Consider the following 206,627-nt stretch of genomic DNA (forward strand, 5'->3'; position numbering starts at 1 on the left):
TAAAAATTTTTGAAATATTTAATGATATCATGAATACAGTCAAACAAAACACAGAAACACAAGTAAAAACTAAATGGAATGACCAACAACAAAAAATAAATGCCCTCTTAACGCGAAATGAAATCATTACACTTAAAAATAGAAAGTAAAAAAACCAAACATTCCACAAACGTCTGGTCAACCTTACTGACGTACAACTGTCTAACCAAGAAATAAATTTTCTAGAAAAAGGCCCAAAATACAATGTCAACACATACATTACACACAAGACAGTGGAGAATCTCATCACAGAAAGTGAATACAACATAAAACAACAGGATAGAAACGGTAACCCAAACTTCAATGCAGGTCTGACAAGAGAGTTAGTTGTAGAGGAAATAAGATACATAATAAAAGAAAACAAGAACAACATACTGACAGGAACAAAAAAACTGAAGAAGCAAAAAACATGCAGGAAAATAAAAAAACAAACTTAAAAACAACGAGGCACTCATTACAACAGCAGACAATGGCAGTACCATGATAATTATAAAACAGGATGAGTACAAAGATAAAAACTTAAAATTTCTGGAGGACAACACAATAACAAAGCTAACCAGTGACCCAACACAAAGATATCAGAAAAACACATAAACACTTCTAAAAAATGTCTCACACATATTCACAAACAGAAGGCGAAATGGCTGAAACAAAAGAACCCTCAAGCACCCACACTGAACAGCCTACTAAAGCTCCACAAGGAGGGCATACCAATACGCCCCATTGTCAACTTCAGAAGTGCAGCCACATACCACTTAGCCTGAGAAAGGCACAACACAAAAGAGCTGATACAAAAAATCAAAGGCATCAATATACCTACTACAGCCACAGTCAGATCATTTGACATCACATCCAAGTACACCAATATCCCCACCACAGAAACCATCAACATCATCAAACAACAAATAGAAGAACAGGTAGAAATTCTCAAGCCCCACATAAAAGAAATAGCTAGCATTCTGACACTAATCACAGAGAAAAGATATTTCTCGTTTTACAGTAAGTTCTACTCACAAGAAGACGGACTTCCAATGGGGTCACCAGTCAAAAATGGGTTCAAATGGCTCTGAGCACTATGGGACTTAACATCTATGGTCATCAGTCCCCTAGAACTTAGAACTACTTAAACCTAACTAACCTAAGGACATCACACAATATCCAGTCATCATGAGGCAGAGAAAATCCCTGACCCCGCCGGGAATCGAACCTGTGAACCCGGGCGCGGGAAGCGAGAACGCTACCACACGACCGGTCACCAGTCAGTGAACTTCTCGCCAACATTTTTCTTAATCACATTGAAAATAAAATATTTGAAACAATAGAAGGACCCAAACAATACTAGATAATATAACGGTGCCGTTATGTAGATGATATCATGTGCCTTCTATATGAAACATGGCATCTAACAACTCCATAGTAATATGAACAAAGTCCACCCAAAAATAAAATTCGCCTTAGAAACAGAAAACAACAAAATGTTAAATTTCCTTCACAGCACAATATACAGAGACAACAACCAACACCAATTCTCCATATTCAGAAAAGTAACCACCACCAGCATAGTCATTCACAAACATTGCAATCATCTGACTACACACAAACTAGCCGGTTTCCAATATATCCTACACAGACTGAACAAAACTCCACTCACTGAAAGCAACTAAAACAGTGAATTACGGACAATCAGACAAATATGGGTAGAGAATGGATATGACACAAACACTATAGATAAACAGATAAACCGAACGACAAAATTAAAATCAAATTAAAAAAGACACACAACACACAAAATCCTTCTCAGCAACTTACAAATTCGTAGAACATACAAACGAGCACACATGAGCAAGAAACACCCACAACAACAAACAAGTGGTTCACTCTCACCTACAACAGCAAAGCTGCCCAAAGAATAGGCAACATACTCAAAAAACAAGGGCTAAAAGTAGCCTACTAGACAGACAACTCAACACAGAGGAAATTAAGGACAACCAACACAAGCACAGACAAACACAACACATCTGGTGTTTACCAGCTAACGTGTCAGGACTGAAAATCAGTTTATATAGGACAGACAAGGAGAAACTTTAATACCATATACACAGAAAACAGGAGAGCATTAAAAAGTAACAGCTGTCACTCCACGTTTGCTGAATACCTTATGAACAATAAACATACCCCAACTGACATCAACACTTATTTGAAAATTCTCAAATACAGCAACAACCCCCCCCCCCCCAAAAAAAAACTAATAACTGAAGAAAATTATCAGATACAAAAAGCCACAGTTGAAGGAAAGCAAGTAATAAATGAATACACAGCTCTCTGCAGTGGAACTCTGTTCTCTGCCCTCAAAGAATTAGTAGATAATACCAACCTATAGGACTCCTCCCCCCCCCCCCCCCACATGCACACACAGACACATACATCCATACACACAAATAGAACTATATATAAAGATAAAACCTCAAACCTACTTTCTACCTCCCTCTCTCTCTCTCTTTCTCTCTGTCTCACTCTCTCTCTCTCTCTCTCTCCCCCTCTCCCTCTTTCTTTACACACACACACACACACACAACCTTCCACATTAATTATTGATCTCAGGCACAGTTTGGAAATCGTAATTTTTGCGTAAATGTTTTGTCTACATTAAGTTGTATGTAGTTGCAGGTGACAAACTGTAAAAAAATCAGACACTATAAAAACGTAATACAGCAGGAAAACCCCACCATGTGGTAAGAAGGTATGAATACACAGTTTCATGCGCTCCTCAAAAACCGGTAATTACGATTTAGAAACTAATATTTGTATATATTTATACAGTAAAGAACATTCCTCATGTTTAACAGCTGTAACAATAAAAAAAGGCCCACTGATGATGCTGCAACTGCAATGAAACATGTCTGGGACAAAAACGAAATCGTGTTTTGCTAGAGGCGGACCCCTCTCAAAAACTAATACTAATACTAACACTACATGCTCTCCCATGATACCATTTAACGTTATCCTGTTATCCACATCACTGCCCTATGATTCTAAGAGTGAGTTAAACCTATTACCTTTTGTAGTGGTTTTGCTGAGCATTCGATACTGTAGATGGCGACATCGCTTTTAACGATGTATTGGCTATCATAAGAAAATCGAATGGTAACGTCTGAATTCTATGTAAACGATATATTTAAAAATTCGCTTAGTACTTCATCTCTCACTGTGACCTATCGCCTGAAACGACATAGGTGAGAGAGGGGCAAGTTGAAACAGGGGTAAACTGCAACATCTGCATTTTTGCATGAAGTATCCTATCACGTGCTGCCATCGTCTGGAGGCACCTTCAACTGCGTGGTACCTTCACTCTGATGGTCGGAGTTGGCACTGTGTTCTCTTTCTTTGGTCGAAATCGTCATTGGTGCGTAGCTATCCATTGTTTTAAAAACGTTGTTTATATATTAACATGTTCGTTGAAATAGATTAAATTTCACTAGGTGAATAGTTCCATTCCGTAGCTATGTAATAAATGACTTTAATTTAATGTGATAGTCCTGAAATGCATGTAACCGAGTGAGATGACACAGTAGTTAGCACATTGGACTCACATTTGGGAGGACAACAGTTCAAATCCGAATACAGCTACTCTAATTTAGGTTTTTCGTGATTTCCCTAAATCACTTCAAGCAAATGCGGGGATGGTTCCTTTAAAAGGGCACAGTCGACTTCCTTACCCATACTTCCCTTGTCGGATTGGACTTATGACCTCGCTGTTTGGTCCCCTTCCCCCAAATCAACCAACCGAGTTTCTTGTGTTTCATATGGTGGTGCGAAGTGGGCATGTTGCAACACAAAGTTACAAAGTTCTCCACTAATGGTTAGGTAGACCTTTTACGCTTGTTGGATAATGTAATGCCTTTATTTTCCTTCTTCTTGTATTTTACTTCCACTTTGTTTAGATTTTTACTTCCAGATAAACAAAATACGTCATTGCAAACGCAAAACAAAAAAAAGTTTGACACCTTTAGATGTGATGCAGAGAACAGCCACTTTGGTTCTGAAAAATGGAGGAAGGGGCTATTACGCTATCAGAAAAATTACAAAAGAATGTAATATTTGTTACTGTGCCCTCTCTTGATTCATCAAAAATAAAAAGAAAGCCGGCCGCGGTGGTCTCGCGGTTCTAGGCGCGCAGTCCGGAACCGTGCGACTGCTACGGTAGCAGGTTCGAATCCTGCCTCGGGCATGGATGTTTGTGATGTCCTTAGGTTAGTTAGGTTTAAGTAGTGCTAAGTTCTAGGGGACTTATGACCACAGCAGTTGAGTCCCATAGTGCTCAGAGCCATTTGAACCATAAAAAGAAAACAGACAAAAAAGTTACTTGCAGGTACTCTAAACACATTAAAATATTTTCAGAGTGTCAGGAAATAATACTTAGGGGTTATATCGTGAGATCGAGCGAAATTATGTTTCGGTTGACCGAAGAAGAAGTACGAAAAATGGGGTATATTTACGTGAATACTGTAACTTGAAAATACCATCATTCTGGCACAAAAGGAAATAGCTGGAGATTTTGATTTTCAGTATGTTTGGAGAGAAAAGGTGATGTTTCCATCAGACAGCCCGAAAGCACAAGTCTGGAAAGAACATTAGAATTTAATAAAAATAAAATAAAAAAGTTAGGGAATTTTTCCAAAAGTTAAGAGATGTTTATTCTTTTCATCCTCTCCCTCCTTCGAGAATCTGGAACGTGGATCAAACGGTTATAACTACAGTCTTAAAGCCAGACAGGATAGTTGTGCATAAAAGTGTGAAACGAACTGGAATTGTTAGCTATGCTGACTGGGGAGAGTAACAGTAACAGCTACTATATGTGCTCAAGGGATCTTCATAGCACTAATGACAGTTTTTCCAGGGAAAAATTTTAAACATTTTCTCTGTGACAGGCCCACCAGAGGCATCGGTGCTGCCACACGTTCTGTATGGAAGGAGGGTCAATCATTTTTAACATTTCTCGATCATTTTATTAGGCAAACCAGACGAACAAAAGATCTTGTCCTAGTACGTCGGTGTAGTACTTCTATCATTTCCTTCCCACTATTCTCACAGATTACAGCCCGTACATGTAAGCATTTATTCACCTTTCAGTAGGATGTGGAGCAGGGGAATCGATACCCTGTAGAAAGCAAATCCAGGAAAGACACCAACAATTTATGATTTGCCTCCAATTGTAAGCAAAGGACTTCTCACAACTTTCACACCAGAAAAAATCACTTCAGGATTGTGAGCAACAGAAATATTTCCATTTGACCTGACAAATTCCAAGAAAGTGATTTTTCTGCGTCTTTTGTGACCGATACGACTGTTGCAGAAGAAAACTTTCAAATGCTCTGGCTAACTCTGAGAAAGTGGCGAATGCTGTTAATACTTGTAACCTCCCCCTCACTTGTCGACCTTAATGACAGTGAAAAATTAAACCACGTGTACCTAATGGAAATTTGGGAAAAGCAATCGTCACCGAAGTTAATCTGTCGGTAAAGAGGGAGGAAAGGGTTACATCTAAATGAAAGGAAAAATGCAAATGAAACTGGTGGAAATTAATTTTGAAAGAGGGTAAAGTTAATGAAGAAAGTAAATGTGCGGTCGTTGCGTTAACAATTGACTGGCGTTAATTAGATATTTGAGATTTGGGGAGAATTAGGGTAGCCAGTCCTATGGACAACTACTATAATAACTGAAAAAGAAAGGTTAATGCACATATAATTAGCACTAAAAGCTTGGCAACTTAATGTTGACACGTGTTGTGTGAAGACTGAATGGTTGTCAGAAGTAATAAATTTCGCTACACTCTGACTTAATTTAGCAAAAGAATTAATAAAACCGTAAAATTGAAAGTTAATTTAGTGACTGAAATTAATAGTGAACATTGCTTCTGAAGCACTACGAAATTAAATAAAATAAGTTTAGTCTTGGGATACCTCAACAATCATCTCAAAATCTACGCAATTTAGAAATAAGAGATTTAACTTTGAACTTGAATTAAATGATTTTGAACAATTAACAGCCGCGCGGGATTATCCGAGTGGTCTCGGCGCTGCTATCATGGACTGTGCGGCTGGTCCAGGCGGAGGTTCGAGTCCTCCCTTGGGCATGAGTGTATGTGTTTGTCCTTAGGATAATTTAGGTTAAGTAGTGTGTAAGCTTAGGGGCTGATGACCTTAGCAGTTAAGTCCCATAAGATTTCATACACATTTGAACATTTTTGACCAATTAACAATAGTAAAATTTAGTACATACCAAGCTGAGCTGCAGTCACAGGTAAACTAAAAAATGGTAATAAAACTCGCACTTTTAATTTGTGCTTGTGCAGTCTGAATATTGTAGCCAGCTATGAATACTTTAACTGAAATTTGAAATTAAAGCAGTGAAATGGAGTGATATTACTTTAATGCTGGCGTTTGAATTTCAATGACACTCGAGTTCAATTTGGAAAAGGAAGGGACCCTGCTTGGTAATGCAATTGGGACAATGAGCAACAAAGGTTCATGCTATGTTGCTGTATTTTAGTGATGCAAATGGAACAGTTAGAAAAGCTGAGGTCTGCCATACAGTTCTAAAACTTTACGTGCTTTCAGTCTTCCTTGTTGGTTGATTGATGGTTTGAAGTCGTCGGTCGAGGAGGTGGCGACAATCACTCATTGCCGGCCGTCGCTGTTGCAGAAGCTGGATGCTGGCGCGCATCTTCTCGACACGGTCACCAGGCAAAACGGGCTCTTGATGTGTGCCAGCTAATGTTTCCCGTCAGCGCCAGAAACTATCATAGCAAGTCGAGCGCAATTACATGCTACCAGACCACGAAAGCGCGGCAACTCTCGGGAGCGTCACTCAACGTATCAGCTCCACCGCCCTACTCCAGCCAGACTCTGCTCTGCCCACGCTCATGCGGCACAGCCAACACTACCAAAGATCCTAAACACTTCGGTTCTCCACACGACCTATCGATGTAATCGTTCGATGGCATAGTTTTCCCTAGGCAAGACCCAGCGTAAAATTACAAATAATATTTACAGAACAAACCAATTATACATCGACATAAATACAAATTGTAAAACAATTACAATATATAAAGACACAGAAATGTCATATCTTCAGGTAACAAAACAAGGAAAAAATTTATAACACAAGAGATGGAAATATGAGGAGATGCATATCCGGCATTACATGCTGCTCCAAGTACTTCAGTGGGGAAACGTTTTTCTCCTGAAAACATTCGCCCTTTTCCTAAAGCTCGAACAAGGAAAGAAAGCAACCATAGAAGAAAGAAGAAGCAATGTGCTATCTTAAACTACATACCTGAAGAACAGGCTCTACAGAAAGAAAGAGAGGAGAGAAGTGATAGGAAGGCACCGAAGAATGGAAAAGGCAGAAGGGAAGAAGGAAGCAACAACTAGCAGCAAAAGAAAATTCCGATTCCATTCATCTTCCGAAGGAAAAGAAGAACAAGAAGAAGAAGAAGAAGATTGTTCGATCTGTGGGGACGTTTATAGAAAGGGAGGGAAATGGGTACAGTGTACTAAATTCAAGTTATGGTATCATTGATCATTTGAGAATAATGATCCATTCTACATGTGTACTAACTGTGGACGCAATGAAGACACTTCTGACATATCAGACATTTCAAAGGCAGAGGCAGTTTTGAGAGACACTTACGTGTGTTGTAATATACCCCATTGGTGGAGTAAATTGAAACACATATCAGCCTCTCTTCTACGTTTTATTTTAACCATTCTAACAGTTGAATTGAACATTTTATTTGTGATATCTATGTGTATGGGTATGTAATTTCTCAATATCATTTTCAGTTTTAAACGGTTTAAAGTAAAAATAATAATAAAAACGAAAAACTGTTTTTTGTTGTAACGTTCTCCTCACTCTCCTATTTTTTGTTACATATTCTTAGAAGTATATCGGCTATAACGTCCAATATTAATTTCTGCTTACTATGTATTAGGAGATTACAAACAATAATGTAACATTTGTTTTCAAACTCTTGTTTTCTACAGACTGTTGGTTTCAAATTAGGTGTTGATACGAATGCATCGTCAAATACAAAATGCCTATGACAATTTAAACGCAAGGAGCAAACAAAGGTAATTCACTGCATTAAGTAGGACGGTGTACTGCAGTATGTGTTACTGTATTGAATTTTAAAGTTAAAGGAACTGGTTAAAAAACTAAACAACAGTCTTGGCTGCGACTGTAGGAAACCAGAAAATTAAAATCCAAATTGTGCTATTTCTTCAAAGTACGGTAGGTGAATAATAGTGTATTCGTTACTGATGTTTTGTGGTTACGAGTGTTGCATATTTTCAATGTGTTAGGTAATCGCATTTGTACAACATTTTAAAGAAAACATAGGAAAAAGTGTAGACTCTTGTGCAATTTATGTACAAATTACTATATTTTCATTTTGCTATTATTGATCAGTTTTTGAAATACAGTAAATGGAATGAAGTTGTGTCACTCATGATTATTGTACAATACAGCACTTACAGTAAGTTTTAAACATCCTCAACATTTTATCTTATTCAGTATCCAAGACTCTGTTAGGTATGATTGAACGGTTCACATTGTTGCTGCTTCTTTCTTCACTTATTCAAGGTTTTTACTTTTTTATGCCATTTTATTGCTGTATGCAGTGCATAACATAAGAAAATATAGTCCTATATGGACGGCATAATAATAAGTATCCCTGACTTAGAGAAACAAGTGAAGGAGTAGAAAACAAATAAGTTACCAGGTCCAGAATGAATCCCAGTACGGTTTTTCAGAGAGTATTGTACGGCACTGGCCACTTACTTAGCACGCATTTATCACGAATCTCTCACCCAATGCAAAGTCCCAAGCGACTGGAAAAAGCGCAGGTGACTTCTGTTATAAGAAGGGCAAAAGAACGGATGCGCAAAATTACAGATCAGTATCCCTAACAGCAGTTTTCTTCAGAATCCTTAAATATATTCTCAGTTCGAATATCATAAATTTTGTTGAGACCGAGTAGGTTATGTCCACGAAGCAGTATGGTTTTGGAAAGCATCGTCCGTGCGAAACTCAACTTGCCCTTTTCTCTCATGATATACTGCGAACTATGGATGAATGGCAACAGGCAGATTCCATATATCTGTACTTTCGGAAAGTGCTGCCCTGTTGCAGGCTGTTAAAGAAGGTACGAACATAAGTAGGTTCACAGATATGTGAGTGTCTCGAAGACTTCTTTAGTCATAGAACCCAGTATATTTCCCTCGACAGCGAGTGTTCATCAGAGACAAGGATATCGTCAGCAGTGCCCAGGGAAGTGTGATGGGACCGCTGTTATTCGAGACAAAATTTTTAGTTGGTGTGATGAATGGTAGCTAGCTCTAGACGTAGAAAAATGTAAGTTAATGCAGATGAGTAGAAAAAAAAAAACCAAATCCATAATGTTCGGACAGCGATAGAAGTGTCCTGCTCGACACAGTCATGTCGTTTACGTATTTCGCGGTAACGTTGCAAAACGATATGGTATGAAACTAGAATATGAGTATTGTGGTAGGAAACGCGAATAGTCGGCTTCGGCTTATTGGGAGAATTCTAGGAAAGCGTGCATTATCTGTGAAGGATACCGCATATAGCACGCTAGTGCGACCTATGCTGACAAGGGAACCTCCCCATCGCACCCCCTCAGATTTAGTTATAAATTGACACAGTGGATAGGCCTTGAAAAACTGAACACAGATCAATCGAGAAAACAGGAAGAAGTCGTGTGGAACTATGAAAAAATAAGCAAAATATACAAACTGAGTAGTCCATGTGGAGGATATGCAACATAAAGGACAATGATAACAGGTGAGCGCCGTGGTCTCGTGGTTAGAGTGAGCAACTGCGGAACGAAAGGTCCTTGGTTCGAGTCCTCCATCGAGTGAAAATTTTACTTTTCTTATTTTCGCAAAGTTACGATCTGTCTGTTCATTCGTTGACGTCTCTGTTCACTGTAATAAGTTTAATGTCTATGTTTTGCGACCGCACCGCAAAACCGTGCGATTAGTAGACGATAGGACGTGCCTCTCCAATAGGAACAGAAAACATTTGATCGCAAGGTCATAGGTCAACCGATTCCTCCACAGGAAAACACGTCTGATATACGACACTGGTGACGGCATGTGCGTCACATGACAGGAATATGTTGTCGACCCACCTAACTTGCACACTTGACGAATGGGTAAAAAGATTCTTCTACCCTGCCCGATTTAGGTTTTCTTGTGGATGTGATAATCACTCCAAAAAAAAAGTGATGAAAACATAAGAGTTTGTCACATAAACTGGATCAAATGAATGCAACAGTTTCAGAGTCGCACAGTTTTCCCTGTGCTCTGTCAAAACATATGTTTTTTACGTTTTCAAATGTTTCCGTGCGTAGACCGTCAAATTCTGAATATGTCCAAGCAAATGTGAACATGTCCTGGAATTTTGGAGAGCGAAGTTGATTATGTGTGAGTGCCTGAACTTTGATAATTATCTGAAAATAAAAAATTAAAATTTTTACCCGAGAGAAGATTTGAACCAAGGACCTGTTGTTTCACAGCTGCTCACGCTAACCACGGGACCACGGCGCTCGTAAGATAACACTCTCCTCGTTGTTGCCTACCTTGCGCATGGACTACTCAGTTTGTATATTTTGCTTATTTTTTTCATAGTTCCACACAACTTCTTCCTGTTTTCTCGATTGATCTGTGTTCAGTTTTTCAAGGGCTATCCCTGTGCCAACTTATAAGTAAATCTGAGGGGGGTGCGATGGGGAGGTTCCCTTGTGAGTACTGCTCGATTATTTGGGACCCGTACGAGATCAGATTAAAGAAAGACGTGGATGTAATTCAGAGGTGGGCTGCAGGATTCGTGACGGGTATCTTCGAACAACACACAAATGTTACGGAGATACTTCGGGAACTCAAACTGGAATCCCTAGAGGGAATGCGACGTACTTTTCGAGGAACGCAATTGAGAAAATTAGGAGAACCGACGTTTGAAGCTACCTCTAACATAAGTTGCGCGTAAACACGACGAAGATAAGGAACGAGAAATTAGGGCTGATACGGGGAAATACAGACAGTTGTTTATTCCTTGTTCTATTTAAGAGTGGAACAGGAAAGGAAACGAGTAGTAGTGACATGATATGTCCGCCGCAATGCGCCGTAAGGTGGACTGCAGAGTATCAACGTAGATGTGGGTGTAGACGCAGAAAATTTCCTGTTCAGTCGCTCTTCATAAATACTGTAGGTGAACTGTATTTCTGCTGCTATGGCAGCCTAAAATAAACAGATATGAAACTTTTATCAAAAAAGAAAACGAAGCAAAGCACGGTTTGTCCGAGTGTCGTCTATAACGACCGTAAACCGTCACTCCGTTCGACGTCGTTATATTCGGTGCCAATTGTGTATAACATTTCAATGTGCTTGTACGAGATTTTTCTTTATCATACAGGAAGATAAGTCACTTTAATCTTAAATACTGAATTGACTACATTAAGCTCCCGTTAAGCGCAAGATCGAAAAAACTCATATCTGATATATACACATCAAAAAAGGTTTTGCATCACCCCAGTTCCCAGAACTCCTGAAATATTGACTGTGCATATTGTATCACTGACACAGTCCCTTTGACTGTTCTGTCACTAAACCTGCCCAAAGATGTAAACAATCATGCATGAGCAGCGCCTGTTAGATGGAGATGGGGGTTCGACAGCCGATCAGTTCCGCTCATTCCACCAGGAAGGAGGTACACGGCTCGTGTTTCTGTAGCTCAACCATGCGGCTCGATCGCGTCCGCATTGTTACTTTGTGCCTGGAAGGGCTCTGAACAAAGGAAGTGTCCAGGCGTCTCAGAGTGAACCAAAGCAATTTCGATCGGACATGGAGGAGATACAGAGAGACAGGAACTGTCCATGACATGACTCACTCAGGCCCTCCAGCGCTACTACTGCAGTGGATGACTGCTACCTATGGATTATTGCTCGGAGAAACCCTGACAGCAACGCTACCATGTTGAATAATGCTTTTCGTGCTGCTACAGAACGTCGTGTTACGACTCAAACTGTGCACAATCGGCTGCATGATGCGCAACTTCACTCCCGACGTCCGTGACGAGGTCCATCTTTGCAACCACGACACCATGCTTCGCGATACAGATAGGCCCAACAACATGCACAATGGACCGGTCAGGATTGGCATCACGTTCTCTTCACCAGTAAGTATCGCATATGCATTCAACCAGACAATCGTCGGAGACGTGTTTGGAGGCAACCCGGTCATGCTGAACTCCTTAGATACACTTTCCATCGAGAGCAGCAAACTGGAGGTTCCCTACTGTTTTGGGGTGGCATTATGTGGCGCCGACGTACGCCGCTGATGGTCACGGAAGGCGCCGTAACGGCTGTACGATACGTGAATACCATCCTCCGACCGATAGTGCAGCCATATGGGCAGCATATTGGCGATGTATTCGTCTTCATGGACGACAATTTGTGCCCCCATCGCCCACATCTTGTGTCTGAATTCCTTCAGGATAACGACATCGCTCGATTAGAATGGCCAGCGTGTTCTCCAGACATGAACCCTATCGAACATGCCTACGATACATTGGGAAGGGCTGTTTGTGGACGACGTGACCCACCAACCACCCTGATGGATCTACGCCAAATCGCCATTGAGGAGTGGGACAATCTGGACCAACAGTACCTTGATGAGCTTATGAATAGTATGCCACGACGAATACATGCATGCATCAATGCAAGAGGACGTGATACTGGGTATTAGAGGTACTGGTGTGTACAGAAATCTGGACCACCACCTCTGAAGGTCTCGCTGTATGGTGGTACATCATGCAATGTATGGTTTTCATGAGCAATAAAAAGGGCGGAAATGATTTTTATGTTGATCTCTATTCCAATTTTCTGTACAGGTTGCTGAACTCTCGGAACCGAAGTAATGCAAACCTTTTTTTAGTGTGTGTAAAACTCATGCAAACTGCTTCATGAACACATCCTTACGAACTTCCCAAATAAAAATAATATTATAATTTCGAAAATACTAATTACATCCATAATTGATTTTCATTGCGGGGTTTTATGTTGAAACAATAGTCAACTCCAAAATTTCGCACGTTTAACTGGTCGATGGGTAAGTGGTGAGCCTCACAATAGAACAACTGCATAAAATGAAACGAAAACCTATACATCATTGTGAAATGTGTAATAATCGATTAAGCAGCCTACACTTTTGGTCACAGTGAGCAGGGTCGAGTTTGAGACTGGGATCATAAGAAACAGAAAATAAGGAAGGTTGTTTCCACGAAAACTGTTGACGTTAGAGACTCTTTACACAATAGTTTTTCCTTTAAGTCGGAGAAAGATATCAGAAACTTAGAAAGAGTTTTAAATTTGGGTACAACAAGCAATTACAAACTGAAAAAAATGATATTAAATATCATATTCATCAGGGAGCATAGTGTCAAGAAGAAGAATTTTGGGCGTTAAGAAGAGTGGGTGTCATTGAAACCATAAGAGTTGTGTTAAGTTCATCAATTACTAACTTTTGTTTGGTAATTTTAGAAGTGTGGACAGTATCAGAACACAGTCTTCTTTCAAATACGTTGCTGACACTTTTAGTTTCAAGCGAGGGAATGAAGAGGAAAATTTTCATTCACGGCGTTATATCAACGAAGCAGCCAAAGAAAGAAAATTTGTTGAGCGGAAGGTAGGGTTGTAAGGGAAGGAAGGAAGGCCGAAATAAGTATAAAAAATATAGGCAAACGTCTGATTACGAATCTAAAGGTACGGAATTCAGTCCTAAGTTGTTTCCCTGGAATTTTTTTCTGTCACTCGTCGCTTCTTCCAAGTGAAGCTACGATTTTCATAAACGAAAAATGCTGAATTGCGTCAGAATTTGAAGTACATACTAAATTTCTGACCTCCCTAGAACTGGATACGTAGATACGAAAGCCAGTTCAAAGCTTGGGGACAGAAAAGGCCGTACCATCCTCAATAGAACCAACCCTAGTAAAACACTGTAGAACAATTGAGAACAGCTTTAATTTTTAACTAATAATAAACGCTTGTAGAAGGTAGTCAAATAACTATTCTTGGCTAAATTATTCGATCAAATATCATGGGAATCTGTAGTCCTAACCTCTACAGCAACTTTTGTCAGAAGCTGAGATGTAAAACAGGGTTTGAAATGGACACGTTCACGCTGTGCGCTCAAGACCGGAGAACCACTGCAGATTGAGGGGAACCTCAAACTCTCGACGCTACAATCGTCATGGAAGTACTAACACTGTAATCACTTTGACAGCCTGTAGTAGGCTGGTTCGTTAGAAATGATTCGATGTGTAGTCCAAGCTATACACGGAACGATTACCTAATTTCTCTCAATATCGGTAAAACAGAAAATTCTCTGTTTCACAAGCTGCGACATGGTCGCGAATAAAACAGTGACCCGAATACAGAATAAATTTTCTTTACTTTACGTCTATGGCCACAAATTATTTGTCATCAGACTACCGGTTTCGGTCTATAATAAACATCTTCAGATCTGTTTCGTAAAAATATGTCCTAATATACTGCAGCAATAGTGGCCTCATCAAATTAGCAAATTAGCACCAGCATCGTCATATATATATATATATATATATATATATATATATATATATATATATCTTCAGATCTGTTTCGTAAAAATATGTCCTAATATACTGCAGCAATAGTGGCCTCATCAAATTAGCAAATTAGCACCAGCATCGTCATATATATATATATATATATATATATATATATATATATATATATATATGACGATGCTGGTGCTAATTTGTGTTTAACATTTGATGAGGCCACTATTGCTGCAGTATATTAGGACATATTTTTACGAAACAGATATATATATATATATATATATATATATATATATATATATATATGTGTGTGTGTCTGCATGTAAATTTTAAGTTGACAAACCAGAATAACTCGAAAAATAGGCTTCACACGACAAAATGTGTAGATTCGAATGTTGATTATTTTCGAGGGGGACATCTGCTGCTGCTAAAATTTGCCCGCCACCCCAGCCCCCTGGGGATAGGGCGGGAGGCAACTTTAAAATTTCAAATGGGAACCTCCATTTTTTATTGCAGAATCAGATTCTACATAAAAACTACGTACATTTTGTATTAAACATTTGTTCTAATTCTTGGTAATTGACGCTGTAATTCAAGAAAATCCATGTTTTCATTTTTGCGTGGAAAATGGTTACGGATAAATAAAAAATACTTATTTACTTCTTAAATGTTGATTCGTTAAAACTAAAATTCTCCCTCTCTCCCCATAGGGTGGGGTTTGAGACAGAGGAATTACAGCTTCACAAACGTTGACCCAAATATTAATTTTTTCCGCAGATTTGGATAAGTTTAGTTTGTTTCGTGGTCATGAGGCGACACAACATTTAATTATCACACAAATCATCTGACTGGCTAACTAACTAACCAAACATCCTACTTTCTAACGAGTAAACTCATTAACTAAAAAACTAACTGACTTACGCCGGCCAGGGTGGCCGAGTGGTTCTAGGCGCTACAACGCTCAGACTCATTTGAACCATAACTGACTCACGAACCTAACTTTTTATTAGATTCGGAGTAATCCCTCTTGTTTGTCGAGAAGTCTCACAAATGGGGTGCTTGCTTAGTTTGAGTCGTTTAGTTTTGGGTGGAATAACGAGGGAAACGACATTCATAAATTTATTGACTTAAATCACATTGTTAGCACCTACATTTTATTTCGGAATATCGCGGCTGTTACGTCGTTTACATTTTTAGAATTATGTACGGTAATCGATATCCCACTCAGCTCTGATCGATAATCGATGTTCTTATCCAACCCTTGAAGATGAGTGGCGTAATGTTTCGGAGTGCCGCCGATAGGCAGCGCAGGGACGTGAAATTCGCCCTTTCTCGTAATAAGACTGCGCTTTTGAAATTATAAGTATTAATGTAATAAACGCATTGTATCTTTTACCCGTATGAGTATCCAGACAGCAATACATCGTTTATAACGTTTTCGTTTGGGCGACTTATGTTTGATTAAAAAAATGTTCAAATGAATGTGAAATCTTATGGGACTTAACTGATAAGGTCATCAGTCCCTAACCTTACACACTACTTAACCTAAATTAACCTAAGGACAAACACACACACCGATGCCCGAGGGAGGACCCGAACCTCCGCCGGGTATGTTTGATTACTTTGTGTGACTGCGTTCGCGGCTTTTGCTCGCTACCAGTCGCATTTGCGCGGAGTTAGTATTACTAAGCGGAATTACGCCGAGCGGGTCGCTTCTCGCTCATAGAAATTCTAACCCTGCCTTTCTCGACGCCCCTTATCTTTCCTCTCTTGAGACTAATAGGCGGCATATGTCATTATGAATTATCTTGCTGTGGAAGAAAAAAGAGATATGGTGTACATTTATGGAGAAAGTGGGAAAAATTTTGACCATGCAGTCGCGCTTTATGCGCAGCGTTTTCCTCGCCAAGTACGATCTCGGTCCTTTTTTGTTAGAGTTATTAAAACATTTACTGCGGAAGGTAGTGTGAACCAGAAAAAAGAACCCGTGCAGCTACTGTTTGTGGAGAAAACAATCAAGCGGTAGTCCTAGTTGCTGTGGCTCATAATCCACATGCGAGTACAAGGGGACGCCGGCTGCGTTGGTCTAGCGGTTCTAGGCGCTAAGTCCGGAACCGCCGGGCTGCTACAGTCTCAGGTTCGAATCCTGCCTCGGGCATGGAAGTGTTTGATGTACTTAGGTTAGTTAGGTTTAAGTAGTTCTAAGTTCTAGGGGACCGATGACCACAGATGTTAAGTCCCATAGTTCTCAGAGCCATTTGAACCATTTTTTAGTACAAGAGAAATATCAAGGCAATCAGGGACACATGAGTGTTGGGAAAATCCTGAAGGCCCACAAATTTCATCCATACCATGTATTTATGCATCAGTAACTACATAGCGATGACTTCCAAAACAGCCTAACATTTTGTCACTGGGCAGTTCAGAGAATACAAATAAACCAAAACTTTTTTGCCAGAGTACTTTTCTCCGATGAGGTAACATTCACAAACCACGGCGACGTTAATCGCCATAACATGCATTATTGGAGTGAACCTTGATCAGTTAATGTTTGGTGTGGCATAATTGGCGATCAACTTATCGGTCGATATTTTATCGACGGTAATTTGAATCGCAACAAACATCGAACCCTACTTGAAAATAAACTGCCAGATCTACTTGAAGACCTGATCATCGAATTTCTAAAAAAAAAAAAAAAATGTGGTTTCGACATGATGGTTGTCCAGCGCATTATTCATTAGTAGCGCGCGATGTACTAGATCGACTTTACCATGGTCGCTGGATTGGCAGGGCAGGTCCTGTGAACAGGCCAGCCAGATAGCCTGATCTTACTTCGCCAGATTTTTCTCTTATGGGGTTATCTAAAAGATATTGTTTATCAGGAAAGGCCTACCAGTCGCGAAAACATGATGCAAATAATAAGAGATGCTTGCGCTGCAATTACACTAGACATGTTATCAAGATGTGTGCAGGGACTTACAGCACGAGTCAATAAATGCATCGAAGTTGGGAGGTCATCACTTTGAACATTTGATTTCATAAAACGGTGAGATGCAATGGATTTACAGACAACAAGCAGGCCGAAAGTGAGAGGTGAGGAGACTCACTGGAAACAAGCACCCCGAAATTCGTTCACTTGTAAGTATTTGCAAATAATCAACAATAAAACAAAACAAATCGTTCCTTTTCAGGACCACCAAGTCTTAAACGGGAATATGTTCATCTTTAGTTGGCGAGTGGGTTAGTCTTTTCCTCCGTTAGTCTTTTACTTTGTTTACTCTGTTAGTTAATGAGTTCATTCGTTGGGAAGTAGGATGTTTGGTTAGTTGGTTAGCTAGTCAGGTGATTTGTTTGATAATTAAAAGTTGTGTGGTCTCATGACCACGAAACAAACAAAACTTAACCGAATCTGTGGAAAAAATTAATATTTGGTCCACAGTTGTAAAACTAATTCCTCCCTCTCAAACCCCACCCAATGGGGAGACAGTGAGAGTTTTAATTTTAGCGAATCAAAATTCACGAAGTAAATAAGTATTTTCTATTTATCCGTAACGCAAAAATGAGAACCTGGATTTATTGAATTATAGTGCCAACTACCAAGAATCAAAACAAATGTTTAAGACAAAATGTACGTAGTTTTTTATGTAGAATCTGATTCTGCAATAAAAAATGGGGGTTCCCATTTGGTATTTTTAATTTGCCTCCCGCCCCACCCTCAGGGGGTTGGGGTGGCGGGCTAATTTTAGCACCAGCTGATGTCCCCTCGAAAATAATCAACTTTGGATTCTACACATTTTTTCGTGTGAAGCTTATTTTTCGAGTTATTCTAGTTTGTCAACTTAAAATTTACACCCTGTGTATTTGGCGATGCTGGTGCATTATATCTGACGATGCTGGTGCTAATTTTGTGTTTAACATCTGAGGATGTCACTATGGCTGCAGTACACTAGGACATGTTTTTATAAAACAGATCTGAAGATGATCATTATAGACCCAAACCGGTAGTCTGATGACAAATAATTTGTGTCCATAGACGTAAAGTAAAGGAAATTTATTTTAAATTCTCTGTTCTATAATATCTGCTTCCCCACACAATATTTTTCTTCGTACGTTTGTTTTCAGAGCCACGCAGTTTTTAACAGGGAACAATGCAGTAGTACCGTCTCACTGATAAAACTGAATATCCACTTGAAGATACCTGTAGCAATATATCAGTTCGTGCTACTGATAGACGGCCTGTCTGAAATTTTTACAGTTTCTTTCATATCATATAAAAACAGAACTTTTGTAAGCCTTCATATCACGAACTACTTCTGTTATCATCTACTGTCGAAGGAAAGGTGTGATTCCCCAAACCAGAAGATACTGAGAAAACATTATCGTGGGAAATGCCGCTCTCTTAGTCCATTCCTATAGTTGCTAAATTTCAGGTGTAATTGCCAATTCGTTATTTGCATACCAGTACCTAGATATGTGGATCCTTAACAACACAGATCGAATCTATTTTGTCCCGTATCTAGAGTGCAAACTAAATTCAACTGAAGGCGAATTACACAACCATTATAAATGCCCTCTTCTATCTACCATTTTCGCATTCTTTGGGTTCTGCGGTGTTCTCTTTCAGTACTGGTACTATAATAATATTACTATGGTATAATAATAATAAGAATAATTACCATCATCAAGGACTGAAACATTCTTGGTTTACTACACCATCAAAGTTCTTGATCCACCACAATGTTTTCCAATCCACCTACTTTCCTCCTCGTAAGTTTCTTGTGGTATCTTAACGTTTTTCGGATTCTGACTCTAAATATTCTTCCCACATATTCTTTTCAGTTCTTTGCGTGTCACATGTCCAGCATTCAGTTTCCCAAAGCACTGTTGGACTGCCATTACCTCGTAGTATTTTAGAAGTGTCTCTTGCTTGCTGTGCCATACAGAACCTGAGGATTGTTTGTACCTTTGGTTTCGTATCACAATCTTATATATAGATAATGCCGGCACACAGTTACACAACTTATTGACCTACTTCATTATTTTCTTGTTAATAATCATTTTGATGTGGATTATCTTACTTCAGATAAGTACCATAAGTTTGCTTCTTGTTGTAAGAATGTTAAAATTACATTCATATGCTAATTTCATAAGCACGTGGAACCCTCACGGACGGTCATTCTCTTAATACGGTAAAATCACTTGCCTTTTTGTGCTTCCGGTCCTCACACGAGATGCACTTTGTAGAATCGTTCTGATTTGTGTAGCAAATGTTGTTCCTCTAACCTGTCTCAATTGCGTTTCACGAAAATAGCGTTGTCTTTCCCCTAAACGTTCTCGTTTACGTTTACCTACCCAGTTCAGCCGCTAACAGAATATTACACTACAAATATTTTCAACCTACTAGCTTGAAAGGCAAGGCGATGTCGTAGCAACAAAATTATTCTCTGCCACGCTAGAGCAAGTATCTTGAACTGGGTAAAGAATGAATCGTTATAGGTTTATGAAACATGTACCACACTCCTACGTGTTGTTGATGGCATGGTACTATTTAATGCTAATGTACATGAAACTTAGCAAATCATAAGAGAACTTCATAGAGCAACCTCGAAAGTAGGATTGAAAATAAATTGTGAGAAGAAAAATTATGTACATTCATCACATCGGAAGAGGAAATAACACAAGTTCACAATGGAACCGGAGAACAAGTTGATAAATTTTTTATTTTCAGTTATTTATAGGGTGAATAGAAAATGAAATAAAGAGAGAGTAAAATTGGTGTAGAATCCCTTTGGTAAGTTAAGTAGGACTCAATTTACCTACGTTAACCATACTTGAGCTCCGTGGCTAGGACTTAATAACTAGGAGAAATACAGGAACCTTTGTACAGCTTTATTACATACCAAAACGCATCTCGAGGTTTCACATATCTTCAACTGGCGTAATATATGCATACCTTTGTCAACGTTTCTGTCGATGGTATTTTGATCGCTTCATTTGTCTTTTGTTCTGTATATTGTAGCTCCCTTTTACGCACAATCTCTTGATCTACAAGTGGCTTCGAGAAAGCATTTATTAGCAAAAAATGTAGGTATACAAAACGAGAATGGTTACTGCGATTCTTCAGATAACAAGTAGCGCTTCTGAAAGAAGACATGAATGTGTCTCAACCAAAATTTACAATCAATAGGTCTATGTATTACCAGTTTTGGTTTAACCAGTGACACATTAATTTTAAGGTGAGAGTATTAAAAAATGGAGGGTTGCTCAGAGAGCGGACGAGTAGAATGCTGGAAACTAAAAAGTGAAACAGGTAACAAGAAACACATACAGTCATGGAAAAAAGTAATCATACACCTCTGGTCACGTAGAATAACTTCTTTTATTACAACTAAAGATCACAACCAGAGATTTTATTTTGTAAAGTAACAGCTATAGGTTTCCTCCCTAACCTCTACACGGGAAAGGATTAACCAAAATAGCCTTCTGAAAAAAGTAAATAATAGTTCTGTACCAGCTATGATCACGCAGTGGGAGAAAAGTATTCACACATACAAAGAAAAATACATTGTGCACAAATACGACGATGTTAATACTTTGTAGGCATTCCTCTGCTATGTAACCCTTTTATTAACCCCATCTCATGGAATGAACCAGTTTTTTGGTAGCCTCTGAGGTAATATTTTGCCGTTCTTGTTGTAGACATTGTTTCAGAGCAGTTTTTGTACCATTCATTCAAGCGGACTTCAAGATGTTCTACTGGATTAAGGTCTGCGCTCTGTGCTGGTAACTTGAAGACATGGGGAGCATGATACACCTACAGACGAAGAACTTCCGCTGTATGCTTAGGATCATTGTGTTGTTGAAAGTAGTAATCTGTGCCTAAACCCAAGTTATCAACATACTGACATTTTCCTTTAGGATATTTAAATACTGAAATCTGTCCACATTATTTACAACAAAAGCAAGTTGTCGAACACGAGATGTAGCCATACATCCCCATACCATAATTCCTCCACCACTGTGCTCTACTGTGGGTTGAATGTATTTAGGAGCCAACTCTGTATTTGGTCGTCTCCACACCAAAATTCTGTCATTATTTACAAATATGTTCAGTTTGCTTTCATCAGTGAACAGTGCCTTGTCCTAGTAACTTGTGTTCTTGCTTATATGCTGTCGAGCAAATCCAAGTTTCAATTTCTTTTTTATCTTGCTGATGTATGGTTTTCTTATTGGTACCCCAGCTCCATAACCTGCACTACTTAAAACCTAGCGAACAGCCCTTGGTTGATATCCTTCTCGAAGTGATCATTAACATGCGCAGACAATGTGGACGCTGTTAATTTAGTCTTTTTTAGCCATCTTTATTAACATATTTACTTCTCTTTGCATTAGCTTCTGTGGTCGACCTCTTCTTTCGCTATTAATGAGGGAATTTCTTTCTCGAAATTGCGATATTATGGATTGCACAATTGCCAGCTTCTTCCAACATTATCAGCCGTTTTTGAAAATGATTTTCACTTCTCATATTGCGGGATAACTACACTCCTGGAAATGGAAAAAAGAACACATTGACACCGGTGTGTCAGACCCACCATACTTGCTCCGGACACTGCGAGAGGGCTGTACAAGCAATGATCACACGCACGGCACAGCGGACACACCAGGAACCGCGGTGTTGGCCGTCGAATGGCGCTAGCTGCGCAGCATTTGTGCACCGCCGCCGTCAGTGTCAGCCAGTTTGCCGTGGCATACGGAGCTCCATCGCAGTCTTTAACACTGGTAGCATGCCGCGACAGCGTGGACGTGAACCGTATGTGCAGTTGACGGACTTTGAGCGAGGGCGTATAGTGGGCATGCGGGAGGCCGGGTGGACGTACCGCCGAATTGCTCAACACGTGGGGCGTGAGGTCTCCACAGTACATCGATGTTGTCGCCAGTGGTCGGCGGAAGGTGCACGTGCCCGTCGACCTGGGACCGGACCGCAGCGACGCACGGATGCACGCCAAGACCGTAGGATCCTACGCAGTGCCGTAGGGGACCGCTCCGCCACTTCCCAGCAAATTAGGGACACTGTTGCTTCTGGCGTATCGCCGAGGACCATTCGCAACCGTCTCCATGAAGCTGGGCTACGGTCCCGCACACCGTTAGGCCGTCTTCCGCTCACGCCCCAACATCGTGCAGCCCGCCTCCAGTGGTGTCGCGACAGGCGTGAATGGAGGGACGAATGGAGACGTGTCGTCTTCAGCGATGAGAGTCGCTTCTGCCTTGGTGCCAATGATGGTCGTATGCGTGTTTGGCGCCGTGCAGGTGAGCGCCACAATCAGGACTGCATACGACCGAGGCACACAGGGCCAACACCCGGCATCGTGGTGTGGGGAGCGATCTCCTACACTGGCCGTACACCACTGGTGATCGTCGAGGGGACACTGAATAGTGCACGGTACATCCAACCCGTCATCGAACCCATCGTTCTACCATTCCTAGACCGGCAAGGGAACTTGCTGTTCCAACAGGACAATGCACGTCCGCATGTATCCCGTGCCACCCAACGTGCTCTAGAAGGTGTAAGTCAACTACCCTGGCCAGCAAGATCTCCGGATCTGTCCCCCATTGAGCATGTTTGGGACTGGATGAAGCGTCGTCTCACGCGGTCTGCACGTCCAGCACGAACGCTGGTCCAACTGAGGCGCCAGGTGGAAATGGCATGGCAAGCCGTTCCACAGGACTACATCCAGCATCTCTACGATCGTCTCCATGGGAGAATAGCAGCCTGCATTGCTGCGAAAGGTGGATATACACTGTACTAGTGCTGACATTGTGCATGCTCTGTTGCCTGTGTCTATGTGCCTGTGGTTCTGTCAGTGTGATCATGTGATGTATCTGACCCCAGGAATGTGTCAATAAAGTTTCCCCTTCCTGGGACAATGATTTCACGGTGTTCTTATTTCAATTTCCAGGAGTGTATTTACCTTTCCAGTATAGTTGTTTCCTTCCGTTTGTGGCCCATTTTACAGCTGCACGTCATTCATGGCGTATCAACACCAACATGTACGATCAGCAGCTTGCCAATTAAGTCGTTCCTTGCTGCAAACATTTCGTTAGTCGTTTCTATGTTACATCTCTAATAGTGTACGCATGAATTTTTCCTCACTGTGTGAAGCCATCTGGTACAGAATTTTTATCTGCTTTTTTCAGACTGCTAATTTAGTTAACCCTTTTATATGTACAGTTTACGAAGGAAACCCCATACTGTTAGTTTACCAAATAACATTTCTGGTTGTGATCTTCAGTCTTAATAAATAAAATTATTCTACATGAACGACAGTGTATGAATACTTTTTTCCATGACTACAGATCACAGAACCAAAGTGGGACACGCAGTGTGCTAAACATGCAGCTAGGCGAACGGATTTTAATGCATGGAGAAGTTTGGAAATATTGGCTGTCACGAGGCTGAAGATGATGATGGTGAAATGCTTCCACTGCCGAACTGGAAAACTCTTTACTTTTGTACTTAATAAAAAGAAAGTGAAATGTTCCATCACTGGAACTTTGCCCAGAATAAAGACGCTGGGAAAACCATTCTTTGCTAACGATTGCCAGCTACGGGGAAATATGAACTAATACCTAAATACCGGTCACGCTTGCCAGTACTAGCACCATGGGTCTCATGAAATTCTTACTACAGTTTCTTGTATCACAGCTCGTGTGTTTAAGAGACATACCTAGTTTATTGTCCTAATCAAATTACTGATTACGTTCTGATATTCATTTCTGTGGAGATGCCTTTTTTTGAAAACTTCTAGTAAGAAAATCGAATGGAGTTATGGTAGGCTGATTAGAAATTTCAGAAGATTTTGCTTTCCTTTTAGACAAACGGTTACCGAAAATCTCAAAAAAATGTAGGCACAGTTTAACAATTTCTTCTATAAGAATGAAATTAATAAAAAATTATGTAATGTGCACTGAGATACAGTACTAAAAGACTTAGCGAATTGTGGATTTTTATTCCTTGAACCACCAACCTTGCCCACCTATTAATCTGTCTCCAACAACAGCGTTTTTGTGCGTTTTCCATCGGGTTAACTTTGACTGTCAGCTGTCCTACGCCTTCTGTTTCTTTCACTTGTCTCTTTAGCGTCTGCCACACGGATGGGTTCCCTTGGGTCCTCTCACCGTGACTTAAATCTGTTAGAGCATGCGAACGATATATCTTGCCCATCGAAGTCTCTTTAGCCTTTATTTTTGTGGATAATGACAACAAAACAAGGTAAAACAGAAATTGTGGGAAAGGTTACTTCGTGCTTGCCAAATCCTACCTTAGTCAGCAAGGTCCCCAGATCTCTGCCCATTTAAGGACATATGGAGCGTAATGGGCAGGGTCATGCAACCAGCTCGGAATTTTGTCTATCTAACGCCCCAGTTGGGAAGAATTTGTCACGATGTCCCTCAGCAGGACTACCAACAAAACTATCAAAAATGGCTCTGAGCGCTATGGGACTTAACATCTGAGGTCATCAGTCCCCTAGACTTAGAACTACTTAAACCTAACTAACCTAAGAACATCACACACCTCCATGCCCGAGGCAGCATTCGAACCTGCGCCCGTTGCAGCAGCGCGGTTCCCGACTGAAGCGCCTAGAACCGCTCTTCCACAGCGGCCGGCAACAACACTATTTACTTGGTCAATTTGCGAAGATGGTTCTCTTGAATAATTTATCCAATTTTTCGGAAATTATAATCATTTGTTTGGTTGTACACGTACGTAACATATACCGACTTCAGTCCCATTCGGATAGTTCCATGGTGGTGCGTTACATAATGCTAAATGCGGAGGAATTAGTTTCATCTCCATTGCTTGTCGCAAACTGCGAAGCATATGTTCTCAAAGCCCTGATTGGCTAGCTCTGTTATCAACGTGCTGAGTGCAAGGTGGGATATGTCAGACTCGCTTATCGCGCACGCAGACAGTTTCGTGGGAACAGGTGAGGAGGCAACGTCAGTGCAATTGGTGAGTGTGTGCTATGGTTGATGTCGTGGATTCGAAATCCTTCTGTACCTCTCTCGAAACCTCACGAGGGGATTCTGGTGCTGAACCGCAGCACCCAATAAAAGAGCATAGGCAGTTTCAATTTGACTCATAAGAAATTATTTTGAACTGCAACCCGTGCTCTTTCTATCGAAACTGTCGATGCGGGAACAGGCTCTCTGTCCAAGAGTAATAACTTTTGTTATTTGAATGTTAATTTTAATCGTTTGTGTTTGATCTCACTTTGGAAACGGTCCAATAAGTCTGCATAGCAAGGGCGAGTCGTTTTCTACCCTTTTCTAAATTGTCTGTCAAACTGCGGAATAAAAAGATACCCTCAAAATAACAAAGTGTGTTAAATAAGTATTTCATATTTTGAGAGGTGGTAGGGTGGACCAAAAGAAGACAAGAATATCCGTTAAACATAGGCTCCAAAATTCGTGCCTTAAGAGCTACAAACTCTTATTCATCTTAGTTATTGTGAAACACATATCCTCTATAGCAAGATCTCTGCTATTACGAACAACCAACAGAATGCACAAATTATTCTGTTATTGGCTATGGAAATAGCATGCAGCAAACATCTGTTAATGTTGTTACTGTAAACTGTATTCACAGTTGTTACCGTAAACCGTATTCACCGCGGCACTTACATTAGTTCCAATAAAACGAGTTTTTGTTTGATAAGCTTTTGAGATGCTTTTACACTTTATTTTTATCTTTGTTTTACCACCATAATGGAATCCACTCGCGAAATGGGATACATCATATTGAGCAACTTCTTGAGCGATAGCTCACAAGTGCACGACGCATGTAATTGCTATCAGATTACATTAGCGCTGTGCTATATCACAGTATCAGAATAATGTGTTCTCACTTGTTTACTCATTTGTTTACTACATTCTGCAGGTCATTCGTAACAGCAAAGAACTTGCAGTAAAAGAGATGTGTTTCACAGAAGTGAAGATGAACAAGTGATCATAAATCTCAAAGAATGCAGTTTAAAGGCTATGTTTGCTGGACATTTCCTTCTTGTTTTGGTCCATATCAATACTACCACCTGTCAAAATATGGAATACGTTATTTTAATACCTTGTACATTCATCAAAAAACAAAGTTAATCTTAAGTTCTAGTTTATATAAACGGAAGTTGGATACTTTCTGACTGTGTGTCGGACCAGAACTCGAACACAGAACTTTCCTTTTTGAGGCACATTCGCTTATCGATTGGGTATTCCAGGTACGACTAACGACCTGCGTTTACAGCATCAATTCTGCCAATACCATTAACCTAAATTCCTTACTACTCTAAGTGAATTTAACAAAGCTGGTCTTGGGTCGAGTCTAAATAACTCAGTCGGTAAGAGCATTACGCGCTCGAGGGAAAGTTTCGGGTTCGATTTCCCATCCTACACGCAGTTTAAATTCAGCAGGAAGTTTCAAAACAATATACCCTTTTGCCACAGAGTGAAAGATCTATTACTAAACAAAATCTTTTCTCCATCAGTCACAATACACTGAGGTTACAAAAGTCATGGGATAGAAATATGCACGTACAACCCGCCAGGTTAGCCGAGAGCGCAGTCGGCTTTCAGCCGTGATACCGTGCGGACGGGCTCGGCGCGCCGGGCAGTGCTCCGCAGGTGTTGTTGTTTACCCGCTAGCGCGCGGTCGCGTCGTTGTATTGCCGTATAGTACCTGTACCGACCCGACATGGCGTTCTCATATCGAAAAGCTACAATCAAACTAACGTTCAACGCATCGTACACGAGACCGAAGGCCCATGAAATTGAACGGTTTCTACGAGACATCATGCACATAGAACCACAAGAACTGATAGGAATTCATCTGTCTATTGTAACCAGCACAGTGTACCTCAAACTGATTGACGAAGCGGCCTGCGACAGATTACTCCAACGATCTACAAACGGCTTTCGCTTCTGTCACGCGGACGGTAATGTGAGCGTGGTAGGAGTTGACCATGCTGGTCTGGGGGTGCGTACCGTGCGCATCTTTGAACTACCGTTCGAAGTTCCTGCCGACCTAGTCGTTGATGCGCTGCGGCCATACGGCACAGTTCTGAGCCACACAGAGGAGAAATGGAACACATTCGAAACGTACCCTGTCCTTAACGGGGTACGACAAGTGCGCATAGAACTTAAGAAGCACGTTCCATCATATGTTTTCGTTGGTGGCTGCCGCGCAATTGTTATATATGATGGACAACCGAGGACCTGCTCGGGCTGCGGCCAGGAGGGCCATGTTAGAACTGAGTGTCTGCAGCGTCGCCTCGTTCAGGTGCCCCGCAATGAACTTCCCCACCGTTCCACTATGACCTCTCTCCCGCTCACATATGTGGAGGCGGCACGACATGATGTGATGGATGATCAACACCTGCTACCTCCTAAAGCCGCTGCCAGCTCCGTTGGAGAGTCAAAGCCGTCGACGACGCCGCAACCCAACGGTGCAGATGTTCCTACAACCTCTGCCCACCGCAGCGTCGTGGGCACCCAGCCACCGTCACTGTCGGGATCGGACACAGGGATTCCTAGCGACCGAGACTGTGTCGAGCCCCGCCCTCCAGTGGATGTCGAATCTCGGACCCGCAAGCAAAAATCACCCAAGCGACACAAGAAGAGGCGATTGTCAGCTGACGAACAGGACAGGGATGTGAAGCCGGCAGAAGACGTCGACTTCGTTGACTCGTCCACAATTGCAACGGACTCCAGTGGCATCATTCACCAGAAGGTGCCTGAAGACAAGGAACACTCTCCTAACTCTGGTGGCCCAGAAACCGAGGCGCATTACGTCGACTCCCAAAATGTGGGCTCCTGTGAAAGCGACCAGCCCCCAAAGACTTCACAATCGTCTCTTGGTGATTGGGCAGACGATATGGAGGCAGATGATGCACAGAAAACATCGATATCTCCACCAGAGCCCATGGCTGACATTGAGCCCGGAGGGCTCTGCCAGTCAGGGACTCATACGGCACAGTAATGCACAGCATGCAGATGGATGGCTGTGTGGTGTGTGAGATCACTGTGGGCTTGCACCGGCACACTGCCTCCGCCACTTGATATGTCTCAGTCATACCGTGTGGGAACAGTCAATGTAAATGGTGTCCACTCCACTGTCAAGACCCGCATGTTACACGACATGATCAGTGCGGCAGACTTGGACATTGCCCTCCTCCAGGAGGTCCGTCCCGAGCTGCGTTTAGACCTATATGGCTACACCACGTACAGCCTACCCGTAGGTGATGGCGCAGGAGGAACGGCCATCCTTCTCCGAGATGGCATAGACGCGACGGACGCGACGTACTTGCCGAACGGGCGAGGCATCGCACTCACACTTGGCGCAGTCCGCCTCATTAACGTCTACGCTCCCTCCGGTAATTCGCACCGTGGTGACAGGCAGGTCTTCTATTCGGAGGAGGTAGCCCCACTTTTTCAAGGCAATATGGACCATTACATAGTGGGCGGCGATTTTAACAGTGTTCTGCGGCCCGAGGACCAGATACCGCATTACGTCCCATGTCCAGCTCTACAAGCATTGATACGTGACCTCGCGCTCCACGACACATGGCTCGTACATCATGGGACCCAGAGTGGATATACGCACTTTACCAGCCATTCTGCCAGCCGTCTGGACCGGATATACGTCTCGCGTGCCCTCCGCACAGCAACCCGTGATGCAGAACTCTGGCCGACGGCCTTCACGGACCATCTCGCGTACATCTGCACTGTCACCTTGCCCCGGCAACCCACAAGACGCAGCAGGGGCCCGTGGTCGCTGAACGTCTCCCTCCTTCGCGAGGAAGCGTGTCGGCTAGCAGTCACTGACACGTGGCGTCGATGTATCAGGCGCCTGCCCATGTATGCTTCCACGTTGCTGTGGTGGCTGGGATGTGTCAAACCTGCACTCCGAAAGACCTTGATGGCCTACGGGCGTGACAGATCGAACTGGCAAAGGGCAACATCGGAATTTTACTATACAGCGTTACGTGAGCTGGCGACGCAACCGCCGTCTCCCGAACGTCAGATGTCCGTACAACGCATCAAAGCTCGTCTACTTCGCATCAGGACAGAACAGCTAGAAGGTGTCCGCATCCGTGCGCGAGTGCAAGACTGTATCCCCAACGAAACAGCGTCAGTGTATCACATTGTGCGCGAGAGGCGCCACCGCAAACGTCAGCTCATTACTGCGGTAAACACGGAGGAGGGCGGCCGCGCAGTGACACAAACGGACATCGCGCACACGTTCGCCAGACACTATGGGACCTTGTACATGGAAGATCCGCGAAATGTACGTGATTATGACGAGCTGTTGCACGATTTTCCCGCCCCTCGGGACGTGGCACCCGATGATAGTCTGCTGTTGCCCATAACACCCGACGAGCTGACATCGGCCTTGGCACGTGGAGCACCGAACAAGTCGCCTGGACCGGACGGCTTACCCCTGGAATTCTACCGCACTTTTTACCACCTTATGGGTGACAAGTGGCTCCAAATGTTTCAAGACCTGCTCCGCCCTGATTTCACTGTCCCCACAGAATTCACAGAAGGCATCTTGATCCCAGTACCGAAACCGAATGGTGGTTGTAGGTGGCAGGATTTTCGCCCACTCACACTCCTCAACAACGACTACAAGATCTTCGCCCGTATCCTCCGCGCGCGTCTCCACACCGCTATCGGGAATGCCATCCACACCGATCAGACATGTTTAGGTGGTGTCAGCAACATTCATACGGCGTTAGGAGCATACCGCGACGTTATTGCTTTGACGGCGGCCTGCAAAATACGAGGCGCCCTTGTCGCCGTAGATTTTGACCACGCATTCGACCGAGTCGACCACGGCTTCTTACGCGCAGTTTTGCAACACATGGGCCTCTCTCCGGAGTCTGCACAGGTGGTCCTTCGACTGGTCCACGGAGCGCGCTCCCGCATGATGGTCAACGGTTATCAGTCTGGTCACATTGTTGTTGGACGGTCAGTGCGACAAGGGTGCCCCCTGTCGGGTATATTATTTGCTGCAGCGCTTGAACCAGCTTTACATGGTCTACGGCAGCGATTAACTGGTATCTCCTTGCGGGACGTGACCTTTCGTTGTGGTGCATTCGCCGATGACGTGGTGTTCCTGGCCAGATCAGAGGATGAAATGCATATGGCGCTACACTGGCTACGCCAGTACGGGGCGGTCGCTGGGAGTGTCATCAACGTGAAGAAGACAAAATACATGGATGTCGGACGGGGGCTTTCCCACACAACGGCGGTGCCCTTTGACAAGGTGCCCGTACTCAAGTGTTTAGGAGTGCAATTCTATAGCAATGTCCGCCGCACGGCGGCGGCTACGTACCGTCGACTCCTCCACCAGACACGTGCTCTGCTGCAGGACAACAAACTGCGTCGCTTGGATATGCTCCTCAGAACACGTTATGTCAACACCTATCTTGTCTCAAAACTGAACTATTTTGCGCATATCCTTCCCTTGACAGCTACGATGGCCGACAGATTTCAAGCAGCATATGGACATTTCGTAAGCACCGGTCTGGTTTTTAAAGTCCGATACGCCACCCTGACACTGCCGCAGCGGGCGGGCGGCATCGGTTTAATTAATGTATATAACCGTGCGCGATCGCTTTATATCAACACTATGCGTCGCCAGTGGACCTCTGCCCACGCCACTCTGACGGGCACCCTGATTGCGGAAGTGGCGCCACACTCTCTGCATCCCCCGGTTTCTGTAGGACACATTTCATCGGCACTCACCCACATCAGAGAGTTCTTGATTGACTTTAGCTACTTACGGTCGGAACTCCCGACGACACGGAAGCCCAGCACAAAAGACTATTATCGCCTCTATCAACAGCAGCAACCTGTAAATACGGTCACCCACAGACAGCCTGAAGTCGCCTGGAACACTGTGTGGCGAGCGGTACACACGCCTTTTCTACCTACGACGGTGCGTTCATTGTGGTACGTGGTTGTGAATGGGAAGTTCGCTACTCGTCAGAGGCTACATTCCATACATCTGACGGACGACCCCTTGTGTCCGACATGCTCAGTCGCTGACTCGGATGCACACCGTCTGACGTGTGCCGCGACCAGCGAGTGCTGGCTACTGACGCAGCGCATGCTGGCGTTACTCTTGCGGCGATTGCCGGAGTCTATCTCCCCTGATGACGTATTGCACCCCGACGGCGTATACTTTCCATCAACCAGAACGAACGCCGTTAACTGGCTGAAAGGCATGGCCGTTTACTATATATTTTGCGATGCTCCCAAAGGCACACTCGACTTTTGGTCCCTATTGATGACGACACATGCGGCTTTCAGCCGCCACCCGAAGTACAGAACTCGTTTCGCTAATTATTTAGGTTCATTATTTGCGGATCCTCCTGCTCACTGGGGCGTTCCGGGTATGAGACGCTGAAAATGAAGAAGAATCCTGGAGCATATTGATCCTCTACGGACGGAATAGGGGGGAACCCCTCCCAACAGACGAGAAGACGACCCGGACGCTCGGCTACGGCAGTTGTAGGATCTTTCTTTGTAATGAAACAAAATAAATCTATAATACAAAAATAAATGTTATACAAATTAAAGAAATAAATAAATAAAACAACATCGACAAACCCAGTACATCCTCTTCCTTATCCTTCGATCCTCGAACTCGAACACGTTAAAAAAAAAAAAAAAAAAAAAAAAAAAAAAAAAAAAAAAAAAAAAAAAAAAGAGCGCTAATGCGCTGCTTCGTGGACTCGGGTCGGCGCGCCGGTCCCGGATCGAATCCGCCCGCCGGATTAACGACGAGAGCCGGTGTGCTGGCCGGCCAGCCTGGATGTGTTTTTTGGCGGTTTTCCACATCCCTCTAGGTGAATACCGGGCTGGTCCCCACGTCCCGCCTCAGTTACACGACGCACAGACATTTGAAATACATCCGCACTTTTCCATGGTTTACACTAGACGCAGACAGATGGGGTACTCTGATTCCGTCCTGGGGGGTACGTGGTGGCGGCAGGAAGGGCATCCGGCCACCCCTTCAAATTAACATGTCAAATCCGATTTAACCATGCCAACCCCACGCACAATACGGGACCAAGGCGCAAGCGATAGATAGATCGATAGAACAGAAATCTGCACGTATATAGATGGTGGTAGAATCGTGTATGCAATATATAAAAGGGCAATGCATTGACGGAGCTGTCATTGGTACTCGGGTGATTCATGTGAAAACATTTGCGACGTGATTATAGCCACAAGACGGGAATCAACAGTTTTTGACCTCCGAATGGTAGTTGGAGCTAGATGCATAGGACATTCCATTTCGGAAATCGTCAGGGAATTCTATATTCCGAGATCCACAATGTCAAGTGTGTAGCTAGAATACTAAATTTCAGACATTACTTATCAGCAGACACAACGTAGTGCCCGACGGAGTTCAATTAACGACTGAGAGCAGCGGCGTTTGAGTAGAGTTGACAGCGCTAAAAGACAAGAAACACTGTGTGAAATAACCGTAGAAATCAATCAGAGACGTACGACGAATGTATTCCTTAGGACAGTGCAGTGAAAATAGGCGTTAATGGGCGATGCCAGCAGACAACCGACGCGAGCGACTTTCCTAACACCACGACATCGCCTGCAGCGCCTCTTCTGTCCTGGCGACCATGTCGGCTGGACCCTAGACAGGTGGAAAACAGGGGCCTCTGGGGAGATGAGCTCCGACTTCAGTTGGTAAGAGCTGATGGTAGGGTTCGAATGTGGCGCAGACCCAACGAAGTCATTGACCCAAGTTGTCAACGAGTCACTGTTCAAGTTGGTGATGGCTCTATAATTTTATGGACTGTGTTTCATGTAATGGAATGAGTCTTCTGGTCCAACTGCACCGATCATTCACTGGAAATGGTTATGAAATTACAATGAAATCCAGACCATTGGCTGCTTACAGGCGTTGATAAATATCAACGGGGACAGCTGAAAATGTGTGCTCCAACCGGGACTCGAACCTGGGATGTCCTGCTTGGTGGCAGACGCTCTACCCGACTGAGCCATCGAGGACACACAGGATACTGCGACTGCAGGGACTTATCTCTGGCACATTCCCCGTGAGATCCACACTTACAAATTACTGTCCACACCCTACATTTGTAGTGCCCCTGCCCACTATACTCATTACTCGCGGCAGTCAATCTACCGATTTCCGTAAGAGTTCGTCAATGTGAGTGCATTCGCACTAAAGATCATTGACCGGTGACCCTCATCTATATGAAGATGGTATCTGCTCTTTTGGGCATGTCCGAAAGAACAGATACCATCTTCACATAGGAAATGGTTATGTTCGGCTGCTTGGAGAACGTATGCAACCATTTATGGAAACCATGTTCCCAAACTACGATGAAACTTTTAATGGAAGGCAGTGAACCATTTCATCAGGTCACAATTTTTTGCAATTCGTTTGAAGAACATTCTGGACAATTCGAGGGAATGATTTGGTCTCCCACATCGCCCGACATGAATCACATCGAGCATTTATGGGCATAATCGAGAAGTCAGTTCGTGCATATATCCTGAATCAGCGTCCGCAGCTCGTGGTCGTGCGGTAACGTTTCGCCTCCCACGTCCGGGTTCCCGGGTTCGATTCCCGGCGGGGTCGGGGATTTTCTCTGCCTCGTGATGACTGGGTGTTGTGTGATGTCCTTAGGTTAGTTAGGTTTAAGTAGTTCTAAGTTCTAGGGGACTGATGACCATAGATGTTAAGTCCCATAGTGCCCAGAGCAATTTTTTGAACCTGAACCAGCACCACTTTCACAATTATGGACGGCCATAGATGCTGGATGGCTCAATATTTCTGCAGGGTACTTCAGACGACTTGTTGAGTCCATTTCACATTGACTTACTGCACTACGCCGGGCAACATGATATTAGGAGATATCCCATGGCTTTTGTCACCTCAGTGTGCATTAGCAAACGACAAAAATTGGCAACTACTTAAATGAACCCAGCGACCGCTTTGGAGCCCCGTGATTGGTGAAGAACTGGTACCAGACGGTCAGGAGACCAACCATCAATGACGTAACTCATAGCGGCGAAGTGTGGTGTATGTGCCAGGAAATTCTACGGAATGAGCGCAGTAGGATGCTTCAAGACGAAGGAAGGAGCTATCGTCTTCGGACATACCCAAGACCACGTAGTTAATGACGTGTCAAAATATGTTGGTGTAGCAGCGAGAGCTGTCCAGCGTTTGTACAAGGAATGGCGTATCAGCCCCAACCACGTAACACGGGGTAAGGACGGTTGCTTGCAAGCATATCCGAACCGACTGACACTGGTGATGAATGTCAAAGTCCGACTTGATCTGCTGCTGCCGGCGAACGCAGTTCCATCTCAACCAATTTCCGAGCGAACATTGCAAAGAGAACACCATTCAACGGAGATTCGAAGTCGGGTGCATCTTAAACGTCGTTGCTCAGAGCGGCACATAAAACTGCACGTCTCCAATGGATCAAACAACACAGAAACGGCGCAGCAGCTTGGTGGAGGCGTTCAGTGCGGCCCGACGAGTTACGATTTCGGATGCTGCTAGCAGTGGAGTGTTCTGAGGCTCCAGTCAGGCACCTAACCTGCAGTGTGTGGTGGGTGGTTCTATGATATAAGGTGGGGCAGAGAAATTTGCTTATTTGTATTTGTCGCTCTGAAGTGTTTATTGCTCCGAGGACAGTGGAGGTAGGCAAATTCGAGCGGACTGGTCATATAGCTCCGCTTGGTTTAGTTCACAGTGTTGCCAACTCATTTCCAACCATATTGCTACGTGACATATGAAAAATCCCTACATTCCCCTTGAAAATCCCTGAGGAAACCAAAATTTCTAGACTGACAACAAAAAGAAAAAAAACTAATCACTTACTGTGTAGTAATATTTCCTCTTCGTTAACATACACCATTCTGTGCCTCCTACAAAAGGTGCCAACAGACGCAGCGAAATGGAGTCTTTCTTTTGGAAATGACGCACTATTTCCAGTTATTCTCCAGTGGAACTGTCTGAAAAGAAGACTTTATAGTTTTTAATTTTAATTTGTTACATTAAAAAAATTTATAACTGTTTCATTTATCTAAGACTGTTGGCGACCGGTTACTTGGAAAGTGCATGGATGCGAGTAGGGGTGCAGCGAGGAATAGATGTTCCGCATTATACAAAACAAGAAAGTTAGCTTCCAGAAGCAAATTTTTATTTATTCAAATGACGTGTTTCGCGGTTTCAGAAAGCCCCAATCTTCATATTATTATATTGTGAAACCCCGTATCGCGTATCTGCAGAATTAAAAATTTGGATCTAGCTGACCTTTTTCTGTATAATGGTGAAACAAAATAGATACAGGATAAGCGCTGAAACCAGTATCACTGCCAATATTCTCAAAATGTTCCGCATTTCTAACTTAAGCAGCTAGTGATTCTTACCGAACACTTGCTCTGATTGAAATGATGAACAGGAGTATCAATGTTTCATAAAAGCGCGTTACAGAGACGGTCATGCACATCTGTAGTAGCACTCCAGCGACGTACAGCTCGTGGCAAAACAGTAGCCAGTTGACAGCATAAAGGTATGTCCACAGGGTGCTTCTTTCCTCGTGAGCAGTAGCTGACGCATGGGAACAAAAGGGCACACACAAAATTTAGTAAAACAGGGTGTATACATGGACAAGGAAAAGAAATCCCAGATTTTTTCCCGGATTTCCTGGTTAAGAAATACACTTTCTCCTGGGTGAAAACACACTTTTTCCATGTTAAGTGACGGTACACTCTTATTCGGCACAGTAAAACTCATCAATCCTTTGAATGTTATGGTTCTATATACCGGAGTAGAATTTCCCGGCACTTTAGAAAACGAAACTGAGGAGGAAAAACACGTTTTGAAAGACCTTTGATGTGCAGCAACATGTACGCTGCATATTTTCATATTACGAAGGTATAAATTCGAATTCCATCAAACACTGCATGTCACTTTCCGAAGCATTGAAATCGAAATTGCGATGCGCTTTTGTAAGCCAGTCATAGCTCATGTCACGTAATCTCGCCAGCTGATGACAGCACAGGACACGTGATGTACTCAGCCAATAGCAAGATCACTGTTACGTAGCACGCTTGTTACACTTCAAGATACATCACACAAATTTGCCAGTAAATTTTTAATAACGACGTAAATGTCTGATCTTCTGGGCTCGAAATTTTTCTAAATGGTCATCCTCAAAGAGTTGATTTTTAAATGAGAATCAAACGCTTTGTGAATTAAGAAATTCATCATACATTCTCGCACATACCTCATCTTACGTAAAAGGAAATCTGCTTTCAATGTAACGCTTTTCAAACCACCATTCGCAATATTTTCCCGCGACCTGTTAGAAATACGTTCGTTTCAGCAGTTGCAAGAGAGCGCCAGATAGCAAGCGTCAATGCGCTTGGGCAGCTACGATGACGCAGGAAGCCCATATGTTCGTACGTGTAGGATATTAAAAGACCTTAAATTATGTGATAAAAGCAACAAGACATCAGAGGATACTTCAAGAGCGTTGGAATTTCGTGAACCATACTAAAACGCATAATTCGGCTTAAAATGCACATTCGTATGTAAATTGTCTTGGAGTACCCGTACTGTATAATCTCATGTTTGGTCCTTTATTATGGCATAATGCCATATGTGCACTTGAAATGTAGCGAACAGTTAAAACTAGCCAATAGTGTGAAATTAAACACTTCATTTCAAATAAATTGACTGCCTCAACAGAAAAGATTAATAAAAGCCAAATCTCTTTAGCAAACCGGCAAAAATAACTTCATTGTTCTGTAAGGCGATTAATGTTTGACTGTCAGAAAGGTGGAAATAAAATCTAAAACTAATTACATATTTCAGCATTCCATAATTACGCGAACGTATCTTAATTCCCGGCCACAAAAATCCATTTTGTTATCATTTAACGTGAGAACAATAAACAAAGAGGAAACACCAAAAATCAGTAAACGCAAACACAGGCCACTTGGAGACGACCCACCCCCCCACCACAACTCAAACTGCTCTGTGCATCAGCCCCAGATTTACTAATTTCCGAACCTGGGCGCCCAGCCACACTTCTGTAACCAGAAGCCCTCCCGCGCCTGCTCAAACGAATCCAATTTAAACAGTTGTCACGCCACACTCATCGGAGGCAATTTGTTGTTACAAAGCATTGCATAGTCTTCCTAAAGCCTTTGACACACTTTGCTGTTTGCAGACGCTTGTATGAGCACTGTTTTGTTGTTGAATACGGCGCATTTCCTTTACAACTTAAGTTATATTTTCGTTTTTTTTTCTGTCGTTCATGTTTTGTTGCTGCAGTATTATTCTGCAGTAGCGGGATACAGTAATATCCATTGTTAGAGTATTGGTTCTAACCAGTCAAAAATCACAAAAATTTAACTGAAAACTAAAACAATGAAAAATTCCCGGAATTCTACACAATTCCCGGGTTTTTCCCGGTTTTCTCACGTAATTTGAGTGCATAGATCCTGAGAAATCAGTACCCAGGACAATCACCTCTGGGCGTAATAAGGGCCTTGATACGCCTGGGCATTGAGTCAAACAGAGCTTGGATGGCGTGTACAGGCACAGCTGCCCATGCAACATCAACACGATACCACAGTTCATCAAGAGTAGTGACTGGCGTATTGTGACGAGCCGGTTGCTCGGCCACCATTGACCAGACGTTTTCAATTGGTGAGAGATCTGGAGAATGTGCTGGCCAGGGCAGCAGTCGAACATTTTCTATATCCAGAAAGGCCCGTACAGGACCTGCAACATGCGGCCATGCATTATACTGCCGAAATGTAGGGTTTCGCAGGGATCGAATGAAGGGTAGAGCCAGGGGTCGTAACACATCATGAAGTGTAACGTTCACTGTTCAAAGTACCGTCAATGCGAACAAGACGTGACCAAGACGCGTAACAAATGGCACCCCATACCATCACTCCGGGTAATACGCCAGTATGGCGATACGAATACACGCTTCCAATGTGCGTTCACCGCGATGTCCTCAAACACGGATGCGGCCATCATGATGCTGTAAACAGAACCTGGATTCATCCGAAAAAATGACGTTTTGCCGTTCGTGCACCCAGGTTCGTCGTTGAGTACATCATCGCAGACGCTCCTGTCCGCGATGCAACGACAAGGGTAACCGCAGCCACGGTCTCCGAGATGATAGTCAATGCTGCTGTAAACGTCGACGAACTGTTCGTGCAGATGGTTGTTGTCTTGCAAACGTCCCCCTCTGTTGACTCAGGAATCGAGACGTAGCTGCACGATCCGTTACAGCCATGCGGATAAGATGCCTCTCATCTCGACTGGTAGTGATACGAAGCCGTTGGGATCCAGCACGGCGTTCCGTATTATCATCCTGAACCCACCGATTCCATATTCTGCTAACAGTCATTGGATATCGACCAACGCGAGCAGCAATGTCGCGATACGATAAACCGCATCGCGATTGGGTACAATCCGACCTTTACCAAAGTCGGAAACGTGATGGTACGCATTTCTCCTCCTTACACGAGGCATCACAACAACGTTTCACCAGGCAACGCCGGTCAGCTGCTGTTTGTGTATGAGAAATCGGTTGGAAACTTTCCTCATGTCAGCACGTTGTAGGTGTCGCCACGGGTGCCAACCTTGTGTGAATGATCTGAAAAGCTAATGATTCGCATATCACAGCATCTTCTTCCTGTCGGTTAAATTTCGCGTCTGTAGCACGCCATATTCGTAGTGCAGCAATTTTAATGGCCAGTAGTGTAATTATTGTCAGTCAATCACAGTCTCTTTTACTCAGGTTTAAAACAATATTCTCGTATAGCGCAGCTGCCGACTATGGCCTGTCCCCCGGTCTCAAGTTATGAGTACTTCAGCTGGCGGTCTCTTTATCTCGGGAAAAAAGGATTCTTTCTAATATCTTGCAGAAGGCTGTTCTATGGAATGCAGGCAGTCCTCGTACGCCTGACGTGTAGAGATGGAACATTTACCTGTTCAGATGCTGTTTTCTGCAGTGAACAAGTTTATGATACTCTGGTTCTTTTAACTTATCTTTCCTCTCGCAAGCCAGCTAAAGAAAGCTCCCAATGCAGTAGTTAAAAACAGGTGGGGGAACTGTTATTTTTTTCATGCAGCATTAAAGAACCGACTAAACTGAGTACTGGGATGTGCACAATAGACTATAAAATAGCTTGAGTGACAGTTTGGGCATAAACTGCCACGTAACACTGATCTCAAACCATACTACGACGGTTCAAGGTAAGACCAGATTTCAGTTCACTGGGAGGATAATGGGAAAATGTAACCTTTCTACAAAGGAACCTCTTTACAAATCGCTTCTGTGTAAAACTTTAGTATTTTGTTTGAATATGAGGCCCATAAAGAATAGGGCTTACGGAAGATACTGAAATTAAGCAAAGATGAGAGGCGTGAGTGGCTACAGGTTTATTTGATTCATGAGAGAGAGTCACGGAAATACTGAAGAACCTAAATTGGGAGATGCGTAAATAGTCGTGGCGTGCACATAGGGCTTTTTTAGGGTAGAAGTTCCCTCCCTTAGGAGCAAACACGATTTGCCTTTTAAATCAGCCACAGCGACCTGAGAGAATCTTGGTCGTCGCAGATCAGAGATAGAAAAGATTAGTATGATTTTAGTAAACTGCAGGAGCATCCAAGGAATTAGTATCGCTTATTGAAGGTTATAATGCACAGATAGTATTGGGAACAGAAAGCTGGTTGAAGCCAGACGTCAATGATAACGAAATCCTAAGTTCAGACTGGAACGTTTATCGTAAGGATATGTTAGTCGCCAATGGTGGCGGCGTGTTTATTGCGAGGTTGTCACGGATTCTGAATGTGGATTCTCCTGGGTGAATCTGAGTATCACAGAACGGTCAAAAATAGTGATTAGATGCTTTTATAGACCACCTGGTTCAGGATCTGTAGTTGTAGAGTGCTTCAGACAGAGCATGCAGAATATCATTAGTAATTTTCCTGATCATGCCGTTGTAATAGGGGGTGACTTCAACTTGCCAGGTATAGATTGGGAGTGTTATGCCATCAAAACTGGTGCAAGAGACAAGGAATCGTGTGGCATTGTTGTGGATGTCTTTTCCGAAAATTACCTTGAGCAGATAGAGAACCAACTCGTGAAGGTAACGTCTCAGACCTCCTGGCAACAAACAGAGCTGAACTTATCGAATCAGTCAACGCAGTGGAAGGTATCAGTGATCACAAGGCTGTCACAGCATCTATGACGACGAGTTCTAGAAGGAATGTTAAGAAATGTAAGAAGATATATTTGCTCAGCAAGGGTGACATGATACAATTTCCAGAATATCTCAACAGTCAGCATCAATACCCGGTGATGAGGACGAAGATGTGGAGAACAAATGGAAAAAATTCAAAGGCATCGTTCAATATGCCCTAGACAAGTTTGTTCCGAGTAAGGTTTTAAGGGATGGGAAAGATCCACCATGATTTAATAGCCTTGTTAGAAAAGCGCTGACGGCCGGAGTGGCCGAGCGGTTATAGGCGCTACAGTCTGGAACCGCGCGACCGCTACGGTCGCAGGTTCGTATCCTGCCTCGGGCATGGATGTGTGTGATGTCCTTAGGTTAGTTAGGTTTAAGTAGTTCTAAGTTCTAGGGGACGTATGAGCTCAGATGTTAAGTCCCATAGTGCTCAGAGCCATTTGAACCATTTTAGAAAAGCGCTACGTAAACAAAGAGCACTTCTTCTCAGATTCAAGAGAAGTAAGAACCTAGCTGACAAACAAAAGCTGAACGAAGCGAAAATGAGCGTAAGGAGAGCAATGAGAGAAGCGTTAAATGATTTCGAAAGTAAGACGTTGTCAATCGACCTGAGGAAAACCCTTAGTGATTTTGGTCGTACGTAACATCAGTAAGTGGGTCAAAATCATCTATTCATTCTCTCAGCGACCACACCGGCACCGAAACGGAAGATAACAGAGAGAGGGCCGAAATACTGAATTCGGTCTTCCGAAGTTGTTTCACCGCGGAAGATCGTAACACTGTCCCTCCTTTCAGTCGTCGTGCGAACGTCTAAATGGCAGATATTGAAATAACCGATCGCGGAATTGAAAAGCTTAGTAGTGGAAACGCTTCAGGACCAGATGATATACCTATAAGATTCTATAACGATTATGAGAAAGAACTTGCTCCCCTTCTAGCAGTAATTTATCGTAGATCGCTTGAGCAAAGAAAGGTACCAAACGACTAGAAAAAAATCACAGGTCATTCACGTATTTAAGAAAGGCCGTAAGACAGATCCACACAATTGTAGCCCTATATCGTTGACATCAATCTGTTGTAGAATTATGGAACATGTTTTATGCTCAAGAAATATGATGTTTTTGGAAAATGAACAGCTCCTCTATAAAAATCAACATGGTTTCCGCAAACAGAGATCCTGCGAAACTCAGCTCGCTCTGTTCCTCCATGAGATCCACAGAGCAGTGGACAACGGCGCTCAGGTTGATGCTGTGTTCCTTGATTTCAGTAATTGCATTGCCATTTAATGAATAAAAAGAAGAGGTTACGGAGTATCGGAGCAGACCTGCGATTGGATTCATGACTTTCTTGCAGATAGAACTCAACTCGTCACTCTTAACGGAACTAAATAGACAGAGGTAAAGGTAATATCCGGATTATCACAGGGAAGTGTGATAGGACCGTTGCTGTTCACAATATATATAAATGATCTAGTAGAAAGCGTCGGATGCTCTTTAAGGCTATTCACAGATGATGCAATTGTTTGTACCAAAGTAGCAACGCCAGAAGGTAGTAAGAATTTGCAGAACTACCTGCAGAGAATTGATGAATGGTGCAGACGCTGACCCTGAACGTAAATACATGTAAGATATTGCGCACATAGGAAAAGAAATCCACTACTGTACAGCTACACTATTGATGACAAACAGCTGGAGACAGCGTCTGCCGTAAAATATGCAGCGTAACTATCCAGAGCGACCTTAAGTGGAATGACCATATAAAACAGATAGTGGGAAAAGCAGAAACAAGACTCAGATTCATCGAAGAATGTTAAGGAAATGTAACTCATCCACGAAAGAAGTGGCTTATAAGGCGCTTGTTCGCCGGATTCTCGAGCATTGTTCATCTATCTGGGATCCCTATCGGATAGGACTGGTAGAGGAGTTACAGAAGATCCAACGAAGAGCGGCGCGTTTCGTCACTGGATCGTTTAGCTGGTGAGAGAGCGTTACGGAGACGCTAAACAAACTCCACTGGCAGACGTTGCAAGAGAGGCGTTGTGCATCACGGAGAGATTTACTATTGAAATTTCAGAACAGCACTCTTCAGGAGGAGTCAGACAACTTACTACTTCCCCCGACATACAACTCGCGTAATGACTATGAGGAGAAAATTCGAGAAATTAGAGTCAGTACAGAGGCTTACCGATAATCATTCTTCACACGCACTATTCGCGAGTGGAACAGGGTTGGGGGAATCAGATAGTAGTACCGAAAGTACCCTCCGCCACACATCATTAGGTGGCTTACGGAGTATGATGTAGATGTAGGTGCCCCACTATAGCCTAATTATTATTACTCAATTCCTCAACAAAACCAAAAATAAATTTACTAACACTAGCCTAATATAGGAGCATCTGTCTACTTAGTCAGTTTCCTACAATGAATAACAAAACAGCAAGAATGTTATATTAGTTGAAATTTCAAAATTGTTTGATCATAAGTTGCTACGTTTCTAGTTTTAAATTTATTGATAGTAAGAGAAAATATCAATCTCAAGAACATGTTTAACTAGTGATTTCTATTATTCTTGAAATCCTTATTAATAGAGGTCGCATTTAAAAGAAAAAATATGTCTTATGATGATCTACGATGGTTTCAGACCAGTTATAAATACGGGGTGTTGGACGGCAGCCACAGCACCCACTTCGACAACACACGGGACGCTCGTAGCTTCTATTGTCAGCTGCTATGGTGGTGGCAAATACACATTAGCGCGCCGGCTTTAGTCTACAGGGCCCAGTACTTCCCTGAAAAACATCTTTGAGGGGCACTTTGTTGCCGACAAGAGCATATTTTGATTAGAAAGTGTACAGTCCGTGACTTAACACAGATATGAATTTCATCATTGACGATGATCTTTCATCAATTGACGATGGTTTTTTTAAACAGAACACCTTGAACGATTAGAGACAGGACGTTCATATTCACAGGACAAGTACATTAGTATGTTCTGCAGAAATGATCTGAATTTCAGTCACCTCAGTTCATCGTGTGTCCTGTTGCCTCGTAGGCCCAGGGTCTGATAACTTGTTCCACGCGTGGTGGTATCGACGAATATAAGACGCGAATGGCGTCCTGTGGTGTAGACATCCATGCTGCATTCACTTGGTTCCAGAGTCCTTTGTGGTGACTAGCATTGGGTCATAGTGCTGCACCCGTCGTTTCACCATATCCCACACATTTTCAATTGGCGACAAGTCTGGTGATCTGGCCGGCCAGGGTAAAACGCTGACATACTGTGATAGAAAGAAGGCAGCAACATGTGGTCGTGCATTGTCTTGCTGAAAAATGGCGTCTGGGGCGTTGCGCAGAAGGGGTATGGCTGCGGGTCGCAGGATGTCATTCATTTAGGTCACACTGATCACAGCGCCCTAGACACGCACCTCCTGTGATTTTTGATTGTACCCAATAACACGCCACGCCATAAGGCCTTTAGTTGGCGCAGTATGTCTTGCGCGAATGCAGTCACTGTGATGACTCTCCTCCTGCCTGCGGCGAACCAAAATGAGGCCATCAATTTCAAACAGACAGAACCCGGATTCGTCCGAAAACACTAGATGATGCCATTCCTGTCTCCAGTGAGGTCGTTCCGTACGCTATTGCCTTCCAGCATGTTTCTGTGCATACTTCAAAGGCAGGTGGAAAAGTGGACGACGCGAACGTAACCCATGCCGTAATATGTGTTACACTGTAACGTCAGAGTCGAGGAGGACGCAGGTCCATCCTGCAATGCCATTCTGATAAGGTGTCGTGAAGTGGTCTGGGTGATCCGACCTGACCCAATTCGTCGTGTTCTACGGCCGTCCGTGAACCATTCTGCGTACACTCGTTGCACTCCCGAAATACTTCGTCCCAAACCAGCAGCAATTTGCTGGATGGCTGCATGACATTCTTTCATGCCAACAATGCGGTCTCTTTCAAACTCACTGATTAGAAGGTAGGCCGGCCGATGTGGCCGAGCGGTTCTAGGCGCTTCAGTTTAGAACCGCACGACCGCTACGGTCGCAGGTTCGAATCCTGCCTCGGGCATGGATGTGTGTGATGTCCGTAGGTTGGTTAGGTTTAAGTAGTTCTAAGTTCTAGGGAACTGTTGACTTCAGATGTTAAGTCCCATAGTGCTCAGAGCCATTTGATTAGAAGGTACGGTTCACGCATACGTCTGCGAAGCATCCTGCACGTTTGCTCAAGTCACACTGATCAATTACCATCAGTTTATAACGACAACGAGAGCCACAGGCACATTTTACCGGTAAGTGATGTTGCACCTTGTGACGTCCCCTCTCCGCCGCATGCTGGTGTTGTCGACGCCGTGGAGCTGTTACTGCTACAACTCGGTCGGTGGAGTCGGGACGCGATGCGCGATGATGGATGTCTCCGTCGGTTAACGAGAGACATAATCTGAAAAAGCTCTTAAGAAATCGTTCCTCGCGTAGTTATTCAAGTTTGATTGCGAGTCTGCACAGTTTCCTTATTCATGCGAACTGCGCACTCTGGCTGTCTCTTATGGTTTGAAGCTGAATTATTATGTGCCCGGTTAGTACTTTAGTGCAGTAATTGATGGATCTTCCCTCATGCGCTTCGTCCACATCACTAAAAGCGAGGAAAAAGTTCAATTGCAGATCGTATTCGTCGTTGTTTGTTCGTTGCTAAGTAAAATTGTTCGCTCTATATGACGCGAGATCCACAGATACTCTTTAACAATGTCTTAACTATCTTGCGTCGTAATATTATGTATGTCTAAACCTTCCTTGTCACAACTAACAGTCCACGAATTTACTTCCAAGTTAAATAGTCACTGTTCATTAACTTTTGATGAGCAGTTACCAAATATTCATAGAATGATGGAGGCGACACGTTGAATTTCCACTGTTGAACAATTTTATTGTTCCATTTCGCTAAATGCTTTATAAACATCACGCCACACGCACACACGGTTAATTAGCACTGGCAGTTCTGTTAGTTTCAAGTATCGTGACAATTAAGACAGCTTTAACCCTCGGCATAATTGTATCTTCTTCACGTATTCGTGTCAATGCCTCCTACTAGAGACTAAACGATTATTATAGTCTTTTGAAACATTGTCCATTCCTTTCTATAAGTTCACGTATATGCATGTTGAGCCAAATATTGCCTGCTTCCGTTAATAAAGTCCAACAACTCGGTATACACAGTCAGCATACTACCTCGGTTCAAGTCTCTAAGTCTGAATAGCAGTCCACAAAATCCGTGCGTCTACGTCACGCAACAACGACTCTTGAAAGTAAAACAATCTCGTCCCGCTCCGTTCGCTCAACTATGACAAGAGCTGCTCTCGTATAACTTGATAGCACGAAAGCTAGCGAGCGACTTACTTTTTCCGTGAATGAGTATTGTAGACGCATTGAATTTCTTCGTTGCGTTTACAACTCTCTTCCACATTAAAGTTATCTCTGACCGACATTTCTCTGGACTTAACTTTCATGGTATTAATTTGCAATTATTACTTACATGTTTGGCAAATAACTTAAGATGACCTGTCTTTCTTTCTACCAAAACACACTCTGTAATGCTTAATGTTGGTGTTTATCAAGATTTTCCGGTGTTACATCATCGGCAAAGTTGTCGTACCTGTCAGGATAGCTTTTCCCTACATTACATCATGATGGTCTTTCCTAATTGGGTTTTGGGGTTCATTAGGGTTTTACAAACTTTATATCGATGTTGAGCTTGAAACCACGGGCCGACAGAATCAAATGCTAATTATTTCTGGAAACGTACTTACGTACATGTCCAGTGAATATGGATGTCCTATATCTACTACTTCGAGGTGCTCTGTTTTTTTTTCTGAACATGAGTGTATTTGCATCAGAAGATGCAACTCAAAAGCTGCGAGACCGATTGTGTGGGTATGTAAGTGACCTGCACAAATACAGCTACAGCGCTAAATTGGACATTTCATTCAGTTTCATTTGAATGGTTTTAACACCTGTATTTTATAAGACAGTTCACTGTATGAAGTGTCAAGCTGACATGTATATTTTAGCTGTGATTCCAGCAGTAATAAAATCATCTGTATTGTAAAGATACACCACTAGCCATTAAAATTGCTACACCACGAAGATCACGTGCTACAGACGCGAATTTTAACCGACAGGAAGAAGATGCTGTCATATGCAAATCATTAGCTTTTCAGAGCATTCACACAAGGTTGGTACCCGTGGCGACACCTACAACGTGCTGACATGAGGAAAGTTGCCAACGGGTTTCTCATACACAAACAGCAGTTGACCGGCGTTACCTGGTGAAACGTTGTTGTGATGCCTCGTGTAAGGAGCAGAAATGCTTACCATCACGTTTCCGACTTTGATAAAGGTCGGATTGTAGCCTATTGCGATTCCGGTTTATCGTACCGCGACATTGCTGCTCGCTTTGGTCGAGATCCAATGACTGTTAGCAGAATATGGAATCGGTGGGTTCAGGAGGGTAATATGGAACGCCGTGCTGGATCCCAACGGCCTCGTATCACTAGCAGTCGAGATACAGGCATCTTATCCGCATGGCTGTAACGGATCGTGCAGCCACGTCTCGATCTCTGAGTGAACAGATGGGGACGTTTGCAAGACAACAACCATCTGCGCGAACAGTTCGTCGACGTTTGCAGCAGCATGGACTATCAGCTCGGAGACCATGGCTGCGGTTACCCTTGACGCTGCATCACGGAAAGGAGCGCCTGCGATGGTGTACTCGACGACGAACCTGGGTGCACGAATGGTGAAACGTCATTTTTTCGGATGAATCCAGATTCTGTTTACAGCATCATGATTGTTGCATCCGTGTTTGTCGACATCGCGGTGAACACACATTGGAAGCGTGTATTCGTCACCGCCATACTGGCGTGTCACCCGGCGTGATGGTATGGGGTGTCATTGGTTACACGTCTCGGTCACGTCTTGTTCGCATTGACGGCACTTTGAGCAGTGGACGTTACATTTCAGATGTGTTACGACCCGTTGCTCTACCCTTCATTCGATCCCTGTGAAACCCTACATTTCAGCAGGATAATGCACGACCGCATGTTGCAGGTCCTGTACGGGCCTTTCTGGATACAGAAAATGTTCTACTGCTGCCCTGGCCAGCACATTCTCCAGATCTCTCACCAATTGAAAACGTCTGGTCAATGGTGGCCGAGCAACTGGCTCGTCACAATACGCCAGTCACTACTCTTGATGAACTGTGGTATCGTGTTGATGTTGCATGCGCAGCTGTACCTGTACACGCCATCCAAGCTCTGTTTGACTAAATGCCCAGGCGTATCAAGGCCGTTATGACGGGCAGAGCTGGTTGTTCTGGTGCTGATTTCTCAGGATCTATGCGCCCAAATTACGTGAAAATGTAATCACATGTCAGTTCTAGTATAATATATTTGTCCAATGAATACCCATTTATCACCTGCATTTCTTTTTGGTGTAGCAATTTTAATGGCCAGTAGTGTAATAGGACATAAATATTACTTTTCGCAGGCTTCGAAGCAGTCGATTGTGTGAAATAAACGTCTCCATATTATGCTTTTTCAGAGTTTTCGCCCATATTTTACACGAAAATGCTTTGCTCCCTCAGTTTATTACCCGCGGTTCTTTTAGTGGATAGGTTTTTACGTATTTCGAGAAAAATTCGATCAGTACTAGAACTTATGTCCCTTCTCTCATAGACCTTAGTAATGACCTTCGTTGAAAAAAAAAACCGGCTATTTTTTGTTTCGTGGGTCTTCACAGTGACTGACTTAGTTTTCTCACACATCACATGTTTTCAGTAAGCGTGTAGCCTCCCCCTTCCTAATAGGCCTACTTGATTGTCATATGACTGACCATGTTCGCGTATGCCTAATGAAATTTTGGTGTGAGTAACGCTATCGTTACCGAAGGAATATAACACCGATTAGTTAGAGGAAAGTGTACAGTAGACCCTTCTGAAGGACGCATCTATTCTAAACCTAATCTAAATGCTGATGATAATTTTGAAACGGGTGGAATATACAGCAATCGCTCACGAATCACACTGGGGGATAAAGGGTACCATGTAATATTTACTACAAAAATTTCTGATAATAGAAAGAAAACACTGATTAGCTATAAAGGGGATAATTAAACGGTCGACAGCTGGCTAGGGCAATGAATCTCCAGAATCTTAAGAAAGGTAATGGCATAGAAATTTAAGCAAATGATCACTAGCGTGGCAACAGAAGGTTGTCATGCTTTTCCACAACACAACAGTTCACGAGTAAATGTTTTTTATTCCACTCTTTGATCACAATCTCAATTATTTAGACGATGACCGGTTTCAGTCCGTAATGACCATCCTCAGATCTTTTTTACACCATGTCCTAAAGTGATAAGGCCACATTGGCATCGTCAGAACATATAATCAGCACAGCATCGTCATAGAGATCTAAAATAAGGTGTAGAATAGGTCACATCGTCCACACAATGAATATTGCAATGATTATTGCAGTTGAAACCGCTCATCGTCTAAAGAATTGAGATTGTGATCAAAGACTGGAATAAAAAACATTTGACAGTATTGAATCACTGTTTGTATACGCGACTATGTCGCAGTTGGTGAGTTCACGAGAAAATAAATGAATCAGCAAGCAGTGAGTTTGCACTTACTTATTCTGAAATACTAAATTTTTAAAGTAAAATTAAATGTAGTTATTGGTTAAATAACTTCGTTATGTAAAAAAATTAGTTTCAGTAACCTCACCGGCCGGAGTGGCCGAGCGGTTCTAGGCGCTACAGTCTGGAACCGCGCGTCCGCTACGGTCGCAGGTTCGAATCCTGCCTCGGGCATGGATGTGTGTGATGTCCTTAGGTTAGTTAGGTTTAAGTAGTTCTACGGGACTGATGACCTCAGAAGTTAAGTCCCATAGAGCTCAGAGCCATTTGAATCATTTTTTTTTCAGTAACCTCAGTGTAACGCAATGCAAAATTTAGAAAAGTGTAAGCAATTTTTCTTTTCATTATTGAAAGATTGAATTGAATTCCCTGTAAGTAAATGAACAACTGATTTTACTTTTAAAATAACAACAATAAAATACATACCAAGCCGTCACAAGTCATTCCTGTGATTTCCTGTCAGGAAGGTCGCAGTTCGTAGTAATAGACGGCAAATCATCGACTAAAACTGAAGTGATATCAGGTGTTCCCCAGGGAAACGTCCTGGGACCTCTGCTGTTCCTCATCTGTATAAATGTCCAGGGTCACAATCTGAGCAGTTCTCTTAGGTTGTTCGCAGATGATGCTCTAATTTACCGTCTAGTAAGGTCATCCGAAGACCAGGAGCAGTTGCAAAGCGATTTAGAAAAGATTGCTGTATGGTGTGGCAGGTGGCAGTTGACGCTAAATAACGAAAAGTGTGAGGTGATCCACATGAGTTCCAAAAGAAATCCGTTGGAATCCGATTACTCGATAAATAGTACAATTCTCAAGGCTGTCAATTCAATTAAGTACCTGGGTGTTAAAATTACGAACAACTTCAGTTGGAAAGACAACCTAGATAATATTGTGGGGAAGGCGAGCCAAAGGTTGCATTTCATTGGCAGGACACTTAGAAGATGCAACAAGTCCACTAAAGAGACAGCTTACACTACACTCGTTCATCCTCTGTTAGAATATTGCTGCGCGGTGTGGGATCAAATGGTTCAAATGGCTCTGAGCACTATGGGACTCAACTGCTGAGGTCATTAGTCCCCTAGAACTTAGAACTAGTTAAACCTAACTAACCTAAGGACATCACAAACATCCATGCCCGAGGCAGGATTCGAACCTGCGACCGTAGCGGTCTCGCGGTTCTAGACTGCAGCGCCTTTAACCGCACGGCCACTTCGGCCGGCGGTGTGGGATCCTTACCAGGTGGGTTTGACGGAGGTCATCGAAAGGGTGGAAAAAATGGCAGCTCGTTTTGTATTATCAAGTAATAGGGGAGAGAGTGGCAGATATGATACGCGAGTTGGGAGGGAAGTCATTAAAGCAAAGACGTTTTTCTTCGCGGCGAGATCTATTTACGAAATTTCAGTCACCAACTTTTTCTTCCGAATGCGAAAATATTTTGTTGAGCCCAACCTACATAGGTAGGAATGATCATCAAAATAAAATTAGAGAAATCAGAGCTCGAACAGAAAGGTTCAGGTGTTCGTTTTTCCCGCGCGCTGTTCGGGAGTGGAATGGTAGAGAGATAGTATGATTGTGGTTCGATGAACCCTCTGCCAAGCACTTAAATGTGAATTGCAGAGTAATCATGTAGATGTAGATGTAGATTCGCAAGGCTAATACAGAACAAATGAAATTGCGCGCTCTTAATTTGTACCTATCGTTATTAGTTTTGGCAGTGAAATTATACGTTAATTTAAGTGAATGAAGTTAATACTCAAAATTGAAAATTAGTTAAGCCTCTCTTATGAAATACAAGAATGAACTGAGGCAGAAAATTTAGACTGAAATACACACAAAACTGGCTGTAAATAATTAATCAATTTTCGTATTCTTACGACACTCGGTGACTGCATGGAAGGGAAATGGTCCCTGCCTGGCAATAATGTCTGAGGACAATGACAACACAGGTGCCCTACAGGTTTTAACTACTGCAAGTCATTATTCAGGTTAGTCATACTTAGTGAAAGAAGTGCAACTGGATAAAGCCTCTACATTACTATATCTCTCACTTGACAGTCTTACGATGTTGTAGCTGTGCGGACGACGAACACTGTAGCTGACGACAATGCTGAGCTACCGCTGCTGCTGCTGTTTGACAACCGCGAGTCGTCTCCAGAGCTACGGATAATTATGGAGCAGGCAGTGGTTAGAACTGCAGCTTCCTCCGCCTGTCCACTCCTACCCTGCTCTCAATACTCGCGGGTTAACGAATCGGGCGTGTCTACACTGGAGCGAGCATAGCTGCACACCGCATCTGCGTGAGCGCTCAACACACACTTCCGCACTCTTTCATAACCCAAGCTGTTCTGCTTTCTCTCTGCTCGCAACGCGACAGACACTTTCCATGCGCAAAGATAAACAAAGGCACGGCTACAGCCATTTCGTCGTTGCTATCGATACATTTAAATAAAGTTGCCTTGGCTATTACCCAGCAGTTTACAATATGTTCATAATAATTACAATCAATTATACACAGTCAGAAACAAATACACTATTACATCGATTAAGTATTAAATATAATTTCTGTAATAAAGCTTACAGATTCAGAATCAGAAGCACAGTACAGGTTATCAATGGATATTAAACGACGAAAATTTTGGATGGTGCAGAAGGTATTTTATCTACATATTCCGTGTTACAAGTGCCACACCCACTCGGCCATGCTGTCAAACGTAAGATATGGTATTCCACTTCAGCTACTCTAACCAATGTGTGTTTGGTTGTACACAATTTTAATCCGTTTTGTGTTCATTAGTTCATCTACAGGGTGTTACAAAAAGTTACGGCCAAACTTTCAGGAAACATTCCTCACACACAAAGAAACAAAATATGTTATGTGGACATGTGTCCGGAAACGCTTAGTTTCCATGTTAGAGTTCATTTTATTGCTTCTCTTCAAATCACATTAATCATGGAATGGAAACACACAGCAACAGAACGTACCAGCGCGAATTCAAACACTTTGTTACAGGAAATGTTCAAAATGTCCTCCATTAGCGAGGATACATGCATCCCCCCTCCGTCGCATGGAATCCCTGATGCGCTGATGCAGCCCTGGAGAATGGCGTATTGTATCACAGCCGTCCACAATACGAGCACGAAGAATCTCTACATTTGGTACCGGGGTTGCGTAGACAAGAGCTTTCAAATGCCCCCATAAATGAAAGTCAAGAGGGTTGAGGTCAGGAGAGTGTAGAGGCCATGGAATTGGTCCGCCTCTACCAATCCATCGGTCACCGAATCTGTTGTTGAGAAGAGTACGAACACTTCGACTGAAATGTGCAGGAGCTACATCGTGCATGAATCACATGTTGTGTCATAATTGTAAAGGCACATGTTCTAGCAGGACAGGTAGAGTATCCCGTATGAAATTATGATAACGTGCTCCATTGAGCATGGGTGGAAGAACATGGGGCCCAATCAAGACATCACCAACAATGCCAGCCCAAACGTTCACAGAAAATCTGTGTTGATGACGTGATTGCACAATTGCGTGCGGATTCTCGTCAGCGCACACATGTTGATTGTGAAAATGTACAATTTGATCACGTTGGAATGAAGCCTCATCCGTAAAGAGAACATTTGCACTGCAATGAGGATTGACACATTGTTGGATGAACCTTTCGCAGAAGTGTACCCGTGGAGGCCAATCAGCTGCTGATTGTGCCTGCACACGCTGTACATGGTACGGAAACAACTGGTTCTCCCGTAGCACTCTCCATACAGTGACGTGGTCAACGTTACCTTGTACAGCAGCAACTTCTCTGACGCTGACATTAGGGTTATCGTCAACTGCACGAAGAATTGCCTCGTCCATTGCAAGTGTCCTCGTCGTTCTAGGTCTTCCCCAGTCGCGAGTCATAGGCTGGAATGTTCCGTGCTCCCTAAGATGCCAATCAATTGCTTCGAACGTCTTCCTGTCGGGACACCTTCGTTCTGGAAATCTGTCTCGATACAAACGTACCGCGCCACGGCTATTGCCCCGTGCTAATTCATACATCAAATGGGCATCTGCCAACTCCGCATTTGCAAACATTGCACTGACTGCAAAATCACATTCGTGATGAACACTAACCTGTTGATGCTACGTACTGATGTGCTTGATGCTAGTACTGTAGAGCAATGAGTCGCATGTCAACACAAGCACCGAAGTCAACATTACCTTCCTTCAATTGGGCCAGCTGGCGGTGAATCGAGGAAGTATAGTACATACTGACGAAACTAAAATGAGCTCTAAAATGGAAATTAAGCGTTTCCGGACACATGTCCAAATAACATCTTTTCTTTATTTGTGTGTGAGGAATGTTTTCTGAAAGTTCGGCCGTACCTTTTTGTAACACCCTGTATACAGTACTCCACTCTGTGGCACGTATAGGTTCTTAATTTCTGCTTTCCGGCACATTCATTCTCCATCTTTACTAATGATGTACACTGGACGACGTTCCTCTGTCACAGCAAGTTTCTTAGTACCTTCCTGGTAGCTACCTCCTGTGTTACCCTTCACATTGGACACATACTGGTTTGTGATACTGGTAGTTGTACCTTCTGTTGTTCAAGTTTCAGTGGTAGGCGAGAGAGCACAACCATGTACTCACTTGGTATGCACTTTGTCTCGAAATGAAACTCTTGCAGTTGGAGTTTTGTGGAGCACTGATGGTGATATAGGGATAGATTTGTAGGAATCATCCTCATGTTTTTCACTTGTTGCAGAGCAAACCATTCAGTAGAGAAGAAACAAAGATGGAATACCGTCATGCCGGACGCAGCGACGTCTGCAAGGAAGCGGACATTACAGCCCCAATGACGAATCCCCAACAGTACAGAAGAGACAACATTAAATATGCGCACTATGGAATACAACTCCAAGCTAGAGGCTTTACGTAAGTATCAAAGCCGTGAAAATCAAATGCATTGCATCAGAAGCCGCGATTCTGGACGGTATGGCGACTTCTCAATCTGTGAACTTCCGAAGTTCCAATACTCCTCACACCAGTCGCTAAACATCTTGAAGAATATACAACAAGTACCAGATTACCGAAGATCAACAGTTGATAAAATTCTTTGTCTGAAATTAAAGGTCGAGCGTATCTATGTCGTGAGAAGAGTAAAGCATTACCGTGGGATTACGCCGATTCGATCAGGTAATTAATCTTTCTTACGAAGAGGCTGGAGCTCGATTGTCTGGTGGCCTTCTGGCATCCTTTGCGTCATAGCGCTTGCTAGTTATTTCCATGTTCCATGAGTCATGAGTCAACTTGTCACTTATTTGTATGAATGGTATATTTTTCTCAGACAGCAAGGGGTTTCACACAAACTGTTAACGATTACTTTGTATTTAAATTTTAGTTATTAATGTTCATCTGTATTTAACCTGATTGTCATCTTTGATTAATTCTCTTCTCTTCTTTCGATCATCGTTATGTTCCTATTAATTCCTACTGGTGACAGACTGTAGTGTTTTCTCCTTCCTAACGTGTTAAATTTATTGTGAGATAAGAAAATAAATTATTGGCGAAGGAAGGAAACACCATATTGTTAGTAAGAAAAGGAATGCATATAGCTATAAAATTTACAAATGATGTGATGATGAGGGCCCATACTCCGAAGAGCGTAGGGAACGATGCGGGAGACACGCACCGCCGACTAGGCAAGGTCGTAGCGGAGGTGGTTTGCCATTGCCTTCCTCCGACCGTAATGGGGATAAATGATGATGACCACACAACAACACCCAGTCATCTCGAGGTAGAGAAAAATCCCTGATCCCGCCGGGAATCGAATCCTTGACCCCGTGCGTGGAAAGCGAGAACGCTACCGCAAGACCACGAGCTGCGGGCAAATGATGTAGTGAGCTTCAAACAGTTTTCTTGCAGCATGAACTGATTGAAATTACCTTTTCGGTCATATTAGGCCACATTCAGAAGCAGTGTCGCAGCCAAACTGTAACAATTGTGGAGTTGTTAGGAACCCCGAACAGGGCTGTGGGAATAAGAAATGAGATGGGCCAGGGAGTAACAGTCGATCATTAAACACCAACAGAACTCCATACCCGCCAGAAGCTGTTCTCAGTAAATTTCAGTGCAGAAGTCGTCGTTGGTAAGTGGTGAGTGTGTCCTTCTTAATTTTGAATGCAACGAAGTAATTTGCGCAATAGTAATAATTACAATCGGATTTCGGTAGAAACATGGACTGCATGTCTGACGAATTTTGAAATGTGGAAACGATAGCGCGCTTAAGGCGCGCGGTCGTTTCATCATCAAACCGACAAACTCCAACTGATTTAAAAGGCGAAAATAGGAAAAATGTTCACAAAAGATTTCATTAGCAGGAATTCGGGGTTATGCACTCTATTACCAAAGAAACTGCGAACAAGTTAAAAATGGTTATTGTTTGACAACGTTATTCACATTATAAACTAATACAACCTTCTAGTAGTGAGACCTGGATTAGATTAGATTAATACTTGTTCCATAGATCATGAATACGACACTTCGTAATGATGTGGAACGTGTCTGTACAAGATATTACATTACACAAAATATTGCATGACACTAATGTTTAAGTTGTTTTTTTTTTCCTTAATTTATATCAAAAAATTCAGTCAATGAGTAGAAGGAGTTGTCATCTAGAAATTCTTTTAATTTATTTTTAAATGTTGGTTGGCTATCTGTCAGGCTTTTGATGCTGTTTGGTAGGTGACCAAAGACTTTTGTGACCCCTTTCTGTGCCAAAGTCAGATTTAACCCTGCGTAGTGAAGATCATCCTTTCTCCTGGTGTTATAACTATGCACACTGCTATTACTTTTGAACTGGGTTTTATTATTAACAACAAATTTCATAAGTGAATATATATACTGTGAGGTTACTGTGAGGATTCCTAGATCCTTAAATAGATGTCTACAGGATGACCGTGGGTGGTCTCCAGCAATTATTCTGATTACACGTTTTTGAGCAATGAATACTTTTCTACTCAACGATGAATTACCCCAGAATATGATGCCATACGAAAGCAGTGAATGAAAGTAGGCATAGTAAGCTAATTTACTGAGATTCTTATCACCAAAATTTGCAATAACCCTAATAGCATACGTAGCTGAACTCGGACGTTTCAGCAGACCATCAATGTGTTGCTTCCAGTTTAACCTCTCATCAATGGACACACCTAAAAATTTTGAAAATTCTACCTTAGCTACAGACTTCTGTTCAAAGTCTATATTTATTACTGGAGTTGTGCCATTTACTGTACGAAACTGTATATACTGTGTTTTATCAAAATTTAAGGAGAGTCCGTTTTGCTGAGAGCCACATAATAATTTTGTGAAAAACATCATTTACAATTACATCACTTAGTTCTCGGTTTTTGGGTGTTATTACTATACTTGTATCATCAGCAGAAGGAACTAACTTTGCATCTTCATCGATGTGGAATGGTAAGTCATTAATGTATATCAAGAACAGTAAAGGACCTAAGACCGAACCCTGTGGGACCCCGTACTTGATAGCCCCCCCAGTTTGAGGAATCAGCTGTTGTTTTAACATTACATGAACCACTTATTTCAACTTTCTGCATTCTTCCAGTTAAGTATGAATTAAACCATTTGTGCACTGCCCCCCTCAAACTATAATGATGTAGCTTATCTAAAAGATAAGAGGAGAAGAAGAAGAAGGAAAACTGAATAACATTACGATAACGTTTATTTTTCAACAAAACAACATCGCAAATAACACAGATACTTGAGACATTAACAGGAAGTCAATATTATGGGAAATAACTGCGTCTCTAATATCGTTAAAATATAATGTTTTGCTTCAAGTCCTTAACTACTCCAGAATCGACCAATCGTAACTGAAAAGAAGCGCAGCTAATACGGTAATATAACTAATCAACAGCACTACACTCTTATTTCACTCACATCTATCTGAGTGAGTAGGTTGGTGATAGGTATGAAACATCGTCGGGAACTGTATTAAACACTTTCTCAAAAAATTGTTTTGAGCCATTAGTTCAGCAACCCACAGGAAGTGTAAATGGTGGCGAAAACGTACTTCATCTCTTAGCAACGAATAGTCCTGACTAAATAGGGACCATCATGAAGGCTACAGAAGTTAGTGAGCATAAGGTAGTCGTGGCGAGACTGATCACCGCAACATCTAAATACACCAAACACAAACACAAAATAAATCTATTTAGAAAAGAACATAAAAATTCACTTGATGCCTTCCTCGCAGTCAGTCTCCATTTCTCCCAACTAACTATGTAAGTGTAGGCCAGAAGTGGCTTAAATTCACAGAAACAGGATCGGGAGCAGTTGAGAGATTTATACCAAAGAATTTAATAAAAGACGGTAGTGGTTCCCCAAGGTACACAAAACAGGTCAGAACACTGTTGCAGAAGCAACGAAAAAAGCATCCCAAATTTAAATAAAGAACCAAAAAGGCACAAGTTTTCCAATTCAGGTGATGTTTTACCGAAACTCGGGAGATAGCTCGTTCTTCAAGGCGAGACCTGTCTCGAAATCGAACAGAAAATGCAAAGAGATTCTGGTCATACGTAAAGCACACCAACGGCAAGACACAATCAATACTTTCACTGCATAATTCCAGTAGTAATATTACCGACCACAGCGTCACTAAAGGGAAGTTACTAAACCCAGTTTTCCAAAATTCCTTTACCAAATAAGACGAAGTAAATATTTCACAAATGAAGTCAAGAGCAGTTGGCAACATTAACTTAGAAGTAAATATCATCGGTGTAGCGAAATACGTTAAATCAATTAACAAAGGCAAGCCTTCCAGTGCAAATAGCATAGCAATTAGGTTCCTTTCAGAGCATGCCAATGCAATAGCCCCATACTTTGCAGCCATACACATCCGCTCGCTACACGAAAGACTCGTACCTCTGAACAGGAAAGTTGCACAGGTCACACCTATACTCAAGAAAGGAAATAGGAGTAATCCGATGAATTACAGACTCATATCACTGACTTCGAGTTGCAGTAGGATTTTGGAACACATAATGTGTTCAAACGTGACGAAATTCCTCGGAAGTAAACTGTCTATTGTCACATAGTCAGTATGAATCCAGAAAATATCGTTCTTTTGAAAGACACGTGGCTTTTATTCGTGCGGAGTGATGAGTGCTATCGATAGGAGATCTCAGATTTATCCCATATTTCTAGATTTCCAGAAGGCTCTTGGCACCATTTCTCTCAAGAGACTTCGAATCAAATTGCGTGCCTACTGAGTATCGTGACAGTTGTGCGACTGAATTCGTCATTTGCTTTCAGAAAGGTCACAGTACGTAGTAATTAATGGAAAGTCATCGAGTTAAACAGAAGTGATATCTGGCGTTCCGCAAGGAGGCGTTTTGGGCGCTCTCCTGGTCATGAAATGAAATGAGCGTGTGGCATCGTTGGCCGGGAGGCCCCTTCCGGGGAAGATCGGCCAGCAAGTGCAAATCTTATTTCAGTCGACGCCACATTGGGCGACTTGCACACCGGCGATGAGGATGAAATGATGGTGAGCACAACCCAACGCCCAGTCCCAGAGCGGAGAAAATCTCCAACCCGGCCGGGAATCGTACCTGGGCTCGCTTGCATGGGAGGCGAGCACGTTACCACACAGCCAAGCAGGCGGACTCTCCTGATCCTAATCTGCACTGAAGAATCAAAGAAACTGGTGCACCTGCCTAATACCGTGTAGGGCCCCCGCGAGCACGCAGGAAGTGCCACAACACGACGTGGCATGGACTCGACTAATGTGTGAACTAGTGCTGGAGGGAATTAACGTCATGAATCCTGTAGGGCTGTCCATAATTCCGCAAGAGTGCGAGAGGTTGGAGATCTCTTCTGAACAGCACGCTGCAACGCATGCCAGATATGCTCAATAATGTTCATGTCTGGGGAGTTTGGTAGCCAGCGGAGATGTTTAAAGTCAGAAAAGTGTTACTGGAGCCAGCCTGGCCGTGTGGGGTGTCGCATTGTCCTGCTGCAATTGCCCAAGTCTGTCTGAATGCACAGTGGACATGAATGGATATAGGTGTAAGGTAGCAGTATTTTGCACCTTACTGTAATATAATTATTGTTGCAAAGACGAGTTAGATATCGGTTATTATGTTATTTATCAGGCAATCAGCCTATTGAAATTAATATAGGGAGTATCAGACGGCATAAGATGCATATTAACTTTAAGAAATTCGCATGTCGGGGTTCAGGTGATATTTTCACGGAGTTTGGCTGGAGCGGACGAGCGGCACTGCTCAAAGGCAGGGCAAGGGGTGCGGAAGTTTACAACCGACCATTACGAGTCGGCATGCGGAAGCGTCCCACTGGGGGAGACGCGCCGCCGGAGCAGGTAGGCACCCATTGCGCGGACAACAGAGGCAGGCCTTCGAGAGACGACGCCTCGTAGGCGCAGGGCGTTACGCCGACGCCACTATGTCGAGATGAGCTGGCGCCTAAGGGAGCCTTCCCACGAATCTTAACGTTTTCTGGGGCTTTCTAAGAAACGCGGTTAAGTTAGTGCAATGACCTTTTCCCGCGCGAGGGCGAACAGAGAGAGACACGATTGGTGGGTTCAATTTTGAACGGAGTTTCAGTTTGTTCCAGAACATTCTAGGCACAGTAAGGCACAGAATGTTTTAATTGGCTGGAAGAAGCCAGGAAATAATAGTGGGAGCGAACTGTGCTGGTCTAGAGCCACGGGATTGGCCAACTCGAAAAATAGCGTGGGGGTGCTGATTTTTGCACAGGGAAGCTTTTGGTGCTGCTATCGAGGAGAAGCGTCTTAGCTCCTGTAGCGAGCGGTCGTCGTGCTTTCGGCTCTGCTGTAGGAGAGTAAATTATTTTCAGTGTGTTGTGCAGGACTTTGAATAAGTCTGCCAGTTGCAACTGAAACTAGTATTCAGTTAGGGGAACTGTCATGTTTTACTGTTAGAGACAGGCTGATTCCGCTAATTACGGTCGGGAATACTGTCTCACAGGAAGCAGACAGGAGCAGAGCAATTTCCTTGTGCCACACTTTATTAAAAACGTTACTGGATTCCGCCTTTGGACTGGTGAGTCCCATCTTAACGAGTGCGAGACGATTGGAAAGAAAGCAGAATTAGCTTTTGAATAGGTGTTTACGAACCAGAAGCCTGTTCGCGAAAATAAATTCATTTTGTTGCAATTGAGGCTCCTCGACGACGCAGACGGCATCGGCGGCTTGCTGACCTGTCCACGATGCTGCATTTGGTAACGCGATGCTCAGTTTCCGCACTTAATCCGATATTACGCACGCCTCTGATTACCAGAGCTCAGTTTTCCATCCACTCTCTTATTGAGAATTTGTTAATTGCAGTAGGTTTGTCTGACGTATTTTATGCTGTCTGACAAGGGAGGGAGTGGAAAATAACAAGTACAGATGCGTTATCCGACCTTAAGAGTTAGTTTTGGAATTTAAGGGCCATTGCCATTACTAGCTTGATTTTATCACCTATAAATGTATATCATTGTTCAGTTTGATGTTAGGAAGATTATTGTTTAATAAATGTGTTCAACGCTATCCTTGTTTAGTAGTGATCAGTTCCCTGAACACTATTTAGTTATGAAATATTAATCAAAATTAGTGAAGGGGCAGTTTTAACTAACAGGTTGGGCCTCATAACAGGCCTTCAGCCAGAGCCAACGACCCGATCCAGTAGGCAAAGTGAACAAGAAAAAGCATTCTTGTTAAAACCCACCGACATTTGGCTGACCCGCCTAGAGTCACTAATAATCAATTATTGAAAGAAACCCCTTCCATAGGTGATAAGGCAGGTTGCTTACGTACGTGCCCCCCTCCAGAATCGTATCTAGAAGTATCAGTGGTCTCATATCACTCCAGATGTACACGCCATTACAGAGACTCCAACAGCTTGAACGGTCCCCTGTTGACATGTAGGGTCCATGGATTCTTGTGGTTGTCTCCATACCCGTCCACGTCAATCTGCTAGATACAATCTTTAACGAGACCAGTCGGACCAGGCAACATATTTCCAGTCATCAACAGTCCAATGTCGGTGTTGACGGACCCAGGCGAGGCGTAAAGCTTCGTGTTGTGCAGTCATCAAGGGTACACGAGTCGGCCTTCGGCTCCGAAAGCCCATATCGATGATGTTTCGTTGAATGGTTCGCACAGTGACACTTGTTGATGGCCCGGCATTGAAATGTGCAGCAATTTGCAGAAGGGTTGGACTTCTGTCACGCTGAACGATTCTCTTCAGTCATCGCTGGTCCCGCTCTTGCAGGATCTGTTTCCAGCAGCAGCGATGTCGGAGATTTGGTGTTTTACCGGGGTAGTTGAAATTCAAGCGGAATTAATCTCACACGAACAATTGATCAGTCTGCTTAACCGAGTGCAGTACTTCGTGACGAAATTATTGGCCTGCAAAAGTCATGTGGCGAAATTAATGCCACAATCAAGCTGATTTCTGCTCAATTTGAAATTACTGTTAACGATCTGCATCGGGTGGATTTCAGTCAAAATTTGATACGAGAGAATATTCATTTGTCGACGCATGGACTCTATAATGATAGCTGCTGCTTCAGTGAGAAGATCGACGATTTCACTGTCAACGGACAGTTTAAAGTTTCCAGTCCATGAATTGCCGATGAGGGAGATAAGGTTTTCAAAATAAAATATGTATGTTGGTGACTACACACCGGGAAAATGCTGCTTAACGAAATTTACAACATCTGGAAAGTTCAAAACCAAATTCTCAGGTGAATATTTGAACAAGGATCGACAGAACAACATTTATAATGTTCTAAGCAACAGCGCGGAGGCCAAGAATCGTAACTTCATAGCAGTTCTAAAGAAGAATTTAAAGTAAAACAGTAGATAAAAAAACAGCGCGAAGAGAACGACGAGAATTGTATTTTTAAAAGAGAAAACGTGAATGGAGGAGGAAGCGGAATTTAAGGTTTACTACCGAGTGATAACAACTCGTTATGACTTTCAGATCTTTGACTTTTGCAGAAATTAATTACTGTTTTCTTAAGTGGATGTATTTATAGTTGTGGGTGTTAGAGCTGTACCTTTTTTAGATTGAAGTCAGCTGATAGGTATTCCTCCTTAAGGGAAGTCTCTCTAACAAAGAAACCACTTTCTACAAAGCTTGGGTATCCGATTAATGAGGGAATTAGTATATTTCATCAAAATATACAAGGTATTAGAGATAAAGTTAGTGAACTGCTTATAGATGTTGACTCTGAAATTATTGGTATATCTGAACACTTCTTAAATAAGGAGATAATTCAGAGGCTTCCTTTACCAGGATACAGGTTGGCTGGCAGCTTTTCTAGGAGCTTTTTGCGGTGTGGGGGAGTAGCCATGTATGTGAAAAACGGTATCCCATTTGAGTCAATTGATGTTTCAAAGTACTGCACTGAAAAGGTGTTTGAATGTTGTGCAGGTGTGGTTAAATTTAGTGGAGCTAAACTTTTTACTGTTGTTATTTATAGATCCCCAGACTCCGATTTCACAACATTTTTGCTAAAGCTAGAGGAGGTTCTTGGTTCACTTTATAGGAAATACAAAAAGTTAGTTATATGTGGTGACTTCAATATTAATTGTATAAGTGATTGTGCAAGGAAATGGATGCTGGTAGACCTCCTTAATTCATATAATCTTATGCAAACCGTATTCTTTCCAACGAGAGTGCAAGGGAACAGTAGAACAACCATAGACAATATTTTTGTTCATTCGTCATTATTAGAAGGGCGTTCTGTTAGCAAAAAGGTGAATGGCCTTTCAGATCATGATGCACAAATTTTAAGTCTAAAAGATTTTTGTGCTGCAACACATGTTAAATATAGTTACCAACTTTTTAGGAAAGCTGATCCAGTTGCTGTACAGACTTTTGTAAACCTTATCAAGGAACAAGAGTGGCAAGATGTTTATAGTGCTGATACAGTAGACGATAAATATAATGCTTTCCTCAAGACTTTTATCGTGCTCTTTGAAAGTTGCTTTCCGTTAGAACGTTCAAAACAGGGTACTAGCACAAACAGGCAGCCTGGGTGGCTGACTAAAGGGATAAGAATATCTTGTAGAACAAAGTGGCAATTATATCAAAACGTTAGAAACAGTCACAATCCAAATGCAGCATTCCATTACAAACAGTATTGTAAGGTGCTTAAAAAAGTTATTAGGAAGGCAAAGAGTATGTGGTATGCAGATAGAATAGCTAAGTCTCAGAAAAAATTAAAACCTTATGGTCAGTCGTAAAGGAAGTGGCTGGTCTGCAGAGACAGGTCGAGAATATAGAATCAGTGCGTAGTGGGGATGTCTGTGTTACTGATAAGTCGCATATATGTACAGTACTTAATAATCACTTTCTGAATATAGCAGGTGAACTAAATAGAAACCTAGTCCCAACAGGGAATCATATAGCGCTCTTAGAAAAAAGTGTTCCGAGACTGTTACCTGAAATGCTCCTCCATGATACTGACAAGAGGGAGATTGAGTTAATAATTAAATCACTAAAGACCAAGAACTCTCATGGATATGACGGGGTATCTAGCAGAATACTGAAGTATTGTTCCACATATGTTAGCTCAGTACTTAGCCATATCTGTAACTTTTCCTTTAGGAGTGGTCGGTTTCCTGACCGATTGAAGTACTCGGTAGTGAAGCCACTTTATAAAAAGGGAGACAGGGATAATGTTGACAATTATAGACCTATTTCTATGCCATCGGTGTTTGCTAAAGTTATCGAGAGGGTTGTATATACAAGGTTACTGCAGCATATAAATTCACATAATTTGCTGTCAAATGTACAGTTTGGTTTTAGAAATGGCTTAACAACTGAAAATGCTATAGTCTCTTTTCTCTGTGAGGTTTTGGACGGATTAAATAAAAGGTTGCGAACGTTAGGTGTTTTCTTTGATTTAAAGAAGGCTTTTGACTGTGTTGACCACAAAATATTACTGCAGAAGTTGGAACATTATGGAGTAAGGGGAGTAGCTTACAATTGGTTCGCCTCCTACTTTAAGAACAGAAAGCAGAGGGTAATCCTCCGCAATATTGAGAGTGGTAATGATGTTCAGTCCCAATGGGGTACTGTTAAATGGGGCGTTCCCCAAGGGTCGGTGCTGGGGCCACTGCTGTTTCTTATTTATATAAATGATATGCCTTCTAGTATTACAGGTGATTCAAAAATATTTCTGTTTGCTGATGACACCACCTTGGTAGTGAAGGATCTTGTGTGTAATATTGAAACATTATCAAATAATGTAGTTCATGATATAAGTTCGTGGCTTGTGGAAAATAATTTGATGCTAAATCACAGTAAGACTCAGTTTTTACAGTTTCTAACTCACAATTCAACAAGAACTGACATTTTAATCAGACAGAATGGGCATGTTATAAGCGAGACGGAACAGTTCAAGTTCCTACGCGTACGGATAGATAGTAAGCTCTTGTGGAAAGCCCATGTTCAGGATCTTGTTCAGAAACTAAATGCCGCTTTATTTACCATTAGAACAGTATCTGAAATAAGTGACATTTCAACACGAAAAGTAGTATACTTCGCATATTTTCATACGCTTATGTCATATGGTATTATTTTTTGGGGTAATTCTTCTGATTCAAAAAGGGTATTTTTGGCTCAAAAACGGGCTGTTCGAGCTATGTATGGTGTAAGTTCGAAAACCTCTTGTCGACCCCTATTCAATAGTCTGGGAATTTTGACATTGCCCTCACAGTATGTATTTTCTTTAATGTCGCTTGTTGTTAGCAGTATTAGCTTATTCCCAAGAGTTAGCAGCTTTCACTCAGTTAATACTAGGCAGAAATCAAATCTGCATGTGGAATGCACTTCCTTGACTCTTGTGCAGAAAGGAGTGCAGTATTCTGCTGCATCCATTTTCAATAAGCTACCACAAGAACTCAAGAATCTTAGCAGTAGCCCAAACACTTTTAAGTCTAAACTGAAGAGTTTCCTCATGGCTCACTCCTTCTTTTCTGTCGAGGAGCTCCTGGAAGAGCTAAAAAATTAAGCAAATTCCAGTGTTACATTCTTGATTTTCTTTATTTAAACTAACGACTTGTCGCCTGAATATGTTTCTTATATTTCATTTCATCTGTTTCTACAATCGTGTTATAATTTCATGTATTGACTCGTTCCATGACCATGGAGACTTCTCCTAAATGTGGTCCCACTGAACAATAAATAAATAAATAAATAAATAAATAAATAAATAATGTAGTTTCACAGGCTCAGATTTTTGTGTGTGGCTGTTGTTGACGCGTTTTACGATGCGGTGGCGCGAGTTTTGTTTTACATGATACTCCTAATGAGTTATACATAGGAACCGAGGCGAACGAGAAAGGCACGCGGTGGTGTGTACCGGTACGTAAACGAGGGCAGATCTAAGCTTGTTCGCTCACTCAGCACAACAGACAAAATGCCTTTCTAAAGCTTTTAATTCGTTACTGTATGGTAACGTAGTACCGACAATTATATCTGCTATCAGTATCTGCTACGTGGGTCACTCCAAAAGAAATGCACACTATTTTTTATTCTACATGTTTGAAAATTTTACAGTGTGTAGATACATCCTTTAGGAACAATATTTTCATTTCTCCACATAGTTTCCATCCCTCTCAACTGCCTTACGCCATTTTGGAACCAGCGCCTGTATACCTGCACGGTAAAATTCTGGACCAACCTGTTGGAGCCATTGTTTGGCTGCGTGCACAAGGGAGTCATCATCTTCAAACCTTGTTCCACGAAGAAAGTCTTTCAGTTTCCATAACAGATGATAGTCACATGGAGCCAGGTCAGGACTGTAAGGCGGGTGTTTCAGTATTGGCCATTAGAGTTTCGTGACCGCTTCCATGGTTTTTTCACTGACATGTGGCAGTGCATTGTCGTGCAACAGCAAAACGTCCTGCTTTTGCCGATGTGGTCTAACACGACTCAGTCGATCTTGGAAGTTTCTTCAGTGTCGTCACATATGCATCAGAATTTATGGTGGTTCCACTTGGCATGATGTCCACAAGCAAGAGTCCTTCGGAATCGAAAAACACCGTAGCCATAACTTTTCCAGCACAAGGTGTGGTTTTGAATTTTTTTTTCTTGGGTGAATTTGCATGATGCCACCCCACTGATTGCCTCTTCGTCTCTGGTGAAAAATGATGGAGCCATGTTTCATCACCTGTCACAATTCTTCCAAGAAATTCATCTCCACCATTCTCGTACTGTTCCAAAAGTTCGCTGCATACCGTTTTTCTTGTTTCTTTGTGAGCCACTGTCAACTTCCTGGGGACCCACCTGGCACAAACCCTTTTTAATGCCAACACTTTCAGTATTCTGCAAATACTTCCTTCCCCTATGTCAACGTAGCGTGACAATTCGTTCACTGTGATGTGTCTGTCAGCAGTCACCAATTCGTTAACTGGCTCTAAATGGCTCTGAGCACTATGGGACTTAACTGCTGTGGCCATCAGTCACCTAGAACTTAGAACTACTGAAAGCTAACTAACCTAAGGACATCACATACATCCATGCCCGAGGCAGGATTCGAACCTGCGCCCGCAGCGGTCGCGCGGTTCCAGACTGTAGCGCCTAGAACAGCTCGGCCACTCCGGCCGGCAATTCGTTAACTCTCTGCACATTGTCTGGAGTGTGTGCAGTACGAGGCCTGCCGCTGCGAGGACAATCCTCAATATTGCCGCTCCCGCTATCATCACGTAACCTGCTTGCCCACCGACTAACTTACTGCGATCGACAACAGCATCTCCATACACCTTTTTTTTCCAACCTCTTGTGGATGTTTCCCACTGTCTCGTTTTCACAGCACAGGAATTCTATAACAGCACGTTGCTTCTAACGAAAGTCAAGTGTAGCAGCCATCTTGAAGACATGCTGTGACGGCGCCACTCACAGGAACAGGTTGAACTAAGATTGAAAACAAACGGGAAATATGTATCTGCACACAGTAAAAACTTTCACATATGCAGAATGAAAACTGTATTTTTACAAAAATAGTGTGCAGTTCTTTTGGAGTGAACCTCGTATTATGGAGTCTCACGGATTACTAGTACTGCAACAAAATACACAAATTTGTAATATGTTGTAATTTAAGATTGTCGCTCGGTATAAATGGTATAACGTATTGTTTACAACATCTAGTCTCTTAACTGACCTCATTTCATACAAGATGTGGTGCCTCATGCAACCAATAACCACTTCGGCATGACCTTAATTCTATTGTACCTAGTACAGCTGTAACAAATTATTAGTGGGCATACGGATTTACGATCGTTCTATGAGTAATGACTCCATGATAGGGGATTACAGTAAAAGATACAAGTCTCGTTTCTGCGTAAATACCCAATTCCAAGTTAACAGGTGTAGAAACGCAGTTTGGCTGCTGTGCGAGGGGGAGAGGCGCCGCCGCCTGTCTTTCTCGTGGGCCTACGTCACTTCCTGTGGTGCCAGGAATTGGGGTACCACCCGCTCCGCGGCGTTGCAATTCAAGACTAAGTGAAGCGGACTGCACTCCACAGCTGGCCTTATGGAACTGGTGTGTTTATGAACAAAGCCGTGTAGGGCGGCAATGCGTCTGACGATCTAAGTGCCGGTCAGTTTCTTTAAAAGCACAGTACACGTAAAATTTGTTCAGATCTGAGTATTCCAAATTCTGAGGTATTTATGTACAAATATGTATTTACCTATGCAAACTGTTTGCTACATTTCTAGCTCTGTCCTCTTCCCTTCTCTGATTTTCATTTCTAAACCTACTAAAGTGCGCGTCATTTACGACGGCGGCTGAGTTTAGGTTCGTTCTGCGCATCTGACGTCACAAAACACAGTCAGCCAATGAACAGAGAACGACTTGCCAGAGCTCGACTGCAGTGCAGAGCATGGACGAGTGTCTTCAGTTTTAGACACATTCAGTCATAAATGAAGTAATTGAACAAAAGCAATGTCTTGATAGCAGACTTTCTATAAAAGAAAGTTTGGAAAAAAGCATTCTTTATACCAATTGCTTCATGTTCTATTAATTAATTGAACCAAACAAGCAATAAGCCTCCTAATTCATGCGATAGCAAGGAAATTCATTATCACTAACCGTTTTTTTGCAATAAAGAACAGCGGTAATTGTTTATTTCCTATTGTACTTCGACGAAAGGTGAGTAATTCATAGTCATACCAACAGCGTTTGTCGGTATTTTGAGTGATTCTTTAAAGTACTCCAGGAATTCTGCCGAATGACGAGCTGCATTAGTGTAATGGTTAAGGTGTTTAGCTGCTAAGCAAAAGGTTCTGTGTTTAAACCTTGTTCGATGCTTAATAGTTTCTTTATTTAAAAACAATATCGAAGTGTCTTACCTAATGAATTTTATTCGTTTGAATGTAATTTTTTGAAAATTCTAGTGGCAACTAAAATCGACCATATGGAAAGTATACGCTGTGGACTTTTACCTCTGCAAACTCTACAAAATTTCGTGCAACGGTTTACTACATTTAATGCTGCACAATAACTGCGTAGAACATCGAAACAAAATAAAGTCATTTATAGGGGGAAGGTATCAGTCAGGAAGATGTGTAAAAATCAAATTTTTGGGCCAAATAGTTTTTGTGAAATCGAATGATAAGTGTGTTAAAGCAGTCGGAACATCATTTGTCTGCACAGGCGAGCAGTGCAGTAGTGACAAAATCGCGCACATCGCGGAATGCGGGGAGCAGTGAAAGGGTTAATGCGGCCGTGGTGGCTTTACTTCATAAACTGCGCGCTCCCCCCTAAACGTAAGTTTGCGAACTGTACTATACTATGGCGCTGCTTCTCTTGGCATGTGGAGCTGGCAATGCAGCAGTCTCCCGCGTCTGGGCGGGCATGCGCGAGCCGCCAAGATAAAAGAATTCAACTATAGCTGTTATCATTTATGTATTTAACTTGGAAATATTATGTTTCATGTGCATGCACTTCATTTTTTTTTCAGTCATCAGTGTTCTGACTGGTTTGATGCGATCCGCCACGAATCTCTCTCTTGTGCCACCTCTTCACCTCAGAGTAGCACTTGCAACCTGTGTCCTCAATTATTTGCTAGATGTATTATGTATTCCAATATCTGTCTTCCTCTGCAGTTTTTCCCCTCTACAGCTCCTTCTTGTACCATGGAAGTCATTCCCTCATATCTTAACAGATGTCCTGTTATCCTGTCCCTTCTCCTTGTCAGTGATTTCCACATATTCCTTTCCTCTCCGCTTCTTCGTAACACCTCCTCACTCTTTACCTTATCAGTCGACTAATTCGTCTATAGTACTCCTTACCTTATCAGTCCACCTAATTTTCAACATTCTTCTGTAGCACCACATATCAAGTGCTTCGATTCCCTTCTTTTCCGGTTTTCCCGCAGTCAATGTTTCATTACCATACAATGCTGTGCTCCAGACGTACATTCTCAGAAATTTCTTCCTCAAATGAAGACCTATATTTGATACTAGTGAACTTCTGTTGATCTGGAATGCCCTTTTTGCCGGTGCTGGTCAGCTTTTGGTGTCCTCCTTGCTCCACCTGTCATTAGTTATTTTACTGCCTAGTTGCAGAATGCCTTAACTTCATTGACTTCCTGACCATCAATCCTGATGTTAAGTCTCTCGCTATTCTCATTTGTGCTACTTCTAATTACTTTTGCCTTTCTTAGATTTACTCTCAGTCCATATTCTGTACACATTAGACTGTACATTCCCTTCAGCAGATCGCATAATTCTTCTTCACTGTCACTCAGGACAGCAATGTCATCAGTGAATCGGATCATTGGTATCCTTTCATCTTAAATTTTAATTCCACTCGTGAACCTTTCTTTTATTCCCATCGCTGCTTCTTCAATGTACAGAGTGAACAGTACTGGCGAAAGATTACATCCCTGTCTTACACCCTTTTCAATCCAAGCACTTCGTTCTTGGTCGTCCACTCTTATTATTTCCTCTTGGCTCTTCCACATATTGTATCTTATCCGTTTCTCTCTATAGCTTACTCCTATTTTTCTCAGAATTTCGGACATCTTGCACCGTTTTACATTGTGGAACGGTTTTTAACTTTGTTAATGATATGATTACTACTGATACATACTGGCAGGTCAAAACCGTGTGCCAGACCATGGAACTTCGCCTTTCGTGGAAAAGTGCTCTGCCGCCTGAGCTACCTAAGCATGTCTCGCGAATCGGCCTCCAGCAGTACCTCATCTCTTACCTTCCAAAATTCAAGAATTCTCCTGCTTCTGCGATTAGCACTCCTGGAGTTAAGGTTAGTGTGGAGATGTGAGATACTGTCAGAATAAAGCCGTGAGGGAAGCGCACGAGTAATGCTTGAATAGTTCAGTCGGTAGAGCCGTGAAAAGCGAAGGTCTGATGTATGAGTGCCTGTTCAGCACACAGTTTTAATCACCCAGGAATTATCGTATCGGCATAAAATCCTCTGCTGGATGAAAATTAATTCTGGAGGATTAGTCTTGTTGCGTGACTATGTAATAAGCTAAGTTTGTCTCCCATTCAAGTTCCAGAATTTGTTCACGTCAATCAAGATTCTTTTTAATATAATGAACCTTGCTTAGTCAAACACTGGCACTAACAAGACAGACTAGGATATGCTGACTTAAAGGTTATTTATGGCTGCTGTGAAAATATACTTAATTGCAGTTGGTAAAGGACAGTTAGTAAAGAGCTGATTTGTTCAATATAAACCATTTAATCATTTTACTACTCACATTTTTAAAAATTCAGATAAGGCATTTGTTTTTGTGAAGAAACTCTTAGAGATTTTGCATAAAAACTGCCTGTTAATTAATAGTGATATTCACATTAACTGTTACAGATCTGAATAATGGAGACATTTTCCTGAACATCGTATGTTAGAGATTTTTTGTTAATGTTGCCTGCACTTATTCTTTGATATGTTTTCATGTGATGTATATAATTCATGTGCTTGTTAATTTACTATTACGTATTATTTAACTGTTGTTTCTTTCCTGTCTACTATGGTCCTTCTCTGTTCATTAGTTTCACACTTCATTTCACCATAAATTTCCAAGAAAAATTTATTTTTTGAGGTCGGGAATGTGTAAGGATCCTATGTCCTTCCACGTCAACACATTGGTGATTTTTCGTGACATTTATCTTAAGTTAATCGACTAGTTTCACCTCATAATATGTTACTGCCGTTACCACTGGTTTAGCTGTGTCACGTACAAGCAGATAGTTGGGAAAATCGATTTTCAGAGAGAATTGAAGGTGGACTTTGTGAGAACTGAAGGAGCTCCCAATCTTTCTCAATTCGTGGGCGATACTAGCCAAGATAATGCTGGCATGCTGCCAGTGAGATGTGCGTAGTGCAATCTGTCGAGCCACAGCACGCCACCTGCACAGTGTGAGATGTCGGTTGTGGTTTGTTGGTGGCGGTGGTTTAAAAATTTGAATCTGTAATTGGAGACCTGTTTATCTGACAAAAGTTAACCACTGCCCACCAAAACAGCGAAAAATATTAAACCTAGGTCTCACTTCATTAAATTAATTACATAAAATTTCAAAAGGAACTGTTTGACAATCATTGATAATAATAACCTAAAGCCATGGCAAACCTGGACATGTGCTCTGGGGTGTGAGTCAAATGAATGCATATCTGGATAAAATAAATGTATTCGTGTAAGTAGTACCGTCATTGCCAAAGATTAGTGCATAAGGATAGAAAGAGCAACACATGGTAAAGGGTTGCATCTATAGCTGGAGTTGAAAGCATATTGAACGTCCAACTACAAGCACATCTCCAGAGTGGAGCTTGAAATTGCTGATCATCATTAAAAGTGACTCGACTGCTTCCCACAAGGAAGACTGGGTTCTCTGCGTTTTTCTGGCATCTCTTAATTTTGACTGGATGAACGATAAAGGTTCTGAGTGCTAGATGTCTAAAAAGGCGCTGGTCTCTCTCTCTTACTTTCATTTCACATGGTTAACCAGTTACGAAAAGTGTTGTATTTAGCACAGAAAAACTATATTCCACTCCATCCCTCTCTGTGTCTCAGTTTGTCTGCAGCTCGTGGTCTAGTGATAAACCTGAGTAAATGCATCAATGACGAACTTAAACGGATGTCTTACGACGTCCGCACCGAGCATTTGCAACGAACAATATGGAAAAAAAAGAAAAAAAAAGAAAAAAATGGCTAGCGTTGCTGCCTCTGGAACACTGCTGGGTCCTGGGTTCGATTCCCGGTCCGGTCGAAAATTTTGTCTGCCCGGCGATAGGGTGTTTGTGTTGTCCTCATCATTTCAGCATCATTAGGGAAAGCGGAAAGACTCGAATGTGAAAAAATTGGGAATTTGTACGGGCGCTGGTAACCACGCAGTTGAGCGCCCCACAAACCAACCATCATCCTCATATGGATATGTGCGTGCTGGTCAGTAAGGTGGACCCCTGTAATCACTGTTGTGTTCGTTAGTCCCGCTGTGTTCTCTGGGCACAACCTGGAAATACTCTACTGGCCATTAAAATGGCTACACCATGGAGAAATGCAGATGATAAACGGGTATTCCTTGGACAAATACATTATACTAGAACTGACATGTGATTACATTTTCAGGCAATTTGGGTGCATAGATCCTGAGAAATCAGTACCCATAACAATCACCTCTGACCGTAATAACGGCCTTGTTACGCCTGGGCATTGAGCCAAACAGAGCTTGGATGGCGTGTACAGGTACAGCTGCCCATGCAGCTTCAACACGATACCACAGTTCAACAGTAGTGACTGGCGTATTGCGACGAGTCAGTTGCTCGGCCACCATTGACCAGACGTTTTCAATTGGTGAGAGATCTGGAGAATGTGCCGGCCAGGGCAGCAGTCGAACATTTTCTGTATCCAGAAAGGTCCGTACAGGACCTGCAACATGTGGTCGTGCGTTATCCTGCTGAGATGTAGGGTTTTGCAGTGATCGAATGAAGGGTAGAGCCACGGGTCGTAACACATCTGGAATGTAACGTCCACTGTTCAAAGTGCCGTCAATCTGAACAAGAGGTGACCGAGACGTGTAACCAATGGCAACCCATACCATCACGCTGGGTGACGAATACTCGCTTCCAATGTGCGCTCACTGCGATGTCGCCAAACATGGATGCGACCATCATGATGCTGTAAACAGAACCTGAATTCACCCGAAAAAATGACGTTTTGCCATTCGTGCACCCAGGTTCGTCGTTGAGTACACCATCGCAGGCGCTCCTGTCTGTGATGCAGCGTCAAGGGTAACCGCAGCCATGGTTTCCGAGCTGATAGTCCATGCTGCTACAAGCGTCGTCGAACTGTTGGTGCAGAGCCGGCCGCGGTGGTCTAGCGGTTCTAGGCGCTCATTCCGGAACCGCGCGACTGCTACGGTCGCAGGTTCGAATCCTGCCTCGGGCATGGATGTGTGTGACGTCCTTAGGTTAGTTAGGTTTAAGGAGTTCTAAGTTCTAGGGGCCTGATGACCACAGATGTTTAGTCCCATAGTGCTCAGAGCCATTTGAACCATTTTTGTTGGTGCAGATGGTTGTTGTCTTGCAAACGTCCCCATCTGTTGACTCAGGGATCGAGACGTGGCTGCATGATCCGTTACAAACATGCGGATAAGATGCCTGTCATCTCGACTCCTAGTGAAACGAGGCCGTTGGGGATCCAGCACGGCGTTCCGTATTACCCTCCTGAGCCCACCGATTCCATATTCTGCTAATAGTCATTGGATCGCGACCAACGCGAGCAGCAATGTCGCGATACGAAAATCCGCATTCGAGATAGGCTACAATCCGACCTTTATCAAAGTCGGAAACGTGATGGTACGCATTTCTCCTCCTTACACGAGGCATCACAACAACGTTTCACCAGGCAATGCCGGTGAACTGCTGTTCGTGTATGAAAAATCGGTTGGAAACTTTCCTCATGTCAGCACGTTGTAGGTGTCGCCACCGTCGCCAACCTTGTGTGAATACTCTGAAAAGCTAATCATTTGCATATCAAAGCATTTTATTCCTGTCGGTTAAATTTCGCGTCTGTAGCACGTCATTTTCGTGGTGTAGCAATTTTAACGGCCAGTAGTGTACAATCTATATTGTAACGTTAGAGTGTTAGATGCCTAGTACGTCTTGCTTCAAAGCAGAGCCCATTCCAACAGCCTGTCATTGTCCCTTGCAGGCGTCCAAGCGCTTTCCGGAGGCTTCTTATTTAAATGGAAATGCAGTTCAACATAGGGAATTGTAAACTATGTATTTAAGTACTTGCAATCACTCGTAGTTATTCATACTTCATTTATCAGCAGAGATCAATTTTTCGTGGTTTGATGCGTCATTTTATTTTGAATTTACATCAGTTATTGTTGTTTGTGAGAAACTATCGTGTAACACCGCCAACCACCATTTCCGGTCCTTCTGAAGGGGTACTGCTGACACCTGCACATTTCGCCGGTCATGGCTGTCTCCTATATGGATGTCATTGACTGCCTTCACTGCTGTAATTATTATAGAATGAAGGACTTATACAACCAGTATTGTTTCCGTGGAGGATCAGTAAAGACTGTACACTCTAACATCTACACTATGGATGTATTCAATTGAGTAGGTTAGAAGCATAACTCACATGCTCCAAAAACATAAATTTTCACAAATGACTAAAAACGTGTTTTACATGCGTCGTGCGCATGTCCCATATATTGACATCAGTACGTGCAAGAACAATGGCTATAAATCATTATGTATATTTTAGATTATGTTTGCTTATTGAGAAATTACAATAATTTAAGGTTATATTATGGATCATGTGAGTTTTGTTAATGAGCTATGGAACATATAAGTTTTGACAATCCCCATTTTGGACCTTGTGAGTTTTGGTACTGAGCTGTTTGGACGATGTTAGTTTCGCGGGAACTATCGTGTTGCGACTCGATATGCAACACTTTTTCTTTCATGACTTGTGTCTCAAATCAGTTTTATTCCTACCACCATATTGAATTATATTCCCCAAAATAACTGAACAGAACAGAAAACCCACTCCACTGGCATCAATATTTACTACTACACAAGAAAATGGCGCCGAGTGAGCTAATCGCTGACTGGTCAAGATGAGGTACGGGACAAAACTCACAAGATCCCGCGGATCACGAGTCTTTTGAAACTAACCATGAAGTTTAACACCGGTTTTCCCAATGATCTTGTGCCAAATGTGAATAACTGTTTCGTGAATTATGTTCTATGTATAAATCTATATGAGAATATGTCGGCATCTCAATTTTCATTATTTTGGAGCATGTGAGTTATGACTAACCTACACAATTGGATTGAAGTTGTTAGTAGACAGAACTCAGTATGCCGTCCTTGCTGCAGAAACATTACCAAGGGAAAGTATGATCAGGTGTACCTCAAAGCAGAGTGATAGCACCACTGCTGTTCTCGACATATGTAAATGGTGTGGTGGAAAATATTTGTAGATGTTTCTCTGTTATTCAGCTTATATTTTATTTAATTGCTGGACCATCGACACCAATAAGTGTTTTGCAGTAACAAACGGCATTCTTAAAGGTACTCTGCTATTGTACTCATCATTTAAAGTCGTTAAAAATAGTATCTGCAGATTTTATTTAATTGAAATCTTTCATATATAAATTTCTATGTTACACTCAAAATTCTCAATTGCCGAGTGATGACCTTCGACCATTCGATTCACGTGTATATTCATATTGTATACTGTAGACTCAGCAGTATTTGGCTTGTAATGCGACAACTACGTATCCCAACCCCTAGACAACGAAACCAGTCAAAACTTTTGATATTTCAACTCTGAGTCTGAGGGTATGTAGTTGAGGGTCGCGCCACATTTTTATTTGAAAGCCCGCAATATACATTTAGTGTGGTCGATATACAGCTTTCGGAAATGCGACCGTGGAGCAAAGGAAATATGTGTTCCAACGCGAGTTTTTTGTTCAACTTCAGTCTCGTTCTGTTGATTGTTTACATCCTGTAAAGCACATTGGAGTTGCAGCTTGTGCCGAATGTTGTGTAGTGCTGTGACGTAACTGGAAAAAATATGTTTTCCAGAGCAATTTGTGCACCAGGATTAATGCAATGAACGCTAATAACTGCGTGCAATGGCTTCAAGTCGATCTTATGATGTAAATAATTCTCGATACCTCGCCACATTCAGGTCTTACTGGTTTCACTCTTTCTGTCTTGCCGCAGCTACGCGACCACGAAAATGTACAATCACTAATATTGTGTACCACTTAAAGATGACTCGCTAGGCGGTTCGAAACCGATAATCTTACACTCGTAGTAATGTGATTCTTGAGTTTCTCCCGGCGTATTTGATAATCAAAATATCCATGGGTGTGCTGCCGGTCTATAGTGTCCAACGGGCACAATATTTCGGCGATCATACATGTCGCCATCATCAGGTGAACTGACGGACTGAGCTCCTGTGAACGTGCCGGGACGGAGATCCGTACGCTATGGCTTCTCAGAGGGAACTGGGTTCGGTCGCGGCGGTGGCCGATTTAAATACCCTCCGCCCGCGGCGCGCTCCCTCCGCCGTCCGCGCCCCGCTCCAATGGTCGCGCGGTGGAACAGATTGCGACGGCGTCTGAGATGACGTCGGTGTGATGGCTCTGTCCGCCGTGGTCGCCACAACTATACGTTTGCTCGATTTACTCTTGATTAACCCAATCGCTGGTTCCCAAGCCTTGCTAATATTATAGCCACAGTCACGGTTTATGAGGTCGTCATTGGTGCGAATTTCGATGGCCTCTCTAACAACGCTGTCCCAGTATCTCGACGTCTGTACCAGAATCCTCGTGCGGTCATACTCCATGGTGTGATTTTCCGACAAACAATGTTCAGCGACCGCCGACTTGCTCGGATACATCAGTCGAGTGTGCCTCTGGTGTTCACGGCATCGATCCTCGACGGTACGCATCGTCTGACCAATATACGACTTGCCACATTGACACGGAATCTGGTACACGCCGGCCTTCCTCAAACCGAGGTCATCTTTGGCGCTCCCCACCAGTGCACGAGTTTTATTTGGAGGACAAAACACAGTTCCGACCCGGTGTTTCTTCAGAATGCGGGCGATTTTCCCCGAGAGTGCGCCTGTGTATGGAATAAATGCAGTGCCTACCTCCTCCCTCGTGACTTCATCCATCTCAACAGGTTGTGCTGCAGTGGTTGGGCGGAGAGCACGTTGAATCTGCCACTCTGAGTACCCATTTTTTCGAAATACAGTTCTCAGATGTTCCAATTCCTGGGGTAGACTCTCTGCGTCAGAGATAGTGCGCGCCCTATGTACTAGAGTTTTAAGTACCCCATTCCTTTGTGAAGGGTGGTGGCAGCTGTCTGCGTGCAACTACAGATCAGTGTGCGTTGTCTTCCGATACACCCCATGACTTAGGGTGCCGTCAGCCCTTCTCTTGACCAAGACGTCAAGGAAAGGTAATTTACCCTCCATTTCAGTCTCCATAGTGAATTTGATGTTGGGGTGTATGGAGTTTAGATGTGTAAGGAAGTCAAGGAGTTTATCCATACCATGCGGCCAGATGACGAACGTGTCGTCCACGTAACGGAAAAAGCAAGTAGGTTTCCATACGGATGACGACAGGGCTTCCTCCTCGAATTCTCCATGTACAAATTCGCTACCACCGGTGAGAGTGGGCTACCCATGGCGACTCCCTCCGTTTGTTCGTAGTATTCTCCATTAAAAAGAAAATACGTGGAAGTCAAGACATGCCTAAAAAGTTCAGTGGTCTTCTCGTCAAACTTCTGACTAATCAATTCTAGTGACTCTCGCAGGGGTACCCTCGTAAACAAGGAAACGACGTCAAAACTCACCATGATATCTGACTCATCCAACCTGAAGCTATCAAGGCGTTTAACAAAATCCACGGAATTACGGATGTGATGAGGGCATTTACCCACATAAGGACTTAATATTCCCGTCAGGTATTTGGCCAACAAATATGTAGGTGCCCTGATGTTGCTGACAATGGGGCGTAATGGTACCCCCTCTTTGTGAACCTTCGGGAGTCCATATAGTCTAGGCGGTACCGGACCTTGGGGTAACAATTTCTTAGCGTCACCCTCCGGTAAATCTGCGTCCTTGAGAAGCGCCCTCGTCTTGTTCTCCGCCTTCTTTGTAGGGTCAACGCTGATCTTACGGTAGGAATCGTCATTTAGCAGGCTCTGCATCTTATCAGTGTAGTCCTTATGGGAGACAACAACTGTAGCATTGCCTTTGTCAGCCGGTAAGACAACAATTTCAGAGCTCTCCCTCAGATCACGAGTGGCCGCCCTCTCTTTACTGCTGATTTCAATCGGCCGCCGCCGCGACCGAACCCATTTCCCTCTGAGCAGCCATAGCGTACGGATCTCCGTCCCGGCACGTTCACAGGAGCTCAGTCCGTCAGTTCACCTGATGATGGCGACATGTATGATCGCCGAAATATTGTGCCCGTTGGACACTATAGACCGGCAGCACACCCGTGGATATTTTGATTATCAAATACGCCGGGAGAAACTCAAGAATCACATCATACACCTTTACGGGGAGGAGATGTATCGCAGCATGAAGAAATTTGAAAATTTGAGCCACCGTAGATGTCGTTTGCTAAGTACTCTTGCCTTTCTAAAGAGATGTCGTTCCGGGAATGTTGTTCCAAATTTTGCTAAGGTTATGCATCACATCGATTCTGCAGCAGCTAAGAGACTCAAGAAACGAGCCAGCCTCGCATTGGTACGTGAGAGAGTGCAATTCACCCGCCGGAGCCTTGAGTTTATCTCACAGGAATTACTCAAACTACATTTGCAACTGGCTAGTAAGTTCACTTCTTGTTCCTGGGATTGGATTGATGGTGTCACCTGGGTGTCAGCTGATTCCGCCCATAAGAAGGCTATGGGACGTCAAACAGCTAAGTTCTCACGTCTCCTTGACAAACCATCTCTGCAGGTTCCGTGCAAGACTGTCATCAATTTGAGTGGCATGGTGTTGAGTGATGATGCGGTCTCGGTTTTGCAGAAAGGTCTCAACTTCGCTCCCACCCCCAAGTTCACTCCGGTCGCAGAAATTGTTGCAGCTCGACTTCCGCCAGAATCAGCCGAGGAAATACGTCGTGAAACTTGTCGTGCGTTGACGAAATCCAAGCCGATGAAGTGAAATATCAGCAGTAAAGAGAGAGCGGCCACTCGTGATCTGAGGGAGCGCTCTGAAATTGTTGTCTTACCGGCTGACAAAGGCAATGCTACAGTTGTTGTCTCCCATAAGGACTACACTGATAAGATGCAGAGCCTGCTAAATGACGATTCCTACCGGAAGACCAGCGTTGACCCTACAAAGAAGGTGGAGAACAAGACGAGGGCGCTTCTCAACGACGCAGATTTACCGGAGGGTGACGCTAAGAAATTGTTACCCCAAGGTCAGGTACCGCCTAGACTATATGGACTCCCGAAGGTTCACAAAGAGGGGGTACCATTACGCCCCATTGTCAGCAACATCAGGGCACCTACATATTTGTTGGCCAAATACCTGACGGGAATATTAAGTCCTTATGTGGGTAAATGCCCTCATCACATCCGTAATTCCGTGGATTTTGTTAAACGCCTTGATAGCTTCAGGTTGGATGAGTCAGATATCATGGTGAGTTTTGACGTCGTTTCCTTGTTTACGAGGGTACCCCTGCGAGAGTCACTAGAATTGATTAGTCAGAAGTTTGACGAGAAGACCACTGAACTTTTTAGGCATGTCTTGACTTCCACGTATTTTCTTTTTAATGGAGAATACTACGAACAAACGGAGGGAGTCGCCATGGGTAGCCCACTCTCACCGGTGGTAGCGAATTTGTACATGGAGAATTCGAGGAGGAAGCCCTGTCGTCATCCGTATGGAAACCTACTTGCTTTTTCCGTTACGTGGACGACACGTTCGTCATCTGGCCACATGGTATGGATAAACTCCTTGACTTCCTCACACATCTAAACTCCATACACCCCAACATCAAATTCACTATGGAGACTGAAATGGAGGGTAAATTACCTTTCCTTGACGTCTTAGTCAAGAGAAGGGCTGACGGCACCCTAAGTCATGGGGTGTATCGGAAGACAACGTACACTGATCTGTAGTTGCACGCAGACAGCTGCCACCACCCTTCACAAAGGAATGGGGTACTTAAAACTCTAGTACATAGGGCGCGCACTATCTCTGACGCAGAGAGTCTACCCCAGGAATTGGAACATCTGAGAACTGTATTTCGAAAAAATGGGTACTCAGAGTGGCAGATTCAACGTGCTCTCCGCCTAACCACTGCAGCACAACCTGTTGAGATGGATGAAGTCACGAGGGAGGAGGTAGGCACTGCATTTGTTCCATACACAGGCGCACTCTCGGGGAAAATCGCCCGCATTCTGAAGAAACACCGGGTCGGAACTGTGTTTTGTCCTCCAAATAAAACTCGTGCACTGGTGGGGAGCGCCAAAGATGACCTCGGTTTGAGGAAGGCCGGCGTGTACCAGATTCCGTGTCAATGTGGCAAGTCGTATATTGGTCAGACGATGCGTACCGTCGAGGATCGATGCCGTGAACACCAGAGGCACACTCGACTGATGTATCCGAGCAAGTCGGCGGTCGCTGAACATTGTTTGTCGGAAAATCACGCCATGGAGTATGACCGCACGAGGATTCTGGTACAGACGTCGAGATACTGGGACAGCGTTGTTAGAGAGGCCATCGAAATTCGCACCAATGACGACCTCATAAACCGTGACTGTGGCTATAATAGTAGCAAGGCTTGGGAACCAGCGATTGGGTTAATCAAGAGTAAATCGAGCAAACGTATAGTTGTGACGACCACGGCGGACGTCATCTCAGACGCCGTCGCAATCTGTTCCACCGCGCGACCGCGGCGCGGGGCGCGGACGGCAGAGGGAACGCGCCGCGGGCGGAGGGTATTTAAATCGGCCACCGCCGCGACCGAACCCAGTTCCCTCTGAGCAGCCATAGCGTACGGATCTCCGTCCCGGCACGTTCACAGGGGCTCAGTCCGTCAGTTCACCTGATGATGGCGACATGTATGATCGCCGAAATATTGTGCCCGTTGGACACTATAGACCGGCAGCACACATGTGGATATTTTGATTACTCGTAGTATTCTTCGTCTATAACGGAAAGAAGATGTGCAAAGGACAATGCTTACAAAACACTCGTGCGACATATCCTTGAATGCTATTCATATATGTGTGACCAATACCAAAGAGGACTAATGGGGGATACTGAACAGATAGAAAGACGGGCAGGGCATATGGTTACGAGTTTGATCCATGGGAGACGGTAACGGAAATACTGAAGACCCTGCACAGCAGACTTTTGAAGGTAGACACCAACTATCCTGCAAAAGCCTACCTGAGAAGTTTCAAGAAGTGTTGAGGAATCTTGTAATACACTACACCCTCCTACGTGTTACATCCGTGGAGAGCACGAAGACAAAAATTGTTCAAATGGCTCTGAGCACTATGGGACTTAACATCTATGGTCATCAATCCCCTAGAACTTAGAACTACTTAAACCTAACTAACCTAAGGACATCACACAACACCCAGTCATCACGAGGCAGAGAAAATCCCTGACCTCGCCGGGAATGGAACCCGGGCGCGGGAAGTGAGAACGCTACCGCACGACCACGAGCTGCGGACAGCACGACGACAAGAGAAGACTAATTCCAGAGCGCACAGGGGCATTTAAGCAATCTTACCGCGCTCTAGAGGGATATGTAGAGTAGATGTAGCTCTAGAAACTCGTTTATTCTGGTGAACTTTACAAAATAGCGAGAACCCACATTACAAACCGTGACAAGAAAACAAAATGTTGCCTCCGGCATACACCTTGCGTAATGCTCACGAAGCTAAAGTTACGGATCGTAATAGAAACAATGAAAAAGAGATTCATACACTATGTACCCTCCACCACAGACCTTACTTTGGCCTACGGTGTGTAGACGTAGTTGTACATGCACATTCAAATAAAAGCCACGTCGACTTCTTCAGTTCACTCTACTTGTTGTTGTTGTTGTTGTGGTCTTCAGTCCTGAGACTGGTTTGATGCAGCTCTCCATTCTAATCTATCCTGTGCAAGCTCCTTCATCTCTCAGTACCTACTGCAACCTACATCCTTCTGAATCTGCTTAGTGTATTCATCTCTTGGTCTCCCTCTACGATTTTATACCCTCCACGCTGCCCTCCAATACTAAATTGGTGATCCCTTGATGCCTCAGAACATGCCCTATCAACCGATCCCTTCTTCTAGTCAAGTTGTGCAACAAACTTCTCTTCTCCCCAATCCTATTCAATACCTCCTCATTAGTTAAGTGATCTACCCACCTAATCTTCAGCATTCTTCTGTAGCACCACATTTTGAAAGCTTCTATTCTCTTCTTGTCCAAACTATTTATTGTCCATGTTTCACTTCCATACATGGCTATACTCCATACAAATACTTTCAGAAACGACTTCCTGACACTTAAATCTATACTCGATGTTAACAAATTTCTCTTCTTCGGAAACGCTTTCCTTGCCATTGCCAGTCTACATTTTATATCCTCTCTACTTCGACCATCATCAGTTATTTTGTTCCCCAAATAGCAAAACTCATTTACTACTTTAAGTGACTCATTTTCTAATGTAATTCCCTCAGCATCACCCGACTTAATTCGACTACATTCCATTATCCTCTTTTTACTTTTGTTGATGTTCATCTTATATCCTCCCTTCAAGACACTGTCCATTCCGTTCAACTGCTCTTCCAAGTCCTTCGCTGTCTCTGACAGAATTGTAATGTCATCGGCAAACCTCAATGTTTTTATTTCTCCCCCCTGGATTTTAATACCTACTCCAGATTTTTCTTTTGTTTCTTTTACTGCTTGCTCAATATACAGATTGAATAACATCGGGGAGAGGCTACAACCCTGTCTCACTTCCTTCCCAACCACTGCTTCCCTTTCATGCCCCTCGACTCTTGTAACTGCCATCTGGTTTCTGTACAAATTTTAAATAGCCTTTCGCTCCCTGTATTTTACCCCTGCCACCTTTAGAACTTGAAAGGGAGTATTCCAGTCAACATTGTCAAAAGGTTTCTCTAAGTCTACAAATGCTAGAAACGTAGGTTTGCCTTTCCTTAATCTTTCTTCTAAGATAAGTCGTAAGGTCAGTATTGCCTCACGTGTTCCAACATTTCTACGGAATCCAAACTGATCTTCCCCGAGGTCGGCTTCTACCAGTTTTTCCATTCGCGTTAGTATTTTGCAACTGTGGCTTAAACTGATAGTTCGGTAATTTTCACATCTGTCAACACCTGCTTTCTTACTACTTATATACCAGAATACAAACTTCCCCTTCTTTTATAGCTTGTGAATCGAGTTCAAGATGTCTGTATCAATTTGAAAGCCAACTTATATTGAGATATAGATCATGTGATACTCGTTTAGTCCCAGCATTATACCCACCGCTGGTCCGTGTGAGGTGCTGGACGCTGGTGTCAGCAGTGAGGAGTACTTCATGGACCACCAACAGCGTGGTGTAGCACTCATCTTCAGCCACAAGAACTTCGACGTTCGCCAACATCCGGATGGGGATTACCAGCCAACTGCGAGAGAGGGCACAGACGCTGACAGAGACGCACTTCGCCTCACATTTGTAATGCTCGGCTTCGAAGTACTCTGCTTCAACGATAGGAGTCATGAGGAAATAACCAGTGAACTCAGACATGGTAAGTAAAAGTCTCTCTCCCATCACAAAACAAGAAATCTACAGCACTGTCAGCTGCGTGGGGTAGCCGCTTGGTCTGAGGCGTCTTGTCACGGTCCGTGCGGCTCCCCACGTCGGAGGTTCGAGTCCTCCCTCGGGCATGGGTGTGTGTGCGCTGTCCATAGCGTAAGCTAATTTAAGTTAGATTAAGTAGCCTGTAGACTTACGGACCGATGACCTCAGCAATTTGGTCCCATAAGATCTTACCACAAATTTTTATACAGCACTGTCTGTTCTCAGCAAGCCATCATGTGGTGTAAGGTAGTTCACAGGGTGGACCGTATATGTGGAACCACCTTTCTAAAACAAAAAGAAGTGCATGAACAGAAATTTAAAATCAAGCCCCTAGAGCAGTCGGGTTTTATGCAAGAGGCGAAAAATTTGTGAGGCTGTGTTACCGACATGCCGGCCATCTTGCAAGCCTCGATCTCGGATTACACTCTAAATCAGGGCCGGCCAGAAATTCTGCACACGTGCGGTGCTCCTGCACACGTGCAACTTCCGGGTCAAAGCGTGCACGCCGCAGCCGTCAGCGTTCATGTAGTGCATGTTTCTCCGCATAGATGTTGCTTTATGCACTTGCTGGGATACTCTCTACCGGCGCATTCTAGTGCTCTTTCCACAGCTTGCAAGCCAACCATGGGAAGGTATTTCACGTATTAAACATTTAAAATACTGTCATAGTCTACTCATTGAGACATCTACTTTTATGTTAACAGTTTAACCCAGTAAGACATGTAATACAGTTAACAACCGTGGGTTTTTATTAAGGAAGCTTGACTGACGGCAGGTAAATACGCGTAATGGTTTTGAGCTAGTATTTAAGAAAGAGAGCACTTAGCGACTTCCAACGAATCTTATTCATGATTTCAAATAACATTAAACTAGTGCAAGGTTTCCTATAACTAATTCTCGGTGCCCTCAGTTACACCCACATAATTTCTCTCTCACTGACCTCTGAACAGAATGATAACCGCAGACCTCTCGATGATCACCTGTTATTTCAATACCATTATTGCTATATCTTTCATCAGTTCCGTCTGAAATCTGCATAATAACCGACAGTTGGATGAATGTTATGTTTTATCGACTTCAGCTGAGCGTAGCCCTTCACACATTAAAAAAAAAAAAAAAAAAAACAGCCTAAATGTAAGTATACATTGAAACAATCGGTTTAATGATCAATTTTCCTCTTGCTTGTACCACATAAACAGGGAAGTGGAGCCGCCGCCGTTCATTTAGCCCACACGTCTAATAACAGATGTCGCTGTCGCTCCCTGTCGCACACGTGCGAACATGTGCAGCACTTCCGCACGTCTGCACACTGTGCAGCGTTTGGCCGGCCCTGCTCTAAATTTTCAATATGAAATGCGGTCATATGAAATATCAAACACACAGAGAATTACAAGTGGAGAAAACAATGCGGTCTTTCGCTTGAGCAAAGCTTTAGTCATTCTCGTCGCATCTGCAAAGATAAAAGCAAAGGCTGGTACAATACATAGAAGTTACAGGATGTGCTTCACGTTTTGTCCGGCATGCTATAAAGCGTTGGCACTTGCTTCACCCATTCCTCTCAGGTGTTAACCAACTCATGTACTGGAAAGTGAACACAGGCACCAAAAATCTGCACGGAGGTGTGCAAGGTTTCTGATTTTTACTGCATACACTTGCCTTCTCATGTACTTACAGACAGAAATTTTATAGACTTAATCCTGGCACATGTGGCTGCAACGGGCCTTTAAAACCTATCCACATCCAGGGAAACTGGATACTCAGGTGCTGGTGTACCCAGAATGAGAAACGGTCCAATAGTATGAGATTGCTACATTCCACTCCAAATCATCACTTTTGATACGCTGTCTTGAGACATGGAGGTGTGCTGTCATGACATTGACATGCGGAAGTTGATAATTAAAGGAATTAAGTAATTAAGCATAATAATCAAGAAAACAATTAGCTGGCATACATGTTAATTGATGCAGTAGTTTATTACACTAAGGATGGTGAAGCAGCTTAGCGATCAGAGAACATTTAGTGGAGGGACTTGGGTTTTAATTCAGAGACCCCGTCACAATCTACTCGGTAGAGGCTGGAGTGGGCGGAAGTCAGACAGTAGGTTCGGTGGTAGGCCACAACAGGCAGCCCCCACTACCTTCCGACAGCATAGCGGGCTAAGCCAGCGAGGTCTGGAAGACGGAGGAGCTCCGGGCGCGGGTATACTAAACAGAAACCGAACTAAAAGTTAAGATGTAGTTTCCAGGGTCGGACACCCCTTCACTTTAGTTCCTGTGGACGGGTCCATCAATGAACTCAGTCCAAATGGAAAATAGCCCACATTGAACTCTATTGTGGCGGACGTTAGAGATTTAGCAGTACTTCTTAAAATAGCATTTAGAGTTTTTCCATGTCAGTAAATCGCAGGGAATAATACATGGTGTTACAAAAAGGTACGGCCAAACTTTCAGGAAACATTCCTCACACACAAAGAAAGAAAATATGTTATTTGGACATGTGCCCGGAAACGCTTACTTTCCATGTTATAGCTCATTTTATTACTCCTCTTCAAATCACATTAATCATGAAATGGAAACACAGCAACAGGACGTACCAGCGTGACTTCAAACACTTTGTTACAGGAAATGTTCAAAATGTCCTCCGTTAGCGAGGATACATGCATCCATCCTCCGTCGCATGGAATCCCTGATGCGCTGATGCAGCCCTGGATAATGGCGAATTGTATCACAGCCGTCCACAATACGAGCACGAAGAGTCTCTACATTTGGTACCGGGGTTGCGTAGACAAGAGCTTTCAAATGCCCCCATAAATGAAAGTCAAGAGGGGTGAGGTTAGGTTAGGTTAGGTTAGGTTAGGAGGAGAGCGTGGAGGCCATGGAATTGCCAATCCATCGGTCACCGAATCTGTTGTTGAGAAGCGTACGAACACTTCGACTGAAATGTGCAGGAGCTCCATCGTACATGAACCACATGTTATGTCGTACTTGTAAAGGCACATGGTCTAACAGCACAGGTAGAGTATCCCGTATGAAATCATGATAACGTGCTCCATTGAGTGTAGGTGCATGCCCAAACGTTCACAGAAAATCTGTGTTGATGACGTGATTGCACAATTGCGTGCGGATTCTCGTCAGCCCACACATGTTGATTGTGAAAATTTACAATTTGATCACGTTGGAATGAAGCCCCATCTGTAGAGAGAACATTTGCACTGAAATGAGGATTGACACATTGTTGGATGGAACATTTGCACTGAAATGAGGATTGACACATTGTTGGATGAATCATTTGCAGAAGTGCACCTGTGGAGGCCAATCAGCTGCTGATAGTGCCTGCACACGCTGTACATGGTACGGAAACAACTGGTTCTCCCGTAGCACTCTCCATACAGTGACGTGGTCAACGTTACCTTGTACAGCAGCAACTTCTCTCACGCTGACATTAGGGTTATCGTCAACTGCACGAAGAATTGCCTCGTCCATTGCAGGTGTCCTCGTCGTTCTAGGTCTTCCCCAGTCGCGAGTCATAGGCTGGAATGTTCCGTGCTCCCTAAGACGCCGATCAATTGCTTCGAACGTCTTCCTGTCGGGACACCTTCGTTCTGGAAATCTGTCTCGATACAACCGTACCGCGCCATGGCTATTGCCCCGTGCTAATCCATACATCAAATGGGCATCTGCCAACTCCGCATTTGTCAACATTGCACTGACCGCAAAACCACGTTCGTGATGAACACTAACCTGTTGATGCTACGTACTGATGTGCTTGATACCAGTACTGTAGAGCAATGAGTCGAATGTAAACACAAGCACCGAAGTCAACATTACCTTCCTTCAATTGGGCCAACTGGCGGTGAATCGAGGAAGTACAGTACATACTGACGAAACGAAAATTAGCTCTAACACGAAATTAAGCGTTTCCGGACACATGTCCACATAACATCTTTTCTTTATTTGTGTGTGAGGAATGTTTCCTGAAAGTTTGGCCGTACCTTTTTGTAACACCCTGTATGCATTCAAGCACATAATATTTGGGAAACTGTAGAGTTTCACGTTGTCACAACCACCAATAATCAGGTCTAGTGGGGTGACATCATGTTTTTAGAAGATACATGACGCGGAAATTGAACCGGACAGAAGTGTGCCGAGAGTCACTCTGCCTGTATTGCACAACAAGCTTTGCTAATGCTCATATTGTGTCGGTGAACTTGTATCTGTAAAGTCATGCAGGCTGTGAAATTTATGAACGTGTTTGAAGTATATTTGTGCTGATGACAAACTGCTGAGGCTTAGATCCAAGTAGTCTGCAGCTCGTGGTCGTGCGGTAGCGTTCTCGCTTCCCACGCCCGGGTTCCCGGGTTCGATTCCCGGCGGGGTCAGGGATTTTCTCTGCCTCGTGAAGACTGGGTGTTGTGTGATGTCCTTAGGTTAGTTAGGTTTCAGTAGTTCTGAGTTCTAGGGGACTGATGACCATAGATGTTAAGTCCCATAGTGCTCAGAGTCATTTGAACCATTTTTTAGTTCCAAGTACACTGAAGAGCCAAAAGAAACTGGTACACCTGTCTGATGTCGTCTAGTGCCCCCACGAGCACACAGAAGTGCCGCACCCCGACGTGGCATGGAATCGACTAATGTCTGAAGTAGTGCTGGAGGTAAGTGACACCATGAATCCTGCATGGTTGTCCATAAATCCGTAAGATTACGAGGGAGTGGAGAGCTATTCTTAACAGCACGTTGCAAAGCATCCAACATTCGTATCTAGATTCGTATCTAGACGTATCAGGAGTCCAACTGCACACGCCCCAAACCATTACAGAGCCTCCACCAGCTTGAACAGGCCCCTGCTGACATGCAGGGTCCATGGATTCATGACGTTGTCTCCATATCCGTACACGTCCATCCGCTCGATACAATTTCAAACGAGACTCGTCCGGCCAGGCCCCAGAGATGTTGGAGATTTGTTGTTTTACCGGATTCCTGATATTCACGGTACACTCGTGAAATGGTCGTACGGGAAAATCCCACTTCATCGCTGCCTCGGAGATGCTGTGTCCCAGCGCTCGTGCGCCAACTATTACACCACTTTCAAATTCACTTAAATATTGATAACCTGCCAATTGATACCAACTGCGCCAGGCACTTGTTGTCTCATATAGACATTGCCGACCGAAGCCCTATATTCCGTCCGTTTACATGTCTCTGTATTCAAATATGGATGCTTATACCAGTTTCTTTTGCGCTCCAGTATAGCTACTTCGCGAAGAACGAAGGCAGGTTGGCAGTGGCGTGCACTCAAGCTATTAAATACTCAAGTATTGTGATATTGTCGTCGTTGGCTATCTTTTGGTCGTGACTAGTAATTCAATAGAATTTTGTCAGGTATTCTGGCATGTTATTAATTATTTCTGGCTTTCCAAACTATTCTGAGTTGTGGTAACGCCCCATGTGGCAAAGAGCATTAATTGCATCTTCCGAACATAGCTTAAATGTGATGGCGTTCATAAAACATAAATTCTTGGTGAGTAAAGTTTTAGTGTGTGGCTTTTGGGTCAGTTGTAACAGCACACTTGCATTGGACAAGCTTTGTGAATTCTGACCAACGCCTTCTTTTATTTTCTTTTAATTTATTACGAATGTACAACTAATTATTTTTAGGACACTAAGCCACTACAGTACAGATAACTTTTACCAGAATTAACTTCCTTTTGTTTGTAGGTGTATTAAAATTCCTCAGAGGTTGTATTGAAAACTTAACTAGGCAGAGTTCACATGTTGGAGCGCAGTGTACTAGTAACTGCACTGGAAATAAGGTTAGTTGAATTTGAGAACTTGAGGAAGTCCGAATGGCCTTTAAGGACTCAGTACTCGCGGATAGATCAGTATCAGTAGAGTCCATGCATTCCTGTACATTATCGCTCACTGTAACAGTGCGTTATGCTCACCAGTATGCTGTTCATTAGGGTCTGGTATTGTAATTTGGCTCAGAGTCGATTATGTAATTTTGTTGTGTTTGACAGCAGCACAGTTGTTGGATTCAGAGTAGGAATTAACATGGTCACTTTATTAGAAATGTCTGAATCGGTCTTCGATGGATCCATTCAGTAAAGATTGACATGTGATCAGTATCTGTGATTCTACTTATTTACCTGTTTGTTTACCTATAAACTAATCATCATAGTGAAACGACGGTTTCTGTCTAGCTTGCATGTCACACTTTCTGCAAGTTGAACAGGACGATCTCTATCGTCCTCAGTGAGAAGTTCTAACATTTGCGTTTGGTGAGGTTGCCATCTACGTTTGATCGAAGTTCCCATTATCGGAGTACAGCTGACGGCAGTTCCCTACGAGAAGGAGGGAGTACTGTGCTCTTGACTCAAGTGGAATGACTACAGAACAGTGGTTGAGTTTCTTCATTTGTAGCCATTTTAGAAAGCTCAGTTTCCAGTTTGTCTGTGACACAGCCAGCATCATAGAATTCCGCGAGAAGTTTCACCACCGCACTTTGGGTAATGGGATGGTCTGGCTGCGTGGCTTTTGCAAAATCCTCTGGGTAACATGAGTACTCCTTTCTCCTGATATAAGGATGATCTCATTGTGTTTGGCTTTCTCGTTACCTGTAAGGAAGAAACATTAGTTGCACATCGAGATAAATAAAGCAATGCTTAAATCAAAGACACTATTGTTTTTCTCGCGTAATTCTCCATTTGTTTATTATGTCACGTAACTCCCTTTTCATTTGAGAATGTGTATAGGGGTCATGAAAATTGTCACATGGATGAAACTGTCTATAAACACAATAAATGACAAAAAGGAGAAGCACCAAAAGGGGGAAGACGAAACGAAATGAAGATGTGAAGGGGTTGTGATACGCTTGGTGAAAAATACAGCGATCCTCCCTTGTGGTGGTCAGATGTGGTCGACTGGAACCTTGGCGACAAATATTCCTACCCTCAGGTATCCATATATTTCAACATCGCTCACTGCCACATCCAAATGCCCCTCAGATCTGGATGTTGCACGATTGGACCAGCCGGCCAAAAGAAGGCCCCACAAGCAGGCACATTTCAAATGCTGTCAGGTGCTGATAATGCTACCTCATACGACTAAAGTGCGCGTCATTCACAATGGCGGCCGAGTTTAGGTTCGTTCTGCGCATCTGACGTCACAAAAAACACAGTCAGACAACGTACAGAGAACGACATTGCCAGAGCTCGACTACAGTGCAGAGCACAGACGAGTGGCTTCAGTTTTAGAAACGTTCAGTCATAAATAAAGTAATTGAACGAAAGCAATGTCTTGATAGCAGACTTTCTTTTATAGAACGTTTGGAAAAAGCATTCTTTATACCAATCGCTTCATATTCTATTAATTAATTAAACCAAACAAGTAACAAGCCTCCTAATCAGGCGATAGCAAGGAAAGGTGTTTGTATCATTCTCACGAACCGCTTTTTTGCAATAAAGAACAGCAGTAATTGTTTATTTCCTATTGTACTTCGACGAAACGTGAATAATTCATAGTCATGGCTTCAGTTTTAGAAACGTTCAGTCATAAATAAAGTAATTGAACAAAAGCAATGTCTTGATAGCAGACTTTCTTTTATAGAAAGTTTGGAAAAAGCATTCTTTATACCAATTCCTTCATATTCTATTAATTAATTAAACCAAACAAGTAACAAGCCTCCTAATTCAGGCGATAGCAAGGAAAGGTGTTTGTATCATTCTCACGAACCGCTTTCTCGCAATAAAGAACAGCAGTAATTGTTTATTTCCTATTGTACTTCGACGAAACGTGAATAATTCATAGTCAAACCAACAGTGTTTCTCGAAATTGTGCGTGATGTTTTAGAGTCCTCCCGGAGTTTATTTGAATGACGAGTTGTGTTAGTGTAATGGTTAATGTGTTTGACTCCTAAGCGAAGGGTTCTGAGTTCAAACCTTGTTCTGTGCTTACTATTCTGTTTATTTAAAAACAATATCGAAGTGTCTTACTTCATGAATTTTATTCGTTTGAATGCAATTTTTTGAAATTTCTAGTTCTTTGTCTCTTCATTATAATCATAATAAGTTTTTGGTTTTTCTAATTTTGTCCTCCAACATTTCTTAACACAGCAATTAAAAACAATGAAAAGGCACACATACAATATTCATGTTATCTGTTTTGTTTGTATATCTTCCCTTCCGCAGTCGCTGTTTTACTATTCATATTGAAATATATTCTTTGTGACAGTATTAAAAGTATCGTTTAGAGCCGAATTTCAGCTCGTACGTTACCGAGCTACTTGACTGTCTGACGCAATTCTTTGCTTCGCTGCTTTGGCAACATCATCATATTCAATGTTTTCGTCAACTGATCTATGTTTTGCCAAGTATTTGCTATCTGTTGTGACAAACACAAATTTTTTGCGCACTGCGCCTCACTGACAATATATTTTACTTTCTATGTTTTATTACGTCCACAATTCAGTTTTGTGTACCTCTCCAATTTTGTTTTAATCTGAACTTTTTAGACAAAAGCGAAATGTCTCTGGTATAAATAAAACTTTTATTACGGTCGCGAAAGACGGAATATTTCTCAATATTACATACGACACCTATCTGGTACTTAAATGAGATATACAGTAAATTTTATATGAAATTTAGGTATATTGTCCACATTTCATTCTCAACATTGTGGCAACTAAAATCGACCATACGGAAAGTATACGCTATGGACTTTACTCTGCAAATTCCTCAAAATTTCGTGCAATGGTTTACTACATTTAATGCTGCACAATAACTGTGTTGAGCATCGAAACAAAATTAATTCATTTCCGGGGGGAAGCTATTAGTCAAGAAGATGTGTAAAAATAAAATTTTTGGGCCAAATAGTTTTTGTGAAATCGAATGATAAGTGTGTCAAAGCAGTCGGAACACCATGTGTCAGCACAGGCGAGCAGTGCAGTGATGACAAAATCGCGTACAGCGTGGAATGCGGGGAGCACGTCTCTGTAGCAGCGAAAGGGTTAATGCGGCCGTGGTGGCTTTACTTCATAAACTGCGCGCTCCCCCCTAAACGTAAGTTTGCGAGCTATACTATACTATGACGCTGCTTCTCTTGGCGCGTGCGTCGTTTGCAACTGGCAACGCAGCAGTCTCCCGCGTCTGGGCGGGCATGCGCGAGCCGCCAAGATAAAAGAATTCAACTATACATGGCATCTTCATGTGCTTCGCAATGATCTTGCAACTATAGTCTTAACACACATAAAAAAAAGCTTTGCATCACCTCGGTTCCGAGAGTTCCAGAACCTGTACAGAAAACTGGAATAGAGATCAATATAAACATCATTTCCGCCCTTTTTATTACTCATCAAAACATCACATTGCATGTTGTACGACCATACAGCGAGACCTTCAGAGATGGAGGTCCAGATTGCTGTACACACCAGTACCTCTAGTACCCAGTAGCACGTCCTCTTGCACTAATGCATGCCTGTATTCGTCATGGCGTACAAGTTCATTAAGGCACTGTTGGTCCGGATTGTCCCACTCCTCAATGGCGATTCGGCGTAGATCCCTCAGAGCCGTTGGTGGGTCACATCGTCCATAAACACTCCTTTTCAATCCATCCCAGGCATGTTCGATAGGGTTCATGTTTGGAGAACATGCTGGCCACTCTAGTCGAGCGTTATTCCGAAGGAAGTCATTCACAAGATGTGCACGATGGGGGCGCGAATTGTAATCTATGAAGACGAATGCCTCGCCAATATGCTGCCGATATGGTTGCACTATCGGTCGGCGGATGGCATACACGTATCATACAGCCGGTCCTGCGCCTTCCATGACCACCAGCGGCGTACGTCGACCCCACGTAATGCCATCCAAAAACAGCAGGGAATCTCCACCTTGCTGCTGGATACTGTGTCTAAGGGGTTCAGCCTGGCTAAGTTGCCTCCAAACACGTCTCCAATGATTGTCTGGTTGAAGGCATATGCGACACTCATCAGTGAAGAGAACGTGATGTTAATCCTGAACGGTCTGTTCGGCATGTTGTTGGGCCCATTTGTATCGTGCTGCATGGTGTCGTGGTTGCAAAGATGGACCTCGCCATGGACGTCGGGAGAGAAGTTGCGTATCATGCAGCCTATTGCGCACAGTTTGAGTCGTAACACGACGTCCTGCTAGCGGTTCTGGCGCTGCAGTCCGGAACCGCGGGACTGCTACGGTCGCAGGTTCGAATCCTGCCTCGGGCATGGGTGTGTGTGATGTCCTTAGGTTAGTTAGGTTTAAGTAGTTCTAAGTTCTAGGGGACTTATGACCTAAGATGTTGAGTCCCATAGTGCTCAGAGCCATTTGAACCACGACGTCCTGTGGCTGCACGAAAAGCATTATTCAACGCTGTGGCGTTGCTGTCTGGGTTCCTCTTATTCATAATCACGGTCATCCGCTGTAGTAGCCCTTGGGCATGTCATCGACAGTTCCTGTTTCCCTGTACCTCCTCCATGTCTGACCAACATCGCTTTGGTTCGCACCGAGGCGCCTGAACGCTTCCCCTGTTGTAAGAAAGCGGACTGCCTAGGCATGGTTGACCTACAGACAACACGAGCCGTGTACCTCCTTCCTGGTGGAATGACTGGAACTGATCGGCTGTCGGACCCCTTCCGTCTAATAGGCGCTGCTCATGCATGGTTATTTACATCTTTGGGCGGGTTTAGTGACATCTCTGAACAGTCAAAGGGACTGTGTCTGTGATACAATATCCATTGTCAGCGTCTATCTTCAGGAGTTCTGGGAATCGGGGTCATGAAAAATTTCTTTGATGCGTGTGCATACCCGTCGATTGTGTGTGCGTGTTAGACTGACATATGTCGATGTCTCCTGAGTGCATCAGTGTTTTTATCAGGCAACCTTAATGCACTTTACACCAGTGTTTGGTGGTTTTGTGATTGCGTGCTTCAAATACATTAAGGTTTTGCAGCACTCTGTGCCGAAAATATATTGAATGTTATGGGTTGAATCGAAGATGGCGGTTTCAAAAGTGGCCGCCAAATGGTGTTGGTAAAGTACCCTCACGAGTTTTCCTCCTTTCACTCTCTCATACAAAGTAACTTTAATTTCTATTTATCAATATGTTTCTATTTTTTTCTATTTCTTAGAAGAGTTATTCTACACGTATGCACCACCCCGTACATTTGTAGCTGCGCTCGGCAAGCCATCACGTGGTGTATGTAGTGAAACAGGATCATTTTTTCTTTTCAGTTTTTCTTCGTTTCTATTTAATTTTTGGATGGCGTGCAAGAGGAACAACTGTTGATATGCCCCCATAAAAGAAGAAAGAAATGTAATTTTTCCGTGATTGTCATTGTGTAAGAAGCGTTTGGGCGGAAGTAATATGTCTATTGATTTGTCTTGGAAAATCCGTTCTCTCACTAGAGGTAAACACAAACCATGTGCAAAACTTTTGTCCCTTACACTGTCTCAGAGGAGAATAAGGCATCGTAATTTCTTAATATAGGGCTAGTAGTTTTGAGTCGTAGCCTGACTCAAACCTAAGTAAGTCACTGCTGCGAACCAGTGCATGGAAACCAATATTAACCGTAAGTCGATGGCCGAAAACGGAGTAGGGAGTGACGTTGCAATTGAACGTGAAGCGAACTTATACCAGTAGTGATGAACGTGGTCAGAACAGTCTCCAATAACACCACAGTTCCAAATTAATACACTGGTCTAGAAAGGCGAGGTAACAGTAACTGTATTCGAGAATCAGCGTAAAGTAGGCATCAACAACGTGATGCGAACAGCCAATCCGCCGGACAGGCTCGGTGGTTACTTGATATAGAATATATGGTGAGAAACTACCCTAAAGGCGAAACAATCAGCAGTGATCAACGACATGGGGATCCAGAAGGCACTGGAAACCACCGCATTAAGTATACACGTAGTGTATCACAGGACATGTGTCCTGTAATTGAACATGTGTCATGATGATCTCCCCATTGGTGAATGATTCCGGATCAGTCCCACTTATGGATCCCTAGGAGTGGACTGCCAAGGGGCAGGAAAAGGTATGAAAAACAACAAAAGGATAATATTCTACGAGTCGGAGTGTGGAATGTCAGAAGTTTGAACTTCGCAGGGAAGCTAGAAAACCTGAAAACGGAAATCCAAATGCTCAGTCACATAGTGAGGGTCAGTGGAGTGACATGGAAAGGAGATAAGAATTTCTGGTCACACGAATACAACGTAATATCAACCATCAGCAGGAAAGATACACTCCTGGAAATGGAAAAAAGAACACATTGACACCGGTGTGTCAGACCCACCATACTTGCTCCGGACACTGCGAGAGAGCTGTACAAGCAATGATCACACGCATGGCACAGCGGACACACCAGGAACCGCGGTGTTGGCCGTCGAATGGCGCTAGCTGCGCAGCATTTGTGCACCGCCGCCGTCAGTGTCAGCCAGTTTGCCGTGGCATACGGAGCTCCATCGCAGTCTTTAACACTGGTAGCATGCCGCGACAGCGTGGACGTGAACCGTATGTGCAGTTGACGGACTTTGAGGGAGGGTGTATAGTGGGCATGCGGGAGGCCGGGTGGACGTACCGCCGAATTGCTCAACACGTGGGGCGTGAGGTCTCCACAGTACATCGATGTTGTCGCCAGTGGTCGGCGGAAGGTGCACGTGCCCGTCGACCTGGGACCGGACCGCAGCGACGCACGGATGCACGCCAAGACCGTAGGATCCTACGCAGTGCCGTAGGGGACCGCACCGCCACTTCCCAGCAAATTAGGGACACTGTTGCTCCTGGGGTATCGGCGAGGACCATTCGCAACCGTCTCCATGAAGCTGGGCTACGGTCCCGCACACCGTTAGGCCGTCTTCCGCTCACGCCCCAACATCGTGCAGCCCGCCTCCAGTGGTGTCGCGACAGGCGTGAATGGAGGGACGAATGGAGACGTGTCGTCTTCAGCGATGAGAGTCGCTTCTGCCTTGGTGCCAATGATGGTCGTATGCGTGTTTGGCGCCGTGCAGGTGAGCGCCACAATCAGGACTGCATACGACCGAGGCACACAGGGCCAACACCCGGCATCATGGTGTGGGGAGCGATCTCCTACACTGGCCGTACACCACTGGTGATCGTCGAGGGGACACTGAATAGTGCACGGTACATCCAAACCGTCATCGAACCCCTCGTTCTACCATTCCTAGACCGGCAAGGGGACTTGCTGTTCCAACAGGACAATGCACGTCCGCATGTATCCCGTGCCACCCAACGTGCTCTAGAAGGTGTAAGTCAACTACCCTGGCCAGCAAGATCTCCGGATCTGTCCCCCATTGAGCATGTTTGGGACTGGATGAAGCGTCGTCTCACGCGGTCTGCACGTCCAGCACGAACGCTGGTCCAACTGAGGCGCCAGGTGGAAATGGCATGGCAAGCCGTTCCACAGGACTACATCCAGCATCTCTACGATCGTCTCCATGGGAGAATAGCAGCCTGCATTGCTGCGAAAGGTGGATATACACTGTACTAGTGCCGACATTGTGCATGCTCTGTTGCCTGTGTCTATGTGCCTGTGGTTCTGTCAGTGTGATCATGTGATGTATCTGACCCCAGGAATGTGTCAATAAAGTTTCCCCTTCCTGGGACAATGAATTCACGGTGTTCTTATTTCAATTTCCAGGAGTGTATAACGGTGGTTGGAGTAGAGTTCGTTATGAATAGGAGAGATGGGCGGGGGGTGAGTCATTGCTAACAGTTAAGAGATATGGTTGTTCTTATCAAAATCGATAGCAAACCAACGCCAGTGGTTCAGGTGTATACCCCGACTTCACAAGCAGAAGACGAAATATTAGTAAAAGTATATGAGGATACGGAATGGGTAACTTAGTGTGTGGTTCAAATGGCTCGGAGCACTATGGGACTTAACTTCTGAGCTCATCAGTCGCCTAGAACTTAGAACTAATTAAACCTAACTAACCTAAGGACATCACACACATCCATGCCCGAGGCAGGATTCGAACCTCCGACCGTAGCGGTCGCTCGGTTCCAGACTGTAGCGCCTAGAACCGCACTGCCACTCCGGCCGGCTAACTTAGTTTGTAAAAGGCGGTAATAACCTAATAATTATGGGGATTGTAACGCGGTAGTAGTGGAAAGAACAGCAGATTGAATTACGGAAGAATGTGGGTTTGCTATCAGAAATGATGCAGGGCAAAGACTGAGTTCTGCAGTAAAGCCGGCCGCTGTGGCCGTGTGGTTCTAGGCGCTTCAGTCCGGAACCGCGCTGCTGCTACGCTCGCAGATTCGAATCCTGCCTCGGGCAGGGATGTGTGTGATGTCCTTAGGTTAGTTAGGTTTAAGTAGTTCTAAGTCTAGGGGACTGATGACCTCAGATATTAAGTCCCATAGTGCTTAGAGCCATTTGACCATTTTTTTCTGCAGTAAATCTCAGTTATAAACAGTAAATAAAAAGTTCAAAAACCAGAAGAGGAGAAGTTTTATTTGGAAAAGGCCTGGGAATTCGGGAAATTTCTAGTTGGATTACATCATGGTCAGACAGATTCCGACATCAGATATTTGACTGTAAGGCGGACCCAGAAGCAGAAATCCATTCGGATTACAATTCAGTATTGATGAAGAGTAGGCTGAAGTTCAAATTTATCAGGAGTAATCACTGTGGAAAGAAGTGGGATACAGAAGTACTAAGGAATAATGGGATGTGCTTGAAGTCGTCTGAAGAATACTGGAATACTGGAATATTGAACACCTCAGAAGAGAGTTCAGTTGAAGAGGAATGGATATCTCTAAAAAGAAGGCTATCATAGAAAAAAGGAAAACACAGAAACAAGGAAGGTAACTCCGAAGAAACCTTAGGTAACAGAAGTAGTATTTCAGTTAATCGACGAAGAAGGAAGTACAGTTGTGTTCAGGGAAATTCAGGCATAAAGAAATATGTCACTTAGGTATGAAATATTTAGGAAGTGCACGGAATCTAAGGAAAAATGTGAAGAGATCGAAAAAGAAATATTCGTCGAAAGGACTGATTCAGCGTACAGAAAAGTCAAAACAGTCCTCGGTGAAATTAAAAACAAGAATGGTAACAGTGCAACCGGAGGAGAGAGGATGAGCGAAAAGAGTACACTGCAGGCCTGTGCGAGGGGAAAGACTTTTTGATGACGTGATTGAGGAAGGAACAGGAGTCGATATCGAAGACATAGGAGATCCGGTATTAGAATATGAATGTAATATAGCTTTGGAATATATGTGATCAAGTAAGGCAGGTGGGATGGATAACAATTCTTCGGGATTACCATAGCCATTGGGTGCGGGGGAATGGTAAGCAAGCGACTGTTCAAGTTAGTGCGCAGGACCTATGAACCTGATGCTTTCAGAAGAAACATCATCCACACGATTCCGAAAACAGCAAGGGCCGTCAAATGCGAGAATTATCGCACAATCGCCTCAACGCCTCATGCATCTAAGCTGCCGACAACAGTAATATACAAAAGACTGGGAAAGAACGCTAAAGATTTGTTAAAGGTCGGTCAATTTGGCCTTAGGAAAGGTAAAGGCATCAGTGAGGCAGTTATGACTTGCACCTGATAATGGAAGCAAGACAGAGGAAAAATCAAGACACGTTCATAGGATTTGTCCACCTAGAAAAAGTGTTCCCAAAATGGTTCAAGATGTTGAAAATTATGAGAAAAATAGGAGTAAGCTATATAGGTAAGGTAATGTTTGTACAAGAACGAAGAGGGAACAGCCGGCCGGAGTGGCCGTGCGGTTCTAGGCGCTACAGTCTGGAGCTACGGTCGCAGGTTCGAATCCTGCCTCGGGCATGGATGTGTGTGATGTCCTTAGGTTAGTTAGGTTCAATTAGTTCTAAGTTCTAGGCGACTGATGACCTCAGAAGTTAAGTCGCGTAGTGCTCAGAGCCATTTGAACCCATTTGAAGAGGGAACAGTAAGAATAGAGGACCAAGAAAGAAACGTTCGGAATAAAATGGGCGTGAGTCAGAAATAACCTCTTTCGCCCCTGATATTCAATCTGTACATAGAAGAAGCAATGACGGAAGTAAAAAAAAAAAAAAAAGCTTGAAGAGTCGGATTTAAATTCAAGGTGATAGGGTATCAATGATAAAATTCGATGATGACATTGCTGGTCTGTGTGAAACTGAAGCAGAATTACAGAACGTGTTGAGTGGTAAGAAGAGTCTAATGAGTACACAATATGGACTGACAGTAAATGAAAGAAACACAAAAGTAATGAGGTGTTACAGAAATGAGCTTATTAATAAACGTAACACCAAAAGTGAGATCCACGAGATAGGTGAAGTGAAGGAATGGTGTTACCTTCGAAGCAAATTAACACATCACAGTCCAAGGGAAGTGTGATGGTATGAAACAAAGTCCTTGATCTGAGGAAGAAATTTCTGAGAATTTTCGTTTGGAGCACAGCTTTGTATGGTAGTGAATTATTGACTGTGGAACAACCAGATAGGAATGAGAATCGAAGAGTTTGAGATGTAGCGCTACGGAAGATAAAGATAAAATAAAGAATGAGGTGGTTCTCTGCATAATCGGCGAACAAATGAACAAGTGGTAAACAGTTGAAAGTAGAAGGTATAGGATGGTCAGACATGTGTTAAGATAACACGGAATAACTTCCATGGTTTCAAATGGAGTTTTAGAGGGTAAAAACTGTAGAGGAAGACGGACATTGGAACGAATCCAACAAATGATTGAGGACGTAGGTTTCAAGTGCTACTCTGAGATGAAGAGGCTGGCACATGAGAGGAATTCATGGCGGGCCGCATCAAACCAGTCAGAAGACGGATGTCCTAAAAAAAGAAAGAAAAAAGATTGTGCTGGGCTAGCGGCCATCCACATGTGACGTGTTTATTACGACCCCGGACGTCGCTGTTGCCGAACAAATAATACCATGCCACTCTCTACAATTGTCTCCATATCGCTGCAGAGGTGGGATATTAGGAGTAAGGTCTTAATGGCGAGAATAGCTGCTAATACAAGCGCAAGATGTCATGAAGTTGTTGCTGTGATCGTTAGTCCGAAGACTGATTTGATGCAGCTCTCCTTGTTACTCTATCCTATGCAAGCCTCTTCATCTGTAAATAACTACTGCAACCTATATCCTTCTGAATCTTTTTGCTGTATTCATTTCTTGTCTCCGATTTTGCTATTACATGTCTACGTTCTATATATCCTTTCTACTTCTGTCATCATCAATTATTTTGCAGACCAAATAGAAAAAAAAAACAGTCAGCTACTACTTTAAATGTCTCATTACACATTCTAATTCCGTCAGCATCACCTGATTTAATTTTACTATAATCCATTACCAAATGTCCCTTTCTTCGATGTTCATCTAACAGACTCCTTTCAAGAAGCTGTGCATGCCGTTAAGCTGCTCTTCCAAGCCTGTTGCTGTCTGTGTTGAATTATAATGTCATCGCCAAGCCTCAAAGTTTTTATTTCTTATTCCTAAACTTTAATTCCTACTCCAAATTTTTCTTTGATTTCCTTTGAAGCTTGCTTGATGTACAGATTCTATGACAGTGGGTATAGGTTACAACCCTATCTCACATCCTTGTCAACTACACGTTTGAAAGAAATGCTTCAAATGGCTCTTAGCACTATGGCACTTAACACCTGAGGTCATCAGTCCCCTAGACTTAGAACTACGTAAACGTAACTAACCTAAGGACATCACACACATCCCACATCCATGCCCGAGGCAGGATTGAACCTGCGACCGTAGCAGCCGTAGCACCTAGGACCGTTAGGCGACAGCGGCCGGCCAATGTTTGAACGAACAGACACCACACACATGTAATTCATGTGAGGATGATCATTCAATCGCTTCATTGTGGATGTACACCACACTTAACTATTCTAGGAATCACCGAAATGCCGCAAATAATGATGACAATAGGCAAGGCCAACAACATCAGTAATGGGATGATAAGTCGAGAATTTGGGTCTGACGGGAGGCGTACTTGGGTATTCCATGCAGTTACGCTGCCTGCTGTTTCTGGGTGGCGCAGTGGTCAGCGCGTCTGACTTGTACGCAGGAGACTTGGGTTCGAATCCCACTCTGACACAGATTTTCAACTTTCCCTATTGATTTCAATCAATACCCACTAGCACCTAATGTCGTTAATGCCTTTGTGTTTTGATTAATAATGGCTGTGGGGTCAAAATATGTCTATTCTTTCAGAAATGTCCAAAAGAACAGACACCACAAATACCAAATTCATTGGAGACATGACACCCTGGTTTCGGATCTGGAGTTCACTAGTGGATTTATAATCAAGTCTTTGGCTCAGAAATAGCTACATACGAGCCGATCTCAAACCGATTCAAAACACTTACTTTTTTAAAATTAAATTTCATAATGTTTGTTTTTTAGTGCCTTATAACTAGAGTTTAAAATGAATTTTATTTGGTGGAGTCAATGTGACTGTTTAAACTAGCTTAATTTTTGCAGCTAACACTATTGAGAGAGAAACATAAGCTCGTAGACAATGTACACAATACCACTCTAAGTTCCGCGAATTGAAGAGTAAAGATTTTTCCCACACCTACTGCTCATTTTGTTACGATACCTGACGAAAACAATAGAGTTCACAACGTGAAAACATCTAAGCCCCACTCTGACCCCTATAGAAAAATTCTTGAGTCTCAACTATACAGCTGTCTACCGTCCAGAACGAAGACGACCAACTTTCCTGTACTGTGTCTCCACATGAAGCCTTAGCACACTGGACTCGCATTCTGGAGGACGATGGTTCAATCCCGTCTCCAGCCATCCTGATTTAGGTTTTCCGTGACTTCCCTAAATCGTTTCAGGCAAATGCCGGGATGGTTCCTTTGAAAGGGCACGGCCGATTTCTTTCCCAATCCTTCCCTAACCCGTCTCTAATGACCTCGTTGTCGACGGGACGTTAAACACTAACCACCACCACCACATGAAGCCCTCACTGCAGCGTCTCCCAGCACAGAACTGCCTACTCCACTATCTTCCACGACCAAGGCGAAGATGACGAGTAGGAAACTCCCTGAAACGTTGCCGGAGAACGACGCCATGACTCAGCTGATAACCCGAGAAGACGTCATTCCACTCGCACTGTTCGTTCAGGGATCCAGAAAGTAGCGGATGCACTGGTCCAGGTTGATGCCGTGTATTTTTATTTACAAAAGACTGCGTTACAGATCCACACACTCGCTTAAAAGAACAAAATAAGAGAGCGTGGAATATCAGCCCCGGTTTTTGACGGACTGAAGAGTTGCTATCAAACAGAACACAATATGATGTTCTTAAGAGAGATGTCTTGGACGTAATATTAGCTTTGGGCGTACCATAAGGGAAAGTTATAGGACCGTTACTCTTCACAATATACAGGGTGGTCCACTGATCGTGACCGGGCCAAATATCTCACGAAATAAGCGTCAAACGATAAAACTACAAAGAACGAAACTTGTCTAGCTTGAAGGGGGAACCAGATGGCGCTATGGTTGGCCCGCTAGATGGCGCTGTCATAGGTCAAACGGATATCAACTGCGTTTTTTTAAATAGGAAACCCCATTTTTATTACATATTCGTGTAGTACGTAAAGAAATATGGATGTTTCAGTTGGACCACTTTTTTCGCTTTGTGATAGATGGCGCTGTAATAGTCACAAAGGTATGGCTCACAATTTTAGACGAACAGTTGGTGACAGGTAGGTTTCTTAAATTAAAATACAGAACGTAGGTACTTTTGAACATTTTATTTCGGTTGTTCCAATGTGATACATGTACCTTTGTGAACTTATCGAAGCACCATACCATGGCCCGCACGATCACAGGATCGGACGTCCCCGGATTTCTTTCTGTGGGGAAAGTTGAAAGGATATTTGCTATTGTGATCCACCGACAACGCCTGACAACATGCGTCAGCGCATTGTCAATGCATGTGCGAACATTTCGGAAGGCGAACTACTCGCTGTTGAAAGGAATATCGTTACACGTATTGCCAAATGCATTGAGGCTGACGGACATGATTTTGAGCATTTATTGCATTAATGTGGTATTTACGGGTAATTACGCTCTAACAGCATGCGTTCTCAGAAATGATAAGTTCACAAAGGTACATGTATCACATTGGAACAACCGAAATAAAACGTTCAAAAGTACTTACGTCATGTATTTTAATTTAAAAAGCCTACCTGTTACCAACTGTTCGTCTAAAATTGTGAGCCATATCTTTGTGACTATTACAGCGCCATCTATCACAAAGCGAAAAAAGTGATCCAACTAAAACATTCATATTTCTTAACGTACAACACGAATATGTAATAAAAATGGGGGTTCCTATTTTTAAAAAAACGCAGTTGATATCCGTTTGACGTATGTCAGCGCCATCTAGCGGGCCAACCATAGCGTCATCCGGTTTTCCCCTGCAAGCTAGAAAAGTTTCTTTCTTTGTAGTTTTTTCGTTTGATGCTTATTTCGGGACATGTTTGCCCCGGTTACTATCAATGGACCACTCTGTATATGAAATGTTCAGAAATTTTTCTGTTTTGTTTGCGAAGTAAATTTAAATTTACTTTTGTCACATGGTTTCCTTTTCTTAAATATTTCTTTGTGTTGGAAAATCTCTGAGCCCACCGAAAAGATTAATAAGTAAAGATATACGTTCAGTGAGCGGTTGCGAGCAATCCAAGCGAAAATGTTTTGTGGTTGCAGTGGCGGAGCAGAACCACGACAGTCGCGACTGCGTTGCAGTGGCGGTGCTCTCCCATTGCGGGAGGGACGGGCAGCTGAGCGCCAGAGACCGCGAGTACCACGTCAGCGAGCTGTGGCAGCCGTTCGCTCCCAGGCGCTGTCCGAGCCTCGACGGGAAACCCAAGCTCTTCTTCATACAGGTACGTCGCCCGAACAAGTCTAGGGCATTCTGTCTATTTCTGTTCTGGGAGACCTTTTGCTTTAGGAGTTTGAAATTACTCAGCACCATTACAGCCTGTTTCACGCTTTAAGATGTGTTGTGTTTAGTGTCTCACTGGACGGTTGGTTAGCACTGCAGGAGGGAGTACGAAAAAGAACTTGCCCCCCTTCTAACAGCCGTGTACCGCAAGTCTCTAGAGCAACGGAAGGTTCCAAATGGTTGGAAAAGAGCACACGTAGTTCCAGTTTTCAACAAGGGTCGTCGAGCAGATGCGCAAAACTATAGGTCTATATCTCCGACATCGATCTGTTGTAGAGTTTTACAACATATTTTTGCTCGCGTATCATGTCATTTCTGGAAACCTAGAATCTACTCTGTAGGAATCAGCATGGATTCCAGAAACAGCGGTCGTGTGAGACCCAACTCGCTTCATTTGTTCATGAGACCCAGAAAATATTAGATACAGACTCCCAGGTAGATGCCATTTTCCTTGACTTACGGAAGGTGTTCGATACAGTTCCGCACTGTCGCCTGATAAAGTAAGAGCCTACAGAATATCAGACCAGCTGTGTGGCTGGATTGAAGAGTTTTCTGGCAAACAGAACACAGCATGAAACTTCCTGGCAGATTAAAACTGTGTGCCCGACCGAGACTCGAACTCGGGACCTTTGCCTTTCGCGGGCAAGTGCTCTACCAACTGAGCTACCGAAGTATGACTCACGCCCGGTACTCACAGCTTTACTTCTGCCAGTACCTCGTCTCCTACCTTCCAAACTTTACAGAAGCTCTCCTGCGAACCTTGCAGAACTAGCACTCCTGAAAGAAAGGATATTGCGGAGACATGGCTTAGCCACAGCCTGGCCGCGAAAGGCAAAGGTCCCGAGTTCGAGTCTCGGTCGGGCACACAGTTTTAATCTGCCAGGAAGTTTCATATCAGCGCACACTCCGCTGCAGAGTGAAAATCTCATTCTGGAAACATCCCCCAGGCTGTGGCTAAGCCATGTCTCCGCAATACCCTTTCTTTCAGGAGTGCTAGTTCTGCAAGGTTCGCAGGAGAGCTTCTGTAAAGTTTGGAAGGTAGGAGACGAGGTACTGGCAGAAGTAAAGCTGTGAGTACCGGGCGTGAGTCGTGCTTCGGTAGCTCAGTTGGTAGAGCACTTGCCCGCGAAAGGCAAAGGTCCCGAGTTCGATTCTCGGTCGGGCACACAGTTTTAATCTGCCAGGAAGTTTCGTATCAGCGCACACTCCGCTGCAGAGTGAAAATCTCATTCTGGAAACATCCCCCAGGCTGTAGCTAAGCCATGTCTCCGCAATATCCTTTCTTTCAGGAGTGCTAGTTCTGCAAGGTTCGCAGGAGAGCTTCTGTAAAGTTTGGAAGGTAGGAGACGAGGTACTGGCAGAAGTAAAGCTGTGAGTACCGGGCGTGAGTCGTGCTTCGGTAGCTCATTTGGTAGAGCACTTGCCCGCGAAAGGCAATGGTCCCGAGTTCGAGTCTCGGTCGGGCACACAGTTTTAATCTGCCAGGAAGTTTCATATCAGCGCACACTCCACTGCAGAGTGAGAATCTCATTCTAGAACACAGCATGTTGTTCTCAATGGAGAGACGTCTACAGACGCTAAAGTAACCTCTGGCGTGCCACAGGTAAATGTTATGGGACCGTTCCTCTTCACAATATATATAAATGACCTAGTAGATAGTGTCGAAAGTTCCATGCGGTTTTTCGCGGATGATGCTGTAGTATACAGAGAAGTTGCAGCATTAGAAAATTGCAGCGAAATGCAGGAAGATCTGAAGCGGATAGGCACTTGGTGCAGGGAGTGGCAACCGACCCTTAACATAGACAAATGTAATGTATTGCGAATACATAGAAAGAAGGATCCTTTATTGTATGATTATATGATAGCAGAACAAACACAGGTAGCAGTTACTTCTGTAAAATATCTGGGAGTATGCGCACGGAACGATTTGAAGTGGAATGATCATATAAAATTAATTGTTGGTAAGGCGGGTGCCAGGTTGAGATTCATTGGGAGTGTCCTTAGAAAATGTAGTCCATCAACAAAGTAGGTGGCTTACAAAACACTCGTTCGGCCTATACTTGAGTATTGCTCATCAGTGTGGGATCCGTACCAGGTCGGGTTGACAGAGGAGATAGAGAAGATCCAAAGAAGAGCGGTGCGTTTCGTCACAGAGTAGTTTGGTAAGTGTGATAGCGTTACGGAGATGTTTAGCAAACTCAAGTGGCAGACTCTGCAAGAGAGGCGCTCTGCATTGCGGTGTAGCTTGCTCTCCAGGTTTCGAGAGGGTGCGTTTCTGGATGAGGTATCGAATATATTGCTTCTCCCTACTTATACCTCCCGAGGAGATCACGAATATAAAATTAGAGAGATTCGAATGCGCACGGAGGCTTTCCGGCAGTCGTTCTTCCCGCGAACCATACGCGACTGGAACAGGAAAGGGAGGTAATTACAGTGGCACGTAAAGTGCCCTCCGCCACACACCGTTTGGTGGCTTGCGGAGTATAAATGTAGATGTAGATTCCGACTGATGTCCGTGGATATTACTGGCGTAGGTTTTCTTGTTGTACACTGTTGGTCATTAAAAATGGAAAACAATGAAGGCGGCACGTACCAAATGTCAAACTGGCATGAAGGGCACCACACGCCTGAATTAGCTAATAATTGATTTACTGCACAGTCGAACATAGTAGGTACGTATAAAGGCGACCACATTTTTTGTATCCAAATTGATTCAGCTGATATATTCATCTCAAGAGTTTTCCTGGACCGTTTAAGAGATCACAATGCTGCTTCCACCTAAGAAATGTAAAAAAAAAAAAGTTCTCAGTAAATGACGTACAGTCTGTTTTCTTAGCTACACTCCTGGAAATTGAAATAAGAACACCGTGAATTCATTGTCCCAGGAAGGGGAAACTTTATTGACACATTCCTGGGGTCAGATACATCACATGATCACACTGACAGAACCACAGGCACATAGACACAGGCAACAGAGCATGCACAATGTCGGCACTAGTACAGTGTATATCCACCTTTCGCAGCAATGCAGGCTGCTATTCTCCCATGGAGACGATCGTAGAGATGCTGGATGTAGTCCTGTGGAACGGCTTGCCATGCCATTTCCACCTGGCGCCTCAGTTGGACCAGCGTTCGTGCTGGACGTGCAGACCGCGTGAGACGACGCTTCATCCAGTCCCAAACATGCTCAATGGGGGACAGATCCGGAGATCTTGCTGGCCAGGGTAGTTGACTTACACCTTCTAGAGCACGTTGGGTGGCACGGGATACATGCGGACGTGCATTGTCCTGTTGGAACAGCAAGTTCCCTTGCCGGTCTAGGAATGGTAGAACGATGGGTTCGATGACGGTTTGGATGTACCGTGCACTATTCAGTGTCCCCTCGACGATCACCAGTGGTGTACGGCCAGTGTAGGAGATCGCTCCCCACACCATGATGCCGGGTGTTGGCCCTGTGTGCCTCGGTCGTATGCAGTCCTGATTGTGGTGCTCACCTGCACGGCGCCAAACACGCATACGACCATCATTGGCACCAAGGCAGAAGCGACTCTCATCGCTGAAGACGACACGTCTCCATTCGTCCCTCCATTCACGCCTGTCGCGACACCGCTGGAGGCGGGCTGCACGATGTTGGGGCGTGAGCGGAAGACGGCCTAACGGTGTGCGGGACCGTAGCCCAGCTTCATGGAGACGGTTGCGAATGGTCCTCGCCGATACCCCAGGAGCAACAGTGTCCCTAATTTGCTGGGAAGTGGCGGTGCGGTCCCCTACGGCACTGCGTAGGATCCTACGGTCTTGGCGTGCATCCGTGCGTCGTTGCGGTCCGGTCCCAGGTCGACGGGCACGTGCACCTTCCGCCGACCACTGGCGACAACATCGATGTACTGTGGAGACCTCACGCCCCACGTGTTGAGCAATTCGGCGGTACGTCCACCCGGCCTCCCGCATGCCCACTATACGCCCTCGCTCAAAGTCCGTCAACTGCACATACGGTTCACGTCCACGCTGTCGCGGCATGCTACCAGTGTTAAAGACTGCGATGGAGCTCCGTATGCCACGGCAAACTTGCTGACACTGACGGCGGCGGTGCACAAATGCTGCGCAGCTAGAGCCATTCGACGGCCAACACCGCGGTTCCTGGTGTGTCCGCTGTGCCGTGCGTGTGATCATAGCTTGTACAGCCCTCTCGCAGTGTCTGGAGCAAGTATGGTGGGTCTGACACACCGGTGTCAATGTGTTCTTTTTTCCATTTCCAGGAGTGTATATTAGTTACAGAGCTATCGCCATCAATTCGATTTTTCAAATTTTCTGCTAATATTATCATAGTTATAGAAGTGACGAATTCACCAGCGTTTCATTCTACGAAATGCGTTTAGTAGTTTCGGAGATATTACAGTATTTAGAAATGTGCTTTCATCAATGAAGTAAGGATCAATCACGTAGACTTAATTAATTCCACACCAAACTCCAGTGCCTTTGATGTTCAACGTGCCTCACCCAGTGCGTATGTCTAGCAGACCAATAATGGATATTTGTTACATTCAGCTTTCCATGATTTTTAAAGGTAGTTTCATCGGTGAAGAGGATTTAATGAAGAAAGAACCTAATGTCCTGATGTGGGGTCAGGACCGAGCAACAGAATTCCACATGTCTTCCGCAATACCGCTGTTTTACCTGTCGGTGAAGTTGAAAAGCGTCAAGACATTTCGGCTGGTCACTTTTCATTCGTTTTCATAGTAAATTCCGTCCAACGCAATACTTAAGTTAGCCCGCCCGGTTAGCGGTGCGCTCTAACGCACTGCTTTCCGGACGGGAAGGCGTGCCGGTCCCCGGCACGAATCCGCCCAGCGGATTAGTGTCGAGGTCCGGTGTACCGGCCAGCCTGCGGATGGTTTTTAAGGTCGTTTTCCATCTGCCTCGGCGAATGAGGGCTGGTTCCCCTTATTCCGCCTCAGTTACACTATGTCGGCGATTCCTGCGCAAACACTGTCTCCACGTAAGCGTTCACCATAATTACTCTACCACGCAAACATTTGGTGTTACATTCGTCTGGTGTGAGAGGTTCCCGGAGACGTCCACTGGGGGCCGAACCGCACAATAACCCTGGGATCGGTGTGGGGCGGCGGTGGGGTGAGTGGACTGCTCTGGCCTGCTGTGGGGTTGTGAACCACTGAGGGCTACGGCGGGACGAAGCCTCTCCGTCGTTTCTAGGTCCCCAGTTAAACACAATACTCTAAGTCCGGGGTATTTACAAAAGATACGGGTTTCCTTTTATACATCTTTATTCTTTAATGAGTCTCTTTGTTATGCCCTATGCCCTGGGAACTTATGGGATGCTTGGATACAACTTGAAGCACTTACTGCTTTTGTTTATCATTTTTGGTAAATAATTTCTTATACTCCTCAATGAGCTTTACGCATCTTGCTGCCAAGTCATTTACAATTTCATTATTATTCATTATGTGTAGAGCATTGGTGGAATCTTCATTTTCATGCCACTGCGAAAGACCTGTCACAAGAAACTCGTCGCTCAAGACGAATCTGGTAACGATTAATCTTGTTTTATAAGAAAAAAAATGTTCAAGGCCATAATTGATGATTTCTAGGATTTGGTCGATTCCTACTTGAACCCTTTTAATATTTTCGTCTGATGTTTCCATCTCATGATTCAGTTCATTGACAATTTTTATTTTGTAATCAGGATACAAAATTAGGATCGACAAATGTAAAGACAACAGTTTCAGGAGACTGGTACCATGCGTGAAAACTATATACTGTACGCCGCATTAGTGGTGCATCATACAGAGAAATACGCTTCAACATACGCTAACATGGAGAATCCAAATTTCACAAGTTCCATTTTCTACTATTTGGTGCTAGTTCTAGTTATTTACGAAACACAAACATTTAAACATCACAAATCTCATTCTGTTCTAGTTGGTGTTACGGAACACAAGCGCTTTCAAAAATCACTGGGGAGGACCGAGGTGGATCGGTAGGGAGAGCGGCTTGGCTCGCACTGCCCTTCTCTACGTATCCTGGGCTTATTGTGCTGTCTCGTTATTCAAACAGTACGATCTGTGACATCAGACGAATTTCATTTAGGAACTTCGAGTAAACGAACTACCTACATTGGGAATTGAATGAATCTGACTTGTAGATGTAATATTTTGCCAAGTTGATGGTTTTAATTTTACAGATTAGTGGGTCCTATTATGCCCAAATTTCTCCTAGATCATTTTTACATGAAATGAACGAAACCAGAGGCGGCGGGGGTGGTAATCTTGGAAATAGTTTATGTTTATGAAGATACTCTTCTTAATGTTTCTATTGAAGGTGTTGTAAGTGGGCTGCTTAGGTTTTTATATTGGTAACGCCACGTAGCGCTCTGTATGAAAATCACTGGCTGTGCTGTGTGCAGTCTGTGGCTGGTTTGCATTGTTGTTGGCTATTGTAGTGTTGGGCAGTTGGCTGTTAACAGCGCGTAGCGTTGCGCAGTTGGAGGTGAGCCGCCAGCAGTGGTGGATGTGGGGAAGTGAGATGGCGGATCTTTGAGAGCGGATGATCTGGACGTGTGTCCATCAGAAACAGTACATTTGTAAGAATGGATGTCATGAACTGCTGTATATATTATGACTTTTGAACACTATTAAGGTAAATACATTGTTTGTTCTCTATCAAAATCTTTCTTTTGCTAAGTATGCCTATCAGTAGTTAGTGCCTTCAGTAGTTAGAATCCTTTATTTAGCTAGCAGTATTGGCGCGTGCTGTATTGCAGTAGTTCGAGTAACGAAGATTTTTGTGAGGTAAGTGATTCATGAAAGGTATAGGTTATAGTTAGTCAGGGCCATTCTTTTGTAGGGATTATTGAAAGTCAGATTGCGTTGCGCTAAAATTATTGTGTGTCAGTTTAAGCACAGTCATGTACAATTTTTCTAAGGGGACGTTTCATAGTGTCTTTCAGCGTTCATATACTTAATAATTTTTATCTTTATAACAAGACAGGCTGCTTTGTATTTGTATTTTTAATTTAGCAGACCCATATGGAGCATATGATCGTCGTCAGACATTCTGCGAAGGTATAATTTACAACGCAGGTTATAGGTTATATGCTATGGGAAATTGTCTCTCTCTGGTTTTTTTTTTTTTTTCCCACCAGTCTTTTGATGCGTGATGCGGCTCTGCCAAGAATTCCTCTCCTGTGCAAACCTCTTAGTCTCGGAGTAGCACTTGCGAACTACGCCCTCAGTTATTTACTGGATATATCCCAATCTCTGTCTTCCTCTACAGTTTTTACCATCTACAGCTCCCTCTAGTACCACGGAAGACACTCCCTCGCGTCTTAACGGATATCATTCCATCCCTTCTTCTCGTCAGTGTCTTACACACATTCCCTTCCTCGCTGGTGCTCTAGAGAACGCACTAATACCTTACCTTGTTAATCAACCTAATTTTCAACATTCTTCGGTAGCACCAAACCCAAATGCTTCGATTCTCTTCTTTTCTCGTTTTTCACTACCATACAATGCTGTGCTTCAGACGTACATTTTCAGAAATTTCTTTCTCGAATTAAGGCCAATGTTTGATACTAGGGAACTTCTCTCGGCCAGGAATGCCCTTTTTGTCAGTTACAGTCTGGTTTTTTGCCATCCGTCATGGGTTATTTTGTTGCCTAGGTAGCAGAATTTCTTAACTTCATCTACTTCGTAATCACCAAATATGATGTTAAGTTTCTCGCTGTTTTCATTTCTGCTGCTTCTCATTATTTTCGCCCTTCTTCGATTTACTCTGAATCCACATTCTCTTCTCGTAAGACTGTTCATTCCATTCAAGAGGTCCTGTAATTCTTCTTCACTTTCACTGAGAGCAGCATTGTCATCCGCAAATCTTAACATTTATTCACTTCCACATTGAATTTTAATCCCACCTTTAAACCTTTCGTTTATTTCCGTCATTGCATCTTCGATGTCTAGCTTGAATACTAGGGGCGAATGACTACATCCCTGTTTCACACTCTAATTAATCTGAGCACTTCGTTTTTGGTCATCCACTCTTGTTGTTCTCTCTTGGTTCTTGTACATAATGTATATTACGTGTCTTTCTCTATCAGTTACTCCTATTTTTTTTCAGGATATCGAACATCTTGCACCGTGTTACATTCTCGAGCGCTTTCCTCCAGGTCAACAAATCCTATGACGCGTCTTGATTTTTCTTCAGTCTTGTTTACATTATCAACCGCAACGTCAGAACTGCCTCCATGGTGCCTTTATCTTTCCTAAAGCCAAACTGATCGTAATCTATCAGATTATCAATTTTCTTTTCCGTTCTCATGTATATTTTTCTTGTCAGCACCTTGGATGCATGTGCTGTTAAGCTGATTGTACGATAATTCCTGGCTCTTGCAATCTCGGAATTGTGTGGACGATGTTTTCCCGAAAGGCTGATGGTATATCGTCAGTCTCATACATTCTACACATCAAGATGAATTAATTGTTTTGTTGCCACTTCCCCAATGTTTTAAAAATTCCTATGGAATGTTATCTTCCCCTTTTCCCTTTCTATTTTAAGTCTTCCGATGTTCATCTAAGTTCTGAGTCTAATACTGGATCCCCCATCTCTTCTCTATCGACTCCTGTTTCATCTTGTATGACGTCATCAGATAAGTCCTCCCTCGCCTACAGGCCCTCACTGTACTCTTTCCACCTAATCGCTCTCTCCTCTGCATTGCACTCTTGATGTTACCATCCTTGCTTTTAGTTTCAGCATAGGTTGTTTTGACTTTTCTATATGCTGCACCAGTCTTTGCGACAATCATTTCCTTTTTCGATTTATCACATTTTTCATGCAACTATTTCGACCTAGCTTCCCTTCACTTCCTATTTAATTCATTGCTAAGTGACTTGTATTTCTGTATTCCTAAATTTCCCTGAACATTTTGTACTTACCTCTTTCGTTGATCAACTGAAGTATTTCTTCTATAACCCATTGTTTCTTCATAATTACCCTCCTCTTACCTAAGTTTTTCTCTCCACCTTCTGTGATTACCCTTTCTAGAGATGTCCATTCTTCTTCAACTAAACTGCCTACTGAACAATTCCAAATCGCAGTATCCACAGCCTCAAAGAACGTCAAGCGTATTGGTTCATTCCATAATACATCCATATCCCACTTCTTTGCGCACTGATTGTTCCTGACAAGTCCATTAAATTTCATCCTACTCTTCATCGTAACTAACTTGTGATCTGAGTCTGTATCTGCTCCTGGGTAAGCCTTACAATCCAATATCTGATTTCGAAATCTCTGCCTGACCATGACATATTCTGACTGAAATCTTCCTGTACCTCCCGGTCTTTTCGAAGTATACCTCCTTCTCTTGCGATTCGTGAACAGATTATTCGCCATTAGCATCTAAAATTTATCGCAGAAATGAATTATCCTTTCTCCTTCTCATTCATACTAAAAAACCGGTATTCTCCCGTAACCCTTTCGGGTATTCCGTCTCCTACAACCGCATTTCAGCCACCCATAACTATTAGATTTTCATCTCCCTATATGCACTGAATTACCCGTTTAGTACCCTCAAAAAAATTTTCCATTCCTTCATCTTCAGTTTACTACGTCGGCATGCATCTCTATCGTTTTCGGTAATGGTTTGCTGTCGATTCTGATAAGAATAACTCTATCATGAACTATGCAAACTCACTCTCTGCCCTACCTTCCTATTCATGACACACTCCTGCTCCCGTTATACAATACTGATATTGCTGTATAGTCATCGGAACAGAAATCCTTGTACTTCTTCCATTTCACTTCATTGACTCCCACTATAAATAAAAAGAGCCTTAGAATTTCCCTTTTCAGATATTCTAGCTTCCCTACCACGTTCAAACTTCGGACATTCCACGCGCCGGCTAGTGGAACATTACCCTTTCCTTGGTTATTCAGTCTTCTTTTCATGGTCAACTCCCCCTTGGCAGACCCCTCCTAGAGATCCGAATGTGGGACTAATCCGGAATCTTTTGACAATGGAGAGAACACCATGACACATTTTTTTTTTCAGTTACAGGCGACATGTCATGTGGATACACGTTATGTGTCTTTAACGCAGCTGTTTTCATCGCCTTATGCATCCTCATGCCCTTGATCGTTGCTGATTCTTCCGCCTTTTAGAGGCAGTTTCCCACGCCAAGCAAAGAGAGAGCCCTGCACCTCTATCCGCTCATCCGCCCTCTGTGACACGGCTGTTGGAAGAAAGAGGGTGACTTCTCATACCAGAAGTCTGTGGCCGCCGTTGCTGATGGCCATTAAAATTGCTACACCAAGAAGAAATGCAGATGATAAACGGATATTCACTAGACAAATATATCATACTAGAACTGACATGTGATTACATTTTCACGCAATTTGGGTTCGTAGATCCTGAGAAATCAGTATCCAGAACAACCACCTCTGGCTGTAATAACGGCCTTGATACGCCTGGGCATTGAGTCAAACAGGGCTTAGATGGCGTGTACAGGTACAGCTGACCATGCAGCTTCAACACGATACCACACTTCATCAACAGTAGTGACTGGCGTGTTGTGACGAGCCAGTTGCTCGGTCACCATTGAACAGACGTTTTCAGTTGGTGATAGATCTGGAGAATGTGGTGGTCAGAGCAGCAGTCGAACATTTTCTGTAGCCAGAAAGGCCCGTACAGGACCTGCAACATGCGGTCGTACATTATCCTACTGAAATGTAGGGTTTCGCAGCGATCGAATGAAGGGTAGAGCTACGGGTCGTAACACATCTGAAATGTAACGTCCACTGTTCAAAGTGCCGTCGATGCGAACAAGACGTGACCTAGACGTGTAACCAATGGCACCACATACCATCACGCCGGGTGATACGCCAATATGGCGATGACGAATACACGATTCCAATGTGCGTTCACCGCGATGTCGCCAAACACGGATGCGACCATCATGATGCTGTAAAGAGAACCTGGATTCATCCGAAAAAATGACGTTTTGCCATTCGTGTACCCAGGTTCGTCGTTGAGTACACCATCGCACGCGCTCCTGTCCGTGATGCAGCGTCAAGGGTTCAAAATGGCTCTGAGCACTATGGGACTTAACTTCTGAGGTCATCAGTCCCCTAGAACTTAGAACTACTTAAACCTAACTAACCGAAGGACATCACACACATCCATGCCCGAGGCAGGATTCGAACCTGCGACCGTAGCGGTCGCGTGGTTCCGGACTGTAGCAGCGTCAAGGGTAACCGCAGCCAGGGTCTCCGAGCTGATAGTCCATGTTGCTGCAAACGTCGTCGCACTGTTCGTGCAAATGGTTGTTGTCTTGCAAACGTCCCTATCTATTGACTCAGGGATCGAGACGTGGCTGCGCGATCCGTTACAGCCATGCGGATACGATGCCTGTCATCTCGACTGCTAGTGATACGAGGCCTTTGGGATCCAGCACGGCGTTCCGTATTTCCCTTCTGAACCCACCGATTCCATATTCTGCTAACAGTCGTTGGTCGGCACTGGTGCGATAGGATAAACCGCAATCGCGATAGGCTACAGTCCGACCTTTATCGAAGTCGGAAACGTGATGGTACGCATTTCTCCTCCTTACACGAGGCATCACAACAACGTTTCACCAGTCAACGCTGGTCAACTGCTGTTTGTGTATGAGAAATCGGTTGGAAACTTTCCTGATGTCAGCACGTTGTAGGTGTCGTCACCGGCGCCAGCCTTGTGTGAATGCTCTGAAAAGCTAATCATTTGCATATCACAGCATCTTCTTCCTGTCGGTTAAATTTCGCGTATGTAGCACGTCATCTTCTTGGTGCAGCAATTTTAATGGCCAGTAGTGTAAGTGTGATTTCTATCACATTCTTATTTTAGTGTAATTCAAGCTAATCGTGATTCAGAATACTAGTGATACATTTTCTTTGTCAAAGATCTGGAGTTTACAAATTGAAATGTAAAGACATGGCTCGAATAGGGTGAAATCTTAAACCGAAAATCCGAGACTTCATGAAAAACAAAAAGTAAACACTTAAGAGAGTAAAATGACGAAAAAATAGCAAATTGCATGTAAATTCTATCCATAACTGATAAATGCAAATATCTCAACACTCTTGATAAACCAACAAATTCTTAATCACATAAACGATTTGAGTGGTATTCTAATGGAACAACTCGACCTGTTAAAAAAATATTTGATCAAAACTTTTATGACTATTCTCGTCGAAAGATGAAGCTACTTTTTAAACCAAACATAACGTATTTTGTACTGTTTATACTTTTTACTTTTATATTAACTACATTTTGTTTATTTATTAGCAATAGGAGAAATAAAAAAGGTATCGCACATATTAACTAAACAAAAGAAAGCAGTCATCAAAACAATGCACAAGAACCGGTACCTTTCACACCTTTGAAAACCAAATGTGTCACTGATTTAACAAAGCACGATTAGCCTCATTTATACTGATTTGAGAATGTGATAAAATCACATAAAATCAACAGAAGGTCTTAACATAACTTCTCTGATGGTCTGAAAATCATATACATCTAAGTAGTAAACACTCTAATAGAAATTCATAAAATTAAACACAAATACTAACTCCTAGAGATTATTGCCTATAACACGTATTACGTATTATATTCTGTGTATCTTCTATAGAGCCACTCATTATGTATGCGTGGTCGATAGAATTTCGATAAATCAAAAATATAAAAGAGCTAGTAGCCTTGTCTTCATATGGAAATATACATATCATTTCTTCTCTTAGCGGTTATTTTAGACACGTGCCACCCACATGATAATACCATGGAATGATGTTGGGGCTGAGAAATGGTTATGTAAAATGATATGGATCTACTTGTAGAGACATTTGTAAGAACTACAACTCATGATATGTAAACAGAAGCAGACTGTGATGAGAATGCAAGGCTTATACCACTTGGTCATACACCCAGTTAGCAGAGGGTCGTTCCTCTGCAAGTACATCTGCAGGCAACTGAAATCATTATTTCTTTGATTTAATGAAGTCTTACAGTGTGGGACTGATGAGTATAAATAATTTTTTTAAGCTGTAGCAAGATAACTCAAACACTTTCCCGGCTACTTTTGAGTGGTCCGCAGCTATGGTGGTGTAAAAGAAGGTGTGTGTGCAAGTGTGCAATATGCTTTCTGCATATGATTCTTGGTACCCTGGTGAGCGACACAGCAGACCACTGTTTGTGCTTCCGAGTCTCTATAAAAAAACTTGGTTGCTGTCGTCTGTTGACATAACACATGTGGCATTTACTTTATGTCACTCATACACAATGGCCTACACTAACGTGAAAATGAATGATAAATATTATACACACACCCCAAAGGGCATGCTGCAGTCAGACACTGCTGAATGACGCTGTTTGGTGGTGGATTGCATGGTACACTGCCCTTTATTGGTGTGCCCTGCTTCACTATCCGGTTTCTCACCTGCACATCGTTCTAATTTGCCTAAGCTCTTCAAAATTGGTGGGTCGCAGAGAGTAGCCTTTCCTTGATTGAATAGGGAAAGTAACAAAACGAGCAACAGTGCACATTTTTTTCTTATAATTTCCGGGTATGCAGCCGCATCCCGTCGACATTCTGCCACGATATTTCGGCCCACAGACGCCCGGCCATCATCAGATGAGTACACAACTATTAAGGAGCCCAGATGCAGTCGCGGTATTTATTCCGAATCTCACGCATGCGAAATGTACTGGCATCCTACAGCGCATGCGTCAGGTGTTGACATGCGCGGCATAGCCGAGTTGTACGTGCTGCCCTCGGTGGTGAAAGTAAAAGATCATCTAGTCATTGAGTATCGAATGACGCCGTCGATTACGCTGTGGTTGTATAATTTTAATAACAGGATTCCAATTTTTATCCAGCTGAAAGCCGTTGTCACGATTTATAAGATTTTCGGCAAGACGTATTTCCACTGATTCTTTGATTACAGAATCCCATAATCCGGAAACCGGGGCTGAAATTTTTGTTCCATTGCATTCCATTGAATGTCCCAAAGAAATGCAGTGCTCTGCTACTGTCGATTTTGACGGTTGCCGCAGACGGGTGTCTCTTTCATGCTCTGTACATCGTTCATGGACAGTTCTTGTCGTCTGGCCAATATATGCAGAGCCACAACTGCGTTCCTTCCATACGCCGGGAATGTGTCGTCGAAAATAGGCAGATTACTGAAGAAAAATAAAATGAAGGTTATCTTCCGTCCACCAACAAAGAACCGGGCCCTGGTTGGATCCGTTAAAGACGATTTATAACTGAAGAAAGCAGGCGTCCACAAAATTCCCTGTGATAAATGTGAATAAGCCAGCACACAAACCTTCACATTAAAGGCAGTCCCCCCCCCCCCCCAAAAAAAAAATAAAAAAAAATTTAAAAAAATCTTTAGCTCGATTAGGGAGTGACACGTGGTAAAGGGGTCCAAATCACAATAGACGCAATAGTTACTGGTGGTCTACAGGGGCCTAGCAGATCAGCCCCAAAACTTCAATTACAAGCCACCACCTCCCTGAGTTACTCAAAACCAGAAGATGTAGCAAGGGCGGTGCGTGCACAGCCTCCGAACCACAGAGACTCGCGACACCGACCCTAAATCACCCAATCGAGGTGTGAATGAAAACGGCCCGACCAAGAAGCAATTACCACCTTCCCGTGGACAGGCAAACGAAAACTGTGGTGGGACGACCCCAACAAACCACTGGTGAAGAAACTCATACACTTCACTACACACACACACACACACACACACACACACACACACACACACATATATATATATATATATATATATATATATATATATATATATATATATATAGTTATTACAAAAGATTGAAGCGATTTCACAGCTCTACAATAACTTTATTATTTGAGATATTTTCACAATGCTTTGCACACACATACAAAAACTCAAAAAGTTTTTTTAGGCATTCACAAATGTTCGGTATGTGCCCCTTTAGTGATTCGGCAGACATCAAGCCGATAATCAAGTTCCTCCCACACTCGGTGCAGCATGTCCCCATCAATGAGTTCGAAAGCATCGTTGATGCGAGCTCGCAGTTCTGGCACGTTTCTTGGTAGAGGAGGTTTAAACACTGAATCTTTCACATAACCCCACAGAAAGAAATCGCATGGGGTTAAGTCGGGAGAGTGTGGAGGCCATGACATGAATTGCTGATCATGATCTCCACCACGACCAATCCATCGGTTTTCCAATCTCCTGTTTAAGAAATGCCGAACATCATGATGGAAGTGCGGTGGAGCACCATCGTGTTGAAAGATGAAGTCGGCGCTGTCGGTCTCCAGTTGTGGCATGAGCCAATTTTCCAGCATGTCCAGATATACGTGTCCTGTAACGTTTTTTTCGCAGAACTTTAAACCGTGAGATTGCACAAAACACGTTAACTTTAGGTGAATTGGGAATTTGCTGCACGAATGCGTGAGGATTCTCTACCGCCCAGATTCGCACATTGTGTCTGTTCACTTCACCATTAAGAAAAAATGTTGCCTCATCACTGAAAACAAGTTTCGCACTGAACGCATCCTCTTCCATGAGCTGTTGCAACCACGCCGAAAATTCAAAGCGTTTGACTTTGTCATCGGGTGTCAGGGCTTGTAGCAATTGTAAACGGTAAGGCTTCTGCTTTAGCCTTTTCCGTAAGATTTTCCAAACCGTCGGCTGTGGTACGTTTAGCTCCCTGCTTGCTTTATTCGTCGACTTCCGCGGGCTACGCGTGAAACTTGCCCGCACGCGTTCAACCGTTTCTTCGCTCACTGCAGCCCGACCCGTTGATTTCCCCTTACAGAGACATCCAGAAGCTTTAAACTGCGCATACCATAGCCGAATAGAGTTAGCAGTTGGCGGATCTTTGTTGAACTTCGTCCTGAAGTGTCGTTGCACTGTTATGACTGACTGATGTGAGTGCATTTCAAGCACGACATACCCTTTCTCGGCTCCTGTCGCCATTTTGTCTCACTGTGCTCTCGAGCGCTCTGGCGGCAGAAACCTGAAGTGCGGCTTCAGCCGAACAAAACTTTATGAGTTTTTCTACGTATCTGTAGTGTGTCGTGATCATATGTCAATGAATGGAGCTACAGTGAATTTATGAAATCGCTTCAATCATTTGTAATAGCTCTCTCTCTCTCTCTCTCTCTCTCTCTCTCTCTCTCTCTATATATATATATATATATATATATATATATATATATATATATATATATATAACATGAAAACAGTACTCAGCTTCTCACATTCCACCCCAGTTCCGGGAAGAACACGTCGCACTTCCAAATGCTAGTCAGAATCAACCGCTGCCAGCGGTTTCAACGGCCGATAAGAAGACATACGGTCCCACGGACTGATCTCCTGCACCACGGCTTCTAAGCTTCGTAAGCCACGTACGTGCGGATAAGGCAGACGTAGCCCCTGACAGCCAAGAGGTCGGCCAAAGCGCGTGGCGAGTATTTGTCGACCCCCAACAGCAGGCCCCCGCTCGCGCGACCACCTCTCTCGGTCACCGCCCAGTACGTACTCCACGATCGTCACGCGACCGTACACTTGCTCCACCTGCCGCCAGAGGGCGGTAGCGAACCAAACAGCGCGCCAAACCGAAAGTGCCACCGCAAACACTAGACGCGAAGCAAAAGCACTCAGCCTGGTGCGCATTTCGAAGAGCCGGACACAACTACGACTCATTAATGTCACAAAAATGTCTCCTCTACGCTTGTGCCATGAATTTTGGCGGGTTGATCATCCGCCCACTAGGACGTGCGTCTCCAGCGTTTGCTTGCCGCCTGGTCACCCAGGGCGTTCGTCAAGCGTGGCGGTCTCTCGACAGCGCCTCTCCGCTGGCGCTGCACGCACAATTCCTGGCAATCTGGTTCCCAGAAAGACAATTGAATTCTATGCATGTCGTGGGTTCCTGTACCCTAACACACTGGGAGGGACAGAGAGAGAGAGAGAGAGAGAGAGAGAGAGAGAGAGAGAGAGAGAGAGAGGAGGGAGGGAGGGGGAGAGAGAATCAGACACATCCAGGTGTCGTACAGTGGGAACATCCGTTGTGCACCTGGGCTGTGGTTCTTTAATGTTGTCTGATCAAGTGTATAATTAGGTGTTTTTCTGTTTAGGATGTCTATTTCTGCACCTAGTGAACTCTTTTTGTCGCCCCCATATCCTAGCGATGTGTGGGACTTGTCTTCATTACATGAAACTACTGTTGCAATGGTAAATTTGGACAAACAAATTAATTTGAGATTTTGGGGGACTTCTGTGTATGGGTACTTGGTTTATTTTAGAAAACGGATTCTGACATTCATTAATTAAAACTTCCGGGATGAATTGGCGTGGTCCATATATAAAACTTCTTCTCCTTCCTGACGTTTCGTTGCCTACTGCGGGCAACATCTTCTGAGGTGAGTCGGCGATTGGCTGCTAGGCGCTGGTGGTCCCGCTTATATAGAGCGCTTAGATGGCGCCACCAATCGAAACCATGTGACGAGTGGTGGCGCCATCTAAGCGCTCTATATAAGCGGGACCACCAGTGCCTAGCAGCCAGTCGCCGACTCACCTCAGAAGATGTTGCTGCAGTAGGCAATGAAACGTCAGGAAGGAGAAGTTTTATATATGGACCATGGCAATTCAGCCCGGAAGTTTTAATTAATGAAGACGCCGGCCATGAAAGCTTATATGTTATGATTGAACGGATTCCTGAGTTTTGCCATAACAGCTCTTTTTCTTTATCATTGTTGTTTACATTTAATTAGTTATACGTTTGTTAATTTATTCTGTGTGCTCGTTTTATCGTGAGGAAACATCTGTTGTGTTTATCAGATTCTAACTAAGAGAGTGTTCTGTGTAAGATACCCTGTCTCTTTTTGTAGAGTAATATTTTATTTATGATTTTGTCAAGTGGTGTACGAAAAATTGGAGTGCAAGTAATTTTCTGTGTTATTGATTCTGAGGTGCTATAATTTATTTTGTCATTAATAAATTACAATAAGGTTTATAAATATTTACAACCCCAGAATCCCCACCCACCTACCAACCCCAACATTTGCTGCGCCACAAACTCATTCGTAAGTCACATGAATAAAAGCGACTCCTCCTATGATTTGAGTATCACTACTTATTAATGCATACAGACATAAACCACAGTTGATAAGAAAAAACACAGACAAAATTCATACATGTATTGTGCTTCAGAGGAAGAAGAAATATTCAGTTATCTTGCAACACTACCGCATGATGTTATTGTGTGTGGATAAATTGGAAGTATTGTAGGGACTCCCGCTTGTTTTTAAGGTCTTATTCTTCTTCACCCTCACTTCAATCCCACCGTAAAGGAAGCCACCAGTAACTGAGGAAATGTTTCCTAGGGTGGAACTGTCCTACATGTACCATAGTGGGATGAATACTAAGTTGTAATCCTCAAACTTGTTTTTTTTTCTTTTGGAATTCATGGGATTTTGACTATCGAGTACTTTGGCAGCAAAACCTTCATTTTTAACGCCCCTTCGCACCACTCTACGGTTTTCGTATTTGCGCTTTTAACCTGGCACCATATGTCCCTCAGTCTTTGCACAAAATTACGCACTGCTGATATATCTTCCACAAGGGATGGTTCACATAATTCAAAAGGAGAGGGCACCTTCTGACCATAAATGACATCATACGGCGATTATCCAGTACTCCGGTGCACCTTCGAGTTATAGTACCTACACTACAAGAGCGTCTCAGTCATTATTATGATAGCAATGTAGACATAGGCTCTCATGTTAATGCCGGGTCTTTGACTTTTGGAAGGCATTTGGTATAGTCCCACGCTGTCATTTAGTGAAACAAATACGGACTTACCAAGTATCGAACCAGATCCATGACTGCAGACATCCTTGCAGATACGACTCAGTAAGTCGCTCTTAATACAACTATCTCAGGAGATGTAAAGGTACTTTCAGGAGTACCGCAAGAAATTATGACAGGACCATTAATGTTTACAAAATTTGTAAATGATCTAGTGCATAGCTTTGGAAGCTCCATGAGGCTATTAGCAGATGATGTGGTTGTCTCTAAGAAGGAAGCAACTCCGGAAGACTGCAGTAGACTACACAAAGACCTGCAGCGTATTTACGAATGGTGAAAGAACTGGCAGTTGCCCCTGAATGTAAATATATGTAACATATCACGCATACTTAGGAAAAGAAATCCACTACTGTATAATTGCCGGCCGCGGTGGTCTCGCGGTTCTAGGCGCGCAGTCCGGAACCGTGCGACAGCTACGGTCGCAGGTTCGAATCCTGCCTCGGGCATGGATGTGTGTGATGTCCTTAGGTTAGTTAGGTTTAAGTAGTTCTAAGCTCTAGGGGACTGATGACCACAGCAGTTGAGTCTCATAGTGCTCAGAGCCATTTTGAACTGTATAATTACACTATTAGTGACAAATATCTAGGAATAGTAGATACTGTAAAATACCTGGAAGTAGCTGTCTGCAGTGATCTTAAGTGGAACTATCACAGAAAACAAAAACAAATAGTTGGGTATGCGGATGCCAAATTGAGATTCATACGAAAAATCTTAAAGATATGTGCACTCTAAGCACAGAGAAAAAGAAAAAGAAACAGTACAACACGAGGGAATTATCCAAATGGAACGGAAATCGGTAGATGCAATGTACATGTACAGGTAAACAAATGACTAAGATTTCAGAAGAAATGGATCATTTAAGAGAAGGGCTTCACATATTGAACAAGTCAATAATGAGTCGGCCCATCTCTGGCCCTCACGTAAGCGATTATTTGGCTTGGCATTGACAGATAGAGTTCGATGTCATGAGAGAGATATATTTATTTACACGTCAAGTTCGGTAGAACCAAATTGTGGAGCAAATCTCCAAGGTCATGGAACGTGCCAGTATATAAAATTACAACTTAAGAGTAATAATAATTAAAAATAAAAAGTTTATGAACCCGAAAAAAGTCAAGCCATAGGTTTAAGTACACGCAATCGACAGTATGACACAAGAATCAGCTTAATTCTTCTAGGAACTCCTCAACAGAATAGAAGGAGTGACCTATGAGGAAACTCTTCAGTGGATTACAGCTAAGATTTTTGAATAAAATTAGAGTTAGAAGGAAGGTCAGCATTGGCCGTAATTTTGATGGATTATTAACAGCAAAATCGATTTTCGATCACATAATGGTCATCTTCAGTGCTGGAAGTTAAGCATTTCACATAGCGATCAGTGAATGAGAAAAGACCACGAATACGCCTGAGTATAAACAAACTGTTGGTAAGAACATAGCTTTAGTGTACAAATTAAAGCTCTTAGGCACTGGTGTCTAGTTATTAACAGTAACAGAAGCTATGAAACGATAAAAAATACTGAAGCCGCAGTTTACATTCACCTATACAGCAGACCTCGGTGTGATAGGGGCGTTTGAATTCTTGTGGTAGCTTACTGAAAATGGATGCAGCAGTATACTGCACACCTTTCTGCAAAAGAGTGAAGAAAGTCCGATCCAAATGCAGGCTGAATTTCTGCCGAGTATTAACTGAGTGAAATCTGCTTATTCTTGGGAATAAGCTGATAATGTTAACAAGAAGCGACAGTAATTTGTGGTACGATCTTGTGGGACCAGACTGCTGAGGTCATCGGTCCCTAAGCTTACACACTACTTAATCTAACTAAAACTAACTTACGGTAAGGGCAACACACACACACCCATGCCCGAGGGAGGACTCGAACCTACGACGGGGGGAGCCGCGCGGACCGTGACAAGGCTCCCTAAACCGCTCGGCTACTCTGCGCGGCAAAACGACAGTAAAGGATATATATACTGAGAGGTCAATGTCAAAATACTTGTACTCAGAGTGGTGAACAGGGCTCGACAAGAGGTTCACGAACTTACACCACTTACTGCCCGAACCGCCCGTTTCTGAGCCAAAAATATTCTTTTAGCATGGGAAGAGTTACCCCAAACTATAATACCGTACGACATAAGCGAATGTAAATAAGCAAAGTAGACTAATTTTCGTGTCGAACGATCACTTACTTCAGATACCGTTCGGATAATAAAAATGGCAGCATTAAGTCGTTGATCAAGATCCTGAACGTGGGTTTTCCACGATAGTTTACTATCTATCTGAACACCTATAAATTTGAACTGTTCAGTTTCACTACTCATATGCCCATTCCGTGAAATTAAAACGTCGGGTTTTGTTGAATTGTGAGTTAGAAACTGTAAAAAGTGAGTCTTACTGTGATTTAACATTATTTTATTTTCTACAGTCCATGAACTTGTATCATGACCTGCACTATTTGAACTGCCAAGCTAGTGTCATCAGCAAACAGAAATATTTTAGAGTTACCTGTAATACTAGAGGGCATAACAGTTATATAAATAAGGAACAGGAGTGGCCCCAACACTGATCCCTGGGGCACCCCACATTTGACCATAGCTCACTCAGACCCTACATCACAGTCATTCTCAACACTGTGAATAATGACCTTTTGTTGTCTGTTTTTAAAGCAAGAGGTGAACCAATTGTGAGCTACTCCCTGTTCTCTGTAGTGATCCAACTTCTGGAGCAATATTTTGTGATAAAGGGAATAAAACGCTTTAGTTAACTCAAAAAATATGCCTAGCGTCCGAAACCTTTTGTTTAACCTATCCAGTATCTCACAGAGAAAATAGAATATAGCATTTTCAGTTGTTAAACGATTTCTAAAGCCGAACTGTACATTTAATAAGCAAATAATTTGATATAAAATGATCAATTAGCCTTACATACACAGCCTTCTCAATCGTACCAAATTCAGTCCAGTCGGCGCGTTAGATCAGCGAAATACCGAGATGGCCCTGCCCATAACGTTCCAAACGTTCTCAGTGGAGGAGAGATATGGCGACCTTGGTGGCCATGGTATGTTTGGCAAGCATGGAGGCAAGCAATAGAAACTCTTGCCACATGTGGACGAGCATTATGTTGCTGAAATGTGAGCGCAGTATTGCTTGCCATGAAGAACAACAAAACAGGGTGCAGAATATCGTCAACGTACCGCTGTGCGCTAAAGGTACTACAGATGACAAACAAAGAGGTCCTGGTATGAAAAGAAATGAAACCCCACTCCTGGTTGTCAGATGGTTCAAATGGCTCTGAGAACTATGGGACTTAACATCTGAGGTCATCAGTCCCCTAGAACTTAGAACTACTTAAACCTAACTAACCTAAGGACATCACACACATCCATGCCCGAAGCAGGATTCGAACCTGCGACCGTATCGGTCGCGCGGTTCCAGATTGTAGCGCCTAGAACCGCTGGGCCAACCCGGCCGGCCCCGGTTGTCAGGCCGTTTGGCAGGTGACAGCCAGGTTGACATCCCATTGCTGCCCAGAGCGTTTTCAGGCACGTCTTCTGGCTGGAATCTCATTAGTTGGGGTAGAACTGTCTTCTGTGACGACTCCCGCTTTGTACTGTGCCCTGATGGCTAGCAAAGACGTGTTTATAGACGCCCCAGACAGTGATGGGATACCAACCTGTCACCCACCATATGACCCGACAATAGGAGTGATACTCTGGCATGCCACTTCCTAGCAGAACTCCTCTGGTTGTCATATAGCGTACCTTCACAGTGCAGCAGTACATATCTTACCATGGAAGCTATTTCCTGACTTATTAACAGATGTTTTCATATATTCCTTTCCTCACCGACTCTGTGGAGGACCTCCTCATTCTGTACTTTATCAATCCAACTGATTTCCACAATCGCCTGTAGCACCACATCTCAAACGCTTCGATTCTCTTCTGTTTCAGTTTTCCCACATGCTGTGCTTCAAACATGCATTCTAAGAAATTTCATCCTCAAATTAAGGTCTATGTTTGATACTAGTAGACTTCTCTTGGCCAGAAATGCCTTTTTTGTCTGTGTTAAACTGATTTTTATGTCCTCCTTGCTCCATTAATCATGCGTTGTTTTGCTGCCTATGTAGCATAATTCCTTAACTTCATCTACCTCGTAATCACCAATCCTGAAATTAAGTTTCTGCTACTTCTCATTACTTCCGCCTTTCTTCGGTTTACTCTCTATCCATATTCTCTAACCATTAGACTGTTCATTCCATTCAACAGATGCTGTCAGTCTCCTTCCTTTTTAAGCTGAGCATTTCATTCTTAGATTCTAGTCTCATTGTACCTTCTTGATTGTTGTACATATTGTATTTATCTGTCTTACCCTATAGGTTACCCCTATTTTTGTCAGAAGTTCGAACATCTTGTAGCTTTGACATTGTCAAACTTTTTTGTGGGTCAACAAATACTATGAACGTGTCTTGATTTTTCTTCAGTCTTGCTCACATTGTCAGCCACAAAGTAAGAACTGCCTCTCTAGAGCCTTTACTTTTTCTAAAGCCAAACTGATAGTCATCTAACAGATCCTCAACTTTTTTCATTCTACTGTATATTATGCTTATCAGCAACTTCGATGCATTAGTTCTTCAGTTGTCTGCTCTTGGAATCTTGGGATGATGTTTTTGTGGAAGTCTGTTGCTATATTGCCAGTCACATACATTCTACACACCAACGTAAATAGTCGGTTTGTTGGCGCTTTCTCTAATAATTTTACGACTTCCGATAAAATGTTGGCTATTCCTTCTGCCTTATTTGATCTTAGGTCATCCAAATCTCTCTTAAATTGTGATTCTAATACTAGATCACCCGTATTCTTGCACCACGTCATAGGACAAGTACTCCTATTCGTAGAGGTCTCCAGTGTAACCTTTCCACCTATTCGCTGCCTCCTTCGCAATTAACAGCGGAATTGCATTGCACTCTTAATGTCACCGCCCCTGCTTTTAATTTCACCAAAGGTTACTTTAAGTTTTCTGTATCGAGAGTCAGTCCTTCCGGCTATGATTCCTTTCTCAGTTTCTTGATGACTTGTATTTCTGTATTCCTGAATTTCCCAGAACATTTTTCTACTTCCTTCTCTTGTCGATCAACTGAACTTTTTCTTCTGTTACCCATGGTTTCTTCGCAGTTACCTTCCTTGTACCTGTTCTATGAATATAGACTGAAGCAGCGAGTGAAAATTTGTACAAGTTTGGGAATCGAACCCAGTGTCCTGCTTACTAGGCAGGTGCGCTAGGCACTAAGCCGCCTTGGTACAGCAGTTCATGGACTACACTGGCAAGTCTCCCTCCCCGATCCAAATTTTCGCTGCTGCTCCAGTCTACTTTATATTCTCCCTTAGACATGAACATAATTGCCGAGACTCTCCATGTTCTGGAATAACACCGCAGCATCGAGGGCAAATGGGCGATCCAGCCTGAAACCCAGGTGCACGTACGTATACAAATGAAATTACACAATTTCAGAGACTGTACTAGTCCCATACAGATGATTTTATGTATACAGACTGAAGCGGCAAGTGAAGATTTGTACCAAGGTCGGGAATCGAAACCAAGTCTCCTGCTTAGTAGGAAGGTGCGTTGGCCACTAAGCTAACTTAGTGTCCAAGGCACCTGCCTAGCAAGCGGAAGACCCAGGTTCGATTTCCGGCCAAGGTACAAATTTTCACTCGCCACTTCAGTCTATATACATAAAATCATATTTGTATGAGACTGGTAAAGTCTCATAATTTTTTCATTTTATTTCTTTGTACATACGTTTTTATTTCCAAGTTTTGTGTTTTCTATTTTTAAAGATCCCCATTCCTCTTCAACTCCACTACCTGCTGAGCTAATCATTATCACAATATCAGAATCCTCAAAGAATGTCAAGCGTACCTCTTCATTACTAGTACTTCCGTATCTCACCTTTTCGTGCATTGATACTTTCTGACAAGTCCATTAAATAATAAAATTATAAACAACCGACCAGTTGCAATGGATAAAGAATTCTTTACCTAGGTTTCAACAAATTTAAATTTGTCTTCTTCAGAAGGTGGCCTAAGGACAATGAACATCATAGCTTACATTAGAAAGGTATGAAACTTAAGTCAAGACTAGATTTTAACACAAATTAGAGAGCTCTTGCATTACAAAAATATGAGAACGACGAACGACTCATATTTTTGTAATGCAAGAGCTCTCTAATTTGTGTTAAAATCTAGTCTTGACTTAAGTTTCATACCTTTCTAATGTAAGCTATGATGTTCATTGTCCTTAGGCCACCTTCTGAAGAAGACAAATTTAAATTTGTTGAAACCTAGGTAAAGAATTCTTTATCCATTGCAACTGGTCGGCTGTTTATAATTTTATTACGTGGAACCGTTGCTGTTGTGCAGCTATGTTTAAAATACTGAAGTCCATTAAACTTCAGCCTACTCTTCGTCATTTCTAAATGGTGATCTCAATCTGTCTCTGCTTCTCGGTATCCCTTACAATCCAATATCTTAGTTAGGAATCTGTGCCTGACTACGATGTATCTTCCTGTACCTCCTGGCCTTTTCCAAGCATACCCCCTCTTCTTGTCATTACTGAACAGAGTATTCGCTGTTACCATCTGCAATTTACTGCAAAACACAGTTAGTCTTTCTCCTTATTCACTCCTAGTACCAAAACCATACTCTCCCGTAGCCGTTTCTTCACCTCCTTCACATACAACCGCATTCGAGTCCCTCATGACTATTAGATTTTCATCTCCCATTACGTAATAAATTAACCGTTCAGTATCCTCATAGACCTTCTTGTCTCTTCATCTTCAGCTTGCGCCGTCGGTACATACACCTGAACTATTGTTGACGATGTTGGTTTGCTGTCGATTGTCACGGGAACAACCCCGTCACTGAACTGTTCGCAGTGACTTACTCTGTGCCCTATCTTCCTATTCATAATAAATACAACTCCGGTTATACTATTTTCTGCTGCTGTAGAAATTCTCATACATTCGTCTGACTTGAGATCCTTGACTTCTTTCTATTTCATTTGACTGAATCCCTTCCTATCTAGACTAAGCTTCAGCATTTCCCTTTTAAGATTTTCTAACTTCCACAACACGTTCAAATTTCTGATTAATTCGTAGAACGTTACCCTTTCGTTGGTCATTAAATCTTACTCTCATGATTAACTCCCCTTTGGCAGTCTCATCCCAGAGATCCGATTGATGGACTAGTCTGAAATCTTTTGCCAACGGAGAGATCATCATGACACTTTTTCAATTACAAAATCCTATGTTGCGTTTTTTACACGGTCCATGAGTGATGCATAACTTTTCGTAGTCCAACAATAGTTCTTCAATTACCTTCCCATCCTTTGCTTGCTAATATGATACTTTCCCAAACATTGTGCTTTAACTAGCAGCCTGACCCTACGTAGAACACTTTAAACTGTAATTTCTGTCTCATTCATCTTACTTTAATACCATGAGACTGGCTATTATTTCATCTTGTATGGCTGTACTTCCATAGGCCAAAAATATGATGGCGCTAGGTAGGTCCCCTCACTCTCGTGTACATACAACGAATTATGGCGTACAAAGCACTGTGATTCTTCCAGTTCTTCGTTTTCTGACAAAGAGTCAACTACACATAACGTTGTTGTTGTTGTTGTCTTCAGTCCTGAGACTGGTTTGATGCAGCTCTCCATGCTACTCTATCCTGTGCAAGCTTCTTCATCTCCGAGTACTTACTGCAACCTACATCCTTCTGAATCTGCTTAGTGTATTCATCTCTTGGTCTCCCTCTACGATTTTTACCCTCCACGCTGCCCTCCAATGCGAAATTTGTGATCCCTTGATGCCTCAGAACATGTCCTACCAACCGGTCCCTTCTTCTTGTCAAGTTGTGCCACAAACTCCTCTTCTCCCCAATTCTATTCAATACCTCCTCATTAGTTATGTGATCTACCCATCTAATCTTCAGCATTCTTCTGTAGCACCACATTTCGAAAGCTTCTGTTCTCTTCTTTTCTGAGCTATTTATCGTCCATGTTTCACTTCCATACATGGCTACACTCCATACAAATAATTTCAGAAACGACTTCCTGACACTTAAATCTATACTCGATGTTAACAAATTTCTCTTCTTCAGAAACGCTTTCCTTGCCATTGCCAGTCTACATTTTATATCCTCTCTACTTCGACCATCATCAGTTATTTTGCTCCCCAAATAGCAAAACTCCTTTACTACTTTAAGTGTCTCATTTCCTAATCTAATTCCCTCAGCATCACCCGACTTAATTCGACTACATTCCATTATCCTCGTTTTGCTTTTGTTGATGTTCATCTTGTATCCTCCTTTCAAGACACTGTCCATTCCGTTCAACTGCTCTTCCAAGTCCTTTGCTGTCTCTGACAGAATTACAATGTCATCGGCGAATATCAACGTTTTTATTTCTTCTCCATGGACTTTAATACCTACTCCGAATTTTTCTTTTGTTTCCTTTACTGCTTGCTCAATATACAGATTGAATAACATCGGGGACAGTCTACAACCCTGTCTCACTCCCTTCCCAACCACTGCTTCCCTTTCTTGCCCATCGACTCTTATAACTGCCATCTGGTTTCTGTACAAATTGTAAATAGCCTTTCGCTCCCTGTATTTTACCCCTGCCACCTTCAGAATTTGAAAGAGAGTATTCCAGTCAACATTGTCGAAAGCTTTCTCTAAGTCTACACATAACGTATTTACTGTTAAATACGCTCCACATCCACCCACACTAACTTCTGTGTACCTTTCGGTGTTATATACTTCGCGTCGAGTGTACGGGACTTTGCGTCTAGTTAACATGGTTTTTACCAACATTTGGGACATACCAGGTGTCATTACCGTTTTTCTGGCAGTAAAATCTACACAAAATGATGTCCCACCTAGCTATAATGTAAGCTGTTCCAAAACGACTTCGGCCTAATGCTTTCCTGTGAAATCCAGTCCAAGTATGCCAATACGAGGAAGTAGTTCCATTCAATCCTGGAAGTCATCCGCGCCGAAGTAAGCTAATCAATACTACCCGCACCTCTTCCACTCAATCCCCAATGAGGCGGATCACGTTTCTCATATTAGGTACACCTTGCCTTGCTATTTGATCCCATATCCAGTAAAAATTTACATGGCCTTGTTCCTGCAAACCTGATTAAGAAATAGTCTGCAAGTGATCCAGCACTCAGATACCCTGTATTCCCAATTACTGAGAACACTGCACAGTGGCCGCACCGCTCCCGTTTCAGCTTAATGCAAGGACATGGGCTCTGTCCAGAGACCATCTTCCTTGAGCTTGTGGAAACCTAAGCAAACATTCTCGGTCATGCTGACTGACCAGCTTTCTAACATTTACCGCACTGAGGTTTTCTGCGATTTCGCCAACTGTGAACAACTTCACCACAATGAAAGCAGACCTTTTCCTCTATAAAGACCACGTTCCTTTAGTTTTCCTGGTCACTGTATTAGTCTCCGCTGACACTCTGCAGTTGTTACTCCTTCATTCAAGATCTGTGGGAACTCCACTCGTGCCTTATGTGAAATTTCGGCTTACAAATTCCACAAAAAACTGTCTAACCTCCTCTGTTCTGCTTCCTTTTGAATGAGCCTGTTGGTGATGTTGCGTGTTGACTTTCAGTTTCCTGATTTGATCGAAAAAAAAGTCTACAGGTCTACAGACTCTCCGTCTCTCTGCACTGTACCAGTAAAGAGTTCGCTATAAAACTTCTGCACCGTTCCACCAACTGCTCCTAGAAGTTGTATAGCAACTTTTTAGCGGCCCATTACATGCGACCTCGCAACCCCTGACAGCTTTAATCGAGTCATACTTAGCAGCTGTACTTCATTCCAAACCACCTGCCCCCTATCCAAATTTTTCAGCTGTCGGTAAGTTGTCTATAAAAGTAAAAATATCTTCCTCTGAGCTAAGCGAAAAAGCGTTCCTTAATAAGCGGCACTGGTCTCCAGAACAGCGCTGGAGGGGGGGGGGGGGAGGGGAGGGGCACGTCATATGCAGACTGTTCCCTTCTGTTCTCCTCAAGACTTCCAAGTTCCTTATGTAACTCTTAATTATCAGCTTGCATTTGAGCAACCTGATACAGATCTATATCTACATCTACATGGATACTCTGCAAATCACATTTAAGTGCCTGGCAGAGGCTTCATCGAACCACCTTCACAATTCTCTATTATTCCAATCTCGTATAGCGCGCGGAAAGAACGAACACCTGTATCTTTCCGTACGAGCTCTGATTTCCCTTATTTTGTCGTGGTGATCGATCCGCCCTATGTAGGTCGGTGTCAGCAAAATATTTTCGCATTCTGAGGAGAAATCTGGTGACTGGAATTTCGGGAGAAGGTTTTGTCGCAACGAAAAACGCCTATCTTTTAATGATTTCCAGCCCAAACCCTGTATCATTTCTGTTGTATTGGCAGAAGAGCCAGTACGTGTTACTAGTGGAGGCCGAAATGCACGCGTTATAGCTCGCGCAGGCTGGGGTGAGGAGGGAAGGACTATACTGACGTGAGGTCTGGAACATGACAAGGAATTAGAATTCAGAAAGTGGACGTAATTAGTTTGATACTTAACTTTAATCGATTAATGATGAACGTCGCTCTGGACGGTACATGATTCACAATATTATCAGTTCAGAATACATTCTTGAAGAATATGGCGCCTTGCTAGGTCGTTGCAAATGACGTAGCTGAAGGCTATGCTAAACTGTCGTCTCTGCAAATGAGAAAGTATATAGACGGTGAACCATCGGTAGAAAAGTCGGCTGTACAACTGGGGCGAGTGCTAGTGAGTCTCTCTAGACCTGCCGTGTGGCGGCGCTCGGTCTGCAATCACTGACAGTGGTGACTCGCGGGTCCGACGTATACTAACGGACCGCGGCCGACTTAATGGCTACCACCTAGCAAGTGTGGTGTCTGGCGGTGACACCACATTTTCTGTGACACTCTCTCTCATATTTCGTGATAATACAAAACGTGCTGCCATTCTTTGAACTTTTACGATGTACTCCGTCACTCCTACCTGGTAAGGATCCCACACCGCGCAGCAGCATTCTAAAAGAGGACGGACAAGCGTAGTGTAGGCAGTCTCCTTAGTAGGTCTGTTACATTTTCTAAGTGTCCTGCCAACAAAACGCAGCCTTTGGTTAAATGGTTCAAATGGCCCTGAGCACTATGGGACTTAACATCTGAGGTCATCAGTCCCCTATAACTTAGAACTACTTAAACCTAACTAACCTAATGACATCACACACACCCATGCCCGAGGCAGGATTCGAACCTGCGACCGTAGCGGTCGCGCGGTTCCAGACTGTAGCGCCTAGAACCGCTCGACCACCCGGGCCGGCGCAGTCTTTGGTTAGCCTTCCCCACAACATTTTCTATGTGTTCCTTCCAGTTTAAGTTGTTCGTAATTGTAATATCTAGGTATATGGTTGAATTTACGGCTTTTAGATTAGACTGATTTATCGTGTAACCGAAGTTTAACGAGTTCCTTTTAGTACTCCTGTGGGTGACCTCATAGTTTTCGTTATTTAGGGTCAACTGCCACTTTTCGCACCATTCAGATATTTTTTTAACTCGTTTTGCAGTTTGTTTTGATCTTCTGATGACTGTATTAGGCGATAAACGACAGCGTCATCTGTAAACAACCGGATACGGCTGCTCAGATTGTTTCCCAAATCGTTTATATAGATAAGGAACAGCAAAGGGCCTACAACGCTACCTTGGGGAACGCCAGAAATCACTTCTGTTTTACTCGATGACTTTTCGTCAATTACTACGAACTGTGACCTCTCTGACAGGAAATCGCAAATCCAGTCACATAACTGAGACGACATTCCATAAGCACGTTTACTACGATCCGCTTGTGTGGTACAGTGTCAAAACCCTTCCCGTAATCCAGGAATACGGAATCGATCTGAAATCCCTTGTCAATAGCACTCAGCACTTCATGAGAATAAAGAGCTAGTTGTGTTTCACAAGAAAGATGTTTTCTAAACCAATGTTGACTGTGTGTCAATAGACCGTTTCCTTCGAGGTAATTCATGATGTTCGAACACAATATACACTCCTGGAAATTGAAATAAGAACACCGTGAATTCATTGTCCCAGGAAGGCGAAACTTTATTGACACATTCCTGGGGTCAGATACATCACATGATCACACTGACAGAACCACAGGCACATAGACACAGGCAACAGAGCATGCACAATGTCGGCACTAGTACAGTGTATATCCACCTTTCGCAGCAATGCAGGCTGCTATTCTCCCATGGAGACGATCGTAGAGATGCTGGATGTAGTCCTGTGGAACGGCTTGCCATGCCATTTCCACCTGGCGCCTCAGTTGGACCAGCGTTCGTGCTGGACGTGCAGACCGCGTGAGACGACGCTTCATCCAGTCCCAAACATGCTCAATGGGGGACAGATCCGGAGATCTTGCTGGCCAGGGTAGTTGACTTACACCTTCTAGAGCACGTTGGGTGGCACGGGATACATGCGGACTGTTGGAACAGCAAGTTCCCTTGCCGGTCTAGGAATGGTAGAACGATGGGTTCGATGACGGTTTGGATGTACCGTGCACTATTCAGTGTCCCCTCGACGATCACCAGTGGTGTACGGCCAGTGTAGGAGATCGCTCCCCACACCATGATGCCGGGTGTTGGCCCTGTGTGCCTCGGTCGTATGCAGTCCTGATTGTGGCGCTCACCTGCACGGCGCCAAACACGCATACGACCATCATTGGCACCAAGGCAGAAGCGACTCTCATCGCTGAAGACGACACGTCTCCATTCGTCCCTCCATTCACGCCTGTCGCGACACCACTGGAGGCGGGCTGCACGATGTTGGGGCGTGAGCGGAAGACGGCCTAACGGTGTGCGGGACCGTAGCCCAGCTTCATGGAGACGGTTGCGAATGGTCCTCGCCGATACCCCAGGAGCAACAGTGTCCCTAATTTGCTGGGAAGTGGCGGTGCGGTCCCCTACGGCACTGCGTAGGTTCCTAAGGTCTCGGCGTGCATCCGTGCGTCGCTGCGGTCCGGTCCCAGGTCGACGGGCACGTGCACCTTCCGCCGACCACTGGCGACAACATCGATGTACTGTGGAGACCTCACGCCCCACGTGTTGAGCAATTCGGCGGTACGTCCACCCGGCCTCCCGCATGCCCACTATACGCCCTCGCTCAAAGTCCGTCAACTGCACATACGGTTCACGTCCACGCTATCGCGGCATGCTACCAGTGTTAAAGACTGCGATGGAGCTCCGTATGCCACGGCAAACTGGCTGACACTGACGGCGGCGGTGCACAAATGCTGCGCAGCTAGCGCCATTCGACGGCCAACACCGCGGTTCCTGGTGTGTCCGCTGTGCCGTGCGTGTGATCATTGCTTGTACAGCCCTCTCGCAGTGTCCGGAGCAAGTATGGTGGGTCTGACACACCGGTGTCAATGTGTTCTTTTTTCCATTTCCAGGAGTGTATGTTCTAAAATCCTGATGCATATCGACGTTAACGATACGGGCCTGTAATTTAGTGGATTACTCCTACTACCTTCCTTGAATATTGGTGTGACCTGTGCAGCTTTCCAGTCTTTGGGTACGGATCTTGATCGCTGAAACCTTTTACTCTGGCGCCATTTTGATTACTGTCTGTTACTACCAAAAGCACAAATGAACAATACCCAAAGGAGGGGAAGGGTAATCACCATGCAAGCACAAACAGAAAACTAGAGTTAGTAACTTACTTGTTACCTTCCATTGCTCTTGCCATCGTTGCTCCTCGATGCTGCAAATGTCGAATCACTATTGCCGTCTCCATCAATATTTCTGACATCACTGAGGGTGGAGAGTGGCGGATAAGAATGAGTGAGAAGCTGCTCATATGTATTCATTGGACAAATATATTGTACTAGAAATGACATGTGATTACATCTTCACGCAATTTGGGTGCATAGATCCTGAGAAAGCAGTACCCAGAACAACCACCTCTGGCCGTAATAACGGCCTTGATACACCTGGACATTGAGTCAAACAGAGCTTGGATGGCGTGTACAGGTACAGCTACCCATGCAGCTTCAAAACGATACCACAGTTCATCAAGAGTAGTGACTGGCGTATTGTGACGAGCCAGTTGCTCGGCCACCCCTGACCAGACGTTTTCAATTGGTGTGAGATCTGGAGAATGTGCTGGCCAGGACAGCAGTCGAACATTTTCTGTATCCAGAAAGGCCCGTACAGGACCTGCAACATGCGATCGTGCTTTATCATGCTGAAATGTACAGTTTCACAGGGATCGAATGAAAGGTAGAGCCACGGGTCGTAACACACCTGAAATTTAACGTCCACTGTTCAAAATGCCGTCAATACGAACAAGAGGTGACCGAGACGTGTAACCAATGACACCCCATACCATCACACCGGCTGATATGCCAGTATGACCATGACGAATACACGCTTCCAATGTGCGTTCACCGCGATGTCGCCAAACACGGATGCGACCATCATGATGCTGTAAACAGAACCTGGATTCATCCGAAAAAATGATGTTTTGCCATTCGTGCAGCCAGGTTCGTCGTTGAGTACACCACCACAGACGCTCCTGTCTGTGATGCAGCGTGAAGGGTAACCGCAGCCATGGTCTCCGAGCTGATAGTCCATGCTGCTGCAAACGTCGTCGAACTGTTCGTGTAGATAGTTGTTGTCTTGCAAACGTCCTCATGTGTTGACTCAAGGATCGAGACGTGGCTGCACGATCAGTTACAGCAATGAGGATAAGATGCCTGCCATCTCGACTGCTAGCGATACGAGGCTGTTGGGATCCAGCACGGCATTCCGTATTACCCTCATGAACCCACCGGTTCCATATTCTGCTAACAGTCATTGGATCTCGACCAACGCGAGCAGCAATATCGCGATACGATAAACCGCAATCGCGATAGGCTACAATCCGGCCTTTATTAAAGTCGGAAATGTGATGGTGTGAATTTTCCTCCTTACGAGGCATCACAACAACGTTTCACCAGGCAACGCCGGTCAAGTGCTGTTTGTGTATGAGAAATCGGTTGGAAACTTTCCTCATGTCAGCACGTTGTATGTGTCGCCACCGGCGCCAACCTTGTGTGAATGCTCTGAAAAGCTAATCATAAACAAATCCCAGAATTTTCTTCCTGTCGGTCAAATTTCGCGTCTGTAGTACGTCATCTTCGTGGTGTAGCAATTTTAATGGCCAGTAGTGTATTACAAGCCCAAGCTCTCACGTGACGGTGCTTAGAAGGTGGACATTACCTAAAGATCAGCAGCATGAAGCATTGTCGTATGATGCTATCTACTGTTAGGCTCAGTGTGACTAAGTTCTGAGACGACCTTGTGTAGTCAGTGGTCCCAGTTGTGGGTGAGCAACTTCAGAGCTGATGCAGCCGCCCGCACAGCCGTGGCAACTGACGAGTGCAGACATCCAGGGAACAAACCCCAGACCGGCAGCTGGCAGACCGTGGCTGGCAGTCAGCCATTGGTTAGGTGGCTGGGTGGTCCTCATTCCGGTTGTTCCATCAGGCTGCGGTTGCACCCCTAGCAGGTGGTCAAGTCAGGATGACGCCCTGGCGTCAGTGACCGATGACGAACCTGGCCTAATGACCAATATTTATACTCGGCATAGTGGACTTTTTGTTGTGCCTGCATGTTGAAATGCTCCTGGTTATGGTAAGCATCAGGAGAAAGTAGTGGCTGGTGGACGGCCAGGCGCAACACTTGGCTAGTGGCTCGCTTCACGGCATACAGCCCATCCACCTAGGCTTCTGTCTTTACATAGGGTGCAAATGTTTCAAATGGTTCTGAGCACTGTGGGACTTAACATCTATGGTCATCAGTCCCCTAGAACTTAGAACTACTTAAACCTAACTAACCTAAGGACATCACACAACACCCAGTCACCACGAGGCAGAGAACTTTACGTAGGGAATGTCAGCACTAGTCCTTATTTAAATCAAGAATAAAGATTGAAGAAAACTTATTAGCCTTTGATCATACGAAATAATAAATGAAGGTCGACTTGGTATTGGCGCATGCATCTGTAACGACAGATTTCTCGCAGTGAGATGTTGGAAAAAATTAATTTTTCTGTGTTACTGGTGTTGTTGTTGTGATCTTGATGCAGCTGTCACGCTAGTCCGTCCTGAGAAAATCGCTTCAACTCTGTACTGTTACTGCAATCTACAGCCGGCCGTTGTAGCCGTGCGGTTCTAGGCGCTTCAGTCTGGAACCGTGTGACGCTGCGGTCACAGGTTCGAATCCTGCCTTGGGCATGGATGTGTGTGATGTCCTTAGGTTAGTTAGGTTTAAGTAGTTCTAAGTTCTAGGGGACTGGTGACCACAGATGTTAAGTCCCATAGTGCTCAGAGACATTTATTTGAACCATTTTGTAATCAACATACATTTCAACGTGTTTCCTGTAGTCAAACCACGGTTTCTCTGTAACAGTTTTTCCCCACAGAGTTCCCTCCATTACCAAATTAACTACTCCTTGATACCAAAGAAAGTGTTCTGTCGAATTAATCCTTGCTTTAGACCAGTTGTGTCATACATCTATTTTTCCCCTATGTAATTCATTACTTATTCGATCTACTCACAGAGCCTTCAGCATGTAATTCTCTCATCACCACCTCATTTAATTCAACAACATTCCATTACCGACTGTAACGACGGAAATGCATATCCTCCTATTTCCATCTATTGTACTATAAATTTTTTCCTTGTTTTGTTACCTGAAGATATGACATTTCTGTGTCTTTATGTATTGTAATTATATATATATATATATATATATATATATATATATATATATATATATATATATATATATATATGCATTTATGTCGATGTATGATTGGTTTGTTTTGTAAATATTATTTATTTTTACGCTGGGTCTGGCCTAGGGAAAACTATGCTATCGAACGATTACATCGATAGGTCATGTGGAGAACCAAAGTATTTAGGATCTTTGGTAGTGTTAACTCTGCCACATGGAGCGCGGGCAGAGAGAGTCTGGCTGGAATAGGGCGGTGGAGCAGGTGTGTTGTGTGACGCTACGCCACACACCGTCAGGTGGCTTGCGGAGTATGGATGTAGATGTAGATTTGCCGCGCTCTCGGGGTCTGACAGCATGTAATTGCGCTCGACTTGCTATGATAGTTTCTGACACGGTGTCGCGGACGGGAAACATTAGCTGGCACACATCAAGAGCCCGTTTCGCCTGGTGACAGTGTCGAGAAGGAGGCGCGCCAACATTCAGCTTCTGCAACAGCGACGGCCGACAGTGAGTGACTGTCGTCACCTCCTCGATCGACGACTTCAAACCTTCAATCAACCAACAAGCAAGACTAAAAGCACGTCAAGTTTTAGAACTGTATGGCAGACCTCAGCTTTTCAAACGGTTGCATAATTTCAAAGTTCAGTTAAAGTATTCATAGCTGGCTACAATATTTATATTACACAAGCAGAAATTAAGAGTGTGAGTTTTGTTACCATATTTTAGCTTACCTGTGACTGCAGCTCAGCTTGGTACGTACTAAATTTTACTATTGTTAATTGTTCAGACTCATTTAATTCAAATTCAAAGTTAAATCTCTTATTTCTAAATAACGTAGATTCAAGTAGCTTTTGAAATGATTGTTGAGGTAGCGCAAGACTAACCTTATTTTATTGAATTTCGTAGTGCTTCAGAAACAAAGTTCACTATTAATTTCAGTCACTAAATTAACTTCCAATTTTCTGGTTTTATTAATTCTTTTGCTAAATTAAGTCAGAGTGTAGCGAAATTTATTACTTCTGACAAACATTCAGTTTTCACACAACACGTGTCAACCTTCAGTTGCCACGCTTTTAGTGCTAATTATATGTGCATTAATCTTTCATTTTCAGTTATTACAGTAGTTGTCCATAGGACTGGCGACCGTAATTTTCCCCAAATGTCAAATATCTAATTAACGCCACTTAATCGTTAACGTAACGACCGCACATTTACTTACTTTATTAACTTTACCCCTTTCAAAATTAATTTCCACCAATTTCATTTGAATTTGTCCTTTCATTTAGATGTAACCCTTTCCTCCCTCTTTACCGACAGGTTAACTTCGGTGACGATTGCTTTTCCCAAATTTCCATTAGGTACACGCGGTTTAATTTTTACTGTCATTAAGGTCGATAAGTGAGGGGGAGGTTACACCACGATTTGCTTTTGTTGATGTTCATCTTATAACTTCTTTTTCAAGACACTATCCATTCCATTCAAACGATTTTGCTACGCCTCTGCTATCTCTAAAAGAACTGCAGTACCATCGGCCAACCTTAAATTTTTTGTTTCTTCTCTCTATACTGTAATTCATTTCCCGAATTTCTCTCTGGTTTTTCTATATTGCTTGTTCAATGTAAAGAATGAATAACATGTTGTAAAAACGACTGAGCGTCAATATCCTCTCTGTTACATGCTGCAAATCAACAGATCACCTGCTTACGCTATAAATTTTGGCTGAACTGTTTTTTGTTGCAGGCAAGTAGAGGACGGGGCCTTGATCTCGGCGTGAACATCAGCAACATCATTAGCGACCCCCCGGACGCGGGCCATGGTTCTTACGCCGACATACTAGTCTCGTACTCTGCATTTGAAGGTATGTCACGAACTGGACCATTTTCGTTTGAAACAATGGAAGATCTATCTTTCTAAATCGCTGTCTCGGAACCCGATACTAGGCGCAGGCTGTCTATTCAGTCGTTCCCAGGAGCAACAGAGTTTAGATTTGTAATATTTGCGTGAATTTAAAAAATTAAAACGCTGTCATAATCCATTCGCTAAAAGGTATAATGTTACACTACTGGCCATTAAAATTGCTACACCAAGAAGAAATGCAGATGATAAACGGATATTCATTGGCCGAATATATTATACTAGAACTGACATGTGATTACATTTTCACGCAATTTGGGTGCATAGAATCTGAGAGATCAGTACCCAGAACAACCACCTCTGGCCGTAATAACGGCCTTGATACGCCTGGACATTGAGTCAAACAGAGCTTGGATGGCGTGAAAAGGTACAGCTGCCCATGCAGCTTCAACACGATACCACGTAGTGACTGGCGTATTGTGACGAGCCAGTTGCTCGGCCACCATTGACCAGACATTTTCAAATGGTATGAGATCTGGAGAATGTGCTGGCGAGGGCAGCAGTCTAACAGTTTCTGTGTCCAGAAAGGCCCGTACAGTACCTGCAACATGCGGTCGTGCATTATCCTGCTGAAATGTGGGGTTTCGCAGGGATCGAATGAAGGGTAGAGCCACGGGTCGTAACATATCTGAAATGTAACGTCCACTGTTCGAAGTGCCGTCAATGCGACCAACAGGTGACCGAGACTTGTAACCCATGGCACCCCATACCATCACGCCGGGTGATACGCCAGTACGACGATGAGGAATACACGCTTCCAATGCGTGTTCACCGCGATGTCGCCAAACACGGATGCGACCATCATGATGCAGGAAACAGAACCTGGATTCATCTGAAAAAATGACGTTTTGTCATTCGTGCAGCCAGGTTCGTCGGTGAGTACACCATCGCAGGCGCTCCTATCTGTGATGCAGCGTCAAGGGTAACCGCAACCTTTGTCTCCGAGCTGATAGTCCACGTTGCTGCAAACGTCGTCGAACTGTTCGTGCAGATGGTTGTTTTCTTGCAAACGTCCTCAGGGATCGATATGTGGCTGCACAATCCGTTACAGCCATGCGGATAAGATGCCTGTCATCTCGACTGCTAGTGATACGAGGTCGTTCGGATCCAGCACGGCGTTCCGTATTACCCCCCTGAACCCACCGATTCCATATTCTGCTAACAGTCTTGGATCTCGACCGACGCGAGCGGCAATGTCGCGATACGATAAACCGCAATCGCGATAGGCTACAATCCCACCCCATCAACGTCGGAAACATGACGATACGTATTTCTGCACCATACACGAGGCATCGCAACAACGTTTCACCAGGTAACGCCGGTAAAGTGCTGTTTGTGTATGAGAAATGTGTTGAAAACTTTCCTCATGTCAGCCGGCGCCAACCTTCTGTGAATGCTCTGAAAAGCTAATCATTTGCATATCACAGCATCTTCTTCCTGTCGGTTAAATTTCGCGTCTGTAGCACGTCATTCTCGTGGTGTAGCAATTTTAATGGCCAGTAGTGTATGTTAAAAATTTAACACAATAAGACAAGTATTACGATTATAAACCGTGTGTTTGTCTTGCGGTAGCCTAATTGCCGCTGCGCAAATAACACGATTACATCTTGAGTTATTTGAGAATGAGACGCTACGGTCGCAGGTTCGAACCTGCCTCGGGCATGGATGTGTGTGATGTCCTTAGGTTAGTTAGGTTTAAGTAGTTCTAAGTTCTATGGGACTGATGACCTCAGAAGTTAAGTCCCATAGTGCTCAGAGCCATTTGAACCATTTAAGAATGAGAGCTCATCGCGACTTCCAACAAATTTTACACATAATTTCAAACATTTATGAGACATTTTCCCTCTGACATTCCCCCCCCCCTTCCCGCCCTCCCCCCATCCACACACAAAAAGATGGAAGGGAAAAAGTTTATCGCTTACTATGTTTTCGCTGTTTGTGCAGCCATGACATTTTAAATTGCTAATTCTTTACCAACCACTGTGTCTGCAACACAGTTTGCAGCGTACCTGCAAAATTATATTGTTCTGTGACTCTTAGTTCAGGAGATACCACGTCAGATGCTTGAAAAACTAACTTTTCCATAAAACGGCACGCAGTAAAATTTCAGTCTCAGGCATAACGTTTTTATTTATTACTTCTTTGCTACTAATTCTATTCGCAAAATATTTTGCAGGCAGTATCCATATTTATATAGTTGAATGTATCTGCAAAATTATACCTTTCTACGCCACATTGAAACGGACGAAAATCTAGGTTTTGCTTAAAAAGGAGCGCAAACTATCCACACTGTATTCATCGAGTGTCTCATAATGAGAGAATCTATCGACTTCCAACAAACTTCACACATAATTTCAAGCCTTTCCTAAGTTTTTCTCGCTTACATGATTGAAGTCAAATATTTAACACGCTGAATGATTTGTAAAGCAATCAGACGTTTGAAGCTATTTTATACATTGGAGTTCGGTTTTTTAAAGAATTGGGAGTTTACCGGTTCTTCACTAAGCACAGCATACGCTGATTCTTAGCCATATGACAGATTAAATTTGTGTACCTCACTGGGAATGAAACACACACAGATCAAATTGGCTCAAATGGCTCTGAGCACTATGCGACTTAACTTCTGAGGTCATCAGTCGCCTAGACATCACACACATCCATGCCCGAGGCAGGATTCGAACCTGCGATCGTAGCGATCGCTCGGTTCCAGACTGTAGCGCCTAGAACCGCACGGCCAGTTCGGCTGGCACACACACATCGATTGTCATGTTCTCTGATACTTTGGAAGTGACTTTAATTGGAAAATATCTGTGAAATCATTAAAAAAACTAAGGTAAATGCACTGAAATTCCCTTTATACACCGCATATATATATTAGATTCATGACAATATTCAAGTGACGGTAATTACGGAATTGTACATTATGCTTTAAATAACTGAGTATAATAAAAACAATCCCTAAAATTTAATAGTTCAGTTATTACGAGTTTCGGAGGCTTTGCTATATTACCTGGTGGTAGTTTTTGTGTTTAGCTCAGCAGCATTGCTCTTAAGAAATCAACGGTACACATTACGCATGACTACGAGCATTCACTATCGTGTGAAGGCGTCAGGTGCTTGAATAGTGGACTTTGAACGTCGTGACACTAAATTAAAGATGATACGGATTTGTCCCTGGATTTTGTCCCGGCATGCGGTTTTATTAGAGCCCATGAAACATCAATGGTGATTGCTGAAATATCGTGAGAAACGAGCTGTAGAACAATCATAACGCAAACCTGTTTTCTGACTGCCATTATAAGCCAATATGAAGCTCGGTGAGCTAGTGGTACCCATCTTTCTTCATAGGAATGTTGCATATTCCTTGCCAAATGTGACTGAGTATTGCCGTTCTGAAGTACAGCAAGTGGAATAGATAGGAAGCTCAGTACCGCTAGCTCTGAAACTCCTCATAAAAGTGGTTGCTGTCTGTACTGCCGTTAATCTGTGTGAGTCAACATCATAAACACATCAAAAAAAGTTTTGCATCACCTCAGCTCCAAGAGTTTCGAAACCTGTGCAGAAAATTGGCATAGAGATCAATATAAACATCATTTCCGCCCTTTTTATTGCTCACCAAAACCACACACTGCATGCTGTACCACCATACAGCGACACCTGCAGAGGTGGTGGTCCAGATTTCTATACACACCAGTACCACTAATACCCAGTAGCACGTCCTCTTGCATTGATGAGTGCGTGTATTCGTCGTGGCGTACTATCCAAAAGTTCATCAAGGCACTGGTGGTCCAGATTGTCCCACTCGTCAACGGCGATTCGGCGTAGATCCCTCAGTGGTTGGTGGGTCACGTCGTCCATTAACAGCCCCGTTTCAATCTATCCCAGGCATGTTCGATAGGGTTCATGTCTGGAGAACATGCTGGCCATTCTAGTCGAGCGATGTCGTTATCCTGAAGGAAGTCATTCACAAGATGTGCACAATGGGGGCGCAAATCGTCGTCCGTGAAGACGAATGTCTCGTCAATATGCTGCCTATATGCTTGCACTGACGGTCGGAGGATAGCATTCACGTATCGTACAGCCGTTACGGCGCCTTTCATGACCACCAGCGGCGTACGTCAGCCTCACATAATCGCACCTCAAAACAGCAGAGAACCTCCACCTCGCTGCACTCGCTGGAGAGTGTGTCTACCGCATTCAGCCTGACCCGGTTGCCTCCAGACACGTCTCCAACGATTGTCTGGTTGAAGGCATATGCGGCACTCATCGGTGAAGCGAACGTGATGCCAATCCTGAGCGGTCCTTTCGGCATGTTTTTGGGCCCATCCCTACCGTGCTGCATGGGGTCGTGGTTGCAAAGATGGACTTCGCCATGGACGTCGGGAGTGAAGTTGCGCATCATGCAGCCTAATGCGCACAGTTTGAGTCGTAAGGCGACATCCTGAGGATGCACGAAAAGCATTATTCAACATGGTGGCGTTGCTGTCTTGGTTCCTTCGAGCCATAATCCGTAGGTAGCGGTCATCCACTGCAGCAGTGGCCCTTGGGCGGCCTGAGCGACGCATGTCATCGACTGTTCCTGTCTCTCTGTATTTCCTCCATGTCCGAACAACATCACTTTGTTTCACTCCGAGACGCCTGGACACTTCCCTTGTTGAGAGCCCTTCCTGGCACAATGTAACAATGCGGACACGATAGATCCGCGGTATTGACCGTCTAGGCATGGTTGATCTACAGACAACACGAGCCTTATACCTCCTTCCTGGTGGAATGACTGGAACTGATCGGCTGTCGGACCCCCTCCGTCTAATAAGTGTTGCTCACGCATGGTTGTTTACACCTTTGGGTGGGCTTAGTGACATCTCTGAACAGTCAAAGGGACTGTTTCTGTGGTAAAATATCCACAGTCAACCGGGGTGATGCAAAACTTTTTTTGATGTGTGTATTTTGTATGCTATGTGACTCTCCAAATAATCACACATCTGGTGTCTAAAACGTCCCTCAGCACTGCGTATGGCCAAAGTCCGTCAACATGGTAGCTGCCAGCTATCACCGTAAAACAGGTTCTAACGTGCCTTATCGCTGTATCTTGCCACTCAGTATATCAACAGTGGTGTTCACGGGGTTCGATATCCAGCGGGGTCAGGGATTTTCACCTGCCTCGAGATGAGTGGGTGTTTGTGTTGTCCTCATCATTTCATCATCATTCATGAAAGTGGCGAGATTGAGCTGAGCAAAGGTTGGGAATTGGTATGGGCGCTGATAACCGCGCAGTTCAGCGCCCCACAAAACCAAACATCATCATCAGTGGTGTTCACATGCCATTTGCAGTGAGAAACATTTTTGGCTTCCAGAACGCTTATAGCCAGCCCAGTCCGCAGTTGATGGCATCTAACCATCCATGATGCCATCAACTGCGGACTGGTCTAAACATCCATGCCCCCATGAACCATGGACCTTGCCGTTGGTGGGGAGGCTTGCGTGCCTCAGCGATACAGATGGCCGTACCGTAGGTGCAACCACAACGGAGGGGTATCTGTTGAGAGGCCAGACAAACATGTGGTTCCTGAAGATGGGCAGCAGCCTTTTCAGTAGTTGCAGGGGCAACAGTCTGGATGATTGACTGATCTGGCCTTGTAACATTAACCAAAACGGCCTTGCTGTGCTGGTACTGCGAACGGCTGAAAGCAAGTGGAAACTACAGCCGTAAATTTTCCCGAGGACATGCAGCTTTACTGTATGATTAAATGACGATGTCGTCCTCTTGGGTAAAATATTCCGGAGGTAAAATGGTCCCCCATTCGGATCTCCGGGCGGGGACTACTCTAGAGGACGTCGTTATCAGGAGAAAGAAAACTGGAGTTCTACGTATCGGAGCGTGGAATGTCAGATCCCTTAATCGGGCAGGTAGGTTAGAAAATTTAAAAAGGGAAATGGGTAGGTTAAAGTTAGATATAGTGGGAATTAGTGAAGTTCGGTGGCAGGAGGAACAAGACTTTTGGTCAGGTGATTACAGGGTTATAAATACAAAATCAAATAGGGGTAATGCAGGAGTAGGTTTAATAATGAATAAAAAAATAGGAGTGCGGGTTAGCTACTACAAACAGCATAGTGAACGCATTATTGTGGCCAAGATAGACACGAAGCCCACGCCTACTACAGTGGTACAAGTTTATATGCCAACTAGCTCTGCAGATGATGAAGAAATTGATGAAATGTATGACGAGATAAAAGAAATTATTCAGGTAGTGAAGGGAGACGAAAATTTAATAGTCATGGGTGACTGGAATTCGTCAGTAGGACAAGGGAGAGAAGGAAACATAGTAGGTGAATATGGATTGGGGGGAAGAAATGAAAGAGGAAGCCGCCTTGTAGAATTTTGCACAGAGCATAACTTATACATAGCTAACACTTGGTTCAAGAATCATAAAAGAAGGTTGTATACCTGGAAGAATACTGGAGATACTAAAAGGTATCAGATAGATTATATAATGGTAAGACAGAGATTTAGGAACCCGGTTTTAAATTGTAACACATTTCCAGGGGCAGATGTGGATTCTGACCACAATCTATTGGTTATGAACTGCAGATTGAAACTGAAGAAACTGCAAAAAGGTGGGAATTTAAGGAGATGGGACCTGGATAAACTGAAAGAACCAGAGGTTGTAGAGAGTTTCAGGAAGAGCATAAGGGAACAATTGACAGGAATGGGGGAAAGAAATACCGTAGAAGAAGAATGGGTAGCTCTGAGGGATGAAGTAGTGAAGGCAGCAGAGGATCAAGTAGGTAAAAAGACGAGGGCTAATAGAAATCCTTGGGTTACAGGAGAAATATTGAATTTAATTGATGAAAGGAGAAAATATAAAAATGCAGTAAATGAAGCAGGCAGAAAGGAATACAAACGTCTCAAAAATGAGATCGACAGCAAGTGCAAAATGGCTAAGCAGGGATGGCTAGAGGACAAATGTAAGGATGTAGAGGCTTGTCTCACTAGGGGTAAGATAGATACTGCCTACAGGAAAATTAAAGAGGCCTTTGGAGAAAAGAGAACCACTTGTATGAATGTCAAGAGCTCAGATGGCAACCCAGTTCTAAGCAAAGAAGGGAAAGCAGAAAGGTGGAAGGAGTATATAGAGGGTTTATACAAGGGCGATGTACTTGAGGACAATATTATGGAAATGGAAGAGGATGTAGATGAAGATGAAATGGGAGATAAGATACTGCGTGAAGAGTTTGACAGAGCACTGAAAGACCTGAGTCGAAACAAGGCCCCGGGAGTAGACAACATTCCATTAGAACTACTGATGGCCTTGGGAGAACCAGTCATGACAAAACTCTACCATCTGGTGAGCAAGATGTATGAGACAGGCGAAATACCCACAGACTTCAAGAAGAATATAATAATTCCAATCCCAAAGAAAGCAGGTGTTGACAGATGTGAAAATTACCGAACTATCAGTTTAATAAGTCACAGCTGCAAAATACTAACGCGAATTCTTTACAGACGAATGGAAAAACTGGCAGAAGCGGACCTCGGGGAAGATCAGTTTGGATTCCGTAGAAATGTTGGAACACGTGAGGCAATACTAACCTTACGACTTATCTTAGAAGAAAGATTAAGAAAAGGCAAACCTACATTTCTAGCATTTGTAGACTTAGAGAAAGCTTTTGACAACGTTAACTGGAATACTCTCTTTCAAATTCTGAAGGTGGCAGGGGTAAAATACAGGGAGCGAGAGGCTATTTACAATTTGTACAGAAACCGGATGGCAGTTATAAGAGTCGAGGGACATCAAAGGGAAGCAGTGGTTGGGAAAGGGGTGAGACAAGGTTGTAGCCTCTCCCCGATGTTATTCAATCTGTATATTGAGCAAGCAGTAAAGGAAACAAAGGAAAAATTCGGAGTAGGTATTAAAATTCATGGAGAAGAAGTAAAAACTTTGAGGTTCGCCGATGACATTGTAATTCTGTCAGAGACAGCAAAGGACTTGGAAGAGCAGTTGAACGGAATGAACAGTGTCTTGAAAGGAGGATATAAGATGAACATCAACAAAAGCAAAACGAGGATAATGGAATGTAGTCAAATTAAATCGGGTGATGCTGAGGGAATTAGATTAGGAAATGAGACACTTAAAGTAGTAAAGGAGTTTTGCTATTTAGTGAGTAAAATAACTGATGATGGTCGAAGTAGGGAGGATATAAAATGTAGACTGGCAATGGCAAGGAAATCGTTGCTGAAGAAGAGAAATTTGTTAACATCGAGCATAGATTGAAGTGTCCGGAAGTCGTTTCTGAAAGTATTTGTATGGAGTGTAGCCATGTATGGAAGTGAAACATGGACGATAAATAGCTCAGAAAAGAAGAGAATAGAAGCTTTCGAAATGTGGTGCTACAGAAGAATGCTGAAGATAAGGTGGGTAGATCACGTAACTAATGAGGAGGTATTGAATAGGATTGGGGAGAAGAGAAGTTTGTGGCACAACTTGACAAGAAGAAGGGATCGGTTGGTAGGACATGTTTTGAGGCATCAAGGGATCACAAATTTAGCATTGGAGGGCAGCGTGGAGGGTAAAAATCGTAGAGGGAGACCAAGAGATGAATACACTAAGCAGATTCAGAAGGATGTAGGTTGCAGTAAGTACTCGGAGATGAAGAAGCTTGCACAGGATAGAGTAGCATGGAGAGCTTCATCAAACCAGTCTCAGGACTGAAGACCACAACAACAACAACAACAACCATCCATGCAGAATGGTCGACGTTCGCTTTACTGCTCTGGAGTTTGGTCAACACTGCGAACAAATATGTGCGGCTAGTAAACTTTATATAGGTTTAGGTAAACCTGTACTTGATCACACCGTGTTGTCCAGTATCAAGTCAGTGCATATAAAGCTACTGATTTCACACATGCTTCGCTACCGGTAAGACTTACCCGGTACACCTGAAATGTCACAGGAAGACGAATTGATTTCCCACACATTGTTCATTATGCTCCTTTTTGGCCCACTGATACTGCCATTGTCACTCTTGACATCGATCAGGTGTGTTTTTAGAGTTTTCACTTGGTTTGAAAGTTCTTCCTTTTATGAAGTAGGCAACACTGGCCGCTATGGTCAAACAAGACGGGTACTACTGGGCCTGTGAATATTCGCGGATATTTGCAATAATTACTTTACGGATAAAAGTCTGCGCTGATACGCACGCATATTTACGAATATGCCTAATAATAATTACTTTATAGTTAAAATTAAGCAACTAAGATATGTCGTGTGACTAGGGCCTCCCGTCGGGTAGACCGTTCGCCGGATGCAAGTCTTTCGATTTGACGCCACTTCGGCGACATGCGCGTCGGTAGGGATGAAATGATGATGATTAGGACAACACAACACCCAGTCCCTGGGCGGAGAAAATCTCCGACCCAGCCGGGAATCGAACCCGGAGCCTTAGGATTGACATTATGTCGCGCTGACCACTCAGCTACCGGGGGCGGACAGTTAAGCAACTGGGTCGGTATTACGATTCTCGTCTGTGTCCTTTGCTTTTCATCGACAGTAAGTTTAAAATATAGTTTTAAGTCACTATTATTACCCGTTCGGGACAGATTCCCACTAAATTGGTTTCGATTCACATTGCCCTGTAAAGGTAAGATGTGACGTTGACATTTACAAGAGCTAAAGGTGGTGACGTGCCTTCCTTCCTCGTTTTTACACGTGAATCTTGTTGCGTATCAACAGCTGCATTATGTCAGGTACATTCCTGTTTCGTTAGCAGTAACATATGATTCTCATGGAACAACCGAAAGAAGCCACAAAAGAACATGAAAGCTGTTCCACGAATTTACATCCATTGGAATCTTTGTTTCATGGTATGATCGCTGTTCCTGTATCTCATATGACATAATCTTTGGTGATAAATCAGCCAATCTATCAACGTTCCATTAAAATGTATAAAACGTATTTGTGCAGTGCTCGTCACATTGAGAAATGTAGCACGTCGACATTATTTAACACTGTGTTGAAATTACGTATACTTCATAAATGAAGTGTACAGCTACCTTTTAATACAGGGCAACTATACTGCTCGAAAGAATTGCGGGAACATGACTTTGGGTGTCTGCCACACTATAGTGAACAGTAATTGAGGACTGGGTATGTTACCAAGTTATATCTTTATTCTTCGCAAATTAAATGCACAGCAAAACATCATTATATCCTCTCTCATTTACATAATAAGAACTGAAATGTCTGAAAGATGTCTAAAACTCCTTTTCATTGGACTGTCGGAGTTTTAATGTCTCGTATGCCTTCCGTGAGCGTTTTATCACCGACTATAACTTACATTGTATGCCCCAAATGCCCATATAAAGCTACGGAGGTAGCTCTGTAGTACACGTTCCCGTTCTTCAATCAGAGCCTTTGAGAGTTCTTGGAGAGTCTTTGGTGGAACAGTACGATCACGACTGTCCAGCATGTCCCACACATGCTGAATGGAGTTTAGGTTGGGACTCCCCGCAGGCCATGGCATGACTTCAATGTCTAGTCTCTGCAGGAAATCCCAGGTGACGACCGCCACCTGGACGCTTGCATTACCATGCATGAGAAAGAGTTTAAGAACACTACGGTATGCAGCAGCCACCAGTGGTCCAAAAGGTTCTTTCCGATGTACTGCCTGGCGGTAAGGCGGTCATGGACAACGACAAGATCCATGCGGCTGTTGTCTCACCACATGATTACAGAGCCTTGACCGAATCTGTCGATGTCCTGGGCAGCATTGGGCAGGTACCGCTCACTGTGGCTTCTCCACATACGAAAACGGCCTCCACCTTGCGTCAGAGGAAATCTGGACTCGTCTGTGAACAACACGTTTCGCGAGTGACAAAGTAGCCAGTCGACATGAGAACGACATGACTGAAGCCCTGCTGTGAGATGGTGTCGTGCCAAGCTGGGTACTCGAAAGAACGTCTGAGTCTTAGGATTTCGTAACCTGCTCCTTACAGACTGTCAAACAAACGGGTTGGGGTTCACGAGTACTATGGAATGAGGGTGTCCAAAGATTTAGAACAGAAGTCAGAAGGGCAAGAAGATTCTAGGAGAAGGGTCGCACTGCGGAAGAAATAACCTAGAGACTTGGGAGATAAAGAGACCTTAAGCAACTATTTAAAGACTGCCTTTGGCAGGCATGAAATGTGAGCTGGAACCGATTCATGGCAGAGAACTTAGGTTTGATCCATGGGGTAATCGGTATAAAATTTGCTGCCAAAAGATAAAATCTCCAACAATGTTATCAATTCTAAAACTAGCAGACGGCAGCATGACGGAAAACTGGCGGCAATCCGCACAATTACTGATGGACAAAGTTACAGACGATACTGCAGAGAACGAATCTGATGTACACAGAGAACCGTGGAACAGAAGTAGGGAAGCATTCTGTGGAGATTGGATAGTTTGAGCATTTTCGAAAGAGAAGGTGAGAAAAGAAATACTGAAACTGAAAAGAAATAAATCACCTGGCCCTGACCACATCCCTGTTGAAGTTCTACTAGCCCTTCATTTGCAAATTACTTTATATTTATGCCCACTATACAACGATTGTTTACTGCGGGGAAGAATATAAATAGATGGAAGAAAGTAAAAGTGATATCGTTGAAAATGGATGGAGTCAAGGATCTCCGAAGTCTACAGATCAATTTGCTTTCTCGATAGCTTAGGGAAAGTTCTGAAGATGCTACAACAATATCATTTCAGAAGCGGAAAGTCAACAGAAGACGCTGTAAATGAGGCGATAAGACTTGTCAAAAACGCTCCACATAAAAATGTCGTAGCCATAACGGTGAAGATCTCCTGGGCGTTCGATCACTTTTTCACCGTTTGAGGATCTTGGACTGCCAACGATCGCTATACATCTGCTTTAAGACCTACTGTGGAAACAGAGAACCAACGCCATCGTTCCCAAAAGAAACTTTAACAAAGGAAATTTCAAAAGGCTGTCCACAGGGATCCACAAGCGGTCCTGTTTCCTGGGATTTAGCAGTCGACCTGGTGTTGGGAAAGCTACAGGTCGTAGGAGTAGCGGCATACGCCGACGACCTGATGATCCCTGTGAAGGGAAGCTACGGAAGCAACCTGGAAGTTGAATGTAACAGAGTTGTTCAGTAATAACATCAGTGCCAAGGAGCCAAACTGTCTGTAGCGCCTGGAAAGACCAAATACCTGCTGTTAGGAGGAAATCTTCAAAGAGAACCGGTCATGAAATGAAGCGACAGGTCTATAAAGAGAAAGTCCGTGACCAGATAATAAGGCGTCTTCTTGGACGAACGACAAAATTGTGATGCCACACATTATAAAAATGAGCAATGGAACCACGAAGAACAGGATCTCTCTCTCTCTCTCTCTCTATCTCCATCCAAACAGGCCTTGGAAGGCCCAACGGCGCCTACCGGCCGCTATGGAGTGGCATGTGGTCAGCACACCGCTCTCCCGGCCGTATGTCAGTTTACGTGACCGGAGTCGCTACTTCTCAGTCAAGTAGCTCCTCAGTTTGCCTCACAAGGGCTGAGTGCAGCCCGCTTGCCAACAGCGCTCGGCAAACCGTATGGTCACCCATCCAAGTGCTAGCCAAGCCCGAGAGCGCTTAACTTCGGTGATCTGAGGGGAACTGGTGTTACCACTGCGGCAAGGCCGATGGCACGAACAGGATAAATCAAAGTATTAGGCGTGCCAGTTACGATTATAAGCTGTCTTAAATGAAATCGTGGGATACTGTCCGGTGATTGTGCCCACGAACTTGTGCTCGTAACACCAGCACGGACAGTTTTCAGGGTGCAATGTAAAATATTTCTTCGACTGACAGCAGCTTTTGGTACTGTGTCAATTGTGGCGTTGCAAGTAATACTTGGAGTCTGTCCACTCGATCTCCAGACACGAAAAAAGCGCGATTTATTGATTCAAGAAAGAAGAATATCACGAAGAGCTGAATTTAATAGAGATACGGGCCACAGGCTAGGAGAAAATTCAAAATCCGATCTTCCACCTATGGCAGAAACGATGGGATGATGCCCAAAGAGCGAGGAATATCTATAGTTTTTTACCAACTATAAAACAGAGACTGAGAGTATGTTGTTGTTGTTGTTGTTGTTTTCAGTCCTGAGACTGGTTTGATGCAGCTCTCCATGCTCTCTATCCTGTGCAAGCTTCTTCATCTTCCAGTACTTACTGCAACCTACATCCTTCTGAATCTGCTTAGTGTATTCATCACTTGGTCTCCCTCTACGATTTTTACCCTCCACGCTGCCCTCCAATGCTATATTTGTGATCCCTTGATGCCTCAGAACATGTACTACCAACCGGTCCCTTCTTCTTGTCAAGTTGTGCCACAAACTCCTCTTCTCCCCAATTCTATTCAATACCTCCTCATTAGTATTGTGATCTACACATCTGATCTACAGCATTCTTCTGTAGCACCACATTTCGAAAACTTCTATTCTCTTCTTGTCCAAACTATTTATCGTCCATGTTTCACTTCCATACATGGCTACACTCCATACAAATAATTTCAGAAACGACTTCCTGACACTTCAATCTGTACTCGATGTTAACAAATTTTTCTTCTTCAGAAACGCTTTCCTTGCCATTGCCAGTCTACATTTTATATCCTCTCTACTTCGACCATCATCAGTTATTTTGCTCCCCAAATAGTAAAACTCCTTTACTACTTTAAGTGTCTCATTTCCTAATCTAATTCCCTCAGCATCACCCTTACTGAGAGTAAAGCACCTGAATCTCTCAAGGGGCCTTACGCACTTCGACTGTTCATGGGCCCTTTGCTATCTACTGGCATCGAATTAGTACAATAAAAACATCGGAATGCGCCTGTGGTGAAGAATATTCACCAAAATGTACTGTCTGGGGATGTCCGCTGTATACCGATGTAGCTGATATTGATCGGCGGCAACAATCCCAACGGGAGAAACCGGAACAGAAGACTCGATGTCAAGGAGGTACTGTGTTGCGAAGCAGAATGGTATATATTGGCCAACATCCCTGACGCTATTGCAAGAAAGGCTTGGGTAGCGCGTTACCTCATCAACCAGCCCCCGTCTAGTGCACCACGAGAGGTTGCAACTGAAGTTCGAGAAGCAACGCAGCGAAGGCATCTGGGGTCAACAGCTGCGTCAGAAGGACTGCGAACGTCGTATGCGACACCATCGTATTAACACCAGAGAGAAACACATCCGTGGGCCGTATCTCGTCACCTAAGAAACGAGAACTGGGGTGACGTTGGCCGGTGTGCTTCTGCGCTCGTCACCGGCAATAACGAAATAGCTATGCCCTCTTGGACCAGGGGAATCATTCTCCGCAACCAGGGAGTAAAGAAATGACGCAGAGGCAGATACGACCGGAACTCCCTCAAAGGACCAAGGAAGTGGTTGGGCATGCCTATGGACTGGGGAGCGATGGAATGCTTTGTGGAATGTGACAGACAAAAACTGTAGTTAACGTAACAGTAGTAGACATAGATTTGGTAGTACGTATAGTTTTCGTTCATAGTTAAAATAGGTCTTGTTAAATTAATTTATTATTATTTCCATAGTAGAAATAATTGTGGTGATGGGAGGTAGTATTATACAGGGTAAGTATTAATGTACGCTGCATAACTTCTGTAAGAATCAATGCCGGCCGAAGTGGCCGTGCGGTTAAAGGCGCTGCAGTCTGGAACCGCAAGACCGCTACGGTCGCAGGTTCGAATCCTGCCTCGGGCATGGATGTTTGTGATGTCCTTAGGTTAGTTAGGTTTAACTAGTTCTAAGTTCTAGGGGACTAATGACCTCAGCAGTTGAGTCCCATAGTGCTCAGAGCCATTTGAACCATTTTGTAAGAATCAATATAGCCTGTGTTTAAATTAAAGGTGGTTGTTGTTGTCTTCAGTCCAGAGACTGATTTCATGCAGCTCTCCATGCTACTCTATCCTGTGCAAGCTTCTTCATCTGCCAGTACCAACTGCAGCCTACATCCTTCTGTATCTGTTTAGTGTATTCATCTCTTGGTCTCCCTCTAAGATTTTTACCCTCCACGCTGCCCTCCAGTACTAAATTGGTGATCCCTTGATGCCTCAGAACATGTCCTACCAACCGATCCCTTCTTCTAGTCAAGTTGAGCCACAAATTTCTCTTCTCCCCAATCCTATTCAATACCTTCTCATTAGTTATATGATCTACCTATCTAATCTTCAGCATTCTTCTGTAGCACCACATTTTAAAAGCATCTATTCTCTTCTTGTCCAAACTACTTATCGTCCATGTTTCACTTCCATACATGGCTACACTCCATACAAATACTTTCAGAAACGACTTCCTGACACTTCAATCTATACTCGATGTTAACAAATTTCTCTTCTTCAGAAACGATTTCCTTGCCATAGCCAGTCTACATTTTATATCCTCTCTACTTCGACCATCATCAGTTATTTTGCTCCCCAAATAGCAAAACTCCTTTACTACTCTAAATGTCTGATTTCCTAATCTAATTCCCTCAGCATCACCCGACTTAATTCGACTACATTCCATTATCCTCGTTTTGCTTTTGTTGATGTTCATCTTATATTCTCGTTTCAAGGCAGTGTCCATTCCGTTCAACTGCTCTTCCAAGTCCTTTGCTGTCTCTGACAGAATTACAATGTCATCGGCGAACCTCAAAGTTTTTATTTCTTCTCCATGGATTTTAATACCTACTCCGAACTTTTCTTTTGTTTCGTTCACTGCTTGCTCAATATACAGATTGAATAACATCGGGGATAGGCTACAACCTTGTCTCACTCCCTTCCCAACCACTGCTTCCCTTTGATGTCCCTTGACTCTTATAACTGTCATCTGGTTTCTGTACAAATTGTAAATAGCCTTTCGCTCCCTGTATTTTACCCCTGCCACCTTCAGAATTTGAAAGAGAGTATTCCAGTCAACATTGTCAAAAGCTTTCTATAAGTCTACAAATGCTAGAAACGTAGGTTTGCCTTTCCTTAATCTAGCTTCTAAGGTAAGTCGTAGCGTCAGTATTGCCTCACGTGTTCCAATATTCCTACTGAATCCAAGCTGATCTTCCCCGAGGTCTGCTTCTACCAGTTTTTCCATTCGTCTGTAAAGAATTCGCGTTAGTGTTTTGCAGCTGTGACTTATTAAACTGATTGTTCGGTAATTTTCACATCTGTCAGCACCTGCTTTCTTTGGGATTGGAATTATTATATTCTTCTTGAAGTCTGTGGGTATTTCGCCTGTCTCATATACCTTGCTCACCAGATGGTAGAGTTTTGTCAGGACTGGCTCTCCCAAGGCCGTCAGTAGTTCTAATGGAATGTTGTCTACTCTCGGGGCCTTGTTTCGACTCAGGTCTTTCAGTGCTCTGACAAACTGTTCACACAGTATCGTATCTCCCATTTCATCTTCATCTACATCCTCTTCCATTTCCATAATATTGTCCTCAAGTACATCGCCCTTGTATAGATCCTTTATATACTCCTTTCACCTTTCTGCTTTCCCTTCTTTGCTGAGAACTGGGTTTCCATCTGAGCTCTTGATATTCATACAAGTGGTTCTCTTTTCTCCAAAGGTGTCTTTAATTTTCCTGTAGGCAGTATCTATCTTACCCCTAGTGAGATAAGCCTCTACATCCTTACATTTGTCCTCTAGCCATCCCTGCTTAGCCATTTTAAGGTAACAGGCAAAAATGGAATGGAATAATTAAATAAATGTGTCGGACACAGCGGCTCCTGTGGCCCTTCTGAGATCGTACTGCAGTGCTCTTGGGGTTACCGTATAACGCCGCAACGTACGGATGGCCAAATGTTGATCCTAACGTGGGACAGTAATGCATCGGCGACCTTGTCCAACTAGCCTTGTTTACCTGTCTACCTGTAGCATGTCCACAACCTATGGAGAACAGATTGCGAGACATTGGCATGTGCGGCAACACGACAGAAGGTCCATCTTTCTTGGATTAAATAAATTGCCCTTGCAACTTGTACTGCATTAAGATGTTGCATTGCATGTGCTTGGTTGAATACAACGACCGCAAATGACAACTGTTATCTGTGTATCGCGCTACAGAGCAATGCGACACAGTCACTCGCTTTCTTCTGAAGAGTCACCTGATATTGTAATGCATAAAACAACCGATAGATGGCGAATGACTTTAGTTGTCTCATACATTGAGAGCCAAGGTTTTCAGCTGTGCAATAAGCCCGGGCGTTGATACACGTGTTACCCTAATTCTCATGAGCGGTCCATAAAAGAGTCATTAGTTTTCAGAGTTCTATATTTTCCAAAGCATTATATGTACAGCATGACTGATCCATGAACAGAACTTAAATTCACTGGGTTTGTATTGTGGTGCCCACTCTAGCGTCTTGACAAAATAGCTACGAAGGAAAACCAAAATTTTTGTCAACGGCCCGCGCAAGCCACCAATTTTGAATCCAACAGCACACTGTGTGAAAGATTTTGTGACAGTGGTTATATTTCAAACCGTACCGTCTGCAGCTCATGCAACAATTAAAACGGGACGACAATTGCCGGTGCCTTCAATTTTGCAACACTGTGCAAGAATCCGTTTAGGATGAAGGTTTTGCCTCCGAGCTGACATTCAGTGACGAAGCAACCTTCCATTTATCTGGAAGGTTAATCGCCACAATGTGGGGAATATGGGGCACTGAAAATCGCATGACATTGTGGCCCATGAGAGAGATTCGCCGAATACCAATGTTTTCTGTGCAACGACGCAGACGAACCTGTATGGGCTATTTTTCTTCTGTGAGAAGACTGTGATGGGTATCCCTTATAACAACCCCCTGCTTCCCAGGATTTGCGAAAATACAAGTTGACAATGACCGTGAATTATGAATTTTGACCCGCGTCGGGATAAGGCATCCGAATCCGAAGTAAATAATGATTATTCCGGGGGAAACAGGAGACGTTATAACTTGATCGTTATTGAATGAGTAATTTCATTCAATAATGATCGGTAAATGAAATAATGGAAATAATTTGGAAATAAATTTTTGCCAGTGGAAATTTTGCCGAAAGAAGTGATTAAGTTGTAAAAGTAATTAAAAACTCGGTCGCCAGATCAACTGATTAGCGACAGTACTGTTAAGTACGTGAATAATTGTGTCAAAAATAATGTTTACCTGTTTGTACCGCAGCAGGTGGAACGGGAACTTTTACGGAAGTGCTGTGTCAGGCTCAGTAGTCATATAAAACAATGTCTAACTACACTTATTTTGTTCATAATTTGTCAGCTAAGTGCAATGCTGACAACACAGATAATTATCTATCGAGATTTTGAATAACGGACTGTCATTCTGTCTTTAAAATTAGGTACTTTGCACAGTTTAATCTACTGATAATGAAATATATTGCCAATAATTGATTAACTATGTTTTGACTGATAATAATTCATTAATTTGGGGGATTGTCATGTGGAATAAGCTTTATAGTTTCATGAAATATCCTTGAATTAACTTCAGATGAAAATGCATTGAAATAAATCTTAATAATCAAATTTATTACTTCAGTCTATTATTATATTACTACGGTTACCTACGATAACCAGTCTGAAATTTACTCTTCATCGTCTATGCAAATAATTTGATAATTAACGTATTTTCTCTTGGTAATGGCGAGACACACTCGGTTCAGTAAGGTAAGGATTGAAAGGAACCTACTTGGTGTTATTGTCGGGTGGAATGTAACTGCAACACTTCGATTATAAAGTGCTTATTATTAACTGTTCAACTTCAGAGAAAAGCACAGTCACTGGCAAGCCTTCTACCATTTTATCCTACGAAAATTGCGTAGATCTTACTTCCCTCGTTGTCGGTGGATCGACGGAAGTCCACGGCAGCGACACGATGTGGCAACGGGCTTTTACTGTTGCGACTTGGGCCCACAGTGCGCTTCACATTTAAGTCCTCGTTTCTTCAGCACTGTGCCCGTTAATCCATAATAACTTGCCCGGCCATGCTTCCAGATATGCCGACCTTTACTTTCCCGTCGTACTTAGATCCACACACTAGCCGTTAGATGTAACACAGCTAGGACTAGCAGCACTCGACTGTACTTCTTACTCCGAGCACGGCGTCACTGCTATTACTGCCCGCTGGCGCGCTTCCGCGCCAAGCGGCACGACAAAACAATCTCTCTGACTTCAACGTTAACTAAATATGCCCTGACTTGCCACTGTTAAATATTACATACGTTAAACATAGTATTTACAATACATATTTACACTAGACAATACATCGTATACAAACAGTTTCATGTGTTAAGTAAACGAAAAAATTCATAGCAAGGACTGCGTTGTAGCGTCACACCCTTACCTCGATATGATGCGACTGCTGTTGTTTCCACAACTAACTGCTGATTCCGAGAATTTCTTCTTCAAACAAGGTGGGTCACCTCATTCGAGTACCCATGTACGTCACTACATAAACAACGAACTTCCGCATGACTGCATTGGGCGTAATGGTGAAGGTGATGGGTCTCCATTCCCTTGGCCCCCTTGGTCTTCTGACCTAATGCCTTGTGACTTTTTATTTTGGGGTTCCATTAAGGACCGTGTTTACTTATTCCTACTGCCAAGAACGCTGAAGCATCTCAGAGAAAGCACCAGTACTGTTGCGTTGACCATTGACAGGCTGTTCCTACACAAGGTATGCAATGAACTTGATATTGCTTGGATGACGTCTCGTGTGAACAGAGGGCCACTCATAGAATATTTATGGATTTAAAACTGCAAACTTGGCGAGTTTGCGGTTGCATGAATGCATCTGTCATATTTGTACACGTAATACTTCGGGAAAAGAGCTTTGAAAACGAATGGGTCATTTATAGTAGCACTGTAGAATACGAGGTATCAAAACTTGCAACACCACTTCTTTTGACTCTCCAATGATTTGAAAATATTTCGCAGGAAATTTCAGTAGTTTCAGTAATTACGACGACAGTTTGTAACTTGCGAAGTGTGTCAAGTACATGATACGCTACTTTGTGTTGAAATGTGATCACGATCGGTCACTACATGATTGGTCTACGAAATGCAAACTGCGCACTCCATCTCCAGGAGAAAAAAATTCAGGCGAGGGGCAGTCATAGCGCCAGAGTTCCAGACTTCAGAATGGGTTAAAGTGGCCTGAAAACTTCTGATTACCCCAGACGTGGATGTGGGTAAAGTGTCTTACGGATGCTGGCCTGAGGAATCGGACCTCGTTTCTCTTATCCATGCCGACCTCTATGTCTACACCATCTTAATGTCTTATACATACCTAAATTCACTTGGGCCAGATGGTACTATGACTCAGCTCAAGACTTTCGTTCATGGAAATTTAACAGTAATTATTTCCACAATGCACAACGTCTTATTGTAGCATCAGAGCACAGAAATTTTGTGATTCTTTTAATTATGTTTCAGGTGTCACAGCCGCCGGTGAAACACAAAATGCCTCGCGGTTTGTGCAGACCCTGCACGGCGAACTGGTAGCCCATAGGAGAGGCAAAGACCTGGTGTCGTTGCTCACAGACGTGAACCGCACCGTGGCTCAGCAAGTACGCTTACGCACCGACAGGGAGCATCTGTTGCATGGCAGGCTGCTTCAGCCCTGCTTCACCTCAACCTTGACGCGCCGTGTCTACTTCCGCTAGATGAATCCACTGCACTCACCAGGCCACCGGAAGTGACGCTTTCCTTGTCACTGCCGCGCGCCGACAACAACGCATCCACTGCAGCCCCGGAAGCTTTGACTGCTCAGTCTTGTTCAACGGTTGCAGTCTTCCTCTACTCAATATTCCTGCAGTGGAACAGATTGCTCCGTTGCTCATCACAGTTTAATTAATGTACCTTTAATCATTTAGAAGACATAATAATGTACCATTAATTTGCCTGTAGTTACAATTTAAAAACGGTTGCATTCCCACTTTATACAAATACATACACTGAGATATTAAAGGTAAACATTACCAGGGGCGTTCAGTAAGTAATGCTAAACTTTTTTTCTCTGAAAGCAGGTTGGTTTCGTTCATGATTCAAGTACACCATATTATTCCCCACTCTTTTGGCTGAAAAACTTACTTTTCAATATAATCGCAGTTCAATGTGACGACCTTACGTGACCGTACTTGGAGGGCTTGTATGCCCACATGGTACTACTCAACTGGACGTCAGAGCCAGCATCAATAACCTCCCCATTGCCTAAGTACTGCCTCCATGGAGTGAATCCTCCACTGGGCCACATAGATGGAATTCGGAAGGTGCGGGTCCACGCTGTAACTGAGTAGTCCAACTGGTAGGCGAGTGTGTCAGCACCACCAAAAGAGACGTCCAGTTAAGCAGCATTTTCGATTGTAATCTGTCGAACACCTCGAATGAGAGTGTCCACACGTTCCAACATTGCAGTAGCCACAGCTGTGTATGGTAGGCCAGCACGTGTCACATCGGACAGGTTTTTGTGACCATGTTGCGGTGATGCAGACGCGTAGCTCAACGAATCAGGTGCTTTTGTTCACTGCTAGGTCTCCATAGACATTCTGCAAGCGCCTATGAATATCTGCGATGCTCTAGTTTTCCGCCAACAGAAACACAACGAAAGCTTTCTGCCTTGGAATGGACCTCCGATACTGACGCCATTTTGAAGGCTACATATAACGCTACTACCTATCAGAACTTCATGAAGCTATAGAGGCTGAAGCGGTATTGTTCCACGATGTTCCACAAGAAATTCCACATTTTTCAACCGAAATTGGGCGAGCCAAAAATATTTTGGATTGCTTGCTGAGCACCCATGATATTAATAATAAAATGGAACATTAGGAGACCATCAGATTCCTCATGGATAGTGCTCTTATTACTGAAATAAGAAATCACCAATTTGTCGTCGAATTGAAGGTTGGGGAAGACCACCACTTTTTTGTGGGATTTGGTTATACAGCCTAGATATCTTGGTTTTGTTTGGAACATATTTTCAGTTCACAGTACAGGGATGAACATTCAGTGAAACCCAACTTTACATATCTCCAATTGGAAACTATCACGATGCACTCGCGGATAAAGTTATTAGATATGAAATAGCCCTTTTTCCTTTCTCAAGTCTTCATGGATAATAATATGCACAATATTTGTTTCATTTAACAAATGTAGCATGGATCTACTGTATGTAATAAAATACTTGCTGATATTCTTGGCTCATTATATACTCTTGCTGGGAAATGTGCTAGAATTAGTATGAGAGAATATATCAGTTAACAACACCTACATTTATTCCAGAGCAGTATTCTGATATTCTGTCAAAGTCCAGCAAAAACAGACTAACAAATCTCTACACGCTTAGTGTAAGTTATAACATAGATATTATCATGTCTCTTTATCTCTTGGTGGAGTTTCATGTATGAAAATCAGTACATCATTCTATGATTTGATCTTTCCCACTGGTAATTCCCCCCACTACCTGTAACGTGATTTTGTTACTATCTCAAATACACCAAATCTTGGCTTGTCAGCAGTGAAGGGATTATGTTTTAGTCTTTAATTTTACAATATTTTAGAGCATTAGCAATCAAGTCAGTAAACTTTAAATTGAAATGTCATCTGATTAGATATGGAACTTTGAAAAGCAGATTCTTTAAATGACAGGGACACCAGTAGAAGGTAACTGTGAGTTTCATACTTAAATCATATCTTTCCCATATTAATTACAAATATGTCATTTGTTGTAATTAAATAAAATAATGCAGAGGTTATGGCATTAGATTAACATTCGAAAGGCACAGGGTTCAGCGCCCTACACAGAATTAAGTTTTCTGAGAGGTCTCTAAGCAGCTTAAGTGAAATTCTAGAAACTTCTTTTGAGTGTCACTGCTGGTTTTTTCTCGTCTTTGTCCAGCTTAACCTTGTTCTCCATAAAGAATCACAATTTGATACAGTTATTCTAATATAAAAATCTTCCTGTTTTATTGACAGACAGCTGAATCACTGTAAAAATTATTTCCTTATTGTTAAACAGAAATGTAATGTTATACCCTTATATATTTTAAATATTTGTTTATATTTTATTAAGAGTATCTTTAATGGTGACGAGTATATATTTTCATTGTATTTCTATAAAGCTTCGTCTTTCAATTTGTTATACGGTACATCTATTGCTATACCAATTTACCATCACGTTCAGGGGATTTCTGATATTCTGTGAAATGTAAATTAGTCTTACATTTATGTGTAGATAGTATTGTTACCGTTTTCACTTTTAAAAATTGGAAACAAAGCATGGTAATCTTATATCCCCATAATTATAGGTAATATCTTTTTAACAAAAATTATTAATCTTTGTATTCGTTAATATACTATTTTTCATTCCATTTCTATTGAAGGACAATTTATTTTCCTAGTAAACATCACAGTACAACTAATATTTGAAATTTTTTGCGAAACATCTCAAATTTTTATAATTTCTTATATCTTCACAAAGAATTTTGGCTCAGACTTCTTTTATTACATATATATGGAAATGTTATGAATGTGTTTTTTCCATGAAACTATACGTCATCATTCATATAAAAGCACTTTTTGTCCATTATCCTAAATTTTTTGTTTAGAATATCCACCACTGAATCCACTTATTTATACTCAACTTACTGGTAGTATTGAAATAATTTCTATTCTCTTTTTATTACTACTGCACATATTAAGGGAACTAATGTTGCTCAAAATAATTCACATGCATATTTTCTGTCTTCAAAAAGAATTTAAAACAAAACAAATACTAATAAACAGAAATAGTGAGTGGGGTTTTGCAATGTACTTAAAAGTATCAATTCATGAAGCATAGATAAGAAGTGGCTTACTCTTTATAGACAGAATCATTGTCCTGAGAACAAAGTATGTGATAATGATGTTGGCAGAACCACTTCCTCTGAAATAATTTAGAGAAATAGTGGAAATCCACAATCAAGATAAGGACATACCATTATCAATCATCTTGAATGTTCTTATTTTTTTTCATATCAAGTTATCATACAACATACTGGTAATGTACAACTTCATGCAGCAATATAACCATTCGTTTTGTGACTGTAAGAATGAAAGTTCAAAACGCACATGACTTTGCTTAACAAACCTAAAGTAACAATTTAAACATCTGTTTTTAAATAAAAAAGATAAAATTCCAACTGCTGCATTGTATGGGCATTATTTTGGTATTTAATGGAGATTTAGGTGTATTGTATCTTTCAATGCATCATCATGGATGAATGTGTGTAGATGATTAAAGTTTTTCTGATAAATTATGTATATGTCATTGAATCTAATGTTTTCTGCTCATTGAGACAGGTTATATTTACAGTAGAGCTGTTATTATTGTTATCAGATCAAGGGGATTGTCATTATATTTGCTACTACTACTAGTACTACGACTACTACTACTACTACTACTACTACTACTAATAATAATAATAATAATAGCAAAACCAATGTATCAGTTTTTGTAATTAAGACAGGCCAAGAAAATGGCTGAATGGGCACCAAGAAAGAATAAAAAAGATGGGAGAAATGCCAAGCTTTAAAATAAAGCTTCCATTCTATGTGTATTATCACAATTTCATGAGAGAAGAAACTATTTAAATAATTTATTTCTATTAATCTTAAAAGAGCTTTTTACATTCAGAGAACATCACAGTTCTCACTCTTGAATAAGCCAGTCCTCTGCTCTCTGGTCTACTTTCTTTACAGTAAATATTTTCTATCATAGAATATATTTCATTTCACAAGTTGCATTTGAGGCTGAAATGATATGAGTATCCTCTTACTTTCTCACTTCTGTTCTCTTTCATCACCTTTCTCTTCCTCAGTTTCTAGATTTTGTGTGATGATTTCTTCTCTTTCAGACCAAAACAACACTTGGTAGTAACTACAAATGAATGTCGGAAATGCTATCAGTTAGCACTCGCCTGTAGATGTATGAAATGCAGTCACAGGGACCCAGTGTATCCAATGTAATACATCAAAGAAAACATAATTTTGAGGAACTTGTGTTAACTTTTCTTTCAATTTGTTTGGTAGAACTGTGAACAAAAAATTGTTAACAACATTTTTGCGCTGCTTTTGAAGATACATTTAAATCAATAATTTTAACACTTACCATGCTTGGTTACTCAAATACAGATTGTTTCTAATTGCTGCTGATAGCTCTTAGTGATGTGTACTTTCTTTGTGGCGTATCAGATAAGATACATACGATATTAAAACCATATACAGGGTACTTTTCAGGTCAACGTAATGTGAACTGATTTATTAAAATGTAATAAAAGAGATCGCTGGAGGCAGACTATTTAGCTGTCAATTAGTCTGAAACTGAATTAGTACTGTGGGAACAGAATCGCATTTATTATTTATCTGGCACATAGTGGAACACTTGCTATTGTGGTCATATGTGAAACAATGGCACTAATGAAAAATCAAAAAATAGGTGAGTGCAATGTCTCGTGCATAAAGTAGAATATATTAATAGAGAAATATTACTAAATTCAGTTTGTCAATCGAGTCAACAACATTTGAGGTCACTGTCAGGAAGTCCTTTGCATTGCCTAAATATGATGTTAAATTACACACCTGCACGATGTGTCGGGGAGTCTGGGATGTCTCGCTGCAGCTACAAGATGGTTTGGGAATTTTTTTCTGTTTAAAGAGAAAGATGTCACACATGGTTAGTGCAGATCGTATTAGCTGTCTTCCATGTATGTAGGATGCACAGATAAGTAGATATCTTCGTTATAAGGATACATAGCAAATAAGGTCGTATGCAACTAGGCATACTTCTTAAATACTGGGACACCTTTGCTGTCTGTACATTTGGTCCCATAAATGCCAGATCAAATAGGGAAACGGGAGATTGTGACGCCTTTTACCCAACGAATGTATATATGTGTAGCGTTTGAAAAGTCCGTGCAAAAATAAAAATAAAAAACCCTTGCGTGTTTGGAGTAAGCATTTTTTATTATTCGACATAGTATCCTTTTAGGCATATACACTTCGTCCAACGCTGTTCTAATTTGTTGACCCCGTCCGAATAATAGGAATTGCCCAAGTCTGCAAAATAGCTATTAGTTGCTGCAGCCACCTCCTTGTTTGAACAAAATCTTTGCCCCACCAGCTATTTCTTCAAATTGGGAAACAAATAGTAGTCCGAGGGAGCCAAGTTTGGAGAATAGGAGGGATGTGAAACGAGTTAGAATCCTATTTCCATTAATTTTGCGACCAGAACTGCTGTGGTGTGTGCTGGTACATTATCGTGATGGAAAAGGATTACTTTGCGTTTTTCTTGCAGCTCGGTTTGCAAACGATCCAAGTGAACGTTGAATAATATTCACCTGTAATAGTTTTACCCTCTTCCAGATAGTGGATGAGGATTATCCCTTGCGAATCCTAAAAGACAGTCGCCATAACCTCTCCGGCCGAAGGAATGGTCTTCGCCGTTTTTGGTGCAGATTCTCCCGTGGTAACCCATTGTTTAGATTGTTGTTCGGTCTCAGGAGAATAGTAATGTATCCATGTTTCATGCACAGTGACGAAACGACGCACAAAGTCCTGCGGACTCTTTCTGAACAGCTGCAAACCATCCTTGCAACACTTCGCACGATTCCGTTTTTGCTAAAGCATGAGCAATCGCGGAACGCAGACTGCGGATAGCTTTCTCATGTCCAAATGTTTATGCAAAATATTATGTACCCGTTCATTCGAGATGCCCACAGCACTAGCAATCTCACACACGTTAATTCTTCTGTCATCCATCACCATATCATGGATTTTATCAATGATTTCTGGAGTCGTAACCTCCACAGGGCGTCCAGAACGTTCAGCATCACTTTTGCCCATATGGCCACTCCGAAAATTTGAAACTACTTATAAACTGTTCTAATCGAAGATGCAGAGTCACCATAATGTTTATCAAGCTTCTCTTTAGTTTCCTGAGGTGTTTTGCCTTTCATAAAGTAATCTTTAATTACCACACGAAATTCTTTTTCGTTAATTTTTTGACATCACTCGACTTCCTTGATTCACGCGAATACCAAACACACAGAAATAGACCAATATGGCTGATACATGAAGATGGTATCTATTCTTTCGGATATGTCCAAAAGAACAGATACCATCGGTGACCGTACAGCTTGTTAGAATGAAATTACAATTAAATCAATACTACGAAATGAATACCCTTAGCTGCATACAGGCATTGATATACGTCAACGGGGACAGTTGAAAATATGTGCCCTGACTGGGACTCTAACCTGTGACCTCCTGCATACATGGTAGACGCTCTCTCCATATGAGCCACCGAGGACACAGAGGATAGTGCAACTGCGGGGACTTATCTCTGGCACGCCCCCTTTGAGACCCCCATTCCCAACTTATTGTCCCACACTATATTTGTAGTGTCCTGCCCATTACACTCATTACTCGCGGCTTTACCGATTCCCGTATGAGTTTGGGCAATGTGTGTGCATCCGCACAGAAGATGGTCAAATGGCCAGTGAGCCTTAACTATATCTATATGAAGATGATATCTGTTCTCCTGGATATATATATATATATATATATATATATATATATATATATATATATATATATATATATATACTCCTGGAAATGGAAAAAAGAACACATTGACACCGGTGTGTCAGACTCACCATACTTGCTCCGGACACTGCGAGAGGGCTGTACAAGCAATGATCACACGCACGGCACAGCGGACACACCAGGAACCGCGGTGTTGGCCGTCGAATGGCGCTAGCTGCGCAGCATTTGTGCACCGCCGCCGTCAGTGTCAGCCAGTTTGCCGTGGCATACGGAGCTCCATCGCAGTCTTTAACACTGGTAGCATGCCGCGACAGCGTGGACGTGAACCGTATGTGCAGTTGACGGACTTTGAGCGAGGGCGTATAGTGGGCATGCGGGAGGCCGGGTGGACGTACCGCCGAATTGCTCAACACGTAGGGCGTGAGGTCTCCACAGTACATCGATGTTGCCGCCAGTGGTCGGCGGAAGGTGCACGTGCCCGTCGACCTGGGACCGGACCGCAGCGACGCACGGATGCACGCCAAGACCGTAGGATCCTATGCAGTGCCGTAGGGGACCGCACCGCCACTTCCCAGCAAATTAGGGACACTATTGCTCCTGGGGTATCGGCGAGGACCATTCGAAACCGTCTCCATGAAGCTGGGCTACGGTCCCGCACACCGTTAGGCCGTATTCCGCTCACGCCCCAACATCGTGCAGCCCGCCTCCAGTGGTGTCGCGACAGGCGTGAATGGAGGGACGAATGGAGACGTGTCGTCTTCAGCGATGAGAGTCGCTTCTGCCTTGGTGCCAATGATGGTCGTATGCGTGTTTGGCGCCGTGCAGGTGAGCGCCACAATCAGGACTGCATACGAACGAGGCACACAGGGCCAACACCCGGCATCATGGTGTGGGGAGCGATCTCCTACACTGGCCGTACACCACTGGTGATCGTCGAAGGGACACTGAATAGTGCACGGTACATCCAAACCGTCATCGAACCCATCGTTCTACCATTCCTAGACCGGCAAGGGAACTTGCTGTTCCAACAGGACAATGCACGTCCGCATGTATCCCGTGCCAACCAACGTGCTCTAGAAGGTGTAAGTCAACTACCCTGGCCAGCAAGATCTCCGGATCTGTCCCCCATTGAGCATGTTTGGGACTGGATGAAGCGTCGTCTCACGCGGTCTGCACGTCCAGCACGAACGCTGGTCCAACTGAGGCGCCAGGTGGAAATGGCATGGCAAGCCGTTCCACAGGACTACATCCAGCATCTCTACGATCGTCTCCATGGGAGAATAGCAGCCTGCGTTGCTGCGAAAGGTGGATATACACTGTACTAGTGCCGACATTGTGCATGCTCTGTTGCCTGTGTCTATGTGCCTGTGGTTCTGTCAGTGTGATCATGTGATGTATCTGACCCCAGGAATGTGTCAATAAAGTTTCCCCTTCCTGGGACAATGAATTCACGGTGTTCTTATTTCAATTATATATATATATATATATATATATATATATATATATATATATATATATATAAGGCTCACCGGTCATTTGACCGTCTTCTGTGCCGATGCACACACATTGCTCGAGCTCATATAGGAATTGGTAAAGTAATGAGTGTAATGGGCAGGGTCACTACGAATATAGTGCGGGACAATAAGTTGGGGATGTGGGTCTCAAAAGGGGCGTGCCAGAGATAAGTCGCTGCAGTCGCACTATCCTCTGTGTCCTCGGTGGCTCAGATGGATAGAGCGTCTGCCATGTAAGCAGGAGATTCCTGGTTCGAGTCCTGGTTGGAGCACACATTTTCAACTACCCCCGTTGACGTGTATCAACGCCTGTATGCAACTAAGGGTATTCATCTCATAGTATTGATTTAATTGTAATTTCAATAAGGCTGAAACTTGGTGTGCGTTCTTTCCAAAGATGCTACTAACTAAACATGACCTCGATACGCGCCGGTGGTGCCATCTGTCGGACTTTGAACGGACTTTTCAAACGCCCCTCGTGTATCAGTTTGAAAATTTCTCAGCTAACTTTCAAAAAATGAAGTAGTGTGAAGTCTATGAGTCGCTAAAATGGTAAGAATTTCTACAAAATCAAAAGATTCTTTTCAGTTACTCACTTGAGTTAGGTCCCTACCTCCTTCAAGTAGCACCAGCCATGTAGATTGTTCGTTCGTTATATAATGACCTTCTAAGTAGAAATAAGGCACTTATTTGCTCTGTGTGCTTTCGAAGTTTATTTTTTAATACATTGTGTGTGAGCAGTATGGATTTACACTGCCTTTAGAATGCTTATGCTTCGATGCAAGCTAAGTCCGAGTGTCTTCACTCTCCGCTGCAGGTGGTGCTGGCTTGGGCACACAGCTTGAGGCTGTTTCGAATGGGTACCGGTGTGGGTTGTCAGATGTAGGGGATCAAAGGAATGTCCAGCACATCGCAAGTGTCCCCCATTCACTCCAGTGCTGTAGTCTGCCCAGTTACTCCTCACTTGACGTTGACACGACAGATGAAGCCGTTTGCATTGTTCCAAAAGAGGTGTCTCAGCTCGCATGGTACAGGAATTGACAGAGAGGTTTTTCATTGTTGGCAGCTCTGGTGTTCAGTGCACTGCTGTGGCCAGACATCAGCAACAAAGATGGCCGTGATGTCCGTGTGCAGGAATGCTGCTATCCACTAACCCGCTCAGTGGCGCGAGCACCAGTTATATACGGTGTGACTGCTTGCGAAAGTTTCCAGCAGCACAGGAGTCTTCTGGGATTCTGGCAGTCGATGGCAGCCTCTGGGAGTGTAACTGGCCCTTGCAAGCCAAGGAACAGGGTGCCAGGAAACCCACACCAATGTAGTAGCTGCCAGACTGAGATTCATTGGAACAATCCTAAGCAAATGCAGTCCGAAAACGAAGAAAGTAGGTTACAGTACACTTGTTCGCCCGCTGCTTGAATACTGCTCACCGGTGTGGGAACCACACCAGATAGAGTTGATACAAGAGATAGAGAAGATACAACGGAGAGCAGCGTGCTTCGTTACAGGATCATTTGGTAATCGCGAAAGCGTTACGGAGGTGATAGATAAACTCCAGTGGAAGACTCTGCAAGAGAGACGCTCAGTAGCTCGGTACGGGCTTTTGTTGAAGTTTCGAGAACATACCTTCACCGAGGAGTCAAGCAGTATACAGGGTGTTACTAAAAGGTACGGCCAAACTTTCAGGAAACATTCCTCACACACAAATAAAGAAAAGATGGTATGTGGACATGTGTTCGGAAACGCTTAATTTCCATGTTAGAGCTCATTTTAGTTTCGTCAGTATGTACTGTACTTCCTCGATTCACCGCCAGTTGGCGCAATTGAAGGAAGGTAATGTTGACTTCGGTGCTTGTGTTGACATGCGACTCATTGCTCTACAGTACTAGCATCAAGCACATCAATACGTAGCATCAACAGGTTAGTGTTCATCACGAACGTGGTTTTGCAGTCAGTGCAATGTTTACAAATGCGGAGTTGGCAGATGCCAATTTGATGTATGGATTAGCACGGGGCAATAGCCGTGGCGCGGTACGTTTGTATCGAGACAGATTTCCAGAACGAAGGTGCCCCGACAGGAAGACGTTCGAAGCAATTGATCGGCGTCTTAGGGAGCACGGAACATTCCAGCCTATGACTCGCGACTGCGGAAGACCTAGAACGACGAGGACACCTGCAGTGGACGAGGCAATTCTTTGTGCAGTGGACGATAACCCTAATGTCAGCGTCAGAGAAGATGCTGCTGTACAAGGTAACGTTGACCACGTCACTGTATGGAGAGTGCTACGGGAGAACCAGTTGTTTCCGTACCATGTACAGCGTGTGCAGGCACTATCAGCAGCTGATTGGCCGACACGGGTACACTTCTACGAATGGTTCATCCAACAATGTGTCAATCCTCATTTCAGTGCAAATGTTCTCTCTACGGATGGGGCTTCATTCCAAAGTGATCAAATTGTAAATTTCCACAATCAACATGTCTGGGCTGACGAGAATCCGCACGCAATTGTGCAATCACGTCATCAACACAGATTTTCTGTGAACGTTTGGGCAGGCATTGTTGGTGATGTCTTGATTGGGCCCCATGTTCTTCCACCTACGCTCAATGGAGCACGTTATCATGATTTCATACGGGATACTCTACCTGTGCTGCTAGAACATGTGCCTTTACAAGTACGACACAACATGTGGTTCATGCACGATGGAGCTCCTGCATATTTCAGTCGAAGTGTTCGTACGCTTGTCAACAACAGATTCGGTGACCGATGGATTGGTAGAGGCGGACCAATTCCATGGCCTCCACGCTCTCCTGACCTCAACCCCCTTGACTTTCATTTATGCGGGCATTTGAAAGCTCTTGTCCACGCAACCCCGGTACCAAATGTAGAGACTCTTCGTGCTAGTATTGTGGACGGCTGTGATACAATACGCCATTCTCCAGGGCTGCATCAGCGCATCAGGGATTCCATGCGACGGAGGGTGGATGCATGTATCCTCGCTAACGGAGGACATTTCGAACATTTCCTGGAACAAAGTGTTTGAAGTCACGCTGGTACGTTCTGTTGCTCTGTGTTTCCATTCCATGATTAATGTGATTTGAAGAGAAGTAATAAAATGAGCTCTAACATGGAAAGCAAGCGTTTCCGGGCACATGTCCACATAACATATTGTCTTTCTTTGTGTGTGAGGAATGTTTCCTGAAAGGTTGGCCGTACCTTTTTGTTCAAATGGTTCAGATGGCTCTGAGCACTACGCGACTTAACTTCTGAGGTCATCAGTCGCCTAGAACTTAGAACTAATTAAACCTAACTAACCTAAGGACATCACACACATCCATGCCCGAGGCAGGATTCGAACCTGCGATCGTAGCGTTCGCTCGGTTCCAGACTGTAGCGCCTAGAACCGCACGGCCACTGCGGCCGGCGTACCTTTTTGTAACACCCTGTATTGCTCCCTCCTACGTATATCTCGCGAAGAGACCATGAGGATAAAATCAGAGAGATTAGAGCCCACACAGATGCATACCGACAATCTTTCTTTCCACGAACAATACGAGACTGGAATAGAAGGGAGAACCGATAGAGGTACTCAAAGTGCCCTCCGCCACGCACCGTCAGGTGGCTCGCAGAGTATGGGTGTATATATAGATATAGATGTAGATTAATTTTATCTGCTCATTCCATTTTAAATCACTCCTAATGCGTACTCCCAAATAATTTATGGAATTAACGGCTTTCAGCTGCTGACCTGCTATATTGTAGCTAAATGATAAAGGATCTTTCTTTCTATGTATTCGCAGCTCATTACACTTGTCTATATTGAGACTCAGTTGCCATTCCCTGCACCATGCGTCAGTTGGTTGCAGGTAAGTGGGGTAACAACGACAGTGCACCTGCTGCCCTACGCAATCGCACCACAGACCGTAACTCCAGGTATAGGTCCAGCGTGTCTAGCACACAGACACGTTGACTGCAGGTCCTCAACTGGTCTCCTAACCAACAACCGGCCATCACTGCCATCAGAAAACACAACAGACCTCCAGCTTGCACCACAATGACCTCCCACTTGTCATACAATAAAGGCTTTCACGACCGGATGGTACTGTTGTTGATCATCCTTCCGGTTTATATGGCCGTGGTCCATGGAATTCTTCTATTCCTAACGTTTCGTGCAATACTACGTTGGACATCTTCAGAGGTGTGGCTGGTCCTGCAGGTCCAGCAGGTCCAGCAGGACCAGCCATACCTTTGAAGATGTCCAACGTAGTATTGGACGAAACGTTAGGAATTGAAGAATTCAATGGACCACGGCCATATAACACGGAAGAATTATCAACAACAGCTCCCACTTGGCACTACTGAAGTCGCAAATGGCGATTGTTTGATATCAGTAGAATGCATGCTACAGGGTGTCTGGCTCGGAGGTGTCTATGCAGTAACCGATCTGTAACAGTTCGTTGTGTCACTGTGGTACCAACAGCTGTCAAATTGCTGCTGCAGATGCAGTACAATACACCAGAGCCATACTCCAAACATTGTGGTGGTTCCTCTCGTCAGTGCTACGTGGCTGTCCACCGCACTTCCTTATGGCCACCGCTGCCACTAGTCATGTACAGTGGCCAAATTCCAGCCAAGTCTTTCTGCGGTATTGAATAATGATCATCCAGCATCTCATAGCCCTGTTACACGACCTCGTTCAAACTCAGCGAGGTGCTGATAATGGCGTCTTTGTCCCTTTAAAGGCATTGTTGAGTAACACCAATTCACCATATCCTGTCTCAAATGTAACTAACACTGATAACCGTTACAGCCTACATCTAATGTAGACTTGATGTGCTTCCACACAGTGGCGCTAACAGTTCCACTCTGATGCGACTGGCGCGAAATTTGAATAGACGTCTTTCAGATGTAGAAACACGCCTACCAGCTTCTACATCTACATCTACATCTACATCCACACTCCGCAATCCACCTGACGGTGTGTGGCGGATGGTACCTTGAGTACCTCTATCGGTTCTCCCTTCTATTCCAATCTCGTATTGTTCGTGGAAAGAAGGATTGTCGGTATGCCTCTGTGTGGGCTCTAATCTCTCTGATTGTATCCTCATGGTCTCTTCGCGAGATATACGTAGGAGGGAGCAATATACTGCTTGACTCCTCGGTGAAGGTATGTTCTCGAAACTTCAACAAAAGCCCATACCGAGCTACTGAGCGTCTCTCGTGCAGAGTCTTCCACTGGAGTTTATCTATCATCTCCGTAACGCTTTCGCGATTACTACATGATCCTGTAACGAAGCGCGCCGCTCTCCGTTGGATCTTCTCTATCTCTTCTATCAACCCTATCTAGTATGGATCCCACACTGGTGAGCAGTATTCAAGCATTGGGCGAACAAGCGTACTGTAACCTACTTCCTTTGTTTTCGGATTGCATTTCCAATGAATCTCAGTCTGGCATCTGCTTTACCGACGATTAACTTTATATGATCATTCCATTTTAAATCACTCCTAACGCGTACTCCCAGATAATTTATGGAATTAACTGCTTCCAGTTGCTGACCTGCTATATTGTAGCTAAATTATAGGGATCTTCCTTTCTATGTATTCGCAGCACGTTACACTTGTCTGCATTCAGATTCAATTGCCATTCCCTGCACCAGGCCTGATCCTTCCGTTTAGATCGTGCAACTCTTGATATCTTTGCCACTTCGTGAGAAAAAGAGGTCTTCAGAGTCGGACAGAGAGACAGACGGAATAGAAAGTGATCCTTTAAGAGTGACGTTTTTACCAATTGAGGTACAGAACCATAAAAAAACCACGATCCAAGTACGGAAACCTTAAAAAATAAAATTCTGAACTCTCTGTCTCTGTCTCTGTCTCTCTCTCTCTCTCTCTCAATTCACACACTGGTGCACCATCTTGAAAATTCCTGACCTGTTCAGAATGATTGTCGAGTCCAAAAAAAATTATCGCTTGCCGGAGAAACTTTCACGCTTGTCCCTGACTTCTTGTCGTTCGTTATACAGGTTGCACTATGTGTCTAGACAACCCCAAATAAGTTTTTGTCGAGAAAGAAAATAGAAAATATATCAAGCACATGTTGTTTAGCTACTAGAATGACGTTAACCAGCACGATCATCTTTGTTGTAACTTCGTTGGTCACTCCTTTCATTATGACCTGTTCAAAAATGTATGACTGTGTGAAATCCACGCAACTATGGTATTATTAAAGACGATAAAAGAAACTGACTTTGAATCTCCTATGCTACGCACACGCAGCACAGGTAGCCGAAGTCGACTTGCTGGAACCGACAGCAAACAAATAGAAACACAAGAAGATATTACTGCGATTCCTGTTCTTCTAAGTCGCACTCTCCATAGGTCAGCAGCATGTCTACCTTCTTTTCGTTAGTGTTCATCTTACTCAGTGAAACCCTCAACTGAAGACTGATGACTACAAGACCGATCTACGTTTCAAAGTTGACGTAAATGGTGCACTGGGATGCGTTTTTGGACAGCCTTGAGGAGAGGAAGTGGATTACCGAATTAAAAAATACAGAGTACTGTTTAAAAATGGCGTGCTGCTGTCCATGTCTTAAGTTACAAGAAAGACATTCTCTTGGTTAATGTCTCCCCGCTAACCAAACAACATTTTATTCGTATATTTTGTATGTTACTTATGCAAAAAAAGTTACTTGGGTGATCAACATAAATGGCACACGCAGTGTAGCTGAAGCTCCGCAGTGGTACATTTCTGACCTAAGGTTATCTGGAAAATCTCGCTCGGTTCGACCATTCACACCCTACTCTGACATTATCAGGTTGCTTTTCTCCAACTGGGATATTCCAGTGTAACTCAACTGTTCATTATATTAAAATGTTCCATGCAATATCTGATCAAAAGTATCCGGACACCTGTCAATGGACCATAATATGAGGTGTGTTCACCCTTCACCTTTATAACGTTGTAAGAGGTCCGAGCAGATGTAATTTCGATGTATTGCTCATGCGCTGCCTGCGATATGCAAGTTATAAGAGAATCTCTGACCAGAGAGCAGTGTTGACTGCAGTAGGAACTGTGTAGCTGTAGCAATAAGTTGTTGCTAGTCAGCAGTGTGCTCTGGTCTCGTCTGGTGTATCGTGTTGGCTGGGCGGGTCGCGGTGCAGCGATGTCGGAGCCTGAGCATTATTGTATAAGGTAAAAAGCAGCCTCGCGCATATGTAGTAATGTTATCTGAAGTCCCATGTAAATGTTTTAAAAATGTCCTAATAATAATCTTTCTCATATAAAGTAATTTTCAACAACCATTCATTTCAATTTAATGAATTTACTAATTTCTCCAACCCCGATTGTTGCAAAAGAAAAATCAGTTGTTTCCCTTTCATAAATGACAAATCTATCGGCCAGCATTGCACAGGGCTGTGCCAGAAAAATTTATTGTAAGAGCAGATATACACTCCTGGAAATGGAAAAAAGAACACATTGACACCGGTGTGTCAGACCCACCATACTTGCTCCGGACACTGCGAGAGGGCTGTACAAGCAATGATCACACGCACGGCACAGCGGACACACCAGGAACCGCGGTGTTGGCCGTCGAATGGCGCTAGCTGCGCAGCATTTGTGCACCGCCGCCGTCAGTGTCAGCCAGTTTGCCGTGGCATACGGAGCTCCATCGCAGTCTTTAACACTGGTAGCATGCCGCGACAGCGTGGACGTGAACCGTATGTGCAGTTGACGGACTTTGAGCGAGGGCGTATAGTGGGCATGCGGGAGGCCGGGTGGACGTACCGCCGAATTGCTCAACACGTGGGGCGTGAGGTCTCCACAGTACATCGATGTTGTCGCCAGTGGTCGGCGGAAGGTGCACGTGCCCGTCGACCTGGGACCGGACCGCAGCGACGCACGGATGCACGCCAAGACCGTAGGATCCTACGCAGTGCCGTAGGGGACCGCACCGCCACTTCTCAGCAAATTAGGGACACTGTTGCTCCTGGGGTATCGGCGAGGACCATTCGCAACCGTCTCCATGAAGCTGGGCTACGATCCCGCACACCGTTAGGCCGTCTTCCGCTCACGCCCCAACATCGTGCTGCCCGCCTCCAGTGGTGTCGCGACAGGCGTGAATGGAGGGACGAATGGAGACGTGTCGTCTTCAGCGATGAGAGTCGCTTCTGCCTTGGTGCCAATGATGGTCGTATGCGTGTTTGGCGCCGTGCAGGTGAGCGCCACAATCAGGACTGCATACGACTGAGGCACACAGGGCCAACACCCGGCATCATGGTGTGGGGAGCGATCTCCTACACTGGCCGTACACCACTGGTGATCGTCGAGGGGACACTGAATAGTGCACGGTACATCCAAACCGTCATCGAACCCATCGTTCTACCATTCCTAGACCGGCAAGGGAACTTGCTGTTCCAACAGGACAATGCACGTCCGCATGTATCCCGTGCCACCCAACGTGCTCTAGAAGGTGTAAGTCAACTACCCTGGCCAGCAAGATCTCCGGATCTGTCCCCCATTGAGCATGTTTGGGACTGGATGAAGCGTCGTCTCACGCGGTCTGCACGTCCAGCACGAACGCTGGTCCAACTGAGGCGCCAGGTGGAAATGGCATGGCAAGCCGTTCCACAGGACTACATCCAGCATCTCTACGATCGTCTCCATGGGAGAATAGCAGCCTGCATTGCTGCGAAAGGTGGATATACACTGTACTAGTGCCGACATTGTGCATGCTCTGTTGCCTGTGTCTATGTGCCTGTGGTTCTGTCAGTGTGATCATGTGATGTATCTGACCCCAGGAATGTGTCAATAAAGTTTCCCCTTCCTGGGACAATGAATTCACGGTGTTCTTATTTCAATTTCCAGGAGTGTATATGCGTTATCCGGCGACTTCATTGAGGTAAGAATTTTTCTCCTTTTTATTCAGAATGATCTTTCAGGGCCATGACGCAGCACTGGTGACGTCGAAATTTAACAGGTTAAATTCACAGTCAATTATTGAAAGGCTATAAGTGAGCGACAATTTAGTTGAGAGGTTAGTTACATTGTATTATTACCAGGTTATTGAATTTATTTTTTGTTTGGACGTTACACTGAATGTGAACGACATAATTATAATTTTTACTGTTGAGAAGTTTAGGAATTTTTCTGTTTTGAGGTTACACTAAATTAGAATCATATTCATATTATTTATTTTATTTCGTGGGGAGGTTACAACGTCTTTAACTCTGCGGGGGTACTTTCAATAAGGTGTGTGATCTCTGTAGAGGAATGGCAGCAAATTATTCTTCGAGAGCCGAAACTAAAGAGGGTTGAGATATTTTTATTTATTTTTGATTTTTTTTACCTTCTGTTTGCTGCCGTTTGCAAGTAACCTGCCACCTGGTGACTAAGACAGGTTATATTTTCACAATATTAAATTATAAATAATAAAAGTATAAAAAGGGATATATACAGGGTGGTCCATTGATAGTGACTGGGTCAAATATCTCACGAAATAAGCATCAAACGAAAAAACTACAAAGAACGAAACTCGTCTAGCTTGAAGGGGGAAACCAGATGGCGGTATGGTTGGTCCGCTAGATGGCGCTGCCATAGGTCAAACGGATATCAACTGCGCTTTTTTAAAATAGGAACCCACATTTTTTATTACATATTCGTGTAATATGTAAAGAAATATGAATTAGTTGGACCACATTTTTCGCTTTGTCACAGACGGCGCTGTAATAGCCACAAATGGATAAGTACGTGGTATCACGCAACATTCCGCCAGTGCGGACGGTATTTGCTTTGTGATACATTACACGTGTTAAATTGGACCGTTTGCCAATTGCGGAAAAGGTCGATATCGTGTTGATGTATGGCTATTGTGATCAAAATGCCCAACGGGCGTGTGCTACGTATGCTGCTCGGTATCCTGGACGACATCATCCAAGTGTCCGGACCGTTCGCCGGGTAGTTACGTTATTTAAGGAAACAGGAAGTGTTCAGCCACATGTGAAATGTCTACCACGACCTGCAACAAAAGATGATGCCCAAGTAGGTGTTTTAGCTGCTGTCGCGGCTAATCCGCAACATCAGTAGCAGACAAATTGCGCGAGAATCGGGAATCTCAAATACGTCGGTGTTGAGAATGCTACATCAACATCGATTGCACCCGTACCATATGTCTATGCACCAGGAATTGCATGGCGACTACTTTGAACGTCGTGTACAGTTCTGCCATTGGGCACAAGAGAAATTACGGGACGGTGACAGATTTTTTGCACGCGTTATATTTAGCGACGAAGCGTCATTCACCAACAGCGGTAACGTAAACTGGCATAACATGCACCATTGGGCAACGGAAAATCCACAATGGCTGCGACAAGTGGGACATCAGCGACCTTGGCGGGTCAATGTATGGTGCGGCATTATGGGAGGAAGGATAATTGGCCCCCATTTTATCGATGGCAGTCTAAATGGTATAATGTATGCTGATTTCCTACGTAATGTTCTACCGATGTTACTACAAGATGTTTCACTGCATGACAGAATGGCGATGTACTTCCAACATGATGGATGTCCGGCACATAGCTCGCGTGCGATTGAAGCGGTATTGTTCAGCATATTTCATGACAGGTATATTGGTCGTCGAAGCACCATACCATGACCCGCACGTCCACCGGATCTGACGTCCCCAGATTTCTTTCTGTGGGGAAAGTTGAAGGATATTTCTATCGTGAATAACCGACAACGCCTGACAACATGCATCAGTGCATTGTCAATGTATGCGCGAACATTACGGAAGGCGAGCTACTCGCTGTTGAGAGGAATGCCGCTACGCGTATTGCCAAATGCATTGAGGTTGACGGACATCATTTTGAGCATTTATTGCATTAATGTGGTATTTACAGGTAAGCACGTTGTAACATCATGCTTTTTCAGAAATGATAAGTTCACAAAGGTACATGTATCCCATTGGAACAACCGAAATAAAATGTTCCAACGTACCTACGTTTGGTATTTCAATTTAAAAAACCTACCTGTTACCAACTGTTCGTCTAAAATTGTGAGCCATATGTTTGTGACTATTACAACGCCATCTATCACAAAGCGAAAAAAGTGGTCCAACTAAAACATTCATATTTCTTTACATACTACACGAATATGTAATAAAAATGGGGGTTCCTATTTGAAAAAACGCAGTTGATATCCGTTTGACCTATGGCAGCGCCATCTAGCGGGCCAACCATAGTGCCATCTGGTTTCCCCCTTCAACCTAGACAAGTTTCGTTCTGTGTAGTTTTATCGTTTGATGCTTATTTCGTGAGATATTTCGCCAGATCACGATCAATGGACCACCATGTATATGTTGTTGTGGTGGTCTTCAGTCCAGAGACTGGGTTGATGCAGCTCTCCACGCTACTCCATCCTGTGCAAACTTCATCTCCGAATAACGACTGCAACATGCATCCTTCTGAATCTGCTTAGTGTATTCATCTCTTGGTCCCCCTCTAAGATTTTTACCCTCCGCCCTTCCCTCCAGTGCTGATCGGTGATCCCTTGATGCCTCAGAACTTGCCCTACGAACCGATCCCTTCTTCTAGTCTAGTTGTGCCACCAATTACTGTCCTCCGCAATTCCATTCAGTACCTCCTCACTAGTCAAGTGATCTACCCATCTAATCTTCAGCATTCTTCTCTAGCACCACATTTCGAAAGCTTCTATTCTCTTCTCGTCTAAGCTATTTATCGTTGTTCTTTCACTTCCATCCATAGCTACACTCCATACAAATACTTTCAGAAACGACTTCCTGACACTTAAACATATACTCGATGTGAACTATTTGCTCTTCTTCAGAAACTCTTTCCTTCCCATAGCCAGTCTACATTTTATATCCCATATATCACTGTGGGGGTAAGAACCAACCTCCTATCAAAGGAGTAGAGGTGAGAAAGCAGTGCAGTCCAAGACGCGAGACTACCGAGACTTGAGTCATCCAGTATTTGAAAATGAGAGCACTTAAAGACTTGCAAAGAACTTTACACATAATTTTAAACTTTTATGAAACTTTTACTCGCTTACGACCCCCACAAACCTATGAATGGAAAACAGTTCATCGCTTACTGCATTTCCGCTGTTCGAGCAGTAAGACCGTCACATGGAGCATGACTTTTTACATTAATATTTTTTTAGAACTGACTACATTCGTGAAATATTTTGGGGACAGTATTCGCATATAACACTGAATACACGGGAAAAATTACATCACGGTATGACACTTAATTCGGGAGATATGACGTCCTAAACACTGAGATGCCTGAGAAACTACTGCATCATGGAAGACGTTTAAATTTATTACGTCATTGCTACTAATTCTATTCACGACGCTTTTCACAGACACTAACCACATCTGCCTCCCAAAGTACCTACAAAATTGTATCACTGTACGACACATATGACGTCAATTACTGAAACGCGAGAAAAAATTGCCACATCATGCACTACATTTTAATTTTTTACTTCTTTTGAACTAACTCTATTTAAAACAAATTTCGGAGATAGTAGGCACGTATACCACTAGATGTGCCTGCAAAATTACACTCCTGGAAACTGAAATAAGAACACCGTGAATTCATTGTCCCAGGAAGGGGAAACTTTATTGACACATTCCTGGGGTCAGATACATCACATGATCACATCGACAGAACCACAGGCACATAGACACAGGCAACAGAGCATGCACAATGTCGGCACTAGTACAGTGTATATCCACCTTTCGCAGCAATGCAGGCTGCTATTCTCCCATGGAGACGATCGTAGAGATGCTGGATGTAGTCCTGTGGAACGGCTTGCCATGCCATTTCCACCTGGCGCCTCAGTTGGACCAGCGTTCGTGCTGGACGTGCAGACCGCGTGAGACGACGCTTCATCCAGTCCCAAACATGCTCAATGGGGGACAGATCCGGAGATCTTGCTGGCCAGGGTAGTTGACTTACACCTTCTAGAGCACGTTGGGTGGCACGGGATACATGCGGACGTGCATTGTCCTGTTGGAACAGCAAGTTCCCTTGCCGGTCTAGGAATGGTAGAACGATGGGTTCGATGACGGTTTGGATGTACCGTGCACTATTCAGTGTCCCCTCGACGATCACCAGTGGTGTACGGCCAGTGTAGGAGATCGCTCCCCACACCATGATGCCGGGTGTTGGCCCTGTGTGCCTCGGTCGTATGCAGTCCTGATTGTGGCGCTCACCTGCACGGCGCCAAACACGCATACGACCATCATTGGCACCAAGGCAGAAGCGACTCTCATCGCTGAAGACGACACGTCTCCATTCGTCCCTCCATTCACGCCTGTCGCGACACCACTGGAGGCGGGCTGCACGATGTTGGGGCGTGAGCGGAAGACGGCCTAACGGTGTGCGGGACCGTAGCCCAGCTTTATGGAGACGGTTGCGAATGGTCCTCGCCGATACCCCAGGAGCAACAGTGTCCCTAATTTGCTGGGAAGTGGCGGTGCGGTCCCCTACGGCACTGCGTAGGATCCTACGGTCTTGGCGTGCATCCGTGCGTCGCTGCGGTCCGGTGCCAGGTCGACGGGCACGTGCACCTTCCGCCGACCACTGGCGACAACATCGATGTACTGTGGAGACCTCACGCCCCACGTGTTGAGCAATTCGGCGGTACGTCCACCCGGCCTCCCGCATGCCCACTATACGCCCTCGCTCAAAGTCCGTCAACTGCACATACGGTTCACGTCCACGCTGTCGCGGCATGCTACCAGTGTTAAAGACTGCGATGGAGCTCCGTATGCCACGGCAAACTGGCTGACACTGACGGCGGCGGTGCACAAATGCTGCGCAGCTAGCGCCATTCGACGGCCAACACCGCGGTTCCTGGTGTGTCCGCTGTGCCGTGCGTGTGCTCATTGCTTGTACAGCCCTCTCGCAGTGTCCGGAGCAAGTATGGTGGGTCTGACACACCGGTGTCAATGTGTTCTTTTTTCCATTTCCAGGAGTGTATATAATTGTATAGCCCACTGTTCAGGAGATACGACATCATAAATAGTGAGCTGCGTGAAAATGAAACTGCAGGGCGATATTCGCTAGACATATAGGGAAATATGTCTACATATATATGTGTCAAAAAAGATTTAAATCACTACGGTTCCGAGAGTTTCCGAACCTGTACTAAAAATTGTAATATAGATCAACATGATCATTTACGCCCTTGTTACTGTTCATAAAAACCACACATTACACGGTGTACCACTAGACAGCGAGACTTTCAGAGGTGGTGGCCCAGATTCCTGTACACACCGGTACCACTAATACCCAGTATCACGTCATTTTGTATGGATGCATGCCTGAATTCGTATTGGTATACTATCCACAAGTTCATCAAGACACTGTTGGTCCAGACTGTCCCACTCCTCAACGGCGATTCGGCGTAGATCCCTCAGCGCGGTTGGTGGGTCATCACGTCGTACATAAACAGTCCTTTCCAATCTATCCCAGACATATTCGACAGGGTTCATGTCTGGAGAATATGCTGGCCACTCTAGTCGAGCGACATCGTTATAATGAAGGAAGTCTTCATAAGATGTGCATCAAGGAGGCCCATATGGTTGCACTATCGGTCGGAGGATGGCATTCACGTATCGTACAGCCGTTACGGCGCATTCCATGACCACCAGTGGCGTACGTCAGCCCAACATAATGCAACCCCAAAACAGCAGGGAACCTCCACCTTGCTGCACTCGCTGGACAGTGTGTCTAAAGCGTTCAGCCTGACCGAGTTGCCTGCAAACACGTCTCCGACGATTTTCTGGTTGAAGGCATATGCGACACTTATCGGTGAAGAAAACGTGATGCCAACCCTGTGCAGTCCATTCGGCATGTGTTGGGCCCATCTGTACCGCGCTGAATGGTGTGGTTGTAAAGTTCGACCTCGTCATGGACGTCGGGAGTGAAGTTGCGCGTCATGAAGCCTATTACGCACAGTTTTCGTCGTAACACGACGTCCTGTGGCTGCACGAAAAGCATTATTCAACGAGGTGGCGTTGCTGTGAGGGTTCCTCTTAGTCATAATCCACAGATAGCTGTCATCCACTGCAGTAGTAGCTTTGGGGGGTCCTGGGCGAGTCATGTCATCGACAGTTCCTGTCTCTCTGTATCTCCTCCATGACCGAACGAAATTGCTTTGGTTCACTCTGAGACGCCTGGACACTTCCCTCGTTCAGAGCCCTTCCTGGCACAAAGTAACAATGGGGACGCGATCGAACCGCATGGTTGAACTACAGAAACACGAGCCGTGTACGTACTTCCTGGTGGAATGACTGGAATTGATCGGCTGTTGGACCGCCTCTGGCTAATAAGCGCTGCTTATGCTTGTTTACATCTTTGGGCGGATTTAGTGACATCTCTGAACAGTCAAAGGGATTGTGTGTGATGCAATATCCACTGTCAAAGTCTGTCTTCAGGAGTTCTGGATGATGGACTCTTTCTATGGGGTCAAACGATTCTCCCAACCAGTTTCAATAACAAGCGACAATCAGTTATCTTTAACGGTAATGAAAGGGTAAGGATTAATTCGCCCCAACGCTTCACTTTAGATTTTGCATTTATTGTCACACCCTTCAGTGTAAACCACACAACAAGTAAGTAACAATGAGAGAATATTTGCACTCGTAATATTTGGTATAAAACTTAAGAATTAATAAACAATAGGAATCTAAAATTGTCCTTTTTAAGAAACTTTTTAAGGCCATAAACAGTAAATATCAACGGTTAATAAAGTCCCATAAACTTGAACAACGATCACCTTTTCAGTCTCTAAATGAGAAATTGGGTACAATCATACGTACAATAAATGTTACACCATTAAGGACGCTCACTCATTTAGAATTATAACCACAAATTAAAGAAGATTCATTTAAAGCCATTAACATCAATAGCATATAGTTAAGTCACGTCTCAGCAAATTTATCAAAACCAAGTCTTTCAGTTCTGTAACAATGTTGGATCGTGGAATACGCCGGATTACCGACACAGAAAGCTAAATTTTACCAAACAGCAATCTCTCCAAACCTAGAACTATCTTAGTAGTGTGCAATACTTAGGTTACCAGCACTACTCTAATTCGCCTTTCTTGGGCATAATGGTGGAGTAGATAATTAACCTCTTATTTCATTCTCCTGGAACATTGAGCGGCAATAGACACTCTAGCAACTCTTACCCCAGCGTGGCTCGGGAAAGAGGATGGCTCCACCAGGAGGAGGAAACATTTACCCGAACTGGAAAGGGAACTCGTCTAACACAAGCCACTAGGTTGGACGAAGACCAGTTGGCGATTTTTAATCATTAAGGGGCTCCGGAAAGGCTCAAAATCATGAAAAGTTCAATTTTTACTTTTTTGCGTTTTCTGAATCTGCAGACTATTACCTTTTAATAGATATATAATTTATTCAATTCCGAAGACTACAACTATTTTAAAAATTTTTTTTGAAATGTGTTCTACATGGGCGTGACCCACTGTGGCGCTGTTAAACTGCTGTCAAATGGTGTTATTATTAACGTCCGTGTTCATCAGGTACATTTTAGTGATGTGAGATAAAGTATGTGTTGTGGCTAACCTGTGATGGTTAAATATATATCGCTGGTGTGATTGTCGATTGTTTCATGTTTATTTACTCTGTCGTTATCTCGAAAATATTCGTAATTAATTCTGTTTCTTGAGTCTCTGTTTTGTTGAAGTATAATAATGAGTAAAAGTAAAGTTATTAGAAATCCTCTGAAGGCTTTTAAGAAAAGGAGAAATGTTGGAAAGCCAAAGGTATGTGTTATTACTGTAAACAATAAAGACGATAACCAAGTGAGTGAACCTAACCTCTCAAGTACACCTGCCCATAGCAGTCAAAGTGGGAAAGAAAATACTTCACAGAAGAAGCTTGGTTCAATGAGTGAAAACTATGAATGTTTTATGGGCGAATCGGATGTGAATGAAATATTTGATATGTCGGTTCTCAAAGGAATTTTTTCAAACTGTGTAAGATGCATTCATTGTAGTGAAGTTGGTCTGGAACACTCCATAATAAAGCACGTAGGACTTACTAGTGAAATACAACTGAAATGTGATAAGTGTTCATACATGACCACCTTTTGTAACAGTGTTGCAGTAACTGCAACTGAAGAAAATAGTAGCAAAATCTACGAACACAACATTAGATTTGTTTGTTCCTTGCGTTCAGTTGGTAAGGGTGCTACTGCAGGTGCAATTTTCTGTGGCATCATGAATCTTCCAAATCCCCCAACCAAGTTTATGACCTATAATAAATTAATAGGGTCTAAAGTAGAAGATGTCTGTATAGAATCTATGAAGAACGCTGTGGAAGAGGCAGTAATGGAAAATAATGGTAACAGAGATTTGACTGCAGCGTTCGATGGTACCTGGCATAAACGGGGACACACATCTCTTCATGGTGTAGTATCTGCCACCAGTATGTATACAGGGAAAGTTTTAGATGTAGCAGCAATATCAAAGTATTGTAGATGTCCACAAAAATATAAAGGTACACATGAAAATAATTGCAAAGCTAACTATAGTGGCAGTAGTGGAGGAATGGAAGTGGCTGGTGTTGCCAGTATATTCCAGCGTTCTGAGGCGTGTGATAAAGTGCGATATGTTAATTACCTTGGTGACGCTGATTCTAAAAGTTTCAAACATGTTCAAGGACTGAAGCCCTATGGTTATGATGTTGTAGTGCAGAAATTTGAGTGTATTGGACACGTACAGAAGCGAATGGGAACAAGACTTCGGCGACTGAAAGCTTCGTACAAAAAACAAAAACTCAGTGATGGTAAAGGGTTGGATGAGAAGGGAAGGTTAACTGACAGTGTAATTGACAAAATACAGAACTATTATGGAATGGCTATTAGGCAAAATACACAAAGTGTCGACGAAATGAAGAAGGCTGTTTGGGCTCTTTTTTTTTCATATTTCTTCAACCGATGAAAATCCCCAACATAGCTTGTGTCCCAAAGAAGAAGACAGTTGGTGTAAATATAACAAAGGATTGCTAACTGGTGAAGTGTACACTCATAAGCATAGTCTGCCTCATGCAATAATGGAGGTGATAAAACCTATTTTCAGAGACTTAGCAGCACCTGAACTGTTGAAAAAGTGTATTCACGGAAAAACTCAAAACCCCAATGAAAGTGTAAATAGTGTTATATGGTCGAGAATCCCCAAGACTGTATTTGTTGGAATAGAAACACTTCACTTTGGTGTATATGATGCTGTTGCGACTTTTAATGATGGCAACATTGTAAGGTGCAAGGTATTTAGAAATATGGGAATGAAGATAGGTTCTAACATGGTACGAGCGATGCTTGCTTTAGACAAGGAACGCCTTCGGGCTGCAGACAGGGCTGTAAAGAGTCTAGAAATACAAGCAAGAGTAAACAGGAGGAGGAACAAGAGGAAGCTGGAGGAGGAGTTTGCAGAGGATGAAGATAATCCATCCTATGGACCTGGAATGCACTAAAAGGTTAATCCAATCTTTGTCGCTCCATTCCCAAAACTTTTATTTTCTCATACTAATTACATGTTTTCTAAGGATCTTCCAAACATATTTGTTTCAAACTTTCAGTAAATGTTACACAGTACCTTCTGCATAATTTAACACAGCCTTTTTCCAAAAAACTGTATATTTTTGAATATATAAATAAAAAATTGCAAAAAAATGTTGTGAATTTTCATTACAATTGAAAAAAATCATCTTTAATAACTGAACTAAAATTTTGTAAAATCCCTGTGTTAAGTTGTAGCCCATATTCCAATAAATAATCTGTAAAATGTTCAACTTCCTACTTCAAATACTTTGCGAGGAAAGATGTAATTTATAAGCGTTATTTTAACATTGCAAGTATAGGGCGTTCCGGAGCCCCTTAACCAAAGCTTGCTGGCCAGCGGACGAAAATTACAGAGGCAAAGGTAGCTCTATTTGTTCTCACAAGAATTGATTACTTCTGCAAATGAGTATCCGGCAGAACTACTGCCGTAGTATCAATACGGGATTTCGGAGCTGAGGAGAGCAAAACGGTCTCTACCCAAAAGGCCCAACATTTCAGACATACCGAGCAACCGACATCAGTCGTGGCTCTAGTCGGATTACCAAATAGAAACTGTAGCACTACCTTAAATATAATTAAATAGAGCATTTAAATACCACAGGGACTAAACTCCTTAACACAAGAATATATACACAATAACGACTAAAGTTAACCCTCTAACGGTAGGGTTGGGGTTGGATCCGACCCCAGCGAGTGTGTTTTGTTTATAACCCCCCGTCCCTTTTCTGAGAGCTCTGTAGTTCCAACTACCCTACCAGCCAGTCGTCCCGAGAACGCCGAGGAGGGCACGTCAGTCTGGTGAGTGGCCTGCAGCTACCCTCTCTATCCGAAACCTACATTACCCGCGCTCGGGTTGGATCCGACTCCACCTTACTGTTTACGTGACACTTATTAGTTTCTTTTGTGGGGAGGATTCAACCCCATATTGATGTTTATATTACATCTTTTGTTTTCTCTTCTAGTATCTTACTAAAATGGCGAATCAACTCCTTAGAACTCCTGAGGAGATATACAATGAGTTTCTCCGACAGGAGGCTGAGTCAGAGGATGGCGACAATATCGATGCAGAAAACTGTTCAGAAACCACCTTTTACATTATGTGTACAAAGACATTTATTATTGAGAACTTTATATTTCGAAACTGCTGACACTATACATATTTTCTACAAGTAGTAAGAGATGTTTCTCATTTAGTTCCTATCTGTAGAATTTCTAAAGCACTCAAGTTTCTAATTGATGACTGAATCTATTGATTTTTACTATGTTTTCAATAATTTTATAGAGAATATTTATATTAAGGTATTTTTTTGTAATCAAATTCCTATTTTTTTCCAAAGTACTTTATATTCTTACTTATTGACTATAAAAATAAAAAAACTTGTTATAACAAATATTATATGTGTTTAATTGATAATAAAACTTTTTCCCATTTTTCATTTTTTATTTTACCCCGAAAAATCGATATTTGGAGGGTGGAGTCTGATCCAACCCCACCTTACCGTTTATGTCAGGAAACTTCACCTTACCGTTAGAGGGTTAAATATGCCTACGTACTAAAACACAACAGATATCGGTGAACATTAACATAATATCGCATTTCAAACATCCATAAAATTAATTGTCTCTCTCTCTCTCTCTCTCTCTGCCAGACAGTACAATGTTATTTAACATTTTACTATGTGCTTATCCAAACAGTGACCTACGCCGTCCCTGGGAAAACAACCGTTTGCAGAAGGTCCAAAGCCAATAATTTTTCTTTTTTTTTGTTTCTTTATTATGGGCGCCTTAAGTCAGTATGGCCTAGAAATGCACGATCATGTAAGGGGGCAGTAACACACACGCAAGACAATTTCCGATCACAAACTCAAAGCACAGAAACGTTGCCACACAGTTATTAGTAGCTCCCACAACACCGGGAGATTGTCCCCGCCAGACGACGGCTGTTGCACTAACTAGATGAAAAATCTTACTTTCAGTGACGACACCACATTCCGGAGGTTGTTGGCAGCCGCAGACGGACTTCACAGCTTCCCAAGCCCATAAACGGAAACCAAACGTTGTCCACAGATTTACGGCCTCTTGTGTCCTCACGCCCCGGGTTCTTGGGCCCATCCAGACTTAGGATAGAGGGACCGAGCATCCCGCTGCAGAACGGTCGCCAGGGCCAAACACTCGCCTCAACACAGAAGAACAAGGAAAGAGAAGCGCAACTCCCGTGTTAAAAGAGGGCAACACTGAACGATAGCAGCGTCTCTGGTGGTATGGAGATGAACTAAAAAAGGATAAACATCGCGGGTTGCATCCCTCCTAGCTTATGTACGCTGTTTTTTTTTTTTTTTAATTTTCTTATCTCAGGTTTCTGGGCATGCTATGTAATTATTTTGGCTAGCATAATGACACCTATTATTCAGGAATATTTGTAGTCCAATTTAGCTGCAACAATTTTATTTAGCTTCAGCTATTTAAGCTACAAGCTTGTTTCGACTTACTGTCAGTTTCAAGTGTTGCGTCTAGTTTCTATGACGCACAAAACATCCTGCAGCTCTTATATGTTGATAGAAATCAATATAAGTGTGTCAGTTTACAAGACTATTCTTGACGTTTGCGTCTGACAGTGGCTGCTTCTATTATATTTTCTTGAGCAGCAACTGTCAGGCGCAAATATCAAGAATAGACTTGCAAACTGACACACTTATATTGATTTCTATCAACATATAAGAGCTCCAGGACGTTTTGTGCATTACAAAAACTAGACGCAACACTTGAAACTGACAGTAAGTCGAAACAAGCTTGAAGTCTAAATAACCGTTACAAGCTAAATAAAAATTGTTGCATATAGATTGGACCACAAATATTCCTGAATAATGTCATACTTTGACATCTTATAAGCTGTGGGGTCAATGGAAGAAAAAAACTATTATTAAGAGAGTAATCGGCAGTTAAAAAGGTTCAATTAAGAAATCTTTGTCAGTGTTAATGAATGAAAAACTCTAAAATTTGTTGCAACTATGTTTCAGGACTGTAATTTCTGAGTAATTGCCCAGGAAACGTGCACTACTGACCATTAATTTCTTAAAATAGTTCCTACATCTTACAACTGTAAACGCATCAGCACAAAAAAGAAGACAATATTAAGTACCAAAAATAGGAAAGGTGGATAAAAACAATGAAATGAAAACAAAACTTACTTTTTATTTGTTAAGCACACAATAAAAATTTCACTATGAGCAACAGTTTCACCTGATTCACTACTGACATTAACAATTTCACACGGAACACCTGCCACATGTTTTGGAAACTCACCCCTGTTTAGCCTATGCCTAGTTTTGTTCATAAAATCTTCCTCAAAAAAATGATCATCACAAACAAAATAAGTAGCACAATTCACATCACGTCACAGTTTACAAACACTTTTCCGTTTCTGAAGCAATCCTTGAAGTAGTTTTGGAAACCTGTTAAACTTTCTCTGTTGAACCGACGTAATATCCAGATGAACAGCCAAGGAATTCACAGGAGTATTTCTACGTCAATTTGTTGTGTTGAATATTCTGAAAAACAGAAATTTCTTCATCCAATAAAACTACTACTGACATATCAAAGTTATTTAAGTAAGCAAACCTAAATCACACAGCTTCATTCACGACAGAAGAGAATACATTTCATTTATAGGCTACGAGATTATTTACTGAAAATTAAATGTCTTACCTTAGGATTAATTGCGGACATTTTTTCTGCAGGAAATCTCTTCAGTTCCACAGTGAACTTTAAATTTCATAAAGTAATACACCTGTTTATAATGAAGATGAGTAGTATGTAAATATGAAACATATACAAAGACGACTGTAACGTGGACTTCAGTACAGAGCAAGACGATATAATATCAATAACTGCAATTGGACCGTTCTCATTGGTCAATTGCAGTTTCGTTTGACCCATAGCGCCTCTAGTGGTCTGGAAGGAACTACCTGGCTTGTTGCCTCTTCTCCCATATAGCTTTCACCCCCGTGCGCGTCAACTGCCTCCTCCGCCCTGGGCACGGCACAATCCAGCGGGAGCGCTAGCAGCGCGTCGTGGAGGCTCCGCAACGCCCTCTAGGAAAGCGCGGAGACTCCAAACAGAAGTAAACATCTACATCTACGTCCATACTCCGCAAGCCACCCGACGGTGTGTGGCGGAGGGTACCCTGAGTACCTCTATCGGTTGTCCCTTCTATTCCAGTCTCGTATCGTTCGTGGAAAGAAGGATTGTCGGTATGCTTCTGTGTGGACTCTAATCTCTCTGATTTTATCCTCATGGTCTCTTCGCGAGATATACGTAGGAGGGAGCAGTATACTGCTTGACTCTTCGGTGAAGGTATGTTCTCGAAACTTCAACAAAAGCCCGTACCGAGCTACTGAGCGTTGAAAGGTGGCTACACTGAGCCACAGCGCCAGAGATTGCGCCAAAGAGTTTTATTCCGCCGCCTCCACTGGCAGTGCTTGTCGAGATATGGCTGTAGTCAGTGCTTATCGAGATGTGGTAGTAGTGAGTCGGTGTTGAGATGTTGTAGTGGGGAGTGCTTGTTCCATGTTTTATGCAGTTGTTTGATGGGCTAGACAGCAGATGTTGTTTGAATGGAGATATTGTAATGATCAGAGTGCTTTTCGTCAATATATATGAAGGTAAAAAAATTCCCTTTTCTTTTTATTATTTCAATGTCTTAAATAATGCGTCATTACAGGTTCAGTCAACAAAGCATCTGGCTTGTGTTCTTGTATTAGAGTGTAATTCTGGTTTTGTTGCGCAATTATAGTATTTCTATTTTTAATTTAATTTAACAGGAACCGTGGCAAACGACACGGTTGACTGGGGAACGTGGTGATGGAAAACTTTTTATGATGTGTCAATGTTAATTATAATACTCTCTTTCAAATTCTAAAGGTGGCAGGGATAAAATACAGGGAGCGAAAGGCTATTTACAATTTGTACAGAAACCATATGGCATTTATAAGAGTCTAGGGAAATGAAAGCAAAGCAGTGGTTGGGGAGGGAGTGAGACAGGGTTGTAGCCTCTCCCCGGTGTTATTCAATCTGTATATTTGGCAAGCAATAAAGGAAACAAAAGAAAAATTCCGAGAAGGTATTAAAATCCATGGAGAAGAAATAAAAACTTTGAGGTTCGCCGATGACAGTGTAGTTCTGTCAGAGACAGCAAAGGACTTGGAAGAGCAGTTGAACGGAATGGATAGTGTCTTGAAAGGAGGATATAAGATGAACATCAACAAAATCAAAACGAGGATAATGAAATGTAGTCGAATTAAATCGGGTGATACTGAGGGAATTGGATTAGGAAACGAGACACTTAAAGTAGTAAAGGAGTTTTGCTATTTGGGGAGTAAAATAACTGATGATGGTCGAAGTAGAAGAAGATATAAAATGTAGACAGGCAATGGCAAGGAAATCGTTTCTGAAGAAGAGAAATTTGTTAGCATCGAGTATAGATTTAAGTGTCAGGAAGTCGTTTCTAAAAGTATTTGTATGGAGTGTAGCCATGTGTGGAAGTGAAACATGGACGATAAATAGTTTAGACAAGAAGAGAATAGAAGCTTTCGAAATGTGTTGCTACAGAAGAATGCTGAAGATTAGATGGGTAGATCACATAACTAATGAGGAGGTATTGAATAGAATTGGGGAGAAGAGGAGCTTGTGGCACAACTTGACTAGAAGAAGGGATCGGTTGGTAGGACATGTTCTGAGGCATCAAGGGATCACCAATTTAGCATTGGAAGGCAGCGTGGAGGGTAAAAATCGTAGAGGGAGACCAAGAGATGAATACACTAAACAGATACAGAAGGATGTAGGTTGCAGTAGGTACTGGGAGATGAAGAAGTTTGCACAGGATAGAGTAGCATGGAGAGCTGCATCAAACCAGTCTCAGGAGTGAAGACCACAACAACAACAACAACATATTTGACATATGCATATGTGAGCAAATCCACGGGTAAAAATCGCATCGGAATGAGTTCAAAAATGGTTCAAATGGCTCTGAGCATTGTGGGACTTAACAGCTGACGTCATCAGTCGCCTAGAACGTAGAACTACTTAAACCTAATTAAGCTAAGGACATCACACACATCCATGCCCGAGGCAGGATTCGAACCTGCGAGTGTAGCGGTCGTGTGGCTCCAGACTGAAGAGCCTAGAACCGCACGGCCACACCGGCCGGCTGTGCTATTGCATTTCGGTTGCAGTGTTACATACATCAATGCATTCAACAAGGCGGACATGCATTTGAACATTTGTATTATAAATAATGCATTTATAATGATCTCAGTCAGTAACATAGGTTTAAATGAATATGATTTATGATATTCATTATATTCATTGTTCTTTGTTGCAGTGAAAGATATGATAGTATTCACATAAAAATGACAACTGAAGCACGATTTGGTGTTTTGTGTTGTTAATAAATTAGCTGTCATATGTTGATATGCCTTGGAGCAGATAATTACTATGCTTCGGCCCTTGTGCGTATTGATTTTGTCATGAATAATCATTCTTCTACACAGACATCTTTCTCAGGAATCGAACCCGATACCGCTCCTACAACGCCGGCCGCGGTGGTCTAGCGGTTCTAGGCGCTCAGTCCGGAACCGCGCGACTGCTACGGTCGCAGGTTCGAATCCTGCCTCGGGCATGGATGTGTGTGATGTCCTTAGGTTAGCTAGGTTTAAGTAGTTCTAAGTTCTAGGGGACTTATGACCACAGATGTTGAGTCCCGTAGTGCTCAGAGCCATTTGAGCTCCTACAACAAGCAAGCTTTCTAGCGACGAGCTATACGACGAGTTATACCTGTAAAGTGTTTGTTTCCAAGCGCTGGTTTTTCGTTTAGCAGGGTCTCCTCTCTGTTGGTGTGGAGTCCCCTTTAATGTTCTGCTTAGAGCCGGGTAAAGTCACTAGATGGACGAAATGGAGAGAGGGAAGAGGAGGGATGGACAGACAGAGGGAAAAAGAGACTGGCAGACAGATGGCGGATGAGAAGATGAACAAAGGGGGGACGTAATGGACAGGGAAAGGGATGAGGAAAGGGGATGAGATGGAAAGGGTGTAGGAGGAGATGGACAGAGAGAGGGGGGAGACGAGGTGGACGGAGCGAGGGGGGAGAAGAGGTGGACGGAGATAGGGGGAGTAGGAACTTGGCAGATAGAGGCGGGGGGGGGGGAGATTGAGTTAGAGGGAGGAAGAGGAGATGGACAGCTCGGGAAGAAGCGGATGGGCAGAGGGGGAGGAGGAGACAGTCAAGTAGAAGCACGAGGAGATGGACGGAGAGTGGGCGGGGAGCTGGAGAAGGTGGAGAGATAAACAGGGTGGTGGAGAGGGAGACGGGCGAGGAGAAGATAGACTAATAGAGGACTGGAATAAATACGTACCCATGCAATGCCAGGTAGTCAGCTAGTTCTACCTAAACATAATATGAAGCCTCTTTGCTTTGTTATTATTTTAATAAAATGTTAACAGTGTTGCAGCTTTAACAACCTGTAACCTTGAAACTAATTAGGGAACGGAAATGCCTAAAACTAACGATTTACTTATTAAGATGATAGAAAATGTGATGCTTAGATGTCGGGTGCTGGGGTCTGGAACGAAGCCTACGCTCAAAACCACGCCAAAAGCTGTCTCTTTAGTTCACTTTGGGATTATGGACAGGTCACTCCATTTCAGGAATGTTATTGTGTACAAACTGCTGCCTGGCAGATGCTGCTTTATGGCAGAGTACATTAACATGACGATAGAATAAATCGTCGTCTTCGAACTGTGCCTCTACTCTACGTAGTATAGGATGCCGTAGAAAGTGTTCATGTCCTGCATCTAGCGTCTTCTTAAGTGCAATAAGGGGACTACGCATTAACCACGAAAAACACCCCTGCAACGTAACACCACTTACTGTGTACTTCGCTGTTGGCGCTACACGTGATGGCTGTTCGTCCTCCAGGTATTCGCCAAATCCAAATCCATCCGTTTGACTGCCACAGGCTACAAAGTGACTCATCACTCCAGATAACTCGTTTCCAGTAACCCATTGTCCAGTGGCGGCCTTCTTTACACCGACTCCAGCCTCGTTAGCACCGATTACAGTGATGTACGGCTTATGAAGAGTTGCTCGACCATTGTACCGAATTCTTTTGAACTTTCTACGCACAGTCATTGTGTTACTGCACTGCTGGTAGCACCTCACAACTCACGACTGATACTTTACGCTAATTACAGGCAGCTGGTTACAACCACACTCCGCGATCTTCGACGGCCTCTGTCCATCAGTATGCGAGGGTTCCTGGTCCTGGTTTATCTAAGACTCTTTCTTCGCGTTTCCATTCCACAAACACACCAACAGTGGGCTTGGGCAGCTTTGGAAGCACTGGAACGCTACAGATAATTTTGCTACTCAGGTGACATTTTTTTCATTAACTCTATGCCGTCCGGCGACACCGCAGTGTTGTCGTGCGCGAAATAGCGCTCAGTGGCCGGCGACACCACAGTGGTGTGAGTATAGTATCGCGCAGTGGCCGGCGACAGCACTTTTGTATCTTTTGCATTCTGTTGGTGTTTTGTTTAGGTAAAATTAAGTTATACACGACAATAAGTGTTTTGTTTTTATAAGTAGTTGTGCCCTTTCATCATGGCAGACGAAAGAGACAATATGATTATTTACGATGAATGCGCGGACGTCTTGTCTGTTGTTCTGAACGACTTGGCCGATTGGGAAGAAGACATTGGATATAAAAAAAAATGAAAGTGAAGCAGAATCGTAGGAAGATAGTGAAATACGTCCAAGAAGAATTCGGCGACCGCTACGATTGCCAACTGATTCGGCTGAATCAGACGAAGAAGACAGTGCACAGTGGTCAGATTTTGATTTACCGAGGACAAATAATAAATTTGAAGAATCCCCGGGTGCAAACATATTTCCCAAAGATACTCAGAGAGTCGAGGTTATTGTAGAGTTAAATATTAGGAACGATCAAATTAAATATATTAGCATCGAGACCAACAAGTATTCAGTCAAAATTACAGTAGAAAGAAACTGGATTTAAAAAATGCCAAATTTGTCGACGTTACGGGACCCGAACTTAGAAAATGCTTTGAGCTTACTATCCTTATGGGAACTGCAAAAAAAAAAAAAAAAAAAAAAAAAAAAAAATCGATGATTTTGGTCAACGAATCTGTTTTGATAGACACACCGAAATTTCGCAAAACGATGTCCCCCAACAAATTCACACAAATATCATTTTTAAATTTTTCAGACAGGAACAATAAACCGGATAATGCCGACCGGCTTGTCGAAGTGCAATTCGTAATTTATTATTTTCCCAAAAAGTTTAAAGAAACGTTTAATCTAAGTCAGAACATCTCAAAATGGTTCAAATGGCTCTGAGCACTATGGGACTTAACTTCTGAGGTCATCAGTCCCCTAGAACATAGAACTACTTAAACCTAACTAACCTAAGGACATCACACACATCCATACCGGAGGCAGGATTCGAACCTACGACCGTAGCGGTCGCGCGGTTCCAGATGTAGCGCCTAGAACCGCTCGGCCACCCCGGCCGGCAAAACATCTCAGTTGATGAAGGAATGGTACCGTGGCGTGGACGGTTAAATTTTAAAGTTTACAATCCGTCGAAAATTACGAAAAACGGCATACTCATTCGGATGCTGTGTGATTCGAGTATGGGATACATTTCCTCATTCAAGATATATTCCGATGCTGGACAGCCTTTAGCAAAAACAGTGATGGAACTATTGACAGCTTGTGATGGAAAGTGGCATCGCCTCTGCATGGATGATTCTTATAAAAGTGTAGCAGAGAAATTACTTGAAAAGAAAATTCGAGTTTGTGGAACGATACGGCAAAATAGAGGATTTCAGGAAAATTAAAGCGCGCAACCTCGTTCTGAGACACCATACTTGTGTTTGAAGCCTGTCATCAACGGAAAGGTTACAAGCGGCCAGCGACAAGCAAAGTAATCCGAACTAGCGCTGCCGGCGCCAAGCGAATAAATTTGTACGAGACGTGCGGACAGCAAAGTGTTAATATTAGTAGTAGTAGTAGTAGTAGTAGTAGTAGCTTTATTCATCCGTAGATCTCTTTTTACAAGGATATAGGACATGTCAAAGTATTTACAAATTTAGATCAATTTAAAAATAAGCTAATTCGTATACACATACATTTAAAGGCTTCTACACTACTGGCCATTAAAATTGCTACACCACGAAGACGATGTGCTACAGATGCGAAATTTAACCGACAGGAAGAAGATGCTGTGATATGCAAAAGATTAGCATTTCAGAGCGTTCACACAAGGTTGGCGACGGTGGCGACACCTACAACGTGCTGAGATGATGAAAGTTTCCAACCGATTTCTCATACACAGCAGCAGTTGACCGGCGTTCCATGGTGAAACGTTGTTGTAGTACCTCGTGTAAGCGGGAGAAATGCGTACCATCATGTTTCCATCTTTGATAAAGGTCGGATTGTAGCCCTCGCTTTGGTCGAGATCCAACGACTGTTAGCAGAATATTGAATCAGTGGGTTCAGGAAGGTAATACGGAACGCCGTGCTGGATCCCAACGATCTCTTATCACTAGCAGTCGAGACGACAGGCATCTTATCCGCATGGCTGTAACGGATCGTGCAGCCACGTCTCGATCCATGAGTCAATAGATGGGGACGTTTGCAAGACAACAACCATCTGCACGAACATTTCGACGACGTTTGCAGTAGCACGGACTGTCAGCTCGGAGACCGTGGCTGTGGTTACCCTTGACGCTGCATCACAGACAGAAGCGCCAGCAATGTTGTACTCAACGACGAACCTGGGTGCAAGAATGGCAAAACGTCATTTTTTCAGATGAATCCAGGTTCTGTTTACAGCATCACGATGGCCGCATCCGTGTTTGGCGACATCGTGGTGAACGCACATTGGAAGCGAGTATTCGTCATCGCCATACTGGCGTATCACCCGGCGTGATGGTATGGGGTGCCATTGGTTACACGTCTCTGTCACCTCTTGTTCGCATTGACGGCACTTCGAACAGTGGACGTTACATTTCAGTAGTGTTACGACCCGTGGGTCTACCCCTCATTCGATCCCTGCGAAACCCTACATTTCAGCAGGATAATACACGACCACATGGATAATTCGTTAAACAATTATCTTCATATTAACCTTAAACCACACTAACGCATCATTCATACTGCTAAAATACATTTATAACGTTTTACATACACAAAAAGACATAATAACACTTTATGAAAATACTAAAACAGTTTATGAAAAACATTCTATTACTTTAGTGCACTCTAGTGCGCACAATCGAAACTAAATCACAGTCCCCTATCCAATACTGTCCTCTATCGGCTGATACATAAACTACGTGCGCGTCCAGTCTCACGTCACCATCTGTCACTATCCAGCTCTGTGACACATCTCCCACTTAACCGCCTCCAAGGCAGGATCGGTATACGGAGCTACACCTCAGCAGGTTAATGTAAGTGCGAGATAAGCCACTGCAAAATGCTGTTGACTGATAACTGGTGTATCCACCTGCGTTGTGCAAATGCCAGATGTCAGTTTGTGCGATGGAGTTACATGTCTGTTACACATAGTCAATACCGGGATGGTTAATGTGTTTGTCGATGACACTGAAGATGCCGTCCAATGATGTCCCATAAGTGCTCGATTGGAGACATGTCTGGTATCGAGCACGCCAAGGCAACATTTGAACACATTGTAGAGCATCGTCGGTAACAACAGCTTTAAGTGGGAGAGCGTTATCCTGTTGAAAAATACCACTGGGAATGCTGTTCATGAATGGCACACAATAGGTCGAATCATCAGACTGACGTACACACGTGCAGTCATCTACATCTGCATCTACATCCACACTCCGCAAGCCACCTGACGGTGTGTGGCGGAGAGTACCTTGAGTACACTTATCGATTCTCCCTTCTAATCCAGTCTCGTATTGTTCGTGGAAAGACAGATTGTCGGTATGTGTCTACGTGGGCTCTAATCTGATATCATCATCGTCTCTTCGCGAGATGAACATAGGAGGGAGCAATATACTGTTTGACTCCTCGGTGAAAGTATGTTCTCGAAACTTCAACAAAAGCCCGTACCGAGCTACTGAGCGTCTCTCTTGCAGAGTATTCCATTGGAGTTTATCTGTCAACTCCGTAACGCTTTCGCAATTACTAAATGATACTGTAACGAAGCGCGCTGCTCTCCGTTGGATCTTCTCTATCTCATCTATCAATCCTATCTGGTATGGATCCCACACCGGTGAGCAGTATTCAAGCAGTGGGCGAACAAGTGTACTGTAACCTACTTCGCCGGCCTGGGTGGGCGAGCGGTTCTAGGCGCTACAGTCTGGAACCGCGCGACCGCTACGATCGCAGGTTCGAATCCTGCCTGGGGCATGGATGTTTGTGATGTCCTTAGGTTAGTTAGGTTTAAGTAGCTCTAAGTTCTAAGGGACTGATGACCTCAGAAGTTAAGTCACATAGTGCTCAGAGCCATTTGAACCATTTTGTAACCTACTTCCTTTGTTTTCGGACTGCATTTCCTTAGGATTTTTCCAATGAACCGCATGCACGACCGCATGTTGCAGGTCCTGTACGGGCCTTTCTGGATACAGAAAATGCTCGACTGCTGCTCTGGCCAGCTCATTCTCCAGATCTCTCACCAGCTGAAAACGTCTGGTCAATGGTGTCCGCGCAACTGGCTCGTCACAATACGCAAGTCACTACTCTTGATGAACTGTGGTATCATGTTGAAGCTGCATGGGCAGCTGTACCTGTACACGCCATCCAAGCTCTATTTGACTCAATTCCCAGGCGTATCAACGCTGTTAGTACTGAAACAGTACAGTAGTTTCCGCTCTATAAGCAGCAGGTTTCGCTGCTCGCACGCACCGGGAAATACACTCCTGGAAATTGAAATAAGAACACCGTGAATTCATTGTCCCAGGAAGGGGAAATTTTATTGACACATTCCTGGGGTCAGATACATCACATGATCACACTGACAGAACCACAGGCACATAGACACAGGCAACAGAGCATGCACAATGTCGGCACTAGTACAGTGTATATCCACCTTTCGCAGCAATGCAGGCTGCTATTCTCCCATGGAGACGATCGTAGAGATGCTGGATGTAGTCCTGTGGAACGGCTTGCCATGCCATTTCCACCTGGCGCCTCAGTTGGACCAGCGTTCGTGCTGGACGTGCAGACCGCGTGAGACGACGCTTCATCCAGTGACAAACATGCTCAATGGGGGACAGATCCGGAGATCTTGCTGGCCAGGGTAGTTGACTTACACCTTCTAGAGGACGTTGGGTGGCACGGGATACATGCGGACGTGCATTGCCCTGTTGGAACAGCAAGTTCCCTTGCCGGTCTAGGAATGGTAGAACGATGGGTTCGATGACGGTTTGGATGTACCGTGCACTATTCAGTGTCCCCTCGACGATCACCAGTGGTGTACGGCCAGTGTAGGAGATCGCTCCCCACACCATGATGCCGGGTGTTGGCCCTGTGTGCCTCGGTCGTATGCAGTCCTGATTGTGGCGCTCACCTGCACGGCGCCAAACACGCATACGACCATCATTGACACCAAGGCAGAAGCGACTCTCATCGCTGAAGACGACACGTCTCCATTCGTCCCTCAATTCACGCCTGTCGCGACACCACTGGAGGCGGGCTGCACGATGTTGGGGCGTGAGCGGAAGACGGCCTAACGGTGTGCGGGACCGTAGCCCAGCTTCATGGAGACGGTTGCGAATGGTCCTCGCCGATACCCCAGGAGCAACAGTGTCCCTAATTTGCTGGGAAGTGGCGGTGCGGTCCCCTACGGCACTGCGTAGGATCCTACGGTCTTGGCGTGCATCCGTGTGTCGCTGCGGTCCGGTCCCAGGTCGACGGGCACGTGCACCTTCCGCCGACCACTGGCGACAACATCGATGTACTGTGGAGACCTCACGCCCCACGTGTTGAGCAATTCGGCGGTACGTCCACCCGGCCTCCCGCATGCCCACTATACGCCCTCGCTCAAAGTCCGTCAACTGCACATATGGTTCACGTCCACGCTGTCGCGGCATGCTACCAGTGTTAAAGACTGCGATGGAGCTCCGTATGCCACGGCAAACTGGCTGACACTGACGGCGGCGGTGCACAAATGCTGCGCAGCTAGCGCCATTCGACGGCCAACACCGCGGTTCCTGGTGTGTCCGCTGTGCCGTGCGTGTGATCATTGCTTGTACAGCCCTCTCGCAGTGTCCGGAGCAAGTATGGTGGGTCTGACACACCGGTGTCAATGTGTTCTTTTTTCCATTTCCAGGAGTGTAGAAAGAGGCGGCTCCGCAGCCAATTTTATTACACGACGCGACCGGCCGCGGGTGCAACAGAACCCATGTGGACGGGTGGAAAGAAATGTGTCAGGCTTCATAATACGTATTTATATGTGTCGTGTATTATGCATTTCTTGTACGTGAATGTGAATCTGCACATGAACTTTCCTAATCCTCCTCCCACCTTTCCGTAAAGCGTGGCCAAATCTTTTTTGGGAAGTAGTTCTGTAGTATAGTAGTGCCAACCTTACGCCTGGGTAGGGGATCAGAGAGACAGCACAGGCAGGTAAAAGTCAAAGACGTTCCAGTGTCACAAGATTTGGGGTGGAGAGGTTGGTCACGGCCAAGTGGTTCGACCACCCCCTTCACCGGGGCCCAGGAAGACCTCCGGGTGCCCGCCATATTCGATGAGGGGAGTGTTACAGAAGACAGGTAAGTGAACAGACGTGCCCTCAGTGCGTCTGTCTCAATGTTCACGCATGGAAGAGAGGTATTTGAATATTTGTACTAATTCTTTTATTTCCAGCTTCGGATTGTGTAAGGAAATGAATGTGCTCGTTTAATTCCTGAAATTTGACCCCTGTGTTAAAGTATCTGGTTCCCAGTTTGCCCGTTATCCTCCTCACATAGTGGATGTCCTATGAAAAATATTGGGAGACTTTGGTGGTAAACATTTGGCCAACGCAATTCCGTCTTACCCGTAGAAATCTGCGTGCAGATTAGTATATAATATACCCGAGCTATGAGTTGTTAAATTATAATATGTGTAAACTGAAACAATTGCTGCAATCGCTGTAAAGTCGAGTGATAATGTTTAAAATAAATAGATAATCAACTGTCTTCAATCTTTAACATACCTTAAAAATCACAAAGAAGTCAAGTTAAAGGAATTTATTTAAAATAAAAGCTATAGAATGCAGGGACCCACACATCAGCGTGTGACCCCTCCAGCCCCTTGCCTAGTACCGTACAGAAAGGGCACGCTCTCTAGGTAGCGCTCTCAAGCTCCACTCCCCAGTTACCCGTTGCGCAATTTTCATTCAGGGCTTGACGACATCAACTTTCATCTGGCGTTCCTAGGCAAGGAGGTTAGACGGTAAACTTTCAGTACGGCCATAGGTGGTTGTTCCGGGTACTGATTTCTCAGGATCTATGCACCCAAATTGCGCGAAAACGTAATCACATGTCAGTTCTAGTATATTATATTTGTCCAATGAATACCCGT

General features: G+C 43.5%; 1 protein-coding gene across 1 annotated transcript; it reads left to right on the top strand.

Moving 5' to 3' along the window:
• Nucleotides 1-25,683: 25,683 nt before the first annotated feature.
• On the top strand, nucleotides 25,684-166,667 carry LOC126243748 (caspase-1-like). The gene is made up of 6 exons (XM_049948185.1): nucleotides 25,684-25,732; nucleotides 54,497-54,666; nucleotides 84,291-84,571; nucleotides 105,356-105,534; nucleotides 143,105-143,222; nucleotides 163,732-166,667. Exons 2-6 carry the CDS (start codon nucleotides 54,527-54,529, stop codon nucleotides 163,959-163,961), a joined length of 948 nt encoding a protein of 315 aa, XP_049804142.1. The 5' UTR covers nucleotides 25,684-25,732; nucleotides 54,497-54,526; the 3' UTR covers nucleotides 163,962-166,667.
• The last annotated feature ends 39,960 nt before the right edge of the window (nucleotides 166,668-206,627 follow it).

Source organism: Schistocerca nitens, chromosome 1 (assembly GCF_023898315.1).
Source record: "Schistocerca nitens isolate TAMUIC-IGC-003100 chromosome 1, iqSchNite1.1, whole genome shotgun sequence".
NCBI classification, from domain to species: Eukaryota; Metazoa; Arthropoda; class Insecta; order Orthoptera; family Acrididae; genus Schistocerca; species Schistocerca nitens.

Excerpts from the sequence above, each read along its gene's own strand:
- LOC126243748 (XM_049948185.1), top strand. The coding sequence starts at position 54,527 with ATGGAATACCGTCATGCCGGACGCAGCGACGTCTGCAAGGAAGCGGAC. Across the intron at positions 54,667-84,290 it reads CTCCAAGCTAGAGGCTTTAC|TCCCAGCATTATACCCACCG; the intron begins GTAAGTATCAAA and ends ATACTCGTTTAG. Across the intron at positions 84,572-105,355 it reads AACCAGTGAACTCAGACATG|TGGCGGAGCAGAACCACGAC; the intron begins GTAAGTAAAAGT and ends TTGTGGTTGCAG.